Genomic DNA, 288358 nt, shown 5'->3' on the forward strand with positions numbered 1-288358 from the left:
CTTCATTTGGTGAAAAAGCTGCAGCAACACCTGTTAGATGAATAATGTATGGAAAAAGAAAATTAGGTATAGAAATTAATGTTGATGAAAATGGGTAGGGATTATAGAAATGTTTATTAATTTTTAAATTATATAAAAAAATTTATTTAACTTTTAAGAAATATAAAAAATCTTTATACATTTTTGAATATATAGAATTTTTGAATATATAGATACTGTTATGTATTTTAATCTATATAAAAAATCATTATTAAATTTTTAACTACATGAATGAATAACTTTACAACTGATTACACTTTGTTACCTAGTGGCAAAACTAAACCAAAATCAATTGAATCAAAGGTAAATAATGAACAACAAAATGAAATTGTACCATTTTCATCTGAACCATAAAAATGTAAGAAACACAAAATACTGATGGAAATTTACATGTCACATTAGCTATTTCTGTTGTGGGAGTAATAATTGAATATTTAACCAAAAATAAAGATTGCTAAAGCATTAACACATCATGAAGATGGAATTAAACCATTATTATTACCTGCATAACCATATTTAACAACAATTGTTTCATTAGCTGGAGGACTTGCAGCAATTGCAAAAACAGTATTAAATAAAAGGAAAAAAGACAAGAAATTAGAACAAAAAATACATAAATCAGAAATGGAAAAAAAATTGGTAATGTAATAAAACAATGTCAAAAAGTAATTGATTATTATCCTAATGCATTAAGTAATTTTGATATAGAAAAACTAACTAAACAATTAAAAATTATACAATTTCCCTTTGTATATATTATTGATGAATTGGTAAATAAACCGTTAAAAATTTAATGTTGTATGGTAAATTTAGATGCATCTGATAATCCTGGTACTCATTGGATTTCCTACTATACAAATAATGATAAAAAATTTGTTTTTGGTTCATTTGATTGTAATATACCAAAACAATCAGTTATCTATTTAGAAAAAAATGAACTATGATACAATACAGAAAGAATACACAACATTGATGAAGTGATATTTGTACATTTATGTTCATTTGTTTTAAAATTGTTTTGTGTGAATTATAATGTAATTTTAAATTTATTAAATGGACATTTTTGGAAGTAACATACATCTAACGCAGCAAACTGAACAAGTACTTAATACTCCTACATTCAAATTGGAAACAATTGAAAAAAGTGAAAATATTATTAAACATCTTCAATCATCGATAGATCCTAAAATAACTAATGGAATTAAACAACTTAAAAAAGAATTTAATACTATTTTTAAAACAACTAGAGGTTATATAGGTTTTCAAATCGAAGACTTGCAATATAAATGATGCACTTGATGCATAAGATACAGTTACTAAACAATATTTAAATAAAGAATTTGTTACAAAACCAGAATACAGAAAAATTTTAACACAATTTAATAATTATTTTACAAAAAAAGGAGAAGAAAAAGGTTGTTCAGATTATTGCTCAAAAATAGATTTAACTCCATACTTAAGTAAGTTAATTAATCTTAAAGAAAAAATATATAATAAACAAATAATTGAATTTATTTTTATGACAGGTAGTAAACAAAAGTGTATAATTTTGAATTTTATTTTATACTTAAAAGGATTGTGGTTTTTGGTAAAAATATAAATAGAGATTTAAAAGTTGAGGCTTTTGATATAACAGTAAGTGTAGTTGATAAGCTAAATCGAATATATAATAATAATGATGAATCAATAATCATACACAAATCAAATTTTATAAATGTAACATTGAAAGATTGTATTAAAACTGTTCCTGTAGATGTAAATATAATTGTATTTGGTGAAATAATTTAAAATTTAATAAATCTCTTATCTATATAAATGAATAACCACAATTCACATTAACTTATTACGGATTATCATAATTATTGTTGGAAATGTGAAAAGTTTACTGAAACACATTACCCACATAGAGTAACAACTAAAAATGGAAGACAAGAATTCAATGTATTTGTACAATTTGTAAATCTAAAAAGGGTAAAATTTCTTTAAAAAATTGTAGATGGTGAAGGTTTAAATAATATTCGTGAAAATATAATTAGTGAATTACATATACCAATTCAAAAGAATTCTAAAAGAAGAAATGTTGTTTATTTTAGTATAGATGTTTTATGGCAAGCTCATCTAGTTTAAATGAATTCTGGTAGTTTAAAAGGAATTTCACATATAAATAAAGGTTATAAATATTTACTAACAATAACTGCTGTTTTTCTAAAATATTCATTTGCTTTCCTATTAAAGAAAATAAGCTACAAATATAGTTGATGCATTTCTAAAAATTTTATTAATTAGAAAGCCAAATAATTTACAAACAGATAAAGGTAAAGAATTCGAAAACAAAGAATTTAAAAAATTAATGAATTAATGAACAATATAACAAAAATCATTATTTAAGTTTTCAGAATTAAAATCATCTTTTGTTGAAAAATTTAACACAACACTTAAAGAAAAAATGTGGAAGATATTTTATTTACAAAGAAAAGATAAATGGTTTAAATTAGTTAAAAATTTAATTGACGAATACTATAAGACAAGACATTCTACAATAAAAATGAAACCAATAAAATTTACTGAAAAAAATTTAAAAATAAGTAACATTATATTTAATGAAAGAGGATAAATTTAATAAAGGTGATATAAAGTGAGAATTAGAAAACTTAAAGGTCTTTCTGCAAGAGCATGTATACATCAAATTGGTAAACAGAAGAAATAATTAAAGCTAAATATGTTATTCATTTAATTCCTATTACATATAAATTAAAAGATAAAAAGGAAATTTTGATGAACAAGAATTTAAAAAAAACAAAATATCGAAATGTATGCTGAGCTGAAAAAATTTTTCAAGAAAGAAAGGTAGTAAAGTTTATGTTAAGAGATCAGTTTTTGATATTAACACGACAGTTGGATAAATAAAGATAAAGTAAATTTTTAAAGAACTAGTTTATTATTTAGTTTAACAATTAATTAGTTTTTAAAAAATTTGTTTACAATATCGTTTACAATTAATAGAATTAAACAATTCGTTTTTTAAGGAATTATTTTAATACTTAGTATTTAAAATCAAAATGTATTTAAATAAGTATCAAATAATTCCATCACATTTTTTATTTCCGTTAATCCTTTCATCTTTTACTTTAATACTTACATCCCTCATTTTAATTCTATCATCTTTTAATTTGATATTTCATTGTTTATTTTATTCAATGTTTGTAGTTTATGTATACCAAAATCTTTGTGTTTTATTTGATCTTTGTAAAAAGTTTCCATTTACGTAGAAAAAATTTTATTATTTCTATATAGAAATAATTTTATTATTTTTATTCATAAAAATTTTATTACATTTTTAATGACTTATAATGATCATATGGTAATGTATATATTTTATTTTCCATTACGTATCTTTTATTATCATGGGGACGTAGTGGTTTTCTGTATACTTGAATTGTATATATTTCATGTTTTTCACTTTGAATAAAATTAATTTTTCTGTATTGTTCTATATTGTTAAACAAACAACCTTTGTAATCTTCTAAATGTATTTTTTTTGAACAGCACATTTCCTAAATTCTTTAGATATTTTTCTATATTGTCACCAACTTTATAGGCATACATTTCTGATTTTACGCCACAAAATTCTTCAATTACTCTTCCATTACATTTGTCTTTCATTTTACCAACATCTCTTTTGTTCCATTGTGGAATACTATATACAGTATCTGTTGGATAATCACTTGTATAAAAATTATTAAATATTGATTTTATATCTTCATAAAAGTGTTCAGTATTTATTATTGTAAGTATATCTATCTGTAACTTGATAACATAATTCAAAATTCTCTTCATATTTCGGTTTAATAGCTCTGTTGTGAAAATCATAGTCATTCCTTAGATTAATCAAACATACATAATCCAACACAAATAGGTTTATCAAATCTAATTTTAATTTTATATATAAAAATATGAGGAAGATTTCCATTAAAAAAATTCTACATTTTAAGTTTGGTTTAGCTACAAGTTTATCACATACTTCCCTATTTAAAACTAATTTTATATCTTGTCTATTTCTTTATTCTCTATTGTGTTCCCAAATACAGATATATTCATTAATTTAAAGAAATCATTTACAAAATTATTTGTATCTTTAGTTCTTAACTATGTGTTTGAATCTACATATTTCTTTACAGAATTACTTTGTTTAAATTTTATAACTTTATGTATTTTTAAAATTTACATTCCTAAAGATTAATATTGTGTAAGACATCTATAATGTATTTCATAATAAATTCTTGTATCTAAAGTAGTTATAAATTATCTTTACTTTCTACCTGGAACAAGTTTTGATTCAGAAGCTAATGGTAAATCTTTATATAAATCAAGCAACTTTTATTAGATAATCTAAATCTACTTCAGATATATAACCGATTCCCAATTGTTTGAAATTTCATTTATTTTTGTACAATTAAAATTATTGGGATCATCCTATTGAAATTTACCATATGGTAAATATTGGTTCATAAAATAACAATATAGATTATTTGCATCTAGATATGTTATGTAGTTTGATATTTCTTTACTATTAAAATCTTTTAAATATTTCTTATTTGCATTTACATATCATTTACAACATAGTGAAATACCTCCTCTTACTCCTTTTTCCACCATTAAAAGCATTTCATTATCATATAATAATTCAAGTTTCTGGTCAGTCGTTTTTATCATTGCATCCCAAGATAAATCTAGTTCTGTAAAATAGCAAGAAGAATCTATATTATATTTTTCTAAAATATTCAAAAACATCACCTAAATTAATACTACATCAGTTTTAAGATTCAAATCATGATATTCAACAAAAATTTTGCATGTTCATAATCTTCATCTTTGATGTATTGTAAAATTATTTCTTGATGGTAATTGTGTTAATTCAACTTTTTTCCAAGAATCCATATAATCAAATTGGTATATTCCTTTTCTGATTACACATTTAAATAATTCTGGAGAAAAATACTCTTTTATACACTTTTATTGATTTTTCTTTCAATTTTTTTTATGTTTGCCAAGTGAAGAAGCCATAAATCTAAATGTATCAATAAATCTCATTTTAAAATATTTTTATGTTTACCAATACTAATGAAATTATTTTCATTGTTCGGAGTTAGATCTATTTCTTTATTATCATCACTAAGTTGTTTTACAAAAGATGAGAATTATAATAAGATAAATTATGTAAATAAATAGGGGAAAAATTAGGTCGTTGTTTTTTAAACTTACAATTAATGCACAATATAAAAATGTATTTACCAGTTAGATAATCATGATGACAAACTTCTTTATTACCTTTTCTATGATAATATTTACACAATGTTCATTTAGAAATATTATGCAATTTGGTTTCCTATAAACAACAGGATTTTTATAATTACCATATATGTACTTTATGCTTTAACAAGATCCACTTGGTTCATGCATTTCTTATTTCATTGCATTTGGTTTTTCTGGATTCGGTTCATGAGTTTTATATTTAAAATTAAACTTTCAGACACAGCATAAATTGCAAATGGAACCTATTGTGTATATTGATAATTTTTAAAATATGCACTTTTTCATCCACTTGGCATTTCTACTTTTAATGGTTTTTGAGTTAAGCAATTTGGAATATGATTATCTAATTTTTCTTTACTATAAAAATGTAGTAAATATAAATCGCAAATAAATTTTACTTCTTCATTTTTATTGATTTTACTAGATTCAATTCTAGATAAATTTTTCATGTAACAATAGTGTGAATTACCATCTTTCTTGAAATAAAGTAAATTTACATGATTTTCCATTTTCCATTTTGTAATTTTTAATAGATATACCTGATATTCTAAGTCGTCAAGTGCATAAACATTGATAGATTCATTAATTACGTTTTCTACTATTGGAATTTGATCCACTACTACAACAAATTCATAATTTTTAATATTTTTATCAACATCAACACCAACATCTTTATATTTTGTTATTCTTTCAGCATTTTTATCTACAGGAAACAAATCTAATTTTATAGACCACAGAAAACATTTTACATCATTATTTTTTGCATTAACACGAGTATTTATTTTTAAATTTACCAGTTAAATCAATATAAGATGATCCATTTAGTGGAATATATTTTTTAATTGGTAGTTGCAAATTAATAATTCTATTTAATGACCATCCTGACCCTTGTGCTTGAAAATTAGATATTTTTTCTAAAATAACTCTTTTACCTTGTTTAAAATTTTAACTAAAATCTTTTTCTGTCAAAATAGTAAAGTTATGTGTTTGTTGTCCAAATTCTTGAACTTTTTCATTGATTTGATTTATTTGTAGTTTATATAAAAAATTAAATTACAATTTATACAATATAAATACAATTGAAATTTATACAATATACATTAAAATTTAACTTTAAACCAGTATGTACTTCCAAATAGTGTTTAACAATTTAAAAAAATTCCGTTTTTACTGGAGTTGGGAAATGATTAGGATCAAGTATATTTATACACTTTTCAAAATTTATAGTTTGTTATGTGTTTTGTAATGCTCTTTCAACTAAGTAATCTTTAATTATATTTCTATCTCTTCGGTTCAGTTTTATAAATATATATATATAACAAATGGAAATATTTTTAGTGGTTAATTTTCTATACTTAGAAAAAAATCATCAATATTATAATATACTAACTTTTCCAAAAATTAGCACTTACTTCAGGTATATAATTTTTATCAATATTTAATAAATCTTCCAAAAATTTTCATGTACTCAGAAGTTTAATTTCTAAACATATTTGTATGATTTTCACTTACTTCTGGTATATACAGTTTAACAATATTTGTGTAATTTTTACTTACTTCAGTAATATAATTTTTTCACAATATTTATATGATTTTCACATCCTTCATGTGTATAATTTTTAATAAAATTAGTATGATTTTCCGTTACATCAGGCGTACTGTTTTTAACAATATTTGCATGACTTCCACTTACTTCATGTCTATAATTCCTAGCAATAATTGAACTACTTCTAATAATAAAATGTAATTAAATCAGCTTTTATATAAATTTGAAGAACCACATAAATTATTTATTCTACAAAATTCATGTTGTTGTAGTTGATAAGCAAAGTATGTATCCATTTTCTCTTCAATTTATAAAAAAAATTTCATTAGAACTGTAAATTTTTTAATAAAATGATAATTATTTAACAGATGGATAAGGATTATAATTTAATAGATATTTAATCAAAAAGAGAATTTGTTTATTATTTAGTTTAACAATCAGTTTTCAACAATTAGTTTTCAAAAAGAATTCATTTACTATTTAGTTTAACAATCAGTTAGTTTACTATTTAGTGTAATGATCAATTAGTTCCAATAATTTATTCAATTATTCGAAAAGGATTATTATTTAATAAATAATAAATCACAAAGTTAAAGCTTCCTTATTCTTAATATATTGTAAAGACCTTTTCTTACATTTATTATTGTTTCTCTTTATGTGAAGGATTTATATAAAAACATTTTAAATCTTTAATTTCCTTACATATTTTACATTTCTTTGTAGATGTAGATGTTTGTTCAGCTACAACTTTTTTGTTATTCATTGTAGACATAGACTTTTCTTCTTTATTTAATGTTAATAAATGTTCCTTAAAATAATATTTAGCAACAATTTCTCCACATACACAAGGAATTCTATTTTTACTGTAATTTTTCACATGATGTTTATTTATGCATGGTCTACATATAGTTCTGTAACCATCTTTTGTATGTTTCTGTAAAGGAAAATTATCAATTGATTTCTCTGTATTACAATATTTACAAAATTTAGATTTTACAGAAAATTCTTCCACAAGAAATATATATATATAAATTATTACATTTGTGGAAAAGTAAATGTTCTCATTTTTTAAGTTTTAATTTGTATTTAAATATTTTTTAAAAATTCTTAAAATCTAATTTAATTTATACATATAAATTATTAAAAAATATTCATGTAGGATCGAGAAATATTTTAAAGGATTTGATTACAGTTCCTGATATAGAATTAAATGGAGCCAATATGTCAGCTAATGTTGTTACATTAGTTTCAATAATAATTCTACAGAGTGCAAAATTTTCTTTTTCCCTTAACATTTTTATAAAAAATATGATTGCAATTTGTTTTAAGAAATTGATTATTATTTCCATTACTCAAACAAAAAGGACTACAAATATCTTTTTCAGATTGCTCAATTAGTTCATAAATTTCTTTTAGTTTAGTCTGCATTTCGTTTAGGTTATCCATTTATAAGAAATAATTTTTATTACAATTATAAAAAATAAAATTGATAGTTTTCAATGATTCATTTATCTATACGTTCAAAATTACAATTTTTTAAAAATATGTTGAATACAAAATACAATTTTATTTTTGAATAAGTAAAAAAAATTTTCTATTTAATTGAAACTACTTTAATCAAGAAGCTCAACAACATAAATATTTCTAAAGAAATTAAAAAAGTAAATGAGCTAGAGATGAATGTATTATATAATATTAAAAACTGTGAATATTTAAATACTAGATATGGAGAGCAACTTTGCCTAGAACTCAATAATAATTTTAAAGTTATTTTACCAAATCGATTTTCTAAGTCAATTGGTGATTTTGTTTTGAAATAATTAAAAAATGACAAATGTAATTGAAATACAAAGAAGCTTAAAAATAGAAATAATGAATTTCATCATATAGAGTTCACAATTTAAAATTTTTAAAATAATTTACTTTTGTTAACTAATACTTTTTATTTACTTACATTCACAATGTGATTTTTTTTAAATAATTTACTTTTGTTAACTAATTTATTTTGTTTTATTACTTTCACAATGCGACTTTTTAAATAATTCACTTTGTTAATTAATATATTTTAATTGTTTTACATACAATCACAATGTTATTTTTTTAAAATAACTTACTTTTGTTAACTAATACCTGTAATTTGCTTCAATTGTGTTATAATTAAATAATTAAGTTATATATCAGTTAGTTTTTGTATTTAGTTGACTTAATGTAACATTATGTATTTAGTTAACGTTTTAAAATCCGTTAAGTTAAGTAAATATACTGATTTATTAAAAATCAGTTAAGTTACTTGTAATATACAGAATTTATTTTAATAATGAGCTAGTTAGCTAGAACCTACAAAATAATTCTACTCACTTAGCGACTGTCTAGATTACACTTGTATGTTCTCTTCTGGAGTACATAATTCTACAGAGTATCAGATAGGTTTGACAGAGGACGCAAAAAACGTTCAGAGAAGGGCAACTCGTTTTGTATTGTTATGAAATAGGAGAGAGAGTGTCATGGATATGTTACGTAAGTTGGGGTAGCAATCATTAAAAAAAGCCATTTTTCTTTGTGGTGAGATGTATTCATGAAGCTTCAATGAGCACTTTGATCCTCTGAATCGTGAAAATATTTTGTTAGCACCAGCCTACACAGAGAGAAATGATCATCGTAACAAAGTAAGAGAAATGAAAGCTCTCACGGAAAGGTTTAGGCATTCGCTTTTCTGGAGCTGTGTTTGAGAGTGAAGTTGAAGGTGGTTCCATTATCACTCCATCACGTGATTAAGTGTGAACTGCAGAGTAGTCATTTAGATGTTGATGTAGGTGCAGAGTAGCCCCATCCAGAAATCTGATTGGGCACTAAGAGTGCGTTTTAAAAACTAATGGCTCCAAATTTTTTATGGGAAGCTCTTAAAGCTCTTTGAATAAAGCAAACGTTATTGACATTCTACATCTTTATGCTTCATTTCTACATTTTTACGACCTTCTGCTGCTAGAGCAGTGGTCGTCAAATGCTTTTGCTCAATAGCCAATACTGAAATGTGGCGGCACCTTGGGCCACATATGTACTAATATTATTATTATAATGTTTGTGAAATCTGATGGGACTTAACTGCTACAGTCATCAGTCCCTAAGCTTACACACTACTTAACCTAAATTATCCTAAGAGCAAACTGACACATCCATGGTTGAGGGAGGACTCGAATCTCCGCCAGGACCAGCTGCACAGTCCATGACTGCAGCGCCTTAGACCACTTGGCTAATCAGGCGCGCCAATATTATTATTAATAGGTAAAGTACATAAATTAGTATGTTATGGCTACAAAATACTAAATATCTATTAAATTATAATCCTTATCCATCTATTAAATAATTATCATTTTATTAAAAAATTTACAATTCTAATGAAATTTTTTTTATAAATTAAAGAGAAAGTGGATACATACTTTGCTTATCAACTACAACAATTTGCTGTAGAAATTAATTGATTAACCATTGGCTCACACAGGTAACACAACACTTCGTCAGACAATTACAGTGTCGCAACTTTGGGGTCACTGAGGTTGGCAGGAATCTGAAAGAGAGACCAGTAGAAAGGATGTGTTCCGAATGATGGAGAGCTACAACAATCAGTATGAGAGGTTGTCAAAAAATAACCCAATTTATTTATTTATTCATTTTGTGCGCCCACACTTGAGATAGGTGCTGGCAGTATCAGAGAGGTCTGACCTTGAGTGATGTACTACCATATGTGTCGGTCTCCTGGCGGTCCATAGTTTGACAGAACCAGGGAAAGTGTATGGGTATATTTACTGTACCCAACATGGATCTCAAGTTGCACCAGCATGCAACACGATCACAAATGTTTAGTAAATATTTTGAATGTCATATTTTTTTCTACTCGTTGCGTTGTAATACAGTAGCCTTAATTTCATTCCATATTCGTTGCTAAAAATATGTACTGCCATTGAAAATGACCGTCTCCATATTGCGCATTCACAAATCCATGTTACTTCAGCTTGAAATTTGCATCATAGCAGCTGATCTGTATGAGACATGCATGTCCATGAGTTCTCAGCCCTAGAAGACAAATAATAAAACATTCCCTACTCACATATCCTCAAACCTTGCAACTGCAGCGCTTCTTATGCCTCTGCCAATCTACTACTCTGTATTGTGTTGTTTCTGCTGTTCTTGTTGCTTGATTGTTTTTCTCTTCTGGCCGTTTTCTACTTTGTGATTTTTCTTTAGTGAAATCCATTGCACTGGCTGGTAATTAAATTAGGACTGTGGCTGCTTGCAGCTTGTATTATTAGTCTATACTTTTAGGATCTCGTCATTCATGTTCCTTTTTCCTTCCCTGGTGTTATAAAGACCAACTTATATAATGACACTTCACTGAAGATATACTTGTATAAGTGTTGAACAAAAAATGAGATATTAAGTAAACGAATATGCTAGTGTGTTTTGATGTGCCTCACATTAGAAACTACAAAATTAAACGGAATTTGAACATTATGGCTGGTAAAAGATTAGTAAAAAATTTATTAGGTTAATTTATTTGATAAATCCCCTCTCAGCAGAAAAAAACAAATAGAATGCATGTGTATTCACGTTTTTCCTTCTATAAATACTTTGTACAAGCAATTTGTGAACCATACAGGGTTTTCCTTATACTGGATGTTTGTGTCTAGTACCAAAAATGTTCATCTCAGATGCTGGTGTCATGACTGCTTCACTACAAAGATGAACACTATGTTGTGTTTGAAAGCTTTCATGTGATAATAATACATAGGAAACACTTACTAAAGTTCCACAAAATAATATTTGTTTGGCCACAAAGTAGCTTTTAGCTTCTTAGATCATTGTCAGGAAAGAACTGAATGTCACAATCACAGATAAAATTACACATATGTAACTTTCACAGATATCATTTATATAGAAAATACAAAAAATACAAAAATCATGACTTTTTAAGAGCCTACATGGAAAAATGCCACAGGGAAACAATTACATTAATTAAAAATTAAAACAATGTCTTTTATATAGAGATACACTTAAGAACTGATGGAAAATAAAGTTCAATTTACAATTTTAATCTAATATTTGTATAACTGAAACTTAATTTAACAGAGTGAAAAAAGGAAATTGAGTTAGTTCATTTAATACTAAGCTGGCATTCTGTATCATATGTATGTTGGTTTGCTATATTTCCAGTAGGTTCACCTTTCTCTAAAACTTCTATGTGATACTTTTGAAAACATGTTTATACTGTGCTGCATGGTAACAGTATGGTAATGTTTTTTGTATAAGAATTTAGACCATGATATCTTCTTGCACTGATTGCACAGCATCTCTCTATCAGCCCTAATTGCTCAGCTATTTCTTCAGGAAAAATTAATTGATTCACCTTCCCAACAGCTGTTCTGCATATGTACAAATTACTTTTCCTGATGAAGCAGTTTTCAACTTACTCTGTAATCATATTTGAAATTTGGTAACCCATAGGTAATTCAGATTTGATCACAAGTTCTTTCAGTCAATATATGAACTGATATGTCATATTGTCAACTAGTCAAGCCTTCCATCTATTGAACTGGCCCCATGGTAGCACTTATTATTTATTTATAAATAAGATGACACCAATCTTCTATAAAAATTGAATGACTGAACCTCTTTTAATCTTTGCACAAAGTGAGCAAACAATCAAATTAGCACTCCAAGTCTACACATTACCAGAAAGTGGATACAGAATTATTTCATTATGTTGTCATCTTCAATTATTTATTTTGTCCTTCCCCTGTCAAAGTGAGTAGATTGTATGATTGGATAAAAAGTATATGGTAACACATATAAATGATAAAAATATGAATCTTGTAAATGGAAAAAATGAAATGGAATGCTCTCTGTAGATTTGTGCAGTATTTCTTCACAGTGAAAATGTTTAGATAAAGAAATTAAGTGAATTTACTTCACAATTTGTCATTCAGGAACTCTAATCGAGCTAAGTCCCAAAATAAGCTAAGCACATGCCTGTCTTTGAATGTGCAGGTGCTTGTGACCAGCAGTTCATTAATAGTATTTGTGAAGCAGTAAATCATGCAATTTACAATGTAATTTGATTTATATGTGTATGAGGCAGTAAGAGAACAATCCATTGTTTGGATATATACTGACCTTTGATCTTTAGGTAACTTAAGGGCAGGAGCAAAAACGATATCTTCAAGCCTCACTCCTCCCCTCCCCCTTCCAACTTGTCCCCACACCATCACTCCTTTTCAATGCTGCCTCCATCCCCTCTTCACCCTCTCCCTCCGCTCTCTTAAGCCACTTCACTTTTTTGTAAATTAATGGTTGGCATGAAACACCCTAGCTGTGTTGAAGAATGTTCATGAAGAACTTGCTAGCTCAGCATAGTGCAGCGCTCATATCTGTGAAGGTCGTGTTGGTTCACCATTAGATAGTGTCCTACTGCACTTAGAGTGTTTCAAGCCAGTTACAAATTTCGTGATGCAAGCTTTTCAGAAAACGTTCACACATTTGATACTGTTGAGTGGTACTTAAGATAGGTAAATAAATTAGTGAAATCAATGTGAAGTGAAGTAGAAATCATAAAATAAATGAAAAACTTGGTTTAGTTTACAAGAGTTACACACTGGCAAACAGCGGGCAGAGCAGCAGTGGTAACGGCCGGCGCTTGCAAGTGAGCACATTCAGGAGAAGCCATCGGCCTCCCCACATAAGCAGAAGCTGTCGATTCAGCTGTCAGGGCGTCACCCTACTGGCTCACGTGTTTCTCAATTGTCACATGTGATCAAAGGCCCTCGCCTACATTCCAAGAGCCAATGAACAACGTTAAGAAGATTCTTCAATAAGCTTTTCAACGTGACAGAAGAGGCAATGACGGTGAAGTCGTTCACCTCCAGTGAACGGAAGTAAATAAGTACGCGAGACACAGTGGGCCCAACAGTAGTTTTCAGTTCAGTTTCGGTTTGAGTTCGGTTCCAGTACAGTTCAGTCGGTGTTGAAGACCATCATGCAGGAAGAGACTACAACGTACACAGAAGCACCAAGTACGCTGCTGTAATGGAATAGCAAGCAGCAGCCTTGCAACCAGAAGAATTGGTGTCAGAGAAAAACGCCTTGGCGCAATATGAGGTGTGAATGACAGTCACTAAAGTTCCACAGTTAGTATTGTTTAATGTGTGAAAGGATAGAGGTCTACATATCAGTCGTAATATTTTCTTTATTTAGAAGTGTATTTTCTCTCATAATTTTAAGAGTCTGTCGAAAATATTTAAACATCTTTTAAATTCAGTGTAGTAAGAACGTGTAACTCATAGTTTGTAAAATGATGACGCAAAATCGTACAAAATCAGTGTCAGCGCCGGCCGCGGTGGTCTAGCGGTTCAGGCGCTCAGTCCGGAACCGTGCGACTACTACAGTCGCAGGTTCGAATCCTGCCTCGGGCATGGATGTGTGTGATGTCCTTAGGTTAGTTAGGTTTAAGTAGTTCTAAGTTCTATGGGACTGATGACCACAGATGTTAAGTCCCATAGTGCTCAGAGCCATTTGATTTCAGTGTCAGCACCACAAGCGGTTTCTACTGAGGAAGCTATTCATAGCTTAGTTAATCAAATTGCACAGCTTAAAAATGATAATAATGCATTATTTAAACAGTTGTGTGAGGATAGACAAACCGGTTCAATCCTTCCAACCATAGATTCCTCAACAGCAGCCTTGGTAACTCCTTTTTCAGGTAATCCTGGCGAGGAGATGACAGCCTTTTTTGATGATTTAGTAGCAGCTGTAAAGTTGTCAGATGAACAGCTCTTACAAATGACAAAGTTAAGATTGATAGGAGAGGCTAAAGCACAAGTATTATGCCATGAAGAATTACGGAATGCTCGAACATTTCAGGAATTGAAGAAAGGATTACTTAAACGTTTTCAAAAACAGAACAGCTGTAGATTTTATAGGGAAAAATTAAACCCTATCACTCAGAGGCAAAACGAGTCGTTAGAAAGCTTTGTAGATAGGATTAGAAATGTTAATATTAACACCTCTCAGTTGACAACTAGTGATGAAGCAAAAAAAGGTATTTTACAAGAGGCAGAAGATAGAGCTCTGGATACATTTTTAGTGGGTTACCTCCTGAAACGTCCCGTCGTGTCAGGGCAGAGTTTCCTAAAAATTTTGCGGAAGCTGTATCTATGGCGACGGCTTTCGAAGAAATAGACACTGCCACCAGATACAAGGAGAAGCGAAATGTATTTTCAGCAGGAGTACGATGTTTTAGGTGCGATCGACAGGGACATATAGAAAAAAACTGCAGACAACCTAAATGCACTAATTGTCAAAGAATAGGTCACACATTCAAGGAATGCAGGTCTAAGAAAGTTTTTGGAAATAGAAATCAGTTAAACTCAAAAAGGGAATGCCGAGGCTGCTGCCAGGAGTTCCCAGATAAAATTTCATGCCATTAAGGCGAATGTGAAGGCGGAATGCTGGTTATCTGCTGCCATACAGGATAAAAAGGCAAGGATACTTGGTGGATACAGGCGTAAACGTATCAATAGTGAGTAATGAATGCATTGGAGAAAAGAAATATGACCCTCAAAGGTATAGATTGAGTGGGGTAGGAGGAGGTACAGTGAAGTCATTAGGAGGTACATCATTGATTTTCTGTATCCAAGGTGTACAATTTCAAGAAGATGTAAAAGTGGTAACAAAGGCAACTGATGGGTATGACGCGATCGTAGGGCTGGATTTCCTGAATAAACATCACGCTAAAATCGACCTCAGACAGCAAACTGTAGAACTTAGCGGAATAGTGTTTCAGCTAGGTGACACCGCTGCAAAGGGCCCACTGCTGCAAGATTTCCCCAACCGGAAGATGAAATCAACTACACTGCGTGCAGCGTCCTTGAAGGTTGATTCGCGGGACAAGATACCATTTGGCTCAGGAAAACTTTTCTGGATGACTGTTGACCCCGAGGTACCTATAGATACAATGTGTCTAATAGAGCCATTAGAGGAAAATGAGGAATTAGATGTATCACATTGTTTAATAAGTAGAAGTGTTGTATGGGTTCGAGATGTTGAGGGAGAAATAAAAGTACCGGTACATATTGACAATTTCGGATTCGAGAACAAAGAGTTGCATAAGGGAATATTAGTAGCTACAGTCAGTACTTTTGAAGAAGAAGATTTCATTTGGTCAGATATTACTGATGGTCAGAAACCAGACGCCTATAAAACCGCATTACGCCAGAAGATTGAGCATTTGAAAGGAAATGATAGAGACACAATAAAAGCAGTTTTAGATGAGTTCCAACATTTATTTAATGCAGAAGGTCCACTGCCAGCAATAGATATCACACAGCATAGGATCCCAGCAGGAAATAGCCCCCCAGTTTATAGGAAGCCTTATAGAGTTCTGCATCACTTACAGCCAGTAGTGGATGAATTTTTAGAACAGCATCTAAAAGATGGAATTATAGAATATTCTGATTCGCCTTATAATTCAAATATTGTAATTATTCCAAAGACGTCTCCCGATGGTACGAAACGATACAGATTTTCTTGTGAATACAGACACCTTAACAAACAAACTATCTCAGATGTTTATCCTCTGCCAAACATTACAGGCATCATTGACAGTTTGGGCAACAATAATTACTTTTCAACAATCGATTTACGTAGCGGATATCATCAATTGGAAGTTGCACCTGAAGATAGGCATAAAACAGCATTTTCTACCCCTGGAGGCCACTGGCAATTTAGAAGACTGCCTTTCGGTTTGAAAAACGCACCAGCAACTTTTCAAAGACTACTCGATGGAGTATTGCAAGGATTCAAAACTCAGAAAAGTTGTCTATATCTAGACGATATTATTGTATTCTCCAAAGACATTAATGAACATGCTGTGCATCTGCGTAACGTTTTTCAGAGACTTAGAAAAGCTAAATTAACATTAAATATGGAAAAATGTAGTTTTGCATTGACAGAGGTTACACACCTAAGACATTTCATTAGTGAAAAAGGAATTAAAACAGATCCTCAATTAATTTCGGCAGTTAAGGACTTCCCAACACCACAACGCATAAAGGAAGTACAAAGTTTCATTGGTCTCACATCGTATTACCGAAAATATGTTCAAAATTTTGCTGAAATTGCCCGACCCTTAACCCCATTATTGAAATAGGGTGCAAAATTTCATTGGTCTGAAGATTGTGAATCAACATTTCAAACCCTTAAAGATAAGTTAACACACAGTTCAGTATTAGCCTAGCCAGATTATAATAAAGAATTTATTTTATCCTGTGACGCAAGTGGTCATTCAGTAGGAGTTGTTTTGAGTCAGAATATTAATAGCGCGGAACACCCCATAGCCTACACTTCAAGACAACTAACAATGGCCAAAAGAAATTATTCCACAATGGAGAAAGAATTGTTAAGTGTTATTTATGGCATCAATTACCTTAAATGGTACTTGTATGGTAGGAAATTCAAGGTTATTACAGACTGCGCAGCTTTAAAATGGTTGCTTGGATTAAAGAATCCATCTAGTCGTCTCACCCGTTGGGCTCTATGTCTTTCCAAAATGGATTTCGAAGTTATCCATTAACCAGGCAAAAAACACACAAATGCAAGTTGCCTAAGTCGGAAAATAACACTTTTGGAAGCAACAGGCCGAGATACTGAGGACTGGAAAAAAGCACAAGATGAGTATATAGAATGCAAAAAATACTTGGACCACGAATTGTTGTTCCCCAACACCTTAGACAAGAAATAATGGCAGAGGCCCATGATCATATCCTTGCAGGACACGGTGGACAGCGGACAACCGAAAGATGCATAGCAGAGCTATTTTGGTGGCAAACCAGAAAGCAGGATATTGTGCAGTACGTTTGTAATTGCATTGCGTGCGCACAACGAGCTGAACTTCCTCGTTTAAAAATACCCTTACACAGAGGCTCCCCGAGGCTTCATGCGCATTTCAAATTTGTGGATTAGATATTTACGGACCATTCCATAAAACCCCTGCTGGTAATAAGTATGTTCTTACGATTATAGATCACTTTTCACGCTATCTGGCTATGGTGAGTCTCCCAGATCAGCAAGCAAATACAGTTGCCCAAGCTTTAGTTAACAACTGGATACTTCAATTTGGCGTACCTAAAGGTATTATCACAGATCAGGGATCTAATTTTATGTCTGAATTAATGAAACAGCTATGCCACTTACTAAAAATACGTAAATTACGCACAACTCCGTTACACTCTCAGTGCAACGGACATACAGAAAGAGTTCATCTGACAATTGGCAAGATGTTTAGTTATTGTATTAATGAACAACATTATAATTTGGATACGTATTTACCAATAATCGTGTCGGTATACAACGCCAAAACGCATGAAGAAATTGGCATGTCACCTTATAAAGTGGTCTATGGGAGAAAAATGCCGTCCCCTTTTGATGTAATCAGGCAGAAAAACGGAAAAGTTGGTGAAACAGTAAATGATTTCTGTCGAATGATGAAGGATTATGGAAAAAGGTTCAAAAATCTAATACAAAGGCTTTGGAACGACACACAGCGTGAGTTATCGTTTAAGTCGAGAGTTTTCATTGCTTGTGTTAGTGCTTTCGCCATGTGAAGCGTGGAAGAATGTTGAGTGGTAAATTCGAGGGCGAATTTCTCTGAAGAGTGGAGGAATGTTGAGTGGTACTTAAGATAGGTAAATAAATTAGTGAAATCAATGTGAAGTGATGTAGAAATTAGAAAATAAATGAAAAACTTAGTTTAGTTTAGAAGAGTTACACACTGGCAAACAGCGGGCAGAGTAGCAGTGGCAACGGCTGGCGCTTGCAAGTCAGCACGTTCAGGAGAAGCCATCGCCCTCCCCACATAAGCGGAAGCTGTTGATTCAGCCATCAGACCATCGCCCGACTGGCTCATGTGTTTCTCAATTGTCACATGTGATCAAAGGGCCTCGCCTACATTCCAAGAGCCAATGACCGATGTTATAGAAAATTCTTTGAGAAGCTTTTCAACGTGAAAGAAGAGGCAATGACCGTGAAGTCGTTCACCTCCAATGAACTGAAGTGAATAAATAATGCGAGACGCAGTGGGCCTGACAGTAGTTTTCAGTTCAGTTTCGGTTTGAGTTCAGTTCCAGTACAGTTCAGTCGGTGCTGAAGACCGTCATGCAGGAAGAGACTACATTGTACACAGAAGCACCAAGTCCGCCACTGTAATGGAATAGCAAGCAGCAGCCTCGCCGCCAGAAGACAGAAGTTAGAAGGTATTTGAAGACTGATTTTTACGTACCTGGGTGACTCGTGAGGACGGGAAAGAGACAGCCTCACATCAGCAGTCACCTGCGAGCTGGTGATGAAGATCTGACAGCCGAAGACTGGCAAGCTGGAGTCCGTTGTTCGAGTCTGGGACACTGGCCTTCCACGGCCGCGCCGCGCCGCTCCGCTGGCCGACACACAACATTGACACACGCGGTCGCATAGGGAAGAGAAACACTGGGACGCCACATCAAAGGTATCACCATCCGATTCACGACTTCGTTCTCAATAATTAAACGGGCCACCTCACGATGCGCGTCTCCAGTCAACTGGGCGAAACAGTGACATGAGGTACACACCGCCAGGTGTAATCAGACGCTGCCGCTCACGCAGAAGAAGGCGTCGCAAACGACACAGCTCCCGCTCTCCTAGCCAGAACAATCCAGTGAGGAAACCATTGTACAAATCTTTCAATAAAAGTTATCTTATGTAAAAATGCTGTTTCATTCTACCTCATACCCAAGGAAGAACTCACCCTGCCCACATGTTGTTAAGAGAGAAAAAGTAATTTATTTAGTGTTTTTCACCCTGACATAATGCTTTAGAATCAAATGCCCTTTGCAGTAATGCTCATCCTGACAATTGACTAGCATCAAAAAAGGTTACCCAGTTACACCGCAAACGGTTAAACAACTGCAATTGTATATTGGTCTTGCGAGCTATTATCGAAAATTCGTACAGGGGTTTGCAGAAATAGCGATGCCACTTACTAAGTTGCTAAGATCAGGTGTTACCTTCTAGTGGATGTCGGAGTGCAAGAAAGCATTTCAAGAGTTGAAACTTATACTGACATCAGATCCAGTTTTGAAGTTTCCAGACTTTTCGAAGGAGTTTATACTACAATGTGATGCATCTAATCACGCTCTTGGGGTTGTACTTGGGCAAGAAATTGATGGCAAAGAACATCTGATTGCGTTCGTGTCTCGTCAATTTAACAAGATGGAACAAAATTACTCTACGACAGAGAAGGAATTGTTAGCGTTAATATACGGGATTTTGTACTTTCGATGTTATCTGTACGGTAGAAGGTTTAAGGTTGTGACCGATCATTCAACTCTGAAATGGTTATTAGATCTGAAAGACCCAGCGAGTAGGCTAGTAAGATGGGTGCTGAAACTCAGTGAGTTCGATTATGAGGTGATACACAAGCCAGGTGTGAAACATGTCAATGCTGACGCATTGAGCAGGAATGTAGCAGTATTACAAGTAACAGGGGTGACTGATGATGAGTGGAAAAGGGCACAAGCCGTGGATAGTGATTGCCAATTGTTCAGAAAGCAACCGCAGTTCCTAGTACAGGACGGGTTACTTTGCAGGTCGATGAAATGCAGCCCGCGTGTTGTCGTACCAGCAGCGTTAAGATCTGAAGTTTTGCAACAGGTGCATGACCATTTTCTTTCAGGACATGGCGGGAGAAGAGCTACGGATAGGTGGATAGCAGAGAAGTTTTGGTGGAGGACATGACGTCAAGACATGGACGAGTACGTCAGGAATTGTGTGCCAAGTGCACAGCATGCAGATGTGAGCCATCAAAAGATTCAGCTTCAAAGATTACCAGAGGCAGACAGACCTTTCCAAGAAATCGGAATTGATGTATTAGGCCCATTTAATAGGAGTGCAGCAGGGAATAAGTATGTGTTAACAGTGCTTGACCACTTTCCTAGGTATTTAGTCATGGTCGCATTACCAGACCAGAAAGCAAGTACGGTGGCACAAGCTTTAGTTAATAATTGGTTACTCAGGTATGGGATACCTCAGTCCTTAATCTCGGATCAAGGTACTAATTTCATGTCTGATCTGATGAAGCAACTGTGTAAGTTAATGAAGGTAAAGAAACTATGGACTAGTCCATTCAATCCGCAAGTAAATGGACAAACGGAGAGAGTGCATCACATGATCACTAAGATGTTGAGTCACTATGTAAATAGTCAACACACCGACTGGGATGTGTACTTGTAATTCGTAACCAGTGCATATAATAGTAAGGTACATACGTCGCCAGGATTGTCGCCGTACAAAGTGGTGTATGGTCGGAAGATGTCATCACCTTTTGACATGCTTCGTCCAAGGCTGGGAGCGGAGGGCGAGCATGTAAGGCAATTTGCGAAAACCATTAAGTAAGTATGGCAGAGAGTTAGATGAGCTAACACGAAAGCATTGGAACGACAAGAACGGATGGGACGTACAACAAGGAAGTTGCCACAGTACAGTGTAGGCCAATGGGTGCTACTAGCTAATCCGTATGTTCCAAAAGGGAGAACCAAGAAGTTCACAAACAAGTTCCACGCACCGTACCAGGTAGTGGAAATGACATCACCTGTCAATGTACAATTACAATTGCCTACCAAGGCAACGGTGGTTCACATTAGTAGAGTTAAGCCGTTCCAGGGGGTAGTAGATCCGTGTATATGTACTTCTCCTTCTGGTAGAAAGCGAAAAGAAGCGCCAGAAGCAGACAGTAAACTGGGTAGTAAGTATAAGTTGCGTTCGAGGGATGTGTAGTTAGCAGTAATTATCATGTGTGTTGTAATGGAACGAGTGAAGTAGGCAAGCGATCGTTCACCCTCCAGCGCGGTACACATATTTACGTCACCGCTGATTCCGCATTGCCAGGTCGCTGCCCGCGCGAGTCAGCTAGCAATGCAGAATAAAAGTGGGTCTTTCTGTCGGCCGGGAGGCTGTTGTCATCAGACACCTTGCTGCGTCGTCAGACACCAGGCTTCCGCGTCGCGTTCGGGTCGGTAGGCTGCGAGGACACTGACCGCTTCTGAGTATGTATGTAACGAGTTTTCAATAAAAGTTAAAGTAAATTATTCGACCGTGTTCAAATGCTGATCACCAGCTCGCCCTAAGACCCTCACACCCACCCGCCATCACCCTGACCAGTCAAATACCTTATAAAATGGTGTCAGAAGTGGGATTCTCTGGAAATCCTTTCCTGGGGAGAGAAGAAAACCTACAGTCTTCCATTAGGGTATAGCAGTGATTGGCATTGTTCGCGAATTTCGTGTTTCGTATCCGTACGTGGAAGCAGCACAAGGCAGATACCATCCTCCGTTGGAGCACATCTCTGCAGATGATGTAACGGAGCGAGACCCAGCACTGAAGCTAGGACTGCAGCAGATACTGGCTTTGCTTGGCGTGCATGCGAACGGCAATGATGGCATTTTTTTAAATAAATAGAGTGACCGGGCCCGCATCTCGTGGTCGTGCGGTAGCGTTCTCGCTTCCCACTCCCGGGTTCCCGGGTTCGATTCCCGGCGGGGTCAGGGATTTTCTCTGCCTCGTGATGGCTGGGTGTTGTGTGCTGTCCTTAGGTTAGTTAGGTTTAAGTAGTTCTAAGTTCTAGGGGACTGATGACTATCGATGTTAAGTCCCATAGTGCTCAGAGCCATTTGAACCATTTTTAGAGTGACCGGGTTATTCAGTATGGCAGAGGCACAACAAGATTTGCAGACTGTTATAGCACAGTTACGAGAAGAAATTCAGCGACTGGAAACAGATGCAGAAAGTAGAAGGGATGTGGGACAAGTGAATAGTAGCCTTCGGAATGTAGCCGATGAAAGCACAACAGATTCAGCAGTAGCTAAAAATTTTTCTTTGATCCCCAGAGTTCCGGTCTTTCGTGGGAAGCCTGATGAGGATATTCACGTGTTTTTTAGTAAACTGGAAAACGCAGCAAGTTTAGGATCCTGGAGTGATTCAGATAAAGTAACAGTGGCGAAATTGCAAATTCAAGATGATGCACTCGATTTTGTTACGTGTGATACCATGTGCACTCGAGCAGCTACCTATGACGTTTTTAAGCAGACACTGGTGCAACGGTACAAAGGGAAGAAGACAGCAAGATTTTACAGGGAACAACTGCACAACATGCGTATATTGGACGGAGAATCTATTCAGCATTTTGCTGATCGCATTAGAAATGTTAACGCTAATACGTATGAGCTCAGCGAGAACGATTCGCACAATGAGGAAAAATTGTTTGAAGCAGGACAAAGGGCATTAGATACGTTTCTGAATGTGTTACAGGGTGAAGTCGGTCGTGCAGTGAGATTGGCACGTTGTGAGACATTTGAAGAAGCCATACAGACGGCAGTTCGATTTGTGGAAGAGCTACGGAGACCTCAAATGGACCGAAAACCGGATCGGCGTGTGTTCGAAGCTTATTCAGGAACCAGTTATCATGGGAACGGGAAACAGGCGGCCAATACTCGTGGGAAGAAGATTCGGTGTTTCGTTTGTGGAAGGGAAGGCCACATAGCGCGGAACTGTAGAGGAAGGAATGCAAGGAGTACGTTAAACTACAGAGGGGACGGGAGGGCCACCACTACTTCTGCCCCCAAGAAGCAATAGTTACTGCGAGCTCCATGAATGACAGTTCTGAAGGCCTGCTTGTTAACGCAATTAACTGTGGACAGAATGTCCGTTTTCTAGTTGATACAGGGGCTCAAATTTCTCTAATGTGGTGCCATGCAGTTAAAGAGAGAAGCTGGAGGCAGCCGAATTGTACCATTAAAGGGTTAAATGGCAACCAGGTGCACAGTTACGGAGAAGTTGTGATTAACTTCGTGATAGGCCAAGATGAATATGAGGCAGGAATGCAAGTGCTAAGAAGTAGAGAGAAACGCTACGAAGGTATACTAGGGTTGGATTTCCTGTCAGCTAACCACGCTCAGATCGATGTAGCAAAGAGAGAAATCCGATTCGGTCATAATGGTTATGGCTGCAATGGGAACTCTAAGAGTCAGACTCAAAAGAATGTTAGTGACGCTGAGGTAATGCGCAAACCGAGTAGCGGCACAAGTATATCGTTCCGAGTCGACGTCCATTTGACTGAAAGTGAACGCACCCCCAGGAACAGGAAAAACTGTATATCGACGTGAAGATACCGAAGTGCCGAGGAAGTAGTTTGTTGTTAACAAACCCATCAGTAAACGGTGATTTGCTAGACCAGAAGCATTGTTATGTAGCAAGAACTGTCAGTGTTACTGAGGGCGAACCACATGGGAAACTGCGAGTTCCAGTGAACATTGCTAGACTGAGTAATGCGGAAGCGGATTTACCACGCGGAACTACTGTGGGAACAGTATTGAACCTAGATCCACAAGACGTGATAGAAATCCATACCAAGGAGAAAGATGAACAAGTAGCAACTTATGATCCACCGAATGTCAATACAGGAGAGGCAACTGTCGAAGCACGTGGATCAATCGAACAAGAGCTGGTTACTAAATTAAACCATTTATCGCCGGAGGATCGGGAAATAATTTTACCAGTGCTACTTAGCTACTCGGATCTCTTCGACTGATGACCATAGATATTAAGTCCCATAGTGCTCAGAGCCATTTGAACCGTTTGAATCGGATCTCTTCCGTGAGCGGGATAATCGTCCAGCAACTCCATTAGTTCAACATAGAATACATACCGGAGGAGCAGCAGCCATCGCTCAACGACCATACAGAATTCCTTAAAGCCAACAAGCCTTAGTCGACGAGATGATTAAAGAACAACTGGAAGCCGGGTTTATTGAACATAGAGAGCCGTCTGATCCAGCCTGGGCCTCTCCCATCGTGATCGTAAAAGGGAAACCGCCTACAGGAGAACAGAAGTACCGATTCTGTGTTGATTACCGGAAGCTGAATGCTGTGATGTTACCGGATATTCATCCATTACCGGATCCTGTACCCTCGTTGGGTTATCTTGGTTCGTGCAAAATCTTTTCTGTTTGTGACCTAACCAGCGGGTACAATCAACTGACTGTACATCCAGACGATCGGGCTAAAACATCGTTTATTACGCCTACAGGTGTGTACAAGTATAACCGTCTTCCTTTCGGTCTACGGAATGCGCCAGCAACATTTCAGCGTCTGATGGATACAGTCCTCAGAGGACTAACACCCACACAATGTCTGGTTTACCTCGACGATGTTATTATCTTCAGTCAGGACATGCAACAACACGCTGAAGGATTGACAGCTGTTTTTGAGAGACTGTGCAGAGCAAATCTTTCCTTGTCTATGTCAAAGTGTCATTTTGCTGTTTCTGAAGTGGAGTATTTGGGACACAGGATAACCGCAGAAGGAGTAAAACCTAATTTTAAATTGGTGGAAGCTGTGAAGAACTATCCTGAATCTATGAATGTGAAAGAGCTACAGTCTTTCTTAGGCACAGCGAACTACTACAGACGATTTATTAAGGGGTGTGCAGACAGCATGGCCAACGACTCAATTACTGAAAAAAGGAGCAGTTTTCAAGTGGAGTTCCGAATGTTCACAAGCAGTGGAAGCACTGAAAACAGCTTTGACAACAGCTCCCGTATTGGCTTATCCAGATTTCTCGAAACTTTTCATCCTAGCAACTGATGCTAGTAATTTCGCTGTCGGAGAGGTACTTTCGCAGGAAATTGACGGAGAAGAACATCCAATTTCATTTGCTTCTCGTCTTTTGAACAAGGAAGAGTGCAATTATTCGACAACAGAAAAGGAGTTATGTGCACTTGTCTATGGTATAAACTACAACCGATGCTTTTTAGTGGGCCGAGAATTCACGGTAGTGATGGATCATGCAGCACTGAAGTGGCTACTCAACCTAAAAGACCCCAGCAGTCGATTAGCTAGATGGGCTTTATGGTTAAGTGAGTATCAATTCAAGGTAGTCCACTGCCCCGGGAAACTGCACAGCAATGCGGACGGATTGAGTAGGAAAGTCAGAACATGTTTCACCGTCGGCTGGGAAGAGGAATTAATAAATGCGCAAGATGCTGACACGCAGTGTCAGTCATGGAATCATGATCCTAAATTTGAAGTTGTTGATGGGATATTGTACAAGATGACTGAAAAAGGGCACCGCATTGTCGTACCTGAAGCACTACGGGAACAATGTCATGACAGCCTGTAACGCTACCGCCCTGCTCGGACGTACGTTAGCTCTATAAAGCCTGTACTGCAATAAGTTCACGGGCTTCACCTTATAAACAAGGATTTTAGTACATTAATTGACCGCGTGTACCTAATAGAAGCAAGATCGGACTTATACTCAGTCAATAACTACAGTGATGCATCAAGCAAATGTAAAGTATAATTACTCTTTCGCATGGACAAGAAGTACACACAGTAGATGCTACCTATAATTAATAATTCGGTCGCCAGCCTACTTAGGCAATGAGTGTGTTTTTCCTTGTACAAGTGGGTGCATGTACAAGCATAACTACACGTAGTAACGTTGCGTTATATGGCAAAGTTTGGAACCAAAAAAAATCCACTGAACTAAAGTTTTCTCTTTTTGTACTACTTTGGACGAGCTAAATTTACACAATACCACACAGTAATGATTACTACGAACTGCATTTTGTATGTTGAGCAGACTGAAATCGGGCATAGGTTGCCCTAGCATCGACAATCTTGAAAGTACACACACAATATCACTATTAATGATGGAAAAACACTAATACACTTAGGATTAATATAGAATTTAGCTTTACTGGTCAAATCTGATCAACACATTTCAAGGTTTGAAAGAATGGACAAGATAAGGGGGGGGGGGGGGCTGAAACTGTTATGGTCGTTATACTGAAACTATTAAGTACTGAAGGCAAATTTACACTCAAATTTAGCAATCTATGGATAACTACTCTTTTGTCTTACTTCTGAATAATTTAACTGTCATTATTTCTGTCTCAAATTAATTAAATAACATCGCTAACTCAATTCAAAAAACTCTCTTCCAATTTAGTCATGCTTTTGTTCTTTACCAACATTTGCAAGAACACACAGAACTTTAGACTTCTTTATTGCATAGATTAATCTGCTGATAATTTTCGTTAACACTAACATTAAACTTTCAGTTCAGGATACTCGGGTTGCACAATACGAGGTAAGGATCCTGTCTAGGTCAGTGATCAGGATAAGTTACGGCTAAGGCAATGCTGGTAAAAGACACGTTATTATTGAACAGTCAGAAACATTTTCGACACTGGTCCACACAGATACACTTCTAAAGATGAAATAAATGTTTGACCTGTGCAAGTCGGTGCGGCGGATGGCGGGCAGCGAGATAGCGAGAAGCACGGCACACATGCAAGCACGGCTAAGGCTCTCACTGCAGCGGCGCTTTCCTTCTTCTTAGCGTCGTTATCTTTCCAACTTTGTGCCTCAGAATATAGCCATGCCAAGTAGTCGTCGGAATCGGTTCATCCGAGGCTCAATGGAATCCCCTTTTCCTGGGTAGCCTCCTCGGTACAGTACGTGTACTTCCGACTGTTGCTCGCCTCCGACTGTAATACTGTGTCCGTTGTGCCGAACCGCGCCAGTGTGCGTTTTCCCGCCTCGCCTGCCTCCACCTTTTCCCGCTCCCCTACAGGTAGGGTATTCACCACAGGTTTTCTACTACACATATCCTAATGCATTACCTACGTATGGACCAAGTGTATAAATTACAATTTTCACATCTTACAATAGTTTTAACATTAAATACACTTTCCTTTGATTACCACATTATTTGAAATCTAACATAAATAATAATATTCATTTCAAAAGTTGCTCACAGTCTCTTTAACATAACGATACGAACCGAAAAAAAAATTCAAAACATTGCTTACATTAATTTATCTAAATTCATAAAGAAAAAAATTATTATATATACAGTTGTCGTTACACATGCCCCTGTTTCCAGAAAATTTTCTTAAGTCCAAATTTTATGGGAACACTAAATCTTACAATTATACAGTGGTTCCGAATCTTTACTTAATTGTCCAACAAGATTTACACTACATATTTCCTTTTACTCACTGTATATAGGTTTACACTTTTTTAACACATCAAGAATAATTACTTGTCATTTACTCAAGTGCCTTTTGCACAGTCCAACTTCCCATCATAACATCACTAAAATAGCAATTTAATCATTTTTTCTAAATTTCTCAAAGAAATAATTTAAAATTCTGGAATACAAACATTTAACTACAAAAACAATTGCATATTTTGTATACACTATAAGATAATTTGTCGCTCCTTGCTTTGAATAGCAGTCCATTTTCTTACTTACTAAACAAAATACACACACATATATTCAGTAAATTAACTACACATATTTGCTGCCTATTATGCGGATTTGGGCAGTCCTTTTCTCCTCATATTGTCACATCTCCTGGATCACATTTACAATTTTCCATCGATTATTTATCTGCCCTCATTGGTATTTGGCAGTCCTTCATATTATGGTTCATACACTGCCCATTTTCAATTTTGACAGTCCCATCTTTTATCTGGCTGATAGCATTTATCCTTTCTTTTCAGTCCTTTTCTCCATACATTTTTACAGTTACAGTACAATTGGTAATCTGAAACTCACATAACTACATTAGCACACTTTCAAGGGTATACAGACATTTACAAAGATTAGATACATTTAGAATAACTTGGGTTCAGCATAAGATACAGCACATTTACTCGTTCCTAGGAACATACAGTTTCAGGTCCACAATATTTCTTACACCTAAAGGTCTTTTGGATTTTGGGTAGATCAGGTAGTAAGCATTGTTGTGTGGAATATTCTGTATTATATATGGTCCATTATAAATATATTTAAATTTTGAAATTTCCTGGTTTGGTTCACTAGACTTTTCGTGGGTTTTTAAAAGAACATAATCTCCAATTTTAAATTTTGAAACTTTTAAATTTTTATTGTGTCTTTTAGATCTAGATTCAGCTTTTTGCTTTGCCCTTTTTATCTCCAATTCTTTCTTTTGATCCAATCCCAAACTTGTACAAGGTGGAAACTCTAATTTTTCTTCAATTAAACTTTTACTACTTCTGCCTAACAAAATTTCTTCCGGTGGAAATCCTGTAGTTTCATGATGTAATGTGTTCATGACATTCTCAAAATCCGATATAAATCTGCCTCAGACTCTAAATCATGCCCCTTTCTGTCTTTTCCACAAGATACGTTCCTGCCCTGTGAACCATTTATATCTGGTGGCTTTTTCGGTTTCTGGAGTTCAAAGTCTTTGCTTACTTGAACTCGTTACAAAATGAACACTGAGTCGTCCGGTGGCTCTTTCTTTCTTTGTTCGGTCTCAACGTCTGGATTTTGCTTTGAAGTTTCTTCATCATTAGGTACAATACCGCAATTAACTGCATCCCCATTATTTTCACTGATTTTCTCATACCCTCTTTCAGTAAAAGTATATTCACTTTTTTTCCAGTTGAAAATTCATCTTCACTAGAATCACCACTACTCTCTTCTTCAACATCAGATTCACTTAAGTACGCTACTTTTGCACAATAGGGAGAGTTAGAATATTCAATTTTGTTTATATTTGCGTACCTTTCATCATCCGAACTATCGTCGGAATCCGACCATTCCGGATCGCTTTCAGCTTCTAACATAAAAGCTTTTCTGAGACAGGCACTAAGTTCTTCCTCTGTATTGTCGTCAGGCTTGGATTTTAATTCAATCTCCTCTTTTGGCAAAACGGCCTCATCATCAGCTTTATTTACATCTACTGTGACTTCATATTTAGTGTAATCCTCGTGGACTTTAATTACTTTCAGGTAATCATCTACCCCTTCTCCACGGTGTCTCTCGGTAGCAGCTTGTACTATTGGCGGACTGTTAGCAGAAGTTATTTCTTCGTCAATGCTGAGGATTTCATCCTCCAAATTCTTCCTATCATTAACCTTCTTCCTATCGGCAGCACGGGTACTTTGCGCGGCGCTATTTATTCTCCCCTCTTCAAATTTGGGCCACGTCACTTTATGGACGTCCCTACTATCTCTCTTTCCACCAACTAATTTCTTCGCCTCATACTCCCTTTTAAAATCCTCCCACTCACATTGCTTTAGGCCCTTGTACAGATCATCGATCTGCACACGCCAATCAGTTACTTCTGCTAATTCATCCTCGCCTTTTATCTCATTGCAAACACTGCTAACCGCACCTCTCTGTGTATTCACAGTTTCATTTATTGTTTCCTTTTCCACGGAATTATCACTCGTAAAATTTTCCTCAGCTCTTACGGCTACGTTCGTACCTACTGCTGCCGTATTGCTAGCGGCTTCTTTCCGAACAGATGTTCTGCTAGGCTGGGCCGTTGCCCTCTGATGCTCCACTCGCCTGTTAACATGTAGCACTCTGTGCGGCAGAGATGACTCATTCTGGCTCGCACCTGACGCTTGTTTCGCCACAACACGTCGCGGCGTTCCATGACTGTCCCTATCCTGTCTCATTACATTACGGTCGGTCCGATATCTTTTCTTAAATCGGGGCCTGTATGTGTTGTCCGCTTCCGTTTGGCCCGCAACGTTCGCGGTAATTAGTTTCCCGCGTCGTTATTATTTTGCGCGGTATACTCTCGACCGCGACCTGGATAATTTCCTCTGCCTCTTCCTCTCTGTATTACATTGATGCGAAATCCATCGCCGTCATTTCGTTCGTCATTGTGTCAGTTATTACAGTTACCAACATTTTGATAATTGGCACGACTTTCGCGCCAATGATCTTCGTCTTCGACTCTTTCGAGAAATGCTTGGAAGCTGCGATGATTGCTTCCTACATACCTCTTTGAATCCTCCGGAAGCTTTTTATATAGCTCCCAGATAATTTCCGAATCTGATCTTCTACCTCTTAAGTGTGTCAATTTTCGGTACCAATACTCACAGAAATCTTTCAAAGAATTTCTGCCCCGGTTATCATGCTGTTTGGCCATGATAAACTCGCGCCATAAATGGTCTTGCTTTTGTTCAGACCAATATTCTTCCGTAAATCTCTGCCTAAATTCTGCGAACGTCATTCGTTCGGTATTTAAATTTATCCCCCAGCGCTTAGCGTCACCTGCTAAGGCGCTAATTACTACATTTATCTTTTCCTGATCAGACAAGTGCTCAGGAAATACTCTCTCGCAATTTTTGATAAAATCTAACGGATGCCACCCGTTATGTTTCTTGGCTGGATCGAAGCGTTCCTCACCTTCTAACAGCTTCGTAATTGGTGTGCCATTACAGACAACACCAGGCCTATCTTTAATTTTGCTCTCCAGATCGAAAATTCTGCCTTGAATTTTCGTAGTATTTTGTTCACAATTTTGAACACATCCGGATACTTTTTTACTTAAATCCCTTTCAGTGTCTAAAACTATCTTTTTCAATTGCGATATCCCGTGTTGACATTCGTTTGCGATCTCAGTTTTAAGACCGAAAACTTTAACGTCTACTTTTGTTTCGACCAGAGGCTCTACTTTCTCTTGGATGTTGAGAATTTCAACATCAAATCTACTATTAATGTTGTCAATTTCCCCCTGCATAGTATCCATATTCTTATTAATTGTGTCAATTTCAAACTTCATAGTATTTACCACAGAACTTAAACTACCCACTTTTTGTTCTACCTGTTCTATTTGTTTACTAATTTTAATTCCTTGTTCTTCAACCTGTGCTTTAAGCTGACCAACTTGTTTTTTAAATTGCTCGTCAACGTGTGTTTTAAGCTGATCATTCTGAGTTTTGAGCTGCTGGCTCTGTGTTTTAAGCTGCACGTCAACGTGTCTTTTAAGCTGACTAACCTGACTACCGACTTGTTTTTGAAGCTGATCATTCTGTGTTTTTATCTGCTCACTCTGTCCTGAAATTTGTTTGGTTAATTGTTCAAATAAATCGTTTATGCTTAAAATTTTCACGCTGTTTTGTTCTACAGGATCGATTTGTTCCGATTCTACTTCAGAAGTTTCTTTCGGTTCTTTCTTTATCTGTGGTGAATCAAACATGTCAGTGGATTCGTTCACGTACCCACTATCATCTACAAAGTCACCCTCTTCTTTCTGTTTTATTCCTTGCTGTGTCCGAGGCGATCTCAACCTTTCAATCTGTTCATTGACATGTTCGTGGTATTGTATGTACGCCAACTGTCTTTCGCTAACGCCATCTGCTATCTGGCCGCGTAAACTCCGGCTACTGCCAGCCGCATTCTCCATTTCGCTCGGCACATCTACCCCGTCTACTTTCCCGTGCATACTGAATGTACGCTACACCACACTACCGTACTTGACTCACACTGCAGTTTATTTTACTGACTTTTATTGCAATTCGTGCCACTGAAAATCCACTGTTCGATCTTTACATTAATTTGTAACTGACAACAACTGGATGTCCTGTCACGGTCGCCACTTGTAATGCTACCGCCCTGCTCGGACGTACGTTAGCTCTATAAAGCCTGTACTGCAATAAGTTCACGGGCTTCACCTTATAAACAAGGATTTTAGTACATTAATTGACCGCGTGTACCTAATAGAAGCAAGATCGGACTTATACTCAGTCAATAACTACAGTGATGCATCAAGCAAATGTAAAGTATAATTACTCTTTCGCATGGACAAGAAGTACACACAGTAGATGCTACCTATAATTAATAATTCGGTCGCCAGCCTACTTAGGCAATGAGTGAGTTTTTCCTTGTACAAGTGGGTGCATGTACAAGCATAACTACACGTAGTAACGTTGCGTTATATGGCAAAGTTTGGAACCAAAAAAAATCCACTGAACTAAAGTTTTCTCTTTTTGTACTACTTTGGACGAGCTAAATTTACACAATACCACACAGTAATGATTACTACGAACTGCATTTTGTATGTTGAGCAGACTGAAATCGGGCATAGGTTGCCCTAGCATCGACAATCTTGAAAGTACACACACAATATCACTATTAATGATGGAAAAACACTAATACACTTAGGATTAATATAGAATTTAGCTTTACTGGTCAAATCTGATCAACACATTTCAAGGTTTGAAAGAATGGACAAGATAAGGGGGGGGGGGGGGGCCTGAAACTGTTATTGTCGTTATACTGAAACTATTAAGTACTGAAGGCAAATTTACACTCAAATTTAGCAATCTATGGATAACTACTCTTTTGTCTTACTTCTGAATAATTTAACTGTCATTATTTCTGTCTCAAATTAATTAAATAACATCGCTAACTCAATTCAAAAAACTCTCTTCCAATTTAGTCATGCTTTTGTTCTTTACCAACATTTGCAAGAACACACAGAACTTTAGACTTCTTTATTGCATAGATTAATCTGCTGATAATTTTCGTTAACACTAACATTAAACTTTCAGTTCAGGATACTCGGGTTGCACAATACGAGGTAAGGATCCTGTCTAGGTCAGTGATCAGGATAAGTTACGGCTAAGGCAATGCTGGTAAAAGACACGTTATTATTGAACAGTCAGAAACATTTTCGACACTGGTCCACACAGATACACTTCTAAAGATGAAATAAATGTTTGACCTGTGCAAGTCGGTGCGGCGGATGGCGGGCAGCGAGATAGCGAGAAGCACGGCACACATGCAAGCACGGCTAAGGCTCTCACTGCAGCGGCGCTTTCCTTCTTCTTAGCGTCGTTATCTTTCCAACTTTGTGCCTCAGAATATAGCCATGCCAAGTAGTCGTCGGAATCGGTTCATCCGAGGCTCAATGGAATCCCCTTTTCCTGGGTAGCCTCCTCGGTACAGTACGTGTACTTCCGACTGTTGCTCGCCTCCGACTGTAATACTGTGTCCGTTGTGCCGAACCGCGCCAGTGTGCGTTTTCCCGCCTCGCCTGCCTCCACCTTTTCCCGCTCCCCTACAGGTAGGGTATTCACCACAGGTTTTCTACTACACATATCCTAATGCATTACCTACGTATGGACCAAGTGTATAAATTACAATTTTCACATCTTACAATAGTTTTAACATTAAATACACTTTCCTTTGATTACCACATTATTTGAAATCTAACATAAATAATAATATTCATTTCAAAAGTTGCTCACAGTCTCTTTAACATAACGATACGAACCGAAAAAAAAATTCAAAACATTGCTTACATTAATTTATCAAAATTCATAAAGAAAAAAATTATTATATGTACAGTTGTCGTTACAAGCCCACTGGCAGGACATAGTGGCAAAAGAGCAACTAACCTACGAATAGCACAACTGTATTGGTGGCCAAATCGTAAAACTGATGCATACAGCTACGTTTCACGTTGTGTCTCATGCAATAAATGGAATGATGTGGGCAAAACCAAAACACCTCTGCAAGAACTTCCAGAAACGAGCACTCCTTTTGAACGAGTAGGGCTCGACATCGTAGGAAGGATGGGAATCGCGATATTTTGACTATTTTGGATCATTTCTCGATATATCTATTAATGACACCAATTCTGGACCTAAGTGCTGAGACTGTGGCGCGAGTATTTGTTAAGGAGTGGATATTGAAATATGGTTCACCCTCATCCATAATAACTGATCAAGGTTCCAATTTTACTTCCGATTTACTACAGCAAGTCTGCAAGTTACTGAAGATTGACAAACTAAGGACAACGCCAGCTCATCCAGAGGGGAATAGCCGAGTGGAACGGGTTCATCGAACTCTCGTGAAAATGGTAAGTCATTATGTAGGCAGCAAACATGATTCGTGGGACACCTACATTCCATTCGTACTGAGTGCTTACAACACGAAGGTGCATACCAGCACGCAGCTCAGCCCTTACGAAATCGTCTATGGCAGGCGAATGACCTCGCCGTTCGACTTCGCAGCATCAGCAAGAGGCAGCAGCAATGAACACGTCAGGGACCTAGCCAGCAAAATGCAGGAAGTATGGAAGCATGTAAAGGCTCGGAACCATCAGTGCTTTTTGCAGCAGGCCGTGCAACACGATCGCGGAGCAGTCGTATCTAAGTATTGCATTGGAGACTTAGTCTATTTGAGTAACCCCGTGTTGAAGAAGGGTCACGTTAAGAAATTTAAATTGCATTGGAAAGGGCCATATAAGGTCCTTGAAATTATCTCCCTGGTCACATTAAAAGTCCAATTGCCGTTTCGCTCTATCATAGTGCACGTGAACAGTATAAAGCCATATTTGAGCAATCCAGCGCCAGGACCAGCTGATAAACCGGAAGAACGACCCCTAGGCAGACCCCAGAAGCAGCTGAGACATCCGCAGAGCACTCCCGACGGTGAACAGCCGTGTGCCGTAGACGCCGAGATCCACAGTTCGATGCTGAGGAGCCAGGTCGCCGCCGAACACGCCCCGGTGCGGCCCTGAGCTCCCCCTCGTCAAGGTATCTGCTACGGCCGAGACAACGCTAAGCATGTGCTAAGTGCGTATACGTCGTTTACAGCAGTGTGCAGTGTCTAATTGTGTATGTGCAGAAGTGGAAGTGTGTTATTCTGGTAACAACCAACTGAGTCAGTGTTAACATTGTTCTTATTGCAGAAGACTAACTTCTTGCCTTCATTATGTTAAATTTAAGGGTAACGATTGTTTTTGCTTTGATCACTTGCTTTTATTTTAGGTTTTGTTTGTCTTTTAGACTTCTTCCGAATCAATCTAGTGTTCTTTTCGAACCACAAACTAGTATGGTAGTAGCTAGTGATAATTTTAAGATTATTTTGAAGTATAACCTAAGTGAGGTAGAAGAGCAGTTTCAGAACATAAGTGAACTCATGAACCTCATTGAGGCAATTCCAGTCAACCATACGATATGGGATCCACCACTGTCATGGTATCATAATTGGGTTATGGCTAAAAACCAAGTCAAGGTAGCCTTTACCGCGTATAGAAGGGAAATTGATTGCTTTTTACATCTTTAACCCCACAATAATCTTGTTAGACGTAAGCGGGCTTGGTTTCAGTTTGGTGGCAATATACGCAGAACTGTCTTCGGAACATTAACTAACGGGGACTTGGTTGACGTGATTAACAAGTTAGAGCAGCTAGAGGAAGAAGTACATTCCAATGCTAAAGAACTCTCCGAACATTTAGTGATACTACGCGATATGCAGCAGACAATTACTAATAATACCGTGTTCATTGGTAAGGTTCTTAAGCGGTTCATAGCTCATTTTAGGGATCTGTACAATGAGACTACAAGAGTCCAAAGGGACCATGCAGAATTAAATACTTTGTTGTTTAGGATTACCGATAGTTTGTCAGATGCACGACTAGATGCTTCTAATCTGAGGCAGGCCATTGAAACTAGCTCAGCTAGTCATTTGAGCAGTGTTTTGCTGCATCCTAAAGTTTTTTTGGCATTGCTAATAGCTATGGAAAGGAAACTAACTAATTCTGCGACTATGAACCTACCTGTCAATATGCAAAATTTGTATTTCTACTACCAATTGAGTGATGTAGATGCATTCATGATGGACAATGAATTGGCTCTAATTGTCATCATTCTGTTAGCAGACTCCAGACATCACTTTGAAGTTTACCGTGTGTATACCTATCCAGTATTTTGGGCGCCCCTCCATACCTATGTTCAGTACCACCTGTGGGAGTACTTTTTAATTAGTCAGGACTGAAGATGCAAACAAAAAAACTTGTTTTCCTTCGCATATCATATTTTTCGGCAGTCGTGTATACAGCTGTGAGAGAGATCTTTTCATGAATGTTCAACCCCAGAACTACTGTCCCAGGAACCTGAAAACACTCACTCAATCCTTCCTACAACGGTTTGCAGAAGGTATCATCTACTCTTTCAACTCAACAATTGACCTGACCTTCATGTGTAACAAGTCCTTCTTCCCCTTTACCCAAAAGATACAAGGTAGTGGTTTTGTGGTAGACATAGAAAACTGAGAGCTGTCAAGTGACTTTTCGCATGTACCCCAAATAAGCATGCACAGATAGCCTTGCTGACAGCAGCAGTCTACCAACAGGCTGACTCAAGGACAAACACAGACCAAGTGCCGAGCGAAGCCTGGAGAGTGTTGAGTATGGGGAAGTGAGGCCAGCATGCTAAGTTACGCTGCAATATACTGCGGGAGTAAAAACAAAAAGCTACCACCATAGGTGGAAAACGTCCTCCTGCCGGATATAAATAGTGGAGCGCAGGCAGCAACAGACAGAAGCCATTAGGAAGCAGTTCGGATCTGAGGACGGACGTGGTCCGTGTCCGAACGTTCAATCTTCGAAGGTGACGATTCCAGAAGTCTGTTCCAGCTCGCAGGGGTAATCCGTTCGCCGCCAGATGTCAACTTCACCTCTGGAGGTCGGCCCGAGTTCGGTCGTCACCATGGCTGACTGACTACAGCGAGAACTTCCAGCAGGACCGGCCGCAGTGCAGTCTTGGTCACAGGCGCCGCCGGGGACTGACGCCTGGACTTCACGGCAACCTGGCCCCACGGCGCGTGGTCCATCCATGACAGGACCTCGCAGACATCGCGACTGATGGCTTGCCAGCCGCCGGTGCAGCAGGCGTCGGCAGCTGACCTCACAGAGACGCAGCTCCGTGGGCGTGCCCGTACTGGCGCGCCGAGCAGCGGTGAGTTCATCTCAACCACAGAGCATCCTGGCTTCAGCGGAGCACTGGTGGCCTGAGGCTACCAAGTGCGATTAGCGGCACGCGTTGCGCGTATTGTCGGAGACTCTACACAGCAGCAGCGAGGTGGAGGGATCCGCAGGGCTGGGCAGCGACGACGAGGGAGAAGTTGTAAAGAAAGTTCAATAAATAATTGTAAAACTCCACACCGTCTCAGTCTTTGGCGCAGCCACTGTGTCTGCTGCTAACAAGTGGTGCAGAAGTCGTAACAGGAGGAAGAGGGGATGGCTGAATGCTGGTGGGAAACTACTAAAAATCGTGTTTGGCACAATAGATAGTGATGATATTTCAAGTTTGAATAGTACAAAAGGCCAAGTGCAAGAAGTAGCTAGACGTACAGAAACAATAGTGGATTGGCATACGACGCAAATTATGGATATGGAGCAATGATTGTTAAACATAACAGTGCACAATGCACTAAATAACAATGGAATTGCATCTGTATGCTAATGGTACAATGATTACAGTAAATAAGGATTTAGGTATAATACAAAATCATCTGAAAACATTGGACAGGCATAGATAGGCCAATGAGGGACTAAGTAAACCGCATAAGTGATGCTAGAATAGGACTGGAAAGAATTCAAGAATCTATTCACCATGCTACACAAAAACAATTAAGCACTGGAGTGCTAACACAAGAAAAATTTTTGCAAGAGCTATTGAAAGCGAAAAAGAAATTTCCCATAGGTCTGCAGCATGTTACTTCTGTAAAAGACATTTCGCTGTCAGGTTTCCACAGTTAACGTTTATTCTGATAAATTACGTATATTTATTACTATACAAATCCCCATAAACAGCTTTGGGTCACAATTTGAGTGTTATACAATTCATGCATATCCAGTTAGATGGAGTCTTATTAACAGAGGGACTAAATTTTAGCTTAATGAAGTAGTAGCTGTATCTAAACAACGTGAAATGCACGTAGTTCTGTCAATAGAAGATCTTGGTAAGTGTAGTGATGTTTAGCTCGTAAGGCAGTCGGTCAGACAGATCTACGACGTACTGACTTTCACACCCTTTGCCTTGATTGCTGAGAAGTCCCGTCTGGTACAAGTCTGTTGTAGGTCTCCCGCACACTATGGACAACAACAGCTGCTACAGGGAGAGATGACTACCTCGCCATAATCGCCAGTCTCAGAGTTCAACACCACAGTCTGCCTCCGTCGCAGATGGGAGGACCTGGAAGTCTGTTCATCGCACCAGGATCAGGACACCAGCGTTCCTGACATTCCAACGGACTGAATAGGTCCTACCTGAACGGCAGGCCAATATCGTCGAACTTCAAGGCTACACAGCAACCATCATCGTGACACGACCGATGACGAAGACGGGTGGTGACTGGGAGGGGACAGAGCACCCCCCACGTCGGCGTGTGTAAGTTCAATACCTGCGCCGGCGTCGTGGTGCAGCCATTGCCGGGGCCACCGCAGGCAGCGAACCGCCAGTGCAGCAGCCGGCTGGAACGAAGTTTGTGATGTCTGCTGCCTTGAGCGGGCTGAAGGCTGCTTCCGACGCGATTCCTCAGCGGGTACTGACAGACGATGCCAAACACGAGTCGAGACGCTACCTGTATTTTTTATGGAAATAAATAACTAACGGTGAATCTTCCTCCACTGAGCCTACCGGCGACCACAGGTCACTACCATCCTTCTGAGGAAAATTGGTAAGGTGTGAACTGGAGAGTGCCTCCTGACTCAGCACCACCTCTACTTACGCCCTCCCAATAGTCGCCTCTTGCAGTGTTTTTATCCTCGTCGTTGCGTACAGATATGTTAATTGGAATTAACTCTGCAAACACCAAGCATACCTGTTACATTCACAACTGTCGCTCACGATCAAGTACATCAGCAAGATGACACCAATTATTGGATTACACGCTCAAGGCTCAAGGGCTAACGAGGCAGATATACAATAACTCGCCTGCCGCAACAGTTATGTGGAAACTGTTTTGAGGGAACATTGGTTACGAGACACCGCGAACTACATAGTTCTAATCAGTGATGTAAAAACTCTTTATATAAAAACAACAGTCACTTTTCTTGGTCATTCATTTTACGTAATCGTAAATTGTGATACTGTAATACTGTTCCGTTTTATATTCAATAACATTCAGAACAGCAGTTAAAACTAGGTTTCATTCATTTAATTATTTCTTTTCATAAACATAATAACTTTGCCAACCATCAATTTCCGACACAGTCATTCCTGCAAATAATAGTTACTAATACCAATGAGAGAAGAGTTAAACCGTTCTTGTATCTTTTCATTAATTTTAATTGCCAATGTTTCTTTGTTTATGTAGACTGTAAGTGTTTACCTAAATTTGCATTTTTTCTTGTTCTACATTTTACTCACACTATTTATTGTGCTCTCCCAATGAGTTTTGCGCGCTATGCTTTACCCTCAATTGCATTAGCTGGGAGAAACACGTCACGAGTTTAAAAAAAATGGTTCAAATGGCTCTGAGCAGTATGGGACTTAACCTAAGGACATCACACACATCCGTGCCCGAGGCAGGATTCGAACCTGCGACCGTAGCGCTACCGATGTGGCCCAGCGGTTCTAGGCGCTACAGTCTGGAACCGCGCGACCGCTACGATCGCAGGTTCGAATCCTGCCTCGGGCATGGATGTGTGTGATGTCCTTAGGTTAGTTAGGTTTAAGTAGTTCTAAGTTCTAGGGGACTGATGACCTCAGAAGTTAAGTCCCATAGTGCTCAGAGCCATTTGAACCATTTTTTTTTGCGACCGTAGCGGTCGCGCGGATCCAGACTGTAGCGCCTAGAACCGCACGGCCACCCCGGCCGGCACGTCACGAGATGTTCAGTTTATTTAGGAGAATATTTTATCAGTGGTAATCTGTTTCATTTTGGCTAATACGTGATCATTCGTATGTTGTAGATTTTGGGTAATTACTTGCACGTGTGAATGCAATTATTTTTCGGTCGAATTGAAGAAAAGTAAAGTATCCATGGTTCCAGTAAATTTAAAATTCCGCGCACAGTAAATTTAGGGGAGACGGATCAAAGAATTGTAATTGAAAACCGTCGGATCTAGCCGAGTCGCGGTTCGAGGAGGTGCTGTTTGGGAAAGTACAGTTACATTCTGTGATACCCTCTGATCCGTTATCGCCACACGCTGACATGAAATGCATATCTCCTGCTGTTGTTCTAAGGATATGAAGATGCCTGTCAAAGGGAGGATGCACGGTATGTAAATCGGTCAGCGCAAGGCACAGAATGAAATCAACGGCTCGAAACTAAACACACAATAAAATGGTACAAGGAAATACTCAAGACGAAATTTGCCAACAACTTATGAAAGACGAAATTTCACGAGTGGATGCTTTAATTGCACATCTTCCTGATAGTTTAAACGCTCTAAAAGAACAGTTAAACTGTATGAGTGCGACAAACAGCGCGTCGATTCCTTCAGATGACCGAAAATATAGAGCAAATTTACAAAAGGAAAAACAAAAAACGACACTGCTGAATGTTCCGATAATTGTGTTACATCACACGAGCCAGTAAAAGTAAATATTGCACCAACAGAAATGGAATTAGTAGCGAAAGGAAACAGGAACTAATTTAATACAACTAGGCCAGAAACAAAAGTTCTTATGTTGACTGACGAAAACGGCAGAAACTTTGCAAGCCTGTTAAATTAATTATCACAAGAAATGCTCTCTGTAACGCCCTTTGTTAAACCAGGTGCGTTATTTAACGAAGTTACTAAAGACATTCACAGCAAAATTAAACACCTAGGGAAAGAAGGCACTCTAATAGTCTGTGCTGGATCAAATGACAGCAGAAACTGGAAGATGACCTGTAATTTCAAAAATGCTTTAGAGGAGTTAATCAGGAATACGTTACACACAAGGGTGATTCTGTGTCCAATTCCATACCAGCAAGACAGGGTACAGATAAATTATATCATATATCAGCTGAACAAGTACATTGTAAAACCACGTGAACAATATAATCATGTCACTGTACCTGATGTACACAGATTCCTAAGAAGACAAGATTTCACATGTCAAGGATTGCATATAAACAAGAGAGGAAGAAAGAAATTATGCAGAAAATTAAATTATGCAATAACAACCGAAAAGCAGACCATAGTTATGGGAAACAACAGAGCAGTAACCATCATGCCAGAAGTAGAAAAATCTTCTATATGTTGCAGCCACATGTAGTAAGCATTGCTGCACGCAGTGGAGAATGGCACAACAAAGGCACACCGGTGACTGAGGCGTTGCGAAGTAAGCATGCACAGATAACCTTGCTGATAGCAGCAGTCTACCAACAGGCTGACACAAGGATGCACACAGACCGAGTGCCGAGCGAAGCCTGGAGAGTGCTGGGCAAGGGGAAGTGAGGCCAGCACGCTAAGTTACGCTGCAATATACTGCGGGAGTAATAACAAAAAGCTACCACCGTGGGTAAAAAAGTCCCCCTGCGGGATATAAATAGTGGAGCCCAGGCAGCAACAGACAGAAGACATTAGGAAGCAGTTCGGATCTGGGGACGGACGTGGTCCGTGTCCGAATGTTCAATCTTCGTAGGTGACGATTCCAGAAGTCTGTTCCAGCTCGCAGGAATCATCCATTCGCCGCCAGATGTCAACTTCAGCTCTGGAGGTCAGCCCGAGTTCGGTCGTCACCATGGCTGACTAACTACAGCGAGAACTTCCAGCAGGACTGGCCGCAGTGCAGTCTTGGTCACAGGCGCCGCCGGGGACTGACGCCTGGACTTCACGGCAACCTGGCCCCACGGTGCATGGTCCGTCCATGATGGGACCTCGCGGACATCGCAACTGACGGCTTCCCAGCCGCCGGTGCAGCAGGCATCGGCAGCTGACCTCACAGCAACGCGGCTCCGTGGGCGTGCCTCTACTGGGGCGCCGAGCGGCGACGAGTTCATCTCAACCACAGAGCATCCTGGCTTCAGCGGAGCACTGGTGGCCTGAGGCTCCCGAGTGCGATCAGCGGCGCGCGTTGCGCGCATTGTCGGAGAATCTACACAGCAGCAGCCAGGAGGAGGAATCCGCAGGGCTGGGCAGTGACGACGAGGGAGAAATTGTAAAGAAAGTTCAATAAATAATTGTAAAACTCCACGCCTTCTCAGTCTTTGGCTCAGCCACTGTGTCTGCTGCTAACAATTGGGGCAGAAGTCGTAACGTATAGAATCAAAAAACCAGGAAGATAGAAGAACTGGACCGTCACGTTCCAACAATGAGATAGACCACACTAAATCAACAAAAATAGAAGCAGATGCTGCATTAACAGCGGTACTGGGGCAAGCAATGTCATCATCATCCCAGTCAACAGCAGAACCACAACCACCATTTGCAACAGCAGCAGAGCCATAGTCACCAGTGGCAGAAGCAACCCGAGAATTATATTATCAGAAACACAGGCAACAAGAAAATAATCAACACCAATAATGGAAAATGCAACATCAACACTGGCAGAAATAATAGGAGCAACTAACCCCCTTAACAAGACAAGAACTTTACTACCATGCCCTCTGAAGGAGCAGTCAACATTGGAAAACTCATCAGATGGTTGTTTACTGAGGAAGGGGAAAGCAGCAGTTCCATCCCATTTCAATGATTTTTTGCTGAAGGGCTTCAGGAAAATCACAGTAAGGTAAGTACAAGTGTAATGTTCTTACATATTAATGTGCAGTCTCTTAAGAACAAACTTAATGAACTTGAGTATTGGCTGGAAAACTTAAACTGCACTGCGATTTCAATAAATAAACGCTGGCTTAGCAATGAGGAACTAAAATTAAGCGTACCATTTGGATATGAATTGGCAATCAGCTACTGTAGAACAAGTATTGAACATGGTGATGTATCTGTATATGCTAAAAATAGTGTGAACCTAATCTATGAAGTTATAGATGTAAGTGGACTGTGCATAGAAGCAAAATTTGAAGTTGCAGCCATAATGTTGCCAAAACAGTAAAAATATAATAGCTTCAGTACGCCGTCCCCCAAAACACAATGAAGACCTGTTGGTGAAACTTCTGGAGAAACTGATACTCTTGCTACTCAAAGACAAAGATTACAGAATACTAATATTTGGTTATATCAATACAGACATTAGGTTTAAGAATAGAAAGGTTGATCACTTGCTAAATACATTAAGATCCCTTAACTTCAGTTGGAGAAATGCCAAACCCACAAGACAGGAAGCATGTCTAGATAACATAATTTGTAATTTTCATCTAAACAAAACAGAATTCAACACAATGAAGCTAGGCACTTCAGATCATGAGGGATTATGGCTCAGACAAACTCTTAGCAGTAAAGCAACTGTAACTTCCACAAACTGTAAAAAAAGACCAATTAACAAATCAACACTAAGCAAGCTGATAAGTAAACTGAATTTAATAAAATGGGATAAAATAATAACCACTGCAGGTGCAAATGAATCTACCAACAATTTTCTAGAACTGTTAACTGAAATGTTTGAAGCATGTTGTCCTAAATGCTGCAAGAAAATATCAAAGCAAAATTGTTACACCAAACCACAAAATCTAAAAAGCTGGTACAGTCCACATCTAAGTAGAATAAGAATCATAATGCTACTCTATCATGATAGGTCCAAGCACAATAATGTTGATAAGGAAATGTATATGAAAGTGAAAAACATTTACAGGTCTGAAATCAAGGCAGCTAGGTGCAAAGCAGATGATATACTGAACTCAGTGAATAAATGCAAAGCTGCATGGGAAATTATTAAAACAGAAACTGTGATGAGAAAGTATACCAGACACCACAGTCCAAATGCAGCTGGAAGCTTTGTTGGCCACAGTCAACAAGCTCCAGAGTGCCACCTTGAGGTGTGGTGGGGATGGGGTGCCTGGGGCAGCCTCTGCTCTACTAAATGTGCAGGGGGGGGGAATGTCACAGCTCTCTGTCACTGAGCCGACCTCAGGTGCCACAGAGCCGGCCGGCCCACTCTCACCTCAGTGTGGGTGGTGGACTGTGTCGAGGTCTCGAGCCTCAAGGCGAAGGCTGCATGGGGGACACAGGTTCCTACCAAATCCCATGCACTTTGCTAATAGAGTCAGTGTGCTATCTGATGCTGGGGGGGGGGGGGGGGGGGTGAGGCTGAGCCAGATCAGAATGCACTTTCTGCTAGGATAGTGGCCGCTCCTTCAGCAAGGTCCAGACAGGTGCGTGGGGGTAGGGGTTTGTTAGTTATTGGGAGCTCCAATGTTAGACGGGTCATGGAGCCCCTCAGGAACATAGTGGCTAGGGCGGCGAAGAAGTCCAACGCTCACTCGGTGTGCTTGCCGGGGGCGTTGTCCTGGATGTGGAAGAGGCTCTTCCGGTGGCTATCGAGCGTGCGGGTTGCAGCCAGCTACAGATTGTTGCACATGTCAGCACCAACAATGCCTGTCGTCGGGGTTCCAATGAAATCCTTGGGTCCTTTCAACGGCTGGCTAAACTGGTGAAGGCAGCCTCCATCTCTCAAGGAGTGGTAGCCAAGCTGACGATCTGCAGCATCGTACCCAGGGTGGACCGGAGTCATCTGGTTTGGAGTTGAGTGGAGAATCTAAACCAGAGGCTATGTCGACTCTGTGATGAAAATTGTTGTAGCTTCCTCGACCTACGCTATGGGGTGGAAGGTTGTAGAACGCCCCTCAATAACTCAGGGGTGCACTACACACAGGAAGCAGCTACATGGATAGCAGTACTTGTGGCATACACATGGGGGTTTTTGGATTTAGGTTCCTCCCCATGAGAAACAAACCGTTGGCCTAAAAAATTAGCAGTTCAGGTCACTGATGTGGGTGTGCCAACTGTAAAAATTATTAGTTCACCTAAACAGGTCATTCAAAAGGATTTAAATATGCTTAATCTCATGTTGGTAAATTGTCCAAGTGTATGATCAAGATCCCCTAGTTACTCTCCCAAATAAACTATAGCAATGCCAATAGTGTGTTAGGTACAGAAAGCTGGTTGAAACCAGACATAAAAAGCTGTGAAATAGTCTGGATAAAGCTGTCAATCAGACAAGGATTGACTATTGTATTAGGATGCTTCTATAGACCACCAGCATCCACAACAAACGTCGCAGAACGTTTCAGGGAAAGTCTTGAGAACATAGGAAATAAATATCGAAATTACCCATTAGTTGTAGGTGGAGACTTTAATCTGGCATCCATTGACTGGGAAAATTACACGTTTATCACAGGGGGCAGAAGCAAAGAAAAAGTGATTCTAGGAGCTCTCTCAACATACAACCTTGAGCAATTGGTTGGAAAACCAACTCGAGATGGAAACATATTAGATATCTTGGCGACAAACAGACCTGATCTTTTTGAGCAAAATAATCTAGAAGAGGGTATTAGCGATCATAACGTCGTTGTGGCTTCTATGTCAGTGGAAGTTGCACAAAAAAATAGAGTTTTCTTGTTTGGGAAAGCAAATAAAAGTGTCATTAATGAATATCTTCATAGTCAGTTCCAAGCATTCACTGCGGGACACAAAGATATTGAGCATCTTTGGTCGGAATTTAAAGGTATTGTCCACCGTGTGCTAGAGAAGTATGTGCCTAGCAAAAATATAGGGGAGGAAAGGGATCCAACCTGGTACAACAAACATATTAGGAAGTTTCTGAGAAAGCAGAGAATTTTGCACAGTCGTTTTAAACGTAGTCACTGGCCCACTGACAAACAGAAATTACGCGAAATGATGGCAGCTGTCAGAAGTACAATGGGAGATTCTTTTAACGAATTTGAAAGCAATATTTTATCTGCAGATTCTAAAAATAAGCCCAAAAAATTTTGGTCGTACGTAAAATCTATGAACGCTACAAATAATTCAATACCTTCTCTTGCTGACAGTATGGGTAATGTAACTGATGATGATAAATAGAAGGCCGAAATTCTAAGCCTAGCTTTCAAAAACTTGTTTACAGTAGAGGACTGCAGCACCATTCCCCCTTTCAGTTATCGAACAAATGCAAGGATGGCTGATACAGTGGTTAGTGTATCTGGGATTGTAAAACAATTAAGATCCTTAGATGCCAGGAAGGCATGTGGCCCAGATGGTATCCTCGAAAATTATATGATGACTATGCTACAAATATAGCACCATTCTTATCCATCATCCATCAGAGATCATTGGAACAGCGGAAAGTTCCACAGGACTGGAAGAAAGCCCAGGTCATAGCAATCTATAAAAAGGGTAGAAAATCGGATGCACATAATTACCGGCCAATTTCACTGACATTGATTTGTTGTAGAATCATGGAACACATTTTGTGTTCAGACATAATGACCTTTCTAGACTCTGAGAAGCTCATCTGCAGAAACCAGCATGGTTTTAGGAAACAGCAGTCATGCGAGACAGACATGGTCCTCTTTGTGCATGATGTACAACGGGCACTAGATACCGGCTCCCAGGTTGATGCCTATTTCGCGACTTTCGAAAGGCGTTCGACTCAGTACCGCACTGTCAAATGCTCAAAAAAGTGCGCGCTTACGGTCTATCTGATGACATGGTTGAATAGAAAGTTTTCTAACAGACAGGGAGCAGTATGTCGTCCTGAATGGGGTGACTTCAACAGAAACAATCGTAATTTCAGGTGTGCCCCAGGGCAGCGTAATAGGTCCGCTGCTTTTTACGGTTTACACAAACGATCTTGTTGATGGTATTGACAGTGGCATTAGACTGTTTTCCGATGATGCTGTAGTCTACAGGAAAGTAATATCACACGAAAGTTGTGAATAAACCAATGAGGATTTGCAGAAAATAAATGCGTGGTGTAATGACTGGCAGTTATCTCTCAATAAGGCGAAAATCCCCATTAATGTATGAGTACTGTAGGGCATTCCACCACTACGTCACAGCAAGCGGCGCTGCACTAGCAAGACTGGTGCGGCCCGGAGCTGGTGTCGTCGCTCCGAGTCAGCGAGGACCCGGGGAAGGTCGTTGATATCACCAAGCTCAGCCAGCCTGTGTTACGCGGGCCACATTGTACTCGGCAGGAATAAAGGTGTCATGAATTAATAATGTTTCTTTGGCGTTTCTGACGCATCCACAGTCATTTCCTAGCATCCTGACAACTGGAGAGATCACCGCTCGGCTTCCAGTCCACAGTAGGCGACCGGGACCACCGGGGCGCCTACAGATTTGGTGTCAGAAGTCCTTGCGCCCACCGCCTACGGATTTGATATCAGAAGTGTTCGAACCACCCACTACAGCACTGGCCTGCAGATGTGGTATCTGGAGTCGTCGACACCGCCACTGCAGGACTGACACCACAGTGTTGCATTCAGACCTGTCGACTCTACGCAGCCTTGTGGTAAGTGCACGAGGCGATTTTTGTTGATAACTATGGATGCATGTTCTTTGTTGGGAGTGCACTTTGTAGTTATTGTTCTGAGGAGTAAATTCAGTATAGAGTAAGTTCTTGGTAATTTGCACAAATCATGCCAGAAACAAGATCCGTTAGTACTGAAGTGAGTATAGCTGCTCTGACGGAGCAAGTCTCAAAATTGTTAGAAGAGAATGCACAGCATAAGTTAAGTCATGTAGAATTAATGACGCAAATGGAGACCTTGCGTTCGGTGGAAGAGTCGCAAATGGGTTCAAGTGAGTGCAAGTCAGTAGCAATGTCCAACCTTGCAATATATTCTTCAGTAGCTAGCCTGATCGCGCCTTTCTCGGGTAAAACAACAGAGGATGTCACAGCGTTCATTAACGATGTTTTGGCAACAGCTGCAATGAACAACTGGTCGGACGTAACTACGTTACGTATGGCAAATTTGCGACTTGCAGGGGAAGCCAAGACGTTCGTGATGTACCATGGGACGCTTGGTAAGGCGAGCACGTTTGAAGAATTGGCAGATGGGTTACGACAAAGATATCGTAAGCAGAATAGTGCAAAATTTTTTAGGGAGAAGTTAGCTAATTTGGCGCAGAAGGTCAATGAGACAGTGGAGTCTTTTTCAGATAGGATACGGAAAATTAATTTGCAGACCTATGAATGATCGGGTAATCCTGATGCGGATCGTGTATTACTACGAGAGGCAGAAAACAGAGCCCTCGATGTATTCCTCAGGGGAATTCCTGCAGAATTTTCTCGTAGGGTTAGGATGGAGAATCCTGGGGATTTAACTGCAGCACTGCGTATTGCAACGCATCTGCAGGAGATAGACATTGCAACAAGAGTTCGCAATGATAAACGCATCTTTGCGTCGGAGAGGAATTGTTACCGTTGTGGGAGGAAAGGTCACGTGAAGGCTCAATGCAGACAACCGCAGTGCTATGCTTGTAAACGCTACGGTCACAAGGCGAATGAGTGTCGTAGTAAGCAGAATGGTAACGGGAATAAACAGGAAAAAGCGTTAAACGGGAACGGGAGTGTTACATCCGTCGGAAGACATTCCCGGTAAGCAGAAGTACGGTGAAAACTAGTACAGAGACGGATTGTTGCTTGATGGGTGTTGTAAGGAATAACAGATGTAAGTTTTTGATTGATACTGGGGCACATGTATCTGTTGCTAGTCTAGATCTCGTGGGTAGGAGAAGACTAGGTACTCCTAGGTATAGATTACGTTGAGTAGGGAATAATGAGTTGCAATCATTGGGTACAACACAGCTCGTTTTTAAGATTGGAACTGTAGAGTTCGGAGAGCAAATGGAAGTGTTGCCAACTGTGGGACAAGGGTATTCTGTGATTCTCGGACTGGACTTCTTCGATAAACACCATGCCAAAATTAGTCTTTCACAGCGTACAGTTGAACTTAGTGAAAACTTGTTTTCAGTGGGTACAACAGCTGTAAATGTTTCTACGTCGCGAGGTGCATCCGTTGCTAAGATGTCACCAATTGAACCGCGTAAAAGGGCATTAAAGATGATTACGCATGTAAAAGTGCCTTCGGGTACAGGGAAGTTAGTTTGGTTGTCAGTAGGTACCGATGTACCACAGCAGAGACTATGTGTGGTGGAGCCACTGCAGAGCAATGCATTGGATGAAATGCATTGTTTTATTAGGAGGAGCGTTGCGCGCGTAACGGATATAAATGGGGAACTGATGATTCCGGCCAGTGTAGATAATTTTGGGGCAGTTGAAGTGGATCTCCCAAAGGGTTTAGTGGTAGCAAGTTTGGAAATACTCGACGATGAGGATATAGGTGAATCCCAAGGTGATTATAACGTCAAGCAAACCTTCAAGGCATCTGTACTAAGTGATAAGAGTCGTCATTTGGAGAATGGTGATCGGAAAGCTATGGAAGCTTTGTTATTAGAGTATTTAGATTTGTTTAATTGAGAAGGTCCATTACCAGCAACTCCTATTACACAGCACCGTATACCGACAGGCGATAGTCCGCCGTCTATAGAAAACCATACAGGATAGCGAAACACCTACAACCACTAGTGGAAGAACTTATTAATCAACAGCTAGGGGACGCTGTTATAGAGAACAGTGAAAGCCCGTGGTCTGCCAACATAGTGGTAGTTCCTAAGAAGTCATTGGACGGTACTAAAAAGTATAGGTTTTGTTTTGACTATCGTTTTTTGAACGCAGGAACTGTAACAGATGCGAATCCAATACCAAACATCACGGAAACATTGGACAATCTAGGTCGGTGTAAATATTTTTCGACACTATATCTAAAGAGTGGGTACCATCAGATAGAAGTAAGTCCAGAGGATAGACTGAAGACGGCCTTTACAATAAGCCTTGGTCACTTTCAGTATCGCAGAATGCCATTTGGGTTGAAAAACGCTCCTGCTGCTTTCCAGTGTCTGTTAGATGGTGTGCTTCGGGGACTGAAATCGAAGATTGCTATGGTATACCTCATTGATATTGTTACTTTTTCGCGTAATATACAGTCCTGGAAATGGAAAAAAGAACACATTGACACCGGTGTGTCAGACCCACCATACTTGCTCCGGACACTGCGAGAGGGCTGTACAAGCAATGATCACATGCACGGCACAGCGGACACACCAGGAACCGCGGTGTTGGCCGTCGAATGGCGCTAGCTGCGCAGCATTTGTGCACCGCCGCGTGGCATACGGAGCTCCATCGCAGTCTTTAACACTGGTAGCATGCCGCGACAGCGTGGACGTGAACCGTATGTGCAGTTGACGGACTTTGAGCGAGGGCGTATAGTGGGCATGCGGGAGGCCGGGTGGACGTACCGCCGAATTGCTCAACACGTGGGGCGTGAGGTCTCCACAGTACATCGATGTTGTAGCCAGTGGTCGGCGGAAGGTGCACGTGCCCGTCGACCTGGGACCGGACCGCAGCGACGCACGGATGCACGCCAAGACCATAGGATCCTACGCAGTGCCGTAGGGGACCGCACCGCCACTTCCCAGCAAATTAGGGACACTGTTGCTCCTGGGGTATCGGCGAGGACCATTCGCAACCGTCTCCATGAAGCTGGGCTACGGTCCCGCACACCGTTAGGCCGTCTTCCGCTCACGCCCCAACATCGTGCAGCCTGCCTCCAGTGGTGTCGCGACAGGCGTGATTGGAGGGACGAATGGAGACGTGTCGTCTTCAGCGATGAGAGTCGCTTCTGCCTTGGTGCCACTGATGGTCGTATGCGTGTTTGGCGCCGTGCAGGTGAGCGCCACAATCAGAACTGCATACGACCGAGGCACACAGGGCCAACACCCGGCATCATGGTGTGGGGAGCGATCTCCTCCACTGGCCGTACACCACTGGTGATCGTCGAGGGGACACTGAATAGTGCACGGTACATCCAAACCGTCATCGAACCCATCGTTCTACCATTCCTAGACCGGCAAGGGAACTTGCTGTTCCAACAGGACAATGCACGTCCGCATGTATCCCGTGCCACCCAACGTGCTCTAGAAGGTGTAAGTCAACTACCCTGGCCAGCAAGATCTCCGGATCTGTCCCCCATTGAGCATGTTTGGGACTGGATGAAGCGTCGTCTCACGCGGTCTGCACGTCCAGCACGAACGCTGGTCCAACTGAGGCGCCAGGTGGAAATGGCATGGCAAGCCGTTCCACAGGACTACATCCAGCATCTCTACGATCGTCTCCATGGGAGAATAGCAGCCTGCATTGCTGCGAAAGGTGGATATACACTGTACTAGTGCCAACATTGTGCATGCTCTGTTGCCTGTGTCTATGTGCCTGTGGTTCTGTCAGTGTGATCATGTGATGTATCTGACCCCAGAAATGTGTCAATAAAGTTTCCCCTTCCTGGAACAATGAATTCACAGTGTTCTTATTTCAATTTCCAGGAGTGTAGAAGAGCATGTGGAACGACTGAACGAAGTATTTAGTAGGCTAAGAGCGGCAAATCTTACGCTTAACTTCGAGAAATGTCAGTTTGCTCAGACGCAAGTGACTTATCTTGGGCATATTATCAGTCAGGATGGGGTAAGAACGGATCCTCGTCTAACGTCGGCTGTGCGTGGTTTTCCAGTACCACAGACCACTAAACAAGTTCAGCAATATGTCGGTTTATGTAATTACCACAGACGATATGTAAAGGGGTTCGCGGAAATTGCACATCCATTAACGAGACCGTTAAAGAAAGGTGTTAAGTTTGAATGGACAGCACAGTGTCAGGAGGCATTCGAGAAGCTCAGATACTAACATCAGACCCAGTGTTGATACTTCCTGATTTCGAACAAGAGTTCATACTATCTTGTGATGCTAGTAATATTGCTGTAGGTTGTATTCTTTCTCAGAGGGTTAATGGACAGGAACATCCAGTGGCTTATGCTTCCAGGCAACTGAATAAGGCAGAGAAGAATTATTCAACTACAGATAAAGAAATGTTAGCAGTGATTTACGGTGTCTCGTATTTTCGCTGTTATTTATATGGGCGTAAGTTCAAGGTGATTACAGATCACGCAGCATTGAAGTGGTTGTTGGGGTTGAAAGATCCTTCGAGTCGTTTAACGAGATGGGCCCTGAAACTAAGTGAATTTGACTACGAGGTAATTCACAAACCAGGGGTAAAACATACGAATGCAAATGCGCTTAGTAGAAAAATAGCAGCTGTACAAGTTGTGGGCATAAGTGAGAAGGAGCCGGTCGGGGTGGCCGAGCGGTTCTAGGCGCTACAGTCTGGAACCGCGCGACCACTGCTGACGCAGGTTCGAATCCTGCCTCGGGCATGGATATGTGTGATGTCCTTAGGTTAGTTAGGCTTAAGCAGTTCTAAGTTCTAGGGGACTGATAACCTCAGAAGTTAAGTCCCATAGTGCTCAGAGCCATTTGAACCATTTTTTAAGTGAGAAGGAGTGGATAAAGGCGCAAGCCACTGACAGAGAGTGTCAATTGTTCCGAACGCAACCTTAGTTTCAAATGCAGGATGGGTTGCTTTGCAGGAAGACGAAGTGGGGACTATGCGTCGTAGTACCGGAGTCGCTGAGGGAAGAAGTGTTGCCGGCTGAAGTGGCCGTGCGGTTAAAGGCGCTGCAGTCTGGAACCGCAAGTCCGCTACGGTCGCAGGTTCGAATCCTGCCTCGGGCATGGATGTTTGTGATGTCCTTAGGTTAGTTAGGTTTAACTAGTTCTAAGTTCTAGGGGACTAATGACCTCAGCAGTTGAGTCCCATAGTGCTCAGAGCCATTTGAACCATTTGAAGAAGTGTTGAAACAAGCGCACGACCATGTATTGTCGGGTCATGGTGGTAAAAGAACGACTGATAGACGCGTAGCTGAAAGGTTTTGGTGGAAGACACGTCGCAATGATGTAGAGCAGTATGTGCAAAATTGTATACCATGTGCGCAGAGAGCAGATTTAAGTCATCAGAAAATTTAGTTACAGAGACTACCTGAAGCGGATCGTCCGTTCGCATTCATCGGATTAGACGTAATCGGAGCATTTAATAAGACCCAAGCGGGTAATCGATACGTATTCACAATATTAGATCATTTTTCCCGATACCTGGTAATGGTAGCTATTCCAGATCAGAAGGCAAGCACTGTTGTGCAAGCCTTAGTAAATAACTGGTTGCTGAAGTATGGTGTGCGTGATACTATAATTACAGATCAGGGTAGTAACTTTATGTCAGAGCTGATGAAGCAGTTATGCCGTTTATTGAAAGTTAAGAAATTGCGGACAAGCGCATTTCATCCTCAGTCGAATGGATGAACAGAACGGGTTCATAGGACGTTAGTTAAGATCATTAGTCATTACATAAATTCAGAACACACGGATTGGGACGTGTATTCAAATCTGTTGACAAGCGCATAAAACGCGAAAGTTCATACAGGAATGGGGCTCTCTCCGTATGAGGTAATTTATGGTCGGAAAATGCCATCACCATTTGATGTGCTCAAACCTCAGGTAGGTTCACAGGATGAGTCAGTGCAGAATTTCGCCAAGAAATTGAGAGAGATTTGGCAAAGGGTACGGCGTACTAGTACTAAAGCTTTGGAGAAACAAGAGAGTATTGGGCAAAGAACAGGTTAACTGCCGCAATACAGAATTGGTCAATGGGTATTGTTGGCTAATCCTTATGTTCCGAAGGGTAAAACGAAGAAGTTTTTGACGAAATATTCTGGACCGTATCGGATAAATGAAATAGTGTCTCCAGTGAACGTAAAGTTGCAGTTACCAACCAAGTTGTCAGTAGTTCATGTGAGTAGGATTAAGCCGTTTAAGGGCGCAGTGGATGCGTTATCGCAGATTCCTCCAGCAGTAACAAAGGATGTGAGGGTACCGAAGCTAAAAGAACAGCAGAGGAACGTTCATTACGCGCTTAGGTCTAAGTATAAGTAGATTAAGTGTCCTCGGGGAAGAACATGTCGTATTTATTGTTATTAGGTAATAGGGTATGTGTAGTTTTTACTTGTCATTTGTGTGTTTTAGACGTGGTAAGGAAGGGAGCGATTGACATGGCTTCCTTTTCCTTCGGGTGCCGTGCCAGGATGTGGCCCAGGAAACTTTTCGTTAGTCTGGTACTGCTACACTGTTGCAGAGGAGAGGTGGTGCAGGTGCAACCACTAGATAAGGGAATTTTGTTTGCAAGACAATTAGATGTGGTATTGTCAAGCCGCAGGTGGACAATTGTGTTCACGTATAATATATGGGGAGTGAGGAATGATGTACGGACACTACAGGATAGGTTTATGGCGCTACAGGCGGCCACGGAGAAGGAGGGGTTGTTTCAAGACATACGGAACGAGTATCAGGAATTGAAGCTCTCATACGGAAGGCTGAGCAGGCAGCTGCAACAAGTAACGGAAGTGGTCCCGCAAACGCTCGTTCGCAGGAGACGAGGGTGGTTGGATGCAGGAGGAAAATTGTGGAAACAGTGTTTGGAACCGCGGACGAGGAAGATATAAGGAGCTTAAATAGTACGGTGGGGGAGGTGCAGGAGTTGGCGGAGGAGAAAGTGGATTGGCACACGACAGGTATAGGTAACATGGAGCAGGGGATATTGAATGTCACTAGAACAGTGCGGGAGTTGACGTCAGACCTGGAACAGTATGCAGCAAATACCAGGAAACTGTTGAATGGGGATATAGAGGCTATACAGGCGAGATTGAGCCGAATAGACGGGAAAATACAAGTAACAGCTTTATTGAGGGCATTAGCCAACGAGTTAAAATTTCATAGAGTGGCTGAGATACTAGTTACAGCGCTCCTAGCGGCAACCAACGCTAACTCGGCCGCCATGTTCTCCTTAGTCAAAACATTAGGAAAGCGTTACTGTTGTTTGTGTTGGAAGTGTGTCAGCTGTTGTGATATTACTGCAATATTTAACTTTTCTAGTTGACTTTTTTGTTACAAAATATAAAGTCAACATGCCTGCAGTGTGTTCAGCGTTCAACTGCACAAATCGCAGCGATAAAACAACAAATATTTCATATTATAAGTAAGTATATTAGTACCGAAATACGACACACGTTTTTTAATGTTTATTAGTCATTTGCATTGGAACTGTAATTATGCTTAAGACAAATGCAGGAAGTAATTTATTTATCGTTGATTACAGATTTCCTTTAAAAGATAAGGAAATTACAAAAACATGGGTTATAAATATGAAGCGAGAAAACTGGTTTCCTACTACAGCCAGTTACCTCTGTTCAGCTCATTTTGAAGAGAAATATATGTACCACACAAATGTCCAGAGGCGCCTTTTGTCAAAACCAGTATCTACTATCTTTAACTTTCCACCACATTTACAAAAGCAAGATAAAGTATTACGACCACAACCCAGAAAGCGATCTTTCGACCATTTGCAAGATAGTGCTATTACAGTGACATCATTAGCACAAAGTAAGTCAATAATTTAATTTTACTCCGTGTTCTTATTACTTTTAATTACATACTTTCTATTATAATCTTATGGTGTAACTCTGTTATAAACTTATGACTTAACTACATTCTTTCAGTGCCTGTCGGACCCACATCTGTTTCTGATGACCACAATTACTGTCTACCAAGCCCTAAGAAGTTGAAAACACAATATAACAGAGTACAAGCAGAGAATGTGCGACTAAAGAAGCGGATAAAGCAAATGAAGCAACTTAGTGTACGACACAAAAGAAGAATAGTGCAGTTGCAGACTTTAGTTGCTGGTTTGAGAAGAAGGCTATGTAGTTCAGTTTCTGATATGTTAAACAGTGAACATGTAGTTGGTTTGTTGAAGGAGCTATTGGAACTTCAGTGCAGTGCTAAAGTATGCCATTATTCTCAGCAAATAAGGAAATTTGCCCTGACCCTACACTTTTATTCTGCCAAGGCATACAGCTACTTACGAAAATTAGTGAAATTACCCCACCCAAGAACGCTTCGACTTTGTTATTGAATTACTGTGCTTGTGTTAACTACTTGTAACACATATTTCAAATAAATTCTCGTTCACAGTGTACTGGTTTTTGAGGCTTTGACTGTTTACTTTGAAATAGCGATAAAAATATCGCATTTCTGCGCCCGTTACTGTTTCTAATAGTTAACCAAAGCATGTTTAGAAGTTTCACCGTAACATTCTGGTGGTACCTGCTCTAATTGCATTAATTTATGGGCAACAAGTAACGTTATAGTGGATGGACAGACTTATTTGAGTTGTCTTGTAGTGTTATCTACATCGAAAAGTTTAGCCATATTTCGACAAAAACATCCCTTTTTGCTGTCAGTGTACACTGAAATCACTGCTGTCTATTGCTTGTTTTAGAAAAAATAAAGCTAGTATGGGCTATTTCAAGTAAGTCAAACGCAGTTACAAGGGGGCGGGACACAGCAGACGAATGCCTTGACTAAAGAAAACATGGCGGCCAGAACTTCAATTTGCTTCAAACATGGCAGACCTATAGCCACTCTATGAAATTTTAGCTCGTTGGCATTAGCAGACAGGGTGGATGATGCGCGTGTCGACTTGGAAGCGTTATAAGAAGCTATGCATCACACAGTGCATGGGCAATTGAATGCCACTTTGTTAGGTCCAGATCAGATGCTGAAGGCATTGCTGAAAGCGCAGAAAGAATTCTCGGAAGGAGTGCATCATGTCGTGCCTCCGGCGAAGCGGAATTTACCGTTATCCTATCGCATGTCTAAAGTGAGAGTAATTACGGATCAGGCAGAAGTGCAAATACCAGTGATGGGTATCAATTCGTGGTACCAGTGTTATACAGTACACCTCTATCCAATTAGATGGGGTGCACTAGGGAAGTGGGTGCAAGTGTAAATTCGAGAAGTGTTCTTAGCGTCAAGATGGAGGAGTGCTCATGTGGTAATGTCTACAGAAGATTTGACAGTCTGTTTCAGGGGAAGTGTTTTGATTTGTCCAGCAAAGGAGGTGGCAACGCACAATCATTCGTGTGAGATGCAGTTGTTCTTGGGGAATATGGGAACCTTAGAACGCGAAAAGAAGGTGTTACTTCCGGGACCGAAATTTCAGAAAGTTGGGGAACATTGGATTTACTCTGTGTTCAAACTAGAGACCGTAGTTGCCCCTTGTTACAGAAATGGTAGATTGACAGATATATCAAAGCTTGAATTGCAGGGCAATGGGTTATTGATTAATGGCATTGGATGTGAAATAGTGGGGAAGCATTTTCACCTACCAGCTACTTTCACGGGTACAACAATGATTAACGTGACACATCCTATCTTGTATTATCCAGAGGAACCACCACACACATTGCCTCGCCAGAACCTAACGTTTATTAACGAGTCCTTGGATCCCACATTGCTACAATCTTTAGATAGCCTGATTATCTTAGAAAAAGAGCAGATCTCAGTTAATCAACTACTACAGCACGTGCAGCAATATCGGGAGAAACGTAAGCAAAACACAATTATATTTGGTGTGTCAACGACTAGCATAATCTTTATTCTAGTGTTTATTTGTGCAACTTACTTTTGTATACGGAAAAAGATGTCTCATTCTGAAATAACAACCGTACATCAAATACCTATGGGATGGATCGGGAATAGTGGAACGTAATATAAATATATAACCAATGATAAGATTGGAATCAGTATTAAGTGTAAATAGATTATTAGCGGATAAGAAAAGTTTGACAGTGTTGAAGGAGTAGTTGTAAGATACCTGTAGAGTATAAGGAAGTATGGCGTGCACAACCAGTAAGTCCAGAATTGTAAAATTTGGGACGAATTTTCTTAAAGGAGGGGGATGTGTAGTGTCGCGGAATAGTAAAGAGTTGGAAACGTGGAATATTGTCAAAATTTCGTTGCCTATGCCGAGAGCCAGAGGCAGTAGTTTAGCCAAGAGGTAAGAGGATTGCACATGTATCAGAATGTGTCGTCGCACAGGGGCAGTGGCCTGGTTACACACAACAGGCGAGAGAGAATTGCTTAGCACGCGGGTTTGTGTTAGACGGAGACTTTCGTAGAGTGTAAGACAGAGGTATAGGTTCAGCTGTACTGCATTTCATAACTTTGCATAAGTCTGCCGTAACAACACGTAACTCTGTCACAAGGACACCTAAGGGGCAGGTACGACAGATAAATCAGCAGTAAAAGTGGAACGATTCCGTTCATTACAAATGAGCATGACGTCAGGATGTCGCTCGTGCTTCCTTTAAATATGCCAGCTTTGATAGCAACAAGGCACTCGCAGTTAGACTTGCAGTTAGATGTGTACTGGGTCATTGCGTAGCGCTCAGCTTGGTGATCGACATGTTAATCTTTATTAAGGAGATGTTGCAGTAAGGGCGACCCATCCAGCAGCAGACGTGAGGAGACAGTACCTGCTCTGGTCCTCTCTGCTGCCGCTGTCAATCATCAACCCAGGATTAGCAGACATCACGGCAGACTCGCTCGCCGCCAATGCTGACCACATCAGTGAGCCGTCGTCGAGATCATGCGGGGTCTAGGCTCTGTGCATCCGCCGTCACAACTGGGTGAGCCGACGACGCTGGGGGACTGCAACCCGTTCCGCCTGTCCACCGCGGACGAGCCACCAGGAGGAGCAGGGAAGAAGACGGGGTGGGATAAAGTACACTCCGCACTACGAGAACACTTCTCATGCCGACAGTGCCGGGACTCCAACCCGGAGCCTCCTACGCACAGTGGCCTGCTGTCCGCCACTGAGCCGGCCGGCCAGCCGGGTGCCGCCAGCCACGCGCGGCCAAAGTAAGGGCATTCCACCACTACGTCACAGCACGCGGTGCTGCGCTAGCACGACTGGTGCTGCCTGGAGCTGGTGTCATCGCTATGAGTCAGCGAGGACTCAGGGAACGTCGTTGATATCACCAAGCTCAGCCAGCCTGTGTTACGTGGGCCACATTGTACTCGGCAGGGATAAAGGTGTCATGAATTAATAATGTTTCTTTGGCGTTTCTGACGAGTCCACAGTCATTTCCTAGCATCCTGACAACTGGAGAGGTCACCGCTCGGCTTCCAGTCCACCGTAGGTGACTGGGACCACCGGGGCACCTACAGTACAAAATAAATGCTAGGGCTTTGGAAGTGGTAACATCTGTCAAGTATCTGGGTGTGACTATTCGAAATGATCTCAAATGAAATGATCAGATTACACAAGTAACGTGTAAGGAAAACTCTAGATTACAGTTTATTGGAAGAATCCTAAAGCAATGCAGTCCTTCAACAAAGGAAATAGCTTACAATATGTTAGTTTGTCCAGTCTTTGAGTATTGTTCGTCTGTATGGGACCTTTACCAGTTGTGTCTGATTCAAGAGATTGAGAAGGTCCAAAGAAGTGTGGCGAGATTCGTGACTGGTACATTTAGCCATCATGAGAGCATTACAAATCTCATAGAAAGTTTGAAGTGGGACACACTTGCAGATAGATGGCACGTTAAACGGAAGGGGCTGCTCACTAAATTCCCTAATCCGATCTTCACTGAGGATGTCGAGCATATATTATTAGCACAAACTTTCAAATGGTGCAATGATCACCATCCAAAGATAAGGTAAATTAGAGCTTGTACTGAGGTGTTCAGGCAGTCATTTTTCCATCGCGTGATCCATGAGTGGAACTGAGGGGGGGGGGGGGGGGGGGGGGGGGGAAATATGACTTTGGAGCTAATTGTGCTCTCCACCACACCGCTTGGTGGCTAGCGGAGTATATATGTAGATGTGGAATTCCACTTGATTTTCTAAATGCACATTTTGTCAGTCCTCAATCAGATAACAGCATAAGAGAGAATGTGAGTAAGGCAGAGGCACTGCTGACAGAAATGAACAGTAAACTGACAGACAACTTTCGCTGGACTTGTGTAACTGAGAAGATGTTCAATGAATCAATAGCTAAGCTCAGTAATTCTACAGCACAGGATTACTTTGGTCTCTCAAATTATGTTATTAAATATATCAGAACATGATAATGACAAGTGCACTTCCATCTGATCTGGCATTATTAGAAACTGATCCTGTGAGACACTCTCAGTGGTTAACAACTGCAAATAGGATTAGTTGCATATGGATTTCAAAACATGACCTTAAAGACAACAACTTGAAGGCGATTCAACTGCTTGTGGAATACATTGTTGGAATTTACTATCCCTGTGTTTTCAGTGTTTGATAATACAGACAGAATATAAATAAAATTGTTTGAATTCCTTAAACCACCATTTGAGCAAATTTTTGTGCAGTTTTCATGAATTTATGCCTTTTTGTCGGAAATTTCAATATACATTGTAATCAAGTGCACATTTACCAAGCTAAATGTTTACCACTAACTGTTTAAATTAGGAGATTACATATCAAAATTCACATTTTTGTAACCCCTCATTCACAAACATCATGATATTTTATTTTTGCCCTCTAAAATGTCGGACCCTAACAGGCACAATGAGACATGGAACAGCTCTTGTCTCTGGGGCTAGCAGTCAATATTGTTACAGTAATCAGAACAGTTTGCTATGACACAACTGTCTCCTGAAGGAGTTAGGACAGCTAGCCATACAAGTAAAGCTTCTGTAAGACACCTCTCCTGGTATGATACAGGTGTGCGATAAATTGTTGAACTCTTTAGCCATTACCTGTTTGAAATTCAGACTCCTTCCTATAATTATAAAAATCTTCTCCATTCTGCTCACCTGTCTCACGTAACTGAAGAAGACTTCCTATTCCCTCTCACTTCTTTTGCTGTTGTAAAGGAGCCAGCTAACAATTCACTGTCACCAAAGCCCCATCCACTATTAATAGGGCTGTGACATGAAATATATAATGTAACTGTCTTAAATATTTATTGAGTTATTAAATGTGATGTGCATAGGGGTCTGACATTTTGGTTTACCAAAATACTAACATTATTGGGATCCCACGCATCAATAAAAAGAAAGATGAATTGTCAGGGGACATTATTACAGAACTCATAGGACTGAGAGCAAAAATGTATACTCTCAAAACTACAACACAATATGCAATGCGTAGAGTGAAAGGTGTGAAATGCTCATCAGCTAACAAATAAACCACTGATGATTACTGACACTGTGTATTAAGTGATGTTAATAATCCAGCTGTTCAGTATATAATCCAATCCAAGCCACAACCAGTTTTCACTAACAAGCTGTGTAAATTCGCATTATCAGCAGAAGATGATAAACACTTCTTACTCAATAATAGTGTGCACTGTGACATGAGGTTGTTTCCAAGAAGGCAGTGCTTGTCAGTAGATGTGTGTGCAACAGGAGACAATTTAAAATTGATTTAGGATCTGTAAATGAAAATAAAATTGCAACCCACATGCCATAAATGGAAAAATGCTGATAATATACTGTACTGAAATTGTAATCTATATGATGTAGATACAGAAAAGACATAAACTGAAACTGCTACTTGAATGTTGTATAGATGTTATGATAAAGTAATTATAAAACTCTGGTTATAGATTTGTTATGAACATGTAATGAAAAGCTTCTATAATACTCATATATTATGGGCTATATATTTCAGAGTTTACTTTTGGAGTCTATGCCTATTGTGTCTGTTTGATGCTGCAATGCAGACAATTTCACAGCTACCATTATCAGTGGATGAGGATAATATCATGTCCCTTCCCCATCCATACTTTGCGAAGCTCTTTGATTGGCTGTTTCATTTGTTATAGCAGTAAATTACTGGAATGTGGTTGACAGAGCAAAATATGGGTGTGTTGATTTAGAAGCTCTCTGATTGCCCTATTTCGAAGAAAGTGTCATTGCTGAGGACAAGGGAGGAGATAGGTGGGATGGGGGGCAGGGGGGGGGAGTGAAGAGGAGGGAGGTGAGGGGAGGGGGAGGGGAGTGGCAGGAGGGAAGGGGGGATTGAGAGGGGATGGGGAGGATGGAGGCTTAATGATACAATATGGTTTCCCATGCATTTAGGCAGGTCAAAGGTCAGTTTCTATCCTAAGTGTATTTTGCCCTCCCATAAAGGTGTTATTCCTATCAGGATGCTTCTATCAACTGAATAATTTTCTGTGGATTTTATACATACTTTATTGTCACACCATGACTTTCACAAATCAGGTCCCAGCTATAATACAGCTCCATTGAAAAGTAAATAATTTGTAGAGAAAATAACTTCATTTACTATCAAATATACAAACATTTCATTACATTGTGGATAGAAAGTACCACCTTAAACATAGACACAATACTTAAGGTAATATTTGTTTAATTCCTTTTCAGTTTCATGCTTTCACTTTGCTTTTCTGTTCAAATTGTTTCTGCACTCTCTCAGCTAGGCTTATTACTACTTTGCCATCTTCTGTGTCTTATACTCTTTCAATCATTTCTCTGTTATTTCTACTTCCTTCCTAAAACTTTTGCTGCATCCAGCCTCCCTCTGGTTATGCCCGGCCTTCCATATGTCTTTCCCCTTCCTCCCTCCTGTTTTAAATTTGTGTGTGTCCTCAGCATAACTTCTTCTCACCAAACATATGAGAGTGTTTTAATAATAAGTGCCATTTATCTCATTGTAAACTACAGTCACCCATTCATAAAAAGAAAATCATTATGCAATTGATACATTCATTCAAAAATAAAGGCTGCTTTGAACGGACTTAAACAGAAGAGGAAGACAGAAAAAAAGTATAGACTAATTAACAGAGAAGAGCGAATACTGAGTTTCTGAAAACAACATACCACAAGAGGCACCATACAACAGTTTACCAACTCATTACCACCCTGTTTCTTTTTTTTCAGTTACTTTATATCATAATTAATGTTAGTATTGTTTTTTTAAGTCTCTTGATTTTTATTTGTATGTAACAAACACTTTTATATGCTTAACTTTAATTGTCTTTCATTTCTTATCCAGCCACATCAGCTTTCTTCTACAGCTGTTTTGATCAAGTCTATTAGCTGATTCTTTTGAGCGAAATATCATGTACATCTGACTGTTGAATACCTAGCTTGTTCTCTGGTTTTTTTTGGTACCTAGTCTCTCTTCAACCAGGTTCTGATTTACTTGCTTATGTTGCTATGGCTGCTTTTCTTCATCATTTTGTTCAATATTGATTTCTCTTTAATCTACTGAACACAGTTTGATTCTGGAAGTTCAAATTTATAATTTACTTTTGAGTGTATCTATGAATGACAGAGAGGTTCATTTGTCAGTCAGTGCATACACATTTTTGTCAGACATTATTAATGCCGGAAAGTCCCATATTTGATTTTCTTAGTGATTATATAGATATTATGTACATTATTGGCAGTCTTAAAAACACAGAACTAACTTCCTAGTGCACACTCACAAATAACATTAAACAGGAAATGCATCTGAGTTCAGAGATATGAATACCATTATAATTATCTAGACAACAGACTCACAAACATGAAACACAATTAGCAACACACTTTGGATAACCCAACTGAACAATGTCAACAACACAGAAGTTCAAAAGAATGTGAAACATATAAGACACAGGAGTTTCATGTATTCCTTTTGGAATCAGTTATCAATAATGATCATCTGAAGAAGAATATTTCCATGTCAGATCATATCACACAAAACAAAAAGCTGCATCACTAATTTTCTTATAAATATGTGTTGTTTCATTGAGTGACTTACTGTCCACCACAGATGAAGCTAATATTACACATACAAGAAGTATGCAGGACAATATTTTGCTTTGGACACTGGCAAGGATTGCTATTTATTGTTTTATTTCTTGAGGCACCTTTGACACAGCTTCCAAGTAATCTTTTCGGAACACCTTGTTCATGATGCCTCCAAGATAAGTTCTAACCCATACTGGAGGTATCCCATGAAAGAAATACTGAAAAAAGATTTAATTTTTAAAATTCTATAATCATCCTTAGCTAACAAATAATACTCACTTTGCAAATTAAAATGTAAAAAGACTATCTGCACTTTACCTGTATTCCATGTGCCCAGTAACCAGTTGTGCTGTTTAGCCTGCCAAGAGTGTTTACAGCATTTCGTGCATATGTTGTAGCATCAGGAACAAATAGGTTTGTTGACTGAAGCCGATGACTGAATGCATTCATCTTTGTGTTTACAAACAATGGTGAGAGGTGCTGTACTGTTATTCCATACTGGCTGTATTCATAGCGTAGAGCATCTGAAAAGCTTTTCACAAACACCTGCAAAAGAGAAGTTATTCTGTAACTGTAATGGCACCACCTAACATTAACCATGGAAACCAAGTAGCTAATACAACATTACCATCAACCACTACGGCACAATTACTCAGACTCCAGGATTTAGACCAGCACAGAGCCAGTCTCAACCCCATTGTCTGTTTGTGTGTTGATGCAAACAGTGGAGTGCGTGCTCCAAGTGTTATGTTTGGTGTGGTGTTATTCTGGTGGACCCTATTTGTGATATACAGAACTCTGATATGGCTTGGAATATATACTTAAGATTGCTTGCATTGTTTCCAAATAGTATCTTGTAAACATATCTCTTCTTTTTATTAAGTTCCTTTAGTAGTGTGTGTACTCTGCCTTATTATAAAAGTCACTGAAGATGGAGATATTAATATTCAAAATAATTTTATTTGCAGTCAAGACTGCAAACAAATTTGACAGCTAGTACCATGTTTTGATGATTATATCACCTTCAGATAGCCTGTCCTTACTTTAAACTCTTGCACATTATGATCCATCAGGGGATGTTGTCTTCAACAATTGTCAGCAGTTGAACATGCAACTGCTGGTCAGCTTCTGCTAAGGTACAGTTTGGTGCATTATTATATACTTTTAGTGCTCTCATAGAAGTTAAAAACTTGGAGGTATTTTGTTTAGTTATAAACAAGATACTATCACAAATACCAACTGAATCTGTCAATATTGGTGCACTCTCTGTGAACATCACTGCCTGTGGGTCATTTGCCACATGATCAACACTATCCATGTATTCCTTATCCCTATCTATTACTATTTTTATTCATCTGCTAACTTTACCCTATCATACCTCACTCTTCTCCAGACCAGTCAACTTCTTCTCCAGATTAGGTTCTTTCTATACCAATGCCATACCTTTCTGTTAGGTGTCATTACTCATAAAACATGAATACAAAATTATTCAACAACTGTCAATTAGTATGGCATTTCTGAAGTAACATATCTATTCATTACTATTTTGATCATTATTGTTACTATTATTCTTTTTCTTATTCTTCTTCTTATTATTATTATTATTCTATAATAATTATTATTATTAGGGACTAATACTATGCACACTGTAATGATTATCATATCCATTATTATTATTATTATTACTATAATATACTGCTCAGATACTAGATATTGTGATGTTAGGATGTCTAGTTAGAGTTAAGGGAGTGCCTGAAGGCCTTAATCTTGCTAGGTGAAATAAATTCTGTAGTAACAAAGTAATACACGAAATTGATCCAAGTGACATAAATATGGCTTTATTCATAAACTTCTGAACAATAACAGAAATAAGCCTCTTGTGACTCCACATGTAATAAGACAAAAGAATCACACAGAAGGTGCAACATAAGTGATACTCAGAGCAACTGATGCGAGTGGTACAAACTAAAAGAACGTAGTGAAAGTGAGATAGTGCTGCTCCATGTGTATATTGCTGTGAGTCATCGGTAGACAGCGTGGCAGAGACCGTGCTGTGTGCGCACTTCCTACAGCCTCTAGTGGCCGGCCTGTGCTGATGCAGTTGGCACTTGATTTAAGTACAAATACGCGGTGACACTATGCTCAGCACACACACACTCACACACACTAGTAGCAGGATACAGCTCACCTCTCCCTCATGCAAAGAGGATGGCCAGGTGACAGAGGAGATGCCAACAGCCCAACGAGTGACATATACATTAGATCTCGAGTGGTGGCAGGTGGTTCTGACAGCAAGGGTGGTACAGTATGCCGGGAGGACACCAGATCATGGAGCTGGAACACACTTGTATGTCCGAGAGCAGTGGACCTGCAATGTGACCAGTGATAGCGCCGGAGAGGAGGGTGCCATCATCATCTTTGTGTCGTCATCAGCAGGCAGGTCCCAGTGCACAGGAGATGGAGTTGGACCCACTGGCAACAGCCCGACCAGAACAACAGGACGTGGCAATGGACCCAAGGCCAGAGACGGACCAATGCCCGGCACTGGGAAGTTGAAACCCCAGGGGACTGCACATGGAGGAGACAGCCAATTGGATGGGTGTACCTCCACAGCAGGCAACATCAGGCTTGAGGCAGAGGGTGGCAAAATGGGCTGCAATGACAGGGGCCACACTTGCAAACCAGTACCTTCTGGTGGCGAGTGGGTGGCATAACTGTTCAAAGTGGCTCATCACCAGCCCATGGCTGTAGGGACATCACAATGGTGGCACCCCTGGTGGCAGACAACAGCAGCTGGTATCCTCTGGGTCAGTGAACGAACCCTCGCACCCTCACCGGCAATCGTGTCAAGAATTGGTCAGATGGACCTGCTGTGGCAGGTGCAGTGCAGCTGCAGAAGTTAGAGGAGCTTGTGTGGTTGCCAGCCATGAAGTAACTCAGCCGAGCTCTGCTCCCCCATAGAAGTGAAGTCATAGGTGCTGGGAAAACAGAGAAGGGCATCATCTGGCAAAAAAATCTGTTTCATTTGGGACTTGAATATACACACTAGTCATTCTGCCTCGCCATTTGACTGAGGATGGAAAGGCAGAATCACAACATGATTAATGCCATGTCAGGAACAAAAATTGAAAGGTGTGAGAATGAACTGGGGCCCATTATTGGAAACTATGGCACAAGGGAACTCCTCAATAGAAAAAAACCTGAAAAACATACAAATTGTGACCTCAGCCAACATCAACATACACCGGAGAATGTGAGGAAACTGGGAAAATGCATACACAACCAAAAGCCAATAGTAATTCAAGAAAGGACCCACAAAGTCTATCTGAATGCATTCCCATGGTTGGCGTGGAGTGGGCCATGGGGCAGAAATGCTCTGGGAGCTCCCTGTTGTCAGGCATACTGCTCATAAGTGGCAACAAAATGGACAATTTTGCTATCAATTCCTGGACAAAATACATGTCTCCTAGCTAACAGTTTAGTGCATGAAACTCCCCAGTGGCCCTGGTGGAGAAGGCATGGGACCTCATGCAGTAACACGGTGGGAATGACTACTCTGGGATAAAAGTCTCCCATGGACAACAACAGAACACTGTCAAAGGCAAAGAACAATAAAATAAGGAAAAATATTTCCACATGGGGTTCAAAGCCCAACCCAGCAGTCTATTTGGCAAGCCCTGCTGAACAAACTTGTGGAGAACCGGGTGGGCAGCAAGGGCAGTTGCTATGCACGAGCTCATAATTGGGAAACCCTATTTTGTGGCCTGTGTTTCAGTATCAAGCTAGAAGCAAAGCAGTTCTTCATGATCAAGGTCAGGGTCAGGACCCACAGGAAGGTGGGACAAGGTGTCCACATTGGCACATTTAGATGTAAGTTGATAAATTGATTTTGTAATTGTAATGAGACAAGAACAGCCCCCAGCACTGTAGGTGGTGTTCTGCCTTGTCAGATAAGGATGTGTGAGGGGTAAACAAGAAAACTGAAGGTTTGTGGTCAGTAATAAGGTGAAACTTGAAGCTATACAAAAAAACATGAAATTTCTGGAGAGCATAGACTGTGGCAAGAGCCTCCCTTTCCACCTGAGAGTAATGCTGCTGGTCTGGAGCGAGAGATTTAGACGCAAAAGTTCAGAGCCCTTGGTATTCTGGTGCACTAGGACTACACCAGGAACATATTGTGAGATGTCAGTTGCTAAGACTATGTGCTGCTCCAGAGAGAATGTAGCTAAACATGGGGCCAAGAGTAGTTTGGATTTCAACATTTGAAAAGTATGATTGCAATCTGGGTTCCAGCAAAAAGGTACATTCTTGCATAACAAGGCATGCAAAAGGTGGGCTAATGTGGCTGCCCCAGCAGAAATTTATGGTAGTGAGCTATCTTCCCGGCGAAGGCCTGAACATCTTTCGTGGATGAGAGGTGAGGCACAGACAAAACAGTGAAGATGTGGTCTGGTAGAGCGCAAACTCCACCCTGCAAGACCTCAAACCCCAAGTAAATAATAGAAGGTTGAAAAAAACTGAGATTTCATGAGGTCACACCATAAGCATGTGGACTGAAAGACAGATAACAAAGTGCGCAAACTTTTCAAGTGATCGGTCATGGAGGAACCCGTGCAACAATATCATCCAGATAATTAGTGCATAGTCAGTTCCTCTAAAAACCATTGTAAAATAACAGGGACATTAGCCACACTAAAATAAAGGTGCAAATAGTGAGAGAGACCATAAGGAGTATTCAAAACTAGAATCGCTGAGACTCTTCGTCCACAGGAATTTTCTGCTACACTTCAGACAACTCAATTTTAGAGAAGTACTGGCCACCCAATATTTTTGCCAAAATTTCCTTCTGTCATAGGAGATGATATGTACCTACAATGGACTGTGCATTGACAGTAGTACTGAAGTCGCCACAGAGGCAAAGTTTCCTGATGGCTTCCAAACTACAACCTGCACAGACGACCATTCACTAACCATAACAGGTTGATTTATCCCCAGAGATTGAAGACTGTCCAACACTGCTTTCATTTCAGGGTGACAGGACTAGGGCATGCATGACAAAAACGATACCAAGCTGTGGATTTCAAAGAAATATGAGCAGAAAAATTCGTAGCACACTCTATACCTGTTGAAAACTCCTCATACAGTGTTTCCAATTGAGAATATGGTACCTGATCAGAAGCAAGGTGAACTGCATCAGTGATAGAAAATCCAAATCCCTTAAATGCATCCATCCTGAACAAGTTCTCAACTCTGGCATCAGTAAACACCAAAAAGTCATGGAACAAACCACTGACTAGTAAGACACAGATGTCGTAAATTGTCCCAGCAGCACAATGATCTGTTTTTTATAACTGACCAGTTTCTGCATGACTGGTGTCAACAGCAGTGAGCTTAAACTCACATAGGTTTGAGAATTCAATAACACCACTACAGCACCTATGTCGACCTGTAGCTGTAGAGCTTGGCAAAAAACACTTAACTCTGTGAGCAACTTGAGAAAAGTCACCAAGCATGGAGTCACACAGTTTACATCCATGTCCTTATCCAGAGCAACCTTCAGCGAATGACACATAGAGGTGATGTGACCTTTCTTCTGACAAGCATTACACATAGCCCAGCACTTAGGGCTTGAGAGAACAGAAAGAACAAGATGGAAACAGGGAATGCTAATGCTGATGCTGTGGTGGTCACAGCTGCTTGGCCCAGCCTTGATCTGCTTGGCACTGGGCCCACATGTTTACCACTGCTACTGTTGCTTCCTTGTGCAAATTATCTGTTGATCTACTGGGTGCATCTTGTGACACTACTGCCACATTGCCCCATGCTTCAATTTAATTACTCACTGCCTGAGAAACTTCAAAAAATTATGCTATTTGCAAAACTTCTGCCAACAGGGAGTTTTCACAGAGGAAAGCCTTCTGGTACACTTCCTTGCCCACAGGTAAACAGATAATTACATAGCGCATCATAGAGTCTGCATAAGAGTCATTAAGGGGATCAGTAATGAATTGACACTTATGGCTAAAGCCATGAAGTTTGGATGCCCACAGCCTGTATGACTGGTTTGGTTTCTTGTGGCATCAGCAGAATTCAACTCATGCTACTATGACATGCATTCATTTGTAATGGTAGTAGGACAATAAACTGCACATATGATCAAAAGTAAGAGCTGCTGGTTCTTGTAAGGGGGCAAGCTGACACAGTAATTAATACACCTTAGGTGAAATTCATGAGAGGAATAAGGCTTTGCACAAATTCGAATCTGTCACACCGAATGCCAAAAAATGCTGTCTGAGTCCTTTTTTATAAGCTTCCTAATCCTCAGCTGAATTATCATATGGAGGAAAAGTGGATCAATAGACCAGTAGAACAGTGCCCTGCCTGTTAATGGAAACTGACAAAGTGGTCACTGACGAAGTAGGCCATTCAGTCAGGGTCCGCGTCACGGCATCCATGACTAAACCTGATAAAATAACACATAAATCTAGCTTTATTCATAATCTTCTGAGCAATAATGGAAGTAAGCCTCTCATGACTCCACACTTAACAAGACAAAAGCATCATACAGAAGGTGTAACATAAGCAATACATAGAGCAACTGATGAGAGTGGTACAAACTAAATGAACACAGTGAGAGTGAGTCAGCACTGCTCCGCCCGTATATAGGAGTGAGCTCCCAGTAGACAGCATGGTAGAGACCGTGCCTTGTGCATGCTTCCTACAGGTGCCCTCTAATGGCCTGCCTGTGCTGATACAGTTGGCAGTGACACTACACTCGACATACTCACACTCACGTGCACTAGTAGGTGGATTAGCAAATTCATAAATGAATTAATAGTTCAAGGAATATGATTAGTGTTTGTCATTAGAAAATTTTAATAACTCTAAATAAAATATAAGCAATTTTAACTGCTGTGAGAGTGTACATAATGGAGCAGGAAACTGCTCCTTAACAGAAGCTGAGCATCAACAGCATAGTCAGCTGCAGAAGATTATTGGTGACAGTGTCCTGAGAAGGATCTTAAGGCACAGGAGATATACAGGGCTTTCATAACTTTAGTTCCAGTTTGAAAACGCTTTGGAAAGAGAACCACAGCTCAGAATGATGTCAAATTTGATCAGCATATTATTGACATGGGGGGAGGGAGTAATGTCATTGAACAAACAAAAATTAATAAAAATTTGACCAATAGATGGCACTGTGTTGGAGTATGCACACCAACACGCATGTGGCACATGTCTGTTCCTTAGTTTGCATCTCCAAGAAGTAGCACGTGTTGCTGGTAAAGTTCTTTTTGCAAGAACAGTGACTGTGTATCAGTAGCTGTACGGAAGTTCCAGATGCTCAAATGTATGAAAAAGTCATTTATCTAAGATCTGCTAAGGATCTGGAGAAAATGATAACAAAATTCGAAAATACGGGTTCTTTTGAAGTGCAATGTGGCAGAGGGAGGCAAGCAGCTGATCTGATGTCTGCTGAAGATGTGGCTGCAGCATTGCAGGAGCAGTCAAGCAGTAGTAGGCAAACATGCAGTGCATGGGGAATTGCCTGGACATTGTACATGCCTGTGAGCACAGTGCATAAAATCCCACAAAACATTCTACATAGTTATCCATACACAGTCACCCATGTTCACGAGTTGCTTCTTGCTGACCTTCCAGCAAGACAAATATTTGCTCTGGAATTTCTTGCTTGCTTTGAAGTCAACAATGAATGGCTGTGGAACATTCTGTGGACAGACAAAGCCAATTTCCATCTCCAACATGTCAATATGCAGAATTGCAGAATAAGGGCAACAGAAAATCCACACACACACATCAACTGGTAACATTTCATTCTGAAAAAGCGACTCTGTGGTGCAGGTTGATGGCATCATTTATTGCTTGGCTATATGTTTTTGGGGAAGTGAGTCCTGTGCTTCCTATTACTTGGTACCATCACTGGTAAATGCTATGAGAGTCTTTTTGTGTACCAGCATCATTACAACCTTTCAACAGCATGGACGTGTGGGTAGGATCAGTTTTAAGAAATATGATGCTCCTCTACACATTGTACAGCCTGTGAAGCAGCTGCTGCAGAGGTATTTCAGAAATGCTAGAATTATCAGCCATCATTTCTCTACGGCCTGGCTGTCCGGGTAACCTAATCTTAATCTGTGCGACTTTTGGCTCTGAGGTTATCTGAAAGATAAGAAAGATGATGTGTTCAGTGCTCCAATTATAAACATAGCTGAACTGGAGTCACACAGTGTGTGATACATTCTGAACATGACCCCTGAGACACTTCAGTCTGTTGTGGAGCATGCTGTTTCTTGATTTCAACTTGTGGCAGAAAACAGTGGAGAGCATATTGAACATGTCTTGTGCCAGTCTCACAACAATGTCATTTTGCTTTTTATGCAGTTTTTGGGCCCAGGAAAATTATAAATGGGTGTCATTTCACTTTTTATATGGTTTTTGTCCACAGGGAAAGTAAAAACTGATATCATTTTGCTTTTTATGAAGCTTTTGGCCTCAGGACAATTAAAAACTGATTTTTCCCACCGGATGTGGTACTATCTTGCTCTGGTGGATGGGCTTACCAGTGCCACAACTGTTGACTGCCAGACTTGTGCAGTCATGCACATTGAACAGTACAGATGATGTAATGTAATGTACAAGAAAATGACAGGCATTGTATTATGATTCATCTGTCATTTGTAGCTGATCTTATTTATGTTAAGATGCTTGCAATTCCATCTATTGGTAAAATTTTTGTTAATTTCTTTTTTTGTTCCATTACTTTTCCTCCTGCATCAATATATCTATATTACAGTTATCAGTATAGTTAAAATAATACAAATGAATGTACATCTTGTGGAAACTATAAGAGAGAGAAAGAATTCCATTATGATAGCTACTGATTTTAACATAATGTAACAAATGAATCACATGAGTCAGCAGAAATTATTGATCTCATTCATTAATCTGGATTTGAGCTAATCCACATTGATTCCACCACAGAAAACGAGTAAACAGGATCATGAACAGACAATGTTATGACAAATGCGTATTTCATAAAGCAAGAAAGTTCTTCTCTTATTCAGGTATTTTAAACCATAGTGGCTTATTAGAGAATTCACAAAGATAAAAGCATCAGACTTTGTAAAATACTTTAATGGATTAACAATAAACTTATTCTCGAACAGTTGCAAAGATGTCAATATGTCAGTTAACTAGTGTTAAAAGGTCTGAAAAGTTTGACAATTTCCTTGGAATTTATCTATAATTTTCCAGTAAAATATTCCCCCCACAGCTGCAGCCACAAAATATTTTTAAACCTAATTGCATTATTTCTGAGATAAAAGATTTGTTGATGGTTGACACTATTGCAGCTAATTGCAGCTTTGTCAAATATATTGTGGGTCAGGTGATCTCTCTGAAATGTAATTTGAGGAGTGTGGAGTAACAGACAAGCAGTGAGCGGAAATGGATATTCCTTCCAGGGTGACAAAACTGTGTTTAGCTGCACTGTGGTAACAGTCTCCAGGGTAATGTTTATGGTGTTGCAGTGAAATTCGGGTGCGTCCTGGGTGGTAGCAGTTCTTTCCAGACATGTGTTATGGCAAATAGCAGAGTCTGCCTTTGTGTGTGTGTGTGTGTGTGTGTGTGTTTGTACTTATGCAACTTAGTCTAAAAGATTAACACTGCTGTTACAATTGTAGTGTGAGTAGTAATTATTTCTGCATGCTTCAAGATATACAGTATCCAAGCTGATTTAAGAATATTGTGGTGCTTGTCTTCTTCAATATCACTCATTTTTTAATTTGTCTTAGGCACCAAGTGAAATTGTGGTTTATGATTTGTACTGTTGTGGAAAATGTAAAGCTAGTCAAGTACGCATAAGGCTTATGTTAACCCTAAAACACTAAATGGGGGAAAAGATACAGTGTCGCTAAATCATTATAAATTTTACTGCTCCATATTTTATTCAAAGGAAGTTATAATTTATAGTTTCTGCACCACTTAATTACAACTATAAGATCTCCAGAGGTATGCCACAAACAAAAAAATACAAAATGTCCTTTTTGACACCCTATACTGAGAATACCAGATTGGCAGGAACTGCAAATTGATAGCAACTGCAATCATAAATTTTATGAGTGGTTAGTAATTTAAGGTTAAAACTGATGTTTCATTATATTTTCTGAGGCAAGATTGGAAGTGATTTGCATGTCTAACTGGACTCTATGAATATTTATTGGAATTATTGTGCCTCACTTTAAAGGACTCATATTTTCACTGTGTTTTTGGGGTGAGATTTGAGAAGCAACTGTCATCCAGCAAGCACAGCTGTCACCTCTTTCTTGGTGTATGGTCTACCATTAACACGTGTCTAAAGAATACATGTTTCAGGAAATCGAGTGCTTTAAGAGAAAAGCAATATTTTCAAATGTGTACCATGAAGCTGGTTCATGTTGTAGTGAAAGTGGATATCAGTGCCCCCCCCCCCCCCCCCCCCCTGATCGTTAAGAGATGGGTGGCATGTGTGGAATGTATGATGTGAAATTGCTATGATTTCAATAGATCTAAGTGCCTTCCAGCCAGCAAAAGATATGGTAAAAACACATTAATCCTGAATGATAAAAGTAACTCATCACCAATGGAGTCAGCTGTAAAACATCTATTTGATAATACAGATAGCAATCTGAAAATCTCCAGATATAAACCAAGAGACAAATTAATTCTAAATTTTTCTTCAAACATATAGGAATATTTCAAGGAATTCCTTATAAATGAACCAAAATCAAATGTTAATGTTTGTAGCAAACAGGTAATGTACATTACTTCCAGTTAAATCAGGATAAAAATAAAATTCATACCAAATTTTAAAACATTACAGAAAATATATAAAAAATGAAAATCTATCTGGGTAGGATGCCCACCAATGCAGATAAAGTGTGTTACTAACATAATATCAGAATCTCTGCCCACAAGAATGATTCAGTCATTTGAAGATGGACACTTCCCAGATACTTTACACTGAGGTAGAGTCATAACTCCAAAGAGTTTCAAAGGAAGTTCTAAAAGTCTATTACTCATGTCTCTTTTTCAAATCTTTCTCAAAAGTATTTGAAATAATTACTGAGAGTCTAACTCAGAATTTTGTACAAAAATTGAATATCATAACAGTTAATCAGTTTAGCTTCCAGAAAATCATGTGTGCAATATGCCTCATCAAGGCATTTGAAGAAAAAGATATTTTATCTTTAAACTAGTCCTGAAAGGTACAGCAGTCATTTGTGACCCCACCAAGAAATTTAATTATATGAATCACACTCTACTACTGTGTGAATTAGACAGATGCAGAATCAGGGTTCATGGTCTGATGTAGTTCAGACTGTGTTTAACAGACAGAAAGTGAAGAATAGTTGTAGTATGTTATAAAATGAATATCAGAAAAATTAAAACAAGGGTTATGGAATTTAGTTGAATTAAATCAGATGATTTTGAGGGAGGTAGATTAAGAAATGTGACACAAAAGTAGTAAACAAGTTTAGCTCTTTGAGCAGCAAAGTAACCAATGATGGCTGAGCTAGAGAGGACATAACATGCAGATTGGCAACAGCAAGGAAAAAATTTCTGTAAAGAAGGAATTTGATAACATAAAATATATATTTAAGTGTTAGGAATTCATTGCTGGAGATATTTATCTGAAATGTACCCTTGTATGGAAGTGAAATATGCACAACAAACAGGTCAGACAAGAAGAGAATAGCAATTTTTGAATTTTTTGCCACTGAATAATGCTGCAGATTAGATTCGTAGCTCAAATAACTAATAGGAAGGTATTAAATAAAACTGGGGAATAGGGTAATTTATGGAACAACTTCACTAAAAGAATGGCTTTGTTGGTAAGACATGTCCTGAGGAAACAATGAGTCATCATTTTGGCAAAGGAGGTCTTGTGATCTGAATCACTCAACAGAATCATGCATATGTCTAGCAATGTCACTAGGAGTGTCCTGGAAGGATATATCTGCTGATGCCAGGTCACAAGGAAAAACATCTGTGGCAGATTTAAGGTCTGCCACGAACTGCTACAGCCTCACTTGTCAATCAGCCAGTGTTTACAGCAAGCTCTCCAGTGTATCTATTGCCCTGTGCTATGTGGTTTTCTTCCTGGACTGAGATTTGGACTTCCTTGTTACCTACCAATGACATTTTGCTAGTTCCCATATTTGCCTGTATGCCTAATGTCGGGCTGCATTCACTCGGCGTTCAGCTGACTGTTGTGTTTCAGTGACTGAGCTAGCAGCATGTAGGTGCACAGAGAGTGTTGTTCAATTATGAGTATTTCCCAGTTGAATCTACAAAGAATGTTCCCAGCACTGATGTGGAAGTTATTCAACAAGCTTTCAGAGTATTGTATTTCCATGAGATATGCATGTCCAGAAGTTGGAGCAGAGGACCCAGTACATTCAATGTAAATACAGTCCCCACCATTATGAAGCCACCACCCACTCGCACAGTGCCTTGTTGACAATCAGGGTGCAGGGCTTTGTGAAGTGTGTGCCACATTCAAACCCTATCATCAGCTCTTACCGACTGAAATTGGGCTCATTTGACCAAACCATGGTTTTCTAGTTGTCAAGGGTCCAACTGATATGGGCACGAGAACAGGAGAGGCATTGCAGATGATTCCGTGCTGTTAACAAAGGCACTTGCGTCAACCATCTGCTGCCATAGCCCATTAACACCAAATTTCACTACATTTCCTGACAGATACATTTTTCATATGTCCCACATTGATTTCTGCAGGTATTTCATGCAGTTTTGCTTGTCTGTTAACACTGACAAGTCTATGCAAATGCTGCTGTTCCCGGTCATTAAGTGAAAGCTGTTGGCCACTGTGTTGTCCGTGGTGAGAGGTAATGCCTAAAATTTGGTACTCTCGGCACACTCTTAACACTGTGAATCTCAGAATACTGAGACCCTCATGATTTCTGAAATAGAACATCTCATACATCTAGGTCCAACTATTGTACCATGTTCAAAGTCTGTTAGTTCCCATCATATGGCCATAATCATGTTGAACACTTTTTTACATAAATCACCTGAGTACAAATGACAGCACCACCAATGCCCTGCTTTTTTATATCTTGTGTAACTATATGCACATATTAGTATCCCATGCTTTTTGTCACCTAGTGTATGTATGTCATTATCACATCCACAAACTGGGTCTTTAATTGCCAGAAAGCACTTACATGGAACGAGGGTGAGGCTTTATGTCAGAAGGCATAAATTATACCTACTTTTACTGTTGTTATCATGTTTTGCATGAATCATGTCGAATCACTACTCATGTACACTCAGGGAGTTATCAAGAAAACACATTCACATGTGATATTTTCTGCTGTCATCAGAGATCATACATTGCAGAGTAAACATTTGATATCAGAATAACTTAATATCAGTTCTAGATTGGTTGACAAAAATTTCTATGTTATAATACAAACACATGATTTAGGGAATGTAATAGAAAAATTATTTGCCAAGTTGAGCTGTAATACAATGTAAGTTATCAGTTTTGAAAAACTTGAAGTAGTTTGGATGCTCAAAACTACTAGCACACAGCCAGTAGTATTTATATATACTACTTTACCCCCACGTACAGTGTCACACATGAACCAAACAAGCACACTGGTCTGTGAAAGACCACGCCCAACAGCTCTGCTTATACATTCATGGTGATTTATTAAAATACATTAATCGTATTAACATACAGGCATTTTAAGAATAAAATAAATATGAGAGTGCACATGAGTTTTATTGTAAGGAATATAAATATGCTCACACTATATAAATAACAACAGCACAATATTTTACATGGTATAGATATATGATATAAAGATAATTCAGCTAATGGGTTAGAAAGAGAGGGAGAGAAGATGGGTAATCCCTTGAGTGCAAACTCATGCCTTTAGTTTTTGTGCTATTAGTGCATCATACTTACTGGAAGTTTCCTAAAATCTCCTATTTCTTAACTCTGTCTTATTGTTCAGTAAATCACCTGACTGATTTTGAGATGTAAATGTATTCATAACTCTGCTGTTAGGCAATGTATCAATAATTTATAGGGCTGAATCTATATTACTAACTCTGAGCTTGTTATCACATAAATTTTTACTAAAGGTGGAGGTACTGCTGTCTGTGTGCATGATGTACTCTGTAAATCTATCACTGAATGCCCACCCTGTTCACACAAAAGTCACCCAGAGACTGGTACCACCACTTTAGAAAACATTTAAGCAATAACAAATATAAAGTTAATAAAATAGAGTCAGCCATAAAAATTCTTCATACAATGCTTAAAAGTAGGTCTATGAACCTGCCTGATGAAATGATTGTATACAATTACCTTAAAAATCATGGAGATGACTACCAAACAACCATATTGAGTTAAGAAATACAAGATTTTTGTACAATTTTCAGTCACTAGTATGTGCTAACAATAAAAGATAACAAACATAAGGTTGCACTCAAGTGATTACATCCTCCCCCATCCCTCTCTCTCTAACACATTATCTGATTTACTTTTTATCACATATCGGTCTCATGTTAAACACTGAATACTTGTTATTTATGCAGTTTGAACATAGGAATATCCCTTAAAACAAAACTCATGTGCACTCCCATATGCATTTTACAGTGAGAATGCCTGTAAATTAATATATGTAACATATTTTAGTAAATCACCATTAATATTGGATAATTTGTTTAACCAGTTAGTTTCAATTGCCTGTTCTTGCCAAACATTTTGAAAACCAAAGAGTTGCACAAATACATCAGTATTATTACCTTACAGCATCATAATATACTTCACAATATTAAATTATTGTACAACTAATGTTCTGTAAGAAGTAGGAAATACCTCAGCATATATGTATACATTAATTTGTTTGGTTTTACTTATACTTTGTATTGTTTTATTCGTTCAATCTGTTTATGAGCAGTGTTTTGGGGTGTGATCTGTGTGACTGTGCATCTGATACAATGTATGAACTGGTAAAGCAGCATATACAATTCTTACAGGCATGTGTGCTAGAAGTTATGAGCTCCCAAGCCAGTCTAACTTTCAGAGATGATAATTTACATTCTACATTCTATTACTCTTCTCCCTGGTAAATAAATTTTTTATTCCATTCCTTAAATCATATGAACATATTACAATATAGAACACCAAATTTCTGTAAACTAATTTAGAACTGATATTGTGATATTAAATGTTTGTGCAAAGTTAATCTCTGATGACACAAAAAAATATGTCCTGTGAATGTGTTTTACTGCTATTTGTTGTGATTCATAGAAAACATGCTAACAAGAGTGAAATTATGTACAATTTACACCATTTTCATGATATATAAGCTTCATTCTTGTTCAATGTGATGCATTCTTACAGTTTAAGACCCTGTTTATGGATTGCAACGACATGCAAAAACAGGGTGTCCCTCTTAAGACTCATCAAGTGCATTCCTCTGATGTTTCAGCAGATATCTGGAATTTAATTTTTGCCTTTGGTAGCTGGTGTCAGCCCAAACAAATATTGCTCATCACATCTTCCATGTGATGCCCAGTGTCAATAACAAGTGTTGATTTGTATTCCATTTAAAACAGAATTTTATGTGCCTCTTTGACAGAGCAGTCTAAAATTAGTCCAGTGTGGTATTTGTTATATTGGTAGGTATTAACAGGGACAGTAAAACGTGAAGAATAACCAGTACTCCAGCAGTGACTGAGCAGCACTGCTGCATAGTGATAGTATTCAGCACAGGCCAGGACAGTGACACCACTGCTGAGGTGCTGGTTTAGTGTTTTACTGTCTCTGTTAATGGATGTCGATAAAACAAATATCACACTACAATAATTTGGGACCACTTTAAAAAATCAGTTTCCTTACAGCAGGAAACAAACCAAAGCTTTCCAATGACAGTGGGCAATGCATGAAATACATGATGAGCAGTATTTGCTTAGGGTGACCCCAACTACTCATTGCAAATACAGAACTGCATATATCTGTTGAAACATCAGAGAATATGTTCCTAATGGCTCTTAGGAGAGACACTCAGTATGTCAGATGATTTTTAGGTTTTGGCAAGTGGCAAAGCACAATATAAGTAATGGTAAAACACAGTATAAGTAATATATTATTGTTTCCAGCATTTCATTTCACATATGTGCATTGCATGATGTGAGTGTCAGACCATGTATACTCTCTCCTTTAATGGCCACACAGCTGAGATTGCAATACTGGTTCAAATGTTTCAAATGGCTCTAAACACTATGGGACTTAACGTCTGAGGTCATCAGCCCCTAGACTTAGAACTACCTAAACCTAACTAACCTAATGACATCACACACATCCATGCCCAAGGCAGGATTCTCACCTGAGACCATAGCAGCAGTGCAGTTCCGGACTGAAATGCCTAGAACCGCTCGGCCACACCGGCCGGCTGCAATACTGGGTTTCTACAAACAAATAATTTCTTAGTAAAATGGCAGCCATGGTGTCATTTACAAAACCTTAGCTCTGTTTGTCAATAGCCTGGATGTGCTAGGTTTTTGGAGACTGGTATTTCAGCAAAGGTGGAATGCAAGACTAAGGAAACACTAGCAATGGCTTCAAGCGATGAAGCATGCGTACCTACTTTTTTGTGCCCTCACAATGCAACACAAAGTTATGCCAAATGAGCAATAACACCAATCTTAGAAATTCAACTGCTTCTACTACTTTTTTAATTTGCAGAACTTTTTGATTTCAAAGAAAGGTTAGTGAAGTTGTAAGATGTGTTAAACAACCACAGATGGGGTAGACTTGGACTATAAGAAATGCAACAAAGGATCAAATGCCAAATAGCTTTAAAATCAGTACATACATTGTATTAGACAGAAATGGAAAGAACATTCAGATATAGGTTGTAACTCATAAAATTGAAAACTATGTAATAGATGTTGAAGAAATCTTTGACAGGATGTGAAAACTTTCAATGTATGAACATTAACATAAAGAGAGACACTCTCATACTTCCCTTTCTAGATTGAACCTTATTCACAGACTTCACAGTACACCATCATGAAAATTAAAAGAAGTACTTACATAGCATGGACTTAATATTTTTAAAAAGAAAACTTCCTGCTTATGCAGGAATCATATGAATTCTGTAAGCAGTTGATTTAGAATTTAGAACTAAGACAATTTATCAAGCATGGTATGACAGAAATCCTAAACTATACATAACTGCTGTTGCTTTATAGTTCATTTTGGATCCAGGTAAAGATACAGAATAAAATTAACAGATCTCTGAAATATCTCACTATTGAAGTCAATGTAGATATTCATACACATCACCTTTGAGGCAGCATATACAGTCATGAGAGGGAGTGGTTGAAGCTCTGATCCTGATGAAACATTAATGATGGCTCCCCTTCTCCTCTGCTGCATTTGTGGAAGCACCAATCTAGTCATCAACGTTGTAGCACCAATATTGATATTGACGATGTCCCATAATTCTTGTTCAGGCACTTCTGTTAGATACATTGGATATGTGTACATGCGACCTACATTGTTTACTGGAATGAAAAACACAGTTCAGTTGAAATTACTTTTGTTTTGTAAAACAGAAATGAGCATCTCTTATATAGACTTTCACACAGTAAAACAACCATAAATCAAGAATTCATTCATTTCTACATACATCATGCTCCATAAATCTCTTAATGAAACACAGCCTTCAGGGATGTGAGTCAAGTTATATTTTAACAGGTTTTAGTGGTACAAACCAACATTACCATGGATATTGAATAGCTGATGTAACATTACTGTTGCTATTCCCCACTATCAGATGATACTGATCCTCAGCCAGGCCCTCTGATAGCACCATGCCAGACTCCACCACATAAGCCATCCCAGGGCCAATGTAAGCATTTATGAAGTAAGCACTGGAGTGTGTACCATGAGTGTTATCATATTGGCTATGGTGAGATTCCCATAGACTCTAGTTGAAGTATACAGAACTTCGATATGACTTGGACTGGACTTTGCTTGGTACTATGGACTTACGATAGTTTAAACTGTTCCTAGTATCGTGTAGTATACAAGGTGAACATTAACAAAAGCAACAAACTGTAGGGATGGACTCCTGACTGGTAATGGAGGGAAAAAAAAACCTATGAACATGTGTCTGGAAAAGCATCATTGTCACAGTAGATGGCACTGAAGAATGAAAGTTCCTCTGACCGCATGCCATATGTTTCTTGTGTGTTGCAGGCTATATAATTGACACAGCTACTGTAAGGAGCAGAATGGTCCAGTATTCATGTCAGAAACAAGCCGAGATGGTGTTTTTGTACAGCCAAGCAGATGAAAATGGTTGAGAGACAGCAAGGCTACATCAAAGCAAGTACCCTCACAGACAGCACAATATTACACAACATTTAAAGTCTTTTTTTGGAATTTGTGTGTTTATGGGTCCTTTCAGACAGACGAATATGCAGGGTGGTGACAGACTGTGTGTACACCATATTTGGAGGATCAGGCTCTACAGGACATTGAGACGAACCCCAGTAGAAGCTCCAGGTAAGTAGCCCGCCAACATGGTGTAAGCCAAAGTATGGTTATGTGTATCCTGCATGACAATTGCTACTATCTCTATGACTTGCAGTAGTGAGTGAAAAGATTATCAGCAGTGGATTTCCCTCTACACGAAGGATTTTGTCAATGGTTTAAGAACCAGACTATCACAATTATGGGATTCCTGTCATCAGTCCTCTTTACCAATGAAGCGCACTTTACCAGAACTGGCATAATCAATTTGCATAATTGTCATCCGTGGGCTACAGGCAATCATTGAGAAATGATTGAGGCACCTCATCAGCACTGATTCAGCATCATTGTGTGGGTAGGGATTCTTGGTGACCACACACTTGCACCAGTTATTATTTCACAATACCTCAATGGAGGAATGTCCTTGGACCTCCTGTAGAATACTATGTCTGAGCTGCTTGAGAATGTGCCTTTGGCAATACAACAGCTTATATGGTTTCTTCATGATGGTGCACCACCCCAATTCTGCATTACAGTTTGCCAGCACCTCAACAACATCTTCTCTGGATAATGGATAGGATGTGGAGGCCCTGTAGCATGGCCTACTACATCACTAGGCTTAAACCCCCTGAATTTTTACATCTGTGGGCATCTGGAAGGTGTTGTGTATGTTGAACCAGTTCCTTATGTGCAGACCCTTCAACAGAATGTTCACAATGCATGTGATGCTATTCAGAGATAGGCTGGAATGTGTGAAAGAGTGAGGCACCCCATGGAGACCACTTCGAACATCTGTTGTGATGTGGATGTGATGCAGATCTGTACTGTGTTCCAGAATGATTTCTTGTCATTGCATGCACAATGTCCATTTCTGGACACATATTTCTCCCATTTCCAGTCAATAATCTGTCCTTGCAGTTTATCATTTTTATTAATGTTCACCCTTATATAACTCTTATTGTGGATAACTGTATGGTCTTTATGAGTAGATCACCTATGTTGATGACTTGGGACCTGTGAAGCATACAAACTGGACAGTAAACAATTTCATAATTACGTGAGAGTGCAGTTATTCAATCAGGGAAAATTACAGCAACTCCTAATACAAACCACAAACGATGCATGGTTATCAGAAGCTAATGACAGCTATGTTACGGCCAGTGCAAACATTAAGAAATGTAGCAGGAATGTTACCCTCACCACCTACATGTATGGTCTTTCCAACAGCCAACAAACAGTGTGAAGAGTGAGACACTTACAGAGAACAACTTCAATTATATTTTTCAGCAGGTCAAATTTTCAATTCAGAAAGACAAAAGGCCATGTTCTTGTCAAGATAAGTAACCTGAACCAGTCGTTAATTATTACAGCAGAATTTGAGTTGACTATATTGTTTTCTTTGCTATACAAACATTTTCAATGAAGACACATATTAATGCAACCAAATTAGTATTTTTTCACTAAGAAAGATCTGCAATCAGTCATAAGCAGATTGGGCTTCTGACTTAAAGGTATTATGGAGAAATGAAATTTTAAATGTTCATGTGTGCATAACTTCACAGACTCTCTAATTAGGAATGTTATAGCATTGGCTTATGCCCAACTTGGAAGTGATGAACCACATCAGGAAATCAGATCCCCCTCTGATGGAAGTTACGTGATTAGCTCAAGCCCATGAAACTGTTCATGCTGACCAGAGTTTGTGATGGAAGAAGGCATTGTGGCAGTCAATTCTCTGGCATTGATTATGTGGGATTTATGCCACCTCTGGCAGCACTCCAACCTGCTCAGTGGCCCAAATGACCTCATAAAAAACTACATCTACATCTATGTCTGTACACTGCAAACCTATGCGAAGTGGATGGCAGAGGGTACATCCATTTTTACCAGTTATTGGGGTTTCTTTCTGTTACATTCACATACAGAGCATGGGAAGACTGATTAAACAATCTGTGCATGCTGTAATTAATCTAATCTTGTCCTCACAATCTCTGTGAGAGTAATACTTAGGGGGTTTTAATATATTCCTAGAGTCATCATTTAAAATCAGTTCCTGAAATTCTGTAAGTAGGATTTCTTGGGATAGTTTACATCTATCTTGGGCAACAGCCTGCTAGTTCAGTTCCTTTTGCATCTCTGTGACACTCTCCCATAGTCAAACGAACCTGTGACTGTTCGTGCTGCCCTTCTCTGTATATGTTCAATATCCACTATTGGTATGGATCCCACAATCTTGGGTATCATTGTAGAATGGGTTCCTTGAGTGATTTTTAAGCAATCTCCTTTGCAGACTGACTCCATTTCCCAAGTATTCTACCAATAAATCAAAGTCTACCACATACATTACCGATGAAACAAATTTTATTTAAGGAAGGTAGTATTTGCATTCTTTTCTCACACAAAAAGAACGTACAGGGTGTTTGGAAATTCTCGTTACAACTTCAAGGACTTGTAGAGGGGACTGAGTACATAATATTTTGAGCAAAAACCCATGTCATGAAACAACCCATTTCAGATCTTTGGCAGTTTCAATTCGATGTGTAATATGTCCACTTCTGCTGAGGGAAGGAGAAAAGTCTCAGTGTTGCTTGCTCTGTTATACAATAGGGTAGACAGGACGATGTGTATACATCAGATGGTCACCTGATGTATGGTCAGATGCAAAGTTTAATTTACAAGACTCCTCTTGAAACAGGGGAAGATCTGCTGGCATAAGTTCTGGCTGCTGCACTAGAAATTGAAGAGACACTAGGTGGGATGGGGAGGTGTACCAGAATATGATTCACAGGTACAAAGTCTGAAACAATGTTGGTGGTTGCCACATGAAGCTGCTGTTGTAATTTATCAGTGCTGTTCTGTATATACAGTATGCTGGGTTCTTTTATTTTGGAATAACATAAACATGTAATGTTTACATGTTAATAAAAACAAATGTACTTAACTGATAAATGGATGTTTTGTTATATCTCCTTTGAAACTGTTACCTAATAATTGTACTGCATCAGGTCTAATTCAATTCCTCAAGCAGAAGTGGATGACTTAAACATCTGAACTGAAACGGTAATAGAACAGAAGTGATATGTTTCTGGTAATGAGTTCTTATCCAAAATATTATGTACTCACTCTCCTCTAAGAGTCCCAGAAGTTTGTAGCAGGAATTTCTGAACACCTTGTATGGTTTAAATATTTTTAATGATGTTAACCAGCCAAGAAAACAAACATATTGTTTTGGGACCTATACACATTAAATATACATTCTGTAAGACTTCTAGTGAGTCTAGCTGCCCTAGTTATGTTTGGTAGGTAGATGCTGGAAGAATGTGTTAGATGTCATGTCACTTCTCACTGCTGCCAGTCTTGGAATAACTGAAGTGTAGACATGTTCAGTTTAATTTTATATCCATTACTACAAATAGGTACCACATATGAATGTGAGCATCTTTATGATAAGCTTTACAAAAATCTGTGAAGTCTGAATGACAGTAGAATATCCAATGTTTATGTATGATACATGTTTCTGGGTACATGTCAACACAGACATCACTCTAATAGAACAGTCACACAAGTGAGCTACTTTTATTTTCACATGTCAAATAAAATAAATGAACCATTTAATATTTTATAAAGGTACAATGCCTGTTCTTTCGGACAGGCATGTCCAAAGGAACAGACACCACACCTGTAGAATATATGCTCCTGACAGCATATCAGCCTTTCAGTGCAGATGCAGAATAATGTCCAGCCCCTTGCAGGAATGCAGTAGGGCTGTGAGCAAAGAGGAATGATGAACAGGGGATACTAATCTGCAGTGTGCAGCATATGGAGATTCGAGTCAGACTAGAAACATGCTTGGATAGCCGAAGCAGTTAAGATCAACGCTCACATAAAGCGGGAATTCAGGTTAGAACGCAGTATGGCACAAATTTCCATCTGTCGCTACTGAGTTTTTTAATGCCCCAATGTATCAAAAGTCACAAGTTTCTTCCATAAAATAATAATACTTGAAAGGTTTTCTTTTTGATTTTTTAAAAAATTATTGATACTTCTCCTGTATGTCCCAACCTACGAAAGTGAAACAAGTGTGTGAGCTATGTACAGAAGTACTGATTTATCATAATGTAGCCCAGAACACAGATACATTCATTGACAAAAGCACTGTGAGTTTACTCTTGGATATTGGCGCTTCTGTGTGATTTTTAAACATATCTACTTACTTAAGTTTTTTGTCGCCACCATTGTAGGCAGGTGAGAGAAATTTTTCACTCTTTGGACATTGTCATGTGCGTTTGCTTGGAAAGTTTCCAGGATTACTTATTTATAACCTAGTCACTGGATCCAGTAAATTTTCTGGTGATAGTTAACACCAAAATAGCTAATGTTTTTGAAACAGACTCTTTCCACAATTTTGGATTTACTGTTCATGAAACAGTGCACACCATGTAATCCAAAGTGGCTTTTGCTGTACTGAAGACTCTCTGTGATGATTATTCTCAAATTTTCTCATATGGACTAGCAAAGACAACTAATTTTAAGTTCACACCACTCTAAAAGTGATGGCAAACTTTATTTTTATTTTTTATTTTTTTTCAAAGCCTTGGCTCTTAAGAATGGCCTCAAAAGAGAGCTGGATAGGCTCACACATGAAGAAGTGTTAATGTCTTTTCCCCATGCTCAATGAGCTACTTACTCCTCTCGGAACAGTATGCAAATCCAGTGGCACCTTGAGACTTTGTAGTGATTCCAAAGTAACAATCAATGCCCAAGATGAAGTGGAAACTTATCCTCTACAGATCCTGGATGAGCTCTTTGCAGAATTAATTCATGCCACTTTATTCTGTGAAGCTGACCATGCAGGGGCATATTTTCAAATACCCTTTGATGCAGCATCACAAACTTACCTAGTGCTAAACATTGCATATGGCCTTTACCATTACAATCAGTTACCTTTCAGAAGTCTTCAGTTCATTCCATATTTCAACGTTTTATGGATCAGCTAATGCAGGGCATTCAGAATTGTGCTGCATATCTTGATGATCTATTAATCATAGATGCAACTCCAGAGGATCACCTTCAAAATGTTTGTCCTAGAGACTGGCATCAAGAGGGCTTAAATGCATCATGTGCAAGTGTTCTTTTGTGCAACATTTCTTAACAAATTCATGATTTAAACTCTCAGCAAATGGACTGGAAACAATGAAGAATTTTGTTGCAGCAGTCGATAAACTGCAGCCCACCGTTAATGTCAAAGATTTAAAAGTGTTTCTGTGTAAGAGCAACTATTATGGCTGACTTATTGCAACCATAGCAGAACTCTTCTGCCCATTGTGCTAGATGCAGTGCTGAGTTGCACATTTCAAATGGTAGCTGAGCTGTAGACAAGCTTTCCGGGTTTTAAAAGATTGTCTTAAGTAGACATCATGTTTTGCAACACACACCCCTGATTTGCCTCTTATGGTAGCAACTGACACATCCCCATGATATCACCACAGTCCTATCCCATAAATATCCTGATTGCAATGCCCTACAGCATATGCTTCTAAGACCTTATCTGTCTCTCAGTTCTCAAAGAGAGTGGGAGGTCCTCATTATTATTTACCCAGTTCAGAAATTTAAAATATTACTTTAAGGACAGGAATTTCATCTTGTCACTGATCATCACCCATAACTCACGATTTTTGGCCCTAAACATTGCTTTACCATACAGGATCGCCCATTGCTTCCAGCACTGGTTTCTTTATTTTTCTAGTTTTCATTATTCAATCCACTCTTGAACAGTGATGTTACATGTAAATGTGGACACACTGTCCCAGATCCCCATGAGATTCGACCCAGCCTCCAACCAAGATGTACTGGCATGTTTCCAACTTGATTCAGATCTGGGTTCAGCCATTTCAACCTTTCCCTAACATGCTTGCCATCACAGTGTGCTGGACACACCTTTCAGGTCCTAATTTTATCCCCTCTGCCCATGGCAGCATCAACTACACCTAAACCAATGGGTTCTGCTGTGTGGCTTGTATGGGGACTACTGTCGCATCATAATGTATTCATCTCTTCAGTCATGAGTACTGCACTTCCTTCACAATAGATACTGGAGCAGGTTCCAGATTTAAAATTTGACTTGACAACATGTCTTCTCACCAAATAATGACTCCAACATCACAGATCTCATCTGCTCATGTTCTGCCTGTCAGCTCCATCAAGCTGCATCTCCCCCTCATTTCTTCACTCATGAAATGTGTCTCAGCAATCCATTTCAGTTTGAGAGCAACAGAGATATTCACCAACACAATATCAGAGGGTAAAATTATCTGAACTTCCCTTTAGTGAATTAAAGTTTGGCACAAAAAAGAATGCAATACTGAACCATGAAACACTTTGATAATCTGCTCAAGGAAATAAAATGTCCAACAGATGACAGAAGTGTTTCCATATGTAGATTAATTTTGTTTCTCCTTAACAACTTTTTCTATACCATAAATAAATTCTTGAATAGAAATAATTAGTCTATCACAAATCTGTAAATGACCAGCATGTAGCCATTTTTTGTCTCTACTTTATTTTGCTCAACAGATACATTCTACAGCTTAATGTTTATGTTGAATGTGATCTATAAATGTGCAACTAACTGACTAACAAGCAATATGTGTTTCATGTGATACATAGAAAGAAGGATCCTTTATTGTTTGCTCATCAGAGTGGGATCCGTACCAGGTCAGGTTGACAGAGGAGATAGAGAAGATCCAAAGAAGAGCGGCACATTTTGTCACAGGGTTATTTGGTAAGTGTGATAGTGTTACGGAGATGTTTATCAAACTCAAGTGGCAGACTCTGCAAGAGAGGCGCTCTGCATCGCGGTGTAGCTTGCTGTCCAGGTTTCAAGAGGGTGCGTTTCTGGATGAGGTATCAAATATATTGCATCCCCCTACTTATACCTCCTGAGGAGATCACAAATGTAAAATTAGAGAGATTCGAGCATTCACAGAGGCTTTCCGGCAGTTGCTCTTCCCGCAAACCATACGCGAGTGGAACAGGAAAGGGAGGTAATGACAGTGGCACATGAAGTGCCCTCCGCCACACACCGTTGGGTGGCTTGCGGAGTATAAATGTAGATGTAAATGTAGATGTAGATGTTAAGTGCTTATCTCCAAGATCAGTATGCAAGCCAGACCATGATTTTACCTACATGTGGGATGATCTATAATCTAGTAATTCACCATCTTGAACATTCTGTCTTCTCAATTTCCTATGCACCTCAACACACAAACACACAAACACACACACACACACACACACACACACACACACACACACACACAAACACGCATATCATCATCATTTTTATATACAATAGCACTTTATATTAGAGATACAAACCAAGTCAATAAAGTACAATTATGTATTGGATTTACGAAATAAATTACTTAAATAACACAATTATTAAACATCTAGTATATTTAAAGATATTTATTTCCCAGACTGCTTTTATGGTCTGTGGTACTTTGTTAAAATGTTTCCATCCCATATGAAGCATTCTCTTCTACCAGAGTTTATTATTAGCATTTGTACTGTTAAGGGTTTTGGCTGACTCCGGTATGATGTTTTTGAGCATAGGTTTTTTTGTGACTTTTATCTTTCTTTTTTAGATTTAGTTTAAAGAATATCAGAATTTCTCTATTGAAAGTGTGCGTTAATGGAAGTATATTAAATAGTGTGAAGGAAGTGTTTATATGAATATTTTTTTACTTTCATTCATTATTCTAACAGTCTTTCGATTCTGAATTTACTGACTGATGATGGACAGTATAGATGGGCCATAACATAAGCATAATAAGCACTCATAAAAATATCAGCCACAATACTAGGTTTCAGAGCTACTTAGATTTAAACCGTCTATTTATCTTACAGTTAACATGCCCAATATATTTCTTTTTTATGTAATCTTGCAGCCACACAGCTAAAACATTTCTGTGCTGCTTTTTGCTGATTTTTCTTTCATGGAAATAGCACATTTATGTGCGTTCTTGTTTTAGGGTGACAGAAAATTCCAACTGATGTCCTGTTGTTATTTGTATTCAATTGGTCATGATTTGGTCACTTGCCAATTTGTTTTATGATTGCCGTAGTTCATCACTATTCCCAATATTTGGCAGAATTGCTGTATCATCAGCATATAAGAGTCTTATCTGTATTCATTTTTTGCACATTCTGTTGATGTACAGAAGAAAGAGAAGGGGTCCCATAACTATGCCATGGAGCATGCTGTATTTTATTGTGCCTGCAGATGATTGTATTTCAGTGGCTTCCTTGTTCAGTGTACTTCACTAACATCAATTCTTCTTGATTACTGAGTAGTAAACTGATTCACTTGTTAGAACATCCTCTTCTATGATAATGTTATTACTTAGGAAGGAAGATTTTGTTGTTAATCATGTCGAAAGCAGTACACAAATGTAAATATATCCCTATTGTTAACTGTTTATTGTCAATCATATCTAGGTCTACTGCACAGTTTATGCATTCAAATAGTGCAGTCTGTGTTAATTTAACCTTCTACATTCATGTTGTGACCTCAACAGAATATTATTCTTTCTACAAATTAAATTAGTTTCTTATGCATAATTTTCTCTGAAACTTCAGGCATACTAGGTAAAAAGTACTGACCAGAGTATAGTTATTCATTTCATCTTCACCCCATGTTAGCATACTTGGAAATTACTTTAGGCTTTTTTCAGTTACTGTCAAAAAGTGCCCATAAAAGATAATGTTTATTTACTACTGTATACTATAATGTAAACTATAATGGCACAGATAAACTAGAGTACACACATTGTGCTAGTCATGTGATTCGAGAAAGCTGTTTATGATAGCTGCTTCCCTTCACTAGTGTCTTTATGTATCTATCTGTATGTATCCTTTGATTCTCCCCCTTCATAACACTTAGTAATATTCAAATGTAAAAGTTGATGATTCATTACTTTTAACAATCCCAACTGTGAACTAGTTCACGTGTGATGAGCTAATGTGGCATTTGTTTACCTTGAAATAGGCATCTAAATAGCTTGAGCTATGTTTCTTATGGTTTTGTAAAACACTTCAGACAAATTCTGAGGTAATTTGTTCAATATGCCCATTGACAGTTCTATCTTTCTGCTCCATTAAAATGATCTCAGTATATATCAAAAGTTATCACTGTGTAAAAAGCTTAGATACAAAAAAGTTTTGTCTTGAGCAACACATAGAAGCATGTACCTGTCAACTTAAACTGAAGGAGGGCTCTTTTATATTGTAACAGTATATATGTCCCCTTCAGGAAACTTTCATTTATTCCTGGAAAACTTGGATGCCTTGTTGTGATATCTGTCAGATAGGGGAAAGCAAATTAGCAATTTGTTATCAGCAATTTGTGGGGACTTCAGTGTTGATTCACTGAAAGAGGGTAATAGGAAGAATGACCTGGAAGTCTTGCTCGGTTCTTTCAATTTGACATCTGTCATTAATTCTCCTACTCAGGTAGTAAAGGACAGCAGCACATTGATAGATAATGCTTTTATAGACCAAGATAAGTTTAGAAACATAAATTCTTGTCCTGTTGAGAATGGCCTTTCTGATCATGGTGCTCAGCTAGTTACAGTATATGACGTAGCTCCATTCAGTTATTCAAAACTACCCTCCAAAGTTGTGTGTTTAATTAATGACTCAACAATTAGAAATTTCAGGGAAAATCTTCAGCAGTTAGACTGGGATGAGGTGTACAAGGAATCTGATGCTAATTTAAAATATAACTTATTTCATGATGCACTTGTAAGAGAATTTGAAAACTGTTTCCCCAAGAAAGTAGTTAAAGCTAATTACAAGAAACCATGCAAAACACCTGGGCTTACTAAAGGAATAAAAATCTTTCGTAACAACAAGAAATAGTAATGACCCAGAAACAGCCAAATATTATAAAAACTACTGTGCTACATTAAGAAAGGTTATTAAAAAGTACAGAAGCATGTGCATCATGTCTGAGATTAACACCTCTGATAACAAAATCAAAACAATTTGGAATATTATTACAAGGGAGACATGGCAACCAGGAGTACAGGATGACGGCATTACCATCAAAGTGAATGGAAACTTGACAAACAACAAGCCAGAAGTCGAAAAGATTTTGAATAATCATTTTTTAAAAGTTTTAGAGAAAATAGGATCTAAATGTTCATTAGAAGAAGCAAGGCAGTTAATGGAAGAGGCCTTATCCACACAATTTGATACAATTGAAATTCCACCCACCTCTCCTTCTGAAATTCTGAAGATAATAAACTCTCTCAACAACAAAAGCTCACATGGAATTGATGGCATTTCCAGCACGATAATAAAAGCTTGTTCCCAAGAGATAAGTGGGATTCTTAGCCACATATGTAATAGCTCTCTAAAGTAGGGTATTTTCCCAGGTAGACTGAAGTATGCCATTGTTAAACCACTGCATAAGAAAGGGGATACATCCGATTTCAACAACTACTGCCCAATCTCTCTTCTGACTGACTTATCCAAAATTCTTGAAATACACTCCTGGAAATGGAAAAAAGAACACATTGACACCGGTGTGTCAGACCCACCATACTTGCTCCGGACACTGCGAGAGGGCTGTACAAGCAATGATCACACGCACGGCACAGCGGACACACCAGGAACCGCGGTGTTGGCCGTCGAATGGCGCTAGCTGCGCAGCATTTGTGCACCGCCGCCGTCAGTGTCAGCCAGTTTGCCGTGGCATACGGAGCTCCATCGCAGTCTTTAACACTGGTAGCATGCCGCGACAGCGTGGACATGAACCGTATGTGCAGTTGACGGACTTTGAGCGAGGGCGTATAGTGGGCATGCGGGAGGCCGGGTGGACGTACCGCCGAATTGCTCAACACGTGGGGCGTGAGGTCTCCACAGTACATCGATGTTGTCGCCAGTGGTCGGCGGAAGGTGCACGTGCCCGTCGACCTGGGACTGGACCGCAGCGACGCACGGATGCACGCCAAGACCATAGGATCCTACGCAGTGCCGTAGGGGACCGCACCGCCACTTCCCAGCAAATTAGGGACACTGTTGCTCCTGGGGTATCGGCGAGGACCATTCGCAACCGTCTCCATGAAGCTGGGCTACGGTCCCGCACACCGTTAGGCCGTCTTCCGCTCACGCCCCAACATCGTGCAGCCCGCCTCCAGTGGTGTCGCGACAGGCGTGAATGGAGGGACGGATGGAGACGTGTCGTCTTCAGCGATGAGAGTCGCTTCTGCCTTGGTGCCAATGATGGTCGTATGCGTGTTTGGCGCCGTGCAGGTGAGCGCCACAATCAGGACTGCATACGACCGAGGCACACAGGGCCAACACCTGGCATCATGGTGTGGGGAGCGATCTCCTACACTGGCCGTACACCACTGGTGATCGTCGAGGGGACACTGAATAGTGCACGGTACATCCAAACCGTCATCGAACCCATCGTTCTACCATTCCTAGACCGGCAAGGGAACTTGCTGTTCCAACAGGACAATGCACGTCCGCATGTATCCCGTGTCACCCAACGTGCTCTAGAAGGTGTAAGTCAACTACCCTGGCCAGCAATATCTCCGGATCTGTCCCCCATTGAGCATGTTTGGGACTGGATGAAGCGTCGTCTCACGCGGTCTGCACGTCCAGCACGAACGCTGGTCCAACTGAGGCGCCAGGTGGAAATGGCATGGCAAGCCATTCCACAGGACTGCATCCAGCATCTCTACGATCGTCTCCATGGGAGAATAGCAGCCTGCATTGCTGCGAAAGGTGGATATACACTGTACTAGTGCCGACATTGTGCATGCTCTGTTGCCTGTGTCTATGTGCCTGTGGTTCTGTCAGTGTGATCATGTGATGTATCTGACCCCAGGAATGTGTCAATAAAGTTTCCCCTTCCTGGGACAATGAATTCGCGGTGTTCTTATTTCAATTTCCAGAAGTGTAGTAATGTATTGTAGAGTAGCTTCACACCTTTGTAAAAATAACGTTTTAACAAAATATCAGTTTAGTTTCGAGAAAGGTTTTTCAACGGAAAATGCTATATATACTTTCACTAATAAAATATTAAATGCTCTGAGTAACTGGAAGTCACCTGTTGGGATTTTTTGTGATCTCTCAAAGGCTTTTTATTGTGTAAATCATGGAATACTTCTAGATAAGCTCAAGTACTGTGGTATTAATGGGACAGCACTCAAATGGTTTAAATCATACCTAACTGGAAGAGTGCAGAATGTTGAAATAAGCAGTTCACATAATATACAAAAAACTGGTGATTTCTCAAACTGGGGAACAATCAAGAATGGGGTGCCACAAGGTTTGGTCTTGGGTCTTCTGCTATTCTTAATATATATTAATGACTTGCCATTCTATACTCACATAGATGCAAAGCTGGTACTTTTTGCCGATGATACAAGTATAGCTATCACACCCCACAGACAAGAATTAACTGGTGAAATTGTAACCGATGTTTCTCAGAAAATCATTAAGTGGTTCTCAGCAAATGGGCTCTCATTAAACTTTGACAAAACACAGTATATACAGTTCCACACAGTAAATGGAATGACACCATTAATAAATATAGACAACGATCAGAAATCGGTAGCTAAGGTAGAATATTCAAAATTTCAAGGTGTATGCATTGATGAGGGGTTGAACTGGAAAAAACACACTGAAGATCTGCTGAAATGTTTGAGTTCAGCTACTTATACTATTAGGGTCATTGCAAATTTTGGCAATATACATCTCAGTAAATTAGCTTACCACACCTATTTTCATTCTCTGCTTTCATTTGGCATCATATTCTAGGATAACTCATCATTGGGTAAAAGAGTGTTCATTGCACAAAAGCGTGCAATCAGAATAATTACTGGAGCTCATCCAAGATCATCCTGCAGACACTTATTTAAAGAGCTCGAGATCTTCACTGTAGCCTCACAAAAAAAAAAAAAAAAAAAAAAATATATATATATATATATATATATATATATATACACACAGTTATAATAGATGGAAACATTCCACGTAGGAAAAATATATCTAAAAACAAAGATGATGTGACTTACCAAATGAAAGTGCTGGCAGGTCGACAGACACACAAACAAACACAAACATACACACAAAATTCAAGCTTTCGCAACAAACTGTTGCCTCATCAGGAAAGAAGGAAGGAGAGGGAAAGACGAAAGGATGTGGGTTTTAAGGAAGAGGGTAAGGAGTCATTCCAGTCCCGGGAGTGGAAAGACTTACCTTAGGGGGAAAAAAGGACGGGTATACACTCGCACACACACACATATCCATCCACACATATACAGACACAAGCAGACATAATTCACTTATGAAATTTGTTATTAACAATCCGAATGAATTCAAAAGTAATAGCAGTGTACATTACTACTCTAACTTTGGCTCAGAAGGGGGTAAATTATGCTGCCGCACAAGTCTTTGGTCACTTACCTAATAGCATCAAAAGTCTAACAGATAGCCATATAGCATTTAAAAGAATTTCTTAATGGCAACTCCTTCTACTCATTAGATGAATTTTTGGGTATAGTAAGTGGGTAATTTCCCCAACACCCACAGAAAAAAATTAAGTGTCATGTAATATTTTGTGTAATGTAACATCTTGTATAGACACCTTTTATTAACCTGAAACGTTCCACATCATAACGAAGTGCCGTATTCATGATCTATGGAACAAGTACTAATCTAATCTAATCTAACCTCTAATCTAATCAGGGGGACATGTATTCTTAACAGAAAAATATAGCCCTTCATTAACTGCAAACACAGTAATAGCACATTCTGCAGGAGTAAATTTCTAGTTTTTAGGCTCTTACCCAAAATTCCAATAGGGATGTCTTTGAGTTCATATTCAATGATATCAAATACTGCTTTTCCTTTACTAAAGTCTACTGATATTGTTTTTGTTCGTACACTGAACTTCGATTCTGTAAAGCAAAAATATGAATTATTAGCTGACATCATAAACCACACACAATACTGTAAAATGTATGCAAATAATAAATATGACTGCTTGTTTACTGATTGTCTGCAATGCAGATCAGTTACCTGGAGTGAAAAATTTGCTTTTCATGAAAGGTAATACCAGGATGGATAGATTGACTGATGAAATGTGTATAGTAATCTCTGATATATTACACTATAAGATAAGCTGTTAGAGATAAATACCGTTTAGTATTTTTTTTTTTAATCTTTTATATATCATAATTAGCCATAGGCCCGTGACAATACAGTAATAAACATTATTTTTAATAACAATTCTTAAAAGCACACAACTATTAATATTCATTTTATAAATCACATTGATAATACTAGATGTAAATAAAGGCAAGTGTGCAATTGTTTGGAGAAAAAGAACTGGCAAATAAAAACATGTAAGTAAAGCAAACAAAAGAAGGAAAACCTTTGGACTCTGGCAAGAAGGAGGCTACAGATAGATGACACATATAGACTGACTGTCAGTATGCATACAGCACTACCAAAGTTAATAGCAACTGCAAACGAAAGATTCTCAGATATACCAGTAACACATAGATGCAAGTTACATATGAAAACAAAGTATAGTAAGAGCTCTGAAAACATAATGCAGGTTATGAACCACCAGAGATTTCTAAAACATTATTGAAGAGGATAAGTCACAAAGAACAATTAAGATCAGATCAGGTAAGAAAAGGAAAGTGTATTGGTTGGATAAGAATGGATGTAAGTGTGGAGAAAAATACAGAGAAACTGTCAGAGAAAGAAGGAACAAAGAGTGTAAAGCTTTACCTACCTCTCTCTTTAATTCTCACTGTTGATATACAAAACAAACTGAGAAGATTATACAGGGTATCCAAGCAAAAAAGGTCCTGATTCAGGGATATAACAGCAGTGATCATTCAAAGCAGCAGAGCCTAGTAAACATGGGCTCTAAAAAACATACTTTAAGAGTTAAGAGCACTTCATCTTCGATACAGTAAAACAAATCTCTTCTATGCAAGCTCTTTGCTTTCTATATTTTGTGAGGAGGTAGTAAAACAAGAATAACATGGACTCTAAAATGCATATCTTAAGAGCTATAAGAACTTGTTCAGTAGACTATATGTGTTTCACAGTAATGAAGACAAACATGTGCTCATAGCTCTTAAAGTATGCACTCCAGAGCCCATGTTGACTGGACATTTTTTTCTTGTTTTGGTCCACACTACTGCGTCTCAAAATATGTAAAGCAAAGAACTTGCATTAGAGGAGATTTTTATCACAGTATCGAAGACAAAGAAGTGCTCCTAGCTCTTAAAGTATGCATTTTAAAGCCCATGTTTATTGGATTTTTCTGCGTTGAATGATTGTTGCTGTCATATACTTGAATTCTGACCATTCGTCCTCGGACACCCTGTATACAACGAGTAGCTGCACATTGCATACCCAGTAAGTTTTGTTGATTTGTATGTCACATTATTGTGTTAAAGATTCCAAAATATTTCTTACAGCTGCAATCAACAATGTTATTAGGCAGGGCTATATTATTTCTAAACTAACAAATGTATGCAACTGACAAGAAAATTCTAAGTTCAAAAATAAATACATTAATATGTTGAAATAATATAATAATTTATGTCAAAGTAAAGACAGTGCTAAGCAAAGGAAGAGTATCAATGTATACAAATATAAGTGTATTGTGTTATTCACACTAGTGTACTTCTAGTAGAGTTGTGTTGTAATAGGAAAAAAGGTGTGTACATATAACACTAACACTAACCTCATTGATTTAACATTTGAAGTGTATGTATTATTATAGCATGTAGGCTTTCACGGCCGGCGTCTTCAGTAATTAAAACTTCTGGGCTAAGAGGCTGTGGTCCAATAGTAGAAATACTTCTCCCTGATGTCGTAGACTCACCTCAGATGATGTTGCCCGCAGCTGGCAACGAAACGTCAGGGAGAAGTATTTCTACTATTGGACCACAGCCTCTTAGCCCGGAAGTTTTAATTACTGTATGTATTATATTAGCCATAATGAACACTGCAATGACCAAACAGCTATCACCATGCAAATACTGATATAAAACTAATTGTTAGCTATTTAGGGTGCACCTCATATTGCACCCTGCATACAAATACTGCGAAATGATACTAATGGCTGGTGTGTTCCACAATACACTGCCTGTTGCCATTGCATATTGCACAGTCACCTACTTTCTTATGTGTACAGTGCCCTAATATGTGAACTTAGAGAATTTGTCACTCTCTTGGTTAAAAATTGTATGTGATCACACACTGAAATGAGAAACCAGCATTTTAAGAAAATATGTTAAATATAGATTATATTCTTAATATATATCATATATAATCACAGTACCAATCTCTTTTGCAACACCATCCAACTTCTGCTGGTTCCTGCTAATAAGGACTATGTTGAGTCCTCGTCTTGCTAGCTCAAGGGCATATGCTTTACCAATACCATCTGTTGAACCAGTAACCACTGTAAAGATGATAAATATGATATTGTAAATAAAAAGTGAACATTGACACAAAATAACAATAGTCTCTATATTCTATGAAACACAGGCAGCTACAGGTATAAATAAATCACATGTGAACAGATTAAAGAACAAATAAACAATAGTCATGAACACATTTAAAAACAAGTAAATAATAGTGAGCAACATACAATTGAAAAACAATGATATATTTTTGTGGAAGACTGCTTTTATGCAGCTCTACACACTAGAATACCCTTTGTGAATTTCTCATCTTTGCACAACTACTGTAACCTACACCTGTTTGAACCTGCTTACTGATCTCCCCCTACAGTTTTCATCTCCCAACATTTCCCTTTATTACTAAATTAGCTATTCCTAGATCCATAAGGATGAGCACTATCAATGTATCTGTTCTTTCAGTGAAGTTGTAATATAAATACCTCATCTCCCTAACTCAAGGCAGTACTTAATAGTATGATAATGATCAAAACTTTCATTTTCTGTGGCATTACAGTCTAAGCATACAGATATTGTGCCTTGCTACTAATCCTTTAATTACAAGGTACATATTTCAATCGAACTTGTTTCATCCCAGAGGCACTTTTAAAGCTAACAGTTCAGACATAACATTGAAAAAGCACTTAGCAAACCCAATGAAGCTACAGAATAACAGCAGTAAAAATTGTAAATGAAATCCAGGCAGGAAAGAAAGAAAGAAATAGTTATTTGGCATTGTTGGCTGCGACAACCAGAGTTGTTATTCAGCAGCTAATTTCTTTGTGCACAGTGGCCCCTTCCCACGTGGTGTGTGGAAGTTGTGTCTTACGTGTATCTTTTGAGTGTAGGTGACTGTAATGGGTGTATGTATAGTTTTGTGCCAGGTTTGTGTTGTATGATGAAAAAAGGGAGGGTTAATCAGGATTCGGCATGTAGACTTCTTCTCAAATAGCACCAGTGCATTCCCCAGACTTAACTTCCTCCTCCAAAAGATGGGTCATCATAAACATTTCATGTGACACTGAGGAGAGTTTTGGAATTTAATTTACATCAGTAACTTTAGGTCATTGCCTCTCCTCCGTTCACCAGCCAAAGACTAAGATTGAAAATTTCTTCCCCCATCAAAGGCCACTTCACAGGTATGCATTAGCAACATTCGCTATGGATGCAGGTAAAATCATAGAAAGCTAATATAAAATAGGTTTACAAAGTTGATGCAGAAGTGTGAAACAGTTACATTAGCATAGTAGGAATTTCAGATTTCATAAAATGTGTAAAAGTAGATAATGTGACTCATTTCTGACGTTTTTCATGTGCATAAGGGAAAATTTATTTGGAAAGGAATGAATTACCACATTTATGAAAAAATGTTTCTTGCATATTTTAATATTTTAAAGGAATACATATTTCATGTACACATCCTACCCATTGGCTTTAACATGCTTGCTGCTACAATCATAATGAATTCTTTGCATGATAGCATTTTTGCCACATACAACTGAAGGTGTTCTTTTCACAACTAGCCAGTTTTTACATTGAGCCATTGTGATATTTTCAAGTGTACAGTTTGAATGCTGCTATATCAAAACTGGCCAGTTGTGAAAATAAATTATCCAGGGGGGGGGGGGGGGGTAATTTGGCAAATATCTTGTCATTTAAAGAATTCTGCCCATTATTTTTGTTCTGATTTCAGATTATTTTCCATTTTTCAATAAACTGCCTGAATGGCTTTGGCCAATAAATCATATCAAGCTAACACAGAACTCAGGAACAACATGTTCAAAGCCACATGTTCAAAGCCAGATAAGGGTGGTGAGGTGGCAATTTACAGCTCCTGATTTCTAGATCATACATTAATATCATAGGCTGAATCAAAGACAAACCTACAATGTCAGATGAAATATCAGACACAGTTGATGGTAATCCATCTGTAGGATGGAGATCTTTAGCTTGGGAACCTCCTCTTGCACTAATAAAGGGAGGGGTGACCTGAATGTTGAATTAGTGCTTTTATGGATGCTATAAAAACACATGAAAGTCAGAGGTTGTGTAGTGACTACATTATTTAATTAGGCATTTTGATTTATACATCATAAACAGATTAATCTGAAGAAACCAATAAAGACCACGTCTAATACATAGTGCATAATAGTAACTACTGACTACTAAAAACAAGCAGGAAATATATCAAAGTGCAATTTGAAAACATTCCTAGGCTTGGGTGAACACATCATATCTAGGTATGGAGTCATCTACCTTATCGAAAAGACAATGCAAAACTGAATCATTACAGCAGTAATGACTCCATACCCACATACGACATGTTCACCCAAACCTTGGTATGTTTTCACACTGCACATGAATATACAGTACAACTAACTCAGAATGGAATCGCATGAGAGTAAAATATTTTTCCAAATTGGACAAGTTTCTGAATTACACAAAACTCACTAGCTACAAAATAATTTTCAGGTATCATGCACAAAAATATAAATTTGTAATTATACATGTATTTATATACCTTCACTCCCACACTGTAGATGTTCAATTAGTGTATACCGGTACTGTACAACAAAACACTAGACTATTACACAAACTGATAAATAGTATGGCATTTCTGTATTTTTACCCTAACTTTAAATTCATTTATTGCTGTATGTACATACATATTATTCCTGTGTTTATTTGCCTTATGTTTCATTTTTTTTTTCGCCACAAATGAACGAGGGAAATCTGTTTGAATTTCTTGCTTGAAATAGTTTTTTCTATGCAATTTTTCGCACTTTGCAATAGTTCCAACTGTTTGGGAGCATTTATGTATGCTGGAAATTGGATAACATCGTCTATGAATGCAATACCTTCTTCAGGTCTATTACTTTTTCTAGAGACATCGGTTTGCACCTCTTCTATATCGACATCTACATCCATACTCCGCAAGCCACCTGACGGTGTGTGGTGGAGAGTACCTTGAGTACCTCTATCTGTTCTCCCTTCTATTCCAGTCTCGTATTGTTCGTGGAAAGAAGGATTGTCAGTATGCCAGTGGGCTCTAATCTCTCTGATTTTATCCTCATGGTCTCTTCGAGAGATATACGTAGGAGGGAGCAATATACTGCTTGACTCCTCGGTGAAGGTATGTTCTCAAAACTTCAACAAAAGCCCATACCGAGCTACTGAGCGCCTCTTCTGCAGAGTCTTCCACTGGAGTTTATCTATCATCTCCGTAACACTTTCGCGATTACTAAATGATCCTGTAACGAAGCGCACTGCTCTCCATTGGATCTTCTCTATCTCTTCTATCAACCCTATCTGGTACAGATCCCACTCTGCTGAGCAGTATTCAAGCAGTCTTCATCTTCTATGTCGCGGATTTCTATTAAATCTGTTGCTGAAGCAAAAGTGGAATGAGTTGACAGAAAGTCGTCACTTCGAATCTAGTTATCTGCACTACATGAAATGTTTTGCATTTTGATTAATTCAGCAATTGCTGCTGCATTTCCTTGATCTTCGATGGCCAGAGAGGTGTCTTTTTCTTGTCGTCCAAACACTGCTTTGTTGAAGCACTTGGTAAGAGTTTCGAGCTTTATTCCCCTTACTGCCAACCGAATTCAGTTTTTGCATCCAGGACAGTAACTGACAGTGCAAAAGCAAATGCACCTTCGGCTTCTTGAACACTAAGAATAAGAAAATGGTTCAAATGGCTCTGAGCACTATGGGACTCAACTTCTAAGGTCATTAGTCCCCTAGAACTTAGAACTAGTTAAACCTAACTAACCTAAGGACATCACACACATCCATGCCCGAGGCAGGATTCGAACCCGCGACCGTAGCGGTCTCGCAGTTCCAGGCTGCAGCGCCTAGAACCGCACGGCCGCTTCGGCCGGCACTAAGAATAAGAGACTGCATCAATAATCACCTATAATGTGTAAATAACCCCATGGTCCATCGGTTGTGTAACGCTGGTTGAATCTGGCGGAAACCAAGCCAATTTCACTTTTGATAACTTGACTCTCCGGTAGCAGGTTGCATTGTCTAGGAAAAGGAGAACTTAGCGCTTTCCTCTTTTTTCCATTTTGGCACTGAAAGTGCCCAGCCATTCTTCCTGAAACAACGCGGTTTTTCTGCTTTTCCGATCAGCAGTGGCTTCTCCACTTCACTTAACATGTTTTCATACAGCAGGGCAATGAATCTTTCCTTGGATATTTTTCCGCGGCGCACTTCTCACCTCGAACCACTAGAGATTTTGAAGGCTATGCATGATAAAACACTCCAGTTTCGTCGACACTGAATAAGTCTTTCGGGTCATAATTGGCAATTAAGTTGTATAGTATTGTCTTCCATTGTGTTGCTACTCTTTCCTGCACATCCTTATTTCTCCTCCTCCCCCCCCCCCCCACCCCCCCACACACACACACACACGCGCGCGCGCGCGCGCGCAATGTTGTGCCCAGCTTTGAAGCCTTTGAAACTACCCAGCCATCCTGTGGTTGCCTTAAACTCCGTATTTTCAAACTCTTTAGTGATTTCTAGAGCCTCATTCTGCAACATGCGTCGAGACAAAAGTGATATTTTTCCCGCGCACTTGCGAACCGTTCCTACATATGTCAATTTTTTCGTTTCCTGTCTTCTTCGCCTTTCTTTTCATTTGCCAGTTCCCTTTCATTCACTCATGCCGTATCTTATCCTTTTTTCTCTTAAAGTATCAAAATATGTGTTTTACCGCATTTGAAACGCAACATTATTTCGCACGCAGAGAGTCTTTCTTTCTCACTCGCCTCGATTACCTTAACCTTTTCGTTAACTGTTAGCGGTACATACTTTTTGTTCGACATCAAGTTATCACTTAAAGTGTTACTAGTCAACTGAAACTGGCAGGAAATAATGCAGGTAATGCATTTCTTTGGAATACTTGACCTTGCCGGGTAAAACCACTGTTTAACAGAACAACACCCATCTCTTTCACTGCGCAAACTGCACATTATGTTCGAAGGTGCGCAAAAATGCCCCAGTGTGCGCCAGCGCTCGTCAGTAATTACGGAAAACGAGAAACGCCGACGAACAGAGTGCTCACCAACGAACCACATCCTCTGATGTACCGACACTGCGCGTAACTCTTTCGTTGTTGCACAGAGCGGCGCAGCTTGATGTTGCCACCCGCACTGCTGCACCGCGCCAAACCTCTTTCCCTGCTTTTGCGCCGCAGCATTATCAGGGCTGCACGGTCTTTGTGTTAATAGTAGGGTCCTTGTAGAGTCATGAATAACTGATGTATACTGTAATACAATGTACTGTATAAGCTCTTTTCCGCATTATAAAATTAATTATCAATTAAATCTTAAAATTAACATTCCGTTCACGCGTTAGGCACTTACACTTTATACCACAAAAAGCATACAAAAGTGTACTGAACGCTTCGAGTCTGAAATATTTGCACGGTTTGAGCAGATTTCCGAATTATACACGTTTCACTTTGACCAAGTTTTACTGCATTAGCCGGCCGCTGTGGCTGCGCGGTTCTAGGCGCTTCAGTCTGGAAACGCGCGACCGCTACGGTCGCAAGTTCAAATCCTGCCTCGGACATGGATGTGTGTGATGTCCTTAGGTTAGTCAGGTTTACTTAGTTCTAAGTCTAGGGGACTGATGACCTCAGATGTTAAGTCCCGCAGTGCTCAAAGCCATTTGAACCTTGTTTCACTGCATTTCCTGTTTGCTTTTAATGGTCAGTAACTACAGTTACGCATTAATTGTAGTTGTAGTCATTACGGTTTTTTTCAGATTAATCTGATGATGATGACAATTATAAATTGAAATGCGTAATTAAAGAAAGTAGTCATTAGATAATGTGTGCTTTTATACATTTTTATAGTGTCCGTAATAGCACTGACACAACCTTCAAATTACATAAAAATGGATGCATACCTCTTACGTGGTTTCACGCTACACCTGTTATAAGGCGTGATATGTCAATATTAGATTTCACTTTTTACTTGCTTGTAACGCCATTACTAACACTGCTAACACAGCATGTCACTTTACACCCTACCATCACAGTCATCTATTCAGTTTCACACAGATATGTCAGTCTCATTCTGTAAAGTCAGTCACTTGGAGAAAAATTTAACAAGCCAGTGAATGTGACACACAAGATTTAGTTTAATTTGCTAGCATTTTGAAGCCTAACTTCTTATACTCACTGTCAGTCGTGATCTTCTGTTGTTCAGTACAGAGGCATCTCTGATAGCAAAATCAGTGAGACTAGTGTATTTGAGATCACAGGAAAAGTGTTGAAAGTAGACATACGTTTTTGTTCCGTAAATCCATAGTGAAAAAATCTTCCAAGATACAGAATATTTTATAGACCTGTGGACGGTGTAGATCACAACTTGTCAAGTGGAAAATTCTTTTGTATGGTCTGTACTGGAATACTGACCAAATATGTGTAATCCCTATCTGGTCAGACTAACACGGAATGGAGATACCATTACTGGCAACTTCGTCTGTCGGTTACCCAGAACGAAACCTTTACAGGTTTTACAATACAAAGTTACTCTATCATGCATTATACACTAGTCTGCAGAGTATAAGTATGGATATACTCAGACGGGAAAAAAATTGCAACACTAGGAAGGAGTAGTGCGACATAAACATAGTTGTTAGAAGTTTTCCTACATCTGAAAGATGATGTGTATTTAAATTTCGCGCCAGTAGCAAGTGAGTGGCGCTAGTAGCGCCATTATGAGGATGCAAGTTTGATTTGCTTTAAATACACGCTCAAACGTTCGTGAGCATTAGTTACCTATGAGACAGGACGTGGTGAGTTGAAGGTACTCAAAAATACCTTCAAGGCGACAAAGTACCATTATCAGCACGCCACTGCATTTGAACGAGAACGTGTAATAGGGATACGAGAAACTGGATGTTACTTCTGCAATATTGCAGAAAGTCTTTTCAGGAATGTAGCTACTGTATATGATTGCTGGCAATGGTGGTCACGAGAACGCACGGTCGCAAGAAGGTCGGGCTTCGGACGGCCACGTGGGACTACCGCTAGGGAAGACCACTGTGTTCAGGGTATGGCTCTGACGCACCGCACTACATCTGCAGCAGCAATTTGAGCGGCAGTTGGCACCACAGTGACACAACAAACTGTTTCAAATCGGTTACTTCACACAACGAACTGTTACAAATCGGTTACTTCAAGGACAGCTCCTAGCAGAAGCCTTGTGGCGTGCATTCCACCGAACCCAAACCAACGCGATTTGTAATTTCAGTGGTGTCAAGCCAAAGCTCGTTGGAGGGCAGGGTGGAGGTCTGTTATGTTTCCTGATGAAAGCTGGCTGTGTCTCGGTGCCAGTGATTTCCATGTGTTCATTAGAAGGAGGTTAGTTAAGGCGCCTGCGACAAACCAGTCTGTGTGCTGCACACACTGGACCTTCACCTGGAGTTATGCCCCGGGATGCGATTTCTTATGACAGCAGGAGCACTCTTCTGGTTATCCCACGCAACCTGACTGCAAATTTGTACGCCAGTCTGGTGATTCGACATTGTGCTGGCATTCATGAATAGCACTTCAGGGCATTTTCCAACACGACAACGCTCGCCCACATACCGCCGTTGCAACCCAACATGCTGTACAGAGTGTCGACATGTTGCCTTGGCCCGCTCGATCACTGGATCTGTCTCCAATTGGTCGCACGCAGTGGTTAGCACACTGGACTCGCATTCGGGCGGAGGACGGTTCAGACGAGTCCGGCCATCCTGATTTAGGTTTTTCCTTGATTTTCCTAAATTGCTTAAGGCAAATGCGTGGTTCCTATGAAAGGGCACGGCCGACTTCCTTCCCCATCCTGTCCCAATCCGATGAGGCTGATGACCTCGCGGTATGGCCCCCTCCCCCCAAATCGACCAGCCAATGGAGCACATATAGGACATCATCGGAGGACGGCTCCAGCGGCATCCACAACCAGCATTAACTGTCCCTGCATTGACCGATCAAGTGCAACAGCCATGGAACTCCATCCCACGAAATGACATCAGGCACCTGTACAACGCAATGCATGTATGTTTGAATGCTTGCATTCAACATTCTGGCGATTACATCAGTTATTAATGTACTAACATTTCACATTTGCGATGCTTACCTCGCGCTTACATTAACCTGCCATCTTGTAATGTTAATCACTTACATACTCGTATGTTACTTAGACAAATGGGTTCCCGAAATTTCATTACTCTGAAATATTTTTTGATGTTGCGATTTTTTCCGTCGGTGTAGGTTAATTTCTAGCAAAATGGCTCTGAGCACTATGCGACTTAACTTCTGAGGTCATCAGTCGCCTATAACTTAGAACTAATTAAACCTAACTATCCTAAGGACATCACACACATCCATGCCCGAGGCAGGATTCGAACCTCCAGAATGTAGCGCCTAGAACCGCACGGCCACTCCGGCCGGCTGATTTCTAGCAATAAGAAAAGGCAAACATCCATATAAAAGCACGATTGTGTGACCTGTCCTGCTTGACAATAGTTTTAAATTACGTGCAGAAAAGCAAAATGGAGAAGCAGGGTCCTCGGCACTGAAGATTATATTATGAAATTCGATATTCTCTTGGAGAAGGCAGAAGCCGTCAGCACAGGGCTTCACATTTGTCATAGGCTGCCTGCACAGCAAACAGAAAAGGAATGGAAGGAAGACTATGGGCGAATGGCTCCTATAGAAGAAAAGAAGGCAAATAACTTGGCAGACATGTGAAAAAATGTATCTTTCAGTCCGAACAGAAACGCATCGTGACAATTACGTCAATGACATGACAGCTCAGTGTTGAATGACAGTAATATGGCAGGGATACTCGATTACCAAGAAAACTACGTCACTATTCCCTCACTCCCTTCACCACCCACAACAGGTTTCAGCAGGGTTCCATAAACTGGAGGAAACAGTAGCCGTGGATATGACTTCAAGAACATGAATAGCAGGGATCTGCAATGCGTTTAAATAAACGCTACATTGTATCTATAACTTACTTCAGTTTTAAAGTTATTTGAGCTAAATTTCCAAGTTAGAAAGAAATATAGGTGACTGATAACTATTACACAGAATTATGCACTAATACTGTGAAAGTAAAGTCCAAGGTAGAGTCTACTGTTTAGGGTTTTACATATACGGTCTTTCAATTCGTTGTCTAGTTCTAGTTGAAAGTGATGTTGTTTCTATTTTAGTTGCAGTACTGGGTATTATCAAAAGTATTAGTACAATAAAATATTCGAGACTGATGTGTGTTGTTGGAAGTTATAATTACGCCTTAGCTTCAATATTACGGTGTTTACAAAAGCTGTAATTATTGCTGAAAGTCCATAACCTTGTACAGGATATATTACATTTCATTGTGCAACATCGATAAAACCACAAATACATGTACAGCGCCAGCACTTGCTTCTGTGTGGGGGATTGCTCAGATGTCAGACACTTTTATAGTCATCAGAATGTTTCGGGCCTACTTCCTAGAGACAACAGTATTTAAAAAAAGTACTGGTGGTGATTTGTAAAAGGAAGTATTTGCAGTTGGAATTTTGTGGCGGGTCCCACTATCAAAATGGAAGATTCTTCAGAAGACCAAACATCTGCACCAAAGAAATTAATTTGAAGATGATGATAATTAGTATTTATTATAAGACTACTATTTTAAATTATGCCAATATCAAATACAGCAGTCACGTGTAGAGCATGTCAGCAGCATCGAGATTTCTAAGGAGTGACAATCATCAGTGTTGCACACTAACTGATCAGTAGCTGTTGTGATAAATTCGTACAATAGTTCAAGACAAAAAGCATACTGTATTCATTGTACGTGCCACCTCAAAAATCAATAGTAGATAAGAACCAGAAATGTGAACAGCTATCTACGGATAATGAAACGTACTACAGATAATGAAACGTAGTTTCTTATTTGTGAAATTGCTACCGATTCCTCTGTGGTTTTTAATCCCGGTAGTTTTTCGCTCTAATCTCTCTCCTGCTAGCGTTGCTGATACTGAACAATAAATAAAGTCCTCAGGTCCAACCGCCAACGGTAGTGTCTGGCGCTTTTCATAACCCTAGTCCATCACAAGAGTATCATCTCTATATTCATAGGGCGTTTCTTATTTCAACAAAGTTATCTATTCAACAGCTGAGGACGTCGCTACTTTTGGTTTTCTTCCTCACATTAAATTAAATAAATTGTAAGTTAGACTGTGATTTAGACACCCTTGTGTATTTGAGTGCGAAATTCAACCATAAGTGTTGAAAATATAGTTCTTAGGGTTCACGTCAACTTGCGAATGGAGGCAGAAAGCAGGCAAGATGTGAAAGCTGTGTACAGTATCGATCTATTGGAATTGCCTCTTGCTGCATCACTCTTGGCTCACTTTCTTCCCGACGGCCACCTGGAGATCTCCTATGACGAAGCAAACTTTCACTTGCGTAACAGTTAGGCGCACACAGAGCGAGGTGGCTCAGTGCTAGCGCAATGGAGGACGCCGTTTCATATCGTCTAGCTATGAGTTTTCCGTGGTTCCCCTAAATCGCTTAAGGCAAACGTCGGGTGGTTCCCCAACGCTTGAGGCTTTGTCCATGGAGATAATTTAAATTATCGCAACCGTCGCTGTCACTGTCCTTAGAGTCTTGTCAGCAGGACACCAGAAAACAGTTTTGGTTTTGTGAGTCAAAAGTTTAGATTTCGCAGTCGGAAGATTCAGGATTTTCCAAAACCCGGAGACTACATAATTTTAGTCACGTGTTCACTGCATAATTCTGTCATAAAATACGGTACAAAGACAAGCACCTACGTTACCCAGCAAGAGGATTTTATGGGCGGGGATCAAACACTACAACATTTACTTTAGCAAGGAAGAAACGCAATGACAGATGCATTTAGTGTAAACTGATACTTCAATTGTTATGCTGGGTCTTAACCGTGGTAATGAAATACCAAGAAATAAGCGAATACACACTGCGCAACAGATGAACAACATTTAAAAGGGTTTATAAACGTGGACCATAATACATTGCTGTTCATAATGTAATAAACAAACATTCATTTCGTAGCGTTTAAGAATCTTTGGTATCATGGTACTTGATATTAACAATGTAAGGACCCTAATCGCAATTTTTTTCTTTCTACTGCAGGTAATCGGTTTCGTTGCAATAATTATCATCAGGCTAACATTCCAGACATGAGGAGCCAGTAACCAGGGTCGCCTGTGGAGTACCATAAGACATTGGCGTCCGCAGAAATTTACCAGAGAGAGTGAGGGGCACAAGATTCTAAAATTACCACTTTACATGTACATGAGTTTCTGAGTTTCGAGACGTGTCATACCACAAGAACAAAATTGTATAGGGTCACAAAAAACTTATTACATCCCAGAGAATCGATGGTTATGCACTCACTTATAGTATTGCATGAGAATTCTGTAATGAATAAAAAATCTGTGCTCCAGACTCCAGGGTTTGTGTGTGTCGAGGGGGGTGGGGTGGAGACCCATCCTCTACCCCCCTGCCGCCGCCCCCCTTTCCCTGTCCCTTATTCCGTAAGGTATCCATCACCAACGGCATTGCTCGTCGTCAGGAGTCTTGTTCCGATCACCGATTATGTATACTGAAGCGACAAGTCATAGGATAACGACATGCACATATACAGATGGTGATAGTATCGCGTGCACAAGGTATAAAACGGCAATGCGCTCGTGGAGCTGTCATTTGTACTAAAGTGATTCATTTGAAAATGGTTCCGACGTGTTGATGGCCGCACCATGGGAATTAACAGACTTTAAAGCGGAATGGTAGTTGGAGCTAGATGCATGGGACATTCCACTTTGGAAATCGTTAAGAAATTCAATTTTTCGAGATCCACAGTGTCAAGAGTGTGCCGTGAATATCAAATTCCAGGCATTACCTCTCATCACGGACAACGCAGTGGCCTATGGAGTACACTTAACGACCGAAAGCATCGCCGTTTGGGTAAAATTTTCAGTGCTAACAGACAAGCAACACTGCGTAAAACAAACGCATAGATTAATTTCGGACGAACGACGAACGTATCCATTAGGACAGTGTGCGTGAAATTTGGCATTATGGGCTACGGTAGTAACGACCACGCGAGTACCCTTGCTAACAACACAACATGCCCTGCAGCTCCTCTCTGAGTCCTGACACATCGGTTGGACCCTAGACGACTCTAAAACCGTAGCCTAGTCAGTTGAGTCCCGATTTCAGTTGGTAAGAGCTGATGGTAGGTTTCTAGTGTGGCGCAGACCCTATGAAGCCGTGGTCCCAGGTTGTCAACGAGGCACTCTGCAAGCTGATAGTGGCTGCATAGCGGTGTGGACTATGTTTACATGGCATAGACTGGGTCCTCTGGTCCAACTGAACCGATCATTGACTGTAAATGCTTATGTTCGTCTATTTGGAGACTATTCATGGACTCTATGTTCCCAAACAACGCTGGAATTTTTATGGATGACAATGTGCCATGTCATCTGGATACAATTGTTCGCAACTGGTGGACAATTTGAGCGAATGATCTGGCCACTCGGATCGCCCGATGTGAATCTCATCGAACATTTGTGGAACATAATCGAGAGTTTAGTCCGTGCACAAAATCATTCATCGGAACCACTTTTGCAGTTATTGAGGGCTATAAAAGCAGAATTGATCAATATTTCTGCCAACGACTTGTTGAGTCCATGAAACGACGAGTTACTGCACTACCTCGGGCAAAAGGAGGTCCTACACGATATCAGGAGTTATCCTATGACTTTTGTCACGTCAGTGTATATTACACTACTGGCCATTAAAATTGCTACGCCAAGAAGAAATGCAGATGATAAACGGGTATTCATTGGACAAATGGACAAATATATTATACTAGAACTGACACGTAATTACATTTTCACGCAACTTAGGTGCATAGATCCTGACAAATCAGTACCCAGAACAACCACCTCTGGCCGTAATAACGGCCTTGATACGCCTAGGCATTGAGTCAAACAGAGCTTGGATGGCGTGTACAGGTAGGTACAGCTACTCATGCAGCTTCAACACAATACCACAGTTCATCAAGAGTAGTGACTGGCGCATTGTGACGAGCCACTTGCTCGGCCACCATTGACCAGACGTTTTCAATTGGTGAGAGATCTGGAGAATGTGCTGACCAGGGCAGCAATCGAACATTTTCTGTATCCAGAAAGGCCCGTACGGGACCTGCAACATGCGGTCGCGCCTTATCCTGCTGAAATGTAGGGTTTCGCAGGGATCGAATGAAGGGTAGAGCCACGGGTCGTAACACATCTGAAATGTAACGCCCACTGTTCATAGTGCCGTCAATGCGAACAAGAGGTGACCGAGACGTGTAACCAATGACACCCCATACCATCACGCCGGGTGATACGCCAGTATGGCGATAACAAATACACGCTTCCAATGTGTGTTCACCGCTATGTCGCCAAACACGGATGTGACCATCATGATGCTGTAAACAGAACCTGGATTCATCCGAAAAAATGACGTTTTGTCATTCGTGCACCCAGGTTCGTCGCTGAGTACACCATCGCAGGCGCTCCTGTCTGTGATGCAGCGTCAAGGGTGACCGCAGCCATGGTCTCCGAGCTGATAGTGCATGCTGCTACAAACGTCGTCGAACTGTTCGTGCAGATGGTTGTTGTCTTGCATACGTCCCCACCTGTTGACTCAGGGATCGAGACGTGGCTGTACGATCCGTTACAGCTATGCGGAAAAGATGCTTGTCATCTCGACTGCTAGTGATACGAGGTCGTTGGGATCCAGCAAGGCGTTCCGTATAACCCTCCTGAACCCACCCGATTCCATATTCTGCTGCAGCGGCACGGTCACGCACCGTCTGAGTGTGAATACAACCAGCACACATACCAACAAGAATAATTTTAACTTCGCCGGAAGTAGTGCGGCTCGGTCATCGCATTGTCACTTCGTGGGGTTGTATGGATCGACCCTCAAAGGTATGCTGCTTGGCCCATTCACATCAATTTAATATATTGGCGTAACATTGTGAAATTACATGTAACGGAACGACCACTTACCATAAAATGGGTCAACTTCGGCCTTTTTTGAGTTTTTTTTATGAATTGTAATGTGAAGATGAAAATTAGAGGGCTTTCTCCATGCTATATTACACACAATTGTGTGGAAAGATAACTTTATGCATTTTGTTTGCTACATAAAATTTTTAGTTGTGGCCGAAGCTTCCCAGGAAATTGGATAACTTCGGCCAACAACGAAATATTACGAAAACACGAAGTTTTATGTGGCTCCGTTAGCATCGGCCACTTAAAACGAACGCTATAAGATCACAGTAACGTCCTGTAATTGTGTTGGACTAAACGTTGTACTGGGAAATTAAATACGCAAGTAATTCTATTATTCACTGTATTAGGAAGTAAGCTGGAACAACATGATAGCCTATAATTTAAAAATAGTTCTTTTTATTCTAAGACTTTCAGTTCACTAACTCCCAACATTTCAGCATAAGAATATGAATGTACTTACACTTGAGTACGATATTTCAAAATATGTCCAAACAGTCATTTGAATAAGAGTAGTAATGAGAAAATTAACAGGCCTCCACAGAAAGGACGCCCGATTTTTTCTGTATGAATTTCTTTCATTTTGTCCCGGAGGGTTGTTCGAGATATAGCGTGTATTTCGGAGACTTGACGTAACGACATTTTCCCTTTCCGAGTCTTATACTTTCGGAATGGCCGAAGTTACCCTGAAAATTCTCATTGGCGACCTTAAAATTAACTCAACCAAACACTAATTGTAGTGTAAGTATACTTTTTGTGTGTATATACTAAGAGGCACAAGGTAATGGTTTACATAATCAGAGGGGTTTGTTTTCACACTTCAGAACTGCGTTATTCCGCGCTAACTGGAACTCAACAATCAGTGTACGGCAGTTCTCGCTTGCTGTGAAGTGAAACAATGAGCATGTCAGAGACTTCTCCACTACACATTACAGCTTTCCAAATAGTTAAACCATGATTCAATAGATGGAAGCATAAAAAAAAACAGATTTGACACCCTTTATTGGCCGAAATTACCTCAGGTAGCCGAAGTTAGCACATTTTACCGTTCTGTTTTATGATGTGGGAAGAGGGGGGGGGGATGGGGAAGTGTAACGAGATCGCTTACACAACGCAGGTGTGACCCATTTTTAAGTACCAATACTGCACCAGATTTTGGAATCCCCAACAGGTCGGATAAGAAGAAGATATCTAAGCAACTCATGGGCGTGTTTCTAGATTTGTCAGCATTTGTTTTGGTCAGTACTAGAGTGTTACGGAATTGCTAAGTAATCTTAGATGGGTTTTCTTGGGGGGGGGGGGGGGAGGGGGGGGAAATGATCTCTTTACGACACACTATTGAGTAAGTTCAGAGACCAGTATTTCAGTATTTCCGACAGATAGATAAACAATTCTACTGCCTCAACGTTCATCTCGCGTAAGGACCGGAAGGGTAAAACAAAGATGGATGGGCCTCTTATAGAGGCTGTCAACATTTTTCGTTCGTTCCATTTGTGAGTAGAACAGGAGTGGGAACGACTAGCAATGGTACAACGCATCCCCCGCTATGCACGGTACTCCTAGAGTGGTTTGAGGATTATAATGTAGCTACCAACACGCCTCCATGCATAATGTCGTTCAGACAGAGGGATCCAGAAAGTCGTTCCACATGCCGAAGTGTTAACTGTTGAAGATATTCGTCCTCCTCCAGATGCCTCCTGTCTGATCAAGCACCATCATCTTTTAGAATAAAATCATTCTCTACTGTATGGGTATAATGAACACAACCTCCAAGAGTACCAATATTTTGTCCATAATGGACTGTACTGGAACACAGATTATTGTGCAATGCTAGCAACAAGGAAGAGCTTAATTTCTTTAAATCATGTCCAGGTTTGATGATTTCCTGCTCATCTTCAGATTATTTCACTCCGTGTAGACGTTTCATGAGAATATTGCACGCTTTGGTTGCAGTTCGCGCTCAATTGACTTAATGTAATTCACATGTGCACCATCTGCATGAAGCTTTTACAATAAATGTTCAGAAAATGATCAGTAAAGACTAGGAATCGGTCTTGTTTTAAAGAAATAAAGTTCTCCCAACCCATGTGAGCAGCTGCTGTCATTCAGACACAGTCTGTATCAAGGATGCCATCTTTGTAGACGTGTACAATCGCAGTTTCACGTGAAAAGGCTGTGTGTCATCTTGAAGAGACGCACAGACACTGTCTCGTACGAAGATAACCTTTCCTCGTATTTGTCTTCTTGTCAAATAAAGTCATATCTATAGTTATTTTGCAAGTTAAACCAGGTGTCTTCCGTGTCTGCTCTTCAGCTCAATATCCAAGGCGCGCCCACTGCAAACGCTCCCTCCCGAGACGAACATTGAGCCGTATACTAGGAGGAATGGGCAATATTCAGGGATACGATGATTCGAAGCAAAAAACATGGGTTCTAAAATGCGTACCTTACGAGCTATGAGAGCTTCGTGTTTATACTGTGAAATGAATCTCTTTTACTACAAGCTCTTTGCTTTCCATATTTTGGGAGGCGGTAGTATATACCACAACAAGAAACAATTGTTTAGTAAGCGTGGGCTCTAAAATGCATACCTCATGAGCAGTGAACGCGTATTCAGTAGCAGATGCATGCCTAACATTAGCGAAGATGAACAACTGCTCATAGCTCCTAAGGTATGCACTTTAGAGTACATATTTATCCATATTTTATATTGTTTTGGCCGACCGCCTCTCAAAACATGGAAGCAAAGAACCTGCAGTAGAAGAGATCTGTTTCATAACATCGAAGATGAAAAAGTATGTGTTTTGGAGCCCATGTTTACGAGACTTCATTGCTTCGAATGGTCGTTCCTGTCGTATCCCTGAATACTGACCACTCTTTCTGGAACACCCTGTACAGAGAACAACGCAAGGTATTTCTCCCAGGTCATCCTCGTAATACGGGTTTAGAGGTGAGCGGGAGAGCGATGAACCGTTAAAAGACTGCGTGGCGCTCGTGCGTGCGGAAGCGAGTAGGTGCGGAAAGGGAAAGTCCAGACTTTCCACGCTGCACCGGGAGCCGGCCTCACTTTCTCCTGCCCCCTGCAGCTTTAGATTTCCGGCTGTCGCGACACACAGACCGCACGGCGACACGCGGTTACCGCCAGCAAGGGAGAGTCCTTTTGGGCGCCGTGATCCTACTCACCTCGGCTTTCCCTCTTGCTATTTTGACCAACGTTACTGCTGTCATCGCGAAAGTCAGAGATGTAGAATTCATAGCGAGCCTTCCAAGCACCATTCACGAACAAGAAAAGAGAAGAGAAAGAGTGGGGGGGGGGGGGGAGGGGGGGGGGAGGGGGGGCGATGATAGTGGACATGGGATGAGAAGTTCTGCCTTATGCAAGACACCTTTTTTCTTTTGTTTCACCCATACATGTTTCAGCACTTCTGTGCTATCGTTAGCGGGTTCTATTTTTATTTTTCACTGTAAATTTGTTGTTAACATATTAACATTTGCGTCGTTTACAACATTATGTAAAAGTTGCATTTATAACTTAATTGGCGAAAAGTGGGTGTAATCATAAGTAACATACCTTACATGATGTTATTGTCCATTTGTTTTGGTAGCTGTTCTGCTACACGATACACAACTTGTCATCTGCAAACAGCAAAACGTAATTTATTTTCTGTTTGTTATGTATTTACGAACGAAAATAAGACTGTATCACGTTTTCTTTCTGTAACTTAACAGTTTTGAAGTTGTGGAACAGAGTGGAACAGAGCGATGGAACGCAGCACCTTCGAGGTAGCGATGAAGTGGGAATTTTCCCGTACGATCATTTCACGTGTATGCCGTGAATATCAGGAATTCGGAGAAACATCAAATCTTCGAAATCGCTGCGGCCGGAAAAAGATCCTGCAAGAACAGGACCAACGACGACTGAAGAGAATCGTTCAACGCGACAGAAGTGCAGTCCTTCCGCAAATCGCTGCAGATACCAATGCTGGGCCATCAAAAAGATTCAGCGTGAGAATCATTCTTCGAAACTTTATCGGTATGGGCTTTCCCATTCGTGTATCCTTGATGATTGCACGCACGACACAAAGCTTTACGCCCCGCCTGGGCTCGTCAACGCCGACATTGGACTGTTGACGACTGGAAACACATTACTTGGTCGGACGGGTCTAGTTTCAAACTGTATATCGGATGGACGTGTACGTGTATGGAGACAACCTCATGAATCCATGGACTCAGCATGTCAGCAGTGGACAGTTCAAGCTTGTCGAGGCACTGTAATGGTGTAGGACGTGTGAAGTTGGAGTGATATGGGATCCCTGATACCTCTACATTCGGCTCTGACAGGTGACACGTACGTAAGCATCCTGTCTGATCACTTGCATCCATTCATGTCCATTGTGCATTCCAACGGACTTGGGCAATGCCAGCAGGACAATGTGACACCCCACAAGTCCAGAATTGCTACAGAGTGGCTACAGGAACACTCTTCTGAGTTTAAACACTTCCGCTGGCTACCAAACTCCCCAGACATGAACATTATTGAGCATATCTGTGATGCCGTGCAACGTACTGTTGAGAAGAGATCTCCACCCGCTCGTACTCTTACGGATTTATCGACAGTCCTGCAGGATTCATGGTGTCAGTTCCCTCCAGCACTACTTCACACATTAGTCGAGCCCATGCCACGTCGTGTTGCGGCACTTCTGCTTGTTCATGGGGACCCTACACGAGACATGTGTACCAGTTTCTTTAGTTCTTTAGTGTATATGGTGTAGCGTCCGTTCAGATCGAACCCACACTATTATTTCCACTTGCCACGTATGTCCAGTGAAATAATGTCTACTGTCTGTTCCCAAAAATACTATATTTACAAATAAATGACATGTCCGTCTCAACAGAAAAATAACAACCGTCTCAGAGTCTGACACTCGTGGCAGAAGTTAACTACAGATTCGTGGAACATGAAACCAGAAACATTTTGACAATGTCTTAAAAATGTGGACAAATTTCTACAGCATTATCATCTCCGATCACATCAGACCGAGCGAAGTGGTGCAGTAGTTGGACACGCATGGCAGAGAACAGTGGTTCCAATCCCCGTCTGGCCATCCTGAATTAGGTTCTCCGTGATTTCCCTAAATCGCTCCAGACAGATGTCGGGATGGTTCCTTTGAAAAGGCCACGGCCGATTTCCTTCTCCATCCTTACATAATCCGACATTGTGCTGCGTCTCTAATGACCGCACTGTCAACCAAACGTTAAATTCTAATCTGCCCATCATCTTTTCTACCACAGTAGCTTATGAACAACGTTAAAAAGTTTACCTGCTATATCAGAAGCAGAGCAGTTTTTACGGTAGTAGAAATGATTTGGTGCTGAAAGCAACTTCCCAAATACATTTATTTGGTGACGCTCAGTATTTCTGTCCATTTAACATTCATTTCTATTTCAGTATACCGATTAATACTCGAGACTTCCCAGTAACTTCATTCTGTTATCTTACATGACAGTCTTAAGGCTATTATTTCATTGTAAAACTGACTCATATACACGAACAGATAAAACGAGAGAAGCACCAGGAAGGGGATGAGGGAACGAGATGATATGTCACGGGTTCAGAGGGTATGTGAGTTTATTTCAGTCATTAAAAAATCGGGTCGAATTTACAAAGAAATTGGCTGTAAAAACCCTCTTCACTGTAAGATTTTGTACCCCCTCTGGCCTGAATGCATGCACTAATTCATTTTGGAAGGGTGTCACAAAGCCGTTGTATCCGCAAGCCAGCCCACATTTGTTGTAACTGGTTCTTAATATCCTAGATTCTGGCACTGGGAAGTAGTTGATGTCTGAGCTGGTCGCACACATGTTCTGTCGGGGGCTAATCAGGCGACCTCGCTGTCTACGGTGTCACCTCAATATCATGCAGAACGTTCATAGATAAACGTGACAAGTGTGGATAAGCATTGTCCTGTGGAAAAACTGGCGCCACAATACTGTTCAAAATGTTCAAATGTGTGTGAATTACTAAGGGACCAAACTGCTGAGGTCATCGGTCTCTAGACTTACACACTACTTAAACTAACTTATTCTAAGAACAACACACACACACCACTGCGAGAGGGAGGACTCGAACTTCCGGCGGGAGGGGCTGCGCAGTCCGTGACGTGGTGCCTCAAACCGCGCGGCCACAATACTGACACATTAGAGATAACACGTGAGGATGTAGGATGTCAGTGACTTATCGTTGTACCGTCAGATTTTTGTCAATCACTACAAGTCATAATCAATGGGCTCCCACACCGTAACACTAGGAGTAACACTGCTCTGCCTCTTCAAAATATTGGAATAACGGGACCTCTCTCCAGATCGCCGCCATATTCTCCGACGGCGGTCATCCGACGTAGTACAGAACGACGATTCATCGCTAAACACAATGCGACGCCTTTCATCGGCAGATCATGCGTCCCGGTCACGGCACCTCTCCAAACGCATCCGTTTGTGTTGCGGTGCTAATGGTAGTCTGCGCATGGGATGGTAATTACCTAATCCAGTTGCAACTAGTCCGCGAACAATGAAGCGGAATGACATAGAATGTTGTAGGGAATGCAGTACTTGTTCTCAGATGACAGACGCAGATGTGAGGGGCTACGATGTGCTTGATGCACAATACGGCGCACCTCCCTTGTGGTGGTCAGACGTGCTCAACCGGAACCTTGACGACGAGTATGCCTGCCCTTGCATTCTCATGCCATCCACCATAGCGCCAGTGCCACATCCGAATGTCCCACAAATCTGGATACTGCACGATTCCATCAACTGGTCAAATGGAGACCCACAATGAAGCCTCTTTCAAACTCTGCCTGGTGCTGATAACGCTGCCTCACACGATACGCGGTATTTCCGTGTCCGTCACAGTAATCACTGAACATCTGGCGCAGGCCTGGTAACAACATGAAACACGAACAACACAAATGTACTTTAGTGGCCTTTCTGTCACAGAATTTAAAAAAATAAATGGTTCAAATGGCTCTGAGCACTGGACTTAACATCGGAGGTCATCAGTCCCCTAGAACTTAGAACTACTTAAACCTTACTACATCACACACATCCATGCCGGCGGCAGGATTCGAACCTGCTACCGTAGCAGTCGCGCGGTTCCAGACTGAAGCGCCTAGAACCGCTCGGCCACTCCGGCCGGCACAGAATTTAAACTCCAAATCACTTACATACCCGCCGACGGTATGTATGTGTACGAAGATACACTGACGTCCGACCATGTCTTCTGGGTGTTCCACTTATGTTGTCAGGTAGTGTACGTAGGTAGAGGTTGGAGACTTTGTACCATTGTGCGACAGGAATTCACTGATATATTTGGCACAGTTTGGAAGAATCTTTCTATCTACCACACAAAAAGCGTTCACTTGTAGAGCACAATTTCATAAATATCAAATTTTGTGTATTCTTTGTTATATTATATCTGCAGTTATCCACGATAGGAAGCACATATTCGTGACCTCTAGAAAAAGCTGAATAAAGCCATACTTACGATTAGAGTGCTATCCGCAGTCAGCACCAAAATTATTCCATTTACATACGTCCTTGATGCAACTCAGAATAACATTTTGTCGTTTTGTGGTGCTCCATTTAGGCAGAAAAAGTTTTTCAACCCAAAAAATAGCAATTCGGTCATACGCGTTGGTAAGTTATGAATCTCGCGTAGGCCTATATTTAACAAGTATCGGGTATTCTGGAATCGTAGTACATGTTGTCGCTTATGACATTTGTGACTGATTTTGTTCACTACCAGATCTCCATAGATATCCTGCAGACGCCTATGAGTATCTGCGATCCTCTGGTTTTCCGCCAAAAGAAATTGAATGGCAGCGTTCTGCTTGGAACGCACCTCCGTTACAGATGCCATTTTGAAGGCTACGCATAGCGCCGCCACCTATCGGAACTTCATGAACTATAAGGACTGAAGCGGCAGTATTCCACGTTGTCCCACAACGAACTCCGAATTTTTTCAATCGAAATGGACAAGAAAAAAATGTGTTACATTACTTATTGACTGTCCCTCGTAATTCGGAACGAAGATGCTAAATACTAACTACTCGTATCATGATGCTAACGCACGATTCATTAAATAGAGAGTGACGTTACTCACAACGAAATTTTTTTCTTCATCCAAGTTCAATGGGGCTTCTAGCATTTCCTTTCACGGCTGGAAATGGAAGGGGTGGGAAAGGTGGTATGGCTTTGAACGTCTCACTGACAACCAGGTTCTTAAAGTACGTACCGTGCGTCCGCATAGTCTCCGCAGCGGCGAGCCTCGTGTGTCTCCTCTTGCGGGACGCGTAAGGTTGCTAGAACATTCAAGTCTCGCCTGCACGCGATCCGTGGACCTGCATTGGTAAGGTGGGGGTAGCTGTGTGCGTGTGCGTTGCAGCTGTTAGTTGTCTTATTGTCTAGTTCTTGTGTAAGCTGAGCGTAGTGAGAATGCTTACTACTGCAGACAGAACGTGTTTAGTGGAAGAGGTTTCCCGTGCAGGAGGAAACTTAACCGAGCATGTTAGGCGGCAATTTAGATTGCGTTTTCCTGCTTCCAGGTGTCCACATCCTGAAACTGTAAGTGATTTAATTCGCAGATTCCAGACAACAGGTTCAGTTCATAGTGAACCAAAAACTGGTAGGCGTCGGCTGTCGTGGCCGAGCGGTTCTAGGCGCTTCAGTCCGGAACCACGCGGCTGCTATGGTCGCAGGTTCGAATCCTGCCTCGGGCATTGATGTGTGTGATGTCCTTACGTTAGTTACGTTTAAGTAGTTCTAAGTCTAGAGGACTGATGACCTTAGATGTTAAGTCCCATAGTGCCTAGAGCCATTTGAAGCATTTTTTGAACTGGTAGACCCACAATTTTAACAGATCGGAAGCTTGAAGACATTTCGGACGTCATATTGCGGAGTCGAATAAAATCAGTCAAGAGACTATCGGAAGAGGCTAGAGTGTCTCGTACGACAGCACACAAGGCCGTATTCAAAGAACTGGGGACGTATCCGTATAAAATTACTATTATGCAACAATTACATTGTGTGGACCATGCTAACGAATAGCGTATTGTGAATGGTTTCAGTGATTTGTTAACCGACATGGAGTTGGTGTTTTAGATCGAACCCTTTTCACTGATGAGGCTTGGTTTCACGTATCTGGCTACATTAATTTTCAAAATTCATGAATTTGGTCGTCAGAAAATCCTGATGCCTTAAGAGAAACGTCAGTGCACACGGAGAAAATCAGAGTTTGGGTTGCCATAACACGAGCACGAATTATAGGACCGATCTTTTTCGATACTATCGTCACTTCCGATGTCTATTGTTCCTAGGTAATTTATTCATTTATTGCCCTGCTGAATGAAAATGAGATCAGTCATTCATTTTCCCAAGAAGACAACGTTACTGTTCACACGGCACACCAGTCCCTACGACTTTTAGATGTAATATTTGGAGACACAGTAATTACGAAAGGCATCTAGCCCCCTCTCTCACCAGATGTGTCTCCGCCCCACTATTTCCTTTAGGGTGCGGCTAAAACATTTGTGTATCAAAATAACCCAGAGACAACAGATGAACCGAAGACAGCAACAATTGATTGTCTGTATTCGACTACACGTGAAACATTGATAAAAGTGTTTGCAAATAAATGTAAAGATGTTGAACTACGCCTCCAAGAAAGAGGAAAACATTTCCAGCACCTACTCAGATGTTGGTGAGTACACTGTACATAATTGTAATTAACATAAATAATTAATTTCGTGGTTTTAATTGTAATAATGTTGAATCCTATCTCCCAACGTAACTGCAGCCACTAGCAGTGAATCCCGGCGCCTAGCTTATACAGTGACGTGAATGTGCTGCTAATCTTATGCACTAAACAATGTGAGACACGCAAAGCTTACAAGTTACACTGTAACCATTGCTATTTTAGTCTAGTCTTCTCAGACCAGTATTCAAAGAGTTGGTGTACTGACATGTTAATCGACAAAAGTTTTCTGAGCTACTGCGAGTCTGTCACCTTGAGCAGAATAAAAATTTCTCTAAGTTTGCCTTCAACCTGTCATTCGAACATCTGCATATTGTTGCTGTGAGCGCATTCGACATCTCTCTTATCTAAGAGAATTCATGACGCCTGTAGGTAAAAATAATGAACTGAAACGATCTGTTACCCTGTATAAAGAAATGTTCTGTTACTCAACTACACACATCAAAAAAAAGTTTTGCATCACCCCGGTTCCCAGAACTCCTGAAGATAGACGTTGACTATGGATATTGTATCACAGACACAGTCCCTTTGACTGTTCAGAGATGTTACTAAATCCGCCCAAAGATGTATACAACCATGCATGACAGCGCCTATTAGACGGAGGGGGTCCGACACCCGATCAGTTCCAGTCATTCCACCAGGAAAGAGGTACACGGCTCATGTTGTCTGTAGTTCAACCATGCCTAGATGGTCAATACCGCGGTTCGATCGCGTCCGCTTTGTTTCTTTGCGTCAGGAAGGGCTCTCAACAAGGGAAGTGTCCAGGCGTCTCGGAGAGAACCAAAGCGACGTTGTTCGGACATGGAGGAGATACAGAGAGACAGGAACTGTCGATGACGTGCCTCGCTCAGGCCGCCCGAACGCTAATACTGCAGTGGATGACCGCTACCTACGGATTATGGCTCGGAGGAACCCTGACAGGAATGCCACCATGTTGAATAATTCTTTTCTTCGCGCCACAAGACGTCGTGTTGCGACTCAAACTGTGCGCAATAGACTGCATGATGTGCAACTTCATTCCCGACGTCCACGGCGAGGTCGATCTTTGCAACCACGACATCGTGCAGCGCGGTACAGATGGGCCCAACAACATGCCGGATGGACCGCTCAGGATTGGCATCACGTTCTCTTCGCCGATGAGTGTCGCATATGCCTTCAACCGGAAAACCGTTGGAGACGTGTTTGGAGGCATCTTGATCAGGCTGAACGCCTTGTTCCCTGATGTTTTGGAGTGGCATTATATGGGGCCGACGTACGCCGCTGGTGGTCAGGGAAGGCGCCGTAACGGCTGTACGATACGTGAATGTCATCCTCCGACCGATAGTACAACCATATCGGCAGCATACTGGCAAGGCATTCGTCTTCATGGACGGCAATTCGCACCCCCATCGTGCACATTTTGTGAATGGCTTCCTTCACGACAACAACATAGCTCGACTAGAGAGGCCAGCATGTTCTCCAGACATGAATCCTATATAACATGCCCGGGACAGATTGAAAAGGACTGTTTATGGACGACGTGACCCACCAGCCACTCTGAGGAATCCACGCCGAATCGCCGTTGAGGAGTGGGACAATCTGGAGCAACAGTGCCTTGACGAACTTGTGGATAGTATGTCACGACGAATACAGGCATGCAGCAACGCAAAAGTATGTACTACTGGGTTTTAGAGGTATCGGTATGTATAGAAAATTGGGACCACCACCACTGAAGGTCTCGCCGTATGGTGGTACAACATGCAATGTGTGGTTTTCATGAGCAATAAAAAGGGCGGAAATGGTGTTTATGTTGACCTCTATTCCAATTTTCTGTACAGGTTTCGGAGCTCTCGGAACCGAGGTGATGCAAAACATTTTTTGATGTGCGTAGTTTTGCAGTGTAGTTGCTTGATTAGGACTTAAAACTAATGTGTTCGTTAATGTCAACACTAAATATATACATACCCTGTAAACTAACTCGTTCCACGTTATTTAAAAAAAATAGTTTAATTAATCTATGTAAAACGTAAGTAGCTACGTACTACTACCTATTACCTACTAATACTTCGCTGTTGGTAGACTCTCTGAGTATCAAAATGCGCTTCCAGGGATGTTTGCTGGAAGTTCCCGGAGCCGGTGAAGTTTTCCAGGCAACTACATCATTCCCTGTCGGTATTTTTGCTTAAAATGTGTATAACACACGATTTGCAATATTCTCAGTACACGGAGACTAGGAGAAGCAGAACAGCAAAGGAATTATGTTATACCCGTCAACATCAGAGTTATTAGAAGCGCAGCACTAGCTGAGTTGGACAGGGACAGGATAATGCGTCACCCGTGATATGGACGCGCAACCATACGAGCAGTCGTCTGAAATGATCTAGGAAAATGACGGAACCCTTAATCAGTGTGGCTGGACGCTGAGTTGCATTCCGCTCATCCTTAATCACTGCACCATTTAGCGCAATTTCTAAATTAATGTCACAAGGGGAAGGCCAACCGATTCGATCCATATTTGATACGTCGCTTGTGCTAAACCTAAAATGAAAGACTCTAAGATAGATGACAGAAAAAAATCGCAATGCTAAAAAATAATTAATGTAGAGCAATGAAATTTCAGGAATTCATTTTTCTAGGTAACATACTTCAGTGATTGACACTGCAAGATCACAGGTTAATGTAAGCGCGAGACAAGCCATTGCAAATCTGAAATGCTGAAACATTAATAACCAGTTAGCCACCAGAATGTTAAATGCGTGCATGCATCGTGTTTTGCAAGTGCCAGATATCAGTTCGTGGGATGGAGTTCCATGCCTGTTGCACTTGGTCGGTCAATACAGGGACAGTTAATGCTGTTTGTGGATAATGCTGGAGATTTCGTCCGATGATATGCTATACGTGCTCGATCTGAGACACATCTGGTGATCGAGCAGAGCATGCTGGGTTACAACAGCAGTATATAAACGAGCGTTATAGTGTTTGAAAACACCCCCTAGGACGCTGTTCATGCATGACAGCACAACAGGTTGAATCATCAAATTAACGCACAAATTTGCAGTCAGGGTGCGTGGGATAACGATGAGAATGTTCCTGCTGTCATACGAAATAGCAACTCAAAGCATAACTTCAGGTGTAGGTCCAGTGTGTGTAGCAGGCAGACAGGTTGATTGCAAGCCCTCTATTGGCCGTCTTCTTACCAGCACACGGCCCTCACTGGCATCGAGGCAGAACCAGCTTTCATCAGAAAACATAACTGACATCCATCCTGCCCTCTACTGAACTCTCGCTTGACACCACTGAAGTAGCAAATGGCGGTCGTTTGGGGTCAGTGAAATGCACGCTACAGGACGTCTGGCTCGGAGCTGTCTTTGAAGCAACCTATTTTTAACAGTTCGTTGTGCTACTACGGTGCTGATTGCTGCTCAGATTGCAGATGCAGTACGATACGCCTTAGCTATACAGCGATCACGATGGTCTTTCCTCTCGGTAGAGCCACGTGGCCGTCCGAAGCCCGGTCTTCTTGGGCCCGTACATTCTTGTGACCACTGCTTCCAGTAATCATGTACAGTGGTTACATTCCTAGCATGTCTTTATGCAATATCGCAGAAGGAACATCCAACTTCTCGTAGCCCTATTACACAGCCTCATTCAAATTCAGTGAGGTACTGATAATGGCGTCTTTGTCGCCTTAAAAGCATTCTTGACTCACATCAACTCACCACGTCCAATCTCCAAGATAACCAACCCTCACATTAGGTACAGCGTGCACGTAAAGCAAACCTGATTTGCATCCTCACAGTGGCGCTACTAGCGCCATTCGTATGCGGCTGGTGCAAAATTTGAACAGACGTACTCTCTCAGATGTAGAAACACGCTTACCGACTTTCGTTTGTGTCGCACAACTTCTTAGTGTTGCGACTTTTTTCTCCGTCAGCGTATTTTGGCTCAACAACCCCTCCCGCCCCCATCCCGTTCTTGAGAAAACCTCCCTCCTAAAGTTAATGACGTGCATACGACACAAAATTGATGGGATCGATAGATAATTGACAACTGAGCATTTTTCGTCATCATATATGGGGTCCGCAAACATATACCTTCCGCAAAACCGAGGAAAGAAACTTTCTTGACTACGGCTGGTATACTAGTAAGGTACACACTGTCCAATGAAAGTTCTGCAGGCTTACTGTCCAAGGCAGCTGACTGCGGAGCGGAGTAGTTGTGTTCGATTGCCAAATGAATTCTGCAGTTTTTTATTTGTATTTTTTTCTGTTTCGAAACGGTTAGGAATAGGAGAATTAATAAGATAAATAAATCAATAAGGAATAATAACAAGGTAGGCAAATAAGTTTCTCAAACGACCTGGATGAGTAAAGAACTGAAAATTTAATCCTGGCTGCATTACAATGGTTCTTTCACTCACTCTGTTACATGGCCTCAATTTTCTTAAAACACTTGAATGGATGGTACTTTTCACATAAACTTTGGAAGCAAATTTACACACCACACGGAAAACATCTAAAGAATGCAATCTTCGCCCAACTACATCGTTCCTTCCGAATATTCGACGGAAAACAAACTTGGTTAACAATTCGAAATATATCTTTTTCGGGAATTAATTTTGATGCATACCACGCGCACGGTAACATTGCCTGGAAAATCGGTGTTGAAAGCTGATCATGAATTATCCTGTGAATCGTTATTGCATCGTTGCGGCTGGATAGAGCAGAGATGAGGGGTCCAGGTGAGGTGACAGTCAATAGTGAGTCCAAGGTAGGTGAGGGTGGGGGAGAGGCAGACAGGACGAGCGCAGATGGTAAGGGAAAAATCAAGGAGGTGGAAGGAGCGAGTGGTATGACCTATGATAATTGCCTGGGTCTTGGAAGGATCGATTTTGAGGAGCCACTGGTTACAACATGTCGCAAAAAGGTGATTCTGGAGAAGGCATTGGGACGATTAGTTGGTTAGTTGGTTTGGGGAAGGAGACCAGACAGCGTGGTCATCGGTCTCATCGGATTAGGGAAGGATGGGGAAGGAAGTCGGCCGTGCCCTTTCAGAGGAACCATCCCGGCATTTGCCTGGAGTGATTTAGGGAAATCACGGAAAACCTAAATCAGGATGGGCGGACGCGGGATTGAACCGTCGTCCTTCCGAATGCGAGTCCAGTGTCTAACCACTGCGCCACCTCGCTCGGTCATTGGGACGATTGAAGGGTATGAGCGAGGGCAAGAAAGGCGGTGTCATTGGCATACTGCAGGAGGTGGACCAGAGGGGGAAGTTGGGGCATATCTGCCGTGTACAGGAGGTAGAGGAGAGGGAAGAGGACAGAGCCCTGGGGCGCACCCGTGGACGGGTAAAAGGTGCGGGAATCAGTGTTATGGATGGTGACGCAGGAGGGGCAGCGGGAGAGGAAGGAGGCAATCAGATGGACATAGTTGAGAGGAAGGGCATAGGACTGGAGTTTAAACAGGTGACCAGGATGCCATACATGTTCGTAGGCCTTTTCGAGGTCTAGGGAGACAAAAATGGCGGAGCAATGGGAGTTAAGCTGGAGGGAGAGGAGATGAGTGAGGTGTAGGAGTTGGTCATCAGCAGAGAAGGAAGGTCGAAAGCCGCATTGAGTGTTGGGGAGGAGGTGGTGCCGGTGGAGGTGGTGATGGATGCGCCAGGTAAGGATGGATTCCAAGAGCTTGCTGAACACTGAGGTGAGACGTATAGAACGATAGGAAGAGGCATCAGATGGAGGCTTGTTGGGTTTGGAGAACATCAGAATACGAGAGGTTTTCCACAAGCTGAGTAGAAGCCAATGCCAAGGATTATGTTGTAGAGGGCGGTAAGGACTGCAAGGTGGGAGGGAGGGCAGAGTTTGTGATGGCAGTAGGTAAACTGGCCGTGGACAGGAGCATTGTCGCGTTTAGTGTGGAGTGTGAGGCTGATGTCCTGTGTAGTGATGGGAGTGCTAAGTCCTGATGGTAGTATGTGGTCCAAGTACTGGAAGCCAGGAGCAAGGGGAGAAGTGGAGGTATTTGTATGTTCGATGACGTCAGGAAGAGGGAATAATCAAATTGGGGATCATCTGGAATGGAAAAGCATCGGATAGGTGAAACGCAAAGTGGTTGGCCTTAATGAGGTTGTCAGGAAAGAGATGGTCATCAAGGTGGGGAGGGTACTGCGGTATAGGGCAGTTCCCAGTAAGGCGGTGGAAAGCAGACCAATACTTGGAAGAGTTAATTGGGAGCGTGGCATTGAGTTGTCTGTCTGTCGCCAGGCACGGCGTTTCTTCATAGTAAGCATGTTGCGGATGTGTCTTTTCAATTGCTGGTAGTGGGTGAGTGTGTCCCAGTCACGAGCGCAGAGGAAGGATCAGTAGAGGCGACGGGATTCACGAAGGTGAAGGTCGGCCTGTGGGGACAGGGCTGGGTGGTGAGGGTGGATGACCCTGGTAGGGATATGGGTGGCAACGGCGTCAGACAAGGTCTGGAGAGAAAGGCAGCAGTTCGGGAGATGCCATAGGGAGATTGGAGGGTAGGCTCATGGGGTTCGACCTGGGTGTGTATGGAGTCCCAGTAGGCATCCCAATTGGCTGGTGTGGGAGTAATTGTGGCCAAGTTTGGGAGGAAAGTCAGGGCGAGAAACAGTGCAAGGATGATGACCATCAGAGATAGTGAGGAGGACGGGGGCATGGTCACTGCCAATTAGGTCAAGGACATCCCTGGTGATGCGCCCAAGGAGGTTGGGAGAGACTAGGATCATGTCGGGAGTGGTGTTGGATTTGGGTTGGGTATGTTGGAGGAGGGGAACCAGGTCTCCCTGGAGGGTGTTGATAAACTGATGCCACTGCTGGAGTTCGGCAGGAGCACAGCTGTGGATATTGAGGTCTGCGCAATCACGGAGGTGGAGAAGGTGATGTAAATGTGGGCCAGGAAATCGCATGGGATGGGGGTATGAGGACAGATGTAGATGGTGGCACATGTGACAGTATGGGTGGGGAAGAAGTGGCTGAGGGTGAGATGCTTGACAGGATTGTTGAGGAGAGGTTGGGGCCGAACAGGGAGGTGCTTGAAGTGGCTGATAGCAACCCCATCACGCGCCAGGGGGTACGGGTTATCGCTGCAGTGGAGGGTGTAAGGAGCTGTGGAGATGGAGTTACGGGGTTGAAGGAAGGTTTCATTTAGGATGAAGGCATCCATGCGGTGTTGATGGATGTTGTGGAGGAAGAGGAGTTTGTGGGTGGGCAGGGAGCAGATATCATAGTAAAGGATACTGTAATGTTGTTGCACCATGGTAGGAGAGATTTAGATGGGGGTTGTGAAGGCGGTGAAGGTGAAGTGGGCCTGGTTGTGGGAGTAGGTGGCATAGGTGGTGAGGTGGGAAACAGAGCAGGCAGTGAGGGCTATTTGGGAAAGGGTATGGGGGCGTTGGAAGGGGTGGATGTTTTGGAGGACTATGGTGACGAGGCAGATGATGTCCTTTGCAGTAGGGGGAGGGCGGAGCGAGTTGTTGGGGTGGATGGGATCATTGACAGGGCGGACCAGGACGGTGAGCTCAGGGGCGATGGGAGGAGGTTTCGCTTTATATTTCCAGGAGTAGATAGGATGGGGTTCGTTACAGGTATTACAGGAGGGGGGAGATGCAAGGTTGGGACAGTTCTTCAAGAAGTGGGAAGCTTTGCAGTGGGGACAGGTAGGGAGGGGCTCTTGCAGGTGGCAGTGGCATAGTTGTACTTTAGGCAGCGTTGGCAGTGGTAGGATAATAGGGGGAACGGGAGGGGTCCCTTTATGACATCTCTTGTCCTAACAGATACATCCATCGTACATCCCACATTGATTTCTGCGCTTATTTCACGCAGTGTTGCTTGTCTGTTAGAGCTGGCAACTCTATACAATCTGCTGCTCTGAGGTCTCGATATTTTATTCAACATAATACCAGCACTCCTAAATTGCTAGGTAGGTAGATCACGTTTCTTACCCATAAAGATATCTGAAGTTGGAGTGACTTCGGATAAATTCTAGTAACATTTCTCAACAACAGCAACAACGCAGTCTCCTATTACGCAGATAAATATTCAGGTTGTATTAATTGACTGACTGTCGCTTTGGATTCTCACATTGTTTCTTTGTTAAATAAAGTCGTTCAGTAGACGTAATAGCTAAAAATTGTGGTAAGTTGTTTGAAACTTCGTTATTTATCACGTAATCCAGGGGTGGGCCACGTGCGATCCGCTAAGAGTTTTTGTGTGGCCCGCCAAGACAGTCAGAAAAAGCAGCCTTGAACAGAGATTTCCTTCCCAGGCGCGACAGAGTATTTCCATTAGGGAGGCCTTATCAATACGCATGTGCACTGTGCAGTTAGATACTAGCCGCACTAACGAAGTTTACACATTGCACAGTGGCTGATGGGAGTAGCCATAAAGGCATTTTCCATTTACTTATTGACATGCAGTCAGATCACAATGTCAAAGACATATTTCTTGCTAAGATATTAGTTGACTTTCACAAATCTTTGTCTGCTGAAAAATTCCTATGTATGAAGAAGTTTGCTGGGAAAATGTTCTCTATATTTGGGACTACACATATTTGTGAGCAAAGTTCCTGCTTGACGAACAACAAGAGGCCCCTTGATGCGGCTTTGACAGATATTAACTTTGCAGGCTGTGATGAGAATCTCAACAAGCAATCTCAGTGTTGCTTTTGAAAAAAAAAATTGTAGAGCAGGGTGATAGGATAAATTTGTCTCATTAAATTGGTTCTAAAATTAAATGTGCTTGCATCTATAGATGATATGAAATTAGCAAAATAAAGAAATTTGTTAAAAATACCCCTAATGTTTTTTATTTACATTTAAATCAAACTAAGAACAGCCGACCAGTTGCAAAGGATAAAGCAATCTTTACCTAGGTTTCAATAGATATAAATCTATCTTCTTCAGAAGATGCAGTATTATAACAACATGAAGTGATATGTCCTTATCGTTTAGGCAAACATCTGCATAGTTACATTAATCATATAAAATATAGCCCTGACAACAGGGTTTGTCAAACAAATAAAATAGGTACATAGAAGTTGCAGAGCGCCTAAGCGCCTAAGCGCTTAGGCGCTCTGCAACTTCTATGTACCTATTTTATTTGTTTGACAAACCCTGTTGTCAGGGCTATATTTTATATGATTAATGTAACTATGCAGATGTTTGCCTAAACGATAAGGACATATCACTTCATGTTGTTATAATACTGCATCTTCTGAAGAAGATAGATTTATATCTATTGAAACCTAGGTAAAGATTGCTTTATCCTTTGCAACTGGTCGGCTGTTCTTAGTTTGATTTACGTGGAACCATTGCTGTAGCGCAGCTATGTTTAAAGTACTTATTTACATTTATTCATTTTTGTGGTGAAATTTATACTTTTTCTGAAATGCAACATTTTTTTATGAATGCAATCATTTTAAAAGGTGCGATCCTCCGCTATCCTGTGATTCCACATTGTGGCCCCCTGAGCGTCGATACGAATTTGTAGGTAAACAGGTAACACTTTTGCAAAGAGAACTTTGACAACTTCTACATCTGCATCAATATGATTATTCTGCAGTTCACAGTTAAGTACCTATCAGAGTGTTCATCGAACCATCTTTGAGCTGCTTCTCTATCGTTTCACTCTCGAACACCGTGAGGGAAAAACGAACAATTAAATCTTTCCGAGCGAGTTCAGATTTCTCTTATTTTATGATGACGATCATTTCTGCCTATGTAGGCGGGCGCCAACAAAATATTTTGACACTCTGAGGAGTAAGTTGGTGATTGAAATTTCATGAAAAGGTCCTGCCGCAGCGAAAAACGCATTTGTTTTTATTAACTGCCATTCTAGTTCGTGTGTCATATCCGTGACACTCTATCCCCTATTCAGTGATAGCACAAAATGAGGTACCCTTCTTTGAACATTTTTGACGTCACTCCAGAGGAGGAGGAGGAGGAGGAGATTAGTGTTTAACGTCCCGTCGACAACGAGGTCATTAGAGACGGAGCGCAAGCTCGGGTGAGGGAAGGATGGGGAAGGAAATCGGCCGTGCCCTTTCAAAGGAACCATCCCGGCATTTGCCTGAAGCGATTTAGGGAAATCACGGAAAACCTAAATCAGGATGGCCGGAGACAGGATTGAACCGTCGTCCTCCCGAATGCGAGTCCAGTGTGCTAACCACTGCGCCACCTCGCTCGGTTGTCACTCCAGAAGTGGATGGACAAGTGTAGTGCAAGCAGCCTCACAGTAGATCTGTTGCATCTTCTAAACGTTCTGCCAATAAAACATCGCCATCCCCACAACATTATCTATGTGATGGTTCCAATTTAAGTTGTTCGTAATTGGAATGCCTACGTTTTAGTCGAATTTACAGCCTTTAGATTTGTGTGATTTACCGTGTGACTGAAATTTTGCGGATTCCTTTCAGTGATCGTGTGGATAACTTCACGCTTTTCATTGTCACTTTTTGCGCCATTCAGATATCTTGCTTAAATCATTTTGCAATTCGTTTTTATTATCTGATGGCATTACATGACGGTAAATGAGAGCATCATCTGTAAACAGTCTAAGAGGACTGCTCGAATTGTCTCCTGTTTATGTAGATGAGAAACAACAGAGAGCCTATAATACTTCCTTGGGGAACGCCAGATACACTATGTGATCAAAAGTATCCGGACACCCCCAAAAACATCCGTTTTTCATATTAGGTGCATTGTGCTGCCACAGACTTCTAACGTGGTCAGGTGATTGGGTGTCACTTGTGTCATACGTCTGTACGCGAGATTTCCACACTTCTAAACATCCCTAGGTCCATTCTTTCCGATGTGATAGTGAAGTGGAAATGTGAAGGGACACGTACAGCACAAAAGCGTACAGGCTGACGGTTGTCTGTTGACTAATAGAGACCGCCGATAGTTGAAGAGGGTCGTAATTCCAAACTGCATCAGGATTTACTGCAAGTACTATGACAATTATGCAGGAGGTGAGAAAACTTGGATTTCATGGTCGAGCAGCTGCTCATAGGCCACGCATCACGCCGGTAAATGCCAAACCACGCCTCGTTGGTGTAAGGAGCGTAAACATTGGACGGTTGAACAATGAAAAGACGTCGTGTGGAGTGACGAATCACGGTACACAATGTGGCAATCCGATGGTAGGGTGTGGGTATGGCGAATGCCCGGTGAACGTTATCTGCCAGAATGTGTAGTGCCAAAAGTAAAATACTGAGGCAGTGGTGTTATGGTGTGGTCGTGTTTTTCATGGAGGGGGCTTGCACCCCTAGTTGTTTTGCGTGGCAATATCACAGCACAGGCCTACATTGATGTTTTAAGCATATTCTTCCTTCCCACTGTTGAAGAGCAATTCGGGGATGGCGATTACATCTTTCAACACGATCGAGCACCTGTACAAAATGCACGGCCTGCGGCGGGGTGGTTACACGACAATAACATCCCTGTAATGGCCTGGCCCGCTCAGAGGCCTGACCTGAGTCCTACAGACCACCTTTGGGATGTTTCGGAATGCCGACTTCGTGCCAGGCCTCAATCACCGACATCGATACCACTCCTCAGTGCAGAGCTCCGTGAAGAATGGGCTGCCATTCCCCAAGAAACCTTCCAGCACCTGATTGAATGTGTGCCTGTGAGAGTGGAAGCTGTCATCAAGGCTAAGAGTGGGCCAACACCATACTGAATTCCAGCATTACCGATGGAGGGCGCCACGAACTTATAAGTCATTTTGAGCCAGGTGTCCGGATACTTTTGATCACATAGTTTATTACTCGATGACTTTCCGATCTCGATCTCTGGCCTTTCTGACTGGAAATCACGAATCTAGGTAAACAACTGAGACGATACTCCATAGGCACGCAATTTAATTAAGTCGCTTGTGAGGAACGGTGTCAAAAGCTTTCTCTCAATCTAAAACTATGGAATCAATTTGACGTCCCCTCTCGATAACACTCATTACTTCGTGAGAATAAAGAGCTAGTTGCGTTTCACAAGAACGATATTTTCTGAATCCGTATTGGATATTTCTTAATAAATCGTTTTCTTCGAGGTGATTCATAATGTTCCAGCACAGTACATGTTCCGAAACCCTACTGCAAATCGACGTTAGTGATATGGGTCTGTAATTCAGCCAATTACTCCTAGTTCCTTTCTTGGGTATCGGTTTGAGTTGTGCAACTTTGAAAGAAACCTGACTGGTACACAATCTGGACCAGAAACCTTGGCTATCTAATGTGTTTTATTAGGCTGCTTTGCTACACCAAGGAATCTACTTTTAAGTTTTTCATGTTGGTAGTTACTCTTGATTAGTATTCTGGAATATTTTCTTCGTCTTCTTTTGTAACGGAATTTCGGAAAACCGTGTTTAGTAACTCTGCTTTAGTGACGCTTCAGCATATATTGCGTAAATTAGACAAATACATCCCCCTTTATTTCAAGGTATCATCACTAGTGAAAACAAAAGTTGCGTTTTCATTTACAGTGATGTTGACTGAAACGCGAAACACTTATTATGCGTGTTTTTAAGCTTTATAATACTTGCAGGCTAATTCAGTCAAATAAGACGGAGGGATGATTAAAGTTTAGCGTCATATCGACAACGAGATCCTCAGAGACGGAGGATAAACTTGAATGGGACAAAGTTGTGGGACAATATCAGTTACACTCTTTTCAAAGGAACCATCCCGGCACAAGCCTCAATAGATTTAATGAAATTCCTAAAAACCTAAATCTGTTTGGCCGGACGTGGATTCGACCCCCGTTCCTTTCAAAATCAGTGCATTAACAACTGAGTCACCTCGCATGATAAAATGTTTTAACTCTCATTTAGCAAAACTGCAAGTAAAAACACAGCACAGTGGTACGTCGACGACATTCTACGTCCCGTTTAGTTGCCCTTCATGCCAAGCCACGCGTCGAGAATTTCTACTGCTTGTCTTCATGTTTACCACACCTTAGCTTGGCCAGCATGTGCGCAGAATCTCTCCCCTACTGAAAACGTTTGGAGCTTTATGGGCAGGGCCCTCCAACCTACTCGAGATTTTGACGATCTAGCGCGTCAATTGGACAGAATTTGGCACCATACCGCTCAGGAGGACATCCAACAAATCTATCAATCAATGCCAAGCCGAATAACAGCTCGTATTAGAGCCAGAGATGGACCAGCGCGTTTATTGACTTGCTCAATCTGTCCAGCTCTGTCTCTTGAATGTATCATCCAATTTTTCTGAAACTGTAATCATTGGTTTTTCTATAGATGTACATCACATCTACCTATTTCCACCCCATCCTGATAACTCCTTCGTGGAGCGTCGATTTTATTTATTTCTTTATTTATTTATTTTTCTTAGAGCGTATACTGTAGAATATTCAGCGGGGTGATATTTTGCTCTTCATGAGTGCGTCTGCAAAAAGCGTCAGTAAACGTGTGCTGCACTCTGCAGTGTGAACTTAGCGACTAGATTTAGAGCGTGCGCGAAAGACATAAAAGCAAAAAGCCGTATTTGAAAACTGGAATTCAGTCCAAAGTTGAAGTGTGGCACAGGTACGTTAACATAGAATGAAGTTTTAGTAGAAAGGACCATATGTAAGCAGGGTAACGACTTTTTAAAAGGGGCATTGGCTTAATGGTATTGTGTTAATTGACAGGCACACTGGGCCAAACTGCCCCGAGCGTGAGCGCTCCCCTTGCCTTTTCTTCACTTCTGCTTCATTGCAAACCCCACAAAATGTTCATTTTCGTTCCCTAAGTTATGTCTGTCGTGTAAATGTCTTCATAACTCCTTTCTGGGCGGGAGAAATGAATAGATTAGCTAAGAAACAGGAGAAGGTTGCCTCTTGGGGCCAATTTTCCGCATAGATAAAGTTTTACAAGTATTTATTTCGTCAAAAATTATTTGAAATCATTGAAAAGTGCATGTTAGCTAAGAACAGCTTCCTCTGAGCATTACTGCTAAGAGCTTGTTTTTATAATCGGACAATTTTGCTCCATCGTAGAAGGACAGGTAAGATAGTTTATTTTGCAATGAAATGTTTTATCTTATACAAGTAAGAGAAAAACTAAAATCTCTGCAATCTGCAAAATATTCCACAAGCACAATGCGGTTTCCAGAGTACTGGAAAGAACGACCTATTTAATAAAATTACTAATTCCAATGCCAGAACAATTTTTCATCAGCAGCTAGTTTTTAGCTATGCTGGAATTTCTGCCCATCGTTGATAAAACAGTATAGGTAGCGAAAACAATGCAGCCTGAGTGGTTAAATGTCCTGTAAACAGGCGAGGAGCTCTTTCAGTTGTGTAGCTGAACACAACTGTGAACTGCAGTACACTATTACACAGATTACTGAATCGAATGAAACGTCATAAGTGAAAATACCACTATCATAATTCATAGTTTCACTGTTTTATCAAATCTCACACCTTTCTGCATATTTCTGTAATGAAAATATCTTAGCAATACTTCCAAAATACCGTTTTTTCACTCTTTCAGCTACTATTGAATCACATGGTATTCTTAACTAATGGTATAGTATTTATTTCCCATAATTTTTTTGTGAACGGTATGGAGGATTGACAATGATTAGGCACGATGATGGTTGCAATGTAATTTTGCATGCAGTATTTTCAGGTGAAGGAGTGGTGCTCATGTTGGAAACATGTCCTCGTGGACAGCTAACAGTGCTGTTGGGCGTGGAAGCAGGCGCCGGCATAGACAGCAGAATAGTCACTCCATGGCTGGCAATTTAGAGACGGCGGAAGACTGAGCTCTGGTATACAGGAGCGACGGGCGAGGAGTCTGGGTCACAGCTTCACCTTGTGGGAGGAATGCTGGTCGATGGGTCTTAATAGCAGGGGGTTTGCCTGTGTCTTTTAGGGACGCGTGTTTAACGTCGAATCATTTCTGTGCAGAGGCCGGCGCTTGATTTTTATGGCTGCTTTACCAGAGTGCATTGGCATGGCGCGCTAGTAACTGATCCCTGCAGAGGAGAGAGGGCGCCTCAGATTTCGCAGGTTCCTTTGGCAATGTTTCTTTCCATGGACCTTCGTGAGAACGCCACATCGACTTGTGAAAGAAAAAATTTCGCTTCAGTCGCTGTAATGTGATGGCACGGCTTGAAGTCTACCGCACATGCATTCCAAGAACTGCTACATTTTTTGAGAAACATGTAGGCTCTCACGCCAATGTTCCCACTTCAATCGTGAATCTATGTATTGATTTCCGAGCTGACTGTAACATCGAGCCGTAGACCAGAGTGCTTTTATTCGATTCTGCAATAGTGGAAGTACTGGTGGAAAAGGATCTGCCTGTGTTTTGGTGGGAGAGAGTACCAGGCATTAGAAAAATATGCTATTGGCAGAAAACACCGCTCACACCCCGCCATTGGTGGATTGTACTTTTCCTATGGAGCTTCAAGTGGAGCGTACGATTTTGGAGAGTTCTGAGAGGGAGTAGGGCAATGAGTAGCGGAAAGACAGGGACAGCAGACAGTGGTAACCAGACTCCCGGAGTGCGTCTCGTAATCTAATCAGACGGAGGCGTAAGTGTCATGTGGTAGCCACAACGCTCACCATACATTCGGTTTTTGGTGCGAGACAAGTCTGGTCGATTTTCGGTTTGTTGTCACGAGGCGAATCTGAGGGAATTTTCTGACTGAGACCAGCCGCGCGGGGTGGCCGCGCAGTTAGAGGCGCCATGACACGGATTGCGCGGCCCCTCCCGCCGGAGGTTCGAGTCCTCCCCCGGGCATGGCTGTGTGTGTCTTTTCTTAGCATAAGTTAGTTTAAGTAGTGTGTAAGTCTAGGGACCGATGACCTCAGCAGTTTGGTCCCTTAGGACCAACACATTTAAACATACTGACTCAGAGCCTTGGATCGCATGGCATCGCACTTTCGGGTCTGGTTTGGAGATGCAGTTCCGGGTCCTGTATCGAGGCATGGAGGCTGTGGTGCTTCGATCGTGTCACCGTTGTGGCATGCAGAACCCGTGGTGATTGGTAAGCTTCGTTATGCTCCGGCTTGATAGGAATACTGGACATGAATTGCTCACCACATACGGCATTCGCCGCTGCAAACAGCTGCAGTCGTAGCTCCACATGTACATGGCACATTAGCACCTAGTTTGCGTCTTATAATCTCTGTCAATATAGTGAATTATATTCAGATACCGTTTCTACATTTTAAGGGCAATCCATGGTGTAGGGACTTTACCCATTCTTGACTTTGTCGACTGCATCACAGCACGTTTTGTGTTCATTTGTAGTTAAAATTTATTCATATTTCCTGATCGAATTTCACCCTCGCGTTTTTCGGGAGTAAATCTGTGTACTCACACTGAACACCTTTAATTTCAGTAAAAATCACACCGTATAACACTCTCTAAATTAATGTATTTGGGAGGTACTTAAAGTACTTGGAAATCTATTAAAGTTTCACTATTAGGGCCAAAATATTATTCACACAGCGTCAGATCTCAACTGCCTTTAGTTTTATAGCGGCGTAGCTGATGGGTGGTTCTGTCACGTAGAGTATTACCCGACAGAAGTAAGGAGTAGTATCCCACATTACCAGAATATATTTGCACCATGGATGTTTTGTAACATTTCATGATCGTAATTTTTTGGCGAGAGTATTACACATGGGAACAGAAACAAAAATTGAAAAGGTGCTAGACCAAGACCAGTGGTTTCAGACGCGGAAAAGCACAGGCATAACGAACAAAGAAAGGAGGAAAACCAGCATACCTGGTAAGAAGTACGTCGCCGTCTTTGTTGATTTCTGGAAGATGTATAACTCGATTGACAGACCTACTCTCATGAAGACCCTGCAGTAACTTGGACTGGACCAGAACATGCATAATCTTATCCATTAGACTTTTAACAACATCAGATCACGAGTCAAGTTCGGAGGAACACTTTGAAGAAGTTTTGCAATCAAGAGAGGAGTAAGATAGGGAGATGATCTCTACCCTCCTCTCCTTAACTGTGCACCGGAAAACGTAATAAGAGGCCGGGGAAAGGAATTAGCTGGACAGGGACTTCCAAATTGTGTCTCTAAGGCACAAGACCATGGGCTCGATGTTGATTGCCTCGCATGTGCCGAAGACCTGACACTTCAATCGAATAATAGAAACTTCAGTGAATCACCTCACTGTTCTCAGACAACAAACGGCAAAGGCAGGGCTAAGTAGCTCGGTTGAAAGAACACAATAGATAAGGAACATCAGTGATTCTCTTCGGACACTGCGCCTTGAGTAGAGAGGAATCAACAAAACTAACAAGTTTAAATAGCTGGGGAATGGCTAGCATCCAATCTTTCCGAAAGAATAGCATCATCGACAAGTGTAAATAAGTTGCAACTGGCACACTAACTGACCAAAAGCGTGTCTCTCGCGCAACACAAAAATGAAGCACTACGTCAGCTACCCTAAAGTCCTATATGCTTGAAAGTGTCTCGTGCTCTAAAGAAAGGGTCTCACAAATTTGAACTCTAGGAGAGAAGGGTTATGAGTAAGACACTGGGACCAGTCAAGGAAGGTAGCAAATATAAATGACGACCAAAGCAGAAGATCTACATATGTTGTAAAAAAATCACAGATATGGTTAGAAAGAGACGTCTAGTCTTTAATGGACAAAACTACGGTATGCATCTCAGCAGGTTGATCAGTAAGCTTCGCGCATACTGGTTGATGGAAGTGATAAAAGATTTTTAGGAAATGAGCGGTACGGAAAGAGACTTGAAATATCGGACATCTCTCAGGAGAATGATTAAACAAGTGAGGTTCCAGGACAAACCACTAATAAAAGATAACAGGACGCCTCTAGACGAAGGAGAGGAAGGAACAACGCAACCAGAAGATGCGCAACTACTGAACGAACATCAAAACCCACTCCAAACACAATAGTTGAGTGTCGTGGTCCTTATCTGGTCTATACGAAACAAGAAGAAGAAGAAGAAGAGGTGAAGTAGAGAAACTAGCGGGTAATCTACAACACCTACAAAAATCATACGGAAGATCATGATGAAGACTAGTCCATGTTAGGAAATCACGTAAGGCAAGGTTGCAGCTTATCGTCGTTCTTCTCTAAGTTATGTATCAAAGTAGCAATGAGAAAGTGAAAAAAAATCCGAGGGGGGTAGTAATGAGCCTCACCTTTGTTAAAGGCGTCATCTAGGATTTCGCTTAAAGTGATTCAGGGAAACCACCGTGTACCATACCAGGATCGTCGGAAGGGAGTTTGAATCCCGCTCGGCATGTTGCGACAATCGCGTTTAAGTGTAATTACGACAAACGCCCAGCATTATTTGTGGCCGAGGGCTCCAACTAACTACCGCTCGTCTTCCATGACGCAGTTAGGAATACTGCTGATAAATACACCCATGACAGAGACCGCAGTTCTTAGATTTATGCATCAAACGCTATAGAGCGTCAATGAGTTTATTGGTGATTGTAGTACAATTTGTTGATGACAAGGTCAATGTGGATACAGGATTATAATCGTCCTGACGAGGATAGGAGGTAGGTCAATTGTGGCGTTTGTGATGGAATTATCACAGCCTCCGTCTACCCGGGTACATCTCGAAAATTGTATTTTAATTTTTTCTGTATTCGAGCCAAATGTTGTCAAACATGATTTCGTGGCCCTTATTTCACATTAAAGCCATCGCTATCTACCCTAATAAAACGAGTTTCTTAAACAAGCACGCATAATCAGTGTAAAAAATTATTCTGACTCCAGGGTATTTTGGTTTTGAAACTCTCTGTATTAAGATCACACATAGGCCGGAAACTTTAGATGCCGTGAAAAAAAAAAAAAGAAAGCACAAGACACATTGCGTTAACAGAAGCGTAATCATAATTAACTGCACATTTGCGGTGCTCAAAATTTATTCGGCCACTTGAATTCTTTTGAACCTGAAGGCTATTCAAGAACAAAAATGACCGAGCTGTCATCATACTTAATTCCAAAATCTATAACGAAAGTTCTCATCCACAGACTATTTATTTCTTTCTAAATTATATTTATAAGCGAATGAGCAGGTGTTGACAGATGTGAAAATTACCGAACTATCAGCTTAATAAGTCACAGCTGCAAAATACTAACACGAATTCTTTACAGACGAATGGAAAAACTAGTAGAAGCCAACCTCGGGGAAGATCAGTTTGGATTCCGTAGAAACACTGGAACACGTGAGGCAATACTGACCTTACGACTTATCTTAGAAGAAAGATTAAGGAAAGGCAAACCTACGTTTCTAGCATTTGTAGACTTAGAGAAAGCTTTTGACAATGTTGACTGGAATACTCTCTTTCAAATTCTAAAGGTGGCAGGGGTAAAATACAGGGAGCGAAAGGCTATTTACAATTTGTACAGAAACCAGATGGCAGTTATAAGAGTCGAGGGACATGAAAGGGAAGCAGTGGTTGGGAAGGGAGTAAGACAGGGTTGTAGCCTCTCCCCGATGATGTTCAATCTGTATATTGAGCAAGCAGTAAAGGAAACAAAAGAAAAATTCGGAGTAGGTATTAAAATTCATGGAGAAGAAATAAAAACTTTGAGGTTCGCCGATGACATTGTAATTCTGTCGGAGACAGCAAAGGACTTGGAAGAGCAGTTGAATGGAATGGACAGTGTCTTGAAAGGAGGATATAAGATGAACATCAACAAAAGCAAAACAAGGATAATGGAATGTAGTCTAATTAAGTCGGGTGATGCTGAGGGAATTAGATTAGGAAATGAGGCACTTAAAGTAGTAAAGGAGTTTTGCTATTTGGGGAGCAAAATAACTGATGATGGTCGAAGTAGAGAGGATATAAAATGTAGGCTGGCAATGGCAAGGAAAGCGTTTCTGAAGAAGAGAAATTTGTTAACATCCAGTATAGATTTAAGTGTCAGGAAGTCATTTCTGAAAGTATTCGTATGGAGTGTAGCCATGTATGGAAGTGAAACATGGACGATAAATAGTTTGGACAAGAAGAGAATAGAAGCTTTCGAAATGTGGTGCTACAGAAGAATGCTGAAGATTAGATGGGTAGATCACATAACTAATGAGGAAGTATTGAATAGGATTGGGGAGAAGAGAAGTTTGTGGCACAACTTGACCAGAAGAAGGGATCGGTTGGTAGGACATGTTCTGAGGCATCAAGGGATCACCAATTTAGTATTGGAGGGCAGCGTGGAGGGTAAAAATCGTAGAGGGAGACCAAGAGATGAATACACTAAGCAGATTCAGAAGGATGTAGGTTGCAGTAGGTACTGGGAGATGAAAAAGCTTGCACAGGATAGAGTAGCATGGAGAGCTGCATCAAACCAGTCTCAGGACTGAAGACCACAACAACAACAAGCGAATAACTATACTAACTTAAAAGACCAAATTTCTCATTTTGTAACGCGTAATTTGAAGCTGAATGGAAAAGACTGAAGGCAAAACATTAACTCTGTAAGATAGTGCCAGTTTCTAACAGTTGTCTATTTACTGTTTGAAGACAATTTTCGCCCACAGATCCATCGATAAGCTACTAAACAGTTCGGTGTGAGCCGTTCCACAACATTTTTCTTTACGTATTCAGTCTGAAGTAGTCCAAGGACAGAGCTACTCACTCAATGAAAGATAAAGGGTTGGTGGACAAATGGAGTGAAGTGAAAAACTGTTATTGAACTTCATTCCGACTGTTTTTCAGTACTTGTGACGGAATGTATGAGAAATACTTAGAATCGGGCTCCTCTGTCACTGAATAAATATTAGATAATAATATTTTTACTAACAAACTGAAAGCAAAAGTGCTTGAAAAAGGAAGGTTAGGCTTTACTCCGTCTCGTCAACAGCAAGTTCATTAGAGACGGAGAAATTCATTTATACAAGGATAGGGAAGGAAATTTCTCGCACACTTTTCGAAGGAAGCACTCCAGCATTTATCTGAAGCCAATTAAGGAATTTCTAACCAGTTTGCAACCTCGCTAGGTAAGCAAGCTCATATTCAGAGAAAAATGTAACGTTCTCAATAGCATTATGGCCTGAAGCACGAAATTCTAAGCACTAAGATTCATTTTTCATACAACGACGACTTATGAAATTTTCATAATCTGCTGACTTAAATGGAACTCAGAATTTGTAGATTAGCCTTGCCATAATATTCCAGACGAAAATTACCCGAAAAAATGGAGGAGAATTGTGTCAAAATATCGCAGATAGAGACACTAAAATTATTAGTCAATGGAAAGCTTTAATCACTGAAGATAGCTAACGGTCGTCTCACAATATATTAAAAATTTCAGCAGCCGCAGTGTAAAGGTTGTGCAATGTGCTTAGGTTGTGAAGGTAAGCAGCAATCAGTTGTTGGCTGTGTTTAGTGCTTTTAGTTTCTTCACTTATTCTCTGCTTCCCAAGAGCTGAACTCAAGAGTACCTTTCACCAGTAAGTATGTCGAGTGATTGTGACCATTGCGAAATCTTCATGGAAGAGCTGACTACTTACCCGAACAGCATGAAGCTGCGTTGGCAAGCGGCAACAGCAAATTTTGTAGTATTCATTGGACTGGGACATGTGACTGCCACCTCACCTATATTACGAGTATTTAACCTCATCATAAAGTAGAGCGGTAAAGAATTTGTTAAAACTGACTCCAAAGGAATCCATCTGCATGGTAGAAACGTTTCGAGACCCGCCTACCAGGATGACGCAGCATTAAAGGGCAATTCCAAAACAAAAGTGCGGAGCGAGTTGCATAATGGTTAGTGCACTGCATTCGTATTCTGAAGAGGGGGGGGGGGGGTGGGTCATCCAAATTTAGGCTTTCTGTGAATTTCCTAAACCGCTGAAGACAAATGTTAGGATGATTTCTTTGAAAAGAACGTAACCGATTTCCTTCCCCCAATCCCTGATTGTGCTCTCCGTCTCCAATGGCTGCCTACCTTCCAGAACGAAAGTAACCGGAATGATGCAAAACTGATAAAATTGCTGAGGAAACATGACTACGTATTAATAAGAAGACAGAGTACACTGTAATAAGCAAGGAAATCCTAATTGATACACTCTTTGTTGTAGGCGCATTAAAGCTCAAAAAATTTGACCGCTTCAAGTACGCAACGAAGCTCTTCAGTAAGGACAACAGAAAAAGTATAGAAATAGTTGCAACTCTGGTTGTTGCCTAAAAGAACTATTTATATCACCACGCTAGCGAAAACAACGCTCAGCACTAACAAAACTACATTTCCGAGTGTCAATAAAGATCTTGATGAAACTTGGCAGCTGTGCAGAGGGGGCAAAATATTGCAATAGCTTTTTTTGTGTCCAATTTCAGTTTTCGTGGGTAACCTGGCATTTCATATTTAGAGGGAATAACTTTGCAACGATGGTATATAAAACATGTTTTTCATACAAAAGTTGATACGTAAATAATGTTCTTGAAAACTGTATAATCAACACTTGCAATAATTTTAAATTTTGCAACATGCTCCACCATTATTAATTAATTTTGAAAAGGAAATCTTTTGTTACAGCATAAATTAAAGAAGCTTTCAAGCGACATACATCAGTGTGTAATAAAGCTCGTTTCTGAAATACTATTTCTGGAAAATAAGCTGTACACAATGTGCTGTTGAAGCATTTTCAACGTACCTTAGTAAAATATGTAAACATTCATTACTATTATAATAATTTATTTTATTTATATTTGTTTTATGTTTTAAATTCTTGTTTTACCTTTTACATTCACCGTTTTGTTTCGTTTTTTAGTTTACTTTTTAGATACTTGTCTTTTGTTAACTGAAAATAATAAGTAACTCATTATTATGATAGAAAACCATTACAGAAATCATAATCTGTAAAGAATTACTTAAAACGTACCGTTTTTTAGCATGCATATACAATGAAAGAAATTTCTTCACGTAATACACACGACGGGGTAGACAAAATTCAGCAGGAGTTCAGATTGTCGCAGGTGATCCTCTAATATCCTAATTTACATCAGGCACATTTCAATACATTGGTAAGCCATGGCGAAGACATCTGATTATGTAGTAATGACTGCAGCTTGATTGTATTATTTCTCAAGTGGAGACTGACATCATAACCATTCAACAGAATTAGATCTGAAAATCTTCTCACAAAATTCTTTCAAGATCGAATGCTATACACATCTCACGACTGCACGTGTCAAACCCTTTGAGATCTCCACATGAACGAGTTCCTTGTCCTTAGGTATGATGCTCTAAACAATTTTTCCACAATGAACACCGAAAGAATCTAACAATTATATATATATATATATATATATATATATATATATATATATATATATATATATATATATATATATATATTTCTCCCTCACTAAGAAAGAAAACATCTTTCAAATAGCTTTTGACCTGGTCGGACGTTTGTCTGCCAGATTTCGATGCTGTCTCAGGGACATTTGGGGCTTCAAAAAGAGATTTTCTAATTCTCGGTCCAAGCTCATCAACAATTTCTTTTAAAACTAGGAAAAGGACAAGAGACATATGATGATCCCAAAGGGCTCGACGGCAAAGGTTTAGCCGTGGAACATGCACGGGTTTCGATGTTGGAAGAACTTTGTGAGGAGACTTTCAGATCTAGTTCTGTTAAATGATTATGGCGTAAATCTTTACTTAAGAAACAATGCAATCAATCTGCAGTCACTAGTACATAATCAGTTCTGTTCACTAAGGTTTACCAATGTACTGAAACATGCCTGATAAAAATCAGGATATTTAGAATCACCTCTGACAATTTTAAATGCTGCTGAATGTTGTTTTATATGGTCTTCTCCGTCGTGTATATTACGTACATGAAATTTCGTGCATGTTATGCGCATGGTGTACGAAAACGTTATGTTTTACACATTTCCTTACAGATTATCTTTATTGTGATTATTTTCTATCATAATAGCGAGTTTCTTATTATTTTCGATTACCAGAAGACATGTATGAAAAACGGTAAACTAAAAAACAAAAAAACCATGAATGTAAAATGTAAAATAACAATTTCAAACAGAAAACAAATACAAGCAAAATAAATAATTAGAATAGTAAAGAATGTTTGGATATTTTATTTAGGTACGTTGTGAGTAATCTGACATTACGTTGTGTATAGCTTATGTTCCAAAAATGCGATTTCAGAAACCTGCTTTAAATTAGTTTAAGCAGTGTGGAAGTCCTGAGACCCATGACCTCAGCAGTTTGGTCCTTTAGGAAATCACGCACACACACGCATCAGAAACCTGCTTTATTACACAGTGATTTATGTAGCTTGAGAGCTTCTTTAATTTACGTTATAACAAAAGTTTTCCTTTTTTCAAAATTAATAATTGGTCGTGAGCTGTTTCGTAAAATTTCAAAATATTACAAAAGTTGATTATACAGATTTCAAGAACATTAATTACATATCAACTTTTATATGAAAAACTTTTTTGGTATATCATCGCTTCGAAGGCAGTACGTCAAAACCTAAAAAGTCTGATTACCTTCCGGGGTATGTTTTACCCCTTAAAAGTGCAATTGCATACAAAAAAAATGTGTATTGCGCTGTTTTTCTTCCTCTACACAGCCGCCAAGCTTCATCAAGATCGTTTATTGACACTTGAATGTTGCCTTGTACGGTCAGAACTCGCTTACATTAACCTACTACAAAGCTAGTGTTATTATATGGAAGTGAAGCTTTAACGCCTTCGAAAAAAGATAAATGGAAACCATTAACAATCAAAAAGGGAAATATGAAAAAAATGTTTGTTGCATCTGTAATCTACGAACATATTAGGGAATGCACGCTCAGAAAAAGATGAACAACTACAGGAGTTTTGTGAAGACCGTAATGTCATCACAATGCTAAAAGAGAGAAGACTATGCTGGACTGGGCATGTAGTAAACACGTCGGAGGACAGACTTTCTAACATAGCATTCTATAGAAAAATAGATGGAACACGAAGAAGAGAAAGACCCGCAAGAGTCTGCGCGACAACACCCAGGATGAATGTCAACACTGAATGGATAACCAATACATAAGACAGAAATAAATGGCTGAGGCTGTCGGAGCAGGCTTTTGGTCTATTTAAGTTATTGCCTAGTAAAAGAAGGAACAACAGATAGACAACCGTTAACATTCTACTTAAAAGAGGAACTGAGAATGTGTACTTCACATCTGGGAAACGTAGAAGAACTATGGTTAAATCTCAAACACATTTTAAATCGCGTTGTAAATAAACAAGATCCATTTAAAGTAATTAAAGGCGACAACTTGGATTATGATGCGAAACCAGAGGCTGCTAGACTCAAGCAATAAAAGGGAATACAGAGGAACTGATAACGAAAAATTAGTAGCAACTCGAGCGTCCGTATGCGTGAACCTCATATTGCTTTTCACGGTGAGATACCGGTGAATAATACGTCAGAAAATCCTAGGAGGTTCTGGTCACAGGTATCATCAGTGAACGGATCCATACCTTTCATCCAGTCCCTCGTGTAGCAATACTGTTGAAAGAGAAGAGAGACCGACCGAAATAAGGAAGTCTGCATTCAAGCATGTGTATACTACCATAACAGTCTCTTACCACTTCAGAGATACACTAATGACTTAATGACTCAAGACATTGTGTTCAAATGCTTATTAGCCTGTTGGTTCGCATTTGGAACGCAATAAAGCAACAATTCTGCGTGGAATGGATTCGAAAAGTTCATGGAAAGTGTCCAGAGGTATGTGGTACCAGATGTATACACAGAGATAACGCAGATCCCGTAAAGTTGCCTGCAAGTGGCATGTGCGAGCGAAATGGCGCTCATATGTATTCTACTGGGTTCAAATCAGGCGAATTTGGTGTCCAAGGTGTCGACATAAGTTCAGTATCATGCTCCTCAAACCACTGTAGCACGATTCTGGCGTTGTTATCCTGTTGGAAGATGTCATCGCCGTCGGGGAAACATCAAGCATCAAGGGATACTGGCGGTTGGTAAAAATGTTCACACAGTCCAGAGCTTCGATTACTACCATGGGTCCCATGGAAGTCCAGGTGAATGTCCCACACAGCGCAACACTGCCACCGCCGGCCTGCGTGCATGGCGCGATGCATGTTTCGATTAGCTTTTCACCTGGATAAAAGTGTATTCCAACACGACCATGCACCTGGTGTCACAAGAAACGTGATTCATCCGACAAGGTGATTCATTTCCATTGATCCACGGTCCAATCTCAATGACCTCGTGTCCACTGCAGGTGAAATGGAAGATGTGGTTGTGTCAACGTGGGAAATCGTAGGGACCACCTGCTGCGGAGCGTCATAGTCAGCAATGTGCGCTGAACGATGTGCTCCGAAACTCTTATACCTGCGCCAGCATTATACTCTGTTGTCAGGTTTGCCACGGATCGTCAGCTATCCTACCTCAGTTTCTAATCTACACGTTTCGTGATGATGTGTGGACGCCCTGCACCTTGTCACCCACTCGTGGTTCCACCGTCCTTCAACCGCTTTCCACAGATGGTCACGACAGGAGTACGCGAAGAGCCGATCAGTTTCGCCGCTTCCGACATGTTCGGTCGCAGGCGACGGGCCATATAAATAACCCCCTTGTCAAAGATTGTTGTGTCAATGGAGTTCCCCATTGGCGCCCCGTGTCGTCTCTAGACTGATTCTCCATTCGGCTCGGTTTCTCAACATGCGATATTCGATCTAGCCGTGTGCAGTGGTCGTAGTGTTTTGGCTCATCGGTGAGTAAGGATACAACTACTCAAAGTGATCGAGGCACAAGGCCTAGACGTAGTATCTATTAGTTTTACAATGAACGCAAGATATGCCTCTTTCCTAGAACACACTTACCGTAAATCTTTCACGGGGCGAATAGCCCCATTTGATTGAAAAAAAAAAAAAACAGCAGCTCAAGCAGCTCAACCTCGTTAAAGACAAATAAAAAGAGTTAGAAAACCGGATGCTAAGCATTATAACGTTGCTGGGGGAAAAGAAGTTTCTTTCAAAGAATCAACAGGCTTTCAGGAAAATCCACTCGCCTGAAACATTCCTGCACCACCACACAAAGTTTAGTGAAACACAGGTTACTCTACTCGCATATGCTATTATGCAAGTAGAAGATACAAGTGAAAAAATGAGATTCCATCTTCCTAGATTTCCGAAAGGGGCTTTCAACATTGTTTGACACTGTCAACTGATATCCGAGATAAAATAATATAAAGCATCTTCTGAAATATGCGATTAGTTTGAAGAATTTTTGAGTGATTGAACATAGTCCATTATTCTGTACGGCGTATGCTCAACAGAAATGAAGGTGACATTAGATGTAACCTCAGAAAGCGTAATTGGAACGCCAGTGTTCTTAAATTACATTAAATACTTATCAGACAGGATCAGCAGCGCTATCATACTGATCGCTGACGAGAATTTTGTCTACAGGAGAGGATCCTAGCTGGAGGATTTATAAATAAATACGAAACGGCTTAACCAGCACTTCCTCTTAATGTGACTAATGGAGACTCTCTTTAAATGTGACTAAATACGAGAGAATTTCAATAGAAGTAGAAATAACGCGTTAGTATCTGATCTCAAGACTAATAGTAAATTTCTGGTACCCGTCACATCGTTTAATATTTAGTGGTATGAACAGGTATGGTCAGATAAAATCTGTATTAGAAAATACTTAGATTTGTTGGGAGACTTCTGGGAGAGTACAGTGCATTTGTAAAGAAAACCCATCTATTATGACACTAGTGAGGCCAATTCCAGTGTCCAGGGGCAGCTTTTGGCGTCCATACGGAGTGCTTATGACAGCAACCTTCGAACGAATTCAGAGACGTGTTGCCAGGACCACTATTAATGAGTAACTGTAGCTCAAACCAAAGCTTCTCGGTGAAGATGAAAGACAGGCAACTTTGTTCTCGCGAAACTCTGTTGGCTATGTGCGGAAGAAAATTCCGCTGCCTTAGATCGAACATTTCGCGTAAGGATCATGAGATTAAGATAAAATGGATTAGGACGCATACCGAGGCATCCACACAGTAATTTTTTCGTTGCTCCTAGCTGGAATAGGGTATAAAATTGCAAATATTGGTACGGAACACTCTTTGTCATTCATTGTACCGCGGCTTGCAGGTACGCATGTAGACGTCGTGTTTATATATTTTTTAAATTATTTGTACGTATGTCAAAAATTATCATTGCAAAATGAATTTTTCAACCCCCCTTTTACATTTATAGTATCACTATAACACGATAATATATGCAGGATGAATGTTACTAATATTTAAAAAACCTAGAACCGACGTAGATGACGCTGAGGCAAGTAACTTAATATGAGACACATCGGGTTGCAAATGTCGGGAAATACCCCAAAAATGGAGGAGAAGTGTCGAACATGTGACGTCGCCAGATGACGGACCTCGCCGCACGTGCTGGGGTTGAGCTTGGACGTGGAGGGCTGATTGAGCGATGCAATACTTGCATTCGAGCAAGCTGTGAAAATTAGCAACACATTTTGTAAATGTGATCTGTTGTAAAGGCAGAAGTTACAGATTTCTTTTCCTCGCTGTAACTTAGTAAAATCTGTTGTTATTTTGTATTTCTTTCCTTTTGTCGGCGGCCGCTGTGGCCGAGCGGTTCTAGGTGCTTCAGTCTGCAACCGCGCGACCACTACGGTCGCAGGTTCGAATCCTGCCTCGGGAATGGATGTGTGTGATGTCCTTAGGTTAGTTAGGTTTAAGCAGTTCTAAGTTCTAGGGGACTGATGTCCTCAGATAGTGCTCCCATAGTGCTCTGAGACATTTGAACCATTTTTTTTTCCTTTTGTCCCTTCTTTTTTCGTTTACAGACATTATTCAGGAGAAAAAGCATAGGTCATACAATAGTAATTCTGAAGCTTATACTCATTTGCTTGTGACGCCGTACAGTAGGTTTTCGTTGTACTGTACTTTGCAATAAATCAGCGGAGACCGGTAAATGAAATAATAAATCTTACCTCAATGTAAATCGTAATTGTCTAATGCAATGAAAAAAATACTGCCTGCCAGACGCAAGACTCGAACCATGAGCTCCACGCACTGTTGTGCTGCACTTGGTCCCAGAGCCACACCGACGTGAATACGTAAGTTGTGTTGGGACAGGCAGGTGCGACAGACCGATACGCTCAACCGTCCACATGCGGCCAGGTACGTCATCTAGTGACGTAACATGTTCAACATTTTTCATCCACTATTAGGACATTTCGCGAGCTTTGCGACCACATGCATCTTATATTAAATCACTTGTCTCAGTGTCATCTACGTCGCTTCAGAGGCTTTTAAACGTTAGTAAGAATCGCCCTCACAAAACAAGAAAAGAAAGAAGTATATATATTACATCTTTTGTAAACACTCGAGTATATTTTTGATAAGACAGCGTTTAGAAACTAAGCCAGGTGATCGAAAACCTATATTGCACGCCAAAATATTGCGATGACCTATTATTTCTACTATTTATGAATGTTGGCTACCTCATTTTTGTGATTTTTGTAGGAAATAAAACGACCGCGTCTAGAACCTCGCCTGAGTGCCGTTCTTGGGCTCGAATGATCTAGTTGTCGACGGGCTGTTCAACACAAAACTTTCTTGCAACAACGATTTATCCGCTGGTCTTCTTCCATGTCAAAATGTTTAAGGTATATTTACGTTGACTGTACTTCCAACCCCATGCCTGAAAAGTGTCAAGCACGTTCCTCGCTGACAAGACGCACAACGTACCCTGCTCCAAAACGAATTCGCAAACACATTTCGAAAGCGCGCTGTGTCGACATCGTCGGAACCGCCTTGCCTCACTTGATCCACAAACAGGCCATTCGGTATAGCCTGGCTCCCACGCAAATCATGCAGAGATGCAGATCATTTGTTGCAATAATTCAAAGCGGTTTCTTTAACCTTCGGCGCTCTACTTAAATTGCATTTTGGAAAAGAAATGTTTTTTATTTTATTTGACACACAAGTTCAAGTTGACTTCTGTCTGAAAAGGCCTCGAAAGGCCAAAGGGTACCAACGACTAACGTGTCACTCAAATTAGTGTTTCTTAAATAATTATTTCAAACACGTTTTCTGCATATAGATTAATCTGGGGCATCTAAATGGATGCCATCTGTCAGTAGGTGACTTGTTAACACATTATTTTTAAAATAAAAACAGTATAGGAATTGTGAGTCCGCCTTGATGCAAAACACTTTTTGTTATTTATTTACTTATTTATTCCCCCAAACTAGTTTCAGCGACAAATATCGCATCATCAGTGCTTTCTTTAAATCTAAAACATGCAGGAAAGGCATAGTTATAAAAACACTGTATCACATTATTACATTTGTACTGTTTGATTTTTAAATATTGTTTTCTGTGAATACTTTCATATTACCTTATTTATTGTACGCTACAACAGTGTTTTAAGAACTGTTGCCGATGTTTGCGGCATATTTTCTGTGCTTTTCTATTGCCGTTTTTCTCGGCATACATTATGTCATTTTAAAACCACGCTGTAACGTACAATAAATAAGATAGTATGAAAGTATCCACAGATCACGATGAATTCCTCTCCAAACTGTGGTGTTAGTATCCACAGATCGCACTGGATTCCTCTCCAAACTCCGATGTTAGTGAAGTGCTCTGCGTTGCTGGCGGTGTTTATTTTAACGGTGTCAGCAAATACCTTCAGACTCAGTGAACTGCTCTACTTTGCTAGCTGTGTTAAATGTGTCAGCAAATACCTTCAGCAGCAGAGAGTAAGCAACAGAGTAAGGGAGCACTCGTGTGCTCTTTAACTGCTCTTACAAGTGCAGATGAAGCGCAGCAGGTCATCGGCAGCGTACCGAAAGACCGTGACAGCTTTTCCAGAAGGCGATTTACGCAACGACCCTGTTAATGATATCCTGCGCGTCAGTAGGAGTACGTCTAAATGTTTCTGTTACAGAGAGAAGCTATCAAAGTAGTAACGAAAACGTGAAAAGAGGATAAACGTAGTTAGTAAAAAAAATTGAGAGGCAATTGACTGTAATTCAGACTAACGGAAATAATTTATATAACTAGGTTAAAAACAAACCACTACCAATTCAGTTGTTACACTGAAATATCTTGCAAAGCATATGCAACAGCTAACGTTGTCGTTGACAACACGAAAAGGAATTATACAACCAGTCTGACATTACCGTTTAGAAATTGTAGAAGCTGATTGGAATTTCCTACAACTCCATAATTCGTATTTCAGACCCTACAATAGATCTGGCAAGAAATAAGAGCACTGATCTGGCTTCCTGCCTCACGTAACTCTTCGAAAACCTTTAGCCTACTTATAACCTCGATGCATCAGTAGCGTTGGACAGAATGTATCATTCGTGTAACTGAAAAGGTCCTGAAGTTTACACGAAAAAAAGGCGTCAATTCGCGTGTCCCTCCATCATTTACGGACTTTTCCCCCCCTCTGGTTGCAGACCTTCAGCGTCTAAGAACGCTTTTTTTATTAATCGTTTTACAATTTTTCCTGTAAGTCATTATAAGGAATTTCACCTAATAGCATTGAGTTGCTAACTGATTACAGACTAAACTCATCGCACTGGCGTTGCATGACTACATACTCGTAGACTGTATACGATAAGAGATCTGTTTTTCACAAGATCAGGTATACACACGCATTCTCCTTGGGCTGCACATGTTTCAATCCAACAGACACAAAATTTTAAAATAGTGTAACTGGACCTAAAAACTTAATTTAATGGTTAATGACGGCAACTTCTAGAAACAAGAACTCAATCTCACTGATATCAGTGAGGACGTTCCAAATATTACACGTTCACAAAATGTTGTTGATGCTTCCATCTGATCTTCTTCTGGAGCATAAACTCAAATCACTGACAGACTGTCTATAGCTTCTCTCAACCTCATTCAGACCAGATAGCACCGCGTATTTAGTTGCTGCTCACTATATCAGTTTCAATAATTGTGATTTCTGCTAGACTATTAAACTGGGATGTGAGCATGCAGATTTTCATGACAAAATGTATGGATACAATCTTCTCGGTCGCTAAACCACGTTAAGCGTTGTGAAATACAAGCCTTTGACGATTGCCGTTTTCATTAATCTCGGGGCTAAGACCGAGACGCTGTACAGGGTGGTCCCCGAAAGTTCGTGTTTCACATACGGTTTAGCTTCTGACTTGTTTCTGCTACTAGACAGGCAGACACCGATGCGTTCTGCTACTAAACAGGCAGCCACCGATGCGACGTGGAGTGATAATTTCTTACACTCTTCGCCGCACAAGACAAGGTTCAAATGGTTCAAATGGCTCTGAGCACTATGGGACTTAACACCTGTGGTCATCAGTCCCCTAGAACTTGGAACTAATTAAACCTAACTAACCTAAGGACATCACACACATCCATGCCCGAGGCAGGATTCGAACCTGCGACCGTAGCAGTCGTGCGGTTCCGGACTGAGCGCCTAGAACCGCTAGACCACCGCGGCTGACCACAAGACAAGGGAGGCGAAAATTTCCTAACCTGTGATTACATGAAAGGAAACGCAGATGTTTTCACACGCCGCGCGGAGCAGCTGCACGGTTTTAGGCGCCATGTCACAGATTGCGCAGCCTCTCCCGCCGGAGGTGCGAGTCCTCCTTCGAGCATGGGTGTTTGTGTTGTTCTTAGCATAAGTTGGTTTAAGGTGTCTAGGGACCGATGACCTCAGCAGTTTGGTCCCTTAGGAATTCACGAACATTTGAACATATTTTCACGACAAGCTAAAAATATCATTCAATTTATGTAAAATTTATGGCGCAAACTGTTTCAAATGTATAAGCAAAGCACGATTATCCCAGAAAAATTCACTGAATATGTATTTAATATAACAAGCGGAATGCTTATAGAAATTAAATATTACTACTGTAGCAAGAAAAAGGTGTTTAGTTATTCAACGAATATTTACATAATTGCTGCGAAAATGGTCACACCAACAAATTTATGACATAAATTCTCTCTCTCAAATTAATTTCTATATTTCTCTGAGTTTTTGAGAATTGGGCAGAGCGATAACCTATTATACGGAACCTTCAGAGCAGGTGTCACACTGGTCCTTGTGCCGTTTTTTAGAATACTGAATTTTCTCCTAATGTGTCTCCCATCAAAACAGTAGTGTGAGGGGGCATCATTAGGGAATTTACGCCTCATGTCGCTCTTCCTGCGCCAGCGCCTCGTTAAGTCTTTGATTTTTTCTTGATTTTGTAAATAATAAGTCGACGAGAGAAAGAAAAAGAACACTTCTTGACTTGCGCATAGCAGCGCGCGGTCTTCGGAATATTTTTACTTATTTATGACTCACCTGTATTTATCGACAACAGCAGTGGCATTTACACTCTGTTTTGAGGTATATCAGACGCACGCTTCGCTGCTGACAGGAGGAGGAGATTAGTGTTTAACGTCCCATCGCCAACGAGGTCATTAGAGACGGAGCAGAAGCTCGGATTAGGGAAGGATGGGTAGAAAATCGGCCGTGTCATTTCAATGGAGCCATCTCATCACTTGCACGAAGCGATCCAGGGAAATCATGTAATACCTAAATCAGGATGTTCTCCCGAATGCGTCGCTTCTGACGGTGCCTCTCCAGTATGAACGACATACTGAGTTCTACTTGTGTCTTGCTTTTAATACACTGCATTTCAGATTTAAAAAAAAATCAGCATTACAATACGTGAAATTTCCAGATTACATATTTATTAGAGCAATAATACGCCCCCTAAGAAGGTTCATATCAAATTATTACACTAAATGCTACTTACACTCACTTTAGACATATTCTACGGCCATTACAGACACTGGCAAATGCGCTTATAGTATTAAAATTTTCCCGCTGATCTGTTTCAGGACTGAGGCTGAAAGCCACGCAGTGTTCCGCAACATCACATCGCAGTTTCTGTTGGTCTTCACACTAACTACGATATTACTGGTGTGGAATGTGTTTCAGTAAAGAGATTAGAGGTGACAGTAGTATGGCCAGTTTCGACTAACTTAATTCATTTCAACTTGTACAACTAGTTGATGCAGGACATAACTCCACAAGCAAATTTCTGACGCAGTTATTAATACCATGACTCACAACAGTTCAGCTCAGACGAGAAGAGAATTGAAACATTTGAAATGTGGTGCTACAGAAGAATGCTGAAGATATTTTGCCTCACTGTGCGAATCGTTCTCACTGAGCTCTTTCGTGTAAGCATTAATTTTCCTAATGCGATCCGCAAAATGCTCGATGAAACCTCCGCACAGCCGGGCGATGTGGCTGAGCGGTTCTAGGCGCTTCAATCTGGAACCGCGCGACCGCTACGGTCGCAGGTTCGAATCCTGCCTCGGGCACAGATGTGTGTGATGTCCTTAGGTTAGTTAGGTTTAAGTAGTTCTAAGTTCTAGGAGACTGATGACCTCTGCAGTTAAGTCGCATAGTGCTCAGAGCCATTTGAACCATTTGAAACCTCCTCCCAAACTACGCGTGCTATGGAATTGCTCCCTGTGTTTTTCCTTTTGTACCTTTACACACGTGACTGTTTAAATTCGTCATACGTAGCTGTAAAACTGCACGTTTTATCACTCGTGACACAATCGAGTGTATCAGCTCGGACTGTATTGCCACAGCCACTTTGTATACGTAATGAATGTGCACCTTTAGCCTCACGTTTTTTCTTATTCTTAATTTCAGCGGTATGTACTCCATTTTACTAGACTAACATTATTATTTCTATCTTTTGTAAAATGTAAAGCATATTGATTTTCAGTTTTCATGTAATATGGCATACGACTACTGTGCCACCCAATTTCCTATGTTTTCTCACCTAGCCCTATCATTTACCTTAGATTTTAGTCTTATATTGATTGTAATTCTTTTGTTTTGACTCACTTGTAATGACACATTTTATGGTCTTTCTTGTGTTACTTTCCCTTTTAATACGCCTTGCTTTTTAAAGATTTTTATATCTGTATTTGATTTGTCGAACGCCTTCACCGCTCGCTACCTTGCACTACCATCTGCGTATCTCGTGGGCATTTTTGTTGTCATGCACGTAACGTCAAATTTGTTTCCTCAGTTGTACTCTGAAACTGATTACTTGTACATGACGCCATACCGCGTGTATTAAGATCCTTAACTCCTTTGGTAATGTCATTTTAATTCATGTTCTTTTAGACTTTTATAAGTTTATTATTTGTTAACTACTTTAAGCAGCAGTGTTACTCACGACTTTTGTACCCTTTCTGCAGATATTCTGATAGTGAGTTTATTCGAAAAGCGTAAATAAAGTTGAGTTGTTGAACATCAAGTGACTAAATTTTTCTCCAGCGACCATAATAGCAGTGTGGGAATTAAAAATTTCAGACTTTGTCAGAGTCACTTCAGCATATGAGGCTGCTGCATTGTCCATTTCACTAAGAACACGTGATCCTCCTCATCTGATGCTCCGCACAAAACGTGTACTGTAAAGATCAAAGAATCATTTTCTGCACCTACTTTTATTTGTCGGATTTCTGAGCATAACTGCTCTATAGCAGACTGTAAATTAATATCTTTTTGTCCCTCCGTCATGGTTGATTACCTGGTAACCTCAGTTATTAAAAATCTGCCTTTCGCAAGCATGCCAAGCAAAGCCAGTATTTGCAGCAGTCTTTCCTTCAGAATTGGGTCTCGCATCGCCTAAGAAAAGTGCTCCGACGAAAGAACGTTGTCTGCATCAGCGTAACACTAGTTCTTCGCTCGGATGCCACACAAACTTCCGTGAATAATACCAATTACTGCGACAATCCATGACGGACTGTAGGTTTTCTTCCCTTCACAGGAATAGCGATGGGTAAAGAAACGCTGGGAATCCAACACCTAACAAAATTCTGTAAGGGATTTCGTTTGGAATGAGTGGTGTCTGGGCGAGCAGGTGACCGATACTAATGGCCTTAGTCCGGTTAGTAACATATGACTTCATTCTTACCACGATACATAACACGCAGCGAGCAATGCAGAGCGGCCTACCGACTTAATCCCGGCACGCACGTTCCGGTGGTGGCGACAGCGCGACAGACCTCTTAGATTCCACACGGACAGCTTTTATTCCCTGCCGGAAGCCTCACGCGGAGCCAGCGGACGCGGGAATGTACGTACTGGACGCCGCGACGTGAACTTTCGCGCGTCCAGCTTCCCATGGCTCTCACAGTATCGAGTGTGTTTCAGTAACGACATTTAAGGTGACAGTAGTGTGGTCAGTTTCGAATAACTTAATCCATTTGAATTTGTGCGACTGCTTCGCAGAGAAGTTGACTACACGAATGAATCTCTGATGTAGGTATTAATGCCATGACTCACCACAGTGTAGCTTATACGAGAAGAGACTAGAAGCTCCTGAAATGTGGTGTTACAGATGTTGAGGATTTGATGGGTAGATTATGACAACTGATGAGGAAGGACTGAATCAAGTAGGGCAGAAAAGAAATTAATGGCATAACGTGTCCAAAACTTGATGTAACTCATCCTGAGGCATCAAGGAGTTGTCAGTTTGGTACTGGTGTGTGTGTGTGTGTGTGTGTGTGTGTGTGTGTGTGTGTGTGTGTGTGTGTGTGTGCGTGTGGAGGGGGGGGGGGAGCAAAAAAATGTAGAGGAAAACCAAGACTTGACCCCAACAAGCAGGTCCAAATGTATGAAGGATGCAGCAGTTACGCACAGGTGGAGAGGCTTGCACAGGGTAGAATAGCGTGGAGAGCAGCATCAAACCAGTTTGGAATTGAAAACCACAAAAACAACAAAAATTATTTGTTTTTATCAATTGTTATCGGTTTTTTGACGTGTGCTCACTGCAAACAATTAAAGACTACGGTATATTGGTAATTTTTACTTTTTGGACCGTCTGACTAAAACTGAATGAAACACAATTTATTCTCTGTAAGCCATCTTCAGTGGCCTGGAATACGTACATATTTTTACTATTTAGTTTACATTTTGGGCAATGTGCCTATAGGTTATAAACAGTTCTGGTGGCCGGTTTTTGCTGTTATTTAGTAATATTTTGAACTGTACTTACACGCCCGCATCTCGTGGTCGTGCGGTAGCGTTCTCGCTTCCCACGCCCGGATTCCCGGGTTCGATTCCCGGCGGGCTCAGGGATTTTCTCTGCCTCGTGATGGCTTGGTGTTGTGTGCTGTAGTTAGGTTTAAGTAGTTCTAGGGGACTGATGACCATAGATGTTAAGTCCCATAGTGCTCAGAGCCATTTGAACCATTTTTTTGAACTGTACTTACAGGTTGCGTTGACGATTTTCTACCTATTACGCTTCTGTTCCATTTTTTAGTGCCGTTCCTTTTCTTATAAATGCCACTTGCGTTTTTTTTCCATATTTCACAGCTCTAAGGACTGAACACTTGTTTTGATGCAATGTTTTGGTTTGTGTTGCTGCCTGTCGGATGGTATTGCCAAAGATCGAATGTTATTGCCACCTTTCGAGTGTAATTCTTGAAGTATTTGTGATCTGTTTGTGCATGCATTTGTGTTTGTGTGTGTGTGTGTGTGTATGTGTGTGTGTGTGTGTTTTGGTGTGGTTTAATTTTTTTTACGGTGAAGCGGGGGGGGGGGGGGGGGGAGAGATTTTTTCTGCTTGTGTGAGAGGGACGATTTTTATCTTATCGTTTCTTTTATTAAGTGTAGCAGGGAGCCTGTGCTGATGTGTGTTTGTTCATCTATCACATGTCTGTTTTCAACGATGGCTTTCTCAATGTGGAAGTTTTCTTGCATTTGCATAAGATGTTTGTTATGGTTGCTTACTCTCATTATTTTCATTTCTTGTTCCATGTTTGTAGGATGGTGGTTATGGTGTTTTAAATGTTCTGCAAATGTGGAATGGTCTGTTTCGTACTTCCAACATCTGATATGTTCTTTCCCTCGTGTTTTACAATTCCTGCATGTCATGCCTATCTATACTGCATCACAACTTTGTCATTAAAGTTTATATACGGGAGTAACTTTACAGAAGTTATCAATAACGGGGCGGCAATTGTCCACAAAAAATATAGATCTGCACTTGATTTGGATTCCCCGTCACTGCAGCTATGTTGCAACTTCATTAAGAAGCTACTTTTATTCTCTTATTTGTACAACATGCAGATTCGAATGTCAAAATAAAAACTCTATAAACAAAGAGATGAATTATGATGTGATGAATTATACAGTCCTGAGACGACAGTATTATCACGACCTCATTAGACGAGCAATATTTTAAATATGCCAGTCTTGTACTGATAGCCTTTGGGTATTACTTCGCCACTGTAAGCTTTATAGTCTGTCTGCACACAAAAATTTGCAAGCCTTATTTTTTCATCTACTATCATATTACATGTCTACATCTATCAAATGTATGGCAGTTTCAGATTCACCTGAGAATGGCTTAACAAAAAAGTCGAAACCGGTAATGGATACAATAAAATTCTACAGAGTAACTGAAGCAGCCTTTTCATTAATTAAACAAACAGTTGCAGGGCACATGGAGAAATTAATAACTCTGTAAATGTATCTATATGTGAATACTTTATTTATGTTGTTCTTAAACTGTAACACCAAGACACGCTCAATATCTTTGCAGAATAGACCAGCGGATGAATAAAACTACTACTACTACTACTACTACACTGCCGTTGAAACTCCACTTTTTGAGGTTGACTTTGCATCGCGACATCTCAGTTCCAGTCTATTCAGCATCTTCCATGTCACATACACTGAGGTGCCAAGAGTCATGGAATAGCGATATGCACAGATACAGATGACGGTAGTATCGCAGACATAAGGTATAAAAGGGCTGTGCATTGGTGGAGCCTTCATTTATACTCAGGTGATTCATGGGAAAATGTTATCGACGTGATTGTGCCCGCACGACAGGAATTAAGATAACAGACTTTGAACGCAGAATGGTAGTTGGAGCTAGATACATGGGACATCCCATTTCGGAAAATGTTAAGGAACCCAATATTCTGCGGCCCTCAGTATTAAGAGCGTGCCGCGAATACCAAATTTCGGATATTACCTCTCACCACGGGCAACGCAGTGGCCAATGGCCTCCGCTTAACGACCGAGGGCAGCGGTGTTAGCGTATAGTTGTCTGTGCTAACAGACAAGCAACTCTGTGTGAAATAACGGCAGAAATCGATACGGAACGCACGACGAACGTATCCATTAGGACAGTGCGGCGAAATTTGGCGTTAAAGGGCTATGGCAGCAGACAACCGAGGCGAGCGCCATTGCTGGGCTCGTGACCATATCGGTTGGACCCTAGGCGACTGGAAAACAATGGGCTAGCCAGATGAGATCCAATTTCAATTGGTGGGATTCGAGTGTGGCGCAGACCCCACGAAGCCATGGTCCCACGTTGTCGACAAGGCACTGCGCAATCTGGTGGTGTCTCCATAATGGTGTGGGCTGTGTTTACATGGAATGGATTGGGTGCTCTGGTTCAACTGAAGCGATCATTGAATAGAAAACGTTATTTTCGGCTACTCGGAGACAATTTGCAGCCATTCATAGACTTTATGATCCAAAACAACGATGGAATTTTTATGGATGACAATGCGCCATGTCATTGGGCCATAGTTGTTCACGATTGGTTTGAAGAACATTCTGGACAATGCGAGTGAATGATTGGCCACCCAGATCGACCGACATCAGTCCCGTCGAACATTTATGGGACATAATCCAGAAGTCAGTCCCAATTCTGCACAGGCCATAGCTTCTCAATTATGGACAGCTATAGAGGCAGAATGGCTCACTGTTTCTGCAGGGGACTTCCCGTTACTTACTGCGTCCATACTGTGCTGCACTAAGCCTGGCAAAAGAAGGCGCTACACTGTAATAGGGGGTATTCCACGACTTTTCTCACCTCAGTGTAATGCTAGTGTGAGCCTGCGCCTGGTTCCTCTTAGGCATTCATTCAGTCAAAGAATCTCGCCCAAGTTCTGCACGGTGAGTTCCGGGACATGAAAGCATTGCTGTAGTTGAAACTTCCTGGCAGATTAAAACTGTGTGCCGGACCGAGACTCGAACTCGGGACCTTTGCCTTTCGCGGGCAAGTGCAAGCACACAGTTTTAATCTGCCAGGAAGTTTCATATCAGCGCACACTCCGTTGTAGAGTGAAAATTTCATTCTAAATTGCTGTAGTTATTTGCATGAAGATCTTTCTTGATATGAGTTTTGGTCGTTGAGGCTAGTAGCCGAACAAGGGATATCTAGGTTCAGTACCCTGTTGCTTCTTCTCCATTTCTTCTTCCCCACTTCTGACACTGCTTCCCTGCTGGTGTTGTACCTGCAATTTGGCGCAGTTTACCGACAGGAGTTGGTCGTAGATAACCTGTCACAATACGTCCAGTGTCGTTCAAAGCTGTATCAAGATGTTTTGCATTACATAATTTTGCCAGACTGGGGCAGAATATTCTGCTGAGCAGAAACATAGTACCACGACATATGATGTTCGAAGCACTTTTTTTGGGTGCCCCAGCTGGTTCCTGAAAGTTTACAGATTATGCTGTTTGGTTCTGATACTTTGAACTTTATTTCTCGGTAATAAATTTCGATGTAAGGAAACGTTCCATCTTTACTCCAAGGTATTTGGGAGTGTCGCAGTGGAATACCTGTTCTCCTTTCCAAATGATGTTCAGTTTTCTTTTAACTTCCCCATTTCTTAGATGAAATGCAGAAACTAGTGTCTTTTCAGGATTTATGACCACAGAAGTTGCTTACAAATAAAAGCGATATGCGTCTGGTGAATAATATTCTTTAATTGATTGCAGTAGTTTTAAGATGGAAAAACTAATAATAATCTATTACAACAGCTGCTGCAGACGATGGCCATGCAAACAAACATATTATTTGTTTCTAAATCACAACACCGGCTCCAGCGTGCATTTCAGCAGTCGTGGCTGCATCGCGTCATTCTCTGATGATATCAACATTCATAATCAAATTTCGCGGCTGATTATAGCTATGTGCTGAACCAAACGTCGGAGACGGATCTTTCGTTTCGCAGGCGATTCTCTAACTGAATTATGTTTCTCTGCGCACTGACAACTTCGGTTTTAGCAGTAATCCTCTCCTGCTTTCCAGTCTCCGTAGAAGCTCTCCAACATATTCTGCTGTACATATTCTCCTGACTCCAGGGACGAAAAATATTGAGGAGAATCGCCAAACCACAATGAATCATTCGTTCTACAGTTCAGTATGCGCTGTCGTGAAACATCTCGACTCATTAAAAGTGTCTTTTGGGCTGGGACTAAAACCTGCACCTTTGTCTTACACTGGCAATGCCTAATGCCTGATAGTTCTTGCCAGCTCATCTCGTGTATTTTTTCATCCTCTCGACACTTCGATTTGCATCCATTCTTGCACGGCTAAGCCTGGCTTCAAGGTCGATATTCACCTTTCAAAATTTTTTTAATTTTGGTGACGTGGCACCTACGGCTGAAACGTCTATGAGCTCCTCCCTTCTTTTTGACAATGTTACAGCTGTTGATTAAATGCGTACTAACCATTCTGACGCAACGTTCACCTTCCTTTGTGGCTTTCACATCCAGGTGCCCTTTAAGTTGCAGGACTACAATCAGCAGATTCAACAATATGACTTGCTTCTTGCTGCATTCCATCTGCATCTCACAAAGTTCTTTGGAAGCAAGATTAAACGGTCCGTAACGCAGTAGCCTACGGTTTTAATCTTATGGTACTCTTCACGAAAACCAACAGTGTTTCCGTCCAGAAATCATTAAGAGCAATTGCAACAAACTATAATCATGTATTCACTATGGGAAAGAAATATTTACTATTCCTCATGATGCTTCCTCTATATAGTAACTTTTGTTAAAGAAGCAGCTTTACCTCAACACTGCACATTGAGCGGAAAAGTGCTTCCCAGGGAAAAACAATTGCAAGGCTTTTTACAGTGTCGTGAATGTCGCGATATTACCTCTACATAACAGTAATAGCCTGGTAGCTGAAAATTACCGTAATTTCAAGAAGTCTATTTTTAACAAAAATGTAGCTAGCTATATTAACCACAATTTGCGGAAAGGTCATACTGTGCCAAGGTTGACAGCCACATTGGCGTATAGGTGAAGTACTTACGCACTGCAGTCTGCAAATGGGCACGTGAACGATTTATTGTAGAAGGGCACATTATTGGCTCGGAGCTGTCAGCTCGCAGGGATTAATCAAAATATCATCAACTCGTGGAAACTCAAAGTTCTTCTCTGACTTCCACACGCGCACAAACTCGTCGGGTAACGGAGTGCCGCACCCTTCCCGAGACCCCAATATAGCGCCTAAACGTTTCACAGATTTCCATGACGATGATAAAACATTTCTGCATGCAAAATGTTCTCCCCATAAACTAATTCCTTAAGGTGCTCCCGTAGGTAAACATTCAAATCACTGAGGCCAACCGAACGCAAACGTCACTTAATAGGTCCTAGTCTATCTATCATGATAGACATTACTGCCTTTTGAGTCACGTGACTGATATTTTCCGGAGCCCGTCACACACATACAATATTGGCTGGAACACATACTGTAGAAGATCTCGAACTGTTAATTAACGGGTTGAGTTTCAACAGTAATACCATAACAAAGGTACAGAGTTGGCACCACTTCCTCACCCGCTGCTTGTTAATATTTCACTATCGATAAAGTTTGGACATCTTTGGTTGGTTGTGTGGTGGCGCTGTGTGTTTTAAGGTGTGTTTTGTCTTTCTGCGTACACCGAATTGTGGTTTTCTGGTTGGCGCATCCCGGTCAACGAGAGTTTAAATTTCCACTCATACCGATCTCTCTTTTCATTTGTGCCTTGAATATGATGGGGTAAGTCATCTGTAGAAATATCGGTGGTTTTCCATAACGTTACCCGAGCTGCATTCCCTGAAGTTCTATGAACATTCAATACGCCTGGCGAAGCTGAATATTCACACCCCATAACAATTTCTTTTAATACTAACTCATAGACGAGTCATCGTAAGTCTGCGCGACGTTTTTGATCGCTTTGGTATGAGTAAACCGCCCCCAAATGTGGTTGGTTGGTTGACTCGGGGGAGGGGACCAAACAGCGAGGTCATCGGTCCCATCGGATTAGGGAAAGGAAGGGGAGGAAAGTCGGTAGTGCCCTTTCAAAGGAACTGCCACGGCATTTGCCTGAAGCGATTTCGAGAAATCACGGAAAACCTAAAGCAGGATGGCCGGACGCGGATTTGAACCGTCGTCCTCCCGAATGCGAGTCCAGTATGCTAACCAGTGCGCCACCTCGCTCGGCCCAAATTTGGTCTAAGTACATCTGCTACGTATCCGTCTTCGATTTCTCTTTCCTAATACCACTATTCAGAACACGTAGGCTGAAGTGTTGTTTTGGTAACGCTTAGCTTGGTTTACGCCCAGCGAGCATTCTCTCTTTTGTAAATGGTAGCCGAGCGCGAACGAACAGATTCTGAGAGTGGGTCGGTTTAATTCGTAGGTGCTGGGTTGCGTTGCGTTGGTTGTTGGTCTTTTGGAGAATGTCTCTCCGCTTCGGCACTCGCGACACAAAGAGCATTCGTGTGCACTTTTGCGCACGAACTACTTTTGTTACAAAATGTGAGTTGCGCAGGCCCGGCTTAAGGCCCAAACGACACAAGCTTGCTCTTGGCACGTGAAGCTGAGAGGGGCGTCAAGTGCGCATCATGAGAGCGAAACCAGGCACGGGCGAAAGCATATGATAATAGAAGCAAAAACGTTCCAGTATGCATGGAGCGGCCAACGAGCCGTTTGCGAGATATTTTCTTATATGTCGCTATGAGCCACCACTGATTCAATTCCAATTATCTTCCTAGTTAGTATAAATGTATTTAGAATGTAGACTTTTCGATTACGTTCTCACCTAATTGGACTTAAATTTCAACCAAGGCCCACCTTAACAAGAAATATTTCACTATTTCAACACAAAACGTGTTACAATTTGTGTTCCCACGTGTCGTCCTCACGTGACATTATTAACAGAATATTTCTGTTTCGTATCATACTCGAATTTGTGTTTTACTTTTCAGTTTCATACCTAACAATTTTGACCATGTTTATCAATTTTCAACTACTTTAATGGAAAATTTTCTGAAATTTAACTACTTACTGGCGAGTTGTCTTCACAAGTAACGTAGAATTAACGCAGCTGGACACTATTTTACGTTTAACACGTAAATAAAACACTAGATGATATTTTTTTGTATTTCTGTTCCACTTTCTCCCATGGAAAATAAAATTATTTGTAAAGCATAGAAAAACGTTGATTTATTAAATTAAAAAGAATAAAGATTTTGTATTTTCGTTCTTCCCACAATGTTCAATAGATAGCACATTTTATTGAAGCTTGAACAACAAATAAATCTAATTTTTTCTGCTTCTGATGGAAGCTTTTAAAGATCTCAGGAACTACCTTAAATGGAAACTGCTTCTTCTTGTAATATTTAGCACTGCAATAATACTCAGAAATTTACTTCTGTTGCAAAGGATTGTCTATCAAGTATTTACTTAAATGAAAAAAAAATCCTCGTTTCCACGATTTTTCGATTTAGATTTGTATTTAAGGGTCTTATCAAGAGCTCAAGGAGAGGCAAGTAATGTATGTTAGGGGGGCGGGGGAGGGGAGATGTTGAAGGGGGGGGGGGATAGTGTGACATTATCAAACTGCCCCTTGAGTTGCGTGAACGATGGGGTTGTTAGAAGAGAATGTAATGTTACTAATAAAGATTGCAGATATCATAGGTACCTACAGGACCAAAGTGCCGGAGACAAAGAAATACTATTATCGGTCGAGATTTCCTCAATACAGAGCTTATTCTCCAACCTAACAATAGTTTAGAGATTTTAACATAGTAGCTCTCAAGTATTCATCACTGTCTCTGCAAGATGTTCCTCCGTGTATTTCGATTAGTATTTATGCTGGAATCGGAAACTGAAGGAAGAAGGAGAAGAAGACGGCCCCTGACTACCTGACACCAGAATACACCGTTGGTAATGATAAAAATAAATAAGCTTTGTAGAAAACTGCCTAAGCACTCAGAAACCCTACTGGGGACGAGAGAAAAACCATAAATTCCTTACGTGCTTTCATCAGACAGGGATGAAGTGAAGAGGCACAGCGTCTTGTATTTTTTTATTAAAAAGGAAGAACATACTAAATTTCTTTGAAAGATAACAAATGTGAATATATAGCTGTTACGTTGATTAATTTAAAATTAAAATAAACGAAAGACCTTTTCATTTTCAGGACTTACGTTAAAAGTATCTGTAATCACCTGTAACTTATCTGTACTTGAGGAGCTTTTAATGCACTAATCGAATAAATAAAAGCTTTTTCCCCCTCAATCACTTTGTCTCCCCCCAGCAAACCCCGTAGCATATTTTATCACGTAGCCTGCAGGCAGGTCGTATGTATGTTTTATATTTCATCACATTAATCCTACAATACTGACATTTTCGTTCTTGTACGAGCTACAGTAAAGTTGTTGAGCGCTTTGCATGCGTGAAACAACTTGAGATGCAGCAGCAGCTGTTTCAGTTGCTAAGAGCCAGAGTGTAATTATTAGTCTTTCTTCAGGTTGTGTTGCTCGTCCGTAAGTAGTGTCATTTTTCTAAATTTCCACCCCAATTGCAACGCGAAGCCAGCGAAAAGCGTCAGCGGACACGTGTGCGAAGTTCTGGAATTCAGCTAAGAATGATTTGAGTTCTACGTTAGTAATGAGTGCACTTCCTCCACGCGTTTCACGTTTGCATAATAACTGATACCTACAGTTCTTTTCCTGTGCCACATTGCTTACTTCGTTCAAAACAGCATTCTCGCCCTGTTCAATAGCTGCATTTTATGTAGTGAAACATGTGTATGGACTATTAGCGCCGAACTAACTACACTCCTGGAAATTGAAATAAGAACACCGTGAATTCATTGTCCCAGGAAGGGGAAACTTTATTGACACATTCCTGGGGTCAGATACATCACATCATCACACTGACAGAACCACAGGCACATAGACACAGGCAACAGAGCATGCACAATGTCGGCACTAGTACAGTGTATATCCACCTTTCGCAGCAATGCAGGCTGCTATTCTCCCATGGAGACGATCGTAGAGATGCTGGATGTAGTCCTGTGGAACGGCTTGCCATGCCATTTCCACCTGGCGCCTCAGTTGGACCAGCGTTCGTGCTGGACGTGCAGACCGCGTGAGACGACGCTTCATCCAGTCCCAAACATGCTCAATGGGGGACAGATCCGGAGATCTTGTTGGCCAGGGTAGTTAACTTACACCTTCTAGAGCACGTTGGGTGGCACGGGATACATGCGGACGTGCATTGTCCTGTTGGAACAGCAAGTTCCCTTGCCGGTCTAGGAATGGTAGAACGATGGGTTCGATGACGGTTTGGATGTACCGTGCACTATTCAGTGTCCCCTCGACGATCACCAGTGGTGTACGGCCCGTGTAGGAGATCGCTCCCCACACCATGATGCCGGGTGTTGGCCCTGTGTGCCTCGGTCGTATGCAGTCCTGATTGTGGCGCTCACCTGCACGGCGCCAAACACGCATACGACCATCATTGGCACCAAGGCAGAAGCGACTCTCATCGCTGAAGACGACACGTCTCCATTCGTCCCTCCATTCACGCCTGTCGCGACACCACTGGAGGCGGGCTGCACGATGTTGGGGCGTGAGCGGAAGACGGCCTAACGGTGTGCGGGACCGTAGCCCAGCTTCATGGAAACGGTTGCGAATGGTCCTCGCCGATACCCCAGGAGCAACAGTGTCCCTAATTTGCTGGGAAGTGGCGGTGCGGTCCCCTACGGCACTGCGTAGGATCCTACGGTCTTGGCGTGCATCCGTGCGTCGCTGCGGTCCGGTCCCAGGTCGACGGGCACGTGCACCTTCCGCCGACCACTGGCGACAACATCGATGTACTGTGGAGACCTCACGCCCCACGTGTTGAGCAATTCGGCGGCACGTCCACCCGGCCTCCCGCATGCCCACTATACGCCCTCGCTCAAAGTCCGTCAACTGCACATACGGTTCACGTCCACGCTGTCGCGGCATGCTACCAGTGTTAAAGACTGCGATGGAGCTCCGTATGCCACGGCAAACTGGCTGACACTGACGGCGGCGGTGCACAAATGCTGCGCAGCTAGCGCCATTCGACGGCCAACACCGCGGTTCCTGGTGTGTCCGCTGTGCCGTGCGTGTGATCATTGCTTGTACAGCCCTCTCGCAGTGTCCGGAGCAAGTATGGTGGGTCTGACACACCGGTGTCAATGTGTTCTTTTTTCCATTTCCAGGAGTGTATAACACCGTTCGCAGTGTTGGCACGTTATGCCCGATCTCTCGCCTTCTCTTTAGTCTCTTCTAGTGTTTCGTTTCATTATCTAATTTCCTCAGCATAATTTGATTTCATTTTACTAAATTCCACTATTCTTGTTTTGCTTTTTTGATCCTCCTTTGAAGGTGCTGTCAATTCTGTTCAAATGCTCTTCCAAGTCCTTTTCTGTCTCTGATAGAATTACAATGTCATTGGCAAGCCTCAAAGTTCTTATTTATTCTCCCTGACTTTTAATTCCTACTCCAAATTTTTCTTTGGTTTCCTTTACTGCTTGCTCAATCAACAGAATGAATAACATCGGCAATAGGCTACAATCTTGCCTCACTGTTTTCCCAACCACTAGTTCCCTTTCATGCCCCTCGACTCTTATAACTGCCGTCTGGTTTGTGGATAAGTTGTAAACAACCTTTTATTCCCTGTATTTTACCTATATTACCTTCAGATCTTCAAAGAGAAAGCCCAAGTCAATACTGTCAAAAGCTTTCTCTAGGTCTACAAATGCTATAAAGTAGGTTTGCCTTTCCTTAGCCTGTCTTCTAAAATAATTCGTAGGGTCAACATTCCCTCGTGTGTTCCAACATCTCTCCGGAATCTAAACTGATCTTACCCGAGTTCGGCTTCTACCAGCTTTTCCTTCTTTCTGTGCAAAATTTGTGTTAGTATTTTGCGATCATGACTGATAGTTCGGTAACATTCACACCTGTCAGCACGTGTTTTAAAGTTACTCTACCAATAACAATCATTATACTTCAAATAATGACATCTATGGCAAAGGCAGTCCTATTAACATAACCAACTATATTTCTTATGGTTCAGTAATTGCTTCAATTAACAACGGGGTACTGAAAGTAGCCGTGGCACCAAAAGAATTACCACTAGATCGTGAACAGAGAAAGAAAAGGGAAAGTCGTCAGAAGAAGTGGTCTTGTAAGATAAGAGGAGAAGGAGAGAAACGGGGGCGGTTACTGGAGACGTCTGAGACAGCTCCATTTTAATCATTCAGCTAAGATCCGTTAAAATATGGTTCGCAATTGTTAAAGGTCGGCTCATTAAATAAGAGATGCCTGCCAGAATTTCTTCACTCAGCTACGATTAGGTGAGAGTTTCAGAGAAATCGCACATGAGGTGCCATCACTGAGCCCTTTGGGAAGATATTTTTGAAATTTTAGCAGACCCAGAGGGACGCATTACTTTTTGATGATATGCGGTCTCTTGAGGAGGGGTTTTACAATGGCAACTTCTCCAGGCAAATTTTTATCACTCTCTAGCGTGTACAACTTTATAGTAGGAAATGAGATAGCATCAGTATTGTTAGGGATTATATAATAGTTGGCCTCGAGCCACAAATAAGGGAAAAACAAAGTAATGTTTATTTAATTTCTTTCTTTCGCTCATTTCGGTATCCATTTGAGTAGATAAATAACCTGGGAACAGGGAGAAATCCGGTTGCTAATGTCAGAAATTAAATAGTTACGCTTATTATTTCGAAGTCCCGCGCGGGGTAGCAGTTAATGTAAGCACTAGTTGATCTCCAGACTACTATGCATCGTTAGGCGGAGCATGTTTCAGGATTTTATTAATGTATGGAAACGTATTTTCCTGTATTTTTATAGCAATCTCAAGATTAACGTGTTTAAAAAAGTTACCAGTTGTCGTAAAAGCAGGCTAGCATAAGAATGGCAGGAAATCGTTGCTGGTGTAAGTGCTATAGTTTCAAACTTGTTTCAGGATACACTTGTTTATTTTTATTCTTTTATTTTTTACTGATTTTAAACACTCTGAAAAATTCGGAGTAGGTATTAAAATCCATGGAGAAGAAATAAAAACTTTGAGGTTCGCCGATGACATTGTAATTCTGTCAGAGACAGCAAAGGACTTGGAAGAGCAGTTGAACGGAATGGATAATGTCTTGAAAGGAGGATATAAGATGAACATCAACAAAAGCAAAACGAGGATAATGGAATGTAGTCGAATTAAGTCGGATGATGCTGAGGGAATTAGATTAGTAAATGAGACACTTAAAGTAGTAAAGGAGTTTTGCTATTTGGGGAGCAAAATAACTGATGATGGTCGAAGTAGAGAGAATATAAAATGTAGACTTGCAGTGGCAAGGAAAGCATTTCTGAAGAAGAGAAATTCGTTAACATCGAGTATAGATTTAAGTGTCAGGAAGTCGTTTCTGAAAGTATTTGTATGGAGTGTAGCCATATATGGAAGTGAAACATGGACGCTAAATAGTTTGGACAAAAATAGAATAGAAGCTTTCGAAATGTGGTGCTACAGAAGAATGCTGAAGATTAGATGGGTAGATCACATAACTAATGAGGAAGTACTGAATAGGATTGGGGAGAAGAGAAGTTTGTGGCACAACTTGACTAGAAGAAGGGATCGGTGGGACGTGTTCTGAGGCATCAAGGGATCACCAATTTAGTACTGAAGGGCAGCGTGGAGGGTAAAAATCGTAGAGGGAGACCAAGAGATGAATACACTAAGCAAATTCAGAAGGATGTAGGTTCTACATCTACATCTACATCTACATTGATACTCCGCAAGCCACCCAACGGTGTGTGGCGGAGGGCACTTTACGTGCCACTGTCGTTACCTCCCTTTCCTGTTCCAGTCGCGTATGGTTCGCGGGAAGAACGACTGTCTGAAAGCCTCCGTGCGCGCTCTAATCTCTCTAATTTTACATTCGTGATCTCCTCGGGAGGTATAAGTAGGGGGAAGCAATATATTCGATACCTCATCCAGAAACGCACCCTCTCGAAACCTGGACAGCAAGCTACACCGCGATGCAGAGCGCCTCTCTTGCAGAGTCTGCCACTTGAGTTTATTAAACATCTCCGTAACGCTATCACGGTTACCAAATAACCCGGTGACGAAACGCGCCGCTCTTCTTTGGATCTTTTCTATCTCCTCCGTCAACCCGACCTGGTACGGATCCCACACTGATGAGCAATACTCAAGTATAGGTCGAACGAGTGTTTTGTAAGCCACCTCCTTTGTTGATGGACTACATTTTCTAAGCACTCTCCCAATGAATCTCAACCTGGTACCCGCCTTACCAACAATTAATTTTATATGATCATTCCACTTCAAATCGTTCCGTACGCATACTCCCAGATATTTTACAGAAGTAACTGCTACCAGTGTTTGTTCCGCTATCATATAATCATACAATAAAGGATCCTTCTTTCTATGTATTCGCAATACATTACATTTGTCTATGTTAAGGGTCAGTTGCCACTCCCTGCACCAAGTGCCTATCCGCTGCAGATCTTCCTGTATTTCGCTACAATTTTCTAATGCAGCAACTTCTCTGTATACTACAGCATCATCCGCGCAAAAGCCGCATGGAACTTCCGACACTATCTACTAAGTCATTTATATATATTGTGAAAAGCAATGGTCCCATAACACTCCCCTGTGGCACGCCAGAGGTTACTTTAACGTCTGTAGACGTCTCTCCATTGATAACAACATGCTGTGTTCTGTTTGCTAAAAACTCTTCAATCCAGCCACACAGCTGGTCTGATATTCCGTAGGCTCTTACTTTGTTTATCAGGCGACAGTGCGGAACTGTATCGAACGCCTTCCGGAAGTCAAGAAAAATAGCATCTACCTGGGAGCCTGTATCTAATATTTTCTGGGTCTCATGAACAAATAAGGCGAGTTGGGTCTCACACGATCACTGTTTCCGGAATCCATGTTGATTCCTACATAGTAGATTCTGGGTTTCCAGAAATGACATGATACGCGAGCAAAAAACATGTTCTAAAATTCTACAAGAGATCGACGTAAGAGATATAGGTCTATAGTTTTGCGCATCTGATCGACGACCCTTCTTGAAGACTGGGACTATCTGTGCTCTTTTCCAATCATTTGGAACCCTCCGTTCCTCTAGAGACTTGCGGTACACGGCTGTTAGAAGGGGGGCAAGTTCTTTCGCGTACTCTGTGTAGAATCGAATTGGTATCCCGTCAGGTCCAGTGGACTTTCCTCTATTGAGTGATTCCAGGTTGCAGTAGGTACTGGGATATGAAGAAGCTTGCACAGGATAGAGTAGCATGGAGAGCTGCATCGAACCAGTCTCGGGACTGAAGACCACAACAGCAACACTTAACAAAAATATGTATTTAATTCACTGAAAACTCGCATCGGTGGACGTGGCCGCCTATGCACGTTACTCGTAGTCTGGTAAGCCCCGAAGGTATCAGCTTCGATTCCAGATGCTGAGAGAACTTTTCATCTCCTACATTTGGCAAGCAAGTGGAGTAGAGGTTGTGGTGTGTAGTTCTTGGTCACCCGGCTGAGCATAATTCTCCTCTGTGAAATCTCAAACCTGTTCGCACTGTCTCTCGCAATGAGGGCTACAGAAGAATAAGTTATGTATCTACATCAGGTCACACTCTCTACCCATTTCTTACAATGTCATAATCGTTCAAAACATCAAAAACACGAGACTGCAATACATAAGCGTTTACTGCGAAATGTTCAAATGAGTGTGAATTCCTAAGGGACCAAACTGCTAAGGTCATCGGTCCCTAGACTCACACACTACTTAAACTAACTTATCCTAAGAACAACACACACACCAATACCCGAGGGAGGACTCGAAGTTCGGCGAGAGGGGTCGCGCAATCCGTGACATGGCGCCTCAAACCGCGAGGCCACAGCGCGGCGTTTGCTACAGACATCCATACAACACGTAATACTTAATACCCTACGTTAAGCGAATAAGTGGAACTCAGTCTCAATATTAAAGTATATCTGACAAACAACCGTGACTGGGCTGAAACTAACGCTCACGCAAACTGTGAAAAATTTGAAATGGAGTGAACATAAATGGCTCTGAGCACTATGGGACTCAACTGCTGAGGTCATTAGTCCCCTAGAACTTAAAACTAGTTAAACCTAACTAACCTAAGGACATCACAAACATCCATGCCCGAGGCAGGATTCGAACCTGCGACCGTAGCGGTCTCGCGGTTCCAGGGAGTGAACATAAAAATTGAGCAGATAATAGGTATCATGGTACATCAAAACTGTATGATGAGTGTTATTATTTTTTTTTCTCATAAATAAATAATATCACTCATCATACAGAACGATGAGTGATAACATGACTCAATAATTATGGCAATAGCGGTACGGGCCAAGAATATTTCCACTGACTTTTATTTTCTAGTTTAAAGTATAGGCTATAGAGAACTAAATACAATTTATATTTACTTTTCATAATATGTTCCCTTAACAGCATTTTAGGTATCGTTGATATTATACCCTTATAAATGGAGGAGGGGTATATTTTTAAAAAACTGTGAACTTCATCGGCTATAGCCTTTCAAAAAGGCTACAGTCGACGAATTTCAACGATCGTAGAACTCTGTGTTAATCCAAGAATGAATCAAACATGACCAAATTTTTTTGAACGACGCGAAGTGCTTTCGTATTCGAATTTTCATCAACATTGGGGTGGTACAAGTATGGCCGAGACTGTCAGATCTATGTACCTGATGCTTCGTCGTTTCAGTTTACAAACCTTGGGACAAAGGTTTGGCGTGACGAAATTTTCCTGGCAATGAACAGGTACAAAAACAGATTGTCAGTACCGCTTGCTACATGCACTTACAATACATATTTATTAGAGCCGGCCGCGGTGGTCTAGCGGTTCTAGGCGCTCAGTCCGGAACCGCGCGACTGCTACGGTCGCAGGTTCGAATCCTGCCTCGGGCATGGATGTGTGTGATGTCCTTAGGTTAGTTAGGTTTAAGTAGTTCCAAGTTCTAGGGGACTGATGACCACAGATGTTAAGTCCCATAGTGCTCAGAGCCATTTGAACATATTTATTAGCCTTGAAGTAAAACTTTTTCCCTTATTGACGCATCTGTTCGTAGGGCACTGCACAGCAGTAAGGACTTGTTTGTGAGAAGTGTTCGAGAACCTAGTCGAGCCTATATGGTGGTTTAAAGGTCGCTGGTCTTTAAATTCGAACATTTAAAGGCCTAACCGCGACTTTCGAATATCAATTTAAAGACACAAATAACTGTAACCAGTCAGTTTTATTGATCTCCTCACTGCAGGTTGCGAAGAGCTGTATCTCCGTCAGGTGGAGTTGTTCAAATTAAAAAGATATGGATTATGGGTCCCCATTTTTGGCTTCAATAGGCAGTGGAGAACATTGTAAACGCGGTAACAAATAAGAGTCACAGATACCTGACATACTTGTATAATTTAAGATAAAATCCGCTGGTGGCAATACTGCTGTTTGGAATCAGAAACTAAGATCAAACTAATGAAGAATGAATGTTCATCAAGAAACGGTTTCCAACTTCTATTTGGAACGCACTCTAAGAGAAAATAAAAGAGGAGAAATGATGATAACGAAAGTAAAATTCCTTGAATCCGTCAAAACATATTTGAGTTGATGTTTAACAGACTTAGATTAGATGGCAGGTCTAAATAATGAAGTTATCGCCATTCAGTCTGTTATAACCCCTTTGAGTTTCAGTTCCAATCACACACCGGAACAGATACCGAAGCAACAGTAGGCAGGACAGTTCGGATGTGCATAGTTGCACGGGCTATTGAAGGTTTTATGGTTATATAACATAACCTGGAAATAAAAAGTACGTTAGAGCTCAGTTATTGCGGAGGGAATACAAGAAGACTGCGTCCCGTCACTCGTCTAAGAAGTCTCCAGCGGCGAACCGCGAAAGTGCTGGTGCAGTTTCACTTTGCACTCTCTCTCCCAGTGCACTGCGGTGTCTCACGCAGTGCCGACTTCTGTGATAACGGATTCCATTGCCGTAGCTGGTAGCACTGCAGTGCGTGTGGCGCATTGGGGTCCACACGTCAGATCTGACTGCCAGTTTCATTCCCCTGTTACTTGACAAAGACACATACTATGGCGTTTAAAATACAGGGCTATCCATATAGACCCGAATTACTTCAGTGGGTCATAATTTCCCTCTGAAAGCTCACAGAAAGGGGTGGCTGTTTTCATTATCTCAGTACCTCTGGGAGAATCAGAGGAACCGCCAGTTATTAGTAAGTCGATCGTTGTTTCTGCGCATGAGGTTCTTTGTCCGGTATAATGTCGAGCTTGCTCGGCTCGTGTTAGTTCGTTCGTAGCCTCCACGGTTGCGATTTCTGAAGTCTGTGAGTGAGCAGTTCTGGCCACGTGACAATAACGAGCAAATTAGTGATTCGTTAGCAGTCTTTCGCAGGCATATACATGCTGTACACACTTCGAGAGCGGGTTTTTATAGTGAAAATATATTGGAAGACATACTCAGTGGTTACAACACAACGGACATTCCGGATAGAATTCAATGTGCGCTATGTTCCAACAAAAGCAACAATTCTACCGATTGTAAGAAAGTTGGATACAACTGGTGTACTAAAGAGTGACAATCGTAAACACAGACCATCACTGATTGCAGACGTCATTGATAATGTTCGATGATGCTTGGAGAACACTCCAAGGAATTCGTTGTATAGATTGAGCCAGGAGACAGGCATTTCATATGGCACATGTCAGAGGGTTTCGAAAAAATGGACATTACGACCATACAGAGTGCACATTACGCAAACATTGCAGGAAACATATCATGAGGAAAGAATGAGTTGTTGTCGACGGTTTCAGGGGCTCCTGATTCAAAGTCCAGTCATTCTCTCCATAACTTGGTTTACAGCTGAGACATGATTCCATCTTTCAGGTTACATCAACACACAAAACAACAGGTACTCGGTGGGTTATGTATAGCACTCCGTCTTCAGGCCACAAGTGGCCCATCGGGACCATCCGACCGTCGTGTCATCCTCAGTTGAGGATGCGGATAGGAGGGGCACGTGGTCAGCACACCGCTCTCCCGCTCGTTATGATGGTTTTCTTTGACCGGAACCACTACTATTCGGACTAATAGCTCCTCATTTGGCATCACGAGGCTGAGTGCACCCCGAAAAATGGCAACAGCGCATGGCGGCTGGATGGTCACCCATCCAAGTGCCACCCACGCCCGACAGCGCTTAACTTCGGTGATCTCACGGGAAGCGGTGTATCCACGGCGGCAAGGCCGTTGCCGGTCGGTGGGTATAAACTACCATATTATTGAAACACCACTGCATGATGAACAGGTTTGGTGTGCAGAGTCAGCTCCCGGTATTGTTGGCCTCATTTTCTTTGGTATGATCTTAGGCACTACAGTTTATGCGAGCATCCTCGATACATTTGTGGAGCAGCTGGATGGCGTTGCGTTTACGGAAGTTATTTCCAACAAGATGGAGCAACGCTGACACGTCTAACGCTTCCATACAACTTGTAACCAGTTTCTATGATGACTGAATAATCTCACACAATTTGTGCCTCTCTCCCCCCCCCCCACCCCCACCCCCACCCACCACTCCCGTCACCCCCCCCCCCCTCCCAAACCCGGATTTTTTTCTTGTGAGGTATCTTAAAAGCCGAGCGTACAAGAATGGACCACGAACAACTGCAGAACTCCATGAGGCCATTATACACGAAATAAGAAACATTGGCGAGCATACACTTCACAAAACGTCGCGGAATATGGTGTAACGAGTACAGCTGTGCATCGATGCTGGTGGAGTAAACTTCCAGCATTTGCTGGGAGTACTTTGTATATGTGTATGTAGTCTCCCTATTGTGTATTATCACCTCCGAAAATTGCAGATGTGTCCTATGACTCATTAAAGTAGTTGAGGTTTCTATGGACCGCACTGAGTAGCACTGGATTTGAGGAAACGAAAGTATAATTTAGAAGAGAAAAATGGTTCAAATGGCTCTGAGCACTATGGGACTTAACAGCTGAGGTCACCAGTTCCCTAGAACTTAGAACTACTTAAACCTAACTAACCTAAGGACATCACTCACATTCATGCCCGAGGTAGGATTCGAACCTGCGACCGTAGCGCTCGCTGCGGTTTCAGACTGAAGCGCCTAGAACCGCTCGGCCACAACGGCCAGCCTTAGAAGAGAATTTGAATATTATTTTACTTCGTTTACGGAGTTAGCTACTGTTTCTGAGTTTCCCTCCATTCTTAAGTAAATGCAGGGAGGCGACATTCCACCAGGCTAGAAATAACGATATTAAAAAATCGTTTTTTTCGGTCAAAATGCTAAAGGATTTTTCTTCAGTGCTGTTCGAGAAGTTTCGTTGCTGTGTATACACTACTACGAAAGATTAATCCTGTTATGGTTAGAAATTAATGTGGACTAATTATTATTTTCAACTACAAATGGTGAGTTCCCGTATATATAGTACATACCGTGCTGCCAGGATAGTTTTCTCTATTTACATCGTCCAATTTATATTCACTTATAGGATAACCATATAGTTCAATATCTACGTCTAAAGCACAGAATCACGGGCGATGGCAAACAGTTGGCGCCAGCGCTTTTGTTTAAATATTTTCACATGATCTGTCACTCTGTTCATTGGTTTGTCACCCTCCGTTGTTGTGCTTGTTTGTCCGGAAACTTGAGCAGCAAGCTGGCACGTGCTGTAAGTAGGAAAGAACGTGACGAAATTGATATACATCAAATTAATTATCAATTGCGAATGCGAGCAACCATCAGCTGTATAAGGGAATGACGACACTGAAAATTTGTGCCGGATGGGGACTCAAACCGGATTTCCCGCTTTAGGCGAGCGGCCGCCTTCGACGCATCGGCTATCCGTGCACAGCTCACGGACCCAAACTTCCATATGTCGTCATTCCTGCGTCACAATCTGTTCTTAATCACACATAATGTAATTCCCGTACAGGGGAGCAAATTTTAATTGTACTGCCTGCCCGGTATCGGCGGATAAGTAGGATATTGCGGTGCCTGTGTTGTTAAGAAGAATCTGCAATGTTCCTTCCGACATTCATGCATGTTCGAAGGAACAGGCACTGCAGCGACTACAGCATGCATGTTCGAAGGACACAAGCACCGCAGTATCGTACTTATCCGCCGATACCAGGCGGCGACTTCAATTAAAATGTCCTCCGCTCTACGGTAACCACCTAATGTGTGTGCAAGTACAGGTTTTGACACAATAATGAGGTCATATGGAAGTATGGGCCTGGCAGTGAGTCGTGCGCGGACAGCCAAAGCGGTTAAGACGACCGCTCGCATAATGCGGGAAATCCGGGTTCGAGTCCCAGTCCGGCACAAATTTTCATTTCCTTATTATCTGATGGTTGTTCGTATTCGCAACTGCGAATAAGTTTCATTTCATTACAGCTGTAGCTGCCGCAGTGTCTGTTCCTTCGGAAATGCGTGTATGTCCTAAGAAACATTGTATCGTTCTTCTTAAAAACGCAGGCACTCCAATATCGTATAATGTAATTGAGGCTGTGGAAGACTGATGATGACATCTGCATCCATATTCTGCAAACCACTGTTTAAGTGCGTGGCAGTGGGTACCTCACATTGTATCTGTTACTGTAGCTGCTTCCCGACCCACTCACGTAAGGAGCGTGGGAAGGATGGCTGTTTAAATGCCTCTGTGCACGCAGTAATCAATCTAATCTTGTCCTCGTGATCACTACAGGAGATATCGTAGTGGGTTTTAGTATATTCTTAGACTCATCATTTAATGCTGGTTCTTGTAACTTTGTAATTAGGCTACATCGCGATAATTTGCGTCTATCTTCAAGTGTCCGCCACTTCAGCTTCTTCAGCATCTCTATGAGATGCCTCCCCCCCCCCCCTCCCCCTCTGAGACAGACCAACCTGTGACCATTCGTGCTGCCCTTCTCCGCATTCGTTCAATATCCTCCAATAGTCCAATTTGGTACGGATCTCACAAACTCGAGCAATATTCAAGGACGGGTCGTACGAGTGATTTCTAAGCAATCTCCTTTGGAGACAGATTTACTTAGTATTCTACCAATGAACCGATGTCAGCCACCTGCTTTACCTATGACTGAGCTAATATCATCGTTCTGTTTCATATCCCTTCAAAGTGTCTCACCCAGGTATTTGTACGAGTTGGCTGATTAAAGTTGTGACTCGTTGAGACTGTAATCACAGGATACTACGTTTCCTCATCATTTAAAGCAAGTTGCTAATTTTTGCACCACTTTCAAGTGTTATCAAGGTCTGACTGAATATTTGTGCAGATTTTTTCAGACAGAACAGCACTTCACTATAGATAACTGCATCATCTGCGAAAAGTCTTCAGTTATTACCAATATTGTCTGCAAGGTCGTTAATATGCAACGTTAACAGCAAATTCCCAACAAGCTTCCCTACTTCTACGGTTGTTACTAACTCATCTTCAAAGACAACATCCTGCTTTCTCCCTACCAAGAAATTCTTACTCCAGTCCCACATTTCGCTTGGTACTCCATACGATCACACCTTCAATAATAAGTGTAGGTGCGGTAGTGAGTCACATGCTTTTCGGCAATCGATAAACAGTGCATTTATCTGATTATCTGGATCTGTGGCTTCCAGGATGTCAAGTCAGAAAAGTGAGAATTGGGTTTCACATGATCAATGTTTTTGGAAAGCATGCTGATGGGAAGGTAGGAGCCTATTCTGTTAGAGGTACCTCATTATGTATGAGCTCAGGATCTTCTGAGATTCTACAACAAATGGATGTCATGGATTTTGGACGATAGTTTTGTGGATCATTTCTGCTATCCTTCTTGTATACGAGTGTGACCTGTGCTTTCTTCCATCTATTAGGCTTCTTTATTATTCTTTTGTTCGAGGGAAATGCGGCAGAATATGGTTACAAGTGGGGCTAACTCAGCCAAAAATTCGGTGTATAAAATGGTACACATTCCACGGGGCACTGGTACTTCGTTTAGTTTCCATATTTTTGTCCAACCCCTGTACATCAGCGATACATTCACCTGCAAAGTTTATGACTCCTCATGGAAACCGCAGATAGTGTTCTGCAGATGACGTCAAAGAGATGAGGAACAAACAAACAATCTTCGGTTAGACACGATAATTTCACACCCTATTATCCCCGAAAAGGTGTTCGATAAACCAGTGGGGATTGATGTATTGCCTGTCGGTTTCGTCTCGCGATCTTCGGCCGACTTTTATTCATTTTTCTGACGTTTCGCAAGTATGAATGGCTCGCATTGTCGAACATACACTCTCCACTGCTGGTGGTGATTATTTGCACTCCAACAGTGCTTGCCGGCCGATGTGGCCGTGCGGTTCTGGCGCTGCAGTCCGGAACCGCGGAACTGCTACGGTCGCAGGTTCGAATCCTGCCTCGGGCATGGGTGTGTGTGATGTCCTTAGGTTAGTTAGGTTTAAGTAGTTCTGAGTTCTAGGGGACTTACGACCTAAGATGTTGAGTCCCATAGTGCTCAGAGCCATTTGAACGATTTGAACAGTGCTTGGGGCGGCGATTAATGATTCGATTGTCATGAAACCGCGATTCATGCGAAAACGGTATATGTGTTATAAAGGTAATGTTATTATTCATTTCGTGTAAGATACGTCCACAAATTTGTGATCTTACTTCAAAATCATGAAATTACACCTCCATGTGTCATTGCAGGAGATAAAGGGAAAACGTAAGAGCGTGCAGTATCTGCATAACAAACTCCAGTTTGTCTTTCTTATATGCTGGTGAGAGGATTACGCCATACAGAGGCCAATATAGCCTCCTGGTTGTGACCTTATTTCTCTGTATGATAACTACCAAGCCGTGTCTGCCAGTGCCACAGTTTGATGCAGACATCATTCCACACACTACATACACCAAATGTTTCTGGTCTATCCGGATAACGTTCACGATTCAGCCGTTAACCTCTCCAACTCCAGACGCGTTTTGTCTAAGCTCACTATAGATGGTCAACGCAGGAATACGTTAAATTTGACAATGAAAACAGATTCAGGAACTCAATTTGTCTAAAGATCTCGTGTCCAGTTCTCAACGCCGATTGTACCCAGTTTCACTAACGGCAAGGCCAGAAAATATGGTTTTCGAACGGGGTATTTCCAGAGTATACTGTACTTGTTCTTGGTCTGCGTAGGCATCATCGGTAGTAACGTACATGTTATTCATACCTGTGGTCATTTAATGGATTCATACAGTTACCAATATAGGGACGCTAGTGATCCCTGCTCTTATCTAGACCAAAAAATCACCCAAATCATTAAGTTGTTCTCTATTTGTTCGATGTACCGATATTTGTCAAAACGGTACCACGAGCGTTGGGTTGACTAGATAGATATTGGAAGGGGTGGATGATCCACCATTTATAATCCGCTGAAGCACCTGATGAGCTGAATATATTTTACTGTGGAAGGTAATTCAAAGTTCTCCAGGGGTGCGATTTTACGGACTGTAATACACATGGTAATACCATTCTGTAGCATATTTTGAGTATTTTATGCATTTTAACCTGTTACAGGGGACAGGCAAAATAATATGAACATCTGTAATTACTAGGGAATTATTTATTAATAAGGGGTTGGACCCCAATTTTACCGTAATACAGCTGCGATTCTTCTTGGAATACTGGCATGTAATGATTGTATAGTCTCCAGTGGAATGTTATGCCACTCTTCGATCAGAATCTCTTCCAACTCCTGTAGTGATGAGGCAGGCGGAAATCTGCTACGGAGTCTGGGCTCCAATACCACCCAGAAGGGTTCGATAACGTTCAAGTCTGGGGACTGTGCTGGCCAGTTGTATGCTGCTCATGCCACGATTTTACTGTCCTGGCTGTGTGGATGGCTGTATTATCGTCATGAAAAATGGCGACTTTGTTGAGGAACAACATTTGAATCATGGGGTGCACCTGATCACCTAAAATGTTCACATAATCGTTGGCTGTAACACGGCCTTTGAGAGTAATGATGGGACCGAAAGAATACCATGATATGACTGCCCACACCATCACATTTCCACCTTCATACTTAACCGCTGAAATCACGTAGTCAGGATTGCAGGCTTCTTGTGGCGTTCTCCAGACGTTAACCGAGCCGATGCTTGGAATAACAAAAAAGGTGACTCGTCGGACCAAAGGACGTGTTTCCACTGATCAGCCTGTAACGCCGGAAATGCATATCCTCCTATTTCCATCTATTGCACTGCAAATTTTTTTCCTTATTTTGTTACCTGAAGATATAACATTTTTGTGTCTTTGTATATTGTAATTGTTTTACTATTTGTATATATATGCGTTTATGTCGATGTATAATTGGTTTGTTTTGTGAATATTATTTGTATTTATACGCTGGGTCTGGCCTAGGGAAAACTATGCTATCGAACGATTACATCGATAGGTCGTGTGGAGAACGAAAGTGTTTAGGATCTTTGGTAGTGTTAACTCTGCCGCGTGGAGCGCGGGCTGAGCAGAAGGAGTCGGGCTGGGGTGGTGCAGTGGAGCAGGTGTGTTGTGTGAAGCTCCCGCGTGTTGCCGCGCTTTCGGGGTTTGGCAGAATGTAATTGCGCTCGACTTGCGATGATAGTTTCTGACATGGTGTCGCGGACGGGAAGCATTAGCTGGCGCACATCAAGAGCCCGTTTCGCCTGGTGACCGTGTCGAGAGGAAGGCGCGCCAACATCCAGCTTCTGCAACAGCGACGGCCGACAATGAGTGACTGTCGCCACCTCCTCGATCGACGGCTTCAAACCTTCAATCAGCCAACAAGGAAGACTGGAAGCACGTAAAGTTTTAGAACTGTATGGCAGACCTCAGCTTTTCAAACTTTTAAAATTGTTGCATTACAAAATTACAGCAACTTAGCATGAACGTTTGTTGCTCATTGTCCCAATTGCATTACCAAGCAGGGTCCCTTCCTTTTCCGGAATGAACACGAGTGTCGTTGAAATTCAAACGCCAGCATCATTCGATTTCACTGCTTTAATTTCAAAGTTCAGTTAAGGTATTCATAGCTGGCTACAATATTCAGATTACACGAGCACAAATTAAGAGTGCGAGTTTTGTTACCGTATTTTAGCTTACCTGTGACTGCAGCTCAGCTTGGTACGTACTAAATTTTACTACTGTTAATTGTTCAGAATCATTTAATTCAAGTTCAAAGTTAAATCCCTTATTTCTAAATTGCGTAGATTCAAGTAGCTTTTGAAATCATTGTTGAGGTAGTCCAAGACTAACCGTATTTTACTGAATTTCGATGTGCTTCAGAAAGAAAGCTCACTATTAACTTCAGTCACTAAATTAACTTTCGATTTTCCTGTTTTATTAATTCTTTTGCTAAATTAAGTCAGAGTGTAGCGAAATTTATTACTTCTGACAAACTTTCAGTTTTCACACTGCACGTGTCAACCTTCAGTTTCCACGCTTCTAGTGCTAATTATATGTGTAATAACCTTTCTTTTTCAGTTACTATAGTAATTGTCCTTAGGACTGGCGACCGTAATTTCCCCCAAATCTCAAATATCTAATTACCGCTAGTTAATTGTTAACGTAACGGCCGCACATTTACTTTCTTTATTAACTTTACCCCTTTTCAAAATTAATTTGCACCTGTTTCATTAGCATTTTTCCTTTCATTTAGATGTAACCCTTTCCTCCCTCTTTACCGACAGATTAACTTCGGTGACGATTGCTTTTCCCAAATTTCCATTAGGTACACGCGGTTTAATTTTTCACTGTCATTAAGGTCGATAAGTGAGGGGGAGGTTACACGTGGCGACCTGGTGACAGGACAATCTTCAAATTTGAGGTTGTTCTGGACACGAATTTTGCATTGTCCAGATCTCGTAACAAAGTACTGGTTACGAAATGGTCGATACGTCAGCGAGAATATTAGTGTGAGGAATCCTAATTAGATTTGAGATTTGGCATTTATATTGAAAATTATTAAAATGAGTGAAGGCAACAATTACCAAAATTTTGTAGACTTCGGTAAGGAACAATCGGTCGAACAGTGGGAAACGCGCACCGCGGTACCCATTGTTCAGGGGCAGGCGGCTAGCATGAAAGACTCGACCGCCGAAACGCAACAAAGAGCAGAAATGGAATTCCAAACTTTAGAAAATGTTTCGGAATCGGAAGTGAAAATCAAATCTGAACCCCTTGATGACGAATACGGGGGGACAATTAAAAAGGAAGCCGCTACGGAAGTAAAACCGGTAGTTTCCGGGAATTTAACTGATTTATTGAATGTTTTGATTAACGAAATCAAGAATCAATCGGCAGAAATTAAAGCTCAGGCTGCCAAGCAAGAAGCTCAGTCTGAAAAAATTGAACGAAAGCTAGACAATCAGAACAAAGCTATTAATGTTGTCAGCAACAATGTTGGAGTTGTTAACACAAAAGTTGATAAAATCAAAGAAGATATTGTTGTGATTAATACCGAAATCGGTAATCTTAAACAGGAAATGATAGACGTTCAGGCGGAAATTGCGAGCATAAATACTCGTTTTAATTCCGAAATTAGCAGAATCGAGAAAAGTGTAGGAGAAGCAGTTGCTCCGATCATCGAGAACAAGGTGACGGAACAAATTCAATTAGTGAAAAAAGAGGATCAACAGAAGGTGGAAACTTTAAAGGCTTTAGTGTCCGAGGTTGATGCTACAGTGACGAAGCAGGCTAATACCTGCGACGAGAAAAAATATTCGCTTTATGGAGTTCTCGGCGGACAGTTTCGATAGATATGGGGTCTCGAACATGGCTATTGAGCTCTGCACTCACTTTAGTCTCAGTAGTTTCGTGTTGTTTTGACACAATTCGTGTTAGCATACGACGATCTCTGTCATTTAGTTTTGATTTGCACCACGTTTACAAGATGATGTCTTTCCTTGTTTTGTACAGGCTGTCTCGACTGTTCAAACAGTTGCTCTTGTAACATTCGATAAGTTGGCTGTCTTGGTTACTGATGCTCTAGCCAATCGGGCCTCCACAATCTGCCACTTATGGAACCCTGTTAAGTCTTACATTGCACTTCGACCTCGTCGTCTGACTGCGAATGCGAAGTGTGCACTACTCGTAAACAACCTACACTGGTGTCTAGACCTTACTGAATACGCACAGTCCAGCGCGACACGTGCCTTACCTGCGCTGTTGACCGTCAAACACAACCATCTCATTACTACTGTTCACATTATTTTGCCTATCCCCTGTAAATCATATCAGAAAATTAAAAAATGAACTTTAACGAAATTTTGAGCCTTTTCAAATGGTTCACATGGCTCTGAGCACCATGGGACTTAACTGCTGAGGTCATCAGTCCCCTAGAACTTAGAACTACTTAAACCTAACTAACCTAAGGACATCACACACCCATGCCCGAGGCAGGATTCGAACCTGCGACCGTAGTGGTCGCGCGGTTCCAGACTGTAGCGCCTAGAACCGCTCGGCCACTCCGGCCGGCGAACCTTTTCAGATTAAGGTCACATCTCCTCAAGAAATGAATCACATGAGCGTAGCTTACTGTGACTAGCAATCAGTCGACTCTTATGGTGGATCTTATAACTTGAAGAACACTCATGAGCAACTGAATTAGAGACACTAAAGATTGTCATCCCCTTCATCCTGACAAGAGCAGCAAGACGTCGCGATGTGGATTCTAGGAGACGCCGAGAGAGTTTTTGAGTCACCTGATCCAGAACCGCTCAGCTGACGTAAACATATCGTTCAGTGGTGTTTATTTTGTTTTATTTTGGTTGCTGTCATTTACAAAAATGATCTGTCACCTAGTTACTAAGACAGGTCATGTTTTCAAAATATTAAATTGTACATATTCAGTATATGATTTCTTCATTTTTAACGAAGTATAGCAATCTTGCAGCTTTAAAAAATTGTAAGCTTAAAATTAATAAGGATACTGAGAAACTTAAAATGAACAAGTTCAGATTTATAGAACACCACCATCAATGCTGTCCAGGAGGGAGCGCCTCAGAAAGGCAATGAGCCTCTTGCTCCTGGGCAACCTCTGCCCATCGGCGTGATTCTAGATCTGTGGTGTGCCAGTATTCTCAGTAAGTTGAGGTCAAGGTACCTAAGGGTTCACACAAGCATCCCATGTCCATGAAGTGCTCCTCAACCACCGTGACACAGTCTGAGAGGGATGGAGTAGTGCATTGTCTTGTTGAAATATTAGGTTACTTCCAGGGTCCTGGAGACGAGCAAACAGATGCATATGATCCGACATTAGGTTCCTGTATCGTTTGCCGGTGAGAGACGATCGTAGGTGTGTCAAGGGGTCCAGTATATCCTTGGTGAACACCTTCCACACGAGAATCACAAGAATTGGTATTCTCACGACTGGCTCGAACGGTGCCCTATTGATAAAGGGGATGCATCGTCTCATGTGGTTTTCGACAGTATGAACCCAGCCATCGGCGTAAGCCAACGTCTGCCACGACTGACCAGTGAAGGTGACCTTTACCTACGTGTCGAGTGTCCAGTAGCGGAGTTGGGCTCTGAGCACTATGGGACTTAACTGCTGAGGTCATCAGTCCCCTAGAACTTAAAACTACTTAAACCTAACTAACCTAAGGACATCACACACATCCATGCCCGAGGCAGGATTCGAACCTGCGACCGTAGCGGAGTTCCTCGATGCAAAGTGATCTTTGTAACCCGTGACGTGCGCTGAGCAGACGCGCATGAATAGAGTGTAGGTACCACACCATATATCGAGGAGATGCTTAGGGAGAATACGATTGTTCACCAGTTGGCAAGTACCTGCTACACTGTAGCCCGTCTATCAGCTGTTACATTGCCGGCCGCGGTGGTCTCGCGGTTAAGGCGCTCAGTCCGGAACCGCGCGACTGCTACGGTCACAGGTTCGAATCCTGCCTCGGGCATGGATGTGTGTGATGTCCTTAGGTTAGTTAGGTTTAAGTAGTTCTCAGTTCTAGAGGACTGATGACCACAGATGTTAAGTCCCATAGTGCTCAGAGCCATTTGAACCATTTTTGAGCTGTTACATTCCGTTATAGCCGACGACTATGTCTGTTATCAACACGTTGCTGCTCACAGCAGTTGACTCAGGAGGTGGTGATTTGCCCCGCATCGAGGTATTCACGGTACACCCTTGTCATAGTGAAATGTCGAAAGCCCAGTAGCTGCACGAATCATGGTGATGAAAAGTCCCATGTCTCGAAAAACTACGATCTGGCCGCAGTCAAATACGATGATACTGCAATCTAGGGCTCGACTATCACGCCGACAGCACGTACAAGACCTGACATCCCATCCACTAGGCACATCGAACTATTCAATTCATCGTGGTGACAATAGTGTTTTCTCTCCAATGTAGCAGCTGTCTCTAAATCAGTTGCTCGTGAGTGTACATGTACACTGGTTCCTTAAACAAAGGGACGTCATATTTTTCATTTATTCTGAAAACAATTTTATTTACTTTAATTTTATACACATAATATTCTTGTTTTTCCTCTACATGTGCATGATTGGTCATTTGGTAGTGCGTGATTTTATTCATATTTAAGATTTAATTTTGTACGGAATTCTTGGTTTCAGTTATTATAGTATTACAAGAGCTCGAGATTTTGGACGAAAGGTTGATGCCGAGGGCGGGGGCGGGGGGGGGGGGGGGGGAGGGGGGGGGACAGGTGCAGGCGTCTCGGACGAATTAAAGCAGCCCGCTGAAAAAATCTTTTAGAAGCGAACGAACTAGAGAATGTGCCGTCATCACATCCCCCTTCCTCTCTCCACAAACTCCTCCTCATCGTCCCGTATCGGAACTGGTTTCGATAACTGAGCACCGTACGGGTGACCACATTAGGCGATACTTTGCCATTTGGGCTACCAGTGATAGAATTTTAGCAAATTTCTTAAACAAATGCAACCATCGCCTTTTTGGTGATTTTTGGTCGACAAATGCGAGTTTTGGGCCACACAGAGTATTTTTATACACTGATTTTAATTTAATGTTCTTTACCATTCCGCTGCCTTGTGGAATACCGAAATATTGCAACCTCAAAGTTTTGCCCGCCTCCGTATAACGACTCCAGTGAAAACATTAAACCGCCATACGTAAGTAATTAGGCTATTATTGTAGTGCGTGTATATTTTCAACTTACCGTAAGGCTAGTGGGCGCATCAAAATCGGTTTTCCTCCTACAGCACATAGCATAAAAATAATAAACGGCAGTACTTACATTAAATTCAGCTCCAAGTAAGAACCGATCAACAAAAGCCGCGCGGGATTAGCCGAGCGGTCTCAGGCGCTGCAGTCTTGGACTGTGCGGCTGGTCCCGGACGAGGTTCGAGTCCTCCCCCGGGCATGGGTGTGTGTGTGTGTCCTTCGGATAATTTAGGTTAAGTAGTGTGTAAGCTTAGGGACTGATGACCTTAGCAATTAAGTCCCATAAGATTTCACACACATTTGAACTTTTTTTTTATCAACAAAACAGCAACTGAGCTCAAGTAAGGCCAACAATATACAGTAGTTAATATTGGCTAAAGTATATAGTGCTTGGCTAAAGCCGACAGTGCTGTCGATATATCGATATTTTAAGTCTATCAATGACCTTGTTGGCTATCGATAGTGCGTACCCCATTTCCATCCTATGGCTGAAAACCAAAATATCTTTCACTTTCACTACACGACAACTAAAACTAAACTCCGTCCGAACAGGCCTAGGGAGGCCCAACGGTATCGACCAACCGCCGAGTCATCCTAAGGCAATAGGAGTCACTGGATGCGGATATGGGGGAGCATGTGGTCAGCACACCGCTCTCCCGGCCGTTGTCAGTTTTTGTGACAGGAACCGCTACTGCTGTATCAAGTAGCATCTTAGTTGGCCTCACAAGGGCTGAGTGCCCCCCGCTTGCCAACAGCGCTCGATAGACCGGGACAGTCACTAATCCAAGTGCTAGCCAAGATTTGCGTGATATAACGGGAACCGGTGTTATCACTGCGGCAACGCCCTTGGGCTTCATTGCAACTAGGACGTGTAAGCTTTCACTTAAGTGATAAGTCTACGACGGCTAGTCACAGAGTTTTAAGTAACACCCCAAAAGAATAAAGTTACGAAATTAGTTTTATGTTTGCCTGCAGTCCTGGTACACATTGAATTTCCCGCATCACAATACCGTCCTACACTGCTACAGGTGTCTGAACAAAATGGCGCAGCCCACTGATAAAGTCGAGTGACATATGATAGTTCGTTTTCTACATTCGAACCGGAATAATCTCGCAACAATCCACACCGAGTAGATGAAAGCGTACGGCAACAGTGCACCATTAAATGACGCAGTGGAGAGGTGGAGTAGATGCTTCCACTGTGGGCAAACAAGTATGAGTGACGAGGAACGAAGTGGTAGCCCGTCTCTCTTTGAAGAATCGGGAATCGCGAGAGAAGGGGAGGCCTAGGAGTTCGAAGACCGCCATATCACAATGGATGACAGAAACAGTGATGATTAGTCAAGGACCAGTTTTCAGCATCTCGCATCACATTTTGAACGCGAAAAGACTGGGTTCTGCGATTGCTCACACCGACTGAAAAAGCCAGAGAATCGAGGCAGAACCGCAAATGTTTCAACTACGACAGGCCGGTCCACATGACCTCTTTAGCCATCTAATCACCACGGGTGAGTGCTGGGTGTATCAATGTGACCTCGAGACGAAGTACAAAAGCGAGCAGTACCGAGCGAGGTGGCGCAGTGGTTAGCACACTGGACTCGCATTCGGGAGGACGACGGTTCAATCCCGTCTCCGGCCATCCTGATTTAGGTTTTCCGTGATTTCCCTAAATCGTTTCAGGCAAATGTCGGGATGGTTCCTTTGAAAGGGCACGGCCGATTTCCTTCCCAATCCTTCCCTAACCCGAGCTTGCGCTCCGTCTCTAATGACCTCGTTGTCGACGGGACGTTAAACACTAACCACCACCACCACAAAAGCGAGCAGTGGCAACAGATGAATTCATCACCGCCGAACAAGGCGAAGGCCGAACCGTCGTAGGGCAAAGCGATGCTGAGTAACATTTTCGGGACTGCCATGGTGTTGTACTAACGGATTATGCTCGTAAGGGGCAAACCATCACAGAAAATACTACCGAAAACTACTGACGCGGTTAAGGGGCGACGTTCACGAAAAACATTCACATTTAAAAGATGCACCAAATCCACAATTTCGAAGATACGGCAATGAAATTTTGTACCATGCTTTACATGACACTAACACATTTGCCATTAAGTTGCTTGGGTTACATACGTGGTGCATTCAAGTTCTAAGGCCTCCGATTTTTTTTCTCTGGACTGGAAAGAGATAGAAATATGCGCATTGTTTTAAAATGAGGCCGCGTTCATTGTCAATACGTCCCAGAGATGGCAGCACCGTACGGCAGATGGAATTTTACCGCCAGCGGCGAGAATGAGAACTGTTTTAAATACTTAAAATGGCGACGTTTTCCTTACTTGAACAGCGTCCAGTCATTCGTTTTCTGAATTTGCGTAGTATGAAACCAATTGAAATTCATCGACAGTTGAAGGAGACATGTGGTGATGGAGCTATGGATGTGTCGAAAGTGCGTTCGTGGGTGCGACAGTTTAATGAAGGCAGAACATCGTGTGACAACAAACCGAAACAACCTCGGTCTCGCACAAGCCGGTCTGACGACATGATCGAGAAAGTGGAGAGAATTGTTTTGGGGGATCGCCGAATGACTGTTGAACAGATCGCCTCCAGAGTTGGCATTTCTGTGGGTTCTGTGCACACAATCCTGCATGACGACCTGAAAATGCGAAAAGTGTCATCCAGGTGGGTGCCATGAATGCCCATGTGGCATGTTGCCAAGCAATGTTGACGCACAATGACAGCATGAATGGGACTTTCTTTTCGTCGGTTGTGGCAATGGATGAGACGTGGATGCCATTTTTCAATCCAGAAACAAATTGCCAGTCAGCTCAATGGAAGCACACAGATTCACCACCACCAAAAAAATTTCGGGTAACCGCCAATGCTGAAAAAATGATGGTGTCCGTGTTCTGGGACAGCGAGGGCGTAATCCTTACCCATTGCGTTCCAAAGGGCACTATGGTAACAGGTGCATCCTACGAAAATGTTTTGAAGAACAAATTCCTTCCTGCACTGCAAAAAAAAGCGTCCGGGAAGGGCTGTGCATGTGCTGTTTCACCAAGCCAACGCACCCGCACATCGAGCTAACGTTACGCAACAGTTTCTTCGTGATAACAACTTTGAAGTGATTCCTCATGCTCCCTACTCACCTGACCTGGCTCCTAGTGACTTTTGGCTTTTTCCAACAATGAAAGACACTCTCCGTGGCCGCACATTCACCAGCCGTGCTGCTATTGCCTCAGCGATTTTCCAGTGGTGAAAACAGACTCCTAAAGAAGCCTTCGCCGCTGCCATGGAATCATGGCGTCAGCGTTGTGAAAAATGTGTACGTCTGCAGGGCGATTACGTCGAGAAGTAAGGCCAGTTTCATCGATTTCGGGTGAGTAGTTAATTAGAAAAAAAATCGGAGGCCTTAGAAATTGAATACAACTCGTATATTTAAATTTTTTACGGAATTTAAAAATTTTAGTTTCAGAAACTAATATATGTACCTTTTTCTCAGAAACTATTCAAGAGATTTTTACAAAATTTTCACTGTTTAATCTCTCTGCATATCGTAAGCTTCCTTCTTGAGTGTTTTTGAATATATCGAATAGAAGAATTTTAATATTTTTTAAATTATAATTCAGTAAGTATAATATAAAATTTATCCAAAATCTCAAGCGCTTTGCCGCATGTCTCAGCTTAAGCTCAGAATTTCAAAATTTATTTTGAGACAACATTCGTTAGATTTATAGAACTAAGTGTACAAAATTTCATAATTCTAATCTTCATACACTACTGACCATTAAAATTGCTACACCAAGAAGAAATTCAGATGATAAACGGGTATTCATTGGACAAATATATTATACTAGAACTGACATGTCATTGCATTTTCACGCAATTTGGGTGTATAGATCCTGAGAAATCAGTACCCAGAACAACCACCTCTGGCCGTAATAACGGCCTTGATACGCCTGGGCATTGAGTCAAACAGAGCTTGGATGGCGTGTACAGGTACAGCTGCCCATGCAGCTTCAACACGATACCACAGTTCATCAAGAGTAGTGGCTGGCGTATTGTGATGAGCCAGTTGCTCGGCCACTATTGACCAGATGTTTTCAATTGCTGAGAGATTTGGAGAATGTGCTGGCCAGGGCAGCAGTCGAACATTTTCTGTATCCTGAAAGGCCAGTACAAGACCTGCAACATGCGGTCGTGCATTATCCTGCTGAAATGCAGGGTTTCGCAGGGATCGAAGGGTAGAGCCACGGGTCGTAACATATCTGAAATCTAACGTCCACTGTTCAAACCATCACGCCGAGTGATACGCCAGTATGACGATGACAAATACACGCTTCCAATGTGCGTTCACCGCGATGTCGCCAAACACGGATGTGACCATCATGATGCTGTAAACAGAACCTGGATTCATCTGAAAAAATGACGTTTTGCCATTCGTGCACCCGGGTTCGTCGTTGAGTACACCACCGCAGGTGCTCCAGTCTGCGATGGAGCGTCAAGGGTAACCGCAGCCACGGTCTCCGAGCTGGTAGTCCATGCTGCTGCAAATGTCGTCGAACTGTTCTTGTAGATGGTTGTTGTCGTGCAAACGCCCCCATCTGTTGACTCAGGCATCGAGACGTGGCTGCACGATCCGTTACAGCCATGCAGATAAGATGCCTGTCATCTCGACTGCTAGTGATACGAGGCCGTTGGGATCCAGCACGGCGTTGCGTATTACCCTCCTGAACCCACCGATTCCATATTCTGCTAACAGTAATTGGATCTCGACCTACGCGAGCAGCAATGTCGTGATACGATAAACCGCAATCGCGATAGGCTACAATTCGACCTTTATCAGAGTCGGAAATGTGATGGTACGCATTTCTCCTCCTTACACGAGGCATCACAACAACGTTTCACCAGGCAACGCCGGTCAACTGCTGTTTGTGTATGAGAAATCGGTTGGAAACTTTCCTCATGTCAGCGCGTTGTAGGTGTCGCCACCGGCGCCAACCTTGTATGAATGCTCTGAAAAGCTAACCATTTGCATATCACAGCATCTTCTTCCTGTCGGTTAAATTTCGCGTCTATAGCACGTCATCTTCATGGTGTAGCAATTTTAATGGCCAGTAGTGTAAATTGGACGATGTAAATAGTGAAAATTATCCTGGCAGCACGGTATATTCTATATGTAGAGGAACTCACCATTTGTAGTTGAAAATAATAATTAGTCCACATTAATTTCTAACCATAACCACATTAATCTTTCGCAGTAATAATAATTAGTCCACATTAATTTCTAACCATAACAGCATTAATCTTTCGCAGTAATGTATACACAGCAACGAAACTTCTCGAACATCACTGAAGAAAAATTCTTTAGCATTTTGATCGAAAAAAAACGATTTTTTAATATCGTTCTTTCTAGCCTGGTGGAATGTCTCCTCCCTGCATTAGGTATGAAAGGAGGGAAACTCGGAAGCAGTAGCTAACTCCGTAAACGAAATAAAATAATATTCACATTCTCTTCTAAGGCTGGCCGTTGTGGCCGAGCGGTTCTAGGCGCTTCAGTCTGGAACCGGGCGAGCGCTACGGTCGCAGGTTCGAATCCTGCCTCAGGCATGGATGTGTGTGATGTCCTTAGGTTAGTTAGGTTTAAGTAGTTCTAAGTTCTAGGGAACTGATGGCCTCAGATGTTAAGTCCCATAGTGCTCAGAGCCATTTGAACCATTTTTCTCTTCTAAATTATACTTTCGTTTCCTCAAATCCAGTGCTACTCAGTGCGGTCCATATAAACCCCAATTACTTTAATGAGTCATAGGACACATCTGCAATTTTCGGAGGTGATAATACACAATAGGGAGACTACATACACACATACAAAGTACTCCCAGCAAATGTTGGAAGTTTACTCCACCAGCATCGATGCACAGCTGTACTCGTTACACCATATTCCGCGACGTTTTCGTCGTGTAGCAATTTTAACGGTCAGTAGTGTAGATTCTGAGAAAAAGGTATATAAACTTCAAAAAACATAATTATCTGGAAATGCAATTTAAAGTTCAACCTAATGTTTTTTCTTATGTCAGTTCTTCAGACGGCCCCAGATTTGTACTCAGGGTCCTCTTTCCCCTCAAGTCTTCTATTCTGGTTTCTTGTTTTCTGCCTCCCTTCCTTGACCAAGTCTTCAACTGACATGTGAACTGCAGAAAGGCGCTGTAAATCTATTTTTGTCGAAATGTCTTGAGTGAAATTTCCTACCTAAAACCCCATTCTCTCTAATACCTTCATCCTCCCAACGGTCCCATCATTAAATACAAGCACTGCATCATACGTTGCAATTCTGACAACTGTAGGAGACGAAAATCTGTCCTTACGGCACCATTTCCGTACGAGTGAATTTAGAGACTCATTTGGATTCTGGGTTTTGCCATGATCATTCATTTTTAGAAGTTCGGGATCGGCCATGAACCTGTAATTGGGCTTGACGATTTGGAAGTGATGTAGTGGTTGTTATCCCTCTGAGCCTGTAGACAATGAAGGGTCGCTTCAAAAAGAGCGCGTGGCGGGAAGGTCGCGTCACACATTTAATTATTTTTCAGGTACTTCGGATGCGCTTTCATCGTTGAAACTTTGGAAATTTATTGTCCATGAGCTCTACTAGTAAATAAAAAATAAATTGAAAACCGACCTTTTCGGTCAATTTCATGAACGTCCCCCTTTAAGCGAGGCTGTCAAGACGAAGCGTCGCAAGAAGCTATCCAAGAGGATATTTCTTCTTCACGACAACGCCACAGCGAAATCTGCACTGGACACTGCTTCTTTGGACTATCGTAATTTGCTTCTTCCAAATATTATTCTGACATGCCATCGAGTGACTTCTTCCTCTTTCCTCGGATGAAGAAACTATGACGTAAGAATAGCAGTGAGAGAAGCGTTCGATGACTTTGTCAGTAAAATTTTGTCGACCGATCTGGGTAAAAACTCTAAGAGGTTTTGGTCTTACATAAAATCAGTAGGCGGCCAGCGACCAAACTGGCACACCTGAGAAAAGCACAGGACATTCCACATTCCCGTTCTCAAGAAGTGTCGTAGGACAAATGTACATAATTATAAGACTATATCGCTGACGTCAGTTTTTTGCTCAAGAATTATGACGTTTTTGGGGGACGAAAATCTTCTCTATTAAAATCAACATGGATTCCGCAAGAGCCGGCCAAAGTGGCCGTGCGGTTAAAGGCGCTGCAGTCTGGAACCGCAAGACCGCTACGGTCGCAGGTTCGAATCCTGCCTCGGGCATGGATGTTTGTGATGTCCTTAGGTTAGTTAGGTTTAACTAGTTCTAAGTTCTAGGGGACTAATGACCTCAGCAGTTGAGTCCCATAGTGCTCAGAGCCATTTGAACCATTTTTTGATTCCGCAAGAACAGATATTGCGAAACTCAACGCGCTCTGTTCCTCCATGAGATCCATACCGCCGAGGACAACGGCACTCAGACACAGGGGATAGGCAAAATAATGTGAACAGCGGTAGTAATGGGATGGTTGTGTTTGACGGTCAACAGCGCAGGTAAGGCACGTGTCGCGCTGGACTCTGCGTATTCAATACGGACTAGGCAACAGCGCAGGTTGTTTACTTGTAGTGCACACTTCGTATTTGCATTCTGAGGCCGAGGTCGACGTCCAATGAAAGACCTAATAGAGTTCCAAAGGGGACAGTTTGTGGGGGGCCCGATTAGCTGGAGCATCAGCAACCAAAACAGCCAACTTATAGAATGTCTCAAGAGCAACTGTTTCAACAGTCGAGACAGCCTGCACGAAACAGGGAAAGACATCATCTTGTAAACGTGGCGCAAATCAAAACTAAATGACAGAGATCGTCGTACGCTAACACGAATTGTGTCAAAACAACACGAAACTAAGCCGGCTAATGTGACTGCAGAGCTCAATAGCTATCTTCGAGTCCCCATATCTATCATAACTGTCCGCCGAGAACTCCATAAAGCGAATATTCATGGACGAGCTACTATACCGAAACCATTAGTGACGACAACCAACGCAAAGAAGTGTAAACATGGTGTCTGGAGCATAAAACCTGGATGGCTGATCAGTAGAGCACGTCCTATTGTCCGACGAGTCAACGTTTTTGTTATTCCGAACATCGGCCCAGTTTACGTCTGGAGAACGCCAGAAGAAGCCTACATTTCTGATTGCTTGATTCCAACAGTTAACCATGGAATTGGAATTGTGATGGTGTGGTCATGTTACAGCCAACGATTATGTGAACATTTTAGATGATCAGGTGCATCCATCATTCAAATGTTGTTCCCCAACAATGATGCCATATTTCAGGGCGATAATGCAGCCATTCACACAGCCAGGACAGTACAATTGTGGTATGAGGAGCATGTAACTGAACTGCAGTATCTTCCCTGGCCAGCACAGTCCCCGGACTTGAATATTATCGAACCCTTGCGGGCGGTATTGCAGGGCAGACTCCGGAGCAGATTTCCGCCTCCCTCGTCACTACAGGAGTCGGAAGAGGTTCTGATCGAAGAGTGGCATAACATGCCACTGGAGACTATACGATCATTATATCCCAGTATTCCAAGAAGAATCGCAGCTGTATTACGGTAAAATGGGGGTCTAACCTCTTATTAATAAACCATTCCCATGTAAGTACAGGTTTTCACATTTTTTGCCTATCCCCTGTATGGCGTGTTCATCGACCTCCATAAGGCATTTGATACTGTCCCACACTGTCGTTTAGTGAACAAAATACGGGCTTACAGAGTATCGGACTATATTTGCGACTGGATTCAAGATTTTATTGCAGACAGAACTTAACACGTCGCTCTTAACGAAACAAAATCTACGCGTGTAAAGGTAATTTCCGGAGTACACCATGGAACTTGATAGGACGGTTGCTGTTTGCAATTTTCATAAATGATCTAGTAGAAAGAGTCGGAAGCTCTTTAAGACTGTTCGCAGATGATGTGGTTATCCACAAGAAAGTAGCAACGCCAGAAGACAGTACCGATTTGCAAAATGCCCTGCAGAGGTTTGATAAATTGTGCAGGTTCTGACAGTTGTTTCTGAGTATAAGTAAATCTAACATATTGCAATACATATCAAAAGAACTCAACTACTGTACAACTACACTATTGACGACAAATTGATGGAAACAGTGTATACCTAGGAGTAACTATCCAGAGCGACCTTACATGGAACGATCACATAAAACAAATAGTAGGAAAAGCAGACCCTAGAGTGAGATTCATTGGAAGAATTTTAAGGAGGTGAATCTCATCCACGAAAGAAATGGCTTACAAGGCGCTTGCTCGACAGATTCTTCAGTACTGTTCATCAGTCTGGGACACTTACCAGGTAGGACTGATGGAAGAGGTAAAGAAGATCCAACGGCTAGCGGCACGTTTCGTCACTGAATCGTTTAGTCGCCGCGAGAGCGATACAGAAATGCTCAAAACATCAGTGGCAGACGTTACAAGAGAGGTGTTGTGCATGGCCGGCCGGGGTGACCAAGCGGTTAAAGGCGCTACAGTCTGGAACCGCGTGACCGCTACGGTCGCAGGTTCGAATCCTGCTTCGGGCATGGATGTGTGTGCTGTCCTTAGGTTAGTTAGGTTTAAGTAGTTCTAAGTTCTAGGGGACTGATGACCTTAGAAGTTAAGTCCCATAGTGCTCAGAGCCATTTGAACCATTTTTTTGTTGTGCATGACAGAGAGGTTTACTATTGAAATTTCGAGTGAGCACTTTCCGGAAAGAGTGGGACAACATATTAGTTCTTCCCACACATATCGCATCGAATGGCCACGATGACAAAATTCGAGAAATTGGAGCTATACAGAGGCTTACCAACAATCATTCCTTCCAAGCGCCATTCGTGAGTGGAACAGGAAATGTGAATCACTTAGTGGCACCAGAAGAACTCTCCGTCACACACCGTTAGGTGGCTTGCGGAGTATGATGCAGATGCAGATGTAGATATTGCGTGGCAGGCATTTCGAGAATGACAGCGAGGTGATTTTCGAATAGGTAAGTTTCCTAAACAGCCAAAATGTAGGCTTGTTCAACTAAGGTCTCTGCCAAGTCATCCTACATTGGGAGTAATGTTTCGCAAAGAATGTTGAACGTGTAGAAAGGATTACACCACTGCCAAGTTTCCTAGAGGGAGTTTGATTTTTTTCAAGGTGGTAATTAAAACTTCGTGACTACCTGTCGTACAAATACGTATATCTTTATTATGCTGCGAAACTTTTTGTCGCTATACTTCTGCGCCAGTGTCGTAGTCCTAGTTGCCGACCACCAGCTTTACATTCACCGAAATGCTCCCCTGAACGACTGTAGTATGACTTGTAGAATCTTATCAAGCAAGACTGATCCCGCGACTTTAAATCTGGTAGTAATTCTCATGTTTTAAGCTATCAGCTCACTCCTGAAATGAGGGCTAGCAGTTGACGGAAACATCTCGCCAACACTATCTAGCATCAGCGCTTCCCTAATCCATGGCAGGCTAAACATAAAGTAACCCGAACAAGAGCCCTGTGCCCTGAGTGAATACGTATTCGTTTCCAGGCCTTGATTGGCGGGCCCAGCCTCTTCCGACTCAAACAGGGCTGGCGGTGCCGTCTCATGTCCAGTATCGGCAGCTGTCAGGAGGAACAATCAAAATATCATAGCAGATACGAATAAAAATTTGGCTACTGCTCCCCTAAGCATCAGTGCAAATCATCATAACTAATATTTTCAATTGTTGGGAGATTTTGTACTAATGTACTCAAGAGTAGTCTCATGTTTAAGTAGAAAAAATTATTTAGCATATCACAGTTTGGATTCCAGAAGGGTTACTCAACTGAGAATGCTATTTACACATCCATCCACCAAATATCACAAGCCTCAAATATTAAAAATATAGCCAGTTGGTATTTTCTGTGGTCTTTCCAAGGCGTTTGATTACACAGACCATGTTATCCTCTTCTTGTTAGAAAAACTAAAGTTTTATGGAATTGATGGCTTTACAAACAACTGGTTTGACTCATACTTAACAAACAGAATGCAAAAAGTTGTGGTCAATATTTCAATGTTGGAAAGGTAGAAAATTTTAATTACTGGGAAGGAATCACAAAGAGCTGAGCCCACTACTGATCCTAATATAAGTGAATGACCTTCTACTCAACATTCAACTCGGAGAATTGGCACTTTTGCTGACGATACTAGTGTTATAATAAATTCCATCCAAAGAATTGTTAAGTTGCTGTCTGAAAATGGACTCTGCTCATATTTTGAGAAAACACACTGTATTCAGTTCTATGCAACAAATAGAATCATACCAACAACTGATGTAACCATATGAACAAGAGTCAGTAAATATGGCAGAATGGTCCAAATTTTGGTGTGTACATGTTGATGAACACTTGAACTGAAAGAAGCTTCTTACCGAGTTTCTCAAACAATTAAGTTCAGCTACCTTCGCGCTTTGTACAATTTCTAGTCTTGGAAACAAATGAATCAACCTCCGGACATGTTTTTCATATTTACACTCAGCAATGACTTACGCAAAAATTTCTGGGGTAACTTATCACTTAGCAAGGAAGTTTGATTGCACAAAAACGAGCAGTAAGAATAATATGTTTACTCGCGGTCGTCATGTAGGTACCTGTTCAAGACGCTGAGAATTTTAACTACACCATCACAATACTATATTCGCTTGTCATACTTCTCTTCTCCTGGCTTTGTTTTGAGGGAAGTGTGTTGAGACGGTCTCTGTCTTCTACGTGTGTAGGACCATACTGCGACAGTAAAAGCCTACGGAATATCAGACCAGCTGTGTGGCGGGATTGAAGAGTTTTTAGCAAACAGAACACAGCGTGTTGTTCTCAATGGAGAGACGTCTACAGACGTTAAAGTGACCTCTGGCGTGCCACAGGGGAGTGTTATGGAACCATTGCTTTTCACAATATATATAAATGACCTAGTAGATAGTGTCGGAAGCTTCATGCGGCTTTTCGCGAATGATGCTGTAGTATACAGAGAAGTTGCAGTATTAGAATATTGCAGCGAAATGCAGGAAGATTGCAGCGGATAGGCACTTGGTGCAGGTAGTGGCAACTGACCCTTAACATAGACAAATGTAATGTATTGCGAATACTTAGAATGAAGGATCATTTATTGTATGATTATATGATAGCGGAACAAACACTGGTAGCAGTTACTTCTGTAAAATATCTGGGAGTATGCGTACAGAACGATTTGAAGTGGAATGATCAAATAAAATTAATTGTTGGTTAGGCGGGTGCCAGGTTGATATTCATTGGGAGAGTCCTTAGAAAATGTCCATCAACAAAGGAGGTGGCTTACAAAACACTCGTTTGACCTATACTTGAGTATTGCTCATCAGTGTGGGATCTGTACCAGGTCGGGTTGACGGAGGAGATAGAGAAGATCCAAAGAAAAGCGGCGCGTTTCGTCACAGGGTTATTTGGTAAGCTTGATAGCGTTACGGTGATGTATAGTAAACTCAAGTGGCAGACTCTGCAAGAGAGGCGCTCTGCATCGCGGTGTAGCTTGTCCAGGTTTCGAGAGGGTGCGTTTCTGGATGAGGTATCGAATATATTGCTTCCCCCTACTTATACCTCCCGAGGAGATCACGAATGTAAAATTAGAAAGATTCGAGAGCGCACGGAGGCTTTCCGGCAGTCGTTCTTCCCGCGAACCATACGCGACTGGAACAAGAAAGGGAGGTAATGACAGTGGCACGTAAAGTGCCCTCCGCCACACACCGTTGGGTGGCTTGCGGAGTATAAATGTAGATGTAGATGACAGTAATTCATTGCGTTAAATATTTCGGGTTCACAGGCGCCATGTAAATAAAAGACAACTGCTGCTTCCTTAGCTGTTGTATATGCTGTTCAGTTTGCTTCAGAATAGCGTGTGTCAAACAGATACTCGTATGGATGCCACGCCAGCAACTGGCTACCTGCTTGGGTAAAGGAATACCGTTAACATCTCATTTCCTGGCCATACGTGCGTACTAGGCTTGTTCGCTATTGCACTGAGATCGGTTAGTTTCCGCTTGCGGGGGGGGGGGGGGGGGGGGGCTTTTAGTTCGGCCTGAAGTTGACGGGCTTGGCTTTCCCTAATCCTCCTAAAGGGTGGTGGTTGGAGTCGATTAGGCTGACTTTAAGGGGTAGTAATTTTCTCCATGAAGGTCGGTGTTTGCAGAAAAAGTTGTTGAAGCCCTGTCAGAGAGCAGCACCTTACAGAAGCGCTGGAAGCAGCAGAAGGAAATGGCCAACTACACTTCCAACATACTTCTGACTGGCTGGAATGCCTAAGCGGTAGTAACATCGTGAAGCGTTTAGCGAGCTAGTGAAATCAAGGAGTCGCCCGTCGGCCCTCGTGGGATTAAGGTTGCAAGTATTGGCCAATCTGGGCTGAAGTTTGTCTTTTAAAGTGGTTATTGTTCTGAAAGTCTGGAGCCAGTGATCCTTCGTGATCAACGAGGTTACTTTTCCGGCAGGGAAGGCCTACAAAGCATTCCTGCGCGCGGGCGTCGAATTCTGCTTCGGCAATTTCCTGTTTTTCTCGGCGACTGTTGCGGATTAGTTAGCGCGGACTTCTTAGGTAGAAAAAGGTCTTCAGAGCAGAGCGTGGGGCCATTACTTAGCTGAAGGTGGTATTGGATAAAAGTGTCACACTTGGCTATGGTTAACAGATACCAAATAATATAAAATAAGAAAACACTTACTAATATTCTGAAAAATTATATATTTTTGGTCACGAACCGGCTTTAGGCTTCTAAGGCCATCTTCAGGTGACAACGGAATGTCGCAAACACAGATAAACATTATGTGCGACATACACAGATATTATTTGGACAGAGGATAAAAAAAAATGACGTAAAGTGTTATAAAAAAATTTGTTTTCTACTCTTTTTAGTTAATTTAATTGTTACTATGTGACAAAATAATGTAATGTTTTCCTATGTAAACACTGTACGCCAATTTCGTTCCTTCTGTACAAACAACATCTGTATAAGTCGCACATCGTTTTTATCTGTGTTTGCAATACATTTGTCACTTGAGGATGGCCTAAGAAGCCGAAAGCCGGTTCGTGACAAAGTGAATGTAATTTTGCAGAACATTAGGAAAGGCCTTCTTATTTATTATCCTGTTCTGCCAAGCACCGTTGGAAAATTCAGCAAATGATAATCAAAACTATGACTGTCCCTCGTATCAGTGGATTGCTTGGGTCATCTAGCGACGTACTACGGAACTGTGGCAGGAGGATTTCGGTGTGTACGAGGTTTCATAAATGTATCCGTAACCAGGCAAAAAATTTAGGAAACTTTATTTTTTTGAGGTAAAAAACTTTACATCTATCTCTCGTAGGTTTCTACTACCTCAGATCACGTAAGAAGAGTATCGCGTGGTCTGGGCTACTACTTAGAATGTAACCTGCCTCCGTAACAGAGGTCCATAACTAACGCCGGTACGGTAGTACTCGATTCGGATGCAGCCAGTTCGAATCCTGGTAGCGGAAGTAATTTTCGGCAATAGTGTTTGGCCTTCAAGGGGATGGAGGTGGTGTGGTGTCGTCATCAACTTTTTGATCACCGGATTTTGCACCAGTGTTCTGGATTAAATTCCAAAGTGCTCTGCAGTGTCCCATGAAGTGAGAGCGTGTGACACTGTCGATGAATGATGATCCGTCCGTCGGATGGCGCCATTAAGCCCGGCGGTGCTCTTGGTGCTACCCGATAAAAGCAGGCTATGTGCTGGCACTCTTCCTTCTATTATCATACAACCGAACAAAACATCAGACGATCCACACACCTATTGCAGTCGCCTATACTGAATTGATGTATTTTATACACCAGTCTCACATACCGTGTGAAAAGGGCCACTGTATGGAGGAAGGAAATTGTTACCCATTAGGCAGTTGAACAACCCCTCAGGGTCTCCCAGCTAACGATGCCACACGACTCTTTCTTTTCTATTCAAATTCACATTTTAGTAGTTTTTAACAATGTCTGATAACACGAGAAAAACATCACAAATTGAAGACACAATGTTACTCGAAGCTTATAGAACTCAGAATCATCTGGGATTTTCACTTGCAGCGAGAACATCGACAAAGGGCGAAATAGCTTTTAAACTTCGTGACAAATGACCTCGGGTACACTTGCTACGAGTCAATAATCACTACATACCCTAGCGTTCTTGAAACTTGTACTGAAATAACGTGTATGTCTACGTAGCGCGGTGGGATGTGAGTTCGTTTATCGGAGACCACAAATTCTTTTTGGAGGAGGGGGACATCATTGCCCCCCACCCCGCCACCATCGCTGGGACTGCACTTGCATACAAAGGAGGGCAGCGCAGGAGGTCACTGGAGTGAAGAAACTTGCCATTTACAGGAACATTTAACAGTCGTGGATGGAAACGTTTGAACGAAGGTGCTGATTATTGCGAAAAGTTTAATTATAAAATCTCTGCACACACTGTTCCCATGTTCTATACTTAAGTGCCACCAGCACACTGTTATTATAAAAGTAATTTCTAGTACGCACTGTTGATTTGCTGAGTATATATTTAAAAGCGGTGCTACAGTTTTTTTTTCTTTTTTGCTGCTTGTTCGAGAAAACTGATTTGTTTGACGCGGTATAATCGGTTTCGTGGTTAAAGGAAATCAGATTAATCCCATCTAAAATCGTTGTCCAACTGTACTAACTTTCAGTAATACTACCCTGAATGAACTGAACGAAATGTCCGAGAATTCGTTTCCGTTTCTCCAGCAGTTAAGTTGGCAGAACTGGTTTTCTTACATACTTATTCTGTCTCTATTTATTTATATGACTGTCTTTGTCAATTCGTTCTCTAAACAGGCAATCTATTTATAGGCCGGCCGTTGTGGCCGAGCGGTTCTCGGCGCTTCAGTCTGGAACCGCGCGACCTCTCTGGTCGCAGGTTCGAATCCTTCCTCGGGCTTGGATGTGCGTGGTGTCCTTAGGTTAGTTAGGCTTAAGTAGTTCTAAGTTCTAGGGGACGGATGACCTCAGATGTTAAGTCCCATAGTGCTCAGAGCCATTTGAACCAATCTATTTATAGTTTAAGTAGGTGCCCAGTGGCTTGGAGAACCTCTAGTTTGGGTAAGGTTCTTTTTTCCAACTATGATGTGGGTTGAAACTTCCTGAGAGATTGAAATAGTATGGCAGACCGGGAATCCAAACTGGAACCTTTGCATTTAGCGGACTCTTGCTCTACCGACTGAGCTATACAAGCACGACAACACTTGCTGGTGGAAGTCAAAGGTCCCAGGTTCAAATCAGGATCCGGAACGCAGTTTTTATTTGTCAGGAGGTTTGAAATCAGCGTACATTGCGTTGCAGAATAAAAATTAATTCTGAGTACAGTAGGCTATGTGAAAAAGGAAAAGATTCCAACTTCTCTTTGCAGCTCAGCAAGTTGTTCAACGTGTCGGTCGTATAGTAGGATAGCTGAATTCAGAAACAACCATTTCTTGATCAAGTGATGGCATTTCTCTATACTAGCCGTCAAGGAAAGTGCAGAAAAAAGCCTTCCCTAGCGTAAAGCAGAAACAGCAAAATCATCGAACTGTACGACAAGTTACTCGATTATTATTTAATCAGAACTTCTATGACACTCCCACTGAGTAACGGCTTGTCTCTGACGAATTCTTGGCTTTACGAAGCGACATTCAATGCAAATTGGGTTTGCATTCTTTCCGCTGCAGTAATCTACTGTTGTCCTTTCCTGTCCATCCTCAATCACATAACCTGCATTACGCATACAACCAAAATTTAAAACCGTGGCATAATTTTCATTTATGATATCATGGCATCAATAGATACAATTTGGCACCAAATAGTAGGGCGTGCTGAAAGGTAATGCCTTCGATTTTTTTGTATGAAAACTCCTAAAGCTTTTTAAACAGAACAAACGTTATCAACGTTTTACAACTTGATTCTTCATGTCAACATATTTTCGGCTCTCTGCTGCTAGATGGCTCCGAACTGTAGCGTGGGACATGGGGGTGTGGAACGCTGCGTGAGAAGCAGCGTGCTGTAATCGAGTTTCGAATTCGGAGAGTTCTCCCACCCATGAAGTACTCCAGCTTCAGAACGACAATGTCAGAGCACACGCGAGCGTTGCCGTATCTGCAACAATCCGACGCCTTGGGTTCACTGTCTTCGATCATCCTCCATGGAGTCCCGAGTCGGCCATGTCCAATTTTCATGTTTCCGAGACTTAAAGAACACCTTCGAGGACTTCATTTTGGTAGCGCTGAAGCGGTGCAACCAGAGGTGAGGCTGTGCCTCCGTCAATAAAGTCAAACATTCTACAGCGACGGTATCAAAAAACTGGTCTCTCGTTGAAAGAAATGTGTTCGCCGCTAGGGTGACTCTGTTGAGGAATAAATACGTAGATATGAAAATGAAGATGTAGAATGTTAATAACGTTTGTTTCATTTAAAAAGCTTCAACAGTTTTTTACGTAAAACTATCGGAGGCGTTACACTTCAGCACGACCTCGTAGTTTGTGAGTGCGATTTCGTGCATAGATCTTTACCACAAAGATACAATACGGTCTCTGTTACATTTAGTGAATTCATTATAGTCGTTCACAATAAAAATAGTCTTGTTTTCTCAGATCATAACAAAAACATTATTCCGAGACAGTTTTGATGTTTCACATAGATGGGTGGAATGAGTGGTGGTTGCACATAAAGCTAATCTAAACTGATATAAATTGACGGTCGAATGCATACAGCAGTAAGTGCTTCTAAACGCGAAGACTGGTTTAACCATCACCGCGCTTTACTAGACACGACCCTACTGGAGCTGGCATGCCCCATCGGTGAATCGGCTCGACCAGTAAGCTACTTTAGTACCTTGGATGTATAAAAAGCTATAGAGTGCCGTTAGAAAGTATATATTTCCACTAAAATAAATAAATTTCCGCTATGCCTGCCATACTCGTCGCGAGAGAATTCAGCAACTGTGTTAATATTTTAAAAAAAATTACGTACCGGCTATTTTCCCGTCAAAACTGCATATTTTTTACAGTATAAGTAGATCACACTCGATCATCATCAGATCTATGTAAATAAGTAAACAACCCTTCGTATCTATATTGGAACTACACATCAGACAGTATTCTTATGTCTGTTTCCGATGCAGACACGATGGGTTACTTAGGAACGTACATACATCTGAAGATGACCCAGTGTGACCGAAACTAGTGATAATGTTAAGAATTTCCAACAGAGACGTGAAAATAAAATAGTACACATTAAAAAACAAATTCGAGTCAATACCTCGGTCGATACAAGAGATAATTAGATTAAACATACAACAAAATTATGTGCCCCTTTGTGTACTGTCTGTCAGATGCAGAGAACCTCGTTTCATATTCTGAACGGCTCACGAAATTAAAGGCGTACAATTTTTAGGTAACTCGTCGTGTATATATAGATGTAGATAAGATTTGTAGCAAGTAAAAAATAAGCCAGACTTAAAAAAATATATATTTATTAATTTAGTTTCTTATATACGTCCTTGTTTTTCTTTTTTTGGCAAATCAAGCGCCCATTTGAAACCTCCGGCCGTCTTTCTGAGGCAAACAGAAGTACTCGTCGTAGACTAAACGTCGAATATTGTTATTTAAATCCACAACAAGTTCATAATCACGAAGTTGCGCTTTCAGAGGACCGTTCTGGCATGACCATCTACGACACATACTAAAGAAAGTTATTTTTTATTTGATAATTACAGATAGAATATTTGTGGAACAATTTATTGACTGAAATTCGTAAGGTATTCTATTGCAAAGTGCGCTCCAAACAGCACAACCTTCAAATAAATGCCGGCCGGTGTGGCCGAGCGGTTCTAGGCGCTTCAGTATGTAACCACGTGACCGCTACGGTGGCAGGTTCGAATCCTGTGTGATGTCCTTAGGTTGGTTAGGTTTAAGTAGTTCTAAGTTCTAGGGGACTGATGACTTCAGATGTTAAGTCCCATAGTGCTCAGAGCCATTTTTTTTTCAAATAAATATTACCATTTTGTATGCCTCAGGGCCTGCAGCGTAAGGGATATCGACATTTTATATATATTATTACACGAAGATCCTGCTATTTTTTGAAATTTTATTTAAGAGTTGTACAGTTAGGCGATAAGATTACTTCGGCTGCATTGTCATTTTCAAGCGATTTCCATATCTCATTGTTGACGTTGTAGCTGTCAAATATTTCTGTGTATTGTATTTGTAGCGCAGATTAAGCTGTTTTTGCCTATATTTACTTTTTTCTCAACTTGACATAAGTAAAGCTGTCAAATTGATAGAATAGGAAAATTTCAACAAAATTACTCAAAGACAACATCTACACTTGAGAAAAAAAATATATAGACTAAAGCAACTTAATCTGCACCACAAATACAATCGGCAGAAAATTTGACATCTACAGCGTCAACGATAAGATATGGAAATTGCTTGGAAATGGCATGCAGCGGAAATAAGCTTATCGTCTAACACTACAACTCGTGAATAAAGTTCAAAAAATAGCAGCGTCCTGGTACAATAATGTATATAAAAAATCTTAACAAAATATTACCATGTTCAGCTTCTATAATAAAGCCATGTTAAGAAATACTTTCTTACGGCAGTCTGATGCCAAGCACATAAAGTATAATGTTCTTAATCAGAGCATAGAAACTCGTAATTTGCATATCGGAGGGCATCTGTAACAAAGCAACCACTCTTACCTCGACACTGGTAATATTTATTTTAAAACTGTGCGTTCTCGATTGTTGTTTTAATATAATATACCTCGGATTACTATTATTACATGAGTTCGTGTCTCAGCAGATATATGACAGAACCCCACCCTAAGGTTCGAGGTTTCTCCCCGTGGGCAGTGCTAGGAACTATCTCCGTTGCCCTAGCTTCAGGCGCGGATCCAGGGTTCGGTATTAGTTTTTCACCGCTTAAACATAATTTGCCGTAGCCTCCACACATAACGTGCCACAGGTGACTGTGAGTTTAATAATAATAACAATATAATACTTAATGTGTTTGATATAATGGTAATATTTTTTTACATCACGGTTAGAGCAGATCTTTTGGTTTTGGGATCCCCTGTTAGATCCACACCTGCCACTTAGTGCTCTTTGAGTGTGGAAATGCACCGGTAGAAATGGATGCAGTGCACCAGTGACTCACCAGCCCATTGGCCGAACTTGCGGACGAGGTCCACGGAGTCGGGGCGCAGCCACAGCCAGAGGGCGGGCAGAGCGGTGCAGGCCAGCGCGGCCACCACCCAGGCCAGCAGCACGCAGCCCAGGCCAGCCAGCAGCCACAGCAGCGTCTCCATGGCGACTGAGGCGCGCGCCCGCCGCGACCGCTTTCCTGGCCAGCCGTCTAAAAGTGGGGGACCGGGGGGGGGGGGGGGGGGGGCGGGGGCGCCATCGGCTCTCACATCACGTTGCTACATGTTAGATACCTAGGCTACCTGAAAAGTTCTCGGCCTTTGCGTAGAGATCTGCATCTACATCTACGTACATACTCCGAAGCCACCGTGCGGTGCGCGGCGGAGGGCACCCTGTACAACTCCGAGTCATTTACTTTCCTGTTCCACTCACAAATAGAGCAATGGAAAAACAACTGACTATATGCCTCCGTACGAGTCCTAATTTCTCGTTTTTTATCTTACGCGAAATATACACTGAAGCGCCAAAGAAACTGGTATAGGCATGTTGTTGTTGTTGTTGTGGTCTTCAGTCCTGAGACTGGTTTGATGCAGCTCTCCATGCTACTCTATCCTGTCCAAGCTTCTTCATCTACCAGTACCTACTGCAGCCTACATTCTTCTGAATCTGCTTAGTGTATTCATCTCTTGGTCTCCCTCTACGATTTTTACCCTCCACGCTGCCCTCCAATACTAAATTGGTGATCCCTTGATGCCTCAGAACATGTCCTACCAACCGATCCCTTCTTCTTGTCAAGTTGTGCCACTAACTCCTCCCCAATTCTATTCAATACCTCCTCATTAGTTATGTGATCTACCCATGTAATCTTCAGCATTCTTCTGTAGCACCACATTTCGAAAGCTTCTATTCTCTTCTTGTCTAAACTATTTATCGTCCACGTTTCACTTCCATACATGGCTACACTCCATACAAATACTTTCAGAAACGACTTCCTGACACTTAAATCAATGCTCAATGTTAACAAATTTCTCTTCTCCAGAAACGCTTTCCTTGCCATTGCCAGTCTACATTTCCTATCCTCTCTACTTCGATCATCATCAGTCATTTTGCACCCCAAATAGCAAAACTCCTTTACTACTTTAAGTGTCTCATTTCCTAATCTAATTCCCTCAGCATCACCCGACTTAATTCAACTACATTCCATTATCCTCGTTTTGCTTTTGTTGATGTTCATCTTATACCCTCCTTTCAAGACACTGTCCATTCCGTTCAACTGCTCTTCCAAGTCCTTTGCTGTCTCTGACAGAATTACAATGTCATCGGCGAACCTCAAAGTTTTTATTTCTTCTCCATGGATTTTAATACCTACTCCGAACTTTTCTTTTGTTTCTTTTTTTGTTGCTCAATATACAAATTGAATAACATCGGGGATAGGCTACAAACCTGTCTCACTCCCTTCCCAACCACTGCTTCCCTTTCATACCCCTCGACTCTTATAACTGACATCTGGTTTCTGTACAAATTGTAAATAGCTTCTCGCTCCCTGTATTTTACCCCTGCCACCTTTAGAATTTGAAAGAGAGTATTCCATTCAACATTGTCAAAAGCTTTCTCTAAGTCCACAAATGCTAGAAATGTAGGTTTGCCTTTCCTTAATCTATTTTCTAAGATAAGTCGTAGGGTCAGTATTGCCTCACGTGTTCCAAAATTTCTGCGGAATCCAAACTGATCTTCGCCGAGGTCGGCTTCTACCAGTTTTTCCATTCGTCTGTAAAGAATTCGCGTTAGTATTTTGCAGCTGTGACTTATTAAACTGATAGTTCGGTAATTTTCACATCTGTCAACACCTGCTTTCTTTGGGATTGGAATTATTATATTCTTCTTGAAGTCTGAGGGTATTTCGCCTTTCTCATACATCTTGCTCACCAGATGGTAGAGTTTTGTCAGGACTGGCTCTCCCAAGTAGTTCTGATGGAATGTTGTCTACTCCAGGGGCCTTGTTTCGACTCAGGTCTTTCAGTGCTCTGTCAAACTCTTTACGCAGTATCGTATCTCCCATTTCATCTTCATCTGCCTCCTCTTCCATTTCCATAATATTGTCATCAAGTACATCGCCCTTGTATAGACCTTCTATATACTCCTTCCACCTTTCTGCTTTCCCTTCTTTGCTTAGAAGTGGGTTTCCATCTGAGCTCTTGATATTCGTGCAAGTGGTTCTCCTTTCTCCAAAGGTCTCTTTAATTTTCCTGTAGGCAGTATCTATCTTACCCCTTGTGAGATAAGCTTCTACATCCTTACATTCGTCCTCTAGCCATCCGTGCTTAGCCATTTTGCACTTCCTGTCGATATCATTTTTGAGACGTTTGTATTCCTTTTTGCCTGCTTCATTTACTGCATTTTTATATTTTCTCCTTTCATCAATTAAATTCAAAATTTCTTCTGTTACCCAAGGGTTTCTACTAGCCCTCGTCTTTTTACCTATTTGATTCTCTGCTGCCTTCACTATTTCATCCCTCAAAGCTACCCATTCTTCTTCTAAAAATGGTTCAAATGGCTCTGAGCACTATGGGACTTAACATCTGTGGTCATCAGTCCCCTAGAACTTAGAACTACTTAAACCTAACTAACCTAAGGACATCACACACATCCATGCCCGAGGCAGGATTCGAACCTGCGTCCGTAGTAGTCGCGCGGTTCCGGACTGAGCGCCTGAACCGCTAGACCACCGCGGCCGGCCATTCTTCTTCTACTGTATTTCTTTCCCCCATTCCTGTCAATTGTTCCCTTATGCTCTCCCTGAAACTCTGTACAACCTCTGGTTCTTTCAGTTTATCCAGGCCTCATCCCCTTAAATTCCCACCTTTTTGCAGTTTCTTCAGTTTTAATCTACAGTTCATGGGCATGCTTATTCAAATACAGAGACATGTGAACAGGAAGAGCACGGCGCTGCGGTTGGCAACGCCTATATAAGACAACAAGTGTCTGGCGCAGTTGTCACTTCGGTTACTGCTGCTACAATGGCAGGTTATCAAGATTTAAGTGAGTTTGAACATGGTGTTATAGTCGACGCACGAGTGATGGGACACAGCATCTACGAGGTGTCGATATAGTGGGAATTTTCCCGTACGACCATTTCACGAGTGTACTGTGAATATCAGGAATCCGGAAAAACATCAAATCTCCGACATCGCTGCGGCCGGGAAAGGATCCTGCAAGAATGGGACCAACGACGACTGAAGAGGATCGTTCAACGTGACAGAAGTGCAACCATTCCGCAAAAATGCTGCAGATTTCACTGCTGGGCCATCAACAAGTGTCAGGGTGCGAACCATTCAGCGAAACATTACCGATATGTGGTTTCAGAGCCGAAGGCCCACTCGTGTACCCTTGATGAGTGCACGATGTAATATTTCTGGCTTAGTCAGCCATCATATTAGGCTCCAAGAAGCTGTTCCCAGAGCAGTGGAGATGCAAGAAGTATATAGATGACGAAATGTGGTGTGAGGTACCTGTGACAGTTGTTAGATTCGGTACCATTCCCGTGAGAAAGACCGCCTGCATAATGCTACTGCTCTGTGATTGGCTGCTGTGATCGGAACAAGGGCGTCAAAACGTTAAAGTGTAGTTATTATTATCAGTTAAACTACTCAATGGAATGACTTCACTTTTTAATATAAATATCTCTCAACAGCTGACTATCAGTCAGTCATTTTAGAATTATTAAAAACACTTTAAATCAAAAACAAAAGACTGGCGAAATTACAGACGAAGCACTTCGGAATCGTTCGGGTCACGCCTTTTTTGGTACGGCCCGCGAAGTGTTTCGGGCTGTTCGTCACTCTGGATTAGGCAGTCGAGAAGAACAGACATGTTGTCTGTCGTAGGATGTGTTTCCAATTTTTATTTAAGTTCCTGTTCGTCACTCTAGATTAGGCAGTCGAGATGTACAGTCTGTTGTCTGTGGCAGGATGTGTTTGCCAGTATTCAGTATTAAAAGATTCATCCCGGTAGTCATGAGGCACAGGCACGTGCCACAAATAGTGTAAAGATACATTTTCGTAAACATTGTGTTTGATCATGTACTTTGCTGTATCAGAAGGTGTTGTATTAAGGTCATGTAGTCTTCTCGTGTGGCTATATTAAAATACGCGAGTGGCATCCCAAAGAAGTGATACATTATTTCAGAACAGAACCTCGCTAAAATCAGTTTCAGCCTCAAGATACAGAACCTACGACCTGCGTGCTGTTTTCTGCGCTGGGGACGTTAACTTGAAGGCAGCAGGTTAGTGAACTATAACAGAACCTTCGTATTCGACACAGTGCAGTTCAAATGGTTCAAATGGCTCTGAGCACTATGGGACTCAACTGCTGAGGTCATTAGTCCCCTAGAACTTAGAACTAGTTAAACCTAACGAACCTAAGGACATCACAAACATCCATGCCCGAGGCAGGATTCGAACCTACGACCGTAGCGGTCTTGCGGTTCCAGACTGCAGCGCCTTTAACCGCACGGCCACTTCGGCCGGCGACACAGTGCAGTGGAAACAACTAGGCGCCTCACGTGTACTGCTTGCACAGAACAAATGTGCTCAGTGATACGTCATCTGCAGTAATGCAGAGGAGGTAAAGGAGGTTGATCGTTATTAACACCAACAATCAATTCGTTCTTCCTTGCCGAACGGTGTGGCCGAGCGGTTCTAGACGCTTCAGTCTGGAACCGCGCGACCGCTAAGGTCGGAGGTTCGAATCCTGCCTCGGGCATGGATGTGTGTGATGTCCTTAGGTTAGTTAGGTTTAAGTAGTTCTATGTTCTAGGGGACTGATGACCTCAGATGTTAAGTCCCTTAGTGATCAGAGCCATTTGAACCATTCTTCCTTTCTTGCCGTAACGACACAAAGCTTTACGCCTCGCCTGGGCCCGTCGACACAGACATTGGACTATTGATGACTGGAAACATGTTGCCTGGCCGGACGAGTCTCGTTTCAAATTATATCTAACGTATGGACGTGTACGGGTATGGAGACAACCTCAGGAATTTACGACCCTGCATGTCAGCAAGGGACTTTCCAAGCTGGTGGAGACTCTGCAATGGTACAGGGCGTTTGCAAATGGAGTGATATGGGACCCCTAATACGTCTATATATGACTCTGACAGGTGACACGTACGTAAGCGTGCTGTCTGATCACCTGTATCCATTCGTGTCCATTGTGCATTCCGACGGAGTTGGGTAATTGGAGCAGGACAAAGCGACGCCCCACACGTCCAGAATTGCTACAGAGTAGCTCCAGGAACACTCTTCTGAGTTTAAACTCTTCCACTGCCCACCAAACTTCCCGGACATGAACATTATTCAACATACCTGGGAAGTCTTGTGACGTGCTGTTCAGAAGAGATCTCCACCCCCTCGTACTCTTACGGATTTATGGACAGCCCTGCAGCATTCATGGTGTCAGTTCTCTCCATCACTACTTCAGGCATTAGTCGAGTCCATGCCACGTCGTGATGCGGCACTGCTGGGTGCTCGCGGGGGCCCTACACGATATTAGCCAGGTGTACCAGTCTCTCTGGATCTTCAGTGTATGTTGGCAGCAATAGAACCATTCTGCAGTCAGCTTCAAATACCGGATCTCAAAATTTTCTCAACACTGTTACTCGAAAACAACTTCGCCTTACCTCCAGGGAATTCCACTTGAGTTCCCGAAGCATCTCCATAACACGTGCGTGTTGTTCGAGCATACTGGTAACAAATATAGCAGCCCGCCTCTGAATTGCTTCGATGTCATCCTTTTATCCTAACAGGAGCGGATCCCAAACACCGGAACAGTACTGAAGAATATGTCTCACTAGAGTCCTATATGCGGTCTACTTTAGTGGTGAACCACAGAACTCCAAAATTCTCCCAATAAATGGAAGTTGACCATTCATCTTCCCTGCCACAGTCCTCACATGCTCGTTCCATTTCATATCGATTTGCAACGCTACGTCGAGATATTTTAATGACGTGACTGTGTCAGGCACGACACTACTAATGCTGTATCTGAATATTACGGCTTTGTTTTCCCTCCTCATCCGCATTAACCTACATTTTTTCTACATCTAGAGCCACGCGGAGTGGCCACGCGGTTTGTGGCGTCATGTCACGGATTGCGCAGCCCCTCCCGCCGGAGGTTCGAGTCCTACCTCGGGCATGGGTGTGTGTGCTGTTCTTAGAATAAGTTAGTTGAAGTAGTGAGTAAGTATAGGGACCGATGACCTCAGCAGTTTAGTCCCTTAGGGTTTCACACACTTCTTTTTTTCTACATCCAGAACTAGCTGCCATTCATCACATTAACTAGAAATTTTGTCTGAGGGTGATGAGAACCAACCAAGTGCACGTGAAACTAAAGTAGTAAGTTACTAAGAGAAAAGAAAATTGGTAACGTCCAGTTGAGGGTACAGAGCTAAAGGAGCAAATTTCTACAGGAGTAAATTATTCATTTGCTCCTAAAGTAAATTTATTTACTCCATGATTGGCAGAGAGCACATTCAGAGAGTACGCTACTACTTAAGTAAATTAAGGAGGAAATAAGACCAAAATTTACTCCTAAGCAATAGTAGGAGTAAAGTTTGAGAGTAAGGTGTGTTCTTCGGTTTCTGAAGGTTAAATAGCGAATTCTGTGCACTAACTGGAGTGCAAAGAATATATGGGGATGGAGAAATTGGTAGATATCCCACAAATGAGGGTTTTAATGGAGAGAAGAGACCAGTTTGCGTTGTGTAGCGGCACGTTTCCAAAGAGCGGTTTAGATTTCGTAAGAAAGCTTTTGAGTCGCTGCTTGATATGCTTTTTTGCATCCTCCTACAGCCACTCAATTTTGACACCTTCCCGTACACCACAGCTTCATCAATAAACAACCGCACATTGCTGCCCATCGTGTCCAACAGATCATTCATGTAACAAAAAATAATAGCAGTCCTATCACACTTCCCTGGGTCACTCCTCGCGATAAACTTGTCTCTGATTAACACTGGCCGTCGAGGTCAACATACTGCATTCTATTACTTAAGAAATATTCGAGCCACTCATATATCTGGGCAATAGGGCACAGTGTCAAATGCTTTTCAGAAATTTAGAAATATGGAATTTGCTTGTCGCCCTTCATCAATGGTCGACAGTATATTATGTGAGAAAAGGGCAAGCTGAGTTTTGCACGAGCGATGCCATCGAACGGTGCTGTTTCGTGGACATAAGCCTCTCGGTCTCAAGGAAGTTTATTACATTCGAACTGAGAATATGTTCATAGATTCTGCAGCAAACCGATGTCAGGGATATTGGTGTGTAATTTTCCCGGTGCGTTCTTTTGCCTTTCTTATACACAGGAGTCACCTGTGCTTTTATCCAGTCACTTGGGACTTTGCACTGGGCGCGAGATTCGCAATAAACGCAAGTTAGGTAAGGGGCCAGTGTCTAACATTCTGCGTGGTGTCTGTTGTTCTATGTCGTGTCTCCCTACCACTTTCGCGCAACGACGCTCTGAGCGTGTTTTTTAGGGAATTGATTAGTTTGAACCAGGGACCTGTTGCTGGTAAGGAGACGCCAGACCACACATGACATGTAGAGTTCACAAGAGTTCAGTGAGACTAGCGATGATATAACCAAATACTTAATGATTTCAGCGCCAGCTCTACTGCACTCCCTGTAAAAGAATCTTAATACTAACTAAATTTAGTGGAAGGGGTTCAAAGCTTTCCTATTTTTAGTTAGCTGGTAAAATAACGTCGAAAAAGCAGTTAAGTTTACCATTGGAAATTTTATTCTACTCACAAAACATTGTTTATAAATTGCACTATTGATAAAAGGAAATATTTTAATACAGGATGATAAAAAGCAACTGCGTTCAACAAAAATGTGAACGAATATTCCCTGAGTGGGTTTCCAAGTTCTACAATGGATCGAAGGATGACCTATGCCATATCACATCTATAATCTAGGTTTAAATTAAGTTTCACAAAAGAGAAAACTATCAAAATGGTCTAAAGTGACCCTCAATTATCTATAATTACTTATCTGTCTTGTCGTAAATTACAGTGGCTGATGTGGCTTCTTAATAATTGTATAACAGAAAAATCATCGCTTTTCAGATTTTTGCTTCAAGTGGCAAATGTGAACACCATGAGATTTAATTGACGATCGACACTAGTATTACGTAAAAAGGGGATGTAACAGATGAGACTTCTGCAGTTCTGAGTGAAGCTTTATGCGCGCTTATGCGGCATCGCGTGCGTTCATTACCTTGTCGGTGGTTAGTCAGCGTCAGGGAGCGGCGGTCGGCACAGCTCCACGCATATCGCCGTCTCGGAAGCCACTCTGTCTTAACTTCTCCTTACTACAATTTACTGAAGTTGGTTTAAAAAAAAAACTATCTGGCTGTGTTTTCATCTGACCAATCAGGGTCTCAATGTTAACCGTAAGCCCCGCCTACAAAAATTCTGTCTATCCAATGAGAAACGTTATACTTTTCGTGGTGGGGCAATGTTTTTAAAGTTTGCAACGTAACAGAGACGCGACAAAATCTCACGCTAAAACTTGCGGCTGGTGTGGCCCTTTTAGTGTTATCGTAAGATCTATACTGTTCTTCTGGAGGGCTCTATCTTTTAACATGGGCTGGGGGGTAGTCCTGGCGGTTACTTTTCGTGGTGGGGCAATGTTTTTAACGTTTGCAACGTAACAGAGACGCGAAAAAGTCTCACGCTAAAACTTGCGGCTGGCCCTTTTTGTGTTATCGTAAGATCTATACTGTTCTTCTGGAGGGCTCTAGCTTTTAACATGGGCTGTGGGGGGGGGGGGGGGTGGGGGGGTCCTGGTGGTTAGCTGGCGACGTGGGTGTCCGTCCCTTATCGTAGGGCCTTCTAGCTTAACACGGTTCTGCTCTCGGCTTCTGTTCTCGTTTCTCCCCTCGGCACTGGGTCTGTCTCACGGTGGGAAGGTATGACATGCATTTAGGCTTTCTTGTGTTAGTCTGTGGTATTCCATTTGCTCACTCGTTACTCGTATTACTTTGGTTAATTTAATGTCACGATTTATTCGGAGCTATGTGACATACTACTGGATTTGCTTATCATGTCAGGGTTTTCATGGAAGATGTTGGATTTGCCTGACACCTTACAAGTGCCGTAGAGTACTCTTTGTAAAACCGAACTGGGATTCCATACGGACCTGGCGACTAATTTGTTTTCAACTCTTTCAGTTGTTTCTCCACGCCAGGGATGCTCATTACTATGTCGTCCACACGGGGGTCTGTTCGCTGGTCAGACGACGGTATATTAGTACGATTGTCCTGCGTGAACGATTCCTCAAACGCGAAATTTAAAACTTCGGCGTTGTTAACAATGTAATTTGTACTGCAAACATCTGCAGCCATTCTTCCTCAGTTGCACTCAATTTCATTTATCATGTACGTAAGAACAAATGTTATCTGGGTGGGGATCTAAAAGAGGGAGCGGGGAGCGCCATAGGGGTCATGAACCCTCTACATCCACAATCATACTCTGCAAACCACAGTAAAGTGCATGCCAAAGGGTACGTCCTATTGTGCATCTTATTAGGGCCTTTTCCCGCTCCATTCACGTATGGAGCGCTAGAAGAATAATTGCTTAAGTACCTTAGTGCGCTGTAATCAGTTTAATCTTGTCTTCGTGACACCTATGGGAGCAGTACATTGGGGGTTGTAATATACTCCAAAATTCATCACCTAAAATTGGTTCTACAAGCCTTCTAAGTAGATTTTCACGGGATAGTTTGCGTATATCTTCAAGCGAGCGCCAGTTCAGTTCTTCCAGCGTCTTCGTGTCACTCTCCCACGGTACTAAAAAACCTTTGACCATTCGCCACGCGGGATTAGCCGAGCGGTCTGAGGCGCTGCAGTCATGGACTGTGCGGCTGCTCCCGGCGGACGCTCGAGTCCTCCCTCAGGCATGGGTGTGTGTGTTTGTCCTTAGGATAATTTAGGTTAAGTAGTATGTAAGCTCAGGGACTGATGACCTTAGCAGTTAAGTCCCATAAGATTTCACACACATTTGAACATTTGAACCATTCGTGCTGACCTTTTTTTTATATCTGTTCACTATCCCCCTTTAGTTCTGTTCGGTACGGATCCCATACATTTGATCGATATTCTAGGATGGGTCGCACGAGTGTTTTGTATGCAGTCTCTTTTGTAGACTGATTTCACTTCTCTAGTTTTTTACAAGTGGACCGATGTCTACCCGTTGGGCCTATGTGATCGTTCCATTTCACACTCCCACAAATTATTACACCCAGTTATTTGTAGGAATTGACCGATTCCAACTGTGACTCGTTAGTATCATAGTCATAGCATACTACGTTTTTCCGTTTTGTGACGTGCACAATTTTATATTGTTAATATTGTCCGCAAGTTTATTAACATGTAAAATGAACATCAAGGGTCCCAACGCCCTTCCCTGGGGCACACACTGTCATCTGTGGATGAATTTCCATGCAAGATAGCTTGTTGTGTCTTCCCTACCAAGAAGTCCACAATCCAGTCAGCAATTTCTCTTGATACTCCAAACAATGGTACCTTTGATAATAAACAACATTTAATTAAAAGCGTTCATATCTTCTGCATACATTATGTCCCATTTATGAGGAGCGTTTTTAAGTAAGCACTGTTTGGAAATAAAAATCAAACAAGAAGACTTTTCCTAGCAATTGTATTTTTACATGAAAGGCTGTACTTTAATCTACTTTTCTACATAATTCCCGCCAATATTAAGGCACTAACTGTATCGTACAATGAGCTTTGAATACCATCCTCGTAGGAATCTGCTTCCTAAGCATAACTTTTGATAATTTAAACGTTCTGTAACAACTGCATAAGGCATACTTCTTGACAGCATGAACGATTGGATTGTATGGAAATGGGTGAGAGCTCTTAAAGGTGGCTTTATGAATGTGAGTGATGAGGAACGAAGTGGGAGACTTCCATTCACTACTGACGATTTTGCGCAGAAAGTAGATGAAAAAGTGAGAGAGAACAGACGCTTTACGATTTAGACGTTATGTGAAGAGTTACCTCAAGTGCCAAGGAGAATGATTTATGCAATTGTTACAGAACTTTTAAATTCTCGAAAGTTATGCTCAGGCGGAAGATTTCTACGAGGATGGTATTTAAAGCTGATTGTGTGATATGGTAAGTGCCTTGATATTGGTGGAATATGTGGAAAAGTCGATTAAAGAACAGTAATACATGTTTTGTGCATAAAACCGCCTTTTCCTGCTGCCACAGCAGCAGGAAAAGGCGGTTATTTACAAAACAAGTATTTCTGTACTTGCTGCGGAGGATGGCCACCAAGCAAACTTGTTAACGAACAGGCTTTCGCGTAATAATAAAATTGCTAAGAAAATCTTACTTGTTTTATTTTTATTTCAAAGAGGTATTTACTTAAAAAACATACCTCGTATCCTACTCACACCAAATAACTTTCCATCCAGAAACAAACTAAAGAAGAGTGTTGAGCAAATATTGTTCAGTTACCAGGGGTACATTAAGATAATTGCCGGTCTTGTAACTTTGTTCATTACAAATACATAAACAGCAGTGCGTCTTTTTTCAAATAGTACCCTACAGTTTTTATACCGTAATCCAGTTTCTCTCCTTAAGAACTGTTCAAAAATATATCACAGCGTACCATTCAAATCAACAGGACATGATAAAAAACGTAGCGCAAAACTGACTTCAAGTTTTCCATACTAGCACACAGTGCCGGCACCCGGGTAACATTAGTTCGTCCACTTATTGAAGGTGATAGTAAACAAATGTAAACAGAAGGAAAATACACAACGGTCAATTAGTCATGAGTACCATCTCTACCCTCTCTTCTGTGGCGTACATTGTACTCACACAAACCTTCAACTGAAATCGGTTGACTGAATAACCGGTGTGCATTTTGTTTCTGTTTTCATTTGTTTACTGCCAACTCCATAAATTTGCTTGCGTTGATCCGGATGCCACGACCGTCAAGCGAATCAGGAATCCGTAGATTAAGGAGCTCCAGATTCAACGTTGTGTCCCATTGGATTGGCACATGAGGAGCCAACATTGTTCGCTCACCTGTTCAGGATCGTACAGTCATTTTACGTATCTTGAGTTAGAAAATGTAAGGCGCAAGGATGTGGCGACCTCATTGCCCAGTGCAAAACTCTTTAACATCTTCCTAGATGAAGTAACAAAAACATACAAGAGGCGAACCTATAGAACATAGCTCTATGCCGGGGCAAGTCACGGCGTGCCAACCTCCACGCGTAGCAAAAAATTACAACCAAAAGCAGACGGTATTCATTGTTCCGTACATCAAGAAGCACTTTGTGCTAAATTTCCAGGCATGGAGAGCATGAAGAAATTGATGGTATGAATAGCAAAATTTCTGAAATCGCACGCGTATTCCATACTCAATTGTAAGAGTTTTCATTCGAACTGAACGAAGAGTCTGGAGACTTTATAAATTACTATGCAGTACGTTGGTTAAGTCAAGGAGCATGCCTGGAACGATTTTCGACTTAAAACCGGCTATTGTTGAATTATTGAGGGAAAAAGACTGCAGTAACGAAAATTAGAACATTCGGAATGGATTGCAGACTTCGGATTTTAATTGGCTTGACTGCACGCTGACCACTGTAAGAAACTACAAGTTAACTTCTTTCTGTGTGATGGGGATGCAATTAAAAAGAAAACCGCGTTGTAGAAGGGACACGCTCTGACCAAGACAGTCCAGTGCCCTAAGCTGACTGGCGTTAAAGAAAACGTTGGGTTTGAAGGATGCATTGTGGCCTTACTAGAATTACATGGATAGTTTCCTAAACGTTTTGGACGCTGCCAATCTTACAGCTGTTTTCAAGTTGTTTTCGAGACCTGTTGCCTCTTCAGTTGAAAGTGCCCCCGTGCATGTGCCGACGTAACTGACTGACTCGCAAAGTAATTCCTGTTTTGAAGCCAAATGCTTTTAACGTTAAAACAGTGTAGGACGTCTACTTTGCTTTCCTCAGGTGGAGTTTCCACGTTTACATAATGAGGTTGCAAAAGTTTTACAATATTTCGATCAACAGATGTGTGTGAAAGGCGTTTTTTCGATTGTGAAACTAAATAAGTCACGGTTAAATTGCAACCTGAATCCCAAAATCTGTGAAATTGTCTGCTTCTATCCATATGCCCACAGTTTGTACCAGCCCACCAAATATAATTAAATAATACTGAAAATTTGTTTTGCTTGTGATCTATGTTGTTGCGAAATGTGAAATGTAGAAACAACTCATACGCAGTGCGACTGCACTGCTTTTCAACTGCGCCGAGTTCGCAGTTTCTCCCTCTCCCCCCACCGCGGTCAGAGAGCGTAGCGTCGTGGTGGGGGAAATTGCCAGTTGAGCCGAATTCTTGGCCATCCCTGCTCTATGCAGATGATGTAGTATTTGTGGCTGACACCAGGCTCTAGTGGAATGGTATGAAGAACTGAAGCGGGAGGGGATAATACTGAATGCAGATAAAAGCAAAGTATTGTGGGTTTCAAAACAGAACAGACAGGAAGAAGAACTCAGTGTTCTGTATAAAGGAAAGCCTCTTGTAAAAGAAGGCACTTTTGAAAATTATTTCGAAATAAATAACATGGGTTCAGCTGTATTAGATATAGATGTTCTACGTGTTGGTAACATATGGAAATTTTTGCTGGGCCGGGACCCGAACCCAGAATTCCCACTCGCGAAAAGTGGCAAATCCCGGTTCGGGTCCTGGTCCGGCACAGATTTTCGTATATCACCAATAAGTAGGGCATCTACATCTAATACAGCTGAAGCCAAGTTCTTTGCATACTGCGAATTTATTTCGAAGTATAAAGTATGTTGTCAACAATATCTGTTCATCCAGATGCGCAAGTAAACTTTCGAATATCTTGACATCACACTAAGTAGTGATGGAAGAATAGTATTCACCAATTATTGTGTTGCCATTTGCAAGGTAATGAGTAGGAACAACCTCTTTTACACTTTGGTGCATTGTTATCAACATCCAGAACTAAGAAAGCAATCTCAGAGTACTACCAGGTGAACAACATAATAATGGTGAAGAATCATATAAGTATGAAAACTAAAATGCAAATTTAGAACGCAATTGAGCGACTAATTACAGCGTATGGTGTGGAGAGTTTCCTACTACAAGAAAAACACCTAAGCAAGATTACTGCCAGCAAATGAAGTTCGTGAGGACAGTTGTAGGAAAGATTAGAAGAGAGAGAGAGTTAGAAATGAAAGAATTCGATAAGACACTGGGCAGAAGAAAGCAATGAGTATGGTGGTTGAGAATCGTCAGTTGAAATGGTACGGGCTCGTCAAGAGAATGAGAGAGGAAAGAAAAGCTAAACAACTTTTTGTAATACGTGTAGAGGAGGGACCGGACGACGAAGGCCCTGCGTCACATGGGAGGGCAGGTTCGAGATACTGGGACAAAGGCGTGGAAAAAGAATCGTGCAAATGAAGACATTATGCAAGAATAGTGTGGAATAGAAGAAACAGGGCGAGGCTATCCCCAAGCTCGAAAGCGTAAGGGAATTCAAGAAGAAGAAGAAGAAGGAGAAGAGTTAGGAAACAATCATGTTTTCAGTAAGACAAGAATCCACACGAGCAGCGCAACGCCGGCCGGTGTGGCCGAGCGGTTCTAGGCGCTTCAGTCTGGAACCGCGCGACCGCTACGGTCGCAGGTTCGAATCCTGCCTCGGGCATGGATGTGTGTGATGTCCGTAGGTTAGTTAGGTTTAAGTAGTTCTAAGTTCTAGGGGACTGATGACCTCAGATGTTAAGTCCCATAGTGCTCAGAGCCATTTGAACCATTTTTGAGCAGCGCAGCGACGCCTGGAGCACTACGGAATGTCAGCATGGCGACAATATTATTATTTCCAGAATGAGATTTTCGCTCTGCAGCGGAGTGTGCGCTGATATGAAACTTCCTGGCAGATTAAAACTGTGTGCCCGACCGAGACTCGAACTCGGGACCTTTGCCTTTCGCGGGCAAGTGCTCTACCATCTGAGCTACCGAAGCACGACTCACGCCCGGTCCTCACAGCTTTACTTCTGCCAGTATCTCGTCTCCTACCTTCCAAACTTTACAGAAGCTCTCTTGCGAACCTTGCAGAACTAGCACTCCTGAAAGAAAAGATACTGCGGAGACATGGCTTACCCACAGCCTGGGAGATGTTTCCAGAATGAGATTTTCACTCTGCAGCGGAGTGTGCGCTGATATGAAACTTCCTGGCAGATTAAAACTGTGTGTCCGACCGAGACTCGAACTCTGGACCTTTGCCTTTCGCGGGCAAGTGCTCCACCATCTGAGCTACCGAAGCACGACTCACGCGCACAGCCTGGGGGATGTTTCCAGAATGAACTCGGGACCTTGCCTTTCGCGGGCAAGTGCTCTACCATCTGAGCCACCGAAGCACGACTTACGCCGTTTCCTCACAGCTTTACTTCTGCCAGTAAAGTTTGGAAGGTAGGAGACGAGATACTGGCAGAAGTAAAGCTGTGAGGAGCGGGCGTGACTCGTGGTTCGGTAGCTCAGATGGTAGAGCACTTGTCCGCGAAAGGCAAAAGTTCCGAGTTCGAGTCTCGGTCGGGCACACAGTTTTAATCTGCTAGGAAGTTTAATATTTCTATCGTTGCGGCTTCCCTTGACGTAGCAGCAGAAAGAGAGGCGCGCCGACAATGGTGCAGCCAATAACAACGATAGACACAGGAGTGGCACCACTTCGTCTTTTCAAGGGAGTCCCAGTTTTGTGTACACCATCACGATGGATGTATCCATGTGTGGAGGCTCCAAGCGAAATAAACGTTGCCAGTTTGCAAGAAATGTATTCGCAATTGCGAATACGATGAGATTCCACCTGTACAATTTATTGGCCTCAAATGAAAATTTATGCCTGACTGGAACCCGATCCTCGGATTTCTCGCTTTACGCGAGTGTTCGCCCTAACGACTTTGGCTGTCTGAGCACTCTTTCAGGACTGACCTAAGCCTCCACCGTGTGTCCATGTCCTGTACTCATACAGTTGTTGTGATACACGCATATCTGAAGGACATTGCATAGTAAATGGCTAAACACAGACACTGCAAATAGTATTTACACGCCTAGGCAAAGGTCTTGACAATAACAAGTAAGTCTCTTCCTGTGCGGAAATGTCAGCGATTGTGCGAGAGCAGGACGTGGACACACGGTAACATATAGTGTGTACATGGGCAGGGAAGGGGGAAGAAGGTAGTTGGATCCGGCTCGCGACGAAATGTACGAGAGGTCGAGCGGTCAGGACTTATAAGTGGGCATCCAGGGCTGCCGTTAAATGACAAACAGGAAATAAGAAAAATAAAGAGAATACATCTCAATGTACGGTGTACAAGGGGCGCGCCTTGGGTCGGAAGTTACCGGGTTTAGGCCAGTCTTGGAAGTCGAACAGCTAAATAAGTGGACAACGGATGGGAGGCGATTCATGTTAACTGACGTTGGTGACCGGTCATGGAACACAGAGCCAGGGGCTCTGCCTCCCAAGAAAAACGTCTGGTCTGCTCGAGTTCTGGATCACAAGAGAGGGAGGGAACTGTGTTCTACACTGCGGAATACTCCAGCGTCCACACACGTGACCCGTATCCCACGCGCGTTATTGGCTAAAAAATGGCTCTGAGCACTATGGGACTTAACATCTGTGGTCATCAGTCCCCTAGAACTTAGAACTACTTAAACCTAACTAACCCAAGGACATCACACACATCCATGCACGACGCAAGATTCGAATCTGCGACCGTAGCGGTCACGCGGTTCCAGACTGAAGCGCCTAGAACCTCACGGCCACACCGGCCGGCCTATTGGCTAAAACCAATGACGTGAATCCGCTAGCAGTTCAGCAGAGGTCTCAGGGCGTCTCTTGTCAGCAGCTTTAACTGCACAGAACTGCCTCGGTTCTGAAAGACAGGCAACTTGTGTCACATATTCACACTGTAAGTTGCTCTGGGAGTAAACTTGTTAAGATTTGACTGAGCCTTAGGAATAATTTTTTAAACCAATTCCCTGTAATATTCCTTGATTGGCTGCCACCCTGTGCATTCCTTCCCCCTTCCAGAGGAGTGCTGACTCACGATGTTTACAAAAGGGCGTCAGTCACTCTCCAGAAAGACGGTGTGCCTTAATACTGTGGGAAGAATCTGTTACAATATTTCATTTAATGTAAGTGGGAGGGGACTTACATGTAGTCAAGTTTATCAAATTTCGTGTGATAAGAAAATAGTAAAATATTAGCTGTTCAAATTTTGCGCACAAATACAATAACTCCTGTAATAATTGAGATCATCACTGCCCATATAATCAAGTCTTAAAATAAACGAAGATAATCATGCCAGATTACGTACATTCGAAAAAGAGTAATAACCGAAGTAAAATCTTGCTACGCCATCCGACTATTTTTGCACGTAGTAGCTGCACAAATTCCGCAGGTTACGAAACATTAACACATTTCAGTAAAATGATGGATTCACCTACAAAGTCCAAGAGATGGGGTACCATAAAGCACATAAAAATCTTTAACCACATTAACTCATGTTAGAATAAAAGGTACAAAACCTTTTCTTATACCGACAAAATACTGTAAATACGGATGAAATCAGGAGATATCAAAGGCTACACATCAAAACTCATGCATTTCTAATATCAACATTCTCTCTACTCAGTTTAAAATACCTTATATCACCTCGTAGAGTAACAGTCCTTCAAATTATGGCATATTGAAATACTGAGGACTATATCGCAAAAACAGTGAAATATTACACACAGATCAAAGTTACTCAGTTGTCTCACCTGGAAAAATTGTGGTATAAAGCAGCCAGAGCATCTGATAAACCATCACTGTCTCAATTTGCATACATCATTGGAAATGACCAATAAGGCCAAATTGTGCTGAAAATCTCAGGAAACCTAAAGAAAAGAATTACCTATTCACTTAAAAAAATATTTTAAATTACCTCATGGTGTAATAGTCCTTATGCACATCACTTAATTTGTCATGTAAATTAATTACACTCCTGGAAATTGAAATAAGAACACCGTGAATTCATTGTCCCAGGAAGGGGAAACTTTATTGACACATTCCTGGGGTCAGATACATCACATGATCACACTGACAGAACCACAGGCACATAGGCACAGGCAACAGAGCATGCACAATGTCGGCACTAGTACAGTGTATATTCACCTTTCGCAGCAATGCAGGCTGCTATTCTCCCATGGAGACGATCGTAGAGATGCTGGATGTAGTCCTGTGGAACGGCTTGCCATGCCATTTCCACCTGGCGCCTCAGTTGGACCAGCGTTCGTGCTGGACGTGCAGACCGCGTGAGACGACGCTTCATCCAGTCCCAAACATGCTCAATGGGGGACAGATCCGGAGATCTTGCTGGCCAGGGTAGTTGACTTACACCTTCTAGAGCACGTTGGGTGGCACGGGATACATGCGGACGTGCATTGTCCTGTTGGAACAGCAAGTTCCCTTGCCGGTCTAGGAATGGTAGAACGATGGGTTCGATGACGGTTTGGATGTACCGTGCACTATTCAGTGTCCCCTCGACGATCACCAGTGGTGTACGGCCAGTGTAGGAGATCGCTCCCCACACCATGATGCTGGGTGTTGGCCCTGTGTGCCTCGGTCGTATGCAGTCCTGATTGTGGTGCTCACCTGCACGGCGCCAAACACGCATACGACCATCATTGGCACCAAGGCAGAAGCGACTCTCATCGCTGAAGACGACACGTCTGCATTCGTCCCTCCATTCACGCCTGTCGCGACACCACTGGAGGCGGGCTGTACGATGTTGGGGCGTGAGCGGAAGACGGCCTAACGGTGTGCGGGACCGTAGCCCAGCTTCATGGAGACGGTTGCGAATGGTCCTCGCCGATACCTCAGGAGCAACAGTGTCCATAATTTGCTGGGAAGTGGCGGTGCGGTCCCCTACGGCACTGCGTAGGATCCTACGGTCTTGGCGTGCATCCGTGCGTCGCTGCGGTCCGGTCCCAGGTCGACGGGCACGTGCACCTTCCGCCGACCACTGGCGACAACATCGATGTACTGTGGAGACCTCATGCCCCACGTGTTGAGCAATTCGGCGGTACGTCCACCCGGCCTCCCGCATGCCCACTATACGCCCTCGCTCAAAGTCCGTCAACTGCACATACGGTTCACGTCCACGCTGTCGCGGCATGCTACCAGTGTTAAAGACTGCGATGGAGCTCCGTATGCCACGGCAAACTGGCTGACACTGACGGCGGCGGTGCACAAATGCTGCGCAGCTAGCGCCATTCGACGGCCAACACCGCGGTTCCTGGTGTGTCCGCTGTGCCGTGCGTGTGATCATTGTTTGTACAGCCCTCTCGCAGTGTCCGGAGCAAATATGGTGGGTCTGACACACCGGTGTCAATGTGTTCTTTTTTCCATTTCCAGGAGTGTAGTTAAAAGAGAGGGAAATGAACATTAAAAAGGATTAAATGTGACCAAGTTGTGGTCTGAATGGTTAAGAACGTCCCAGTCATCACACAGACTTAATATTTTTCCCAGTAGTATCACTAAACCACAATGTTTTACAAGCCTGTTACAGAAATCATTAAAAAACTATCTCTATAACGACAGTTACAACTAGAAAAACTGAAGGACAGGACCAAACGGCACTCGTTTGATTGTCAATAGAAAATGAGGATCGGTTACAACTTAACTTTTTCCTCTAAAACAGTAAAGTTAAAGAAAAATATCTGTGCTGTCAACTGTTCTTAGAGTTTACTGTTTGCAGATTATCTGGGGACTGACATATGGTATAAAATAAGCTTGTAAAACAAACTTGTAGACATGGAGAAACACACAGGCAAAACTCTAGAAGAGATAATTAAAATGTGTGTCCAAAGTGACAGAACAGCTATCAATGTCCTCGTCCTATTCATAAAATTCACATAAAGAAAGATAAAGAATGCACTGAGTTTATAATCAGTCCATAAAATACGAAAATATTCACAGCTAGAATGTGGTTCTGGCGCGACAGGAACGCACGCACTATTTGTTAACAAACTTCCGACTGGCGGGAGAAGAGCACGTGGCTTGTCTGGCGGGGAAGGAGAGATAAGCATATGTGACGTCGACATACTTTAATGGCGCTTCTCTGTAGTAGGTGATGTAACCCACGTTTTGCAAGGCCAGATGGAGGGCGAGAGGGGTGAGAGGGTACTTTCAGCACTCGGCTCAACACACGTACACATCTTGAAGAAAATGTTTTTTAAAGCTCAAGCCGGCCAGAGTGGCCGAGCGGTTCTAGGCGCTACAGTCTGGAACCACGCGACCACTACGGTCGCAGGTTCGAATCCTGCCTCGGGCATGGATGTCTGTGATATCCTTAGGTTAGTTAGGTTTAAGTAGTTCTAAGTTCTAGGGGACTGATGACCTCAGCAGTTAAGTCCCATAGTGCTCAGAGCCATTTGAACCATTTTAAAGCACAACTGGTGGCGTGTACCGACGGTAAAGAAGAGATAAGCGTGTGTGACATTGACAAACTTTCTACATCTACATCTACATGATTACTCTGCAATTCACATTTAAGGGCCTGGCAGAGGGTTCATCGAACCACAATCATACTATGTCCCTACCATTCCACTCCCGAACAGCGCGCGGGAAAAACGAACACCTAAACCTTTCTGTTCGAGCTCTGAATTCTCTTATTTTATCTTGATGATCATTCCTACCTATGTGGGTTGGGCTCAACAAAATATTTTCGCATTCGGAAGAGGAAGTTGGCGACTGATATTTCGTAAATAGATCTCGCCGCAACGAAAAACGTCTTTGCTTTAATGACTTCCATCCCAACTCTCGTATCATATCTGCCACACTCTCTCCCCTATTACGTGATAATACAAAACGAGCTGCCCTTTTTTGCACCCTTTCGATGTCCTCCGTCAATCCCACCAGGTAAGGATCCCACACCGCGCAGCAATATTCTAACAGAGGACGAACGAGTGTAGTGTAAGCTGTCTCTTTAGTGGACTTGTTGCACATTCTAAGTGTCCTGCCAATGAAACGCAACCTTTGGCTCACCTTCCCCACAATTATTGTCTATGTGGTCTTTCCAACTGAAGTTGTTCGTAATTTTTACACCTAGGTACTTGGTTGAAATGACAGCCATGAGAATTGTACTATTTATCGAGTAATCGAATTCCAACGGATTTCTTTTGGAACTCATGTGGATCACCTGATACTTTTCGTTATTTAGCGTCAACTGCCACCTGCCACACCATACAGCAATCTTTTCTAAATCGCTTTGCAACTGATATTGGTCTTCGGATGACCTTACTAGACGGTAAATTACAGCATCATCTGCGAACAACCTAAGAGAACTGCTCAGATTGTCACCCAGGTCATTTATATAGATCAGGAACAGCAGAGGTTCAAAATGGCTCTGAGCACTATGCGACTTAACTTCTGAGGTCATCAGTCGCCTAGAACTTAGAACTAATTAAACCTAACTAACCTAAGGACGTCACACACATCCATGCCCGAGGCAGGATTCGAACCTGCGACCGTAGCGGTCGCTCGGCTCCAGACTGTAGCGCCTAGAACCGCACGGTCACTCCGGCCGGCCGAACAGCAGAGGTCCCAGGACGCTTCCCTGGGGTTGTTATATTTCCTGTATATATATATATATATGTTCCCTGATATCAATTCAGTTCTACTCGATGATTTGCCGTCTATTACTACGAACTGCGACCTTCCTGACAGGAAATCACGAATCCAGTCGCACAACTGTGACGATACCCCATAGGCCCGCAGCTTGATTAGAAGTCGCTTGTGAGGAACGGTGTCAAAAGCTTTCCGGAAATCTAGAAATACGGAATCAACTTCAGATCCCCTGTCGATAGCGGCCATTACTTCGTGCGAATAAAGAGCTAGCTGCGTTGCACAAGAACGATGTTTTCTGAAACCATACTGATTACGTATCAATAGATCGTTCCCTTCGAGGTGATTCATAATGTTTGAATACAGTATATGCCCCAAAACCCTACTGCAAACCGACGTCAATGATATAGGTCTATAGTTCGATGGATTACTCCTACTACCCTTCTTAAACACTGGTGTGATATGCGCAATTTTCCAATCTGCAGGTACAGATCTATCGGTGAGCGAGCGGTTGTATATGATTGCTAATTAGGGAGCTATTGTATCAGCGTAATCTGAAAGGAACCTAATCGGTATACAATCTGGACCTGAAGACTTGCCCGTATCAAGCGATTTGAGTTGCTTCGGAACCCCTAAGGTATCTACTTCTAAGAAACTCATGCTAGCAGCTGTTCGTGCTTCAAATTCTGGAATATTCCATTCGTCTTCCCTGGTGAAGGAATTTCGGAAAACTGCGTTCAATAACTCCGCTTTAGCGGCACAGTCGTCGGTAACAGTACCATCGGCACTGCGCAGCGAAGGTATTGACTGCGTCTTGCCGCTTGTGTACTTTACATACGACCAGAATTTCTTCGGATTTTCTACCAAATTTCGAGACAATGTTTCGTTGTGGAACCTATTAGAGGCATCTCGCATTGAAGTCCGTGCCAAATTTCGCGCGTCTGTAAATTTTAGCCAATCTTCGGGATTTCGCGTTCTTCTGAACTTCGCATGCTTTTTCCGTTGCCTATGCAACAGCGTTCGGACCTGTTTTGTGTACCATGGGGGATCAGTTCCATCTCTTACCAATTTATGAGGTATGAATCTCTCAATTGCTGTTGCTGCTATATCTCTGAATTTGAGCCTCATCTCGTCTACATTTGCATAGTCAGTTCGGAAGGAATGGAGATTGTCTCTTAGGAAGGCTTCTAGTGACACTTTATCCGCTTTTTTAAATAAAATTATTTTGCGTTTGTTTCTGGTGGATTTGAAGAAACGGTATTGAGCCTAGCTACAACGACATTGTGATCACTAATCCCTCTATCAATCATGATGCTCCCTATTAGCTCTGGATTGTTTGTGGCTAAGAGGTCAAGTGTGTTTTCGCAAAATGCCGGCCGGCGTGACCGTGCGGTTCTAGGCGCTTCAGTCTGGAACCGCGTAACCGCTACGGTCGCAGGTTCGAACCCTGCCTCGGGCATGGATGTGTGTGACGTCCTTAGGTTAGTTAGGTTTAAGTAGTTCTAAGGTCTAAGGGACTGATGACCTCAGAAGTTAAGTCCCATGGTGCTCAGAGCCATTTTTTTCGCAACCATTTACAATTCGCGTGGGTTCGCGGACTAACTGCTCGAAATAATTTTCGGAGAAAGCGTTTAAGACAATCTCGGCAGATGTTTCTGCCTACCACCGGTTTTGAACAAGTATTTTTGCCAACATATCGAGGGAAGGTTGAAGTCCCCACCAACTATAACCGTATGAGTGGGGTATTTATTTGTTACGAGACTCAAATTTTCTCTGAACTGTTCAGCAACTATATCATCGGAGTCTGGGGGTCGGTAGAAGGAGCCAATTATTAACTTAGTTCGGCTGTTAAGTATAACCTCCACCCATACCAATTCGCACGGAGTATCTACTTCGACTTCACTACAAGATAAACCACTACTGACAGACACAAACACTCCACCACCAATTCTGCCTAATCTATCTTTCCTGAACACCGTCTGAGACTTCGTAAAAATTTCTGCAGAACTTATTTCAGGCTTTAGCCAGCTTTCTGTGCCTATAACGATTTCAGCTTCTGTGCTTTCTATTAGCGCTTGAAGCTCAGGGGCTTTCCCAGCACAACTACAACAATTTACAACTACAATTCCGACTGTTCCTTGATCCAAGCACGTCCTGTATTTGCCATGCACCCTTTGAGATTGCAGCCCACCCCGTACTTTCCCGAGGACTTCTAACCTAAAAAACCGCCCAGTCGACGCCACACAGCCTCCGCTACCCGTGTAGCCGCCAGCTGAGTGTAGTGAACTCCTGACCTATTCAGCGGAACCCGAAACCTCACCACCCTATGGCGCAAGTCAAGGAATCTGCAGCCAACACGGTCGCAAAACCGTCTGAGCCTCTGATTTAGACCCTCCACCCGGCTCTGCACCAAAGGTCCGCAGTCGGTTTAGTCAACGATGCTGCAGATGGTGAGCTCTGCCTTCATCTCGTAAGCAAGACCGGCAGCCTTCACCAAATCAGATAGCCGCTGGAATCCAGAGAGAATTTCCTCAGATCCAAAGCGACACACGTCATTAGTGCCGACATGTGCCACCACCACCTGCAGCTGGCTGCACCCTGTGCTCTTCATGTAATCCGGAAGGACCCTTTCCACATCAGGAATGACTCCACCCGGAATGCACACGGAGTGCACACTGGATTTCTTCCCCACCTTAGCCGCCATATCCCTAAGGGGCCCCATTACGCGCCAAACATTGGAGCTCCCAACTACCAATAAGCCCACCCTCTGCGATTGCCCGAACCTTGAAGGCTGAGAATCATCCTCTGAAACAGGACAGGCTGCTGCATCTGGCTCAGCCAGAGACAGCACCTGAAACCTGTTTGTCAGACGCACCGGGCGCTTCTCTCTCACGTAGCAAGGATTTCCACGAAAATGCATATCGTAGCTGGTACCCTCGCTAAAATATGAATCTCCATTAATCACTCCTCCTACAGTGACAGATAAGATGGTCAAATCTGCCGGAGAGTGTTAACTGAAATTTCTACTGGGCACAAGTCAGGAAGGTTCTGTAAAGAGAGACTGAAGGGAAACAGTTCGGCGGACATAGTAGTTGGGAAAGGGTACCTTTAAACATCACAAAATCTTGAGAACTATCTAAACTTTTCACATAATACATATAGGTATGTACCTGGAGACATCCCTTTCACAAAAAATATTTTAGTGAAGGACATCGAATCAGTGGCACCATACCACAGTTAGAATACTCTGTGATTGCAGACGCATTTGGGGAGCGAATCTCGTTCACAGGGATTGAGAATCCGGCAGGAGGACATCATGACCCTGTTGGGTTTCTAAGAGCGTGCCTTCCTGTCATGGAAACGTAGCTCCTCAAGTTAGTCAGCGTTCCACATTATACCACCATTAAATGTGGCACAGTGCTGTGCTCTGAACTGTCGCAGCTCCCCAGCCAACCCAAAGTTGCCTTTGGCATTGAAGACACAAGTCTTCTCTATCTTTGGGGAGGGGGAAAACGGCGTGATAAAACTATACACATCAATCGCAAAGTGGTTTCGTTATGCCAGCGTAGCTTGGATTTCCACCCCTCCCTGGTTCTATAAAGCCCTCCAAATCCTCGAACGCCATGCACTCTGCTTCGCCTTCTGCATCCGCCTTCTGTCCCCAGCGTGCATCCTCTACGACCTGATTCCCTTCCCCCACGTTCTCCTTTCCCTTGAACACATCTACATATTATATATTGTCCGCCGCCTTGATCCTCCTCATCCACTGGTGTCTCCCTACCTCTCCACCCCCAACCCATTGCCGCACCTTTACCACTGTGTTCCAACCTCTCTCCATCTCCACATCCTCCGCCTCCTTTCCCAACGCAACTTCCACCATCTACCCATCCCAGATGATGAGCTTCGCCCTGATATCTACCCTTCCTACCAACTCTAACCCCATCTACCTGCCTCCTCCTCAGGGCTCCCTCTCCTACCCCTCCCTTCTCCAGAGCAGCTTTCCCTCCTACTCCCCCCCCCCCTCTTGTGCTCCCTTTCAGTGTCTCTGCACTCCCTCCTGCCTTGTCTTCCCTCTTCATCTCCTGCCCCACCAGTCTCCTGCCTCTTCGTGTACCTGCTGACGCTCCTACTCTCTTCATCCCGCCGCCTCCCCTACTGCCCCTTGCTCTCCCATCCTTTTCCATCCTCTCCAACCTCTCCCTCGGCAGGTCCCACCTGGCAGTTTTTTACTTCACCGGGTGTGCTCCAAGTGGGTTTTAAGTGTGTTATTCTGGAGTGTTTTTAATACTGTGGCCGACTTTTAACCTGTGCATGTGCATTCAGCGTCTTCTTTGTGATTTAAAATCGCCAACTGTGTTTTTTAACTTTATGGTGACTTTTTTAACTGTCCCCCCATGAACGTCTCCCTCTCAGTGTATTTTTACCTCCATTATCTCCCCTTACTCTGTTTTATGTTCCCCTTTTTTATCGCCTTATATATGTAGCATTTTATTCTTGTTTTAGTTGTCATATCACTCGGCTGAAGAGCGGCGGACTGTGCTGCTGACAGCCCTCCCCTGCCCATCTGTGGCAGGAGAATGAAATCACAATAAAGAAAAAAAAATCGAGGTCACGTAAAATCGGGGTTATACTGTATTTGGATGGATCCTTTAAGGAGAAGGATGGTAGTCATACAGTGGGATCAAGGCTTACACATAATGCTTTGGCATTCGTGTTCCAGGAAATACTTTATGAACTTAATGGAGTAGAGACTGATCGTACATGTAATGCTGGCAAAGCATCAACCCTTAAAACATAAGGATTAGAAAATGCAGGATGTTTCATGTATGGGTGTGTTGTCAGAACAGCGGAAGAGTGTCGCCGATTTACTACATGCATACCTCTAAAATGCTTATGGGGTACTTTGAGTACATGCAGCGAATTATTATGAATGCAAAACAAGAGCTTATTCTGGTACAGAGTGCAATGTATAGCAACTCATACATTCAAGGAGCTCAACAGGAGAATCAGATCATCACCAAGAGAATTATACGGAAAATGACGCACATTACAGTGGCAGACAAGGAGCGTTAGAAGATTTTAAAAGTTCTGAATACCGGTGCATATTTGTCATTAACTTTCCACTCATGGGAGGTTTTTGAGTACCCAGTCATACTGACAGAGAGTAGACAGACATGGACTATTAAAACCTCAGTGCAGCTGGTAACACCAAGATTCATCATACTTGCATTCCAGACCAATAGAAGGGGGAATGTAGCAAATGATTCCACCATATTTGACAATTGTAGCTTAACTAATGCCAAAGCCTAATTGAATTCCGTTTTCTATCCGTATGACAACTTACTGCTACAGTGGGATCAGAATGTATACAGTCTATCATTTGACATGTATGCAAGGTTCTGTGGTTCTTACTATGAAGGTGTTGAAGAGGAAGGATGCCTACTCAGTCCACGGAAATTCAAGGAGCTGGCACCTATCATCGTAACAGACTGTTCTGAGCAGAATGAGATAATTGATTCAAAACCAACAGGTGTGCGAATCGAATCTGAATCTTCATCAGATTTCCCAGAACCCACTGCAGCCTATGCTCTAGTTCTGCATGACCCTGTGATTAACGACTGGCCACTTACTGGTGTTGTGTAGTGTGCTGTATGAATGACCAAGTGCTGTGCCATGCCCAGGGCATTTCACGATGACAACTTGCAGTGTGAGCGTCGTTGCCGACATTCAAGGTTTTTATGATGATGAGTGTAGACAATTCATATTTAAAGATGTTGCACTCATAGCATATACAGAAGATGCTGGTATAATAGAGACATTTTCAGCAATAATTGCGTCACCGAGGCCTTTCAAGGATGTGAACTGTGCTAAAACACGGAGGAGTGCAAAGTGGCTAATATGTTTCTTTCATGGGCTCCATTGGGCCGATCCTGGTACATCTTATAAAAAAATGATGACGTCAATTCGAATATCAGATCATCCTGAGAGCATCATCGACATCAGAGGCGAGGAGAAGATTACATGGATGCAGCGAATCTTCAAGTTTGCCTCTATTCAAGACCTGGAATTCTATGGATGTCCTGCTGTCCATAAGGTCAAGAAGAAGAAGAAGCGTGAAAATAGTGTTGTTTCTGTTTTTGAAAATGTAAAATTACTTTGAAGTTGAATTAATGAAAATAAATGATTTTTTTTACCTCACATTCTGTGTTTTCCTTTCTTTCTACCGAGCTCCTACTAAGACAGTATGTAGCTTTGCCCAGATCCTATATCTGTGGCTTTGTTCAAGCACAGGAGATATAATTTCAGCCATGTTTGCTATATGTCTTTGGAAGCAGACACAATCACGCGCCGCCTGTTCTCAGAAACCTATATGTGCAGCACGACAGTCGAAATCCCGTGCAATCATTACATATATTTTGTTTCCTCCATCTTAAGCAAGACCACCCTCATGCTTTAAACTAATATTTTGTGCATCTTGCACAGCCTTGGAGTGGAGTATTGCGCTGACCGGACTGATGACTTACAGCAGTATTCCGAATAGCCCAGAGGCTAACAATAAACTTCATCCGAAAATTAGTGGTGGAAAACAAATTTCAAAAATTGAACGTGGTGCAACGATATTGATGGTTTAAATGAAGTTTTAAAACGCTCTGGAAAAAGGATTCCGCTACGCGGAAACAGCAATACCCTTAATTCTGAAATAAAGAGAACGAGTGCGAGGATCGGCTTAAACCAGAAAAGATCAATACAACAGCTACTGGGTTTCACAAAAGGGCAGGTTAGAAGAAGGATCCCAATCAATTTTACAGATTCGACCAGTCAGTGGATATATTCCTTTTCTGTAAATCTGTGTCGAGTGTAACGTTGCAACAAGCTCTTATCTCAAAAACAGCTTGATTCAAACAGTTTACTGATTATTCCCATCATTGTGAATGGGGTATAAGTTCGTTGAATCCCCTACCAACACAATTTATCTCCCAGTAACAGTTGATGCTTTGGACTATCTGGAGCTGCGTATTGTGGTCTGGGATAATCAGCTTGTCGAGTTTCGTGGTGAGGAAATCATTATACAGCTACATCACAATCAGAACCAGCTACATCTAAAGCAGAATCAGCTGCATCTAAAGCAGAATCTTGAATGTGCAGAGATCCAGAAGCGGTGGTGACCTACAAGTAGTGGGACCTGTTGGAGCAGAATCGACGACCTTTAACTTGGTAGACCGGAAGCGTCGGTGGCGAGCTTCAACCAGTAAGGGATTGCAGTGATCCCGTATTGTCATTGAGGACCAGATGGGCGCAAAGTATAAAACCAAAGTGCACAACACACAGTGTGGCACTTCACAACACAACAGCAAGGTGATAACATGTGCAAACTACGAGTTTCTTAAATCGGCGTGTCTGAAGCCACGGAATATAACGAGTGTATTATACGCCAGGAATACATCGCGCATAAACCCTATGCATCAGTCACAATTAACAACAATGATGTGAGTGTATGCTTTCCCGGCGTATACAGCTGGCGAAGAGTTCTCGGGCTTCCAGCCGGGTGGCGGCGTCTTCAAACAGCGACGTTTCGACGAGTGACATACTCATCATCTTCTGGCGAAGTCAAGCTCAAGAGGAGAACGAGATCACCTTCAATAAAATAATATGGGAAATGCCACACATCACAATTTCGGATGACCTGCGTTTGAAGATTTTAAAAGTTCTGAATGCCAGTATATTTCTACTGTTATCTTTCCATTCATGAGAGGTTTTCGAGGCCCCAGTGCTACCGACTTCGCCAGAAGATGATGAGTATGTCACTCGTCGAAACGTCGCTGTTTGAAGACACCGCCACCCGGCTGGAAGCCCGAGAACTCTTCGCCAACAACAATGATGACACTAGGATTGTCATCTAACAGCAAGAGGCTTTAAACTACCCATGCATAAGATTCATATATCTTGACGGATCATTTATAAAATGGGATGGTACTTCTACAGTGACATCAAACCTTATATATAAAACTTTAGCGTTCCTGTTTCATGAGAAACGATATGAACTAAATGTGATCGAGGCTGACCGGACGTGTAATGTAGGCATAACATCAATTCTTAAAACGTGTGCCTCTCCTTTTTTCTCGGATTTGAATGATTAAGAAAATGCTGGGTGGTTCATTGACGAGCCAGTGGATAGAACATTGAAAGAGTACAAGACATTCGAGTGTGTATATCTTTAAAACTGCTTATGGGATACTTTAAGAGCACACGAAGAATTGTTCTGAATGCTAAACAGGAACTTGTTCTGGTACGGAATGCAATGGATAACAACTCATACATTCAAGGAGCTCAAGAGGAGAACGAGATCACCTTCAATAAAATAATATGGGAAATGCCACACATCACAATTTCGGATGACCTGCGTTTAAAGCTTTTAGAAGTTCTGAATGCCAGTATATTTCTACTGTTATCTTTCCATTCATGAGAGGTTTTCGAGGCCCCAGTGCTACCGACTGCAGGTAGACAAACGTGGTCTGTTAAAACGTCTGCTTAGCTGGAGATGCCCACGTTCATCATACTTGCGTTTCAGACCAACAGAATTGGGAATTTTACAAATTATTCCACCAGATTTGATAATTGCAAGTCAACTAATGCCAGAATCTACCTGTACTCTGAATTCTACTGTATGCTAATTTAATTCTGCAGTGGGATGAAAATGTATATAGTCTAGCATATGAAATGTATGTGGGATACCATGCTTCATACCATGAAGAAGAAGGTTGGGTACTCAGTCCATGGAAATTCAAGGAGCTGGCGCCAATCATAGTAATAGACTGCTCAAAACACAATGAGATAATTAAACCTGGACATACATATATATGAACTGAATTTGAATCTTCTGCAAATTTCCTGGAACACACTGTACTGTAAGCTCTAGTTCTACATACCCATAGCACTCTGCAATGGTATCTCAAAGTGTGAACATCATTGCGGACGCTCAGGGTTTCTATGATGATGAGTGTAGACAGTTCATATTTAAAGATGTTGCATTCGTAGCGTGCGCCGAAGATGCCAGAATAATAGAGACATTTTCAGCAAACATTGTATCATCGAGGTCTTTCTAGGATGTGAAATGTGCTAATACACGGAAGAGAGCAAAGTCATTAACACAATTGTAACACAGAATACACTGGGATGACCCTGGCATACCCTGCAAATATATGGAGACGTCGTTTCGATTATTCAATCACAATTACTCGACCACACAGATACCACCATCTACATGAAGGGGAAGAACAAGATCACATGGATATGTAGAATCTTCGAGTTTTCTGCTATTCAAGACCTGGAATTCTATGGGTGTCCTGCTCTCCATCGACTGAAGAAGAAGTTGTGTGAAAATGGTTCTGCTGTGTCTGCTTATGAAAAGGTAAAATTACTTAGAAGTTGGATGAGAATTAAATGAATTTTTTCCTCACAATTTGCGTTTCCTTTTTTTTTTTTTTTTTTTTACTGATTTCACCCTGATCCATGTAGCTCAACCCAGATACTACGCCTGTGATTTTCCTCAAGTACTGGCGACATAATTTTAAGCATGTTTACTGTATATCTTTGGAAACCGACACAATTATGTGCTAGCAGATCCCTTAACACAATTCGTGTTGCGTGATAGGCAAAGTCCCATGTCACAATTTCATGTATTTTGTTTTTCTCCATCTTGAACATCACCTCCTTCATGCTTCCAACTAATATTGTTTGAGTCTTGCACAGCTTTTATATACATTTGTGAGGGTAGGTATTTGTGGAATAGCAACAAAAGATGTATGATAAAGAATACATTTTTATTCAGAAATATATATCTTATGTGAAATATTTTACAGAGGTCTATTGGTTCACACCACAGTTGTATGTATATTTAACAGACATAGATCTTCTGGTACACATTATAGATTCAAAGTATCACTGATTGAAATATTTTGATTCACATCACAGATTAAAGATAGCAATGTCTGAAATATTTTCCAGACAGATTTTTGATTCAGATCACAGCTGCCTGAAATGTTTTACAGACAGAGTTATTTTGGTACACATCACAGATTCAGAGTATCATTGATTGAAATGTTTTGACTCACATCACACATTCAATGCGGTACTGTTTGAAATATTTTGGATCTCGTCACAGTTACAAAGGACTGTAACTAACGCAAAAGTACCTTTTTCTCTTAATACTGATACTAAAGAAATTCCACCCAAATAATTTACAATGATATGGGTGGACCTATATACATATGCACTTAAACACTAATCACACTGCACAGCTAGCGGTAGGTGAAACTTAAGAACTCATGATGCATATGGAGCATAGCTATCTATATTTACACAGTACTCACAAGGTGTGTAGGAATACATAAATATACATATATTTTTGTTTGTTTATGTATTTGCTTACATTTTTAAGTTTTTTACTGTTTTTCAAACACATAGTGTGCATAAGTATATATATATATATTTCTTCTTTCTGCTTTTTCTCTCACTCTCTGTCTCACTAAATACCCAACCCATTCTCCTGCTATAAGTGAAGTATGTGTGTACAAGAGAGTTTCAATCCTGTCATCACAAATGACTATTTTATCATCTTGAGGCGACAGGCAGAGTTTAGACTGCAGCACAGAGTATGCCTTGTGTCCTCTGGATCAAATACTAGTTTGCTATATCATAAGCGGCAACTGCAGTGTAGCACCGTGAACACTGCTGCACACGCACTGAAAACGGTCTTCTATGGAGAGGGCTCTTGATGTCATCTGACACACATCCTTAGACCACTTCTGGGTGTGACCTTCCAATATGTGATACGTATACATTTTTATCACAGACCTACAAACTCCACAATCGGCAGTGTCTTCACTTCGTCTTTCATAAGAGCGATAACTCTCTTGCTCTGTGGAACAGTACCATAAGGATTATCGGCCATGTATGGGGATGTGGCGAAGACCTACAAACTCCACAATCGGCAGTGTCTTCACCTCGTCTTTCATAAGAGCGATAACCCTCTTGCTCTGTGGAACAGTACCATAAGGATTATCGGCCATGTATGACGATGTGGCGAATTCATTACTGGGGTACCTCGTTACTTGATACGGATCACGGTTCTTCACTCAACGGATGAAGCTATCTGTATCCATATAAAGTAATTTAGGATGTGTGAAATGTGTTTTTGCAAGCTCATAATGAAAGCAGTAATATATAGTTTGTATAGGTCTAGTATTCACATTCCCACATAAATAGGTTTCATAAACTCTACTGCTGTCTTCACCATCTTCACAGCAACAAAGTTCCTGTTGAATATGGTGACCTGTTTAAAATTTGGACTGGCGATGCGTTTTCTTGTGCAATAACGCCGATCCCATTCGGTTATAATCAAAATTTCACGTCGTTCCCTCAGATTCTCTATTGTTTTGCCGAAAATATAATTAACTAATTTATAAAAATCTCTCTCAAAGTCACATGTCATGGAAGCTCTCTGTATTCAGATCAATATACTCATTCAACCTGGGAAATTGCTTGAAGGAGATAGCCTGGGTGATTCTAACAATCTCCATCCCCAAGCTTAGACACTACTGGAGATTATGATAATGAATACTGTTTCTCCACTTATTCCCCAGCGTTGACATAAGTTTTGGAGTGGGGCCACCTAGTGGAACTAGTTGCTCTGGACACAGCGGCAAATCGACCTGTGCATCATACAAGCTAATAGGGTATGTGGGTTCTGCCTCCACCACAATCCTACATCAGAATTAGCCACGATACCCCCCTTGATTTTTCCACCTAATCCCTAGCATTTATCTTTGGGTACATTGATTGAAACCAGCTTTTTGTAGATATCAGTAAGTGGCCTTCCACAGAGGCATGAATCTGTTACAAATATTTGCAGAGAAACATGTGATTCAATTCCTTGGCCAACCAGATTGAGTAACAACTGCTTTTGATTTTGACAAGTGAGGAATTTTGTTTCATACTCTTCAGATATTAAAAGCTGCATAAATGTATATACAAAAGTGCCAAGTTCCACAACAATATCTGATGGCACAGTCAATCCACTTCGGACAAGGTCATAAAAATGTTTATCTGTGGTGTGTGTGCCTAAAACAAAATTAGTGCATGTTGTACAACTGGGCAATTGTGTTGTTTTGTGTGCTGCATAACCACAAACATACAGAAGCACAGATTGGTGTACATTAAGATTTTCATTGCCTACGTTGTTCAAAACACTTACAAACGGACTGACGTCAACATCCATAGATATTACATCTGAGATGCTTACATCATTCATTATTTCTGGAGAAAATTTTACTGGGACACATTTCGCAGACTTTATTCCCAAAACACTCGTTATACGCAACTTCTTTTCAGATTCAAATACCTGGGTTACAGAAACATTGCAGTTTCCACCCGATAATTGACGATACCTACTAAACCGTGATTCCAAATTATCAGTTTGTAGTTTTCCCGTCAGAAGATACTGCACACCTACACCACTGAAAGAATATTCAACAACTTCTGAAATAACAGAAGTACTCTGATACAATGCGTGATGTGTGTCTGTGCTCAGACAACTGGTAGTGTCCAAAGACCTCCATCTCTCTAACCAAGCCAAAAATTTGTCAAGAAATTCAAGCCTGTCTTTAGAAGCACTAGTGAAAGATAGACACAATTCATTTTGTTTGTGAATTCCCTTTGTACAGTTCTTAACATTAATAACATTCCACCAACATAGAATGATTTCAAGAAAGTGTACAGTTCCTGAATTTTCACCATATTCAGCTTTTAAGCCTGCAAGTGTCGTCTCATTAAAAACATTGCAGACAATATTGACATTTTGTCTTTCTAAGCTACTGGGATAAACTGATTTGTGTGTCAACCGAGGAGCTAATTTCAAAAGCTGGTTAAGTTCCTTTTTGTATAGGTTCTCAATGTCTGAAAATTTTGCCATTAGCAGATCATTGGATGTTGAGTCAAAATGGTGATATTTAAATGCTCTGTCACTGTCCCTCTGGTTCAACCAGTTGTTCCTAATACTTTTTAACAAATGAACAGTGTCAAACATTACAAATACAGGGGAACCACATGACAGAAAGGAATATGGACTGCTGGAATTTTTTACCAATAGTGAAAACATATTCCTATTAATTCTGTTGTTATCAGATATAATTACAACAACAGTCAGACCACACGAGGAAAGAAACTGCAAGACATTAAGTGTTAATTTATGGCGATCTGAGCCTGACAACTGTTTGACAGGAATCAAATGAACAACCTCTTTGAAACTGCCATATAAAGATGATGTGAGAAAGGCAAGCACTGTTCTTGCCTCATATGGCGCATTATTTTCTGCATATCCATGGAGCTTCCCCCCTTTAAACTGAATACATGGCTTAACATAAATTTCATCCACTTGCAGAATTACAAATTTTTCCCTCTCATCTAATTTATCCACAACAATTTTAAGAAAATGGGCATCTTGTGATTTATTGGCTGGACAAATCTTCAGTGAAGATGAAAGCTGCTGAAAGTGTTTCACATGTTGTACGGTTCTAGGCGCTCAGTCCGGAACGGCGCGACTGCTACGGTCGCAGGTTCGAATCCTGCCTCGGGCATGGATGTGTGTGATGTCCTTAGGTTAGTTAGGTTTAAGTAGTTCTAAGTTCTAGGGGACTGATGACCACAGATGTTAAGTCCCATAGTGCTCAGAGCCATTTGAACATGTGGTACGGTAAGTAATCCACTTTACCAGTGTGCTGTATTGCATGCTGGAGATTAGTTGTAGATGATAAATGCATGCATCATCATATCAACCGAGTATGTCCGCTTGTCATTGCCAACAAATCTGTCTGTTCCAACAGAAACAAGAGTGTGGCATAGCAATTTGGATTAGCCTCTGGATGCAGAGTAAGTTTCTTTACAATATTCTTTAATTCATTTAAAAGAGAACTAAAAGCGGGTGTGTAGCTATCACAGTTGATATCTCTACTCAAAATATTTTCTATTTGTGACCATCTGGTCCTAAGTGAGGAAGGTAAAATCCAAATGAGCTGCTCATGTGACAGAATGAAACCATTCACACACACACACACATACACACACACACACACACACACACACACACACACACACACACACACACTTGAAATGAGTTTGTCATTAATTTCCATACTCACTTTGACCTGAGGAATGTCTTCAGAAAAATCTATAGTATAAAAGAATATCTTATTCTCTTTAACACTAACACTCCACTTTCCTACACTGTTTATTCTATCCTGGTACTCAGCACACAAACACTGAAAATTTGCAATAATGTCCTCATTTAGCATGGCTTCATTCTTCTCCTCTTCATGGCGTGCACACTTCCTTCTTATTTCTGAATCACACCTTTTTGGAGGCTGAACCTTACTTAAATACGATAGTAACCCAGGGAATATTTTTGGCACAGCTTCTGGTAAAAGCAATGGCCTTTGACGAGGAAATTCGTGACAGTTTCCATCAGAGCCCTTGTAAATCTCCACTCTTGATACATCACATTCTTCAAAATGTTTAATGCAAACAACACTTCTATTTGATGGAGTCCAGTCCTTTCTGGGGATATTTCTTGTCCATCGTTTTCTGTTTTCCTCTTCAGTAGGGAATCTAAACACTGAGATGTAACCATCTTACTTGCTGGATTTGAAGTTGCTGTTGCAACCAGGAACACAACATTTTTCTGGCATCTGCAAATAGAATGATGCATTAATTGCTAACATCTTAAATCAAAATACTATTATGTAAAAATAGTAAATGAGAATTTGAGTGGACTGATTTTTTCCACTGCTTGGACATCACGAAACACAAGTCTGCAAATAGAATCAAATGTGTAGAAATATTCATAATATTAACACAAAATCACTTAGGAGAAGATTCTGATACTAAACTTATGAATTCAAAACTTGATTTTCGAATTGTATCTAGAATATAGTAGAACTTTTGTTGCAATTCTGTAGACGAAAGTCGTTCACGTAGCACACTTGCACATATACATGTAAAAACACTACAAACTTCACAGAATTGTATACTTGCGTTGTGTTATATTTTCGACTGTAGTCACGATTACTTGCTATAATTTTTGCAGAGTCCAGTATAGCATAATTACACCGTAATGTCGGATAAAACAGACACCGCGAAAGTACGTAAACAACCGCTTCCGTTCGCTACCTTATAGCAACAGCCATGCGGTAGGCCTTAACGTAACGTTGCCACATGTCAGTCCTCCGGCCTCTTAATACAGGCGGCCGTGGCCCGGCTCCTCTTCCCACAGCCGCCCACCTCGGCACCGTCCGGGGCGTTTCCGCCCCTCCGCGCAAGTTTCAGGGGGGAGGGGTCTGGTACCGGACGCCGCAGAATTTGAACCCCGCCAGACGTCATGGACGTCCAAGATCCCTAGAGGTCTCTGCACCATCGCGCCGTAAGCTGTGGTGGCGCGCACCTAGTGTGAGGGCACCACAGTGGAACACGTGGTTCCAGCGGCCAATAGCGGCGCCGCCGATAGAGTATTTAAGCGCCTGCCTCTCACTCACCCAGTGAGTCTAATCTTGCATACGTCTCTGAACACATCGCCTCGCGTTAGACAGCTTACTGACTTTCTTGTTCTGTGTACGAGTGGACGTGGTTGTTAGGTTTCCTTGTGACTCCGTTGTATCGATCTTGTTGTTTGTTCTGTCCTTCGTTGGTCATGTCGATCCTCTCCCGTTGTGTTGTGGTTCGTGCACCGCCTCGCTTCCCGTCACTTGAAATCCCCGCGATCGTTCCGGTCGCCGTTACAACAGATAGGGATTGGGAATATGATGTAGGTGGTGACCTGGTAAAGACAGCTACTCAAACTGGTGGCACATTTCAGTGGTGCCAGTTGGGTCTATCAGTAAATCGGGTTTCATCAGGCATGGCCTGCACCTCAATAGGTATGGGAAGGCGATGCTGGCAAAGCTTATAGGTAACAGTGTAGTGGGTGGTGGTGGGATCACTCATGGAAAAATTCCTGTAGTTGTTGGTGTCAGAAGTGCACCTTTTTTAAACTGAAGTCAGCTGATAAGTATACCTGCTGAAAGGAAGTCCCTCTAATTAAGGGCTCATTTACAGAGGATGTCATGTTTCCAAGTAGGGAAGGAATTAGCATATTTTATCAAAATATCAGACGTATTAGGGTTAAAGTTAGTGAACTGCTTATAGATGTTGACTCTGAATTTATTGGTATGGCAGAGCATCACTTAAATAATTTGATAATTCAGAGGCTTCCTTTACAAGAATACATATTAGCTGGTTGTTTTTCAAGGCATTCCTTGTGAGGTGGGTGAATGGCCATGTACGTAAAAATTAGTATTCCATTTGAGCCCATAGATGTATCACGGCACTGCACTGAACAGATATTTGAATCTTGTCCAGGGGCAGTTGCATCTAGTGTAACTAAACTTGTAATTGTAGTTGTTTATAGGTCCCCTAACTCTGACTTCATAGCAATTCTGCTCAAGCTAGAGAGGGTTCTTGATTCACTTTGTAGGAATAACCAGAAATTAGTTATATGTGGTGACTTCAATACAAATTTTGAATATGATGGTGCAAGAAAAAGGGTGTTGGTAGAACTCCTAATTCATATGATCTGATGCACACTTTGTTTTTTCCAAATAGAGTGCAGGAGAATAGTAGCACAGCCATAGACAATATTTCTATTCATTTTCATTACTAGATGGGCTATCTGTCAATAAAAGGATGAATGACTGTTCAGACCATGATGCACAAATTTTAACACTACAGGGCACTTTTACTCAAACAAATGCCACATATAATTACAAACTATGTAGAAAAGTTAATCCAACAGCAATAGAGAGTTTTTTAAACCTCGTCAAGAAACAAGAGTGGCAGGATGTATATAGTGCCAATAAAAAATGACAAATATAGTGCTTTCCTTAACATATTCCTCATGCTCTAATAGAATAGCTAATTCATAGGATAAAATTAAAGCTATATGGTCAGTTGTGAAGGAAGTGTCTGGTCAGCAGTACAAGGTCGACAATACAAAGTCAGTTCGTATTAAAAATATTTACGTTACTGATAAATCAGATATATGTACAGTATTTAACAATAATTTTCTAAGCCTTGCTGGTGAATTAAATAAAAATTTAGCTTCTACAGGGAATCATATAACACTCATAGCAAATGCCTTTCCGAGATTGATGTCTGAAATACTCCTCTGTGATACAGACAAGGAGGAGACTGAGTCAATAATTAAATCACTCAAGACCAAGGACTCCCATGGATATGATGGAGTGCCTAGCAGAATATTAAAGTGCTGTGCTGCACATGTTAGCTCTTTATTTAGCCATATTTGCAATTTTCCTTTAGGAATGGTCAGTTTCCTGAATGATTAAAGTACTCAGTAGCAAAGCCACTTTATAAAAAGGGGGAAATCGAAAATGTAGACAGTTTTAGACCTACTTCTATTTCATCAGTGTTTGCTAAAGTTAAAGGCTGTATACGTAATGATAATTGATCATTTTATATCACATAATTTGCTACAAAAGGTGCAGTTCAGCTTTAGAAGTCGTTTAACAACTGAAAATGCTATATTCTCATTTCTCTGGGAGGTACTGGATGGGTTAAACAAAAGGTTCCGAACGATAGTCATATTTTTGATTTATCTAAGACGTTTGATTGTGTTGATTGCAAAATATTGCTCCAGAAGTTGGACCATTACAGAATACGAGGTGTAGTGCACAATTGGTTCACCTCTTATTTTAGCAACAGACAGCAAAAGGTAATTATTCACACTGTTAAGAATGGCTGTGATGTGAGGTCTGAGTCGGGTACGGTCAAGTGGGGGGGGGGGGGGGGGTGCCCCAGGGATCAGTGTTCGGGCCACTCCTGTTCCTTATTTATATAAATGATATGCCCTCTAGTGTTACGGTAACTCTAAAATATTTCTGTTTGTTGATGACATTAGCTTGGTAGTAAAGGATGTTGTGTGCAACATTGGCTTGGTTTCAAATAGTGCCGTTTATGACGTAAGTTCTTGGGTTGTAGAAAACAAACTAACGCTAAATCACAGTAAGATTCAGTTTTTACAGTTTCTAACACACAATTCAACAAAACCTGACGATTTAATTTCACAGAATGGGCATATGATTAGTGAAACTGAACAGTTCAAATTTCTAGGTGTTCAGATAGTAAACTGTCGTGGAAATCCCACGTTCAGGATCTTGTTCAAAGACTTAATGCTGCAATTTTTACTATTTGAATGGTATCTGAAGTTAGTGATCGTTCGACACAAAAATTAGTCTACTTTGCTTAATTTCATTCGCTTATGTCGTATGGTATTATATTTTGGGGTAACTCTTCCCATTATAAAAGGATATTTTTGGTTCAGAAACGGGCGGTTTGAGCAATAAGTTGTGTAAGTCCTCGAATCTCTTGTCGACCCCTGTTCATAGGTATGGATATTTTGACACTGGCCTCTCAATATACGTATTCCTTACTGTCATTTCTTGTAAACAATATTAGCTTATTCCCAAGAATAAGCCGTTTTCACTCAGTTAATACTCGGCAGAAATCAAGCCTGCATTTGGATTGGACTTTCTTCCATAACTCTTGTACAGAAAGATGTGCAGTATACTGCTGCATCCATTTTCAATAAGCTACCACTAGAATTCCCAAATCTTATCAGTAATCCAAGAGGTGTCAAATCGAAACTGAAGAGTTTCCTAATTCTATTCTATTCTGTCGCGGAGTTCCTTGAAAAATCAAGCTGATTCTTGATTTATTGTTTATTCCGTTACCTGAACTTATGGCTTGACTGTTTTCGGATTCATAAACATTTTATTTTTATCTGTTATTACTTTTAGGTTGTAATTTCATGTGCTGACACGTTCCATGACCTTGGAGATTTAATCCTCAATTTGGTCCTACGGAACTTGACGTGTAAATAAACAAACAAATGTTGTCTTGTGTTTTGAAATACCTACAAACTACATACATACATCAAATAGCTGTTTGCGGGGGTCTAACAATTTAATACGATTGTATACTGTATCTAGAAGTCTATTATCACGAACATCGATTGGTCTCATTTTTATTGTGAGATGTTTGGTGAATTTGTGGGAGGATATCGACCCATCTGTGTGAGTCACGAAGACTGAATTGCATACACTTCTGTGTTTTCACTGTTCTACATCTACATCTACATCTACATTGATACTCCGCAAGCCACCCAACGGTGTGTGGCGGAGGGCACTTTACGTGCCACTGTCATTACCTCCCTTTCCTGTTCCAGTCGCGTATGGTTCGCGGGAAGAACGACTGTCTGAAAGCCTCCGTGCGCGCTCTAATCTCTCTAATTTTACATTCGTGATCTCCTCGGGAGGTATAAGTAGGGGGAAGCAATATATTCGATACCTCATCCAGAAACGCACCCTCTCGAAACCTGGACAGCAAGCTACACCGCGATGCAGAGCGCCTCTCTTGCAGAGTCTGCCACTTGAGTTTATTAAACATCTCCGTAACGCTATCACGGTTACCAAATAACCCGGTGACGAAACGCGCCGCTCTTCTTTGGATCTTTTCTATCTCCTCCGTCAACCCGACCTGGTACGGATCCCACACTGATGAGCAATACTCAAGTATAGGTCGAACGAGTGTTTTGTAAGCCACCTCCTTTGTTGATGGACTACATTTTCTAAGCACTCTCCCAATGAATCTCAACCTGGTACCCGCCTTACCAACAATTAATTTTATATGATCATTCCACTTCAAATCGTTCCGTACGCATACTCCCAGATATTTTACAGAAGTAACTGCTACCAGTGTTTGTTCCGCTGTCATATAATCATACAATAAAGGATCCTTCTTTCTATGTATTCGCAATACATTACATTTGTCTATGTTAAGGGTCAGTTGCCACTCCCTGCACGAAGTGCCTATCCGCTGCAGATCTTCCTGTATTTCGCTACAATTTTCTAATGCAGCAACTTCTCTGTATACTACAGCATCATCCGCGAAAAGCCGCATGGAACTTCCGACACTATCTACTAAGTCATTTATATATATTGTGAAAAGCAATGGTCCCATAACACTCCCCTGTGGCACGCCAGAGGTTACTTTAACGTCTGTAGACGTCTCTCCATTGATAACAACATGCTGTGTTCTGTTTGCTAAAAACTCTTCAATCCAGCCACACAGCTGGTCTGATATTCCGTAGGCTCTTACTTTGTTTATCAGGCGACAGTGCGGAACTGTATCGAACGCCTTCCGGAAGTCAAGAAAAATAGCATCTACCTGGGAGCCTGTATCTAATATTTTCTGGGTCTCAGGAACAAATAAGGCGAGTTGGGTCTCACACGATCGCTGTTTCCGGAATCCATGTTGATTCCTACATAGTAGATTCTGGGTTTCCAGAAATGACATGATACGCGAGCAAAAAACATGTTCTAAAATTCTACAAGAGATCGACGTAAGAGATATAGGTCTATAGTTTTGCGCATCTGCTCGACGACCCTTCTTGAAGACTGGGACTATCTGTGCTCTTTTCCAATCATTTGGAACCCTCAGTTCCTCTAGAGACTTGCGGTACACGGCTGTTAGAAGGGGGGCAAGTTCTTTCGCCTACTCTGTGTAGAATCGAATTGGTATCCCGTCAGGTCCAGTGGACTTTCCTCTATTGAGTGATTCCAGTTGCTTTTCTATTCCTTGGACACTTATTTCGATGTCAGCCATTTTTTCGTTTGTGCGAGGATTTAGAGAAGGAACTGCAGTGCGGTCTTCCTCTGTGAAACAGCTTTGGAAAAAGGTGTTTAGTATTTCAGCTTTACGCGTGTCATCCTCTGTTTCAATGCCATCATCATCCCGTAGTGTCTGGATATGCTGTTTCGAGCCACTTACTGATTTAACGTAAGACCAGAACTTCCTAGGATTTTCTGTCAAGTCGGTACATAGAATTTTACTTTCGAATTCAATGTACAGACGCTCCACAATAATCGCCTTCGGGTGGGTGAACGTCGAGCAGTGATGTATTCCATACCACTCCATCACAGTCTTGAAATATATATTGTAAAACTCGCCGTCGTGATCTGTTTGAAGGCTGTCTGGGCTTCGATTCGTCCCCGTTTGCAGCAATCCATCAAACACATGCGCGACTTCCTTCCCTGCTTTCGCTTTCGGGTGATGCCCAGTCATATTTAGAGTTAGTATCAACGACCATTAAAATACATTTGAATCCGTTATTCGCACGTGAATATTCCCTCATGTCAACAAGATCAGCCTGCCACAGGTCGTCCAAATCTTTAACCATAACATATCTTCGAGGGTATGTTTTGCGTGCTGGTTTGTGTAGTTCTCGAACTACAGTTTCCATACTTATTCGATGATGTCTCTCTATCTAAGCTCAGAAATTACTGAAACAACTTCATTCGAATGAACTGTATTACCAGCGGCAGCTGATGCCATGATCAGTCGTAGCCGGTCTATTAGCTCATTGCGGTCGTCGTAATATACAGTACATACTGCTGAAGTCGATTGTTCACTGTTTTATGCAGAATGTCAATAGCATCACCACTGCTATTTTTTTCACAATCCAATATACGTTTTATAGTGGATTTGTATTTCACATTGCTTCGACTTTTTGCATTCTTATGCAGATCTGTCAAAAGCATTATTTCACGATACATTTCCAGATCTTTAGGCGAATAATTTACAGTTTTCGTGGGGCTTAGGAAACTAACGTTCAGTAGACCGGGTGTTCTTTGAAACAGTTTATCGCCGATCTCTATTTTTTTCATTTAAAGTTTAAGCTTTGTGCCCAACATGTATGGTTTCTCACCACTGACACCGAATGTTATGTCTATCCTAGCGTCGCTGTGATGGTTAATGAAATCGGTAATAGCGTCATCGTCGTCGTTGCGGAATTTCGCTGAGAGTTCATCGAGAGATTGGTTTAAAGGTTTCGCGCAGTCTGCTCCCGCTTCAAATGCCCTAACCTCAGCAACCGTAACTTCTCGTGAACGGCCTTCCGTGCCTCGATGACTTTAAGCTTAGTCGACATCTCAGTTTTCACTAATCGGACTTCTGTGCAGCGTGAGGTTTTATAAATCCGCTCTTCTTCTTTTTAGACTGCTCCCCCTTCTCGGTAACAGCTATTTTCCCTTCAGTTAAGTCGCCTATTTTCTTTCCAATTGCGTTAACCCGATCGTACAATGTCCCGTTCTCAATAACAGCTATTCTCCCTTTAGTTAAGCCGTTTAATTTCTTCTCGACTGCATTAACCCGATCATTCAGTGTATTGTTCAGTCTCACAAGGGTTTGACAACACTTCTCTAGTTCCTTACGTACGCCTCCAACGTTATGTTCGAGAGTTTGAATTTTCGCGTCCATGTACAAGCAAATGTTTTGTCTATGCACACTCATCCTATCAAACTGAAGCTGAAACAAATGAGCCCTCGGTCACAATTTATAGACTTGTTAACCAGGTTTCAACACTTCATCAAAATTTAAATGTTTAAAGTGGCCTATAACATAATTACAAATTTATGGGAAAAGAAAATTTTGTATATAAAAGTGTAAGTACTGACTAACAATACAAGCCAGAAACAGTACTTACATGTCACGCATAAAATAAATAACAGGCCAGAAGCGCTTTAGTCACAAAATATTTTTTTTTAAACTAATGCATGAAGCTGAGCCACTATGGTTGTTCATATCTGTAAAGCCACAGGTAGCAACGGACTGAGGCGCCCACGTTAACAAGTGTGGGCAGGTGAACATGACACCAAGAGTGCCATCTGGTAGCCGTAAATATGAGTAGGTTACTTAACATTTAAAATATAGACAGCTGAATGTTAAAATGAACATTATTTAGTAATTGAACTGTGAAAACTTTGCCTGTGAGTTCAAGTACTAGATACAAGATAGTAGCATATTTGCAAAGAACGCACACCAAGTTGCAGCCATATTGGTCTATTTCCTTGTGTTTGTCATTCGTGTGTATCATGGAAGTCGAGTGATTGTCAAAAATGGACGGAAAAAGAATTTCGTGTGATGATGAAACGTTACTTTATGAAAGGCAAAACGCCTCAGGAGACTAAAGAGAAGTTTGATAAACTTCACGATAACTCTGCACCTTCGATTAGAACAGTTTATAAGTGGTTTCAAAATTTTTGGAGTGGCCATATGGGCACAAGTGATGCTGAGCTTTCTGGACGCCCTGTGGAAGTTACAACTCCAGAAACCATTGATGAAATCCATGATATGGTGATGGATGACAGAGGAGTTAAGGTGCATGAGATTGATAGTGATGTGAACATCTCGAATGAATGGGTACATAATATTTTGCATAAACATTTGGACATGACAAAACTATCCGCAAGATGGGTTTCGAAACTGCTCACGCTTGACCAAAAACGGAATCATGTGAAGTGTTGCAAGGATGGTTTCCAGCTGTTCAGGAAGAATCCGCAGGTTTTAAGCGTCGTTTCGTCACTGTGGATGAAACATGGATGCATCCGAACAGGCGAAGACCATTGCTTCGGCCAGGAAGGTTATGGCGACTGTCTTTCGGGATACGCAAGGGAGAATTCTCATCGACTATCTGGAAAAGAGTAAATCTATTACAGGTGCATATTATTCATCGATATTGTACCATTTGAAAACCGAGCTGCAAGAAAAACGCCGGCGATTGAACCGCAAAAAAGTCCTTTTCCATCACGAGAATGCACCAGTAGACACCTCGAAGTTGTGATCGCAAAACTAATGGAAATAGGATTCCAACTCGTTTCGCATCCCCCCTATTCTCCAGACTTGGCTCCCTCGGACTACTATTTGTTCACAATTTGAAGAAATGGCTGAGGGGACATAGACTTTATTCAAACGAGGAGGTGATTGCAGCAACTAATAGCTATTTTACAGACTTGGACAATTCCTGTTATCCGGAAGGGATCAACACATTAGAACAGCGTTGGACGCAGTTTATAAGTCTAAAAGGAGACTATGTCGAAAAATAAAAAATGTTTACCCAAAACACCTAACTACATTTTATTTTTGCACAGACTTTTCAAACGCCCCTCGTAGCAGCACAGTAAGTGTCCAGAGGACAGCTTGGGTGATACTCGGCGGTCAACTGCTGCTTGATGTACGCTTTTGCACGACAGAGTTCATCCCATTCCACCTCTGTAAACTGCACTTTAACAATTTTAGCTGCATTCTCGATCTCTAATACAATACACCACTCTCTGTCTGTGGGTGCTGCTATATCCATATGTAAACGTTTCGAAGCACTAGCGGTTAAATTATACACTGAGGAGAAGAGTAGTGGTGCACAGGGCTTAACTAGTATCTTCTCACCCACTACATCCTCACTTCGTTCATGCAGTATCATTGGAATATTCTGCGACGGTGGAGGCTAGTACTGACGTGCGTCATGCTGATTAGGACTCTGAGTGCACTTGAGCAATTCAGGGGGTGGCTGGATGTCTTCAACCAACAATAACAGCTGATTGTTCTGCTCCATCAAGGTGACCAGCCGCGCAACAGGCTCCCACGATGCTGTCACTACTGTGCCTCCTGATGGTCTGTGACACGTGACTATTGAAGACCCTCACAGGCTGGAGGACGTCGAATCCGCTGATGAACAAAGAAGAAAAACCGTTACAAGCGATGGTAGACACACAGACCCTCACATGGCGGTAAACATAGACATTAAGCAAGGGGCACTTATTCTTCTGCTGCTTCTTCCTATTCTGCCACTGCTGCTGCTGCTGTGGCTGGGGGGTGGTGGACGATCTTGCCTGGCTCTTCATGCTGAGTGACTGACTGACTAACTGCAACTAAGGCTGCAGAACTGTTGGGCCTGCCCTATACATCCATTGTGTTTGGATGCTGCGTTCCTATTGGCTACTGCCGATATCCAGTGACTCTGGTGGTCTAAAGATGAACTAGAGCAGTTGTTTGGTCCTCTGGATGAGTGTCAGATGTCTTTTGTCAGGTGGATAACTGACTGTTAATTTCAAAAATGGCTGGCAGTTATAAAAACAGCATTGATCTGCCTGACTTATAGAAGGCATCTTGATAACATTCTGCTAAATAGCCATTATCTGATGGACAGTATTCCTCTTCTTCTTCAGGCACTCATCCAGTATAACTCTTTCCATTCTACATGTAGGAAGCTATGGGTACAGTCCTTGACTTTATACTTACAACAACAGCTTTTCGATAGAATACATTCCATACAGCTGTGAGGGTGGGTTGGAGGGGGGGTGGGACTGGATAGGGATGAGCAGTTGTACCTCTTCAATGGTAGATATCATGTATATGAATATGCTTCCAATGAAGCGAATTAGCATCAATTGCCCACCTCTTCCATATTGGAACAGTGAACGCTTCATGTGTAAGTTTTTGCATGTGCGTGAGCATGTATTGGTTAGGACATGCATCTCTGCATCGTCAGAATCATCTGAACTGTACATGCACATCTGTACATGTAATACAGCTACTGAAAGCTTCTCTATCCTTCACATCCGTGTCATTGATTGAACACATCATGGTGCTTCCACAGCGACATGTCAGCACAGACTGAATGTATCGCACCAATTTTAGTCACGTGAGTGGAGAAGAAATAATTCCCACCTAAATTGGTATTTCCCGTCAGTTTCTGTGGGAGGGGGTTGGTGTGGGATGTCAGCACAGCCCTGGGACAAAGAAATTTCCACAAAAATTCGAAATTGCCGCCAAAATTCTAAATTCCAGCCAACAGCGTCAGGGGGGCGGGAAGGGTGTCTGGCGCCCATGTGCAGACAGAAAAACATATGACGTCATTGTGGGGGTGGTTGTGGTCGTTGGGGAGGGGGGAATTAATTGATCAGTTTGATTAATTTGCATATCAATTTGATATGAAAAGTGACCTCACGCCGCCACTACCCTACTACTAGTGTTCTCAATCTTCTCTTTCAGATGTATCATATTAAAAAAACTCACAGTTCTCCAAGTTATTATTTCAATTTCACTTTGCCCGTATTATCGTTATGCAGTCTGGCTGAGGACTTGAATTTTGTTATCTGCATGCACAGGTTCTGTCCTGTGTGCTCAGTTCCAGTGAGCAGAGGAGAACACCAATGATGCAGTATGACGCTGACATTTGGGATTAGAAAAAATTGTTTAGTCTGTCGGCATGAACTGCAAGATACTTATTTCTTTCTAGACAAATTACAACATTAGGTCTCTCTGTACATACTGCTGGGATGGTTCCTTTGAAAGGGCACAGCCGACTTTCTTCCCCATCCTTCCCTAATCCGATGAGACTGATGACCTTGCAGTTTGGTCTCTTCCCCCAAATCAACCAACCAACATACAGCTGTGTATGGATTGTACCATTGTGTATCTAATTTGTGCAATCTCCCTTCTTGTACTCTATGATCGTGCAACATAACATTCTTCCCATAATGGAGCTGTTTTAGATTCTGTGTTCTGCTATAATATCCTGATTCCTTATTTTACGCTATGCATTCTGTTCTATCTCATATCGGTGCATTTCTTACATGTGCTCTTTTAACTCTGCCACGTAATCGTTAAATTATACCTCAGTGAGCCAGATATTTTTGTAGCATCCCTGAAATGTACATGCTCTTCCAAAGGACAGTTTATATGGTGTATATCATGTCGCACTGTGTGGTGCAGTAGTATAGACGAACATTGCAAATGGAACCCAACTGTCACAGTCTGTTTGCGCTTTGTTTACATAGCAACGCAATATCTCGGTTAATTTTCGATGTTTCCTCTCTAATGCTCCATTTGTTGGAGGGTGGTAGCTGGTAGTCTGTATGTTCTCAATACGTAGCAGTTTACATACTGTTATTGTGGTATCACTTATGAAATTACTTCCCACGTCACTCAACAATACTGACAGTATTCTGCACCTCAGTGTAATTTTCTCGACTATGCCCTTGCTATTGTGTTGCCATCTTGCCGTTCAATGGGTTCAGCTACCGTGAAATTGTCAGCATGTACTGATATATAAGGGTACATATGTTTGCTTGGTTGGTTCAATGGACCTGCCATACAGATGTCACTCCTTTCAAAAACCTGTTCCGGCATTGTCGTGATATCTAAAAGTATCTATACATGTCTCCTACTGAATTTAGTGTTGTGACAACCTCATCATTTATAAATATATTCTTCTATATATTTCATCATAGCATTCTATGAGCAAGATGCATGAGAGGCGAAATACCCCCAGACATCAAGAAGAATATAATAATTCCTATTCCAAAGAAAGCAGGTGCTGACAGGTGTGAACATTACCGAACTATCAGTTTAATAACTCACGGTTGCCAAATACAAATGCGAATTCTTTACAGACGAATGGAAAAACTGGTAGAAGTCGACCTCAGGAAAGATCAGTTTTGATTCTGTAGAAATGTAGGAACATGCCAGGCAATACTACAACCTATCTTAGAAGATAGGTCAAGGAAAGGCAAACCTACGTTTAGAGTATTTGTAGACTTAGAGGAAGCTTTTGACAATGTTGACTGGAATACTCTCTTTCACATTCTGAAGACTGCAGGGATAATATACAGGGTCGAAAGGCTATTTACAATTTGTACAGAAACCAGATGGCGTTTATAAGAATTGAGGGGCACGAAAGGGAAGCAGTGGTTTAGAAGGGAGCGAGAAAGGGTTGTAGTTTACCCACGATGTTATTCAATCTGCATATTGAGCAAGCAGTAAGGAAAATAGAAGAAAAATTTAGAGAAGGACTTAAAATATACGGAGAAGAAACGAAAACCTTGAGGTTTGTCGATGACACTGTAATTCTGTCAGAGACAGCAAAGGATCTGGAAGACCAGTTGAATGGAATGGACAGTGTCTCGAAAGGAGGATATAAGATGGACATCAACAAAAGTAAAACAAGGATAATGGAATGTTAAATTGGGTAATGCTGAGGGAATTAGATTAGGATATGAGACACTGAAAGTAGTAGATGAGTTTTGCTATTTGGGCAGCAAAACAAGTGATATGGTCTAGGTGGAGAAGATATAAAATGTAGACTAGCAATGACAAGGAAAGCGTTTCCCAAGAAGAGAAATCTGTTAACATTGAGTATAGATTAAGAGTCAGGAAGTCTTTTCTGAAAGTATTTGTATTTAGTGTAGCTATGTATGGAAGTGAAACATGGGTGGTAAGCAGTTTAGATAGGAAGAAAATAGAAGCTTTTGAAATGTGGTGCTGCAGAAGAATGCTGAAGATTAGATGGGTGGATCACATAACTAATGAGGAGGTACTGAACAGAATTGGGGAAAGAGGAATTTGTGGCAGAACTTGACTAGAAGAAGTGATCGGTTTGTAGGACACATTGTGAGGTATCAAGAATCACCAATTTAGTACTCGAGGGGAGTGTGAGTATTGGGGCAAGGAGTGTACGAGCTCACTCTGCATTGTTTCCAGGTGTATCCAAGATGGCGGCGATGACGTCATCCAAGATGTCGGTGTGTAGACTTGGCAACAGCGCATGACGTCATCCAAGATGGCGGCTCCCAGGACCCGCAGTAGACCAGAGTTAGTATTTGAGTGGAGATCCGCCGCTCTTTATATCCAGAGCAATGTCAGGATGTGGATCCACAATATGCCACACACGGGATAGGGTTTGAAGATGGATCCGCCATGCATAATGTATGATGTGGTGTTGGGATGCACATCCACAGTTTACCACATATGAGTTAGCATTCGAGTGTGGATCTGCTGTGTACTATATAAATCCAGAGCGATATTCGGAGGCGGATCCACCACACGTTGCATCTGGGATATGGGTCGCAGGTGGTTCAGTCACACACTACGTACGAACACGTGCTCTATGTTCGAAGTTTGGTCCACCAGCAGGGAGACTGGGTCCTGGGAGCACTCCGTGACACATGTATACACACAGACATACAGAAAACTGAGGAAACACTCTCCAAATGTGGGGGTGACTGGATACAATTGAGTACAGTGCTATACTACACCCTGAGATCAGTGCATTTGGGCTAGGTGTTGGCAGCTGTGATACATTTACAAGCAATTTTAGAACACAGAATGAGAGGTTGTGTCATGACCGCATGGATATAACTGACATAAAATCGATAGAACTGCGAAAAATGATGGGGAATAGATATAAATGGGCCAATATACACCGAAACGTGGGGAAACTGAGGAAGTACTTGCATATCTTCTGGTTCACGCAGAACAGTTTGTACACGGAACAAGTATGCAGCAGCACGAGGAATCCGAGAAAACACCAACATGGAAGCAAATGGAATCAGGAAGCAGTCAATTTTTTTTCTGTCTATGTAGCATTATACTGTATGTATGTTGAGGTAACAGTGATACTTGGAAGTTGACTACTGTATTTGATGCTTTTCAGGAAGACAGAGAGCCATCCACCTCTAAACTTACTTGCAACAGTGTTAAAGGATAACAGAGAGTGGACGGGGTGATCGATTGAGATGGAGTTGTAATGAGGTACGACTTAGTGGTGGGCTGATGGTGCATCCTAGAGAGGGGAAGTTGCTGCAGGTCAATTTTTCTATTGTTCTGTCAGGATGCATCAATCACATTACATAGCATGCATTCGACTTGTATACAGCCATGTGTTCTGTATGTGATTTAAAGCACCGTCTACTTCCGATCGTTAACAGTAAACCTGTCGGTCATCAGAGGACTTCCATCTCATGCGTGATGAAACGTGACACATTTCTCTAAATGAACTTTGATTTATGCAATGTACTCCATCACCCCATCGCATCTTGCATGTAAAATCTAGACTTCAGCTTCATAACTAAGTTAGCGATAGTTGCTTGTGAGGCGTTGCAATCCCTGAGTATACATTTGCCTGATAGATGTGCTGTTTACAGAGTTAGTGGCGGAATGATTTGTAATTTTCACATGTCGGACGCTGCTGCTACGCGTTCATCTGTTTCCATGTAAGAGGTATCCGCCATTACTAACGATCATTTTATATAGGGCTGATACAGACATAGTATAATTTCCGAACTGTGATCAGATGTGAACAGTGGGTGCTATACATCTCCGGAAAGCTATATTGTACTCGTATCACACAGAGCCAATGTTTTAAGGAAGTAGTTTTTTCGTTTTACAGTTCGAGAACAGAAACCTGGAAGAAGGATGTATGTCATCGTCTTGAAATATATTTCTTACGTTGGAATGTTAACAGCGCCAGATTCCATATGACTGATCGGAAACGCACTAATCTAACATTATAGTTCGTTTTAAGTGTAGAACGTTGTAGCCTTAGGAGTGCATATATTTATGTTCTCTCTTACCAGTACCTTCCAGGTACTGATTCTAGACTCTAGAACAATACTTTAGAGTTGATAGCTTGGTTGATTTACATAAAAATACGTCGAACTCCATCTGTCTGAAGCTCCAATGGGCATAAAAATCATCCGTTTCTTCTTCTTCTTAACCATCTGGTATTACATCACGCCACTTTGAGTTCTGCTACTATACATCGATAAGGAGTGCTAACCTCCTCGACATGGGCGTATCTCAAGAAATCTTGTGCACTTCGATGGGTGAGGACCCGGCATGCTCCATTCATTCACGAGACATGGAGTGTAGCGGCCTACTTCTGGTCAGTCGCAGACTAAATCGGTAACGGTGCTGCAGTGCAGTTTGGTCAGTGGCAGTGTGAGGAGGGTCTTTCACTCTCTAATTTTACCCTAAGACAGCGAGAATGCTCTGTGTCTCCCATACGCAGAGAGAGAGAGAGAGAGAGAGAGAGAGAGAGAGAGAGATCGTAAATTAAGCACTATGCTCGAGGTATTAGAAATATGTAGAGCACTGTCTGATATACTTTGATGGTGTATGTGTTCGAGAATTAACAATGAATGGATGTACTGCACAGACGCTATCCAGGTTCGCAATGATACTCGCAAAGTGGAGAAGGGGTGGTTTAGCTGTGATACTGAAATTGGGAAACATGCTGTCACATCATTGGTTTGTGTTGAAATTACTCTAAAATTGCTAACATTGTTCGCACTATCAACTATGATGCTTATTAGAGCACATCGATGGTCTTTTTTCCACGCCATCTATCCACTGGCACGCTGTTGGTTACCACATAATAATTGACTGACATCGCTTGTTTGAGCTGGAGAAAGAGTTTTGGTGGCTGGACAACACCTTCTGGGGTGGATACCACCAAAACAATGATTGCATACATGACTGCAGTATGATGAATCAGTCGAAATGGAATGTAGAGTCATCAGCCATTCCATGACTATGACAGATGACCTGACCGGACCTGATCGGACTGGACCGGACCGGACCTGACCCGACCCGACCCGAGCCAGCCCGACCCGACCCGACCCGACCCGACCCAACGTGACCTGACCACACCCTATTATACCAGAGCAAAGGTAGCCCCATATTACACCACAGAGGACAAGGTTGTCTTTGTCCAAAGCGTACCAAAAGCACCATGGTAAACACCAGCTATTTACATACAAGATAATGGAAACAGATATTCCGGGCACTACTTCCTGCAGGGGGGGCTTGAGCTACAGTCTGCAGTAAGTATCACTACGCCAAAACCTGATTGGCTGTAGACAGCTTTATAGGGGCTAGAACCAGCCCTGAAGTTCAGTTCACGCCGGATGCCGACCTCGTGTGCTGCGACAATTGAAGATTATGTCTTCGTCTCGGAATTGGATTGTTATTAATGTGTGAGTGTGTTACCACGAATCTTTGTAGAAAATTAGAAGTGAACTTTCGTTTGCCTCAGTTAGGAGACTTTTACTGGCATCGTTATTGTTATCTTTCGTTTGTATGTTCAGTCATCAACCTTGTGAACTTACATCAATAAAAGCTGTGTTTGTGAAAAATTGCTAATTGTCAGTCACAACACAAGAGCAACGAGTTGGTACCTGCGTGTGTTCTTCCTCATGGCGAAAGTTATCCTTCAGCAGCTAGTCCAAAGTGTGCATGACTTACTACATGGTTTTCAACAGTTTTGCAAGGACTCTCTGGATACACAGGAACGTTTATTTATGGAACTCTTGCAAAACCGCCAGGTTCCGCCACCCCCGCCGTTTCCCGCTTTCAAGGAGGATGCTGAAGGCTGGGAAACATACGAGAAGCGGCTCCAGCAGCATTTACAAATCCACCAGGTTGTCCAGGAGCCTGTTCGTCGTTCCTACTTTTTGTCCTGCAACCAGTCCAAAGTGTATGTTCTCTTGACAAAACTCCAACTTCGACTTCCAGATTCTTTGACTTTCTCCCAGATTTGTGAGGTTCTCGCGGCTTACTACTGCCAACCCTATCGCCAGTGGGCAGCAGAACTGCAAGGTCTCAGCCGGAAATGACACTTCAACACACGAGTCTCCAAAGAATCCTACGTGGATGAGATGGTCCGCAACCACCTCATCAAGGCCGCCCCTGATGCGGCTTTCCGGCGCGACGCCCTCAGACTCGACGATCCTGCTCTGGACCAGATCATTGATCTAGCATTCAAGTACGAAGTCTCTATGGCGGCCGACAAGCGTTTGGAATCCTGGGCAGAAGTGGCGGCCCTCCGTGACCACGACGCCTCGGAGCCCATCGCATCGCTGACAGAGGTCGAAGACGTTGCCGCCGTCCATTCCGATAACCGGCGCCGCCATCCTGTTCTGCACAGCGTCGACAGGGCAGCCGCCCTGTCCAGGAATTTGCGCCGTCGGACGGCTCCATGGGTCCGGCGCAGATCGTCAGTACACGGAGGACCCCACGTCCTCGCCACCAGCCCCTCCGGCTGCTGTCCTGCATAGGATGCTTTAAGAACCATGCAAGACTGCCCTGACAGGTGGGTGTATTGTGCAGTGTGTACCTTTTGTGGCGGCGTTCGTAGCGACAAACAATTCGCTGTAGAAACGGCTTACGAAGTCACCGCCACACTTTTAATAGCGGGCCGACCGGTCCGCTGGAACAGTGAACAGAAAGAGGAAAACCCAAACACTCTGATTAAATAAAAGTCGGTACTTATCTTTATTAACGAAGATACAGCAACACAGTAGTGAACTCCGTGTCTACAGAAATCTGTCTAGTTCGAGTCGGAGCAGCTAGGTCAGCGTCGGCTGACGACAAGCAACAACTCTGCTGCGATGAACACACAACTGACTAGTAAGTACACAATTCGGTGGCGAGTATACAACTGAGCGGCGAATACAGAACTGTCCTAGCGCTCGCGACTCCAGCGCTTAAGAACCCAGAAGCCAGCAGTGGCGCGCGCAGACTTGCGGCGATTTCCTGTATCGCTGGCGCTGCTTATGCGGACGGCGTCCGGACTTTGATGCTGCCAACCTTTTGGCAGCGGGCTCGGTTGGCATTACTGGCTAGGATATAACAGTACCCATAATGGACATGTCAGTTTGGTCTGCCGATCTCGGCAGCCCCCTCCTCATCCGGCAATTGACCGTCGGGGCCCTATACCCATGGTTGTCAACCAGGTGCAGTCTTCGGGATCCTCCAAGCTCATGATCGACGTTCAGGTCAATGGTTGGCCGCTGCAGATGCAGGTGGATGCCGGAGCAGTGGTCTATTGATGAACTATTCCCCTTATGCGAAGATTGGGGCACCCCCCCCCCCTGACGCCCACACCTCAGCGCCTCCTTACTTATAATGAGCAAGCAATCGCCCTCTTGGGTCAGTTCACGGTTTCCGTCATGTATAAATCGGTTCGCCAGGAAGTTACCTTCCTTGTGATCAACAATGCAGCCACGGTAGATCTCTTTGGGTTGGATGCCTTTTGGGCCTTTGGCTTCGCCATTGATGACAATTTTCATTTGGTGTCTTGCCAGGTTCCATTCCCAGCAGTTGATGCCTTGTGCACAGTATTCCAGGACCTCTTCTCGCCAGGTGTCGGCTGTGCTCATGATTTTGATGCGTCGCTCGAGTTGAAACCGTCTGCCCGCCTGAAGTACTTCCGAGCCTGGCAGGTTCCCCACACACTCCACCAGCCTCTTCAACAAGAAATGGACTGTCTCACCATGGAGGGAGTCATCACTCCGGTCTGTTAGAGATTGTGGGAGACACCCTTGGTCGTTCTCAAGCATTTGTGGCTACTTTGAGGCTATGCTTGACCCAGGTTGAAGACTATCCCTTCTTGTGTCTCAATGACCTGTTCTCCAAGCTCGCAGGGGGACAATTTTTTTCGAAGATCGATCTTGCCGGGGACTACCTCCAAATACCTTTAGATGAGCATTCTACTCACTTGGCTGATGTCAACACACAGTTTGGGATGTTCCAGTTGAACCTGCTCATGTATGGCATCGCTAGTGCACCGGCCATCTTACAGCGTTACTCGGAACAGCTCTTGCGGGATGTGCCAGGTTGTCTAAATTACCTCTACGGCATCATCGTCATTGACCTAACTGCAGACGAACATCTCAGTCACCTGTGACAACTGTTCCTGCACCTGCGGACTGTAGGCCTAAAATGCAACCTTGCTAAATGCTCCTTTTTTCAACCTACTATCTCCTACCTGGGTCACACCATATTCCGCGATGGCATGTCGCCTACCTCCTTCCACATCGTCGCTATAATGGTCCTTCCTTGTCCGCACGATGTCCACCAATTGCGGTCTTTCCTGGGTAAAATTGCTTACTATCAAAAGTTCATTCCCTCTGCCGCCCACATTGTGGCGCCCCCCCATCACCTATGCCAAAAGAACAGGTTGTGATTTGGCTTTCCAAACCATAAAGCAGAGGTTGCACTCTGCGGAATTGTCTCATGCCATATAACCCCTCTCTTCCTCTCCTCTTGGCTACAGACGCCTCAGACTATGGTGTTGGAGTTATCCTTTCGCACTGTCTACCCGTTGGATCAGAACGCCTAGTGGCATACACATCTAAATCCCTTACAGAGGCCCAATGCAAATATTCTCAAATTGAGAAGGAGGTTCTAGCCATCGCATTTGCCTGTACCAAATTCCTCCCATACCTTTACGGTAGGTCTTTTCACTTAATCACTGACCATAAGCCGCTCAGAGCCTTATTTTCTCCGTCAGCCCAGTTACCTACGAAGACTTCCCACTCCCTGCAGCGATGGGCCCTTTTCCTTTCACGTTTTAGGTACACCATCCATTTCCGGCCCATTTCCCAGCATGCCAACGCCGATGCCTTGTCTTGGCTCCCCTCCGGCCAGGATTCTGCATTCGATTCGTCGGACCTCCTAATTTTTCAGGTCAGTGATGACATACAGGATACTGCATTCCCAGTCACAGCTGAGAGGGTGGCCACAGCGACGACTGCCGATCTGGTCCTCCAACTGGTGCGCCGCTATGTTCTCTGTGGCTAGCCAACGCTTCCTCCACCTTGCACCCAGGCTGACCTCCGATTCTTCTTCTCCATCCATCATCAACTGGTGGCTGTCAATGGGGTGCTCCTCCGTGCGGTAAATGATGCCACTCCACGAGTCATCATACCAACTTCCTTGTGGTCCCTGATTCTCCACGTCTCACATCAAGGTTACTGGGGTATTGCCTGGACGAAAACCTACACACACCGCCATGTCTTCTGGGTAGGCATGACAGCGGACGTGGAGCGCATGGTTTGGGGTAGTCAGCAGTGTACCCAGGCCCTTCCTGCACTGCTCTGGTCCTTCCAATCCTGGCCGACCGCTTCCCTCCCATGGGAACACATCCATGTTGATTTTGAGGCACCATTGCTCGGCGCTTACTGGTTACTTGTCACGGATGACTACTCCCACTTCCCTTTCATTAGCCAATGCTTCTCTATCACCGCAGAGAATACCATCATGGCCCTGTCAAAAATACTTTCCATTGAAGGCCTTCCCATCACCTAGCTATCAGACAATGGTCCGAAATTTCGCAGTCAAGAGTTCGCCAAATTCTGTCACAATAATGGTATCCACCAGGTCTTTACCCCTCTTTTCCATCCGCAATCCAATTGAGGGGCGGAGCTCCTTGTTTGCACTTTTAAAACTCAGATGAAGTAGTACACAGAGGACTGTTCCCCAGGAAAAGCTCTTACGATATTTCTCAGTACCTACAGGGCTATGCCGGTGGGTGACAAGAGTCCAGCTAAACTCCTCCATGGTCGCCAGCCTTGGACCCTACTCCATCTCCTCCTGCTGCAGGTTGGACCTTGTGCACTGCCAGGTGCTTCCCAATATTCATCTGGCTCCAAGGTATAAGCTCACGGGTTCGGGCCCTGGCCCAGCTGGCATCTGGGGGTTGTCATCCGGCACCATGGTCTTCAGCTGTTCAACAGACACCTGGACAACAGGGTGGTTTTGTGTCAACACAACCAACTGCATTGTCGTTTCCTCGAGCAGCTGCAGCCCCAAACGCCAGCTCCTCTCTCTCTCTCCCATCGCCAGCCCCTTCCTTAGGTCCTATGTTGATGCCCTCTCCTCAGTTGGTGAATGATCCTCACAGAGATAGCCACTTGATGCCAGCTACCAGTTCCACGCCGCTGCATACTCCAGACCCATTACAGCTCCAGGACCTTACCCTGAACCCAATTCCCAGCCCCTCTTCGGCGCCACCTTGGATGGATGACGTGGACATCCCCATGCCACTTGCCCAGCCTCATGTCCCCTTGCAACCATCACTGCTGCGGACTTCCAGCCGCCTCGCCCAGAAGGCGGCGCCCTACTCTCTGGCGGCTGGTTTCCACTGCCTCCTTCAGGAGGACTTAGCTGCAGATCAGCCTACGTCACTAGGCTATATTGGTACTCTCTCCCCCACGGTTGCCCATGCTGCACCAGCTTTTCCAAGGGGGGAGGGGTGTTATACCAGGTAGCCCCTGAGGGCCGGCAACCCATATTACACCACAGAGGACAAGGTTGTCTTTGTCCAAAGCGTACCAAAAGCACCATGGTAAACACCAGCTATTTACATACAAGATAAAGGAAACAGATATTCCGAGCACTACTTCCTGCAGGGGGGGCTTGAGCTACAGTCTGCAGTAAGTATCACTATGCCAAAACCTGATTGGCTGGAGACATCTACATAGGGGCTAGAACCAGCTCCGAAGTTCAGTTCACACCAGATGCCGATCTCGTGTACTGCGACAAATGAAGATTCCGTCTTCGTCTCGGAATTGGACTGTTACTGGTGTGTGAGTGTGTTACCACGAACCTTTGCAGAAAATTAGAAGTGAACTTTTGTTTGCCTCAGTTAGGAGACTTTTACTGGCATCGTTATTGTTACCTTTCATTTGTATGTTCAGTCATCAGCCTTGTGAACTTACAACTATAAAAGTTGTGTCTGTGAAAAACTGCGAATTGTCAGTCAGAACACACCTGACAACACCCGACCCAGCGCAGCCCGACCCGATACAACCCATTGCAACCCGATGCGATGCGACATGACGCGGTGTCCTGTTAGGAATGCTATTCTGGGAAGCATCGCAAAAACTCTCTCTGCGCGGACCCAAGTCTCAGCTATGCGTCATCGCGCCAGCAATGGCGCCTAGGTGAGCTCTATATCGGATGAAGTTAGTGGAGCTTTCATAGTTCGTAATTTTCCTTGTTGGATGGTACAGATTAGAGATAGCATGCTGGGGAGATAGATGTGAATAGACGTCGATCTGCTTTGGATTGTAGTATCTGTATCTAGTTTGGAGACGCTCCACAATCGCGCATTTTCACCGAATGGTCAAAACACTGTCCTGTTGCACTAGCTTAGGTCGTTCTGTTTCTACAGAGGTTGCAGAAGGTACTGAATATGGCTTTCTCCAACTTCTGGTCAGTTCGGACTTAAATTGAAATGATCACATGCGCAAAGCTGCAGAAATGGAGGCAGTTGCATGATGTGTAGGGACTGACTAAAACCATGTTGGAATTTTACGTAGCAGACAAGTTCGAGAAAGGTGTCTCGTTTCGAGATATGAGAGTGCCAGAAATATGATTCACTAGTGACTGTAATAATTAGAGGACTTCTCCATAGGATCCAACACAGGTATGTGGTTGAATGGAGAGACATGATTCCAAATCATAGACATCATTTCTAGCAGGTAGCGTAACACTAGAGATCTGAAAAGCTTGTGTACATTTCTTACAAACTCAATCAGCACTCCATCTACTACTGTTTGTGTTCCTTCTCAACCGGTCATCGCCTATAACTCAGTGGATATAGCGCAGAACCTCTGACATGTTATCGAGACACAATACGTTACACATACTGGAGAAATATCTAGCGCCATGAGGAAGTTGCAGATCGCAGTTTCATACCACGTTCCTTAGCCGAAACACTTTCAAAATTAAGCGATTTTATGACGAGGTTGCATCGTGGGTTATGTGCAACCTGACTGCTGGTCTGATGATATACACTCCTACGATCACCTTCTTGGTATTTGTCCGGAAAAATTCGTGATTTGTAGGTAATGCCATACCTCGATTTATAAAGCCAGTATAGCTTTCAACATGGATACTTGTGCACACCTGTAGAACCATGACCGCTTGTGAGAGTAACATACAGTAGTTGTTGCGTTCGGGTTTTTTAACATCTGGCCGATTACGCCTCTCTTTCTAAGACACAGTGGTAACACTCGCAAGAAAAACTTATGCGACATGTCCACCTATCGCTGATTTTCTCTTACAAGGGAATGGCCAGACTTGTCATGTCGAAACCTGTGTTGCTTTTTTTACCACTGTGGGTTAACATTGCAAGAAGTCTGTATGCAGAATTTTAGCTGCTGACATGACCTGGAAGTCTGTAAACAATTTTATGAAGTAAGACATTATTGTCGCATGGTTTCCGCGCTTATAACTGCCTCTTGTACAACCCTGACCTCTCGCTACGTTATACCAACGCCATCTATGGACAAGGTGGCGTTAGCTACGCGCCGCTCTCTTGCCACAGCAGTGAGAGAGCTGATTTCCCCAGTGAAAGCGATCGTATGATAATTAAACATTCGTTGACAAATGTGGCTGATATGTTATCTACAACATTCTTTCCAAATAGCTGTGAAATAGACACAAATAAATATACGGTTTAGAACACGTCCAAATTTTATTTCTTGTAATCACCGCAAAAATGCGAAATATGGATACAATGTTCAAAACATAGGTTTTTTGTGCACCAAGAACATACAAGAGAAGACGACATATGGCAGCCCTGCGAATCACAGATCACAGACGTTGTTAGATGTCCGTAGACAAAACTGGGCTCGTGTTAGGAATGAATCAGGCCTAGTATCAGTATATTTCGAGGAGTGCCACGCATATTTAATCAAATTCTGAAACCGTGGGGAGGAAAATTGATAATGTACTACTGATTGCAGCTTGAGAATATTGTCACAGTGATAGACAGGAAATTGCAGTGATGGGCACACAATAATTTTCTCTGTTAGTTTTCTGTAAAAGGCCTTCCACTGACGGAAAAATTCTCTGTCTAAAGGTTGAATTACGTTCGTCGTGCCGGGTGGAATCTGAAATATCTCTACTTCTTTGTCAGGGTGGGCTCGAAATACAGCTTTTAATGATTCAGACCTTTTATGACCTGACCACGAATCTAGAAGGAGAAGAGATTTGTTCCCGCAGAACGGAAGAAAAGCATGACGCATGAGAAGTGTAACGTTTTAATTTCCCATTTTTCAAGACTTCGATGCGTCTACCACAAGATTGTTTGCGCAGAACATTGTTCTTTTGACACGTGGTCCAAAACGTCCAGTTGGTTCTTGAAAACACACATATAGTTTAGGCAGCAATGAACCATCCAGACTAATTATGGGCATTATAGTGTATGAATGGGTGAGTGCAGTCGTGGACTGCGCAATCACCTCAATATGTTTTTCCCCTTTGAATGACAGTGTTCTTTTCGCACGCATTTCTTTTTGAAAACCTGACTGATCTGCATTGTACACGTACGATTCACTAAAACTAGCGATCTTATTTTTTGCATTCGTAAGAAAAGCTTCTATCATTTCGATTTGTGTCACTTCATTTTCCGACCTGCTTCTCGATACAAATTTTGTTATTTTTCTTGCCACAATTTTATGTGATCTTTTGAAGCGACTAATCCAACTTTGAGAAGCTGTAAATTCTTTAGCGCCTATCGCGTTGGCAATCTCTAACGCCCAATCACGCAAAGTTCTATCGCTGACACTAAATGACTGTTGTCTGGCATCGGTAAATAGCTCAAAAAGTCGCGCATTTATCTCCGTAGCAATTTCCAGTCAACTCTTACGTCGTCCAGCGACTTCCTTTTTCCATCTATACAATTCACGTTCAGAACTGACAAAGCGATACTTATTTTGAACAGTACTGACACGTAGGCTTTTCTTACCACTTCTGTTCAACCAATACGTCACCGCTTTTTCTTTGTCTGATAAGGTAACCGTAGTTGCTGGTGTTACTTTCGGAGATAATTGATGATGGTACGTGGCACTATCACTCGAAGAGTCTTCATGAGTGCAACTTTCGTCGGTGTCTTTGCCTTCTGTAGATTCACAGTCTGCAATATCGAGTGTTTCAGTTGTTTCTAGCCACATGTCTGCGCCATTTACATGCTCGTCTAGAAGTTTAACAACCATGTCGCACAACACATAGTCTTCCGCGTGTTTTCTGTTGATTGCTTCATTTGGCGTCTATGGTATATCTCCATCGCAAGCAGCAAAACATTTACAGGGTTCGCCATCACCTGTGAGGGGAGATTGAATGTTCACCGTAAAGTGGCTTGCGGAGTATAGATGAACATGTACAGAACATCTTTCACATCTCTAACCAGTTTCCGGACGGTATGTTTCGAAATACGTACCAGAAATTAAGAGGACGTGCATGCCACAGAAACGAATATTCGTTTCCCCTTTCCACCAAAACCGTGTAGCGGTATTCCTCTTTAGTGAACGCCGCGATAAGACGGCCGCACTTCCCGACCATGCGCACAACGCTCGCGACTCGCCATTTCCAGGGGTGGCCAGCCGTCACTGCAAGCGCCAAGCAGAAAACACAGCCATGTTCGTGATTTTTTCTAGGTGACTTCCAGTTCATGTCAGCAGCTACAATTCTGCACACGGACCTTTTGCACAGTTAAATAACAGTGCTAAAAAAAGCAATACATGTTTCGGCATGACAAGTCTGACCATTCCCTTGTTAGTATTATTTTGTATCGTGTGGAATCATTTATTAGTCAAGTATTATACTTATTAGTAGTAGTAGGGGATGCATTATAGGTTCACCTTGAGTATCAGGCTTATAAAGTATGTGTTTGTGTTCCGACATGTGCAAAGGAAATGACCATGTCCAGTCGTAAGGAAGGTATGGATTTGACATGGGATACTGTGATAGCATGGGAAGAGTATATCAAGTCATAAGAATGGTACTGATATTTCGATTTCAAGAGCCTCAGTCGTCAGCAGGGTGTATTTACAATACTACGCTCATTGTCGAATTTCATTCGATTGAGACTGCAATTCTAACATTTAATTGTAAGTACAGTGATAAAACATATATGCGAAGGGCTTCCTAGGATGATTCTGCCTATTCGTCGTCTGTGGTGGGCCTGATTCACGTTTCCCATTAACAGTAGGATCTGTCTGAATGGAGAGGTCTGTTTGATCGTAGGAATGTAGATGAGTTAAGTTAGTCGTCTTCTAGACGGCAGAATAACGAATTAATACTCAGTATGTGTTCGATAGCTTTCATGATCGCCTGGAAATTTGAGATGAATCAATTTGGGCGTATGTTTGCACTGGGCCATTATTCCCGCCCATGTAAACTGTTCAGTTCATTGCTTCTGCACATTTCGCTCCTTTATTTAGCTGAGGGAACATGGATTGTGGTGTGTGCATCTAGCGGGTGAAAGACACGTTTGCTGGTTCTCTAGACATGAGAAACACGTTATTTGACTTTGTAAATTATAGAGATGATTTGGAATCTGTTACGTGGCCGACATCAGTATAAGCGAGTGGAAATATCAGTTTTTCTCTTGCTGAGTTCTTTTCACATAAGGTCCTCACACGAGATAAATTTCTAGTTACTCAGTGATCTAGAGCACACTCCACCTCACTAAAGTTTGGGGTTTGTAGAGAAATAATTTCCAGTCTATATCTTGGAAATTATGTTGCATGAGCGATCAGTAGGATGCTGCCATGAGCTTGATATCTAGAAGTGCCGTGAAAATGGTATAATTCTGTCGCAAACAATGCGAAAATACATCTGTTCTTGTAATACCAGAGTCTGGAGATGAGTGTAGAAAAGCAAGCAAGCAATCAAGTCTGGACCAGAAACAGTAACACGTTTGTGCCAAGGGGAAGCGAGCCCGAATTTGTAGAACTGTTCTGAGGGTTACTTCAGTCTGCTGAGGGCGCTCTGGTCACCCGTTGGGCGTGGATGACCACCGACCCCGCAGGGAAATATCTAGTGCTGTGAGAGGTATATACGGCGTTGTCTGTATTCGTGGTATATGTACGAGTGATGTAAAAGGGATGATTTTATATGGCGCAGGGTAAGAATTGCATGTTTACTACATCGAGACAGTAGGCGATGATATATTACTGGGTTGGAGATCGGTTTCACGCTGTATTATTCAGGCTCCTGTCCTCAGTGGGAGAGCAGTGTAATTGAGTAAGAGTCTTTCCGTATTTGACGCTATGTATTGGCACTTCGCGGGGTTTAGTTGTCGATGCAATATGGCGATCTGTGTAAAATAGTTTTTTGGATCTGAAAGTCCCATCTGCGGAAAGAAAGAAAAGGTGGACAGTGCTTCTACACCAGCGGCATCAGTAATTCGGAGGGTAAGTCTGATAAGAGCCAATCATAATGCTCGATTCATTCACAAGACATCCTTCTTGCTGTGATTAGAAGTCTCTACATAGCGGTGAGAACGTTTGAGTATGTTGAGAGCAGGAAGGGTAACACTTGATGGACGGGCTGCCATGTTAGGACCATGAGGAAGCATACATTCGACGTTCTTATGCGCTATTTTCGTAAACAGGTTCTGTTAGGACAAGAATTTCCATGCAGACAAGCTGAGACATCAAGAAAGTGGACATTAAGTATTTTTCAGGTACTATACAATTTCTGAGAGTTTGACTTGGTTCTTATTTTAGTGGTGTGGTTTGAGTATAACATTGAGAACATTGCTAGATACGCTATCAATGGTTTGTAGCAACGCGCACGCATTTCGCTGCGCTGCATCAATCACGCTGGGCGGTTAAGCACAGTTAGACGTGTCTCGCATGTCACACTAGGAACAATGCACCCCGTGCTACACGGTGACATCAGTATCCCCAGGTATCGCATTAGGAATGTTAAAAGTCATGTGCTGCCCAGAGGTGACTCACATATGGGAACGGCATGAGGGCGTGTAGGAGTTCTGTGATGTCAGTATAATATTCGAAGAACTCTAACTATATACCCAAAAATAGAAGCAGCTTTCACCTGCTTGCTGCAGGCATCAGCGACGTGAAAGCAATGGCTCGCACTGGCTTGCATCTGGTGTCAACGCGCTCTGCAAATAGATCTTCACGCTCCCATCCGGCCACGTCAGCAGCAGTGCTTATGTGATCATGTATTTTCGAGAGGAATTTCTCAGATGCCAAGTAAGAACAGGAAGTCATCACCTCAAGCTTGATGGCACCTGTGCATGGTTTGAGAGCTGATGGCTGTGTCACTTCATGGGGGCTGCCGGTAGCCTCCTGTGTGGTCTAGAGGACAGAGGGCGGAGGGTGGTGCTTGTGCACATTGATTGCCTAACTGTTGCAATAATTTGCTAGCATGTCTTTAGGCTCTGATATGCATTATTTGGACACTTTACGAGTTGATTTCGTGTATGCACATCAGTGTACTGCATTATTTAGGAGGATTTTGCATGTCTGTACTGAAATTAGTTTGGTAAATTAGGAGTTATTCTCATGTCTGCAGAGCGTTATTTAGGAGTAGATTACAGGTCTGTAGGCTGTGTAGTGTGAGCCCCAGCACATCAGGGCGAGTGTTTTATATCAGTGTGATAAATATACTATCTCAAATCTATCCCTAAATAAATTGTTCCAAAATAAATAAAGTATACTCCTTCCTTACTCCCTCCAGCATCCCAGCGTAGGCTGAGTCACTTTCACACCATTTTCCCCATCCAGATCACCTTCTTGTATTACGTCACAAGTCGGACAATGGCACCCTCTGGTGGAAGTACTGTATACTAGGTCAGTTGGACTCTAGATCTTGTGGCAGAGACACTACCTGCAAAATAAAGACTTATGTCCTGCACAGGTAGAGTCCTTTTCCCGCCATTTTCCCCCACCCCAGACCGCTATCTTGGCTTATGTCATGTAATGGACGCCATTGCTCTCTGGTAGTGGTACTGTCTACTAGACCACTTGGACCTCATGGCGAACGCACTGTTTCACGCCATCTTGCATAACAGTACTTGTGTAATCAGCTGATATCATGGCGGCCATCTTGGATTATGTCATGGATGAGAGTGCCCTCTGGTGGTGGTTCTGTGCACTAGGACAGATGGAGTCTGGACCCCTTGGTGACCACACTGGATGGTGGTAGTGCCTCTAATTGTTTAAATAAAACAGTATATACACAGTAATAAGAACTTATGTAGAGCACAGGTCGAGTCCCCATCCCACCAATCCCTAGGAAGAGATGGCAGTCAGGTGACTTGGGTTAGTGGTGGCAGCCCAACTGCCCTTCCTTTCCCGCAATTTTCTTGGGTTAGTAGAAGCTGCATTATCCTGATGGAATATGAACATCGTGCCATTTTCTGGGGGAGGGCAGGGGGTCAGGTTAGTGGAGGAAGCCCAATTGACCTATCTTCCCACCAAAATTTTAACCTTGCCCCAAAATCCGGCATCTTGGATGATGTCATCGCAGCCATCTTGGATACATCTGGAAACAATGCAGAATGGGCGCGTATGCTCCTTGCCCTTGCACTCACACTCCCCTCCAGTACTAAATTGGTGATTCTTGATACCTCAGAACGCGTCCTACAAACCGATCACTTCTTCTAGGCAAGTTCTGCCACAAATTCCTCTTTTCCCAATTCTGTTCAGTACCTCCTCATTAGTTATGTGATCCACCCATCTAATCTTCAGCATTCTTCTGTAGCACCACATTTCAAAAGCTTCTAGTTTCTTCCTATCTGAACTGCTTATCGCCCATGTTTCACTTCCATATATGGCTACACTAAATACAGATACTTTCAGAAAAGACTTCCTCACTCTTAATCTATACTCAATGTTAACAGATTTCTCTTCTTGGGAAACGCTTTCCTTTCATTGCTAGTCTACATCTTATATCTTCTCTACCTAGACCATCATCACTTGTTTTGCTGCCCAAATAGCAAAACTCATCCACTACTTTCAGTGTCTCATATCCTAATCTAATTCCCTCAGCATCACCCAATTTAACATTCCATTATCCTTGTTTTACTTTTGTTGATGTCCATCTTATATCCTCCTTTCGAGACACTGTCCATTCCATTCAACTGGTCTTCCAGGTCCTTCGCTGTCTCTGACAGCATTACAATGTCATCGGCAAACCTCAAGGTTTTCATTTCTTCTCCCTAGATTTTAAGTCCTTCTCTAAATTTTTCTTTTATTTCCCATACTGCCTGCTCAATGTGCAGATTGAATAACATCGGGGGTAGGCTACAACCCTGTCTCACTCCCTTCTCAAACACTGCTTCCCTTTCGCGCCCCTCAATTCTTTTAAACGCCATCTGGTTTCTGTACAAATTGTAAATAGCCTTTCGACCCTGTATTTTATCCCTGCTATCTTCAGAATTTGAAAGAGAGTATTCCAGTCAACATTGTTAAAAGCTTCCTCTAAGTCTACAAATACTCTAAACGTAAGTTTGCCTTTCCTTGACCTATCTTCTAAGATACGTTGTAGTATTGCCTGGCGTGTTCCTACATTTCTACAGAATCAAAACTGATCTTCCCTGAGGTCGACTTCTACCAGTTTTTCCATTCGTCTGTAAAGAATTCGCATTTGTATTTGGCAACCGTGAGTTATTAAACTGATAGTTCGGTAATGTTCACACCTGTCAGCACCTGCTTTCTTTAGAATTGGAATTATTATATTGTTCTTGAAGTCTGCAGGTATTTCACCTGTCTCATACATCTTGCTCATAGAATGCTATGATGAAATATATAGAAGAATATATTTATAAACGAGGAGGTTGTCAAAACACTACATTCAGTAGGAGAAATACTTTTCGACATCACGACAATGCCGGAACAGGTTTTTGAAAGGTGTGATATTTGTATAGCAGGTCCATTGAACCGACCAAGCAAACATGTGTATCCTTATATTTCAGTACATGCTGACAATTTCACGGTAGCTGAACCCATTGAACAGGAAGATGGCAACGTAATAGCAAGGGCATAGTTGAGAAAATCACACTGAGGTACAGAATACTGTCAGTATTGTTGAGTGACATGGGAAGTAATTTCGTAAGTGATACCATGAAAACAGTATGTAAACTGCTGCGTATTGAGAACATACAGACTACCAGCTACCACCCTAAAACAAATGGAGCATTAGAGAGGACACATCGAAAGTCAACCGAGATATTGCACCGCTATGTAAACAGAGAGCAAACAGTGTGATGCTACAAAAATATCTGGCTCACTGAGGTATAATTTAACGATTATGTGGCAGAGTTAAAAGAGCACATGTAAGAAATGCACCAATATGAGATAGAACAGAATGCATAGCGTAAAATAAGGAATCAGGATATTATAGCAGAACACAGAATCTAAAATAGCTCCATTGTGGGAAGAATGTTATGTTGCACAATCATATAGAGTACAAGAAGGCAGATTGCACAAATTAGATACACAATGGTACAATCCATACACAGCTGTATGTTGGTTGGTTGATTTGGGGGAAGAGACCAAACTGCGAGGTCATCGGTCTCATCGGATTAGAGAAGGATGGGGAAGGAAGTCGGCCGTGCCCTTTCAAAGGAACCATCCCAGCAGTATGTACAGAGAGACCTAATGTTGTAATTTGTCTGGAAACAAATAAGTATCTTTCAGTTCATACCGACAGACTAAACAATTTTTTCTAGTTCCAAATGTCAGTGTCATACTGCATCATTGGCATTCTCCTCTGCTCACTGGAACTGAGCACACAAGACAGAACCTGTGCATGCAGCTAACAAATTTCCAGTCCTCAGCCAGACTGTATAATGATAATACGGGCAAAGTGAAATTGAAATAATAACTTGGAGAATTGTGAGTTGTTTTAATGTGATACATCTGAAAGAGAAGTTTGAGAACACTAGTAGTAGGGTAGTGGCGGCGTGGGGACACTTTTAATATCAAATTGAGATGCAAATTAATCAAACTGATTAATTAATCTCCCCACCACCACCACGCCCACCCCCAGATGATGTCATATGTTTTTCTCAGCCTGCACATGGGCGCCAGAGACTCTCCCCCCCCCCCCCCCCCCCCCCGACACTGTTGGCTGAAATTTCAAATTTTGGTGGGAATTTCGAATTTTGGTGGAAATTTCTTTGTCCCAGGGCTGTGCTGACGTCCCACCCCAACCCCCTCCCAACTGGTGGATCATACAAATTTGGGTGGGAATTATTTCTTCTCCACACACGTGACCAAAATTGGTGTGATACATTCTGTGTGTGCTGAGAGGTCGCTATGGAAGCATCATGATGTGTTCAACCAATGAGATGAATGTGAAGGATAGAGACAGCTGTATTACATGTGCAAAGTCGAATGGGGAGTGTAGCCACAGTTCACCATGTGGGGAATGGAAGACTATGATAATGAAAGAGTGTAGGAGAAAGAAGGAGAAGATTTCAGTTCAGCTGATTGTGACAATGTAGAGAGGCATGTTGTAACCAATACATGCTCATGCATATGTGAAAACTCACACACTGTTCCGAAACGGAAGAGTGGGCAGTTGATGCTAATTCACCTCAGTGGAAGCATATTCATATACATAACATATACCATTGAAGAGCTTCAACTGCTCATTCCCATCCAGTTCCCCCTCAACCAACCCATTCTCGCATCTGTATGGAATGTGTTCTATCTAAGAGTTGTTGGTGTTTGAGCGAGAGGAGTTTAACAGCCATGGTGCCTGTAAGTATACAGTCATGGACTGTACCCATAACTTCCTACATGTCGAATGGAAAGGAGTTATATTGGGTGAGTGCCTGAAGAAGAAGAGGAATACTGTCCATCAGATTATGGCTATGTAGCAGAGTGTTATCAAGATGCCTTCTATAAGTCAGGCAGATCAATGCTGTTTTTATAACTGCCAGCCATTTTTGAAATTAACAGTCAGTTATCTACATCACAAGAGACATCTGCCTCTCATCCAGAGGATCAAACAACTGCTCTAGTTGACCATTAGACCACCAGAGTCACTGGAAATCGGCAGTAGCCAATAGGAACGCAGCATCCAAACACAATGGATGTATAGGGCAGGCCCAACAGTTCTGCAGCCTTAGTTGCAGTTAGTCAGTCAGTCACTCAGCATGAAGAGCCAGGCAAGATCGTCCACCACCCCCCAGCCACAGCAGCAGCAGCAGCAGTGGCAGAATAGGAAGAAGCAGCAGAAGAATAAGTGCCCCTTGCTTAATGTCTATGTTTACCGCCATGTGAGGGTCTGTGTGTCTACCATCGCTTGTAACGGTTTTTCTTCTTTGTTCATCAGCGGATTCGACGTCCTCCAGCCTGTGAGGGTCTTCAATAGTCACGTGTCACAGACCATCAGGAGGCACAGTAGTGACAGCATTGTGGGAGCCTGTTGCGCGGCTGGTCACCTTGATGGAGCAGAACAATCAGCTGTTATTGTTGGTTGAAGACATCCAGCCACCCCCTGACTTGCTCAAGTGCACTCAGAGTCCTAATCAGCATGACGCACGTCAGTACTAGCTTCCACCGTCGCAGAATATTCCAATGATACTGCATGAACGAAGTGAGGATGTAGTGGGTGAGAAGATACTAGTTAAGCCCTGTGCACCACTACTCTTCTCCTCAGTGTATAATTTAACCGCTAGTGCTTCGAAACGTTTACATATGGATATAGCAGCACCCACAGACAGAGAGTGGTGTATTGTATTAGAGATCGAGAATGCAGCTAAAATTGTTAAAGTGCAGTTTACAGAGGTGGAATGGGATGAACTCTGTCGTGCAAAAGCGTACATCAAGCAGCAGTTGACTGCCGAGTATCACCCAAGCTGTCCTCTGGACACTTACTGTGCTGCTACGAGGGGCGTTTGAAAAGTCTGTGCAAAAATAAAATGTACTTAGGTGTTTTGGGTAAACATTTTTTATTTTTCGACATAGTCTCCTTTTAGACTTTTAATCTGCGTCCAACGCTGTTCTAATGTGTTGATCCCTTCCGAATAACAGGAATTGTCCAAGACTGCAAAATAGCTATTAGTTGCTGCAATCACCTCCATGTTTAAATAAAATCTTTATCCCGCCAGCCATTTCTTCAAATTGGTGAACAAATAGTAGTCCAAGGGAGCCAAGTCTGGAGAATAGTGAGGATGTGAAACGAGATGGAATCCTATTTCAATTAATTTTGCGACCACATCTGCTGAGGTGTATGCTGGTGAACTGTCGTGATGGAAAAGGACTTTTTAGCGGTTCAATCGCCGGCGATTTTCTTGCAGCTAGGTTTTCAAACCGCCCAATAACGATGAATAATACACTCCTGGAAATGGAAAAAAGAACACATTGACACCGGTGTGTCAGACCCACCATACTTGCTCCGGACACTGCGAGAGGGCTGTACAAGCAATGATCACACGCACAGCACAGCGGACACACCAGGAACCGCGGTGTTGGCCGTCGAATGGCGCTAGCTGCGCAGCATTTGTGCACCGCCGCCGTCAGTGTCAGCCAGTTTGCCGTGGCATACGGAGCTCCATCGCAGTCTTTAACACTGGTAGCATGCCGCGACAGCGTGGACGTGAACCGTATGTGCAGTTGACGGACTTTGAGCGAGAGGCATATAGATGGCATGCGGGAGGCTGGGTGGACGTACCGCCGAATTGCTCAACACGTGGGGCGTGAAGTCTCCACAGTACATCGGTGTTGTCGCCAGTGGTCGGCAGAAGGTGCACGTGCCCGTCGACCTGGGACCGGACCGCAGCGACGCACGGATGCACGCCAAGACCGTAGGATCTTACGCAGTGCCGTAGGGGACCGCACCGCCACTTCCCAGCAAATTAGGGACACTGTTGCTCCTGGGGTATCGGCGAGGACCATTCGCAACCGTCTCCATGAAGCTGGGCTACGGTCCCGCACACCGTTAGGCCGTCTTCCGCTCACGCCCCAACATCGTGCAGCCCGCCTCCAGTGGCGTCGCGACAGGCGTGAATGGAGGGACGAATGGAGACGTGTCGTCTTCAGCGATGAGAGTCGCTTCTGGCTTGGTGCCAATGATGGTCGTATGCGTGTTTGGCGCCGTGCAGGTGAGCGCCACAATCAGGACTGCATACGACCGAGGCACACAAGGCCAACACCCGGCATCATGGTGTGGGGAGCGATCTCCTACACTGGCCGTACACCACTGGTGATCGTCGAGGGGACACTGAATAGTGCACGGTAGATCCAAACCGTCGTCGAACCCATCGTTCTACCATTCCTAGACCGGCAAGGGAACTTGCTGTTCCAACAGGACAATGCACGTCCGCATGTATCCCGTGCCACCCAACGTGCTCTAGAAGGAGTAAGTCAACTACCCTGGCCAGCAAGATCTCCGGATCTGTCCCCCATTGAGCATGTTTGGGACTGGATGAAGCGTCGTCTCACGCGGTCTGCACGTCCAGCACGAACGCTGGTCCAACTGAGGCGCCAGGTGGAAATGGCATGGCAAGCCGTTCCACAGGACTACATCCAGCATCTCTACGATCGTCTCCATGGGAGAATAGCAGCCTGCATTGCTGCAAAAGGTGGATATACACTGTACTAGTGCCGACATTGTGCATGCTCTGTTGCCTGTGTCTAGGTGCCTGTGGTTCTGTCAGTGTGATCATGTGATGTATCTGACCCCAGGAATGTGTCAATAAAGTTTCCCCTTCCTGGGACAATGAATTCACGGTGTTCTTATTTCAATTTCCAGGAGTGTATGTACCTGTATAGTTTTACCCTCTTCCAGATAGTCGATGAGGATTAACCCTTGCGAATTCCGAAAGACAGTTGCCATAACCTTTGAGGCCGAAGGAATGCTCTTCGCCTTTCTTGGTGCAGAGTCTCCCTTGCCATCCCAATGTTTAGATTCTTCTTTGGCCTCAGGAGTATAGTAATGTACCGATCTTTCATCCACAGTGACGAAACGATGCTTAAAGTCCTTTGGATTCTTCCTGAGCAGCTGCAAACCATCCTTGCAACACTTCACATGATTCCGTTTTGGGTCAAGTGTGTGCAATCGCGAAACCCGTCTTGCTTTCTCATGTCCAAATGTTTATGCAAAATATTATGTAGTGATTCATTCGAGATGCCCACAGCACTAGCAATTTCACGCACCTTAACTCTTCTGTCATCCATCACCATATCAAGGATTTTATCAATGATTTCTGGAGTTGTAACCTCCACATGGCGTCCAGAACGTTCAGCATCGCTTGTGCCCATATGGCCAATCTGAAAATTTTGAAACTGTTCTAATCAAAGTTGATTCACCGGAATGAAGTTGTAAGGTCGTTGTCATCTATGATGGCCAACATTTGATCTGCCCTGGATGTGCTGGTAAAGGACACCTTCGATCTGAATGGATGATGAGGAGACTTGTACGACTTCCCAGCAGAGACTTATTGACGCAGGCCACGTCCACATCCAAACCAATACTGCAGATAACAGAGGGGCCATCAGGCCACAATGCTGCTGACATGGTTCTTACTCCATTCCAGAGTCATACATCGCAGGTGGTGGATCACGAGGACGACCACACAACAAAAGACATGTCAATTGAAAGGGTGGTTATAGGGGGGGGGGGGGGGGGAGGAGTCCACGGACACTGTTGCAACAGTGATGCAACAGGATCTACAGGATTCAACAGCACTGGAGGATGAAATAAGGGCGCATAAACAACGCTCCACAAAGTGTTGCAAGAAGCGCTACCTCGACTCTGGAGTTTCGACCCAGCCTTATACTAAGACGCCTGATAACTCTGGGAATATGGACCTGTCAGATACAGACCAACAGCTACTGGATGTCGCTGAAAAAGCGCATTCGGATAACAAAATGATGTCATCTCTTTTCGACGATCTGTCCCCTCACGTGTCCATCGACCTTTCAGCAGGAAAGGATGGTGCTACAGAAAGTTCATGGACACTACATACCAGTACAGCCTCTGACGTAGTAAAGACCCTCACTGGTACCGATTGGGCTGAGCAGGATGAAGACATCACCGAGGTGACTCCCTTCATTGGTGGAGACTTGCATCCCTCTTCCACAACTGTGGGAAATTAATGCCACAGGAAGATGTGGGACAGCCAGCCTTCTGAGGACATGTGATGAGACCAACGATTTTGTACATTTTTGCCAGTTCAGCATTGTGCGAAGATGTTGGATACCCAAACCCGGACATACAAAATACGGACAGTAAATAAACACTATTAGATCGCCTGTGAAACAACAACCATTCCTGAACATGCTGTATGCTTCAGATGTGCTTATACTGATGGTGCACGAAATCTGTACTACTGCGTTCCAGGAAGTGCAAGGCGACGTCTCCCACACAACTCTGAAGTCGATCAACGACAGGCGGATTCGATTATTTACTGATGGGTAGTCTTCATTTGTGCATGAACCCCAAAGGATCAAACTCCACATTACAATACCTGTAGTGAACTACAAGCGATACACTGGGAAATTCACTTCTCTGACACATGGGACAGAATCCTTGGAAATCCCGAGGGATATATTTTTTTTACTAGTCGCTTGGCAAACCGACTTGATTGGATTTATGTTTCTGTTGGCCAATAAGATAAGAATGTGTGGAGCAGCTGTGGAGCAGCTGTGGAGCAACTGCGACGCTTGGAGGCTAAATTCGTCAATGTAGTCAGACCCCAAATGTCGTCAGCGAGTCGAGGATGAATGGGCGACATGTCAACATCGCATTCCAGCTTGCCCCTCAGTGCTTCACAGGTGGTTAGTACATGCTAAACGGATGGTACGAAGAGCTCTTATACAAGACGGCCAGGATAAGATGAGACAGATAAGACACACTCCTGATAATTATTACAGGATGCTTCATGAGTTGTCACTTCGGCATCTTTCTCCAGAACATCACACAGAAGTTCATCATGTCAAGGATCCTGACGCATCCTGACGATCACGCGACGTTGACTGGGAGCCATCATGATTTGGGCAAGGTGTCTAGACAACATCGCTGGGGAATGCACCTTGATCCATCATGTGTCACGAGAACACAAACTTTACTGCCAGTCATTACTCACAGTTTTCCATGATTCAGAGTGTCGTCAACTGATGACACAAAACGACATTGCGGGTGAATTTTTGGAACATTCCCACCACTTCTTTGCAGGCACACCGACGAACCATCGGGTGAGGGAGGACATACTGCGACAGTTGACAATGCGACTGACTGCAATGGATAAGGCTGCACTAATGGAGCCACTCAGAGAAGACGAAATAATGGGGCCACTCAAGAAGAAGCGGCGCGTAAATCTCCGGGATCAGATGGGATAACGTTAGAATTTTATCGGTGATTCTCGACAGTGATGATGCCACAATGGGTGTCGATGTACAGTGAGTTGCTACACTCTGACATGCATATATCACCGGATTTTTTGAGGGGTTTGATTCGTCCCATTCCAAAGTCAAAGAGAAGTTACAGTGCGAATCAATGTCGGCCGCTCACCATGCTAAATAACGACTAAGAAATCTTTGCACGACTGTTAGTGTCTCGTCTTAAACAGGTGATATCGAGAACTATTTCCCCTGATTAGGCATGTCTAGGAGTGTGAGGCAACATCCACTGATCTTTCAATGAATATCGTGACATCATGGCCCTTCCAGAAACGTGTCGAATGCTAGCAGCCCTAATATCGGTGGACTTTGATCATGCATTCGACAGGGTAAACCTTGATTTTTTATCATCAGGTATGAGCCAAATGGCGGTTCCACCGGTCTTCATCTCCATAGTTTCGAGACTGGTCTGCAGAGCTTCATCAAAGGCGACAGCAAACGATCCAGAAGCAGACTCAATTCACATTAACAACGAGATCCGACAAGGGTGTCCGCTTTCAATAATGCTTTATGCGATAGCACTCAAGTCACTGATGAATGTTACATGACGCTCTCTCACTGGAATAATGCTACATGAGATATCGTCCATTTATCGTGCCTATGCAGACGATGTGAAACTCCTCAGACCACTCAGGACATGAAGTGCATCAGGCATCTCAACACATATAGGATGGTAGTGAGTAGTATCACTAACATGACGATGTCCAGAATACTACACGTTGGACGAGGTCTGGAAGATGTGGCAGGACAATTTCAGACGTCTGAGACGCTGCTGTGGTTATCACATTTACTCGTTCTTTGCGGTGGTCAACGGCGACGAGTTATTGGCTGCTTCAGAATGTTTGATTGCCCATATGCAACAACTCGTTGAGAGTCATCGACAAGGCCCAACGTGTAACGTACACCAACGTTCACCTTGTGTCACGACTGCCACATTTAGTGCAGATCCTATGGATATTGAAGGGTATTGTGGACCATCTCATGGCTGCACTTTCGTAGTACGCCAGTACTGGGATGTTATTTTAGATCAAGTAAGACTCATTAACCCTAATAGTAGCCTCAAACTTACGAACTTGCGGATCAAAGCTTTGGTACTTAGTCTGCGAGCATTGGTTCAGAACTGGAAAGAGTCAAAAGACAGATAACATCAGCTCTGATAGATGAACTTCTTCCGCATTCGAACCTCCGACAGTGGAGGACAACATCTCGCCTTACTTGCACACATAGCCTCATTCTTTTATTTTTTTTTATCGTAGTTATGTTTGTTCATATGTTTCTTCCATGAGAGTACCCACATGTCGAGAGATCTACAGTTGCCTGATGAGTCACCATGACCGCAATGTCACGGAAATCAAACATCCAACGAGAACTTGGCTATAGTAGGGAAAACTTCGTTTTTGCGCATTTTGTTAGTGTGGGTTGATTACATTAGGGACAAGTATGCACCTAGGTGCAAACCTATTGTTCTATTTTGATTGACAGTTCCTTAACCTATTGTTCCCTCACCCCTACATCCTCCCCCTTCCACAGCTTCCTTCCACATCCATTTGGGAACTCCCATCGCTGATACAGGCACAAATTTGATATCAATTTGATTGACTAATTAATGAAATCGATCAATTAAATAAATCCACACTATGGGAAACCCCCAGCACTCACCCTCCCTCCCTTCTCCCTCCCGGAAATTGGCGGGAAAAACACCTCAATTGATCGGTCATTTGGAGGAAATTCGATTGCAGTGTATAGAATATTGTTTAAACAATTTAGACAATGTGTGGAATATTGTTTGTTTACTTATAGGAGTGTATGGAAAATTGTTTATTTATTTAGTTAAAGAATTTGTCAGGAATTGATTGTAGTGTATGAAATAGTGTTTAAACAATTTAGACAATGCATGGAATATTGTTTGTTTAAACAAATTGCGCAATTCAAGGCGGTTTTTGGAATATAGTTCATTTATTTAGTTAAAGAATTTGTTGGGAAATTGAGTGAAGAGTATAAAATACTGTTTATTTAAACAATTTACAGGATACAGGATGGTGTGTGGAATATACACTCATACTCATTAATTAAGGATAATTGCAGAATGTGGTGCCACACAACATGGCACTACACAAAACGGGCGCTTATAGCATAGGCACATAGGGAACACACATGACACAGATCTGTAAGTCCACG

The 288358-nt window shown here is 41.9% G+C and overlaps 1 protein-coding gene across 1 annotated transcript; it reads right to left on the reverse strand.

Annotated features, from left to right (window-relative positions):
- Window positions 1-62491: 62491 nt before the first annotated feature.
- On the reverse strand, window positions 62492-230860 carry LOC124556118 (inactive hydroxysteroid dehydrogenase-like protein 1). Its single transcript, XM_047130138.1, has 7 exons — window positions 230794-230860; window positions 228596-228712; window positions 99050-99172; window positions 96528-96638; window positions 81466-81686; window positions 64392-64619; window positions 62492-64291 (listed from the first exon to the last, which is right to left on the reverse strand). The coding sequence occupies exons 2-7, from the start codon at window positions 228657-228659 to the stop codon at window positions 64169-64171; spliced, it is 870 nt and encodes a 289-aa protein (XP_046986094.1). The 5' UTR covers window positions 228660-228712; window positions 230794-230860; the 3' UTR covers window positions 62492-64168.
- Between the last annotated feature and the right edge of the window lie 57498 nt (window positions 230861-288358).

This window comes from Schistocerca americana, chromosome X, assembly GCF_021461395.2.
Source record: "Schistocerca americana isolate TAMUIC-IGC-003095 chromosome X, iqSchAmer2.1, whole genome shotgun sequence".
Taxonomy (NCBI): domain Eukaryota; kingdom Metazoa; phylum Arthropoda; class Insecta; order Orthoptera; family Acrididae; genus Schistocerca; species Schistocerca americana.

Coding starts and splice junctions, on each gene's coding strand:
- LOC124556118 (XM_047130138.1), bottom strand. CDS start 228,659: ATGCAAATTGAGACAGTGATGGTTTATCAGATGCTCTGGCTGCTTTAT. Junction 99,173..228,595: donor TTATACCACAATTTTTCCAG/GTGAGACAACTG, acceptor TCATCTTTACAG/TGGTTACTGGTTCAACAGAT. Junction 64,292..64,391: donor ACTGGGCACATGGAATACAG/GTAAAGTGCAGA, acceptor ATCTTTTTTCAG/TATTTCTTTCATGGGATACC.